Source organism: Pseudophryne corroboree, chromosome 1 (assembly GCF_028390025.1).
Source record: "Pseudophryne corroboree isolate aPseCor3 chromosome 1, aPseCor3.hap2, whole genome shotgun sequence".
NCBI lineage: Eukaryota > Metazoa > Chordata > Amphibia > Anura > Myobatrachidae > Pseudophryne > Pseudophryne corroboree.
Genome location: NC_086444.1, coordinates 641,576,726 through 641,865,083, shown reverse-complemented (window position 1 = coordinate 641,865,083; position 288,358 = coordinate 641,576,726). Strand labels below are relative to the sequence as shown.

The 288,358-nt window shown below is 45.8% G+C and overlaps 2 protein-coding genes across 2 annotated transcripts; one reads left to right on the top strand and one right to left on the bottom strand.

Moving 5' to 3' along the window:
* Nucleotides 1-74,315: 74,315 nt before the first annotated feature.
* Nucleotides 74,316-100,317, top strand: LOC134931355 (uncharacterized). Its single transcript, XM_063925412.1, has 6 exons — nt 74,316-74,422; nt 76,001-76,148; nt 82,939-83,156; nt 94,444-94,658; nt 98,805-98,994; nt 100,100-100,317. Exons 1-6 carry the CDS (start codon nt 74,383-74,385, stop codon nt 100,195-100,197), a joined length of 909 nt encoding a protein of 302 aa, XP_063781482.1. The 5' UTR covers nt 74,316-74,382; the 3' UTR covers nt 100,198-100,317.
* A 14,594-nt stretch (nt 100,318-114,911) lies between these two features.
* Nucleotides 114,912-237,841, bottom strand: LOC134905218 (coiled-coil domain-containing protein 17-like). Its single transcript, XM_063914614.1, has 13 exons — nt 237,453-237,841; nt 226,392-226,526; nt 218,806-218,938; nt 208,784-208,937; nt 199,781-199,906; nt 197,514-197,650; nt 137,342-137,482; nt 130,214-130,395; nt 130,030-130,115; nt 128,332-128,541; nt 122,621-122,843; nt 116,672-116,782; nt 114,912-115,149 (listed from the first exon to the last, which is right to left on the bottom strand). The coding sequence occupies exons 1-13, from the start codon at nt 237,585-237,587 to the stop codon at nt 115,009-115,011; spliced, it is 1,914 nt and encodes a 637-aa protein (XP_063770684.1). The 5' UTR covers nt 237,588-237,841; the 3' UTR covers nt 114,912-115,008.
* Between the last annotated feature and the right edge of the window lie 50,517 nt (nt 237,842-288,358).

The following is a 288,358-nucleotide window of genomic DNA, read 5'->3' as shown; positions in this document are numbered from 1 at the left end:
GAAACTCCAGGACCAGCCTGGTCAGTCTCCTTTGGCTCCAGCTAATTCAAGTATCCTCGGATCCAATCCAGTCCTACTCGTACAGCCAAAGTTTTCTCCAGTTTCAGTCTGTTCAAGCTCATCTGGACTCAAACCAATTCCAAGCATTGGTCCGAGTAAAGGACTTTCACCATCTAATTCTAAAATTAGACTTCAGTCTGTCTCTGATTCTCTTTCCTCGTCTTCCAGCATCCACAGCGTCTGCAGGGAAATCTAATACCTCCAAGCACCTCCGTGCCTCCGAGCACTTCTGCACCTCCAAGCACCTCAGTGCCTCCAAGAATCTCCGTGCCTCCAAGAACCTCCGTGCCTCCAAGCACCTCCGTGCATCCATTCGTGCCTCCTGTCTGCCGACCAAATCCTGCATGAGGAAAACCTAGATTCGGTCATCTCAGCTGCGGTTCCTCTTCCCGGTCACCGGAAAAAACCCCGAGTCCACAACACTCCCAAACCAGGTCAGTAATAGTATTCACATTGTCCTCCAGTCGCCCGCACAGACTTCACTAACACCGGGTCCACAAAACCACAGTCATGACACAATAGCGGTAAACCCAGAAAACCAGCAACTGCAGGTTCACAGGAATAGAGCCCCGATTCTGCTTCATCTAACCCTTCAGCGTGACGGTGGACCGCACTGCCTGGAAGACAGGCAGGTGGGAGCCCGTTTAAGATTCTTCAGTCACATATGGGAAATGTCATGCCAGGATCCCTGGGTAAAAAATCTTATAGCCCAGGGCTACAGACTAGAGTTTCAGGAACTCCCACCTCACAGATTCTTCAAATCAGGCTTACCAGCTTCTCAAGAAGCAAGTATGACTTTACAGGAAGCAATTCAAAAACTGGTACAGACTCAGGTCATTGGTCCAGTTCCGCTTCAGCTGCAAAACCAGGGTTATTATTCCAACCTGTTTGTAGTACCGAAACCAGATAGTTCGGTAAGGCACATTTTAAATCTCAAGTCATTGAACCCCTAATTACGGGTGTTCAAGTTCAAGATGGAGTCTCTGAGAGCGGTGATCTCAGGTCTGGAGGAGGGGGAATTCTTGGTGTCTCTGGATATCAAGGATGTGTACCTTCATATTCCGATTTGGCCGCCTAATCAGGCTTATCTAAGGTTTGCCTTTCAGGACTGTCACTACCAGTTCCAGGCCCTACCATTTGGCCTCTTTATGGCACCGAGGGTGTTCACCAAGGTAATGGCAGAGATGATGTTTCTCCTCCGCAAACAGGGAGTGAACATAATTCCGTACCTGGACGATTTGCTGATAAAAGCACCATCCAGGGAGGGGTTGTTAGACCACATTGCCCTCTCAACCCGACTACTCCAGGATCACTGGTGGATTCTGAACCTACCAAAATCTCATCTGGAACCAATACGGAGACTTCCGTTCCTGGGGATGATACTGGATACAGAGGCACAGAAGGTATTCCTTCCATTGGAAAAGGCATTGGTGATCCAGTCGATGGTGCGGGATGTTCTGAAACCAACACGGATATCGGTGCATCTATGCATTCGCCTTCTGGGGAAGATGGTATCCGCCTACGAGGCGCTACAGTACGTAAGGTTCCATGCAAGTCCCTTGCAACTGGATCTGTTGGACAAGTGGTCTAGATCGCATCTACACATGTACCAGAGGGTCCGTCTGTCCTCAAAAGCCAGGATTTCTCTTCTGTGGTGGCTTCAGACTTCTCACCTGACCGAGGGCCGAAGGTTCGGGATTCAAAATTGGATTCTCCTAACCACATATGCAAGCCTCAGAGGTTGGGGAGCAGTCATCCAAGGGGAACAGTTCCAAGGAAAATGGTCAAGTCAGGAAGCCATTCTTCCTATCAACATTCTGGAACTAAGGCCATATACAGTGCGCTTCTACAGGCATCACATCTTCTTCAAGATCAAGTCATTCAAGTTCAGTTACACAATGTGACGGCAGTAATGTACATAAACCAACAAAGCGGAATGAAGAGCAGAGCAGCAATGTCAAAGGTAACAAGGATTCTACTCTGGGCAGAAAGACACGCTGTGGCGTTGTCCACGATCTTCATTCCGGGAGTAGACAACTGGGAAGCAGACTTCCTCAGCAGACTCGACCTCCACCCAGAAGAGTGGGGCCTTCACCCGGAGGTGTTCGGGTGCGTGACACCTCAGTGGGGAATTCCACAAATTGACATGATTGCCTCTCATCCTCAACAAGAAGCTCAAGCAGTATTGTTCCAGGTCGAGGGACCCAGAAGCAGTGGAGGTGGACACTCTGGTGAATCCATTGGTCTACCAGCTGGTGTACGTGTTTCCACCACTCCCATTGATCCCAAAGATTCTCAAAAGAATAAAAAGGGAAAAGGTTCAAGCAATTCTCATTGCTCCGGACTTGCCAAGAAGGGCCTGGTATGTGGATCTACTGGAGATGCTCCTAGAGGACCCGTGGCCTCTACCTCTTCGCAAGGACCTTTTCCAACAGAGGCCGTTCGTCTATCAAGACTTACCACAGCTACGTTTGACAGCATGGCGGTTGAGAATCAAATTCTAGCCAGAAAGGGATCCCAGATAGGGTTATACCAACCCTGAGCCAAGCCAGAAAGGGGGTAACATCTAAACATTTCCACCGTATTTGGTAAAAATACGTCTCTTGGTGTGAGAACAGGAAATTTCCTGCAGTGGAATTTCAACTGACACGTTTTCTCCTTTTTCTGCAGCCAGTGTGGATGTGGGCCTACGTTTGGGATCCATAAAGGTACAGATTTCGTCCTTATCCAAATGGCTTCTCTCCCTCAGGTTCAGACATTTTTGAAGGGGGTTCTGCACATCCATCTGCCCTTTGTGTGTCACATCTAGCGAGGTTTGAGGATCCGGCAGCTGAGACTTGCCCAAGGAGCCAGTTGGCTGTGGACGAACGAGACAAGGGGGTTGGATATAGTTCCTTCTCATGGGACAAGGGGCAATGAAGAATGTAGATGGAGCTAAGAGTCAGTGGATTGTAGTTCTTATGGACAGGGCTGAGGTAGAGAACTGTGGCTGGTGAACGATGACTTAAAGACGTAGTTGTAGACAGAGAACTGCAGGTTGTGGCTTGAAAGACGAGGTTGGGAATAATGAACTGCGGAACCGTGAATAGGGGTTATAGACGTGGCTGAAGGCAAAGAACTGTGGACTGTGATTTGAAAGACGAGACTGGAGATTATGAATTGCGGTACTGTGGATGGTGGTTAAAGATGTGGCTGGAGACAAAGGACTGTGGACTGTGGCTTGAAAGACGAGGCTGTAGATTATGAACTGCAGAACTGTGGATGGTGGTTAAAGACGTGCCTGGAGATGAAGATATGTAGAGTGTGGCTTGAAAGACGAGGCAGAAGACCCGGGACCGACCGTGTCCAAAGAGTCTTACTGGACCGGGTTTTCCAAGAGCGCTTCCACAGGCAGCAGCAGGCTAGGAACGACAGGGCTGCAGCAGCAACAGAGAACCAGCCAAGCAGGGTCAGGATTAACCAGAATACGGCAAGAATCCTGGGAGCACAGGCTAAAGCACCTACAACAGGGTTGTAACTTGAAGCACTGGCGTCCCTGTCCTAAACCAGCCCCCTTTTATAGGGAGAACTTCCCCTGGATTGGCTGGCAGAAACAGGAAATAGGAACTATGCCTCAAACTTGGTCTCCAACATGGCGGCGCCCAGTAATGCAGACCTTTCTGCATAGCCACACAGCTCACTGCCCTGGTCTCCTAGCAATGGCTCAGCAAGAGCGACCCGCTGCAGCGGCGTCCCGCCGCCACGAGCGGACTTCCTCACCGCCGCTACTGCTGCCCTCGAACCCGGCGCAGCAGCCCACCTCCGCCGCTGCCCGCACGCTGCCTGAGAAGCCAGCCCCGCAGCCCCAGCGTACCGGTAAGACTCCGGACGCTGACATTGTGCCTCCTACAGCACCTTGGGATCTCTACATGGTGTTGCAGTTCCTGCAATTGGAATGGTTTGAGCCTTTATAGGTCGTAGATGTCTAGTTTCTTACGTGGAAGGCCGTCACACTGTTGGCTTCAGCTTCTGCGAAGCGTGTGTCGGAGCTGGGGGCGTTGTCTTACAAGAGCCCCTATTTGATTTTTCATGAAGATAGGGCTGAACTCAGAACTCATAAGCAATTTCTTCCAAAGGTGGTGTCTGCGTTTCATATCAACCAACCTATTGTGGTTCCAGTGGTTACCGACACCTCTGCTACTTCAAAGTCCTTGGATGTTGTGAGGGCTTTGAAGATCTATGTGAAGCGGACAGCTCATCACAGAAAATCAGACTCGCTGTTTGTTCTCTATGATCCCAATAAAATTGGGTGTCCTGCTTCAAAGCAGACGATTGCACGCTGGATCAGGTTTACTATCCAGCATGCTTATTCCACGGCAGGTTTGCCGTGTCCAATATCTGTACAGGCACACTCTACTAGGTCGGTGGGTTCTTCCTGGACAGCTGCCTAGGGTGTGTCGGCTTTACAGCTCTGCCGAGCAGCTACTTGGTCAGGTTTGAACACGTTTGCTAAGTTCTACAAGTTCGATACTTTGGACTCTGAGGACCTTCAGTTTGGTCAATCAGTTCTGCAGGAACTTCAGCACTGTCCCACCCGGTTTGGGAGCTTTGGTACATCCCCATGGTACTAATATGGACCCCAGTATCCTCTAGGACGTAAGAGAAAATAGGATTTTAATTACCTACTGGTAAATCCTTTTCTCGTAGTCCGTAGAGGATACTGGGTGACCGCCCAGTGCTTCGTTTCTTCCTGAACTGTTACTTGGTTAAGTATTGTTGGTTCAGCGGTTGCTGTTCCTGGTTTGAGGTTTGGTTAGCTTGGCTTTCCTCTAGTTTGTGTGTGCTGGTTCGGAATCTCACCACTATCCTTTTATATCCTTCTCTCAAAGTATGTTCGTCTCCTCGGGCACAGTTTCCTAGACTGAGTCTGGTAGGAGGCGCATAGAGGGAGGAGCCAGCCCACACTATCAAATTTTTAAAGTGCCCATGGCTCCTAGTGGACCTTTTTATACCCCATGGTACTAATATGGACCCCAGTATCCTCTACGGACTACGAGAAAAGGATTTACCGGTAGGTAATTAAAATCCTATTTCTCTAACGTCCTAGTGGATGCTGGGGACTCCGTAAGGACCATGGGGAATAGACGGGCTCCGCAGGAGACTGGGCACTCTAAGAAAGATTTAGTACTACTGGTGTGCACTGGCTCCTCCCTCTATGCCCCTCCTCCAGACCTCAGTTAGAATCTGTGCCCGGAAGGAGCTGGGTGCATTTTAGTGAGCTCTCCTGAGCTTGCTATTAAGAAAGTATTTTAGTTAGGTTTTTTATTTTCAGAGAGCTTCTGCTGGCAACAGACTCTCTGCTACGTGGGACTGAGGGGAGAGAAGCAAACCTACTAACTGCGGCTAGGTTGCGCTTCTTAAGCTACTGGACACCATTAGCTCCAGAGGGATCGAACACAGGAACTTAACCTTGGTCGTCCGTTCCCGGAGCCGCGCCGCCGTCCCCCTCGCAGAGCCAGAAGACAGAAGCCGGCGGGTTGAAGCAAGAAGACGTCAAAATCGGCGGCAGAAGACTCCTGTCTTCATATGAGGTAGCGCACAGCACTGCAGCTGTGCGCCATTGCTCCCACACTAACCCACACACTCCGGTCACTGTAGGGTGCAGGGCGCAGGGGGGGGGGGCGCCCTGGGCAGCAATTGAGTACCTCCTGGCAAAAAGCAGCATATATACAGCTGGGCACTGTAATATGCATGAGCCCCCACCATTATTTTTACACAAAATCGCGGGACAGAAGCCCGCCGCTGAGGGGGTGGGGCTTCTTCCTCAGCACTCACCAGCGACATTTTCTCTCCACAGCTCCGCTGAGAGGAAGCTCCCCAGGCTCTCCCCTGCATGACTCACGGTAGAAAGAGGGTAAAAAGAGAGGGGGGCACATAAATTTGGCGTAAAAACAATATATACAGCAGCTACTGGGTTAACACTAAGTTACTGTGTGATTCCTGGGTCATATAGCGCTGGGGTGTGTGCTGGCATACTCTCTCTCTGTCTCTCCAAAGGGCCTGGTGGGGGAACTGTCTTCAAATAGAGCATCCCCTGTGTGTGTGGTGTGTCGGTACGTGTGTGTCGACATGTCTGAGGTAAAAGGCTCCCCTAAGGAGGAGATGGAGCTAATGTGTGTGAGAGGGTGTCTCCGTCGACAACGCCGACACCTGTTTGGATATGTGTATGTGCTATGGTGAATTTATTGCACAAAAGATTAGAGAACAGACAGGAAATCTACCCATGTCTGACCCTATGGCGCAGAGACCTTCAGAGTCTCACAATGCTCACTATCCAAAATAATAAACACTGATATCGACACGGAGTTTGACTCCAGTGTCGACTACGATAATGCAAAGTTACAGCCAAAATGGCAGAAAAGTATTCAATATATGATTATTGTAATAAAAGATGATTTGCATATCACTGATGACTCATTTGTCCCTGACGCAAGGGTACACATGTTTAAGGGGAAGAAAGCTGAGGTAAATTTCCCTCCTCTCATGAGGAAAAAGAGCGGGAATCTCCAGACAAGAGACTGCAGCTTCCCACAAAGAATTCTCAGGCAGTATCCTTTCCCCACTAGGGCCAGGATGTGATGGGAATCTTCCCCTAGGGTGTCACGTTTGCCCAGAAGGAAGCCCTAGCTATTCTCAGGGATCCTGCAGATAGCGTGCACGTTCTGGTACACTACTCAGACCGGCGATTGTGTCGGCATGGGTTTATAGTGCTGGGGCGGCGTGGACAGATACCTTATCAGCAGAAATTGAGACCCTAGTATGTATGTATATATATGTATATAGAGAGATATGTATATATATTAAAGATGCTGTCTTAAGAGATATATATAATCAAACATGCCCAAAGAGACATGAGTATACTGGGTCCTAGAGTCAAAGCTATGTTGATTTCTGCTTGACGTGTCCTGTAGAATATGCAATGGACAGATGATGCCAACTTAAGTGGCATATGGAAGGCTGAGGATTGTGTGGAGAAGGGTTCTCGGACCTGGTCTCCACTGCTATAGCTAGTAATTCTGATATTTTGCCTTATATTCCTGCACAGCCTAGGAAAGCACGTCATTATCAAATGCAGCTTTTCGAACAAAGAAACAAGAAAGTCCAAGGTGCGTCCTTTCTTGCCAGAGGCGGGGCCAGAGGAAAGAAGCTGCACAACACAGCTAGTTCCCAGGAACAGAAGTCCTCCCCGGCCTCTATGAAAATCCACCGCATGTCGCTGGGGCTCCACAGACGGAGCTAGGCCCGGTGGGGGCACGCTTTCGTAAGTTCAGCAACAAGTGGGTTCACTCCCTGTTAGATCCCTGGGCAATAGATATTGTGTCTCAGGGATACAAGCTGGACTTTGAGAAGATGCCTCCTCACTGACGGCCCTGCCGGCTTCCCCCCGCGAGAGGGAAACAGGGTTAACTGCAATTCACAAATTGTATCTTCAACAGGTGGTGGTCAAGGTTCCCCTCCTTCGACAAGGAGGGGGTTATTATTCGACCATGTGGTAGTCCCGAAACCAGACGGTTCGGTCAGACCCATATCGAATTTAAAATCCCTGAACATATACCTGAAAAGGTTCAAGTTCAAGATGGAATCGCTAAGAGCGGTCGTTACAAACCTGAAAGGGGGAGATTTTATCGTGACTTGGGACATAAAGGAGGCATACCTTCATGTCCCCATTTATCCACCTCATCAGGTGTACCTCAGAATTGCGGTACGGGATTGTCATTACCAATTTCAGACGTTGCCGTTTGGTCTCTCCACGGCCCCGAGAATATTCACCAAGGTAATGGCGGAAATGATGGTGCTCCTGCGGAAGCAAGGTGTCACTATTATCACGTACTTGGACGATCTCCTCATAAAAGCGAGATCAAGAGAGCAGTGGCTGAACAGCGTATCACTTTCTCTGGAAGTGTAACGGCAACACGGCTTGATTCTATATATTCCAAAGTCGCAGTTGGTTCCTACAGCTCATCTGCCTCTCCTAGGCATGATCCTAGACACAGACCAGAAAAGGGTTTATCTCCCGATAGAGAGAGCTCAGGAGCTCGTGACACTGGTCAGGAATCTATTAAAACCAAAACAGGTGTCGGTGCATCACTGCACTCGAGTCCTGGGAAGGATGGTGGCATCATACGAGACCATTCCCTTCGGCAGGTTCCATGAGAGGACCTTCCAATGCGACTTACTGGACAAGTGGTCCGGATCACATTTTCGGATGCATCGGTTAATCACCCTATCCCCCCTGGGCCAGGGTGTCTCTCCTGTGGTGGCTGCAGAGTGCTCACCTTCTCGAAGGTCGCAGATTCGGCATTCAGGACAGGGTCCTGGTGACCACGAATGCAAGCCTCCGAGGGTGGGGGGCAGTCACATAGGGAAGAAATTTTCAAGGGCTGTGGTCAAGTCAGGAGACTTGCCTTCACATCAATATCCTGAAATTAAGGGTCATATACAACGCCCTAAGTCAAGCGGAGACCCTGCTTCGCAACCAATCGGTGCTGATTCAATCAGACAACATCACCGCAGTGGCTCATGTAAACCGCCAAGGCGGCACAAGGAGCAGGGTGGCGATGGAGGAAGCCACCAGAATTCTTCGATGGGCGGAGAATCACGTACGAGCACTGTCAGCAGTGTTCATTCCGGGAGTGGACAACTGGGAAGCAGACTTCCTCAGCAGGCGACCTCCTCCCGGGACAGTGGGGACTTCATCAAGAAGTCTTCGCGCAGATTGTAAGGATATCCTTACAAAGAAATAAGGATCAAATAAGGCTAGTGTTAAAAAATAATATTAAAAAAAAAAAAAAAAAAAATAAGGGGCAGACTAGATGGGCCAAGTGGTTCTTATCTGCCGACAAATTCTATGTTTCTATTGTAGGTCGGTGGGAACTGCCACAGGTGGACATGATGGCATCCCGCCTCAACAAAAAGCTACAGAGGTATTGCGCCAGGTCAAGAGACCCTCAGGCGATAGCTGTAGACGCACTGGTGACACCGTGGATGTTCCAGTCGGCTTATGTGTTTTCTCCTCTTCCTCTCATACCCAAGGTGATGAGAATAATAGGAAAAGGAGGAGTGAGAACAATACTCATTGTTCCGGATTGGCCAAGAAGGACTTGGTATCCAGATCTGCAAGAAATGCTCACAGAGGACCCATAGCCTCTGCCTCTCAGACAGGACTTGTTGCAGCAGGGGCCCTGTCTGTTCCAAGACTTACCGCGGCTGCGTTTGTTGGCATGGCGGTGGAACAACGGATCCTGGCAGAAAGAGGCATTCCGGATGAGGTTATTTCTACACTGATAAAGGCTAGGAAGGAGGTGACGGCTAAACATTATCGCCGTATATGGCGGAAAAAAAAAATGTTGCTTGGGGTGAGGCCAGGAATGCCCCTATGGTGGAATTCCAGCTGGGCCGTTTCCTTCACTTCCTACAGTCGGGAGTGACATTGGGCCTGAAATTGGGTTCCATTAGGGTCCAGGTTTCGGCCCTATCCATTTTCTTTCAAAAAGAACTGACTTCTCTTCCTGAAGTCCAGACGTTATATAGGGAGTGCTGCATATTCAGCCCCTTTTTGTGCCACCAGTGGCACCTTGGGATCTTAACGTGGTGTTGAGTTTCCTGAAATCTCACTGGTTTGAGCCACTTAAGACCGTGAAGTTAAAATATCTCACGTGGAAAGTGGTCATGCTATTGGCCTTAGCTTCGGCTAGGCGTGTGTCAGAATTGGCGGCTTTGTCATGTAAAAGCCCCTATCTGGTTTTCCATATGGACAGGGCAGGATTACGGACTCGTCCGCAATTTCTGCCAAAGGTGGTGTCATCTTTTCCTTTGAACCAACCTATTGTGGTGCCTGCGGCTACTCGTGACTTGGAGGATTCCAGGTTACTAGATGTAGCCAGGGCTTTGAAGATTTACGTTGCCAGAACGGCTAGAGTCAGGAAAACTGACTTGCTGTTTATCCTGTATGCATCCAACAAGCTGGGTGCTCCTGCTTCAAAGCAAACTATTGCTCGCTGGATCTGTGACACGATTCAGCAGGCTCATTCTGCAGCTGGATTGCCGCATCCAAAATCGGTAAAAGCCCATTCCACAAGGACGGTGGGCTCTTCTTGGGCGGCTGCCCGAGGGGTCTTGGCATTACAGCTTTGCCGAGCAGCTACTTGGTCGGGTTCAAACACTTTTGCAAAATTCTACAAGTTTGATACCCTGGCTGAGGAGGAACTTGTGTTTGCACATTCGGTGCTGTAAGAGTCATCTGCACTCTCCCGCCCGTTTGGGAGCTTTGGTATAATCCCCATGGTCCTTACGGAGTCCCCAGCATCCACTAGGACGTTAGAGAAAATAAGATTTTACTCACCGGTAAATCTATTTCTCGTAGTCCGTAGTGGATGCTGGGCGCCCGTCCCAAGTGTGGACTTTCTGCAATACGTGTATATAGTTATTGCTTGATAAAGGGTTATGTTATGTTGGCATCTGTGGTTGATGCTTTGTTGTTGTTCATACTGTTAACTGGGTATGTTATCACAAGTTATACGGTGTGATTGGTGTGGCTGGTATGAGTCTTACCCTGGATTCCAAAATCCTTTCCTTGTAATGTCAGCTCTTCCAGGCACAGTTTCCTTAACTGAGGTCTGGAGGAGGGGCATAGAGGGAGGAGCCAGTGCACACCAGTAGTACTAAATCTTTCTTAGAGTGCCCAGTCTCCTGCGGAGCCAATCTATTCCCCGTGGTCCTTACGGAGTCCCCAGCATCCACTACGGACTACGAGAAAAAGATTTACCGGTGAGTAAAATCTTATTTTTATAATAAAACTGGGAGAGCACTCAAGTGGTAAAATTAATGTCATATTTCTGCCGTGGATACAATAAAAATACAATGAAGCAGGTTAAATGTAACAATCTGCCGAAGCTTTAAATTCCAAACTTGAAAGTTCTGACCCAAGAGTTCAATTCCTTTGTGTGAAATCCAATGAATTGAGATGTTGTAATAATGTTCCATATAATGTCTGAGCTTTTCTGTGAGTTCTTTAGGGACTCTGCAAGTACACCCTCACAACAATAAGAATCACCCAAACAAGCAAGGCCAATGGCCAAAGTTATTAGAATCATTTTATTAAAACTAATATTAACACATTATAGACAATAAAAGGTTTCTTCCACAGTATTCTAAAACGCTGTTAGAGTCTACACTAGAGTGAAGTCGGCACAAATTCCCAAACCGCCTCTGTCAGAAAGTAAGGGATCACAATGGTGTGTCTCTCAGCTCTTAAAACCTTTGTGAACCCTAATCTGCAAAGGACCATGGGAGGCGCTGCTGTTGCTGGGCATCCCCCTCAGTCTTTTTACTTTTGCTTCATAAAGAGCTTTACTTATGTACAGATGCTGCAATCTTAATTGATCACAATAAATCATTAACCCCTTATTTTTAACATTACCTTCCATAAGATATACCTATTACTCCCTATACCCTAACTAACCTGCTGGCGATCTTATCTGATAATATAAACATTATAAACATCAAATGAACATGTATTCATGATAGAGCCAGCTCTCATTATTGAGCACATTGGAATGTTAAGCTTACCATGCTCACTTTGATAAGCAGCTTGGCTAGTAGTGTATAGATACAGTGGGGGTCATTCCGAGTTGTTCGCTCACTAGCTGCTTTTAGCAGCATTGCACACGCTAGGCCGCCGCTCTCTGGGAGTGTATCTTATCTTAGCAGAAGTGCGAACGAAAGGTTAGGAGAATTGCAAATAAATAATTCTTAGCAGTTTCTGAGTAGCTCGAGACTTACTCCTACACTGCGATCAGCTCAGGCCGTTTCGTTCCTGGTTTGACGTCACAAACACGCCCTGCGTTCGGCCAGCCACTCCCCCGTTTCTCCAGACACTCCTGCGTTTTACCCTGGCACGCCTGCGTTTTTCCGCACACTCCCAGAAAACGGTCAGTTTCCACCCAGAAACACCCACTTCCTGTCAATCACACTCCGATCACTTCAACGATGGAAATTCTTCGTTTGGACGTGAGTAAATCTACTAAGTTTTGTGCTAAAATACTTAGCGCATGCGCGCTGCGTACCATGCGCATGCGCATTTTTGCCTTAATCCCTCCGTTGCGAAAATCGGCAACGAGCGAACAACTCGGAATGACCCCCTGTAACTTCAAATTCCCTATTCCTATCAACAATTATTAACACTCCTGTGGAAAAAAACAATCAAATTAATGGGCTAATTAATTTAATTACTTGTACGTGCATAACAGGTTTTGTTTTGTTACATCTCAGTAGTATTGATGTAATTTTGAGTGACTGAAACCATTGGCAACATGTATGGTTTACAATATTTATTTACTGGACTGAATTTTCATACTTATACCTGTTCTGTATGTGATTGAGAAATCAATAATATCAGTGATATGTCAATAATAATAATAATAATTATTATTATATGACAAAGGGCCAGATGCATCATCGCTAGGAAAGTGATAAAATGGAGAATGAAAAAGCACCAGCCAATCAGCTCCTAACTGACATTTTTCAAACACAGCCTATGACATGGTAGTTAGGAGTTGATTGGCTGCTACTTTTTCTTTCCCCATTTTATCATTTTCTAAGCGATGATGCATTTAGCCATAATCTCCAAGCGCCAATAATCCAGCTCTATTCATACATGTAGCGTGACCCCGACCCGGGTTGCTCTTTCAAATTGAAGACTACCCCAGTCGGTCCCTGGGCACCATACATCAAGGCAGGACCAAGCTCGGTGTGAATGGGGTATTATTATAATATCTTTATTCAAAGCTAGTATTTCCGGACACAGTTCCAACCTGGGTCAGACCAGGGTCATACCCTGTTTACACTGCACATTGGACCCGGGTTATTCCCGGGTCAGCCCCATTTACTCTGAACCTGGGTCTATCCTGCATGTCACTTACAGACACTCCCATTGAGGCTGATCTCTGCATACTCAGCCAATCAGAAGCTTTTAAGCATAACCCGGGTCGGATAACCTGGGTCGAGCTGTTTACACTGCACTGTTATACCCCTTTCACATAGCACAATTAACCCGGTATCGACCCGGCATACTGCCGGGTCGACACGGGTCAGTGTGTGGTGTGAAAGGGGCATAGCTGAAAACCCGGGTCGCCTGACCCGGCAATTGAACCCGGGAATAAAGCAGTGTTATACCCGGGTTGAATACCGGGTCAGTGGCTGTGTAAACGGGCTCCCGGGTCGATGCGTCCCGGGACCCGTTTACTACAGCATGCAGAGGCATCGCGGAGATGATCTCATCTCCCAGCGCTGCCCCCCCCCCCGCTGCTATGGCAACCCGCACGGCATATTGCTGGGTCGGGGAAGCCCGCAGCAGCGGCCAATGCCGGATCCCACCCGGGAAGGACCCGTTTCCAATACCCGGGTGGGATCCGGCACTGGCAGTGTGAAAGGGGTATAACTTGGGTCCAACCCTGGCAGCTACTAGGAACGGATTCCCTGGTCAGTAAACTATAATTTTATAAAAGTGGATGCATTTAAAAATGTTCTTAAAACTCTTTGTAAAAGAATGACTGCAATTTTATAAATAAATAAATCTACTGTATACCTTCTCATTTATGAAATATCCCCACTTAACTGGCATGGTCAGATCTCATGCGACTGCGCCGTCACACCCTGTCCCCCCGTTTTTGATGAGGAGATCCATTCTGCAGATGTGCATAATATAATGTTTAAATATTTAGAAAAATACTTTTTAAACTTTATTAAATAAAATAAAAAATAAAAAAATTTTATTAGCAGTTTTGAAGGGAAAAATCGTCAGTTAAGTGGTTAATATATGAGAGATTATGCTATTTGGTAATTTCAAATAGATCACGTTTCATTATAATAACTTAATGAGTGGGACTATTTTATTGGTGACTATGGTAGATATTTAGTATAAATGAAGCATGAATTATGGCTCTGGCAGCATATACTGATAAATGGGGCAAAACAATGTTTTATCGCTCACGTTTTATTTACATTTTCTTGAAGAAAAGTACAATTCCTACTTAAAATAGAGTGATTTTTTTTTTTAAAAGGCAAAATCCTGCAGCACCAATCCCTGATATCTCCAGAGTGTCGTATTTGCTTGGTTTGGTGAAGGAATAGCACATTGGTGTACTACGATATACGGGCGCTGGGATCCAGACCCCAAAAATGTCAGCAGCGGGGCTGGTGCAAAAGAGTACCTTGCGGGCACGGTGGCACACTGGGCGCGCCACGCTATTTATTATCCCTCCAGGGGTGTCGTGGATACCGCAAGAGGGAAAATAGTTGTCGGTATGTCGGCGGTCGGTATCCCGACAGCTGGGATATCGAGTGTCTCCCCTTGCACATACCTATGACTTTTTTGTACTCCTACAATTTTGAATGTGGTGGTGGTGATGTTCCTTATGTCTAGGCCAGAGGTTCTCAAACTTGGTCCTCGTGGGCCCACACAGTGCATGTTTTGCAGGTCTCCTCACAGAATCACAAGTGAAATAATTAGCTCCACCTGTGGACCTTTTAAAATGTGTCAGTGAGTAATTAATGCACCTGTACACCTGCTGGGTTACCTGCAAAACATGCACTGTGTGGGCCAACGAGGACCAAGTTTGAGAACCTCTGGTCTAGGCTTACGTACTATCCCTTGAAACCAGGTAACTTATGAATTACACAGGTTCTGTGGCTGATTGAAACCAGGTGAAATGCAGGCTTTTAGTCAGCCAGCCACAGAACCTGTGTAATTCATGAGTGTCCCAGGTTAAAGGGATAGTATGGTAAGCCTACTTATTTCTGTCTGTGGTGAGATTTTATATTTGAGATGTCTGCCTAAGTCAAATTATTAGTATTTCTACACAACGCTTTATTTTTATTTTTATTGAAAGTTGTATTAAAAACAAAAGCAGAATACAGAGTTTTAAGCTGACAGAAGCAGACCCTTCTACATTGAAATACAGGATAAATCTTTAAAGGGAATTAACACTTTGAAGTTGCTTTTTTATTTTCTGTAAGTGGGGGTAATTTTACAAATGTGCACAAACAATTTTTTTGCAGTTTGGGGATGGAATGCATCTATTATTTGTGCAGTTATGCTTATTTTTATGGGCAGCACATGGATTTTGATGTGTTCAAGATTTTGCATCCCAGTATAAAGTTGGCTATGACTAAAGTCTGCAAATGGTAACTGCAGCAATTTCATTTTGCAAGATGAGCTATATGAACTGGTCTGCAAATGTCTCCAAGGCTTCCCTTTAAAACATACTTGCCTACCTGACCCTCTCCATGAGGGAGAAAATGCTCTGTTCCTGGACATTCCTGGTAATGTATGATTGCCATCACCTGTGCTGAAACACCTCTCTTATCCATTAACCTGTTCAGCACAGGTGCCGGTAATCATACATTTAGAGAAAAGTCCAGAAGCAGAGCAGTGTGTCCCTCCTGGAGAGAGTCATGTTGGGAGGTATGTTTATATGACGATCCACCGTCCACCTGAAAAATAATATTCAAGTACAGAATTATGATACATATTGTAAAGTCAATCATTCTCATGACTAAACAAACATAAATTAGACATAAAGCAGGAGGATTTTATGAACCAAATAAAAACATTTAAAGTAGTGAAGAAGGATCTGGTAAAATACAGCAGCGGCTGCTGCCCCTGGGCTGCAGTGCTGTCCAAGGTGTGAGGGTGGAGCTGTACAGCACGTTTGAACAAACATGTGAAGATGTATGTAACATATGTTCTGGCTTCCTTCCTTGGGAATCAGCAGCAGCTGCAGCACGGAAAACACTGCTCAACCTGTCAATTGTAATTTACACCGCCCCCAGATTCCCATTGGCTGGTTTTATAGGAATCTGGGGGCTAGCTAAATGATGATTGACAGGCTGAGCAGTGTGCCCCATGCTGCAGCGGCTGCTGATTCCCAGGGAAGGAAGCCAGGACATATGTTATATACATCTTCACATGTATGTTCATATATCCTGTCCCGCTCCCCCTGCATACCTTGTATGGCGCTGCATCCCAGGAGCAGCAGTCGCCGCTGGTCAAATATCAGTCTTTACTTTGTACTGATGATTTTTCTGTGTCCACCCAGGATTGCACTCCTGTAAAAGTGTGTGCAGAGGTATGTTATAGGGGGGGGCACTTCTGATACAGGAATATGGACATATACCTATGTTTTTAAAGGTGAATACACTAAGTAGGTACATTTAAGAAGTAGAATTCATAACAGAGGCCTATTTAGAAAGTCTGTAAATTACTCTTACGCAGAAATGTTATATTTGCAAATCGCCATATGTAACATTGGCTACATTTATTGAAAATTCCCAGAAAACTGAGCATTCAAACAGAACCTGACAGAAGTTTTCATCCCAATTTGGTTAGTGATCTGGATACAAGTCAATAGGGTAAATTTACTATAGCTTCTCAAACAGAGAATTTGTGATGTTGCCCATAGCAACCAATCAGTTGCTGTCTAACAGATGCTGTCTATTGCCTTTTAGAAAATGATAGACAGCATCTGATTGGTTGCTATGGGCAACATCACCAATTCTCTGTTTTAGAACCTTTAGTAAATTTACCCCAATGAAAGCAGTTTGTATTATTATTATTATTATTACATTTTATTTATAAGGCGCCACATGTGTTTCGCAGCGCCGTACAAAGGACAGTACAGGGGACAAAACATTTCATTACAGTAAATAAATAACAGAAATAGAGTACAGGTAACAGAGCACCACACATTCTCAAGACATAGTACAGCTAAGATGTAAGTATTGAGGGAGTGATCATCGTACTACTAGAGGCTGGTGGTCATAGATGGAGATGAGCCTTTACTAGCAGGATAAAAATGGTCGTTGAGTGGGGGAGAGCTGTGAGTGAAATGTGTTGAGACGAGGGCTTAGATAACAAGAGGAAAGAGGGCCCTGCTCTGAAGAGCTAACAATCTATTGGGGAGGGGTGACAGACAGATGACAAGAGGTGCAGGCAAGCGGGAGGTAGTCTGATGGCAGTATGCAAGCAAAGCTGAGATGTTCACGGCATGAGGCAGGGGGTGGAGGCGCGGCTTCAGCTCTGGGTTATGCATTAGAAGGGTACGCTTTGATGAATAGGTGGGTTTTTAGAGCCCGTTTGAAGCTTTGCAAGGTTGGGGAGAGTCTAATGGAGCGGGGGAGTGCGTTCCACTGAAGGGGTGCAGCACGTGCAAAATCCTGAACTCGTGCATGGGAAGCAGTGACCAGGGCGGTGGAGAGGCGACGGTCATTAGTCGACCGTAGGGGGCGGGAGGGAGTATGAAGGGAAAGGAGGTTGGAGATGTAGGGAGCAGTGGAATTAGAGATGGCCTTGTATGTGAGGGTGAGGAATTTGAAGAGGATTCTGTAGGGGAATGGGAGCCAGTGTAGATTTTGTTGAAGGGGAGTGGCAGATGTGGTGCGGCGGGAGAGGAAGATAAGCCTAGCTGCGGAGTTCAGGACAGATTGGAGGGGAGCAAGATGGGAGCAAGCGAGGCCAGTGAGGAGGACATTGCAGTAATCAAGTCGTGAGATGACCAGTGAGTGGATGATGAGTTTAGTTGCACTCTGGGAGAGATATGGCCTGATACGAGCAATGTTGCGTAGCTGGAAACGACAGGATTGTGCCAGAGCTTGGATGTGGGGTGCAAAGGAGAGGGAGGAGTCAAGAGTGACGCCCAGGCAGCGGAGTAGGGGAACGGGGGAGATGGTGGTGTTGTCAACAATGATGGAGATATTGGTCGGGGGTGTTGCTCTGGATGGGGGGAAGATGATGAGTTCCGTTTTGTCCATGTTGAGCTTTAGAGAGCGTTCAGACATCCAGGAGGAGATTGCAGAGAGGCAGCTGGAAACCTGAGAGAGGACAGAGGGGGACAGATCAGGAGATGAGAGGTAGAGTTGTGTGTCATCAGCATAGAGGTGGTATTGAAGGCCAAATGAGTTAATGAGCGCACCCAGGGAAGAGGTATACAGGGAGAACAGAAGGGGTCCAAGGACAGAACCCTGAGGGACACCAACAGGAAGGATGGAAGGGTGTGAGGTGGTGCTTGAGGCAGACACAGAGAAGGAGCGGTTAGTGAGGTAAGAAGAAAACCAGTCAAGGACAGTGCTAGAGAGGCCAGCGTTTTGGAGTGTGCCGAGGAGAAGAGGATGATCTACGGTGTCAAAGGCAGCAGAGAGGTCCAGAAGGATGAGCAGAGAGAAGTGGCCCCTGGATTTGGCTGAAAGCAGGTCATTGGTGACTTTCACCAGGGCAGTCTCAGTTGAGTGGAGTGGGCGATAGCCAGATTTAAGTGGATCAAGGATGGAGTTGTCAGAGAGGTAGCTTGTGAGACGGCTGTAGACTAGTCGTTCAAGTAATTTGGAGGCGAAAGGGAGAAGAGAGATGGGGCGGTAGTTAGTGGGTGATGAGGGGTCGAGGTTGGGTTTTTTGAGAATAGGTGAGACCAGAGCATGTTTGAATGGTGAGGGGAAGATGCCGGTGGAGAGGGACAGGTTAAAGAGGTGAGCAAGGTGGGAGCAGGCAGTGGGGGAGAGGGAGCGGAGAAGATGGGAGGGGAGGGGGTCCAGGGGGCAGTTGGTGGGGGGGGGGAGGATAAGATGAGGGAGTGGACTTCCTTTTCTGAAGTCAGATGGAAGGAGGACAGGGTGGGATAGATGGAGGGGAGGGATAGAGGGAGCGTGTGTTAAAGTCATAAATAATGTAGTTCAATTCCATTGTGTGGTTTCCAAGCACAAAAGAGTGATTTATTCCATAACCATAAAGTAAAAGTGCCGCTATTTACATTCGCATGCTGCGGACAGCACTGTCCCAAGCTTCTATGTAGAACTCTCTGACCTACAGATCCATAGGTGTATAGTTTTATACATTTCACAATGACATCACAACTGTAAACAAGCTACACATTAAAGGGCCTCATTCATGGGGTGAAGGGTCCAGACAGCCAAAGTACTCAAAGTCCCATAGGTCACTTCTTCTGGACATGGGGGGTTATTCAGGTTTGTTAGCAAACAAAAAAGTAAGCAATTGGGTGAAACCATGTTGCACTGCAGGTAACATAGTAACACAGTAACATCATTTCTGAGGTTGATAAAAGACAATTTGTCCATCGAGTTCAACCTGTTAGTGATCTCCTACAATATTTTTAAGACTAATTTTAAACTGTAGTGAATATTTAGCCGTTATGTCAATTCCTCCTTTTTTAATTATTATTTTATTTTATTACTATAGTGCATGATTTACCCACCATAACACTGTATATCCTTATCCATTAGGAATTTATCTAGCCCATTCTTAAAAGTAATGACCAAGTCCACCATTACTACTCTCTCAGGCAGGGAATTCCAAATACGTATTGTCCTTACTGTGTAGAAACCTTTCCGTCTCAGTGTGCGAAATCTCCTCTCCTCTAACCTAAGCGGGTGTCTACGTGTGCTTTGTGATGATCTTACCAAAAACAAATCCTCTGTGTATTTACTCCTTATATATTTGTAAATGTTACTCATGCTCCACTTAATCTCCCTTTTTCCAGTGTAAACATGCCTAGCCTAGCAAGCCTTTCCTTGTATTCTAGCATCTCCATCCCCTTAATCAATTTGGTCGCCTGTCTCTGAAACTTTTCTAGTTCCAGGATATCCTTTTTGTAGTATGGTGCCCATAGCTGTGCACAGTTTCGAGATGTGGCCTCACTAGTGATTTATCTAATGGGAGTATAACACTCTCATCCCTTGCATTAATTCCCAGCTTTATGCATGCTGATACCTTATTTGCCTTTTTTGCTGCTCTCCTACTTTGGGTACTACTGCTAAGATTGTTATCTATGTGAACACCTAAATCTTTTTCCAGTACAGAATCCCCTAGTTTTCCCCATTTAGTATGTAGGTGGTATTTTTGTTCTTGCTACCAAAGTGCATTACCTTACACTTTTTTGTATTGAACCTCATTCTCCATTTTGCTGCTCATGTTTCCAGTTTACATAAGTCATTCTGAAGAGACTCAGCATCCCCCACCGAATTTATAACCTTACACAGTTTGGTATCGTCTGCAAAAATTGACACTGTGCTCTCTAGACCTACTTCTAGATAATTTATGAAAATGTTGAACAATAATACAGACCCTTGTGGTACACCACTTAGTACTTCAGTCCAATTCGAAAATGTTCCATTTACCACCACTCATTCCTCCCTTATATCCAACCAATTTCTAACCCAAGTGCATATTGTGCTCCCCAGACCAAGTTCTCTTATAAGTCTCATGTGAGGTACTGTATTGAAAGTTTTAGCAAAGTCTAAAAATATTACATCGACCTCTTTACCCTGATCTAGGTTCGCACTAACTGTTTCATAAAAACCTATTAAGTTAGTTTGAAATTATCTATCCTTCACAAATCCATGTTGGTTCCTATTACTAACCTTATTAGTTTCAAGGAACTCCTATATTCTATCCCTTAAAATACCTTCCAGTACTTTCCCCACTATAGATGTAAGACTTACTGGTCTATAATTACCCGCTTCAGATTTACTTCCCTATTTAAATATCGGCACTACTTCCGCTATACGCCAGTCTTTGGGGACCATGCCTGATGTAAGTGAGTAATTGAAAATCAAATATAGGGGTCTTGCTAATTCAGAGTGTAGCTCCATGAGAACCCTTGGATGAACTCCTTCGGGACCAGGTGATTTATTAATCTTACATTTTTTTAATCCGTCACAGACTACTTCCTCACTTAAATAAGCATTTAGCAGTGGGACATTATCATGCTTCAATCCCACCATCTGGTCTTCTCTTGTGTATACAGCTGAGAAAAACTTGTTTAATTTTTAAGCTATGTCATTGTCATCTTTGATTAGGACGCCCAAATTGTCTTTTAAAAGGCCTATACTCTCTCTCTTTAATCTTTTGCTGTTGATGTATTTAAAAAAACTTTTTGGGGTTTAATTTACTTTCCTCTGCTATTAGCTTTTCCGTTTCTATTTTAAATGCTCTGATTTCTTTTTTGCATATTTAGTTACAATCCTTATAGTACTGGAACGACTCCAACTTCCCATCCGATTTATACTTTTTGAATGCTCTGCTCTTTTTGGCCATTAGTGCCTTAATCTTTTTGTTAAGCCACATTGGTTTGGAATTATTACTCCTTCATTTGCTACCCATGGGAATGAATTTACGAGTATAACTAGCAAGCAACGTTTTTAATACATCCAATTTCACTGTGTTATTCTTGCATTGAAACAAAATTTCCCAGTCAATGTCCCTTAAAGCTTCCCTCATCATGTCAAAGTTGGCTTTGCTAAAGTTTAGAGTCTTAGTTGAACCTATATAGGGCTGCTTGTGAAAACTGATATTGAATGTGAGCATATAAATAAATAAATAAATAAATAATAAAATAAAATAAAATAATAATAAATATTGTGGTTGCTGTTTCCTATGGGCTCCCCTACTATAATATTTTATATCTATTCCCCATTGTTTTTTAAAACCAGGTCTAAGATTGCATTGTACCTAGTTGGTTTCTCGATTAGTTGAAGTAAGTAGTGATCATTTAGCGTGTTTAAAAACCTATTACCCCTAGCAGTACACATATATCATTTGTCTAATTTATCTCTGGGTAGTTAAAATCTCCCAACACTACCACGTTTCCTAATCCTGCTGCTTTTTCAATTTGCTTCAGTACAGAGGTGTGGCTAGGCGACATGGTGCCTGGAGCAAGGGTATGTTTTGACCCCCCCCCTTCATGTGGTTACATTTGGAAAGAAACAATATTTAAACATCCAGAATTGGTGACAGAGCCGGTTCTAGACCTTGTGGAGCTCAGAACGAAAGTTTTCTTTGAGTGGCCTCCCCATGTTTAAAATAGGGTCAGTGCATGCCGAAAGCTTGCAACAACACTATAGGGGCATGGCTTCATTGGAAAGGTGCATGGCCACAGAATAGTACCAATTCACATTACACCACACGTTAGTACCATTTATACATGTTATGCCACACAGTAGAGCCCCTTATACACGTTACACCACACAGTAGAGTCCTTTATACACATTACACTATGGTTGAGCCCCTTATACACATAATACCATGGTAGAGCCACTATGGAAGTAGCTATATTTAACTATTTACTTGTTTAATTTAAAAAAAATGAAAAACACTATATATGCCCCAACTGACCTGACCTCACAACCCCTCAATTCCTCATTGAAAATAAAGCCCCAAATGTGAACACCCAACAGACCTGATAACCTTCCCAATCTCTGAATGGAAATAATGTCCCAAAATGTACCCCCTCGGATATGATAATCTCTCAATGCCTCTATGAAAATAATGCCCCAAATGTAACCCCCCCACCCACAGACCAGACCCCCCACAAATGCTCAATGAAAATAATGCACCAAAATTGCCCCCCTGACTTCAAAATCCCCCAATGCCTCAATGAAAATAAAACCCTAGAACTGTCATCCAAGACCTGATAATCCCACTATGCTTCAATGAAAATAATATCCCAGAATTGCCTGAGGTGCAGAGAGAGCTGTGACCCAGCAGTCTGAGGGGAAGAGAGAGCTGTGCCGCAGCAGCCTGATTGGCAGAGAGAGCTGCACTGCAGCAGCCCGAGGGGAAGAGACAGGTGCTGCTGCAGCCTGAGGGGCAGAGAGAGGTGCTGCAGCTTCTAATGCAGAGAGGGGTGTTGCAGCAGTAGCTGGGGCAGAGAGAGGTGCTGCAGCATCAATGTAGAGAGAAGTGCTGCTGCAGCCGGGGCAGAGAAAGGTGCTGCAGCAGTCGGGGCAGAAAGAGGTGGTGCAGCAGCAGCTGGGACAGAGAGAGAGAGAGAGCTGCCGTAGCATCAATGTAGATAAAAATGCTTCAGCAGCCAGGGCAAAGAGAGGTGCTACAGCAGCCGGGGCAGAGAGAGGTTCTGCAGAAGCGACATGTGCTGCAGGTTCCAGGAAAGAGAGAGATGCTGCAGAACAGAAGTAACCCTGCTGCACAGCTACAAGCAGACAGTGAGACATATATACGGGACGGGCAGAGTTCCAGCATGTGCCGGCTGTCAGTGTCTTCTGCTGTCACCTATGGCCTGCCCTATACCTAGTCTCTGAGTACTATTCAATAAGCGCTGCCTATGTGTCTCCTCCGTCTGCTCCTTGGCTGCCAGTAGGGGGGCAGCAGCGCGCCCTCTAACTTTTTCGGCGCCCGGAGCTCGTGCTCCACTGGAGCCACCCTCACTACACCCCTGACTTCAGTAACAATTCTTCATCAGACACATTAATATCAGGTGGCTTGTAGCATATTCCTATAAGTATCTTTTATGTTCCCTTTCCCCTGCATGCAATTTCTACCCATAAAGTCTCCACAGTATTAACAGTCCCATTGTGAATGTCTTCCTTTATATTAGGTCTTAAAAAAGGCTTTACATAAAGACATACCCCTCCACCCCTTTTATTTAATCTGTCTCTCCTGAACAGCGTATAACCCTCCAGACTAACTGTCTAATCATGAGTTTCGTCCCACCAAGTTTCAGTAATACCTACAATATCAAACTGTTTGTTTGCTGCAAAAACTTCTAGTTCCCATTTTTTTCCTGTAAGGCTTCTGGTGTTTACATGTATACAATTAAGATAAGTATTTCCTCTTATGCTAGGAACATCATTTTCTATATGCATTATTGGTGATCCATTTTCAGCATTAATTTGTGTTTTGGTAATACCCTTGATAATACCCTTGCCGGCTTTTCTTTCCCTCCCCCCTTCTCCACTCCCATTCAGCTCACTTCCTCCATCCTTACTATTCTCACTGTTTCACCCATAGTTACTAGCTAAACCCTCCCCCCCAGGCACCTAGTTTAAAATCTCCAACCTTCTAACCATCCTTCCAACCAGCACTGCTGCCCTCTCCTCATTCAGGTGCAATCCACCATGACAAAAAATATGCCACCTTACTGAGAAGTCCGCCCAGTGTTCCTGGAACACAAACCCCTTTTTCCTACACCAGTCTCTAAGCCACACATTAACCTCCCTAATCTACTTCTGCCTCCCTGGGCTAGCGTGTGGCACAGGTAATATTTTGGAGAATATTACCCTAGATGTCCTTGCCTTTCTGGCCTAAGTCCCTATAATCTTTCTTAAGGACATCCCACCTACCACTAACTTTGTTGTTGGTGCCAACATTGCACCAAGACGCCGGGTTAATCCCAGCACCTCCCAACAATCTTTCTACCCGGTCCGCAATGTGTCGTACCCGAGCACCCGGGAGACAACAGACTGTACGGTGATCACGGTCCCAGTAGCAGATTGCCCTGTCTGTCTTCCTGATAATAGAATCCCCAACCACCACAATCTGACTAGGCCCCTCACTTTATTTTATCTCATCTGTGCCAGAGGGACCGCTCCTCTGGTTGCTAGAGGGAACAGTCTCCTCCAGCTCCGTCATTTCTTCACTGCCATCCACAGAATCTTTGTCCAGTCAGGCTATTTATTTGGGTTTGGTAGTTCAGAAATGTCCTGACTCCCTCTCATTTTTGTGTGTGTGTGTGTGTGTGTGTGTTTGTGTGTGTGTGTGTGTGTGTGGGGGGGGGGGGGGATGTAACATGTGCAAAGAGAGTTAGATTTGGTTGGGTTAAGTTATTTCTGTGCAGGGTAAATACTGGCTGCTTAATTTCTACACTGCAATTTAGATTTCAGTTTGAACACACCCCACCCAAATCTAACTCTGTACATGTTACATCTGTCCCACCTGCAGTGCACATGGTTTTGTCCCAGTTGCTTGCTTTTTTGGTTTACTAACAAACCTGAATAAGGCCCTTTGTTCACTATAAAAGATCTTGTTCAGCACTGTGTATGCCTCCAGGAGCCTGCTGATAAACCTGTGTAATCTAGCAGGGAAATGCATACTATTCTGACTATCCCAGCTTTTATGTTTGTATTATTGGTACAGCCATTGTGACACATGTATGAATGCCATTGTCTTCACTACAACGTATATGTTAAATGTATATGGCCTGAGAACTGTCTCAATAATGGACACTACAATTAAATCTGTGTACACTTTTGCTGATCTTGACACACGAATCACAGCAATAGGTGAGCGCAAGTATCACCACACCCAGAATTATACTATTCTAACAATTTAAACCGCAGAACTTAATATCAGTCATATTTCATAACCTATTGAAATACGGAACAGAATAAATCCAAACAGTACATAGTTTGCGAACTGAGGGGGAGATTCACTAAGAATCACATAAGCAGTCCTCTGTGCAGTTTCCCAATGCAGAATGGGTCCTGCGATCGCAGGTATGCAAACACCTCTGCCTGATTGACAGACCAAGGTGTTTGGGGGCGGGGACAACCGGCATTGCCGGAAACAGGGGTATGTCGTCCCCATATTCTGGGAGTGGCGAGGCCAATGACTGCGTTGTGGATGTCATTTCCTTGGTCGCGCATGGCCATCTGCGACAGCAAGCCTTAGAAAGTTCAGGCTTACTCAGCCTGCCATCGCAGATGAACATCTGTGCGATTCGCGACCTGTATTAAGAAATGCCTTCATCCAACACATGTACTGTCATGCACACTGCCCAATCATGGCTATACTCCATCTTTTTTGTTTTTCCTTTTACTGTACTGATTTATTAGATCAGCACTGCTTACACAAGAACTGGACACTCTCTGGCGGTAGGGGGCTTGTGTGACTTATAGTGTTATGTAACTATGGCATCCAAGGTATGTTGGTATGGGGAATACCTATTTACAATATATAAAATAATAAACAATGGTCCTTTTTATACATTATATACATTTATTTATATAACAACGTTAAGTTATTATGTTTTCCATTTGCTCTACTGATGTGAAGTCTCCATGTATACATGTCCATTGTGTTTTTACAAGAGTCATGTCAGTATCAGCATACAGCTAGTAATGCCTCTTCCCTCTATGCACTCAATCAGCCTAGGTTGTAACCCTCCCCTGGAAAACTAATACAGCTACATACTGTACAGTACAATGTACAGCGAATAGACATTGATACTTAGAGAAAATACAAATAACAGGTGGTCATGTTCCTATTGAGGAATGATATATCATATAAAAGGTAAAAGAGTATACTTTACTGTTTCAATATCTTTTTTAACTGTAGCAAAAGTTTTGTTCATGTAACAGAGGAAAATTAAAATATATACCACAATAGAGTATTAATAATATTTAAGACATGAATGAGCATATGTTATTTTCATGACTACCAATTACTTAATTGGAATAAAGCAGACAAATAGCTGAATTAATATCTGTATACACAATGGTAAAATTTATTAACCCATAGTACCACAAGTTTAAAAAGAATATAGCAGGTAACACATGAAGAATATAATAAAAATGAGCTCTAACAGAGGAACAATGGGGGTCATTCCGAGTTGTTCGCTCGCAAGCTGCTTTTAGCAGCTTTGCACACGCTAAGCCGCCGCCTACTGGTAGTGAATCTTAGCTTATCAAAATTGCGAACGAAAGATTCGCAATATTGCGAAAAGACTTCTCTGTGCAGTTTCTGAGTAGCTCGAGACTTACTCTGCCAGTGCGATCAGTTCAGTGCTTGTCGTTCCTGGTTTGACGTCACAAACACACCCAGCGTTCGCCCAGACACTCCTCCGTTTCTCCAGCCACTCCCGCGTTTTTCCCAGAAACGGTAGCGTTTTTTCGCACACACCCATAAAACGGACAGTTTCCGCCCAGAAACACCCACTTCCTGTCAATCACACTCCGATCACCAGAACGAAGAAAAAACCTTGTAATGCCGTGAGTAATATACCTAACTGCATAGCAAATTTACTTGGCGCAGTCGCACTGCGGACATTGCGCATGCGCATTAGCGACTAATCGCTCCGTTGCGAAAAAATATAACGAGCGAACAACTCGGAATGACCCCCAATATTTCAGTTAAAACTTAGGCTAAAATAACCCAGATAATGATAAGATATTAACTCATAAAGAGCAACAAAAGTCATAAGTAGGTTGGACCCGTACCAAATGGTGGGCAAAAGTCAGTGTTGTTTTGAATACAGGGTGTATCCGGAATCACCCTGTATGTATAACTTACAGAGGTCTGCTGGCGTGCGGTGCAATGTTTAGTGTAGCATGCAATGAACACCAATGCATTTCAAACTATGGCCTAACTCGAAACGTGACTTCCGGTATGCGCCGGACCGAAGGTTTTAGGTAGTCTCTAATACGTTGGAAGGTGTAGTGATGAATAATAAGAACAGTCTTCACAATGGTAGCCAGAAGTGATTGCCAATGGCAACTTCCAGTGATTTAAAATTCAAGGAAGTCAGCTTGGATACATGTGGATCTGTGAAGCAGTTGGCTTCCCGACGGATGGGATCCCAGCGGTCAATATACCGATGCCAGGATCCTGAAGGAGGACGCAATGTTGGCATCCACATACCAACGCCGCTTGGTGCTACTTCTTAGTGTCATATCCCATGCACGTATGTACTTTTATACTCATTAGAGACATGATTTTATCCTTTTTAATCTTTATTTGCATCAATAATGTTATCCCTATGGTATGCATTTATATGTTATGTGGACAGAGATTTATATTTTAGTGGGGTGTGTTATTACCAGTATTTGTGAGCTACATGCAAAAGCAGCCAGTATTTACCCTGCATGCTAAAATAATAAATGTATTTGCACTACTTGCATTGCTATATGATTTGTACCATGTACAAAGTTATTTGCTCTTGTTGCTGTACTCTCAACTCAGAATCAGGCCCTAAATTCCTTTCCAATTTTCTGAGTTATTGAATATGAACAAAGACCAAGATAGACATCGGTGTGAGACTGTCCAATGCCTTATCCATACTTACAAAGGGTGAACTAGATGTAGAACCTTTACCAGCCTTTGTGCTATCCTGAAACAGTGTACACTGTATATTTTTAGATTTTTTCCCACATATCATGTGACACCACATTGGAGGAGCTCCACTGAAGCCCCTTTCACACATGCAACAAAAAAGCAGGTTTTTGCACGTGAACGCACATCGACCCGGGTTTTTTGCTATGTGTGAAGGCAAATCACCTGGAACTAAGGGGGTAATTCCAAGTTGATCGCAGCAGGATTTTTTTTAGCAATTGGGCAAAACCATGTGCACTGCAGGGGAGGCAGATATAACATGTGCAGAAACAGTTAGATTTGGGTGGGTTATTTTATTTCTGTGCTGGGTAAATCCTGGCTGCTTTATTTTTACACTGCAAATTAGATTGCAGATTGAACACACCACACCCAAATGTAACTCTCTCTGCACATGTTATATCTGCCCACCCTGCAGTGTACATGGTTTTGCCCAATTGCTAAAAAAATTCCTGCTGCGATCAACTTGGAATTACCCCCAAAGTCCCGGGACAAAACGACAGCTCATCCCCACTGCAGGTATAGCAAGAAGTATGAATAGGGCTTTGTTAAAGGACATGAAAATATAACGATATCACTGTTTAACAATTTCTGTGTTTCAAAATTTAAATATAACAATTACTACATAGCTTAAATTGATCTTTAGAATTTATGTAAGCATACATGTATAATATGCACGCATAAGTATGTGACCTAAATGTCCTAATGATGTACAATGAATCGCTTATTAGCTGCCCCTCTCACTGCAGCAGACACAGCAGCTGCCTATCTTCCTGTTCCCACTAGCCTCTGGTACTGCTGAGTACAATGTGACAGCGGATAACAGTACTTTACTTCAGTCCATGTTATCTGCTTATAAAACCTTCTTTGAGCTGTAGGGTTAGTTTATGTTATAGACTTTTCTAAACCATAAAAACTTGTAAATAGTTTTCCTATAGCATATTTGCTTTGATGATTTTGCGCTTGAGCACCTTTGTTCTTATAGTTTGGGATTATTGACTGCTATGTTAAGGCCGTAGGGTCTTTAAAAGAACATGGAGCAAACTGTAGTCTGCTACAAAATTCTGATAGAAATGTACATTTATAAAATGGAAAAGAAAACTATGATTTTGACGAAAAATGACATTAACAGATCCCAGTGTTAAACACAGGGGCTGATCAGAGGTGGACGCTAGTTACACTACATCTTTGTACACTGCAGTGGAGAGAAAATATGCAAAAGCCACAGTAGGAGTCTGTAGTTAAAAGATGACTTCTGTGATCCGCTTTCGTTTAAACAGCATGACTATCAGACATCTCAGTATCCCTCAGGTTACTCAGGATGTCCAGTGTACGCTGCCACATCCGAGGATGAAGTCACTGGCTTCAGCACGCCTGGAAAATGGGACCCCCCGTTTTTTGGAATGCTGCCGGTTGCCGCCCCAAAACACCAGTAGCATGTCAGTCATGATGCGACATTTGGGATACTGTAGAAACATCACAGTTCCAGATCTGCACTGGGGCTTCTACACATGCACAGATCTACGAACATCGGAGATGTGAACTAGGCCCACAAATTGCATGAGTTTACTAAAGCTGTCAGAAGCCTTCCCTCTGCGCTTTTGACAGGAGACTCAAGGGAGAATGGGGTCCTTAGATGTGAGGCTGATCTGACATTGCCAGGACCTCTTGCCTCCAGGCTCTAAAGCCCTGCCCCCCTAATATTTCACCCCTGTTCGCAAGCATCATAATTCACTTATTTCTGTCTACTAGGGTAGGTAGGATAATGGACAGGGGCAGATTAAGCTCCTCTGTCAGCGGCCGCAGCACTGTAGATTCTGGCTTTGTGCCACAGTCTAGTATGTATGCGTAGTCCTCTGGGAAAATGGTTACCGTGCCTCATTCTTGGGGACATTTTCACTGCACTTGCATGAATCACTGGGAAAATGGCCACCACGCCATTTTACCAGTGATTTATGTCACAAGTGCTGGCTGCTGCGGTACTCTGTAGGGGTAAGTATCATTATTTGAGTGTAGGGTGTGCACCCATTATAGATACACCAATGACAATGGAAGCATGTATGGGTTAGTGCATGTACACATGAACATTTCAGCAATCTTAATAAATACCTTTAGAATGTGTCACACTAACTTACTCATAAGATTCATTTATTAACTTAGGTATGAGGAATACAATAAATGATTTCTGAACATTGCTTTTACTGTAATGAATGAATAGCAACATTATGTGTCAGTGCTGAAGCACACACCAGTTACAGAACAACAATTAAAGGTCCTTTCATGTTACAGTTTCTGGGCCTTCTATTCTGGGCCTTCCACTGAATTATTTCCAATGTGCTGCTGGCTTTGACATTTAATTGTATGGGAACTTAATTGGTGCCACTGATTTACCGCAAACTGCGGGATAACTATAATGAGGCACGATGAAGCTCCTAGCCTTGGCAGCAGCATTTGGAAGGCAGGAAATCTTACAGGTGAAATTATTATTACAGAGACAACATTTAGGTTCATATTAATGATGATTTTTTATTTCTGTCCAAGGTTTTTACCCTGAGCTTCTAAACTGATCTGTATAACAAATGGTGTTTCTTTACTTACTGGATTTCAGTTTGCTTTTGTTAAAGCCATATGGCACCCATGCATTGTGTCTTCTGTTTTATCTCTCATTTTTTTCAATATAAACTAAATTGCATTTCCCACCTATTATTATGGGTTGCCCTGTTATTATGGCTCATATTTTCTAGAGGGAGCAGGCCCCTTTCATTCACCTTTTGATATCCCAGTGGTGATGACTATACATGACATGTTATTGTTTGCTCATGATTGTGGACTATGGTGATCATTCAGACCTGATCACTCGCTAGCTATTTTTTGCAGCGCTGCAATCAGATAGTCGCCACCTATAGGGGAGTGTATTTTTGCTTTGCAAGTTTGCAATCACATGTGCAGCCGAGCACTACAAAAAAGTTTTGTGCAGTTTCTGAGTTGCCCAGAACTTACTTAGCCGCTGCGATCACTTCAGCCTGTCAGGTCCCAGAATTGACGTCAGACACCCGCCCTGCAAACGCTTGGACACACCTGCATTTTTCCAAACACTCCCAGAAAACGGTCAGTTGACACCCATAAACACCTTCTTCCTGTCACTCTCCTTGTGATCAGCTGTGCGAATGGATTCTTCATTAAATCCATTGCACAGCAACGACCCGCTTTGCACCTGTACGACATGCCTGCGATGCATGCGCAGTTTTGACCTGACCGCAGCTAAAAAATCTAGCGTGCGATCAGGTCTGAATGACGCCCTATGTTTGCACCCTGAATGCACTAAATGTTGTTTTTATATGTGTCCTTGTTCATTTTTTTCCCTTTACTCATTGTAATGCAAATATGTTTTTATGTATTTTCATTTCTCTATAAAGTATAGTGGTTGTCAGTACAGAAATAAAATCTATTTTGTAAGATCGAAATAAGTAAATATAATAATATTAATAACAATAGCAGTGTAATGTGCCAATAATGCAATTAGTATCTTGCCCAATTGGATACCTAAAGCAGGCCATACGGCATACAATTATCTGTCTGATAATCTGCCAGATCTGGCTGGTTGGAATGAAAATGTGGTTATGGATGAGAGTAAATGAAAAGTGACCATTTGCTCCAAAACACTGAAAATCAGACAAAATCTATCGCTTAGACAAATTGGTTAAATCCATGATTGAACCTATTTGTCTGAATGACAGGTTTTGTTCATTTTATAGTGTTTGGGAGAAAATGGTCGATTGTCATTCTCATCCATTACTAGATTTATATTCCAACCATCCAGATCGGGCAGATGATCTGCCAGATAATTGTATAGTGTATGCCTCACAGTGACATCATGCCGCAACCGGCCTGAACATTGAGCTGCATGTACAGCCAACAGCGGGGGTTGTTAACGACCACTGGGAACATCGGGCATCACTCGTCACATACACACTGGGCGATATTGTAAACAATATCGTTCAGGAGGGTAAAAATGAGCGAGATTGTTTACAGTATCGCCTAGTGTATATGCACCTATAGACCCCTTTTAGACTGCCCCTGTGTGCAGTCTATTTGATCTGCCAGCGCATGGAGATTACATCATCTATAAGCACCGGTGGTCTGAGCACCTGTACCCGGGTCACACCTTTCATACAACGGGCTACCCAGGTCGGTGCCTGTGTAACACAACCTTGGTATACCCTTTCACATCAAACCTGGACCCAGGTTGCCCCGGCAATAACCCAGGTTATATGTTTGGTGTGAAAGGGGTATGTACAGGTCACAGAGATTCTATTGGCGTGTACACACGGTGAGATTTTTTTCTTACAATTTTGACTATATAGTCAAAATCGTAAGAAAAGTTAGTGCAGATTGCAAGGTGAAAGTAACCTTGCGATCCCGATTCGTTGCTGATGTGCGGTCCCGCGCGGTCGGCATCACAAGAATAGATAGTAAAAATTGACTTGCCTGCAGAGTCTATCTCTATAGAAGAGATAGTCAAAATTGAAACTTAGCCAAAATCGCACATTGGGGGTCATTCCAACCCGATTGCTCGCTGCAGTTTGTCACAGCGCAGCGATCGGGCCGGAACTGCGCATGCGCCGGCACCACAGTGCGCCAGCGCATGGCATCTTTCGTTGCCTAGTGATCGCCTCTGAGACAGAGGTGGTCGCTGGGCGGGAGGGGGCTGAACGGCGGCATTAAGCCGATGTTTAGGGGGAGCGGTCCGGCCAATGCAGGCATGGCCGGACCATTGGGGGGGGGGGGCGGTGACGTCTCACGCAGCCACTGTGGCCAGCGGCAGTGACAATTAACTCCCGGCCAGCCGCAGGAGCTACGCTGACCGGGAGTTACTCCTCAAATACAAAGGCATCGCCACTGTGCGATGCATTTGTATTTGTGCGGGGGAAGGGGGGGGGCGGACTGACATCCGGGGCGGACTAGTCCTGTGCTGGGTGTCCCCCCGCCTTTCAGGGAACATGATCGTAGCTGTGCTGAATTTAGCACAGCTACGATCAACTCGGAATGACCCCCATAGTCAGTATGGCAAGCACATACTGAGTGTACTTGCGATACTGACTATGTGCCGACCTAGCCACTGTTGCATAGTGAGAATCGAGCATAGCCTGAATCTCACCTTGTGTATGGGCCATATGTTTGGTGTGAAAGGGGTATGTAGCAGGGCCCAGAGATTCCCAGTTATGTCACTGACAGTCACACTCATTAGACAAAGTGCAGTTTGTAACATATGTGCATTTTTTAAGTATTTCAGGACTAATCATACACATGATATATTAATAATGCAATATACAGTATCTAACAGTTTAACAAAATAAAAAATATATACTGTACAGTATTTATTTTTATACTTCTAAAGCATAACAGGTTATTGTGTTTTCTTTTTGCTTTTTCCAGACTGTTTGCAACAATGTATATATTGTTTCTACTTTCCTGTGGCATTACAGCAACCAATTATAAAAGAGTGCTACAGGGGCTGCACTATTTTTGTACATCATGTAGTTGCGATACAGTTTATGACATATTTTTCCTATTTCCTAACCAGCCCTGCATCCCTTGGGGCATAGATTATTCTTTAGAGCCAGCACATTGTGTAGATGTTAATAAGATATGACAAATAAAAATAATATTAGAAAATGCTTTTAAGCAATGTTTATCTAATTCTTCTTTCAAAGTTCCTGGTATACTGTATATCTTTTTAAATATAAAACATACTAGGGTATGTTTCGTAGACTCCCTAAGAAGAAAAGCTGAATCGGAGAAAATACCAGAACAAAATAATTTAGCATTAATTATGGTTTTTATCTCTTCCTTATGTTTCTTGTTCTGTAACTCCCGACACCCTGTGCAAATTGGGATAGTGGTGAGGAGTCAGATATATCTCTGTTCATGGGTGCAAATTACGTGTTTTTACATACAGTGGTGACATTGGGCGGTGGCACAGATCCGCCCTGATTTCGGAGTGTCATGGGTATGTATCTAAAGTTCAGTGTGCGTCATGCATATGGGAAAGGAAAGCCTATTTATACCAGATCTCATGCAACTAGCCGGAGCAAGTGCTATTGCCAGTGATGATGGTTGCGGCGGTTGGGGTAATATAAGTGAGCGGCATGGGTTTTCACTTAAGCCCCGTACACACTGGGCAACAACACATTACGATATGAACGATAACGATCTGTTTTGAAAGATCTATCGTTCATATAATCCAGTGTGTATGGATGAACAATGAACAATGTGCGCACCCACGGGTTATTCTCATCATCCATGGTCTACCGAACATGCAGTTCAATGCTGACTATATCGTTGAGCTGCAAGTTTGGGGAGTGCGGGGGATGACGTCACTGAATGATGTCGTACATCGATATCGTTCAGTGTGTATGCACTGGTGATCTCCCCTAATTAGCAATCAGCGATATAGTGCTGATTGCTAACTAGGGGAGGTCGCCCCGTGTTTACCTGGCTTTACAGAGACATGAACTCTTTCAATAATCTCTATAGTCTCTGCTAAACTAATCCCAAAAGAAAATACTGTAAATTGTAATAGAAAAAAATAGAATATTGACAGACTTTATACCCCAAATAATAAATACATTGTACAATGTAAACATTATCTCATGCAATACATAAAACAACATAAACCTGTATAGCTATACTTAAAAAATTAAAATAAAACCAACAACTGTATATGGTATGAAATTAATATAATCCAGGAGTTTGCAAAAAAAAAAAAAAATGTATTTAGTTGCAGAAGCGACTCAGAAACATTGCAATATGTCTACTGACATTTTATGGAGTGCCATATGTTCTTTGGGTTAGATTACCCTTTTATTCAGGCACCTGGAGTTGATATATTATTTGTGGTGAGTGCCCATTTTTTTCATGTATGAAATAATTATTTATCAGTGTTGACATTTTTATATAAAGCAGTCAATATATAAAGAGTCAATATTACACTAGATAAATAGATCAAACTTAAAGAAGTCCAGAAATTGTGACTCATTAGAGAGCCATAACCAGACACTTAATGCCCTGGAAGAGAAAGAATTCCAGCACTACCCCCTTTATTTTGGTGTTGGTGATAGTAATCACCATTGGTGATGACACATGTCCCACCTGCTTAGCTATGGATCTGTATATAGTAAAATAGTAAAGGTTTTCTGAAAACCAAACTTGCAGATTCAGAGTGGTTCCAAGCTCTGGCTCTGGTTTTTCCAGCCAGTCTTGGATTTCAAAACAAGGCAATATGTCATCTTCTCAGCGTTGGATCGTGCATGTTTTGCATTTGATAACAGTCCCTCCCTCATGGCTATGGTGCCATTTCACACAGGATGCTGAAGGGTTAGGATGTGGTCTGTGTTGTGACTGTGATTAAGGGCTGTGGGCTACTGTGTTAGACTCAGTGAGCTTAATTCAGATGTTGTAGTTCTTGTGATTGCAGTTGCTATTTTTTGCTGTTCGTAATTGCGATTATATGCTAATATGGGCAAAAGCTAGCCTGAGCAGCACACTGATGTTGCATAATTTCCATCCGATGGCGTACAACTGCTGATACATCAGAACTGTCATCTCAGATCAGGTCATAATGCAGATTCTGAGTACCTCTGAAGACGCATAGGCTGAGCAGCTCTCCTTGTACGCAGAGGGCTCTCCAGTAGCAAGTCAGATCACAACTGCTAATTTATGCATGCCCAGAAAATGCCATCTGAAAGGCTATGACTCTGACCACTCCCCATTCCCACCCCCAAACACTGTCTCACTTTGAGACAGATTCTTCGCTGCATGCGCATAGTGCGGCTCAGATGCATACGTACTTAGAAAACCATAGCCAGATTAAGAGGGGGATGCAGGGCATAATGTACCCTGGGCCCCCCTCTGTCAGGGGGCCCCACAGGCCAGAGCATATTGACATCACTAGCTTTCCCTCTTATACAGCAGCAGAACCAGACAGCCAGAATGTGAGCAGGACAGAATGCAGTGCAGGCAGAGACACAGGAATATCAGATTTCATGAACTATCATCAATGGAACTCTCCAACAAAAGGAGAAATAGGAGGGTGGAGAGAGCTGTAAGTGACACAGGGTGGGATCCCTGTGTCATTTACAGCTTTCTCCACACCTGGGTGGGAGCCCTGTGTAACTTACCTAATGAGGGTCTAAAGAGAGATACACACACACACACACACACACACACACACACACACACACACACACACAGAGTCCTCCTAAGTCCTGTCCCAGTGTGTAAGTAGTACAGAGGCTGCTGCTATTTTTGCATGTGACAAGGTAAATTATACATTTTATTATTCTATGTGTATTTTAAGGTTGGTTAAGTTGTCTTTGTTACACTACAAGAACATTTTATAAAATAGTTGTCTTTCAATTAGGTGGAGCTATAAACAGTACCCAGGCCTTATTAAACTATTAATTTAAATCTAGTATACACCATTGGGCTAAATGTCATATACACAATCCATACATCCCACCATGACCCATTCCAGGAGGGACACAATGCTCTCTACCTGGACTTCCTTCTTAAGTTATGATTGCAATCACCTGTGTTGACACACCTTTCTTATCAATTAAATAGTTTAACACAGGTGACGCCAATCTAATATTAAGTGGGAAGTCCATGTAAAGAGCATGTTGTCCCTCCTGGGAGGGGTCATGTTGGGAGGTATGCACAATCTTATACACAGCCCTCCCCACCTTCCACTGGGGCCCCCCTGTCTAAAGTGCCCCGGGCACCCCCAAGGCTTAATCCGGCCCTGTAGAAAACATCAAACTATTTGCATACAATAGCCGCTTTGCGATCGCATCTGAATTAGGCTGTTTCATCATCAGTGAACTTGGGCTGTGGGCTACAACACTGTCTGTGACTGTGTCAGACTGTCAGTGTCATCAGTTAAGGGCTGTGGGTTGCAGTGTAACTGTCAGTGAAGATTAATGGCTGTGGGCTAGTGTGCCAGTGTCATATGTGAGTGGGCTGTGGTCTGAAGCACTGTGACTGTGTCAGGCAGGTCATCATTCTAAAAAAAACCAAAGCCTAAAATGTGTGTGTTAAGGACAGTTTCAAACACTGTTAAAAAAAATGACATTCAGTAGGTGCCAGTACTAATAGTGCTGTGAATCGCTGTGTTAAAATCAAAATCAAATGTGTGTTAATCAAGCACTGTTAAATAATAACATTCAGTAAGTGCCACCGTTGCTTACTAATAGCGCTGTGAGTCGATATGGATCAGTTGATAGAAGAGCAGGAGCAGCAACCCAGCACTAGTGCTGTTACTGCTGCCAGTCATGATTGTATTTCAATATCTACTAAAGGTGGTCCAGGGGGCACAATGTTTAAGAAAGTGCACCTGAAATCTAAACAATATTTCACAATGTTAAAGAAAACATCACCTCTAACAATAATGGGAAAATTTACTGACAAAAATTTTAAAATTGCCAAGATGTCATACTCCACACGCAGTGGCAAGGAAAAGAGCAGGCCTTCTGTTCTCAATGTTACTATTCCAAGGCTTTTGGATACACAATATCACAATATTTTTTGTCTTCCCACCTTCATATCTGTCAGTTATTTTAGTTAACTGATTTATGGTAATTTCAGCCAGTTATTTCAGGTCATTGAATTATGGTGATTTCAGTCACTTATTACAGTTAAAGTTTTCATCCAAATTCATCACTGGAAGGCCCATAACAGGCTTCCTGTGTTAGAGTTCTGTCTGACGTTCATCAATGGTAGGTCCGACCAGGGCCTCAACCCTTTAGTATATCTTCATGAGCCCAATGTTATCACTCTGTGAAGTTTTCATCCAAATCTATCCAGTGGAGGGCCCAGAATAAGCTCACCATGTTAAAGTTCTGACCAGCGTAGACCAATGGAGGTCCAACCAGGACCACAACCCCCTAGTATGTCTTCTGGGATCCACTGTTACCACTCTGTGAAGTTGTTGTCCAAATCCATCCAGTGGAAGGCTCAGCACAGGTCAAAGTTCTGCTCAGCGTACACCAACAGGAGGTCTGATTGGAACCCTAACTCCCCTAATATCTGGGCAGGATCTAACTGGCCCACTTGTGCTGGTTTCATCCAAAGCAGTGCAGGGGTGTTCGAAAGCATAAGTGCACAAACAAACAAACAAACAAACAAACACACCAATGAATTTTATATATAAAATAAGCTTAGATTTGAGGCTGGTTAACAAGACCAGTAAAAGACTGATTTTACGACAACTCAGCACCAATTTGCTGTCCTTAACTCTCTGGAAAGCTTCCTGGTCTAGACAGTTTTACTGAAGCCTACTACAATGTATTTTCCCTCTACATTCAACCACAGTTTTGTAAATCTGCATCCAGTGATAAAAGGTAAAATAAAAATTCTGCAAACACAGGGAGAACACACAAACATTAGGTCTTGATTGGAAACTAAACTGATGTCCCCAGTGCTGTGAGGCAGTATTACTAACCATGTATTACTAACCACGCAGCCTATCTACCCTAAGACCTTATCTATACATAAGACAGTGATCCCCAAAAGATGTGCTTAACTGCATCTCTATCACTCTGAAATAAAGGGGCCCATTTATGAATGTGGTTTAGCTATTTAAAATGTGTTGCTTATGATAAATAGTGATCCAGCCAATCAGCTCCCAACTGCCATGTTCTTGAAAAATGACCACTGGGAGCTGATTGGCTGGAGCACCATTTATCATACAGAACATCTGCTAAACCTCCTTAATAAATGGGCCCCATACACTGCAATGCAACATCTCTCATAGCCAGTATTTTGAGCAGATCCTATGTTCTCCTCAGCGTTTATTCACTGAGGCTACCATTGTAAATACTTGTTCCTGCCTTGTATCCAAATCCATTGGGTCCAGTCAGGTATCCAGTGCCACAGGTACCAGGCAGGTGTCCAGCTCCTGCCCCACTGGTCCAAGCCCGGTGTCCAATTCTACTGGTTCCAGTCCGGTGTTCAACCCAAGAACCACTGGTCCCAGTCCAGTGTCCAGTTCAACCAGTCAGCCTAGTGTCAGCCCAAGAACATCTGGTCCCAATCCAATGTCCAGTTCCAGCCCAGTGTTTAGCCCAAGAACTACTGATACCAACTCAGTGTCCAGTTCCACTGGTTCCAGGCCAGTGTCCAGCTTAAGAACCACTGGCCTCAGCCCATTGTCTAGTCCCACCGGTTCCCCAGGCCGGTGTTCAGCTCAAGAACCACTGGCACCAGTCCAGTGTCCAGTATAATCAGTACCAATCCAGTAGTCAGCAAAAGAACAATACTTCCAAGTTCAGCCTCTAGTACAGTGATGGCTAACCTTGACACTCCAGCTGTTGTTGAACTACATATCCCAGCATGCCCTGCTACAGTTTTGTTATTTGGCCATGCTAAAACAGATGCAGGGCATGCTGGGATGTGTAGTTCAACAACAGCTGGAGTGTCAAGGTTAGCCATCACTGCTCTAGTACCTACAGGTCCAGTCCATAGCTCAGTATTTTGGTATATCAAGCCACCAGGCCTAGCCTAATGTTCCGTACTCTCAGACCTCATCCAGATTTAAGTTCTACATTCCATAGTCAAACTCTCAGTACCATAGATTCTGTTTGCACCAAGTCTCAGTCATATCCTATGATGAATATAGAGAAAGGGTTCTATTGCACAAAGACTTATTTGTTATATCTAATAGTTAAACCGCTATTATCCAATTCATCTACCATTGATGTGGTTCAAAGGTGGGACTGTGAAAGGGGGTGCTACCCTGGAACATTAGGTAAAGATTTATACATTGCACAAAATGGCAAGCTGCTCAATCAGATTGTGATGTCACTCAGGTGCTAAAAGGGTGGGGTAATTCTGTGTAAGAAAAAAACAATTTGTGTTCCCTAATGCACACTGAGTGAGAAATAATACTGTACTACATAATATTATGTAGTATTATTTCTCACTCAGTGTGCATTAGGGAACAAATTGTTTTTTCTTACAAAGATTTATAAATAGAAGAAAAAAGATGGTCTGTATGTGGCGCACTAAGAAACGAAAATTATCTGAGTTTTAAAATTCTACTTTTTATTAAATCATTTTAAATTGTAATGAACAGTGAAATATATATGTTTTAAAAGTGAAATGGGAAGAAAAATGAATTTAAAATGTGCTGTGTACCAGTTTGTGTTTGATTTTTACTTGTTATTTGTAGCAATCCAATTATATATCTTCTCTCCTATGGTCCACTGAGAGTGGTAGTCCTAAGGGAAGTGGTTAGTTGGTGACCTGGGGTCTCAGTATTTTAATTAATAATACAAGGTATTTATTCCCCAAATTAGGATATATTTCTCTGTCTAGAGTGACTTATTCAGTGGCGAGACAGAACTTCATTTGTAGTGAAATGCTGTATATTCATCTCACAGCAGGGATACTGATTGGCAAAATTTAGAATCATTGCATCCTATCCTGCTCCATATTGTAGGTTGTCACATAGTTCCCAGTGTCATATGAAGAGATTGATACCAATATATACAATTAAATAGAAATAGGAGAAAACCCTCACTCTTGTATGCCTGTTGAGGTTATTTGTTATTTTACTATCCATTTGTTAGTTGACATTGTAGGTTATATTATTGATTAATAAAAACTGAAGGAAATGCTCTTTATTGTGTGTTTCATATAATTCATCAGCTATAACAATGTTCAAACAGTGTCTGTCTATTAAAACCAGTCACTATAAAACAGAATTGTTTCATTCCAATATAAATGCTTTTCTAATGATTATGTTTGTTGCAATTGGACATGATTAAATGTAGCCATTCAATTATAGACACTGGAGACAAAGGTCACTAGAACCTGTTAAGTACAGGTGATGACACAAATGGCTACAAATGCTGTGCTTCTATAAAGCACAAGTGATTACTTTATACATGTAAGGACACTGGAGTTCCTAATTTTATTTCATATTTGCTAATAATGATTGGAATATATTTGTCCAAACAATGTTTTATTCAACCAGGTGCTGATGTGTTGATAAAGTGGTTATGTCTGTTGTCACTCACAATTAAGCATAATACTTGGCAGCTGTTTTCTATTACAGACATTGGGGATAGTACCCTCTAGAACAGTGGTTCTCAAACTCGGTCCCCAAGTACCCCCAACAGTCCATGTTTTCCAGGTCTCCTCACAGGATTGCAAGTGAAATAATTTGCTCCACCTGTGGGTCTTTTATAATGTGTCAGTGAGTAATTAATACACCTATTCAACTGCTAGGTGACCTGGAAAACGTGAACTGTTGGGGGTACTTGAGGACTGAGGTTGAGAACCACTGCTCTAGAACAGTGGTTCTCAAACTCGGTCCGAGTCAGGACCCCACACAGGTCATGTTTTCCAGGTCACCCAGCAGCTGCACTGTTTATCACCAACTGTCATATTTTAAAAATCCATAGGTGACCTGCAAAACATGAACCGTATCGAGTCCTGAGGACCGAGTTTGTGAACCTGTGTTCTAGAATATGTACATGTAAGATAATAATGCAGACAACCAGAGATTAATTTTATTTCTACCAATAAATGGAATAATGGGGCATATGCATTAAGCCTGGAGAAGTGATAAAGCAGTAATAAAGAAGTGATAAGTGGGAGGTGATAACGCACCAGTCAGTCATTATGAGATTGAAAAATGACAGTTAGGAGCTGATTGGCTGGTGCATTATCACCTTCCACTTATCACTGCTTTATCACTTCTCCAGGCTTAATACTTCTGCCCCATGGTCTGTAGTTTTAATATCTCTTCCAATCACTGGAGGCGGAGCGCTCTATCACATGTCTGTTTCCACTGTCACAGTGCTCTGAGTTGATCATATGTTATTTAGTTATACACTGCAGGTAAAGGCTGCCTGTACTGAGTGTTTTTAATGTTAGATCATTTAACCAACAGACATTAAGGATTGGTTATTTCTGTCATCACTCACCATTAGGTGTGATATTTGGTAGCTATCTTTTTGTTACAGACACTGAGGATAATACCCACTACAGTATGTCTGTATTAGATAGCAATGCAAGCAACCGTAAATAAGTTTATTTCTACCAACTGGAGGCAAAGCTCTCTATATTGTGTCTGTTACCATTACCACACAGTGCCCTCATTCCAATATATGTTATTTAGATACGCACTGCTGGTAGCTGCCTTTCTATTGTAGACATAGACACTAGGTATAATACCCACTAGAGTGTGTCTAGGTTAAATAACAGTCCAAGCATCCGTAAATGGGTTTTATTTCTCCCAGTCAGTGAAACAGTATCTGTCCTGCTAATAATTCTGGAGACAGTGGAGGTAAGGCTCTCTATAATGTGTCTGTTTCCGTTATCACAGTGCTCTCATCTCAATACATGTTATTTAAATATATGCTGCAGGTAGACTCTGCCTTGAAAATGCCTATGTTAGATAATTAACACTGAACCACTTTATAAACAAACAGAAATTTGTGTTCTGATGTTTAAACACTATAGATTATATAGGTATTCCAATGTTGTTAATATAATTGAATAAAACATTTTTTTAATGCTCAGAGTAAAGCACCCTACACACTGGGCGACGGCAGCAATTTGGACGATAAACGATCTGAATGATGACCGTTATCGTCCAAATTGTTTTGCATTGAAAAACGATGGGAAACCAATGATGAACAATTGCAGGGACGCGCATCGTTCATCGTTGGTGCCTTCACACTAAACGATATGAACAATATATTGTTAATTTCTGAGCGATGTCATTCATATCGCCTGTCACCATCTCCCAGTGTGTAGGGCGCTTTATCATTGTGGAATATTCGGTATCAGGTGATCCCCTTTAACCTATTTTCTCAGGTAGCATGTTATTGTGCTGCTCTGTGTCAGGGGCCCTACACACTCGGCGATGCGCCGCCGAGGTGCCCGACGGCCGATACGGCCGACGAGCAACCCGGCGGCGGGGGGGCAGTGACGGGGGGAGTGAAGTTTCTTCACTCCCCCCGTCACCCGGCTGCATTGAAGTGCAGGCAAATATGGACGAGATCGTCCATATTGGCCTGCATGCACAGCCGACGGGAGATCAGCGATGAACGAGCGCGGGGCCGCGCATCGTTCATCGCTGGAGTCTCCACACTGAAAGATATGAACGAGTTCTCGTTCATTTATGAACGAGATCGTTCATATCTTTCAGAATATCGGCATGTGTGTAGGGCCTATCACTCTACAGATTGTAATAGCATTTATATATTAGCCAATTACCCAATATGTACATATGTTTATTGTGCCTACAGTGATTATTCCATATGGTTTTCACAGATAACTAGTCACCTATCCTTATTAATTCAAAATTGAATTCACATATACAGTCACGTATAAGTCTGTCTGCAACTCAGTATCTTTTCTCCATTTACAATTCTAACTATTTGCAGTTGGAATTACTGCAGCTAGTAATGGATTGCATTATTTCAATATTATATTTTATACCAAGGTATACAGCAAAAATGCCAGTGTGCACTTCACTGAAGCTTTAAAAGGCTATTCTCCGATGTCTATTTAATTGTATATATTCTGTGATTGAGAGTAACCAGCAATTTTGGTATCAATCTCTTCATATGACACTGGGGACTTTGTGACAACCTACAATATGGAGCAGGATAGGATGCAATGATTAAAAATTTTGCCAATCAGTATCCCTCCTGTGAGATGAATATACAGCATTTCACTACAAATGAAGTTCTGTCTTGCCAATGAATAAGTCACTCTAGACAGAGAAATATATCCTAATTTGGGGAATAAATATCGTGAATTAATAATTAAAATACTGAGACCCCAGGTCACAAACTAACCACCTCTCTTAGGACTACCACTCTCAGTGGGCCATAGGAGAGAAGATATATAATTGGATTGCTACAAATAACAAGTAAAAAACAAACACAAACTGGTACACAGCCCATTTTTTAATTCATTTTTCTTCCCATTTCACTTTTAAAACATATATTTTGCTGTTCATTACATTTTAAAATGATTTGATAAAAAAAATTTAATTTTAAAACTCAGTCTTTGTTTCTTAGTGTGCCACATACAGACCCTCTTTTTTCATTCATATCCTAGCCCGGTATTCCATCGGTCCGAGACCTCACCCCAAGCCTAGTCTTGACAGTCCTAACCGGCTACTACATCAAGCTCCGTCAGACTAATCCATTTCAGTTGTTCCAAGATCTACAGACCTACAGCCAATGGCGTAGCTACCATAGGTGCAGGGAGTGCAGCTGCTATGGGGCCCAGAGTTGAGAGGGGCCCACATTCCTTGTCACAGTTACATGAGTTTTATATATTTTTCACCATTGGGGCCCTTACAAACTTTCGCCTTGGATCCTACAAAATACCTCATTATGGGGCAGATGTAGGGAGGCCAATCCCGGGATCGGCGGGATCCCGGGATTTGGGCCCAAAAATGCCGGGATTTGAATCCCGGGATCGGATGCTCCAATCCCGGGATTCACGGGATTATACTGCGCATGCGCGGCGGCGGGAGGGTGGGTGTGTAAGTAATAGTACTTACTCATTTAGGCGGGCAGCAGCCATGAACAAGTTGAACGCGCGCGGCACTTCAAATGTAGCGCCGGCCGCCAGCCAATCAGAGCTGGCGGACCGGCAGCCAATCAGGGAAGCTGCAGCGGCAGCCAATCAGGAGCGACTGCTGCGGCCGCTTCCCTGATTGGCTGCCGGTCCGCCAGCTCTGGTTGGCTGGCGGCCGGCGATTCATTTGAAGTGCCGCGCGCGTTCAACTTGTTCATGGCTGCTGCCCGCCTAAATGAGTAAGTACTATTACTTACACACATGATCCTCTCTCCCTCCGTGCAGCCTTCTTCCCTCCCTGCCGCGACCTACACCCTCTGTCCTGAGTCCCGCACCGCTACCTACAACCTCCCTACCTCCCGCACTGCTACCTACACACTTCCTACCTCCCGCACCACTACCTACACACTCCCTACCTCCCGAACCGCTACCTACACACTCCCTACCTCCCGCACCACTACCTACACACTCCCTACCTCCCGCACCGCTACCTACACACTCCCTACCTCCTGCACCACTACCTACACACTCCCTACCTCCCGAACTGCTACCTACACACTCCCTACCTCCCGCACCGCTACCTACACACTCCCTACCTCCCGCACCGCTACCAACACACTCCCTACCTCCCGCACCGCTACCTATACCCTCCCTCCAGCGCTGCTCCCTACAACTTTCTCTAATACCTACTGCAATCCCGGGATCCCGGGAATCCCGGGATTGACTGTTTTTCAATCCCGAATCCCGGGATTGAAAAAACGGCCCGGGATTGGCCTCCCTAGGCAGATGTATTAACCCGGAGAAGGCATAAGGAAGTGATAAACCAGTGATAAGTGCAAGGTGATAAACACACCAGCCAATCAGCTTCAATATGTAAATTAACAGTTAGGAGCTGATTGGCTGGTGCATTATCACCTTGCACTTATCACTGGTTTATCACTTCCTTATGCCTTTTCCAGGTTAATACATCTGCCCCTATATTCCTGGACCTGCATATTGTAATGTGGTATAAAATGAACTGGGGGGCATTATAATGTTACATAATATGAACTAGGGCACTGTAATGTGCCCCACTATAGTGTGGCATAATATGAACTTGGGGCACTGTAATGTAACATACAGTAATATGAACTGGGGATACTGTATGTTATAATGGGCGGGATGTACTAATGTACATCGCCGCCCATCGCCGCCCTGCGCCACGATGCTGATTGCACATGTACTAACATATGCGATCAGCATTGCGGAGGACAGCTCTACCGATAAGAGCTGTCCTCCGCGATGCACAGCGGCAGCCTGACTTCCGTGATTTGGCCCCAGAAGTCAGTCTGCGCATGCGCGGGGTGACGGGGGCGGCCGCAGGGCATGCTGGGAGGGATCCGATCAGATCCCTCACACAGCGCCGCGGAGAGAAGCCCATAGGCTTCTATGGACTATCGCCAGCTAAAGCTGGCGATCCCCGCCGCGGCGCTGACCTGGCGGCTGGGGGATAGTACATCAGGAAAATGTGGTAAACAGGGGGTTTACCACATTTTCCGCTTAGTACATCCCGCTGAATGTGAATTGGGGGTACTGTGTTGCATAATATATACTGTCATCCCTACAATGTGTAATCTTGACATTAACTAAGGCACTACTATGGTTCTGATAATGAAATAGGGTACAATTATGGGGCTTAAAATTAACAAATGCTGCAGAGAGGTGCCGCTCTAGAGGCTTTTGGACAAAGGCCCCTTCAAAATGTTGCAATGGGGCCCACAGAGTTCTGGCTATGCCCCTGCCTACAGCATCGGCTACAATTATTCCTTCTGCACTTCTCGTGCACCTCCGTAGTATCTCCAGTGTTCTAGTCCATGTGCGGGAATTTCATAAAGCCTCCAAGCTTCCTGCATACTGCATACTGCCTCTCCTCCAACTCCAACCCTAGACTCCAGACCAGGAAAATAAACACACCCAGACCAGACGGTATCCGGTCTCTAGGTCGACAATACTTAGTTCGACACTGTCTAGGTTGACCACTATTGGTCGACAGCAAGTAGGTTGACATGGTTTCTAGGTCGACAGGAACTCTAGGTCGACATGTTCTAGATCGACATGACATAAGGTCGACATGATCTTTTCACATTATTTTACATTTTTTTTCCGCTTTTTCATACTTTACGATCCACGTGGACTACAATTGGGAATGGTAACCTGTGCCGAGCGCAGCAGTAGCGGAGCGAGGCACCTTGCCCTTTGCTCGCCATGTGAGGGGACACGGTGCACTAATTGAAGATCCGGTCACTGTATGGAGAAAACGATACCAAAAAAGTGCAAAAACTCATGTCGACCTAATGTCTTGTCGACCTAGTACATGTCTACGTAGAGTCCCTGTCAACCTAGAAACCATGTCGACCTACTTGCTGTTGACCAATAGTGGTCGACCTAGACACTGTCGACCTAAGTGTGGTCGACCTTGCATACCACACAAGACCTAACAGCCACCTGAAGATGATCTTAGCTACCAGGGCCAAGATGACAAAAGCTAAGCACATCTAGGTTACTAAACATGCTATAAGTGGTAATACAGATATAGATGGCTGAATGTCTGGGCCACTTTGCAGCCTTTGTGAAAATGCCCCAAAGTGTGACATATTGTTTAATTGTCCACTTACATACTGTGTCCTGTATATTCAGTTCATTACAATTTACAGCTAATTTCATATCATCAACCCTGCTAGTTTTTATCATCCAAATAATGTACAAAGTCACAGAAATATGTCGAATGTCCACACAAGGCAATGTCCACACAACACATTGAGCATTTGGAACCAGCAAAGCCTGTCCTGTGGACTGCAAGTTTTGTCCTATGAAATGATAGTAATATTCAATCCATTTGAAATAAAGCAAGTTAATTTCTGACACGCAGAATGCAGATTTGTTGCCCATCAGCAATACAGTCCTGTGATGACAGCAGAACACTTCTCACAGTACCCACAACTGACGATGCTAGAAGTATATAACATGTTGTCCAGTCACAGTGCTAGAGAAGGATGAGTAAAGCATATTACAGTACAGTTGTAGTTCAATCAAATCACGGCCAAAGCTTGCCCTCTAGTGTATATCCAGCATAATTCCTCATATGCATTCTGCTTTTACTGTTATGCCTGCAGAGAAGTGAAGATGTAGCAAAATGACATTAGAATGACGTTCCGAGGCAGAAAAAGGTCCTTTTCACAGAGGTGAAAGTCCCAGTAATGCAGTGTTTGAGCTGCGTTACTGGTATGAGTGACCGCCGCACGGTAAGCCGAATGTGAGTATACCAACATCGGCATCCCGAGTGGTGGAATGTCAGCAGGAGGGCAAGCGCACCTTGTGAGCTTGCTGTGCTTGCCATGCTGCGCTCACCAGGCTGTGGGCTCGATGGCGAGCTTAGCTCGCCACAGGTTCTATTCTCCCTCTATGGGTGTCATGGACACCCATAGAGGGGGGATCACCTACCTCGCTGGTACTCCGGCGGTGGTATGGTGCCCCTGTTGGTATTGTGACCGCCAGGATCGATATGCTAACCGCATACCATATCAGCAGCTTGTTCATCACAAATTCATCACCAACTTGTTGAGGTGTGCAGTAATAATGTCATGTCATGGAAACAGGTTGGGATTTGGTGCACTATCTTTAATAGGCAGGACAGACGTTCTAGATGAGCAGTTATCCAGCCAGCCAAGCATGTCCACCACAGGCAGTGCATCAAACCCAAACCTTTTTCCATGACATGATGTTAACACTGTACACATCGACAAGTGACGATGAATTGTAGCTGCTGATGTGCCCTTTAGATGCAGAAATCTGACTACACCTCAATCAGAAATCTGATCAAAGTACGAACCTCAATGTTTTACCAAGTTTTCGCCAGCCCCACCATCTTACAACTCCTATTGAGCAGTGGCGAATTTCCCACTAGACACATGAGGCACGTGCCTAGGTGCGACACTTGCTGGGTGGCATCACACCTGGCTTATAAGGGCCATGTGATTCATTTTTTCATCATTACAACTCTTTTAAAAATCTTTTATTTAGCAAATGATGGGGGTGGGACAATAGGCAGCAAATTGCGGTCCAGGAGTTGGTAGTAGGGTGAAGCTGGGGCTGCTTTGGTAGTCACAAGGCATCAGGACAGGCACCTGAAATGAATGGGTAAATTACGTGATTGGGAGGGAAGGGTGGAAGCTAATAATGTGCCTAGGGGCGGTCTGACCCCTAAATCCGCCCCTGCTGTTGAGGCAGTATGACTGATATGAGGCGTAGTACTCCCTGTGAGCATTTGTAGTGCAAACTGCACAACTTTCACTACACAACTGTAAGCTCAACTTTGGCCATAAGTCATATTTTAAGGCCAGTTTTTTTGAGAGTTCATGGGGTGGTAGGTTAGACATTTCAACAAGGAAGCTAAAGAACATGGGGCCTAATTCAGATCTGATCGTAGATGTGCTAAATTTAGCACATCTACGTTCAGTCACACATACATGCGGGGGGACGCCCAGCACAGGACTAGTCCGCCCCGCATGTCAGGCCCGACCCCCACGCACAAGTACAAAAGCATCGCACAGCGGTGATGGTTTTGTACTTTAGGAGTAGCTCCCTACCAGCGCAACTCCTGCGCGCTGGCAGGGAGCTACTCATCGCTGTGAGGGTCGCAGCAGATGCGTGTGACATCACGCAGCCACCGCGACCCGCCTCCACATGGTCCGGGCATGCCTGCGTTGCCCGGACTGCGACCCCTAAGCGGCGTCCAAATGCCGCCGGCCCGCCCCCTTCCGCCCAGCGACTGCCTCTGCCTTTCAATTAGGCAGAGGCGATCGCAGGGCTAAGACGGCCGTCGGCTGTCTGGCATGCGCTGACGCACTGCGGCGCATGTGCATGCGCAGTTCAGACATGATCGGCTGCTGTGCAAAAACGCACAGCACCAATTAGGTCTGAATTAGGCCCATGGTTATACATTATGTTTGGAGTTGGAAAGTAGACAATATTACAGATACAGAATGATACTGAACGTTGTGATTACAGTAAACTTTATAAACTTTATATTTTTAACATCACAGCATATTGGGCAGATTTAACAACGAATGACATTCACTCGTTACTACTCTTAAATGGTGCTCCAACCAATCAGCTCCTGTCACTTTTCATTGGAGCGATCCGGCCGGCCAAGCACGTCCACCACAGATGACAACTGACCTGACATTGAAGAAGCACCTGGGTAGAAGGCAAATTGCAACCAATGGTGAAGTTCAGCAAGTCGTAATGTCCTGGCTTGGTACCAGACACTGAATCAACGGGAGGCAGTTATGTGACCGGGAGTGAGGAGACTGCTGGTCACAATACCAACGCTGGAATCCCGCCTCCTTACAGACCTGAGAGTCGTCATGCAAGGGACTAACCTGTGCCTAGCAAGGGGCTTCGTTCCGCCCTCCCCGCTGGGCATCTGCAAGCCAGGATTTTGGCGTTGGTATGGTCACGCATACTATACACGAATCAACAGTGTCTAGTTAGACATGTGGGGTGGGAGAGCCCTGTGCTGGGCGTCCCCCCATACATAGGTGTGCGCAGGGGGGGTGCCTGGTGCGCACAGGCACCCCTAATGTCTGGCACCCCGATCTCACATGCCTGATGCAGCGATCGCCAAGCAGGCTGATTATTGTCCCCTCTGCGCTGCACCCTGTCAGGACTGTATTACTGACCGGACGCCTGGGTTAATCAAGGGTGCCACTGCCAGCGGCTTTCAAATTCCCGGCTCCACCTCCATGTACAAAAACAGCGTGATGTGATGTGATGTGATTACATCATGCTGCTCGCACGCCCACCCACCACACGCCCACCTCTCTCCTTCTATGCTATGCTAACGCCAGCCACTGATGAGGATCAGCATGCAGACAGCGTTCCTCTTTGGAAGACAAATTCAGTACTTGCAGGCAATCTGCAGCAACATTGACACGTCACTCGTTTTTCCAGCAGTACTAGTCTGCGACTATCAGTGAGTGACTGACTTGTAAGTAAGCTGCTGCAGCTTGCAGGGGAAAGAGAGGGGGAGCCAGACCAGGCTGAGGAGGAGCACTGTAATTGCAGTGAGTGCCACCAGGGGTGTTTGTTTGGTGCACACCACAACATCTGACAATGTATCTGCTTTATTAGGATTGGTACAAGGGTGGATATTTTATATTGCATTGACCGTCAATAGATGGTGCTAGACACGCCCAAAAGGCAGTGCTAGACACACCCCTCCGACGGTGCACCCCCTAATAAAATGTACTGCGCACGCCTATGCCCCCATATGTCTATTGTCATGATCGTAGCCCTGCAAAATTTTGCAGGGCTACGATCAACTCGGAATGACCCCTTAAGTACATAGACCCTTTTATTATGTGAACAAACCCATATTGTACACCATCTGCATGAGGGCACACATCACCACCCTAGTTCCACCACTTTGCTTGTAACTATATGTTCGGATTGCGTATGAATTTTCATTCCTATAGTTACATGTGCAGTGTGAAAACACACAAGATGCACTCTGCATCAGCACTACAGTGTTTGCTCTACATATTCAGAAAGAATCTGTACCTCTTCCATCTCCACATAGTTTGTTCAGCTGCAGCTTCTGTACCTAGGAAAAATTAGCACCTAACTCTAAGTCAGTCCCTATGTTACAGTCAGGGCAGCCATGAGAATTCTCTGGACCATTTTCTAAGGTGTGTGGGTGGATGTGACCAACTGTGTGAGCACTGAAACTTGTATAGAAACACTTTTCTAAAATGGTTATAGAAACATGTAGAAATGGTATATAGAAATGGTATATAGAAACGCATTTCTAAAATGATTGCAGTGTGGGCCCCCCTGGGTTTAGGGGGGCTCACACTGCACCCATGTTTTATTACTTACCTTTCCAGAGTCCCACGTCTGAGCTGCAGCCACGGCAATAGATTACCAGCAAAATGGCCACTGTGCATGTGCAGCAGGCGCCATGTTTCTGGAGATGTGCACATGCGCAGTAGACTCTGGCACAATGCCAGAGCCTTCTGCACTGTGGAGAGGTGTTGACCCACCTGGCGTCTGCACATGGGCCCCCGCCTCTGTTATAACACTGCTGGTGTGAAGGTGTGTGGTTATTTGTAAATCAGTTATCATTAATGCAGCAGGGAATCTTATCTTCTTAATCAACCCTCTCCCCACATATAGTAACAGCAACTGCCCACTCTTAGAGGTAAATTTACTAAGGTGGGAGTTGTTTAGAACTGGTGATGTTGCCGATAGCAACCAATCAGATTCTATAATCTTCAAGAAGCAGCTAGATAAATGTTAAGTAGAATTTGATTGGTTACTAGTAGCAACATCACCAGTTCTAAAAAAAACTTCCACCTTAATAAATTTACCCCTTATTGAGTCCTCTTAGTACTGAGAAGCAGGCTCTGATTCATTTAACAGAGAGGGAGGAGGCTACTTGCTAAATTTGGGAGGCAGGACTGGTTAAAAAGGTATATAACCATATAAGGAAATAGAAAATGAAAGGTAATACTGGCAAATCACATTATTAATCATATTATTAACATTTGAAGGAAATGAATTAAAAACACAATGGCTGTTATCCCCATAGCTAACAATAGACAAAGTCCTGAATATATATCTATTAAAATCAAAATCGTTTTGAAACAACCCAGAAACCTAAAAGTAAAGCAATCCCCTTACACAACACAGTATCTTATTTGCATATCATAGGCAAACGCATGGGGGGGGGGGGGGGGGGGGGGGGGTTCTGGTTGCCTGGAAAGCCCCCTCCTCTTGGCAAGTGGCTCAAATTATAACAATAGCAATGGTGTATAATATGAAGGTAGCTGCCAGGAAGAAGAGACAGGAGCCTTTCCATGAGGTGGGAGAATGTGTGCTTAGAAAGTGCAGTACTGGTTCTATTATGTTTGTGTATTTATTTAGTATGGCATGTTTAACCTTTTCCTGACCACTTATCTTATTTATATTGTTTAAATATGTTTGATACTGCCTATACTATAGACAATCTATAGCGTTAAATAGTAATACTGTATTCCATACAGTATCAAATGTATAAAAACTAGTACCAATGCTCAGGGTCATTACTAGGTTCTTCTACCGCTCCCCCAGACTACTGCACTTGCTTCGCAGAGTGGAAGATTCTGGATTGCATTTGGAAACCCCCCTCTAGAAATCCTGCGTTTGCCACTGCATATGGTAGACTTGTATGCATCTAATAGATTTCCAAACCTGGACTAACAAGAACATTCAATTCTTCTCTTCATATAGTGCTGCTTCGCTCATTCCCAGATCTCTTTCAGATCTCTCTGGTCCAACACTTTCTATTTCCTTACATGGGGACAGCCCCTGCAGCTCAGACTTATAGCTGGATGCATTGTATCTCTTCTCCTACGCTGCTAAAAAGCTTCTCTCCACCATGTACAATTACCTGAAAGCTACTTCAATGCAAACAAAAGTAAATCATAAAGTCGAATGTCAATCGGTTCTAATCCTGAACACTGGAACAAGATTGGAAAAAAAGACCACCTACAAATTTAACTATCGTTGGTATCTAGGGGGTGATTCAGATCTGATCGTTTCTCAGACATGCGGGGGGACGCCCAGCACAGGGCTAGTCCGCACTGCGTGTCTGGCACTACTCCTCTCCCTACCCCCGCACGGATGCAAAAGCATTGCAAGGCGGCAATGCTTTTGCACCCACCGAGTAGCTCCCTGCCTGCGCAGCCTAGCTGCAGTGGCAGGCGGCTAACCACCATGTCCCGGGTCGCAGCGCAACGGTCCTGACACACCTGTGTTGTCCAGACTGCGCCCCACCTATGGTGTTCTAACGCCTTTGGCACGCCCCCTCCTGCCCCGTGACAGCCTCTGCCCGTCAATCAGGCAGAGGCGATTGCAGGCCTAAGATGCCCTGGGCTTTAAGCTGCAATCGCTGCCGCTCCAGCAATCCAGTCTGAATTAGGTCCCTGGTCATCAGCAGATTACACTCTATACTGTATATTCCACCACCTCCAGTCTTTGCTGCAGACACTGTGGCATGGTAGGTGCACTTAGTCACAGCCGGTGAGAGTGCCCCTGGAAAGATGTTGGTCCTTACAATCACGGCAATCTGCGCACCCAATACCCTTGAATTATTGCTTTTACCTTTTTTACAGATTAATTTGTAAACAACTCAACTAGTTATGCATCTACCATATGCCAGATCAATGATCAGCTAATCCTTTTACACTTAAAGTAATCCACAATGTCTACACTCAAAATAGTAATCCACACAATGTCAAACATACTCAATGGAATATATGACAATTTGGGGTAAATTTACTAAAGCTTCTAAGGGTGGGATGTACTAACCTCCGCCGCCATTTTCTCTGTGATCTGACTCACCGTTCCGTTGCCCGCCGCTACCCCTTAGTTCCCCCGCCTGCTATCTCATATCCCTCCTCATCACCGCCGCGGCCACTAGGTCTCCTTTTGCTGCGCTCCCCCTGGCCATTGGCGCATTCGCACATCTCTCTGTTTTTCCGGACATACGCACACTAGTTCATCCATCAGGTGGTAGGTGTTGGTAGAGATGTGCGCATGCGCCAACGGCCAGGGGGAGCGCAGCAAAAGGGAACTCAGTGGCCGCGGTGGTGATGAGGAGGGAGATGAGAAAGCAGATGGGGGAGCTAAGGGGTAGCGGCGGGCAACGGAGCGGTGAGACAGATCGCAGAGAAAACGTCAATTAACGCGGCCGCGGAGGTTAGTACATCCCGCCTTAAAACAGAGAATTGGTGATGTTGCCCATAGCAACCAATCAGATGCTGTCTATCATTTTCTGAAAGGTAATAGAGATTTAATAGACAGCATCTGATTGGTTGCTATGGGCAACATCACCAATTCTCTGTTTTAGAAGCTTTAGTAAATTTACCCTGTGGTGCTAAAAAACCTTTTACAGCAACATGGGATTTCCCACAGTCACTGTGGGGGTCATTCCGAGTTGATCGTAGCTGTGCTAAATTTAGCACAGCTACGATCATCTTCCCTGACATGCGGGGGGACGCCCAGCACAGGGCTATTCCGCCCCGCATGTCAGTGATGCCCTCCTGCATAAATAGAAAAGCATCGCACAGTGGCGATGCTTTTGTATTTCTGGAGTAACTCCCGGCCAGTGCAGCTCCTGCGGCTAGCCGGGAGTTGTTCGTTGCTGCCGCTGACCGCAGCAGCTGCGTGAGACGTCACGCAGCCGCCGCGGCCCGCCCCCCCAACGGTCCCGCCACGCCTGCGTTGGCCGGACCGCGCCCCCTAAACGGCAGCTAAACGCCCCCTAAATGCTGCCATTCAGCCCCCTCCCACCCAGCAACCGCCTCTGTCTCAGAGGCGATCGCTTAGCAGCGTCGATTGCCATGCGCCGGCGCACTGCGGCGCTGGCGTATGCGCAGTTCCGACCCGATCGCTGGGCTGCGACAAACTGCGGGGAGCGATCGGGTCTGAATGACCCCCAGCAACTCAACACGTCTGCTCTCAATAGCCCATTTTACAGTGATGATCTGTGTATGATGGGCTTGGTATTGTTTGACAATCAAAATGTCAAAAAGGGAACAGTGTGACGTTGAACCCGTAATAATTACCTGTTGATAATGCAATTTAAAGCATTTTAACATTGTAGGTTTTAAAAATTCAAACATGATGGTAAAGCACAATGGGTAAAGCAAGCTGACATTACTAAAGGGCCCCATGCACTAGAACGATATGTCTGAGGCTGAAGTCGGAGGCGATTTCCCTTGAACTTTCCCGGGAGCTTCCCGGGAGTGGTTCCATACGATTCCAAATGATTTGGTACATTTTGCATGCGATATATTGTATGTGATCCCAGCCATGCCTGTGGGAACCGACATATCACGAGTGCAGCACTAACGACCTAGAGGAGTCGAACCGACGTTCCTGGGGCCGCGCATCGGACCGGATTGGATACACAGCCAAAATGCCCGATTTCACCCACTATATCGGCCCGAATTGGGCTGAAATCGGGTGTAATCGTTCTAGTGTATGGGGCCCTTAACACCACCCACATCATGGATCAGTGGTATGAGTTGCTACTGTTCAGTAAATCCGTCTCCCCCTGACATCACAGTAAGTTAAGAGCTACTGGCAGGGGCTGATTTTCAGAGAGTTTCCCATAATCTTGCCAGGACCAGGACAGTTGGCAGACTATGGGGGTAATGTAATAGGGTGCAAGAATGCCTGTATTTTTTAAGTGGCAATTATTTACAAGGCAAAACCAACCTGGTTTTGCCTTGTAAATGATTGCCACTTTACAAATATGGACATTTGCACACAAACTCCCGCACCTCCGGCTTCTCCGGCATGTTTACACTTACCCGTATGTTGGTCTCTCTTTTAAGTCCTTGCAACTTTTATGTGCCAATGCTGCTGATGTTATAAGCTCTATTACTACTTGGCCAGATCCAGCAATGTTTAGACCTGCCCAGAAACGAGGTACTTAATATTCATCTCCTTCAATACAATATATTTCCATTGCCCAAACAGCACTTACACTAAATCAATGACAGCTAAACTTAATATGTTTATATCCAGTCTGGCAGTGAATCAGAGTGAAGGAGCACACTGCAGAATGCCCACAGGCAGAGCCAGACCATCACAATATGGGACAGATGCAGAGGGACCAGGACACAGGCAGAGCCAGACCATCACAATATGGGACAGATGCAGAGGGACCAGGACACAGGCAGAGCCAGACCATCACAATATGGGACAGATGCAGAGGGACCAGGACACAGGCACATAAATCCTACAGTAGCATTTCTGTGTCAGTATCCCTAGTCTCTGTATCTACTGTATTCTTATTTATATGGACTTTGTAATGTACCCAGCTGCGGGTATGGGTCATAGGGTCGACATGCATTAGGTCAACAGTCATTAGGTCGACCACTACTGGTCGACCGTAAGTAGGTCAACACCTGAAATAGGTCGACACAGTCATTAGGCCGACATGAATAAGGTCGACATGGAAAAAGGTTTTTTTCAACTTTTTTGGTGTCGATTTCACCGTAAAGTGACCGCGAACCCCAATTAGTGCACCGTGTCCCCTCACATGGCGCGATTTGCTCGCCATGCTTCAGGCAAGGTGCCTCGCTCCGCTACCGCTGCGCTCGGTACAGGTTACTATTCCCAATCGTGATCCACGTGGATCGTAACGTATGAAAAAGTTTAAAAAAGAAAAAAAATTATAAAAAGCATGTCAACCTTTTTCCACGTCGACCTAGTGACTATGTCGACCTAATGCATGTCGACCAATAGTGGTCGACCTAATGACTGTCTACCTAAGTGTGGTTGACCTAATGACCGTATCCCCCCGCCGCTCTAAACTCTATTGATGTAACGATGATTAAGGTCTCGCTGCTGTACATCTCACTGTTCCAGTTTTGCTGCCTTTGATCCAGTTCATGCATATGTGTTCTACAGATTTCCTCAGTTGTGTTTTTCTAGTCACTGTTAATGAAACCTTGCGTTTAATTCTACAAAGACTGTATATAACTTCACAATATGGACTGTACTTGCAGCACACAAGTCAGTATAGACTGTAGGCACTGCTATTATTTTAGTACCTAGTTCTGCTGTCCCAGAGTCCAAGGAGGCTAAGGGGGTCATTCTGACCCGTTCGCTCGCTGCTTTTTATCGCAGCCGAGCGAACGAGTACCCACTGCGCATGCACCGGCGCCATAGTGTGCCGGTGCATGCCAGATGGACGAAGGCCGTAGCTGGGCTGCGATCGCCTCTACCTGAATGACAGGTAGAGGCGGTCGCTGGGCGGGAGAGGGCAGAACGGCGGCGTTTGGCTGGACCGTGCTGGGAGTGGCCCGCAGTGGCTGCGTGACGTCATACGCAGCCGCTGCAGGCCGGGTAGCGGCGAGTAGCTCCTGGCCAGCACGCTAAAGCTGTTCTGGTCGGGAGCTACTCTTGAAGAGCAAAGGCATCGCCGATGTGCGATGCCTTTGCACTTCTGCGGGGGGCGGCACTGACATGCGGGGCTGCTAGGTGTCCCCCGCATGTCAGTGTGAATGATCGTAGCTGTGCTAAATTTTGCACAGCTACGATCATCTCGGAATGAGGGCCTAAGTACTACTACTACCTTCTAATGGTGCTACACAAAATCACAACCTAACATATGCACTATAAAGGGGTCTGAGCTGGTGTTGTCTTGGGCCCCTATTCATGTAGATTTTTGTACTACTGCGCATGCGCTGCATTCGCACAGCACATGCGCTGCATTCGCACAGCACATGCGTAATCAGCAAAGTGTGCTCACACTTTGACCGATGGCGGGGCGGGGGGGGGTAGCAATTGTGGGGGAGTGGTCCAGCCGATGGAAAAAATGGCTTGCTCAAATCCTTCTTATTCCCCTTTTAGACCGCCTGAGGCAGGTCGCACATGGGAGCCTGACATGGGAGCTCCCAGTGTGCGACCGGCCTCAGGCGCCCCGTTACCGCTGACTGCAACCCGGTTGGTGACGTCAGCATAGGTGATGCAGCGGGGACATGATCTCCAAGTGCCGCCCGTACACAGAGAGTGAACCGGAAACGGGTCGCATCGACCTGGTTCCCGTTCACACTGCACAGTGAGCCAGGTTGAAGACGTCTTCAACCCTGCTCACGACCAGGGTTGAAATACCAGGTCACTCAACCCGGTATTTCAACCCTTGCACCTTTCAGACCGCACATGAACACGGGTTATGTGCGTTCATGTGCCAATAACCCGTGTTCAGTGGTGGCGGTCTGAAAGTGGTATAGGTCTCTTATGTAATCCCAGACAGACTTGATGATGTTGAGATCAGGCTCTGTGAGGGCCATATCATTACTTCCAGGACTCCTTGTTGCTCTCTACGCTGAAGTTCTTAATGACATTGGCTGTAATTTTGGGGTCATTGTCCTGCTGCAGAATACATTTAGAAACAATCAGACGCCTCCATAATAGTACTGCATGATGGAAAAGTACCTAAATGAATTTCTCAGCATTGAAGCACAAAGAAATGGGTAATGTTGAGGGCCATAAATGCAGTGGTCTGTCAATACTGTTATTTTTCTTATTTTATTTTTTTAATAACAATTTTTATTGATGAGTTTACAACAGAGAACAAAATAAAACTGTTATCATTACAATAAAAGACAGGTGACAATGGAAAACCAGATATTGATATTTTTTTGATTTATTATACATTCAACATTGGAAAGAGAACATCAGTAACAATAGAAGAACTGGAACAATGAGATTCTCAGAGAGGTATGGTCACAAATTAATATAAGGTTCAGTGGAAGATCTCTATCTGTAGTTACAAATGCATTTGTGTAAAAATATATCTAGGCATAAAAGAAGCAGAAATATTGACCTAGAAAGTGTCATACACTCTAATACTATTTTCACAGCGGCATACCATTGGTGAGGATTTAAATTCTGGGTATAGTGTGTGTACATAATTTCTCTTTGTGCTGAGAAACCTCCGCCCAATCCAAGGATATTCTTGGAGCCAATAAGGACAGTGTGAGCAGTGGCGCCGAGAGAAGGGGGGAGAGGTTACAAATTACCTGGGCCCAGATCTGTTGGAGGGGCCCAGGTCCACGCCTCCTCTGATGAGGCCACGGCCCCTGAAAAGTACCTAGGCCCAGCCAAGCTGTCTACTGCACTGGCTAGGGAGGCATGCCATGCTCCTGTGAGTGGGTGCTTCTCATGTGCTAGACACGCCCCAAAAGAGGTGTGGTCATGCCTCCAGCATGCTGTGTTCACAACCCCTCCAGGAGGGTCTCGGGGGCCAAGGATTTCTCTTGGCAGCCATGAGTGTGAGTGGGTTTTTTTTGGTTGAAGCCGCTATTTAGTAAGCAATAATCAAGTACCTTTCAGGATGCATATATCGGTAGTGCTGGGGTAAATGTTCCAAAATGCCCACTCTTTGGACTATTTCAATATTTTTATTTGCTCACCACAAACTAAGTTTATTGTTGTTTGTTGTGAAAACTTTAATACATATATAAATGTTTTCACTCACAGGACCATCACAACAACATATCCAGAGCCAGCTCCAGGCATGTTCGAATAGAGCGGCCGCGTAGGGCGCCACCCTTAATGGGCGCCGCGCGCTGGCGCCGCCATATTCGAACCTGGAGCCGCTGGGTAATGCTGCACTGCCTTGAACTCTTGTGTGCGTTAAGCGCGCTGAGCGGCGCCGGTGTCTAACGTCAGACGCCGGCGCTGCGCAGCGCGCACACAAGCGCTTTGGAGGCCGCCCGCCCGGCCCAGCACCCGGATCCCCGCCCGGCCCGGCCCAGCACCCTGATCCCCGCCCGGACGCCCGGCCCAGCACCCGGATCCCCGCCCGCTCCCGGACCCGGCCCCGCAGACAGCAGCACTCCTCCCCCTCCCAGCGCCGCAGGTATTTTTTGGGGGGGGCATTTATGTATTGCACTGTGGGGGCATGGCACTGTGTGGGGTCATATCTGCACTGTGGGGTCATATCTGGCACTGTTGGGGCATGTCACTGTGTGGGGGCATTTATCTGGCACTGTGGGGGCATATATGGCACTGTGGGGGCATTTCTGTATCTGGCACTGTAGGGGCATTTATGTATCTGGAACTGTGGGGACATATCTGGCACTGTGGGGGCATTTATGTATCTGGCACTGTGGGGGCATTTATGTATCTGGCACTGTGGGGGCATTTATCTGGCACTGTGGGGGCATATCTGGCACTGTGGGGGCATATCTGGCACTATAGGGGCATTTATGTATCTGGAACTGTGGGGACATATCTGGCACTGTGGGGGGCATTTATGTATCTGGCACTGTGGGGGCATTTATCTGGCACTGTGGGGGCATTTCTGTATCTGGCACTGTGGGGGCATTTCTGTATCTGGAACTGTGGAGACATATCTGGCACTGTGTGGCCATTTATGTATTTGGCACTGCTGGGGGGCATGTCGTGTAGCTGGCATGGCTGGGGAGCATATCATGTAGTGTTCCCGCTAGGCGTCTGTGGCTAGGCAATGTGTCTAACGTGCTCTGCCTGGCGCAAAGTGTCTAACGTGCTCTGCCTGGCGCAAAGTGTCTAACGTGCTCTGCCTGGCGCAAAGTGTCTAACGTGCTCTGCCTGGCGCAAAGTGTGTAGGAGGTTCTACCTGGTTTGTCTAAAACTCTGAACCAACAAGAGGATCGATGCAAATAAGGAATGTATAATCCAGTATTCTTTTACATGTTCTCGCTCAGGGTACTAGTAGGCCTGAAGCCGGCCCTGAACATATCACAAGTTATGTATGGCATTCACAAGAGCATGCTGATGTACCTGTAGACACCGTAGTAACCCTCCAAGTTGTGTAGAAGGAATATGGGCCACCTATACTAAAGGCCCATACACACTAGAAAATATTTTCCAAAGATATGAGCAAGAAACAACGGTTGTGAACGATCAAATCGTTCAGATTGTTCATATCATTCTAGTGTGTACACGGCAAACGATGAACGATGCATGCATCCGTGGTCTTTGGAAGTAGGTTGTCAGTCGTCCATGCATGCAGCTCAATCCCAGCAGAGCAGATCGTTCGTCGTTCAGATCATTTGTAACAAAGCTCAGTGTGTACACTCAATCTCGTTTGTTCTGGAGTTCAAGGGAAATTGCTCATCTTCCACATTGTTCATCATTCACATTGTTCAAGTCTAGTGTGTATGGGCCTTAAGAGAAATTCCATCACATGAAAAGGAACACAGTTCTTCCGTAACATCCATGGAGGAATTTCAGGCTATCCAAGAAAATATTATGTTGTAAGAAACTATATTATAAATGTAGTCCTACAGCCATCAACTAAAAAGAAGTTTGAGGTAAATGTTCCTAAACAATTGCGCCCAACAAAGGACACCAATGTGACAGGAGCATAACATATATTGACTTGGATTTTAGCAAACAGTGATTTTGCAGGCAGGAATTAAAATGGCAATCATTAAATTTATGTGTAATAACCAGTGGCAGACTTTACTGCAGGACTTCAGACTACCTGTCAGTCACAGATTCTACAGGCAGGGCTGTCTTTTCATATGGGCTCAATGGGCAGTTGCCCAATGGCCACAGGGGTATAAGGGGCTTAGGTTGATAGCTGAGGGTCCCCTTTTTCCAGTGGTACCAGATTTTTGAAAATCTGCCATGGGGATCCTGTCATATCTGACATCAAAGCAGTGGTCCCATCCAAGCCTGTTATATCTCAGGTTCTGTCTGACTCTCCCCTTTTTGTGGACACTAGCAACTCGTCTCTATTATGCCCAGAACCAGAGATATCAGCTTTCCAGCAGCTGATCCCTGCTCCAGCTCCACAACCCTGGTATGCAGTTTTATATTTTCGTTAGTGGATTGCTATGGCTCCTGAACACTGAGTCCCCAGTACCTCCTGAAAGGTGGGCTCTCTATTTTTTTTTTCCATTGAAAGCTAAGCACTCTTTATTGCAGTCCAGCAAGCTGCACTCCCACTCAAAAATGATGAATATTAAGCCCACTACACTATCCACCCCTCCCTTGCATATTAAACACCCCCTACCACCCAGGAAGTCAAGTACCGGGGCCCAATGCCCCCTTCTACAGTTTAGTTTTCTCCCTCCCATCCCATTTCCCACCATCTGTGTAGTAAAGGAGTATTTCGCAGAAATTACTGCTCCAGGTCCTACATGCTGAGGGGAAGATAGAACACCCCTTACCGCCCGTGGGACAGTAAAGCTTTCGCTGATAGCACCCCCTACCCCTACCGCTGGAGGATGGGTCCCCACTGGTACTGCCAGACTGGACTACGAAAATCCAAGATCTGGCTTTCTGCAGGAAGCCACTCCCTGTCTTTCACACAGCCCAATATGGCTTCTATGGGCTGCAGCCAATGCAGCCCTCCTACTACAATTAGGTGGGAGCCGCCGCTGGTAATTACATTTGGCTGTGACAAAAAGAATCATAATAATATTTTTTATTTTAATTTACCAATAAATTAATTTTTTATAAAAACACGAAAAAAAACAAATGATAAGATACAGTATGACACAGTGTATCATAAAATACAAGACACTTGAACTTTTAAAGGTATTGATCTTCAAGATCATATTGTATTCTCTGTATAATTAATATATCCTTCCAGCATACAATTTGGTGCTCCTTATTTTGAAACAGTACACTTTAGTATAGGAGAAATGAGTTTGACTAATCAGCAATTAATTGCTCAAGTCACTTCCCTCACCTCCTGCTTGCTCCATCTATCTGTAGCTATCTATAGATGATAAACTTATAGGGCCAAATTAATCTTATTGCGTCTCCAGGCGCCCGCAAGTACCCACCAGTAGCTATTCGAATGTTGCTGCCGACAGGTGCGAGAAATTCATTTCAGCTCGCTACCCCCGAAGGTGATGATCAGAAATGCCCATAAAGATACCCATTTGAGCACTCAAACGGATCTTTTCATGCTTGAGCCCATTAGTTTATTTGTGTTAGGTGTTTTGCTATTGCACAGATGCTGCGGCTTTGAGTGCAGCGGTTGTGCAATAATATGCTAATGCCGCAGGGGGCATCTTGTGTAAACAGACGCCACCTGCCGACTCCTCTATTCCTAATAACTCTCAGGTTCCACAGAAATGTCCGGAGCAATCATGCAGCAGAGCCCAGGAAATCTGTGTTTGTAGTTACAGACGCTGGCCTCTGCACACCCCAAGACGGAGAATATGTGTCAGCATGCCCGTGGTCGGGATCCCGATGCCGGTATGCTGGTCGCCGGGATCCCAGCCGGCGGCATACTGAAGACCACCCCTTATGAAGAATGCGCTGCAGGTGACGTATAATGGAGGATGTTCCTAGGTGGTTAACATCCTTACCCCTACTTATTATGGATTGACAAAGGAAACAGATGTCTTGACACCTGTTGTCCGGATTTGTGGAGAAATAATTCCACACTTTAGAAGTGGCTTTTTTGGGATATTGCCCAGACATGACAATGAGCTTTTTCATCCCATGGGCAACAACTGTCTCCACTGATGCCTTATTCAAACTAACCACATCACCATCAGAAACCTCAACTTCCACTGCAGCGCCAGCTACACCCATATCCTCCTCATCCTGGTGTACTTCTACAGTGACATACTCAATCTCAATATCAGCAACTGGACTGGCGGTGCTCCTCCCAGCACTTGCAGGGGCATGTAAATGGTAGTAGGAGCCTCTTCTTCCCATACAGTGTTGTGAAAGTCAGGCCTAGACACCGCAACCATGGACAGTGCCAGCACCCCTGTATTTTCACAACACCCCTGTAATTTTACAGAATACAAAACAAGGCCAGTGTACATTTATTATCACTGCACCCCTGTATTTTTACAGCATACAAGACAGGGCCAGTGTACATTGATTTTCACTGCACCCTAGAATTATTACAGCATACAAACAGGGCCAGTGCACATTTATTTTTATTGCACCCCTGAATTTTTACAGCATAAAGGACAGTGTACGTTTATTTTCACTGCACCCCAGAATTTTTACAGCATACAAGACAGGGCCAGTGTACACTGATTTTATTGCACCCCTGAATTTTTAGAGCATACAGGGCCAGTGTAATATTATTTTAACAGCAGCACCACCATATGTTTACAGCATACAGGACCAGTGTGTTTTTAATTTTTACCAACTGCACCCCTGAATTTTTACAGCATACAGGGCCAGTGTAATATTATTTTAGCAGCAGCACCCCTATATGTTTACAGCATACAGGACCAGTGTGCTTTTCATTTTTAACAACTGCACCCCTGAATTTTTACAGCATACAGGGCCAATGTAATGTTATTTTTACAGCAGCACACCTATATTTTACAGCATACAGGAGCAGTGTGCTTTTAATTTTTTACAACTGCACCCCTGAATTTTTACAGCATACAAGACAGGGCCAGTGTACATTGATTTTCACTGCACCCTAGAATTATTACAGCATACAAGACAGGGACAGTGTATATTGATTTTTACTGCACCCTAGAATTATTACAGCATACAAGACAGGGCCAGTGTACATTTATTTTTACTGCACCCCTGAATTTTTACAGCATACAGATCCGGGGAAGGGTAAAGAAAACTATCTGCTGCTTTGAAGGTCCCAATGAGCACAGTGGCCTCCGTCATCCGTAAATGGAAGAAGTTCGGAACCACCAGAACTCTTCCTAGAGCTGGTCGGCCATCTAAACTGAGCGATCGGGAGAGAAGGGCCCTAGTTAGGGAGGTGACCAAGAACCTGATGGTCACTTTGTCAGAGCTACAGTATTCCTCTGTGGAGAGAGGATAACCTTCCAGAAGGACAACCATCTCTGCAGCAATCCACCAATCAGGCCTGTATGGTAGAGTGGCCAGACAGAAGACACTCCTTAGTAAAAAGTAAAATGGCAGCCCATCTGGAGTTTCCCAAAATGCACCCAAAGGACTCTCAGACCATGACAAACTAAATTCTCCGGTCTGATGAGACAAAGATTGAACTCTTTGGCGTGAATGCCAGGCGTCATGTTTGGAGGAAACCAAGCACCGCTCATCCCCAGGCCAATACCATCCCTACAGTGAAGCATGATAGTGGCAGCATCATGCTGTGGGGATGTTTTTCAGTTTTTTATTTTTAATACATTTGCAAAAATCTCAAAAAAACTTTTTCACATTGTCATTATGGGGTATTGTGTGTAGAATTTTGAGGGAACCAATTCATTTGTTCCATTTTGGAATAAGGCTGTAAAATAACAAAATGTGGAAAAAGTGACGCGTTGTGAATGCTCTCTGGATGCACTGTATACAGGTGTATGTGTATATATATATATATATATATATATATATGAAGCAAATAGAGGTTTGGCACTCCTCATATAAGATAGGTACTGCTCCGGTGCCCTGTCATTCTAGAAATATTGTATAGACAGTGTGCGACTGGCACTCCAGAGACTTGAAAAGAATGGGCTGACACAGTTGCTTATGCCAACATTTCAGAGCTCACGCTCTTTTATCAAGACAAACTGCACAAAAGACAATGAAGCTAACATTTATACATTACCAATTCACCTCGTGCACGTCCCCGTCCAGCGCTCTCCGGGAGTCCCATGACGTCATAGGCGCCCGCCGGCGAAATGGCATCCCCCGGGAAAGAAGTGTACCATCACCATAGTAACAATAAAAGACAGCTGGAATAGAGAACAAGTATGACCAAGCAAAGTATGAACTCTAACTCACCACACTAGATGCTACTGAAACATAATGGATACTAAATGAAACTGTCAAGTACAGATTAATCAAGAGTGTATAACGGTGGTTAGAGTATGTATCTCACAGTCAGAGCCGGCACCGAACAAAACGATCATCTTAATTAAGCGTTCTATTAAATACTCAGACAACTATAGTCTAAAAGTCTGACATAAGCTGAAATGAGACATGTTCATAATAACCAGAGGAAGCAGGTGTATGACAAAATGTCATTCAGTCCAGATGGTTTTACCGTCTGCAACGTGTGAATCCATCTAGCTTCTTTCTGAAGCAACAGACGTCCACGATTGCCACCTCGGGTGTTTTCAAGAACACCATCTATAATTTTATATCGAATCGACGCTAAGCTATGTTGGAAATCCCTGAAGTGCCGGGCTACAGGTTGATCCGATCCTCGGCCCTCAATGGCAGCCCGTATGCTGGAGCGATGTAGGGCAATCCTTTCTTTAAACTGTCGGATCGTTTTCCGTATGTATAGAAGTCCGCAGGGGCACTTGATGTAATAAATTACATATCTGTTGGTGCATGTGAACGGATGAGATATACGGAATTTCTTGCCCGATCTGGGGTGGTGGAAGAGTTCACTCGTTTCAAGGCTACTGCAGGTGGTACAGCCTAGACATCTGTAGCTACCAGGTTTTCGTATGAGAAAATGTACCGGGGTTGCTTTTTTGAAATTAGTGACATCATTGTGAACCACTATATCCTTAATGTTGCGTCCACGTCTGTATGATGGTAAAATGGTAGTGGTTTTAAATTTCTTTAGCTGCTTGTCCTGTGTGACAATGGGCCAAATTTGTTTGGCAATTCTTACAGTATTTTCGCTAGATGTAGAGAAATCCTGCGGCCCTACAATACGGTCCTGGTTTGGTTGCCTGTTGTTTTTTTGTAATAAAGACACACGGTCTTGTAGTAGGACCCTTTCCTTTGCTTTTTTCAGGAATTTCAAATGATATCCTCTCACCAGAAATTTGCGTAGCATAATGTCAATCTGTCGGATAGCATCATTCCGATCACTACAGATACGGTAAACTCTCATGAATAGTGAGTATGGTAACCCCCATTTCAGTGCTGCCGGGTGAAATCTGGTGGCATGCAAGATCGTGTTTCTGTCTGTATCTTTAACGAAAAGAGTAGTGTGTAATGCATGATGTGCATCTTGTTTAACGGCAACATCTAAGAAGTGTATCTCATCAAAGTCTGTGTTTAATGTAAATTTGATAGATTTGTCCTGCAAATTAATGTCATGCATGGCATTCCTGAAGCTCTCCTCGGTATCTGACCAAAGGATAAAGATATCATCGATATATCTATGGAATGCTTTGATCTTATCAGACATTGCTGGATTGCTTAAAAATAAATCTCTCTCAACTTCACACATGAATAGGTTGGCGAAGATAGGGGCCACACAAGACCCCATCGCACAACCTGAATTCTGCCGGTAAATTTTGCCGTCAAAAAGAAAATAGTTTTTGGTTGATGTCAATTCTAAAAGACGTGTGAAAAAATCTGCATCTGGCCCACTATATTTATTATTGCCAGTGATAAAGTGTCTGACAGCTTCTATACCCCTCTGCTGGGGGATGCTGGTGTATAGACTTGTGACATCAACAGTGCACATGAGGTACCTGTCAGGCAAAGGTGACAGGGCCATCATGTGTAACAAGAAAGCCGTGGTATATTTGAGGCATGTACTTTGATCGTATACAATATGTTGTAGGAATGCATCGAGGTATTTGGAGATGGAGTAAAATAGGGAATCTCGGGCCGCAATAATTGGTCGGCCTGGTGGTTGCTGCGCATTCTTATGCAGCTTGGGGATAGTATATAATACTGGTGTTACAGGCCAGTCCTGGGTGAGTGCATCCTTGGTCTTAGTATCTATAACCTGCTCTAAGACCGCCTGTGCCAAAATACCATCTACCTCTGCTTTATATCTAATTGTAGGATCAGCAGGTAAACGCTGATAGGTGGCTTCGTCCGCTAGCTGGCGGTAAATCTCACCCTTGTATGCCTCCAAATCCTGAATGACAATGCCACCGCCCTTGTCAGTGGGGTGGATGACAATGTCATTATATGTTCCTAAATTTTTGAGTGCCGTGTACTCTGTTACAGATAAATTGCAAGTGGGTGGTGAAGTGAGATGTGCAGGGTCATCATACACGTTTGACATATGGTTGATTTAACATGTGATGCTAGTGTTGACTGAGATAGGGTCAAATGTGGATGGTTTGTAAATGGGCGCAGGTCGTGACAGTGGTACATTATCCTCTCCGAAATGTTCTTTCAGACGAACCCTGCGGCCAAATTTATACAGGTCGACCTTGTTTTGAAAAGTATTAGGTGTCTTGGTGGGAACATATGAGAGTCCCTTACTAAGTACAGTAAGTTCATCTGCTGTAAGGGTTCGTGCGGAAAGGTTGAAAACTAGGTTTTCTTGTTGGCTGTCCTTTTTGATCTGCCGCACCCATTGCCCCCCACGGCGGGTGTAGGTCCTTTTTTGGGTGCTCTGCCTGCCCGCGTCATTACCCCCACTGGGGGTTTCATGGAGTTTTTTGGCTTTGAGTCCCCTGCACATTCTGCATCGCTGAAAGAGACGGCACTTGAAACGTCTGTATCAAAGTTGACTTTCTTAAAACATCGGAATTTTCCTCTCTTCTATGTGTAGATGTTAGGGTTATGGACCCAACTGTAGACTTTATTTTCTAAATAGTCTTTATCAACTGTTGCTCTCTTGGATTTTTTAAACTGGATAAGGTCCAGACGATATTTTTCAAGGTCTTTGGACAATTTCGATAGCAGTTCTTTAGCCGGATCGGAATTAATTAACTTTGAATGGGTTGTCTAAAATGTTGCAGTCTTTTCTTTTGATAGATTCAACTCCCTGCGGGATTCCTCGATTACAAGTAGAATCAGGTCATATGAACATTTATTGAGTACTGCTGCCCAGCGGTGGCAAAACTCCGGGTTGTATCTTCCAATGGTCGGTGTGTTTCGGATACGGAATCCTTGCGGTATTTTTTTGTCCCTATAGTAGTCAGACGAGGTGACTCCGTGGAAGTAGAAGTCAATCTCCCGTTTTCTGAGTTTCGTTAATTGGACAAAAAATTGTTCGGCTGTGTCGGTCCCGGTCGTGTCATCAAATTTGTCAGTGAACAGTATAGCTTCTGCCTCCGAATCTGTGAGAGATAATGCTTCACCAAGCGGTAACGTAACATTACAGAATCCAGGTACTGAGTCATGGTACACTTCTTTCCTGCACCATGCCCCCCGGGGGATGCCATTTCACCTGCGTCGGCGGGCGCCTATGACGTCATGGGACTCCCGGAGAGTGGGGACGTGCATGAGGTGAATTGGTAATGTATAAATGTTAGCTTCATCGTCTTTTGTGAAGTTTGTCTTGATAAAAGAGCGTGAGCTCTGAAACGTTAGCATAAGCAACTGTGTCAGCCCATTCTTTTCAAGTCTCTGGAGTGCCAGTCGCACACTGTCTATACAATATATATATATATATATATATATATATGTGGAACAATAGAGGATAGCGCCTAAGTACACCCGGTAGGACACTTAAATAAGTAAAATTATCTAAATTATTAAATATCCTTTTTAGTAGAATATAACACACCTCATATGTGAATGAGTGGCAGCTCTCACACAGTATAAGAATAAAGATTAAAAAATGAAGTAAATAAGAGCGCCTAATAGTTTTAATGTGGAAATTTATATATAAAAGATAACTTAGCTCATTAAAACTTTCCGCCTGATGATTCTCAGAAGTAAAACATATAAAAGAGAGATAAAAACAACATAGTGTGTACTGTTTTCAAACGTTTTTAAAAGATACAAGCATTAGGAAGGAACTTTGGCCCTCATTCCGAGTTGTTCGCTCGGTAAAAATCTTCGCATCGCAGCGATTTTCCGCTTAATGCGCATGCGCAATGTTCGCACTGCGACTGCGCCAAGTAAATTTGCTATGCAGTTAGGAATTTTACTCACGGCTTTTTCATCGTTCTGGCGATCGTAATGTGATTGACAGGAAATGGGTGTTACTGGGCGGAAACAGGCCGTTTTATGGGCGTGTGGGAAAAAACGCTACCGTTTCCGGAAAAAACGCAGGAGTGGCCGGAGAAACGGAGGAGTGTCTGGGCGAACGCTGGGTGTGTTTGTGACGTCAAACCAGGAACGACAAGCACTGAACTGATCGCAGATGCCGAGTAAGTCTGAAGCTACTCAGAAACTGCTACGAGGTGTGTAATCGCAATATTGCGAATACATCGTTCGCAATTTTAAGATGCTAAGATTCACTCCCAGTAGGCGGCGGCTTAGCGTGAGCAAATCTGCTAAAATCCGCTTGCGAGCGAACAACTCGGAATGAGGGCCTTTGCTGGTTCCAATAATTTGATGTAGTAAAAACAGTGAAACAGTAACAATTTATTAAACAACAATCCTGTCACAACCGCAGGTGGCAGGTAAAAACAATTAAAAAACAGCTCGTCTGATCATAAATGTAGGTAGCGCACGTACAGAATTAAATATTATAAACAGCTTATCTGTCCGCATATGGAAAAACCATAGATAAAAGGAGTATTCAGGCAGATTCTCTATCTGTAATAGCAGGTATCAAACGTACAGGATTGAAATTAAAAAACAGCTTATCTGTCCGCAAATGGGAAGTCCAAGGGGTAAGCATCAAGTCCCTGTACCAACGCGTTTCGTCCTAGCAGAATACAAAGAAATTGCAGCCTAAAGGAAGACCAGGACCGCCAACTTCAATTATATGCCGATCGATTTAAGGAAAGGGAATATCCTCAAGAAACCATATCAAAAGCTCTTGAAAAAACAAAAGAAAACTTTCAACAGAAAAATTCAAAAGAAAAAAATTGGGATCAATCACGATACTCTATTCCTTTCATTACAACTTATAGTTGCCACGAAGCCATTATCAGGCAGTCTTTAAATAGGCATTGGAGCATCCTTATGATGGACCCAGTCCTCAAAGACATTCTACCTCCTCGACCACAAATTGTATACAAGAAAACTAATAATCTCAAAGATCTTCTAGCTCCGAGCCTACTAAAATCTAACACAGCAAATCCAACAATAAAATGCCAGGGGAGTTATAAGTGTGGAAGTTGCATCATTTGTAAACTGGTTCACAGAAATCGGAAGACGTTCTTTAATAACGACAATTCTCGTGAATATACGATCAAACAGTTCATTAATTGCAACTCCACCATGGTTATTTACCTCCTAGAATGTACCTGTGGCCAAAAATACGTTGGGAAGACTAAGAGGTGCCTGAAAATACGTATCCAAGAACATGTACGAAATATTAGAAATAAAGTCACGACACATGCCATTTACAGACATTTCCAGGAGAAACATAACTCTAACCCAAATGATCTCACCTTTAAAGGAATTGAAATTGTAAGCCTTGGAGAGCGGGGCGGTGACATTCTAAATAAACTGTCCAAAAGAGAAATGTTCTGGATATTTGAATTGAGAACACTGGCACCTTCAGGATTTAATGAAGGCTTCGAAATCGCACCTTTTTTATGAGTCTAAATTCTCTCAATATTCAAATCACCCTTTTCTGTCCTCCTGTATATTATGGGTACACCACGCTATTAAAATGTAAAATATTGTTCACAACTTTTATTGTTCACAAACTTTCATTGCACTAATATCGCTATGCACTTTATTATCATATCTCTTTTATTGAATTGTAGCTATAATGCTTTTTACACTTCTTATATAAAAACCGTCTTTATATACATATAGATTTTATATATAAATATACACTTTTTCATAAAACATGGCTGTGCGTTCCAGGACCTTATGAAATATCTACTATCAGATAGAATTACTAAGATGGCTGTGCGTTCCAGGCATTTGGAAGTATGGACTTAAATAAACAAGGAAATGACACCAGAAGAGTTTGCGTTCCATTGTGCTTTCCACCGCCGCTAGCCGGAAGTGACGTCTCGCCAGATCTTTCTCTACCTTTCAATATATTTCTGCTATGCATTGTCTAACTAGTCAATTTACTTATTGATTCTATATTATACTCCAGTATATTGGCAGATATAGGATGGTTATCTGCCTATTTAAACATACCTGTTTCCATAGACAGGAAGTGATGTCATATTAGCATGCCCACATGTGATTACCCACTATGGTATAAATATCCTGTAATATCCATATCAGTTATCCCCTTGATGAAGTCCTCATGCTAGGACGAAACGCGTTGGAACAGGGACTTGATGCTTACCCCTTGGACTTCCCATTTGCGGACAGATAAGCTGTTTTTTAATTTCAATCCTGTACGTTTGATACCTGCTATTACAGATAGAGAATCTGCCTGAATACTCCTTTTATCTATGGTTTTTCCATATGCGGACAGATAAGCTGTTTATAATATTTAATTCTGTACGTGCGCTACCTACATTTATGATCAGACGAGCTGTTTTTTAATTGTTTTTACCTGCCACCTGCGGTTGTGACAGGATTGTTGTTTAATAAATTGTTACTGTTTCACTGTTTTTACTACATCAAATTATTGGAACCAGCAAAGTTCCTAATGCTTGTATCTTTGAAAAACGTTTGAAAACAGTACACACTATGTTGTTTTTATCTCTCTTTTATATGTTTTACTTCTGAGAATCATCAGGCGGAAAGTTTTAATGAGCTAAGTTATCTTTTATATATAAATTTCCACATTAACACTATTAGGCGCTCTTATTTACTTCATTTTTTAATATATATATATATATATATATCTATCTGTAAAGTAGAGGCCGCTATGTGGTGACAGTTTGAGGGAGAACTACCACACGGTGTTAGAAAGAACTACAGTATGGTGCATGGTGACAGGGTGAGGGAGTACTACAGGACAGTGTGGTGGGAGGTGGAACTACAGGACGATGCATAGTGACAGTGTGTAGGAGAGCTACAGTATGGTGTGGTACTAGCCATCCGTGGTACATCCCGCCACATATCACATTGATACTAATCGCATATGTTCTAACATATGTAATTAGTATTGAAAAGGACAGCTCTTCCAATAAGAGCTGTCCTTTGTGATCAATGCCAGTCAGTGGACTTTTGCAACACTGATTATGTCAATTGGTCTTCACAAATAAATGGATTTTTGCTCAATATACAACACCAAGTTCCCAATATGCCACACATCAATGGGTAACAGGGAGTGACAGCATAAGACAGGGGGAGAAAGAGGGTGACAACAGAAGGAAAAGGGAAGCAGAGGGTGACAGCGGAATGCATTGGGAGGGGGGAGGCAGTGGATGACAGGGAGAGACAGTGGGTGACAGGGGTACAAGCACAATGTCCTGTGTAGTGTGGAGAATGGTTGACCTTCCACGTACCTTGGTGGTGGCAGGGACACAGCGGCCTCTGCTCTTTCCATGACATGAACCCCATCCCCTTGTGCTTTCCTCAGTTTGGTACTCAGTCAGGCAGACTCTGATAGTGACAGTTAAGGGCCGTACAGATGGGAGATGTGGAGGGAGATGTGTGCTGAGCAAACCGCACAGCACACATCTCCCCCCCCCCCCCCGCTCAGCACAGCACAATGTGCTGAGCGAGGGGACGGTCATGGGGACCGCTCATTTCACCCAGCTGTGAAATGTGCGGCCTGCTAGATTGTGCACCGGCGATAGTGACGGGCGGGAACGTGCATCGCTGTTGCCGGCACCCCTACACACGGAGTGATGTGATCTTAATTTCTAAGCAATGTAGTCAGATTGCTTAGAAATGAAGTAAACGTCGCTCCGTGTCTACCCCCCTTCAAACCGGTTGTGAGCTGCCTTTAATTCAGACAGCAGTGAATAAGAAATAATGTACAGCTGTCTGTTAATTAGAGGCGGTAAGTGGCTCAGATAACCAATGCAGGACTCCTCTATCAGTATGGCACACTCCTAAGGTAAGGGTCAGGTCCCTCAGGCAGTGGGGTCCACCCTGCTCTCTGCACTGGACCATTCATCCGACATTGCTCAAAATAGTCTGGGGGGTGCGGGAAGGGGATAGTTCATTGCTGGTCTGGGTAGCAGTGGGCCCCTTAGTCCTCAGGGGCCCTGGTGCAATGCACCTGCTGCACCAATGGTAGTTCTGCCTCTGGTTATAATTATGACATAGGTTGCATTCATTTTCTTAATTATTTTCTGTATTATAGCTTTATATATACTGTATTTATATTATTATTATTTTTTTTACTAGAGTTTGCCCGCAGCTTCACTTGCATGGATGTCTGTTATTGCTCAGCGGAACTCATTTTTACAAAGACAGTAGTGCCGTCTAATACAGTATTGTGATGTATATTTTATATTATACACATTGATCATTATATTTGCAGTTTTTCTTTCAGAGATTAACACAAAAAGATGCTTGGGGCTACTAACTCGTGAGCAAACCACATAAAGCTGCCCATGGGAGAAGCAGCTGGTCCTGAGATCTACGCCTGCAGCCGTGAGCATTTTTTGTGTTGTTCAATATATGTATATATTGTATATATTTATATACATATAGTTATTTTGGACTTGAGGAGCCTGCACACTGCATATGCCAAAGTGTCAAGCATCCGTGTTTTTCCTTTATTGCTCCTCACCTTGATGTCACATTGAGATAAAACATACCTCAGTTTCTTTCTAGGTCACTATACAACAGGGAACATGTGATCCAAATTTATCCAGTAGTTTTTGTGTGTTGCCGGAACGAACAGACAAACAAACAGACAAAAATTCTGTTTTTTTGCTATCTCCATAGTTCATAAACAGTCCCTAGAAGCAGTGACATCGCAAGAGGGATGCGTCCCACACCCGGGTGTCACCTGCCGATGGGTGATACCAAGGTGCCGGCTCCTGCTCAGTGACAGGAACCAGGTGCTGCACTGTAACATTACGTGCTGCAACCCGTCTCCTGTCACACTATAGAAGCCAGCACTGCAGACACGCTAGTCTCTGGGGGCAGCCCGCATCTCCCAGACCACTGGAGTGACAAAAATGGGAGTCCGGATGTGAAGCCACGCCCACGCAAATCCACGTCCCAACAAAGCCAAGCCCTTTTGTGGCCGCCGGACTGGGTGCAGTATAAGTGAGTGACGCCTCTGCCTAGAAGTATCTTCTCAGTTTTATTATATCATATATAACAGATATATAAAACAAGCATAATCTTTTTATACACAGGTGTAGGCCTATAAACATAGTGGGGTATCACAAATATACCACCAAGGCATATGGTGCAAACCAGGGGGGCACAGTAAGAGAACACAGTATGGATCCTGGGGTTGAGCCACCTTTTAATAGACAAAGGTAACACCTTTTTAATATACTAGCAACAACCATATCTTGGTGCATATCTTGTAAAAAAAAATACAACATTGTTCAGCATAGTCACAGGACTCAGAATAATAATAATAATAATAATAATAATAATAATAATAATAATAATAATAAAAATAATACTATAGATTTTCTAGACTCTAGGAACTTTATTACCAACAATAAACACAAACTGACAATGAACAGCATATAAATACATATCAGTATTGAGATAAATCATAGAATTAACCTGTGACTACTATAAAATACCCTTTCAAACACTGTAGCAACAGTCATACTGTATGCATTGCACAGAAGCACTTAGAACAGTTAGACACTAGAGGGCAACACATTTGCATTTTTGTTAGCATTTAAATGTTAGAAGCTGTTACTATAGCAACTGCAAATACTCAGCAAAGAGTATATGTTTCATATGATTCTTGTTTAAACAAACACAATAAAATGATGGCACTTCACAACAAATACATATGAGTTGTTATTGTAATTGCCAATTTTTCTTAGATAAAACCATTTAATGTTATTTTGTTTCAAGTGGAATTCTGGAATTCGCATAGACAGAATGCTGTGCAATACAAAACATAATAAATTAATTAAACCTGTTAATTGAAATGAAAAATGATGCAGCTCAAAAGGACATTTCCGATTTTGTATTTAAACTTGTTATTAATATGCCTGGTAGTGATAACAAATTCCTCTGTGTCTCCAGTTACTGTTACCAGGCAAAACACAAGAGTTCTGTCCACACTGTGCATTGCGCTTCTGTGCTACAGCCACACTGACTGTAAAATGCCTATTATTCTACCACAGCTTCCCGAGTCTATGTTTTCTAGCTATGATCCAAGCTATGTACCAGGGTAAGTGAAGATGTTCATCTTTTCCCCAGACTTTTTTTTAATTATATTTTCTATGTGTAATTTATTTTACATTATACACACTTGAGCTAAATCAAGGGAAAATCAATGGTGTTGTGTTGTGTTGTGTTATGAGCACACAGTGCTACTGTAACAGTAACAGTATATAATTAGTGGCTCAGTGCCTTATGTAAAATAACACAAATGCTACATAGTGTAAACAAGCAGATCTTCACCTGCTGATTCTTTCCCCTTACAGTATGTGATATTTGATCTATATTTCAAATACGCTTAGTATACAGAACTATGTAACTATGTAACATTTTGCTCTTGGTTTGATTGCTAACAGTCTTTTTTCATTATTCTGCATTATTAATGGAATACTGTCTGCAGGGGATGCAGTCATTAGATCAGCAGTTATTATGTTGACATTGTTGAAATATTGACAGGCATCATAGTGGTTCAAGGTGTCCAGTTTTATTTTGGATCCCATGTTTTGAATTGCAGTGTTCTCTTGGAGTGAGTTGTTGGTTCTGGCAATTTATGGTCAGAACAAACACTATTGCACTTTGCAATATATCACTTGTAAAACAATATTACACTATTTTATTTTAAATAGTGAGGAGGCATAATGCGAGTTTAAATAAGACACAATCACTTTACGAGATGAAAAAAGACAACTGCTGTGGTTTGATGGCGGTGGGCGCAAACTTAACTGGGCTCCGGGGGGAGGGCTAAAACACACATTTACTAACAGTTGATTTTTTTATTATTCATTTTTAAATGTTAGTAAATGTGTGTTTTAGCCCTGGAGACCAACATCGATTAAGATTGATTTAAATCGAGCTGAAATCGATCAAAATCGACCTTTAGTAAATGTTCCCCAATATCTCTGGTTAGCTAGATAACCAGAGATATCCACACTTACATGCCCAACAGAGAATGGAAAGGCCTGGGAACATTCTGCTTAATATGCTGGGACACTTATAATATCTAATGTATTATGTCTCAGCGACAGACACAGTTTGAGATGAAACGCCGCTGGATGAGATGATCACTAATAAATCATCCACAAAAAGTAACAGTTTGTGTTCTGTGGTACCCAATGTAACCCTCTGAATGTCAGGGCTGCAGCGTATGGCCCTTGACAAGACCTCCATACATAGTATAGAGATGAGAGCAGGCAGTAGGCATCCCTGTTGAGTCTCATTTGAGATCTGAAATGGTGAAGATAATACGCAGCTAACCTTGATTCTAGCATAAGGGTTTTTATAATGTCAGGGTCACCGGACCCAGACTTTTATGTCCAAGCACACCAGCCATGAATTGCCAATCTACTTTCTCAAAGGCATTTTCAGCATCTGTTGATAGCAGGATGGTGGGAGTGTCACATGACATAGACCATAGAGTAAATCAATTATTTTTGTTGGTACAAACCCCACCTGGTCACCATGGGGTACATTTACTAACATTCGTAATTCCCGAAAATAGGTCAAAGTTCAATCACGAATGACATCGACAGTGTAAAACTGCAACTTTTTGAATTTATTACGATGGATTTACTAAGCTGTCGTATTCGGGTTTTTCTTTTCTTCCGATGTCGATGTCATTCGTTTTTTTTTACCTAATTTTACGGCAGTGATTAGCAAAACACTGCCGTTTTTTTTTACAATCAATCTCGGCCGGATCTGTGTGATCCGTGCTGGGGTTCTTTTTTTTTTTTATTTTTAATTAAACAATGTAAAATCCCCAAAAAAAATGCGTGGGGTCCCCCCTCCTAAGCATAACCAGCCTCGGGCTCTTTGAGCCGATCCTGGTTGCAGAAATATGGTGAAAAAAATGACAGGGGTTCCCCCATATTTAAGCAACCAGCATCGGGCTCTGCGCCTGGTCCTGGTCCCAAAAATACGGGGGACAAAAAGAGTAGGGGTCCCCCATATTTTTAAAACCAGCACCGGGCTCCACTAGCTGGACAGATAATGCCACAGCCGGGGGTCACTTTTATACAGCGCCCTGCGGCCGTGGCATCAAAAATCCAACTAGTCACCCCTGGCCGGGGTACCCTGGGGGAGTGGGAACCCCTTCAATCAAGGGGTCCCCCCCCCCCCAGCCACCCAAGGGCCAGGGGTGAAGCCCGAGGCTGTCCCCCCCCCCATCCAATGGGCTGCGGATGGGAGGGCTGATAGCCTTTGTTGTAAAATAAAAGATATTGTTTTTAGTAGCAGTACTACAAGTCCCAGCAAGCCTCCCCCGCATGCTGGTACTTGGAGAACCACAAGTACCAGCATGCGGCGGAAAAACGGGCCCGCTGGTACCTGTAGTACTACCACTAAAAAAATACCCAAAAAAACACAAGACACACACACCGTGAAAGTATAATTTTATTACATACATACACACATACATACATACATACTTACCTTATGTTCTCACGCAGGTCGGTCCTCTTCTCCAGTAGAATCCAAGGGGTACCTGTTGAATAAATTCTACTCACCAGATCCAGTGGTCCAGGCTCCTCGGCAAATCCAGGGATAATCCACGTACTTGAATAAAACAAAAAAACGGTTGCCCGACCACGAACTGAAAGGTGACCCATGTTTGCACATGGGTCACCTTCCCACGAATGCCAGAAACCCACTTTGCCTTCTGGCTAAGTGGGTTTCTTCAGCCAATCAGGGAGTGCCACGTTGTAGCACCCTCCTGATCAGCTGTGTGCTGCTGTCCTCACTGACAGGCAGCACACGGCAGTGTTACAATGTAGCGCCTATGCGCTACATTGTAACCAATGGTGGGAACTTTCTGCTCAGCGGTGACGTCACTTTAGGTCAACCGCAGGGCAGAAAGTTCCCATCATTGGTTACAATGTAGCGCATAGGCGCTACATTGTAACACTGCCGTGTGCTGCCTGTCAGTGAAGACAGGAGCACACAGCTGATCAGGAGAGTGCTACAACGTGGCACTCCCTGATTGGCTGAAGAAACCCACTTAGCCAGAAGGCAAAGTGGGTTTCTGGCATTCGTGGGAAGGTGACCCATGTGCAAACATGGGTCACCTTTCAGTTCGTGGTCGGGCAACCGTTTTTTTTGTTTTATTCAAGTACGTGGATTATCCCTGGATTTGCCGAGGAGCCTGGACCACTGGATCTGGTGAGTAGAATTTATTCAACAGGTACCCCTTGGATTCTACTGGAGAAGAGGACCGACCTGCGTGGGAACATAAGGTAAGTATGTATGTATGTGTGTATGTATGTAATAAAATTATACTTTCACGGTGTGTGTGTCTTGTTTTTTTTTGGGTATTTTTTTAGTGGTAGTACTACAGGTACCAGCGGGCCCGTTTTTCCGCCGCATGCTGGTACTTGTGGTTCTCCAAGTACCAGCATGCGGGGGAGGCTTGCTGGGACTTGTAGTACTGCTACTAAAAACAATATCTTTTATTTTACAACAAAGGCTATCAGCCCTCCCATCCGCAGCCCATTGGATGGGGGGGGGACAGCCTCGGGCTTCACCCCTGGCCCTTGGGTGGCTGGGGGGGGGGACCCCTTGATTGAAGGGGTTCCCACTCCCCCAGGGTACCCCGGCCAGGGGTGACTAGTTGGATTTTTGATGCCACGGCCGCAGGGCACTATATAAAAGTGACCCCCGGCTGTGGCATTATCTGTCCAGCTAGTGGAGCCCGGTGCTGGTTTTAAAAATACGGGGGACCCCTACTCTTTTTGTCCCCCGTATTTTTGGGACCAGGACCAGGCGCAGAGCCCGATGCTGGTTGCTTAAATATGGGGGAACCCCTGTCATTTTTTTCACCATATTTCTGCAACCAGGATCGGCTCAAAGAGCCCGAGGCTGGTTATGCTTAGGAGGGGGGACCCCACGCAATTTTTTTTTAAAAAATAAGCACTTTCCCACCCCTTCCCACTGATATACATGCACGGATCTCATGGATCCGTGCATGCCTATCCAAACACGAATAAAAAAAAAAGTTCTGTTTTTTTTTAGCACTTTTTTACGAGTTGTAATTTTTCACGGCAGTGTTTGTTCTTTTTTTGCTTTGCACTTCTTAGTAAATGACCGAGATTCATACTTAAACAGCCGCGTTTTGACCGATGGTGTATTCATTCGTAATTTTTTACCTGAACTAGCAAAAAATTACGAATGCCCTCATCACTGCCGTGATTAGTGTTTAGTAAATGACCGAGATTAACCGAGATGACACTTTGAAGAAAAAACGGCATCTCGGTCAAAATCGGGAGCTTAGTAAATATACCCCCATGAGTCAGAATTGTCAGCCAGGACTTGAGATGGTTTGCTAACACTTTAGCATATAATTTGAGATCTACATTGAGCAAAGATATCAGCCGGTAGCTTGAGCACTGTGCCATCCCTAGGGTAGTGCAGCCAGTGACATAGGTTTCAAACATTTGGGCAGAGACATTTTTCACATCATCAACTTCATTGAAAGCCTTTTTATATAATATTAAAACTGCGCTATGGAAATATACAGCAGCTCCATAAAAATTGTGACCATTTAAAATTAATAAGAAGGAGCGCTTATGTAAAAATGAACGCACATACCTGTAAAAAAGAAAAAAATAGTATTTAAATGTTACAGCTCTTTTGTGAATAAGTGCAGGAGATGGGAATTATTGATTTTAATGGTTAAGTGTCCGTCAGGATATATAAGGTCACTTTCCCTATTTTACCCTACCTTGAGAACCAGGTATAGATGGTAGTGGAACTGTGCAGCCTGTACGGCTATGATGAGCACAATTAGTGGCTGTGGCTGGCGGCTCCCGTTGTCTGACAGCTCCAGTTGGTATTGAGAGCTGTATAGCCTATGCGGCTGTGGTGAGCGCTGTTTAGAGGCTGCGGCTGGCGGCTCCCGTTCCTGGACAGCTCCGGCTGGTGTTGGGAGCTGTGCAGCCTATACGGCTGTAGTGAGCGCTATTAGCGGATGCGGCTGCCGGCTCCCGTTTTGACAGCTACGGCTTGACTCCTCTGTGAAGCTCACGGCTTCCTTGAATGCTGATGTTACAAGCCTTTTTAAAAGTTCCTCCCAAACTCCTGTAGATTGTATAACGTATCCAACGCGTTTCGGGCTATCCACCCTTTTACTAGGATATGGGTTAATTATGGGAATAGGAAATTAACCCATATCCTAGTAAAAGGGTGGCTGCGAAAATACATAGATACGTGACTTTTTGCGGATCCTATGTGTTTTCAGGGGAAAAATGAAAAATGTTTGTATGTACACTCGTCCAAAAAATTTTTGCAGATAATTGTATATTCCCCTAAGGCTCTCTGTTCTCTCAGACAATGAGCAAAGAGCCTACCAGGTTTATTACCCCATTGAAATAATTTTTTGTGGCACTTCCTAAAAGCTGATTTGTTTTTATCAGACATTAGTTTGTTTAAAGCTGCTCTTGCTTCGGCTAAAGCAGTGCCCATGGAAGGGTCCAGGGAAGTTTTATGGCATAATTCTAAAGAGCAAATTTTACATAAGAGCCCCTTTTTGTGCCTCCCTTTGTTTTTTCACTAAGGAACCCAGATGTATGAGCTTTCCCTGAACCACACACTTATGAGCAGAGCCAGATTGAAGCGGGGGGGAGGGGGGGGGGGGGGGGGGGGTGAGGGGGGGGCACAGGGTGTGAGAACCCTTGGGCCCCCACTGTTAGGGAGACTGGAGCTGTTTCAACCCACCCTAGTGTCCAGATGGAGATCATTCACTAATTGGCTGGCCCCATCTTCACTGTCCCCTGTGCCTCCTCACCGCAGTTCTGTTGGTATCTGCTGCTGCTGGGCTGATAGTTGGAAGCCCATCTGTCCCATTATAGTTTCTAAGTGCAGCACCTAGGCTTAGTCTCAGGGATCAAAATATGGAGAGATGTAGAAGCATGGTCCAACCATGTAATCAAACCAGTAACCATTTTTGTGTTTAAATTAAGATGTATAACTGGGAATAGACATTTAGTATGAGGATTAGACAAAAACGTATAATCTTTGTCTTAAGGGTGTTGTAAAAGCCAAGATAGTGAAAAACTCTCTGTACCCTCCGCAAGTCCCTGTGTGGGACAGACAAGACAGATTTAGAAGTGTCTAAAATTGGTTTAAGCATCCAATTAAATTTTTTGCCCATAATGACTAAACTCTGCTGTATTGATTCAATCTGTTGTAAAACCTTGACGAAAAAAGTGGGTTGGCTCTTGTTAGGTGCATACTCATTAACAAAATTATATCGTTGATGAAATTTTTTGCCAATAACTATTTAGGCTCAACCTTCTACTACAGAAAAAGTAACGTCAGTTAAGGGGAGGCGTTTAGACATCAGGATAGCAACCCCTTAAGATTTCCCCACTGAGTTGTCACTAGCAAAAGACCCATGGATAGTAGTGATTTTTAAACAAAGGGGAATGTCCTTACTTAACGTGAGTCTCTTGTACAAACACAGTATCAAGCTTCTCACTATGAAACTCACGAATGACAGAGGACTGTTTCTCTGGGATATTTAGACCCTTAGCATTACTAAAGGAAATGTTTAGGTCAACCAGAGCAGACATTCCAGCAACTCAGAGGGGAAAAGCAATACCTTAAATTACTTAAATTACTAAGCATCAAAGGTCGCAGATGCAGGGGTACACAAACATCCAGGAAAGGGGGAAAATAATGTATTGTCCATGGAGCCTATGAGGGGAGAAAATGAGAGTAAGGGAGGAAAACTCAGGAGGGAAAAAATGGTATAGTATGTTAAAAAAAAACTTACTGTATTGCATATGTGACTAAACAGTGTGTTACTTTAGATATACAGGTTATACACAGAAGATTCGAAGTGATAAGGGTGAAATATATGGCAATGCGACTTTTAAATCAGCAGATTATGAACCTGGCCTCCAAAGACCTTCACAATTACATGTCAGCGGTTGGGGTGGTAATCACAGCCCTTTAATTAATGTACAGTTGGGTGGAAAAACTTCTAATACATCTAGAGGACATACAGGAAACTGGAACAATAAAAATGGTATGGATGCATATATGTTATACTGATCAATTTAACTGTATACTTGATCAAATTGTTTACTGAAGCATTACATCAAGACGTATAGGAATGAATACAGCAATTCACAAAGATGCATGCTTATGAATAATTTCACAAATCCAAGTATACCTAGAGAGGTTGTACTTGGATTTTCAATGATATTTCCCTCAAAACAGCTAGGCAAAAGAGTTAGATGTGTATGGTGCTCTTGACTATATGGGATTAGCATTTATGAATGTTCAAATGGCACGTACGACTGGTTTAATGGTTAGCATTACTACCTAACAGCACTGAGGTCATGGGTTTGATCCCCAGCATGGCCCTAACTGTGTGGAGTTTGTATATTCTCCCAGTACTTGCGTGGGTTTCCTCCCACAATGCAAAATATACTGGTAGGCTAATTGGCTCCCAACAATAAATTAACCCTAGTGTGTACATGTGCTTAGGGAAGACTAGACTGGCCAAGTGGTTCTTATCTGCCGTCAAATTTTATGTGATGTCTTTCTAATTCTTTATTATAGGCTTTAATGTTTTATTTTTCAGGCTTGGTGTAATAATGCTAGCCTTGCACTAACTGCAAGTACTTTAATGTTTTAACCTAAATGTAATGACCCCTGTAACATTAACTAAAAGCCCAGGTACCTGGAGGAAAGAAGTCTGGGGAGCAGTGGCAGCTCCTACCTTATGAAGAGAGGAAGCTGCCTGGGTGCAATTAATTTTGGGGCAGCAGTCAGGATGGGTACGCCCTATTTTATATGCACAAATCTTCTAGGGAAGGTAGGGGAAAATAAGCATGCACCCAAAACCCAGCTTCTAGGGACTGCTTCGGCTGCAACTCTTAGAAGCCAGATAACGCTGGCGTACTAAACCCAACAGTAGCTTACCATTGATTTCACTTCTGCTAACAGCAGTCCAAACTGGCAGTCCCAGAAAACTCCTCCTCCTGGGAATGAAAGCCCAGTGAGCAATTAACAAAAAGCGCTTCCAATGTGAAGCCTTTTATTGCCAGTGAGCGGACTGGCAGCTGCACTAGAAGATTGGGGGCTTACTGGAGAGTAGTGGTGGATTTTACTGGGGTGGCTGCAACCTTTAGGTAAAATTGCTACTGCTGAGAAGTGGGGGTGTGGCCAGAAGACCCCATCACACCCATACCAAGCAAGGAGCGATCCATGCCTCTGTCCATTGTTGCTGCATTGGAGAGGAACAAATGAGAGAAGTCATTCCATATTATTAATGATTTGAGAGTGGGTCCCCATACAGAGGTGGTTTAAGAGTAGAAGATGGCGGTGTTCAGACTCCATGTGGGCCCCCTCCTCTCTGGCTGTGCAGTAGACTTCAGCTTTGTACCAGAGTCTACTGTGCATGTGTAGGTCTCCCAGAACATGGCGTCCACACTATGTTACCTGTGACTTCTCTACTGCACATGCTCAAATCTCCTGGGAAATGGCCACAGCGCCATTTTCCCAGTGATTTCTGCTACTTTGCCGCTCCAGCTGACCCAAGACTCTGAGGTAAGTATAATTATATGGGTGCAGGGTGTGTAGTGTAGGCCACCCTGGAATCAAGGGCCCATATGCGCCACTCCCTGTACCATTAGAGATACCCCAATGTCCTGATATACAAGCCCCAAGCAGCCACTTGGGGGAGGTGGGGTGTATCACTGAAGGAAATCAGAGTGGCAAAAATTAATCCTTAATGCCAGAGGGAGAGGGCTGGGGAAACAAGAGTCCCAAAGTGTAAAAGGTGAGAACTGTGAAGATATGTATTGAGTGAATACTGATCCCAGAAAAGGGCACCATTTACCCAGAGAACACAGCTGATGGAGATTTGTGTGAATTTTACCAGTGAACACTGCTGGGTGGTTTAAGAGAGTCGAGAGCCCATGTGCAATCTCTGTGAGGGTTCATCCCCCCCCCCCCAACTCCCCCCTCCCCCCCCCCCCCCTCACTGGTGCATGCACTGAGTAGACTCTGGCATTGTAGAAGAAATATGTAGTAAAAATATAATTTATTGTCTCATAGCAATGGTTATCCATATATAGATTGTCTGTTTCGTTATAAATGCCCAGGAATAAAATTAGTATAGGCAAATAATATGGCTAAGCCAGTATAAATCACTTGGTTGCGGTACTGCTCTGCTGCTGCTCCTCACTGTGTGAAAATAATTATGTAGTGAACAGTGGATGAGTGAGCGCCTTCTCCTGTTTGTTACAGTAGCTCAAAACAGTAGTAGAAAAAGCATCTGCTGTTACGTCAACATCCTCAAAGTGTTACCCTGTCAGAGCAGAGGTTCACTGTTGTCTGGTGCCTAATAAGTGCCTTTAGAAAACAAAGATAGAAGTACCCATAGAATCATAAACCATGATAAGAAGATACCCGGAAGTGGTGCAGGGGAAGTCCCATTTGTGCAGAATCAGATAGCTTTGCAGAAGAAAGAACAAGACACGTGTCAGTGGAGGACTTGGTTACAAGTCAAGGAGTTAATTTTCAAAACACTAGATATAATATTATATGATTTATTTTGCAACACATTTTCCTGAACTTCAGTTTACAAAATGTTGTTATTATGTACAGGGGCATAGCAAGGGTGGAACAAGTGGAGCTTGAGCTCCAGGCGCCGCTGGGGACAGAAGGTGCCAGCTCTCTGTAACAGAGCTGAGAGCTGGGATCTCGGGGTAGGAGGAGATGACTGGAAGAAAGGAAAGGGGTGGCCCCCACACTGCCTGCATGTTCCATGTTACTGATTGCAGTGCAGAGAGTCCAGAGCAGTGTAGTGTGATGTGTTGTAAGGGAAGAGGGGAGGTTTGGAGGCTTGTCAGAAGAACCTTCCTGGCTGTCAGATATCTGCATTCAGTGATATGGAACATACAGACAGTGTGGTGGCCACCCATTCCCTTTCCTCAGTCCTTTCCTTCTACCCATGGAGGCCCAGCCTGTCAATCACATAGAAGCTCCGCCCCTCCAGGCTAGAACGAGAAGCTGCTCTGCTGCTGCCCTCTTGGTGAGAATTAATGTGTGTATACTGTGTGTATATATGTGTGTATGTGTTTATGTCTGTGTATACTGTGTGTTTATGTGTATATGTCTGTGTGTATGTAAATGTGAGTGTTTGCGTGTAAATGTTTGTATATGTCTGTGTGCATGTGTGTTATGTGTATACATGTATATGTCTGTGTATATGTGTGTGCTTATGTATGTCTGTGTGTATATGTGTGTGTGTGTGTGTATATATATATATATATACATATATATATATATATATTAGTGATGTGCACCGGAAATTTTTCGGGTTTTGTGTTTTGGTTTTGGATTCGGTTCCGCGGCCGTGTTTTGGATTCGGACGTGTTTTGGCAAAACCTCCCTGAAAATGTATTGTCGGATTCGGGTGTGTTTTGGATTTGGGTGTTTTTTTTTCACAAAAAACCCTCAAAAATAGCTTAAATCATAGAATTTGGGGGTCATTTTGATCCCATAGTATTATTAACCTCAATAACCATAATTTACACTCATTTTCAGCCTATTCTGAACACCTCACACCTCACAATATTATTTTTAGTCCTAAAATTTGCACCGAGGTCGCTGGATGGCTAAGCTAAGCGACACAAGTAGCCGACACAAACACCTGGCCCATCTAGGAGTGGCACTGCAGTGTCAGGCAGGATGGCACTTCAAAAAAATAGTCCCCAAACAGCACATGATGCAAAGAAAAAAAGAGGCGCAATGAGGTAGCTGTGTGACTAAGCTAAGCGACACAAGTGGCCGACACAAACACCTGGCCCATCTAGGAGTGGCACTGCAGTGTCAGACAGGATGGCACTTCAAAAAAATAGTCCCCAAACAGCACATGATGCAAAGAAAAAAAGAGGCGCACCAAGGTCGCTGTGTGACTAAGCTAAGCGACACAAGTGGCCGACACAAACACCTGGCCCATCTAGGAGTGGCACTGCAGTGTCAGACAGGATGGCACTTCAAAAAAATTGTCCCCAAACAGCACATGATGCAAAGAAAAATGAAAGAAAAAAGAGGTGCAAGATGGAATTGTCCTTGGGCCCTCCCACCCACCCTTATGTTGTATAAACAGGACATGCACACTTTAACGAACCCATCATTTCAGCGACAGGGTCTGCCACACGACTGTGACTGAAATGACTGGTTGGTTTGGGCCCCCACCAAAAAAGAAGCAATCAATCTCTCCTTGCACAAACTGGCTCTACAGAGGCAAGATGTCCACCTCATCATCATCCTCCGATTCATCACCCCTTTCACTGTGTACATCCCCCTCCTCACAGATTATTAATTCGTCCCCACTGGAATCCACCATCTCAGATCCCTGTGTACTTTCTGGAGGCAATTGCTGGTGAATGTCTCCACGGAGGAATTGATTATAATTCATTTTGATGAACATCATCTTCTCCACATTTTCTGGAAGTAACCTCGTACGCCGATTGCTGACAAGGTGAGCGGCTGCACTAAACACTCTTTCGGAGTACACACTGGAGGGAGGGCAACTTAGGTAGAATAAAGCCAGTTTGTGCAAGGGCCTCCAAATTGCCTCTTTTTCCTGCCAGTATACGTACGGACTGTCTGACGTACCTACTTGGATGCGGTCACTCATATAATCCTCCACCATTCTTTCAATGGTGACAGAATCATATGCAGTGACAGTAGACGACATGTCAGTAATCGTTGCCAGGTCCTTCAGTCCGGACCAGATGTCAGCACTCGCTCCAGACTGCCCTGCATCACCGCCAGCGGGTGGGCTCAGAATTCTTAGCCTTTTCCTCGCACCCCCAGTTGCGGGAGAATGTGAAGGAGGAGCTGTTGACGGGTCACGTTCCGCTTGACTTGACAATTTTCTCACCAGCAGGTCTTTGAACCTCTGCAGACTTGTGTCTGCCGGAAAGAGAGATACAACGTAGGTTTTAAATCTAGGATTGAGCACGGTGGCCAAAATGTAGTGCTCTGATTTCAACAGATTGACCACCCGTGAATCCTGGTAAGCGAATTAAGGGCTCCATCCACAAGTCCCACATGCCTAGCGGAATCGCTCTGTTTTAGCTCCTCCTTCAATGTCTCCAGCTTCTTCTGCAAAAGCCTGATGAGGGGAATGACCTGACTCAGGCTGGCAGTGTCTGAACTGACTTCACGTGTGGCAAGTTCAAAGGGTTGCAGAACCTTGCACAACGTTGAAATCATTCTCCACTGCGCTTGAGTCAGGTGCATTCCCCCTCCTTTGCCTATATCGTGGGCAGATGTATAGGCTTGAATGGCCTTTTGCTGCTCCTCCATCCTCTGAAGCATATAGAGGGTTGAATTCCACCTCGTTACCACCTCTTGCTTCAGATGATGGCAGGGCAGGTTCAGGAATGTTTGGTGGTGCTCCAGTCTTCGGCACGCGGTGGCTGAATGCCGAAAGTGGCCCGCAATTCTTTGGGCCACCGACAGCATCTCTTGCACGCCCCTGTCGTTTTTTAAATAATTCTGCACCACCAAATTCAATGTATGTGCAAAACATGGGACATGCTGGAATTTGCCCAGATGTAATGCACGCACAATATTGCTGGCGTTGTCCGATGTCACAAATCCCCAGGATAGTCCAATTGGGGTAAGCCATTCTGCGATGATCTTCCTCAGTTTCCGTAAGAGGTTGTCAGCTGTGTGTCTCTTCTGGAAAGCGGTGATACAAAGCGTAGCCTGCCTAGGAACGAGTTGGCATTTGCGAGATGCTGCTACTGGTGCCGCCGCTGCTGTTCTTGCTGCGGGAGGCAATACATCTACCCAGTGGGCTGTCACAGTCATATAGTCCTGAGTCTGCCCTGCTCCACTTGTCCACATGTCCGTGGTTAAGTGGACATTGGGTACAACTGCATTTTTAGGACACTGGTGAGTCTTTTTCTGAGGTCTGTGTACATTTTCGGTATCGCCTGCCTAGAGAAATGGAACCTAGATGGTATTTGGTACCGGGGACACAGTACCTCAATCAAGTCTCTAGTTGCCTCTGAATTAACGATGGATACCGGAACCACGTTTCTCACCACCCAGGCTGACAAGACCTGAGTTATCCGCTTTGCAGCAGGATGACTGCTGTGATATTTCATCTTCCTCGCAAAGGACTGTTGGACAGTCAATTGCTTACTGGAAGTAGTACAAGTGGTCTTCCGACTTCCCCTCTGGGATGACGATCGACTCCCAGCAGCAACAACAGCAGCGCCAGCAGCAGTAGGCGTTACACTCAAGGATGCATCGGAGGAATCCCAGGCAGGAGAGGACTTGTCAGACTTGCCAGTGACATGGCCTGCAGGACTATTGGCTTTCCTGTGTAAGGTGGAAATTGACACTGAGGGAGTTGGTGGTGTGGTTTGCAGGAGCTTGGTTACAAGAGGAAGGGATTTAGTGGTCAGTGGACTGCTTCCGCTGTCATCCAAAGTTTTGAACTTGTCACTGACTTATAATGAATGCGCTGCAGGTGACGTATAAGGGAGGATGTTCCGAGGTGGTTAACGTCCTTACCCCTACTTATTACAGCTTGACAAAGGCAACACACGGCTTGACACCTGTTGTCCGCATTTGTGTTGAAATAATTCCACACCGAAGAGCTGATTTTTTTTGTATTTTGACCAGGCATGTCAATGGCCATATTCGTCCCACGGACAACAGGTGTCTCCCCGGGTGCCTGACTTAAACAAACCACCTCACCATCAGAATCCTCCTTGTCAATTTCCTCCCCAGCGCCAGCAACACCCATATCCTCATCCTGGTGTACTTCAACAGTGACATCTTCAATTTGACTATCAGGAACTGGACTGCGGGTGCTCCTTCCAGCACTTGCAGGGGGCGTGCAAATGGTGGAAGGCGCAAGCTCTTCCCGTCCAGTGTTGGGAAGGTCAGGCATCGCAACCGACACAATTGGACTCTCCTTGGGGATTTGTGATTTAGAAGAATGCACAGTTCTTTGCTGTGCTTTTGCCAGCTTAAGTCTTTTCATTTTTCTAGCGAGAGGATGAGTGCTTCCATCCTCATGTGAATCTGAACCACTAGCCATGAACATAGGCCAGGGCCTCAGCCGTTCCTTGCCACTCCGTGTCGTAAATGGCATATTGGCAAGTTTACGCTTCTCATCAGACGCTTTCAATTTTGATTTTTGGGTCATTTTACTGAACTTTTGTTTTTTGGATTTTACATGCTCTCTACTATGACATTGGGCATCGGCCTTGGCAGACGACGTTGATGGCATTTCATCGTCTCGGCCATGACTAGTGGCAGCAGCTTCAGCACGAGGTGGAAGTGGATCTTGATCTTTCCCTATTTTAACCTCCACATTTTTGTTCTCCATTTTTTTATGTGTGGAATTATATGCCAGTATCAATAGCAATGGCCTACTACTATATATACTGCGCACAACTGAAATGCACCACAGGTATGGATGGATAGTATACTTGACGACACAGAGGTAGGTATAGCAGTACGGTACAGTAGGCCACTGCTCTATATTATATACTGGTGGTCAGCAAACTGTGCAAAACTGAAATGCACCACATGTATGGATGGATAGTATACTTGGCGACACAGAGGTAGGTACAGCAGTGGCCTACTGTACCGTAATGCTATATATTATATACTGGTGGTCAGAAAACTGTGCAAAACTGAAATGCACCACAGGTATGGATGGATAGTATACTTGACGACACAGAGGTAGGTACAGCAGTGGCCTTCTGTACCGTACTCCTATATATTATATACTGGTGGTCAGCAAAATTATGCACTGTACTCCTACTATATACTACAATGCAGCACAGATATGGAGTGTTTTTCAGGCAGACAACGTATACTGGTGGTCACTGGTCAGCAAAACTCTGCACTGTACACCTCCTATATAATACAGCTGCTCCCCAGTCCCCACCATTAAGCAGTGTGAGCACAGATATATGCAGCACACTGAGCACAGATATGGAGTGTTTTTCAGGCAGACAACGTATACTGGTGGTCACTGTCAGCAAAACTGTGCACTGTACTCCTCCTATATAATACAGCTGCTCCCCAGTCCCCACAATTAAGCAGTGTGAGCACAGATATATGCAGCACACTGAGCACAGATAAGGAGCGTTTTTTTTCAGGCAGAGAAAGGATAAAACTGGTGGTCACTGATCAGCAAAACTCTGCACTGTACTCCTCCTATATTAATATACAGCTGCTCCCCAGTCCCCACAATTAAGATATAAGCAAGCACAAATATTTGCATCAACAATGAATAAACGGAGAGGACGCCAGCCACGTCCTCTCCCTAACATTTCCAATGCACGAGTGAAAATGGCGGCGACGCGCGGCTGCTTATATAGAATCCGAATCTCGTGAGAATCCGACAGCGGGATGATGACGTTCGGGCGCGCTCGGGTTAACCGAGCCATACGGGAGAATCTGAGTATGCCTCGGACCCGTGTAAAATGGGTGAAGTTCGGGAGGGTTCGGTTTCCGAGGAACCGAACCCGCTCCTCACTAATATATATATATATATATATATATATATATATATATATATAAAATCTTTGTATACAGTATGTGAGTATATATGTGTGTGTTTATGTATGTCTGTGTGCATATGTCTGTGTATATGTGTGTTTATGTATGTCTGTGTGTATATGTGTATGTCTGTGTATATCTGTGTGTGTATATTTGTGTGTATATCTGTGTATATGTGTGTGTTTATGTGTGTGTGTTATATGTGTGTGTCTATGTATGTCTGTGGGGTAAATTTACTAAGATTCGTATTTTCCCGTTTCAGGTCAAAGTTCAATCACGAATGACATCGAAAGTGTAAAACTGCAACTTTTTGAATTGATTACGACTAATTTACTAAGCTGTCGTATTCGGGTTTTTCTTTTGTTCCGATGTCGATGTCATTCGTGGTTTTTTTTCTATTTTTACGGCAGTGATTAGCAAAACACTGCCGACTTTTTTTACAATCAATCTCAGCCGGATCTGTGTGATCCGTGCTGGGGTTTTTTTTTTTTTTTTTTAATTAAACACTGTAAAATAATAAAAAAAAATGCGTGGGGTCCCCCCTCCTAAGCATAACCAGCCTCGGGCTCTTTGAGCCGATCCTGGTTGCAAAAATATGGGGGAAAAAATGACAGGGGTTCCCCCATATTTAAGCAACCAGCATCGGGCTCTGCGCCTGGTCCTGGTCCCAAAAATACGGGGGACAAAAAGAGTAGGGGTCCCCCGTATTTTTAAAACCAGCACCGGGCTCCACTAGCTGGACAGATAATGCCACACCCGGGGGTCACTTTTATATAGTGCCCTGCGGCCGTGGCATCAAAAATCCAACTAGTCACCCCTGGCCGGGGTACCCTGGGGGAGTGGGGACCCCTTCAATCAAGGGGTCCCCCCCCCCCAGCCACCCAAGGGCCAGGGGTGAAGCCCGAGGCTGTCCCCCCCCATCCAATGGGCTGCGGATGGGGGGGCTGATAGCCTTTGTTGTAAAAGAAAAGATATTGTTTTTAGTAGCAGTACTACAAGTCCCAGCAAGCCTCCCCCGCATGCTGGTACTTGGAGAACCACAAGTACCAGCATGCGGCGGAAAAACTGGCCCGCTGGTACCTGTAGTACTACTACTAAAAAAATACCCAAAAAAAGACAAGACACACACACCGTGAAAGTATAATTTTATTACATACATACACACATACATACATACTTACCTTAAGTTCCCACGCAGGTCGGTCCTCTTCTCCAGTAGAATCCAAGGGGTACCTGTTGAAGAAATTATACTCACGAGATCCAGGGGTCCAGGCTCCTCGGGAAATCCAGGGGTAATCCACGTACTTGAAAAAAAAAAAAAAAAACGGTGTCCCGACCACGAACTGAAAGGGGACCCATGTTTGCCAGAAACCCACTCTGACTTCTGTCTAAGTGGGTTTCTTCAGCCAATCAGGGAGCGCCACGTTGTAGCACTCTCCTGATCAGCTGTGTGGTCCTGTCCTCACTGACAGGCAGCACACGGCAGTGTTACAATGTAGCGCCTATGCGCTACATTGTAACCAATGATGGGAACTTTCTGCTCAGCGGTGACGTCACTTTAGGTCAATAAAAAAAAAAGGTCTGGTTTTTTTTAGCACTTTTTTACGAGTTGTAATTTTTCACGGCAGTGTTTGTTTGTTTTTTGCTTTGCACTTCTTAGTAAATGACCGAGATTCATACTTAAACAGCCGCGTTTTGACCGATGGTGTATTCATTCGTAATTTTTTACTTGGACTTGCAAAAAATTACGAATGCCCTCATCTCTGCCGTGATTAGTGTTTAGTAAATTACCGAGATGACACTTTGATGAAAAAACGGCATCTCGGTCAAAATCGGGAGCTTAGTAAATTTCCCCCTGTGTGTATATGTGTATATCTGTGTGTATATTTGTGTGTTTATGTGTGTATGTATATGTGCATATATATCTGTGTATATGTGTGTGTTTATGTATGTATGTACCTAAATGTGTGTGAATCATTATATGTATGTGTGGTGGTGGGTGGGGGCGCCGTGACATGACCCTACTCCAGGTGTCACGTCTCCACGCTACACCTCTGATTATGTATAAAACACAGTGCACAATACACACATCCAACTTTCTGTATTCTTCTGCATAGTACAGTGGGGTTTATTCAGAGATGGACGCAGACCGCTGCATACGCAGTAAGATCTGCGTCCATCTCCTCACATGCTGTAGGCCGCACAGCACAGGGCAAGGACGACAAGCATGTGTGTGGTGCCGCCTCACAATACGTTCACAATTAAATTGTGGACGCAACAATTATTGGTTGACCCGTGACAGCGCAGACTGGCTGCACTGGCAGGCGGTCCGATGCCATTTTATCTATCCGAGTGGCATCCCGAAAACACTCGCGACACCCCCCTTTCAGCCACCATGCCCCCGCAACGCCAAAACTCCGCCCCCCCAAGCCCCGCCACTGTCAATCATCTTGCGTTCGCATCATGGCAAGGAGAAGGGTCGCGCATGCGCTCTGTGGCCAGTGCACGTGTGCAGACCAAATGGATGTGGACGCTGCGTACAGGTGCACGGCTGCATCCATCTCTGAATCGTCCCCAGAGTACTGTGAGAATATATATTTTTCCTATTTCTTTATTCTATTTCCTATTCAAATTTAAGATAGCATGATATAGAAACAATGTGATACTATAAAAAATAAAACATCTTTAATATTTTATCATTATTGCAAACTGTTAATGTTGCTCGAATTACATTTTGCTTCTCTCCATCCTAGGATATTTTCATCCATTAAATGGAAAGTATTCTTTTGCCCGAATGAACTACCCTTACAATGGAAATCCTGAGAATTCATCTGCAATAAAAGCAATAGAAGAAGTAAAATATGAATTGAGCAGGCCTGCAAACTGGACTTCACCTGAAAATGCCACATTTGACTCATTAAGAGATGGTATTATAAGACAGTCATCATTTCATGGGAGAAATGAACAGGTTTGTTACTAATTTTGATTGCATCACATTTTTAAACAAGTATATAAATATTTGTGTGGGTGTGTGTATGTATATTTGGCTGTGTGTGCGTGTACATTTATTTACTACATACCAGACTAGGAGGCCTATTTATCACCATCCGCATCCAGGACATTGCAGGGATGTATCAATTATCGCATGCAGGAACAGAGCTTGCGTTCAAGCTCTGTCCCTGCGATGACACTCTGCAGCATCATCGACTCCCCCCCCCCCCCCCCGTCGCGACTACCCCCGTGCGCCTCAGCAGGTCAGTATACTCACCTGTCCAGGGAGCCGGTCCGCGCTGCTCCTGCTTGGCTTTGGCTGCCAGGCACCGTATCCTGTGTGCTGCGGTGACCCCGATGCTGTAAAGTGCACTGCCGCTTTGCAGCGTACCTTTACTGCACCGGGGTCACATAGCAGAATATGGGGCACCCGGCGCCCGTCAGCACTCACCGGAGCAGTGACACTGGCTCCCTGGACAGGTGAGTATGTTTTTTTTTATTTTTTTTCCTTTGTACACTGTGATCAGCTTGTGTGTCCATTGGACACACAGAGCTGATCACTGGAGCCGGGTGCCGCACAGCTTTCTCTGCCAGTGGCAAATCGCAGTGCTGCACTGTGATCTCACCAGCCTGAGCTGGCGAGATTATCAGAAGGCACACTGCGGTATTTTTTTCTCATTTTTTTTTTAGTAAATTTGGCCACATAATCATATTCCCTTCCCACCTCCTCAACTCCGTCTCAAAATTGTACTCTAGGTAAATCTATCACTTAATAAATCACTACATTTCACTGAATTAGCCTGCACACGTGGATGCATGTACTTTTAAACACTTTAAATAAGTTTGCAACTTATAATATACAAGTAATATGTCTCCCCTGACAAGTGGATAAATTACACATACTGTATTAGCAGTTTCTGAAATAGTTATCTGTATCCTTCAATGGCTTTCCATTTAACCTCTTCACACTCACTTTGAAAGCATTCACTTGCTCAACCCCTCCTACATCTCTGACCTTATCTCAGTCCATATTTTCACTTGCCTTCTTCACTCTTCTTCTGACTGTTCCATCCAAGACTTCCTGTGCTGCTCCCCTTCTCTGGAATGTTTTTATTTAGCCTCTCCAAACCATGGGCCCGATTCAGTAAGGATTGTAAATTCTGCTAATTAGCAGAATTTGCAATCCTTGTGAATGCATGCTGGGGGCCGCCCATCATGCTGACTGCCGCCTCCCTCCTTTCATCAAGCAGAAATTGCGATAGCATCGCAATGTCTGCTTGATAGCAGAAATTAAGGTTGCCTCCTGATGTCATGCAGCTGCATCGATCACGCCCCTATCACGCCCTTATTTGCATCCCCATGCCCCTCGTTTTCAGGCCATGCTCTGTCATCGCCTAGGAAACGAAGCGTTGCTGCCCCCGCCCTGTTGCTGCCCCCGCAGAAAATGCGAGCACTTACGCAGGATGGGTGCTTCACATGCGCCCGCATCTTTTTTGTAATTTTTGTGGTTGGATCGCGTTCTGCGTTCCAACCTGATCAGCCCCCATGTATGGAACCTGGTCTCTAACCCTAATAATTGTATTGCAAAATAAAGGCAGCTACACTAGGAAGTTCACTGTAAGGTCTCAGGGGTGTGGAGAAAAGGTTTGGCAGTGCCTAAGCTATCCCCCTGCCCTCCCAATCATATAATATCATGACATCAGGCTTATGGGGCAGGGCCACTGGCACCATTAGATGAATAATTCTACAGGCTAAAGGTTGCCATTCCATTCTTCCTGCAAAGCAAATGCAATGGTGCCGCCTCCAATGTCCTGTGCTGTGAGCGGTGGCACCCCTCACACACCTATTTACAGCACTGTGCGCATATCCTTGAAGCCAGGGGTTGTTCCCCTAGGAGGGTACTCAGGACCCCACTTGGGGCAGTGTTGACAGGTGATCTGCATTGCTTCATTTCTTAGACCTGGTTTTCAAAGAATATATTATGTTTGGCTAGTATAGAATATAGAAATAATACAATAGAAACTTCTGTTTATGTATTATTTATGGGGTCAATGGGCTTGATAAAAAAACAAAACACAGTGTAACCAGCGCAGACTGTCAAAGTGTTTTGTTGATTGTGACTTTTGCAGGTGGACACCCTGATGTAACTATAGTGGGACGGGGAAGGGACTCATAGGTTTTCTTTACATTATTTGTTTTTATGTACAATAAGGAATCCTGTTTCATATGATGTAAATGTGTCTTCATGCAGTAGATGTTTCCAACATAGTATGCTGAGTCGCACGGACAGTATTTTAAGATACATGAGGCTAGCATACACATGTTATTGTGTAATTTCCATTCTCTGTAATATATACATTTTCAAACATAATATTAAAATATTTCTAGATATAAGAAAAATAAGCAATATTTTATATATAAAAACACAATCTTTGGACAGAATGGGTGTCACTTTGTTGTACAGTACGTACAGAAAGCAGCTGTAGCATATTTTACTACTACACTATGTAGACGAAAATGAATGGACACCTCAACCCGCACAAGCAAATGGTGTGCTCCTGCAGCAGACACGTGTTCGTGAAGGTATAAAATGGGTAGAGGGGCACTGATTATATTATTTGCTAACAAAATGGCTTGCCGAAAGGAGCTAACCAGATTTGAAGAGGGGATCATCATAGGCTGCGCCATGTCATGTTTCCAGGGCAATGCTGGACTGGTATACAGACAAATAAGTAACCTGGATGTAATGGCAAGCTCTGATTCCAGATCTTAACCCCACTGAGAACCTCTGGGACAAAATGGAGTGAAGGATGCATTGTAGACCGGCTCGGCATTGTAGACTGGCTCGACCTTCAGTGTCGTAGTGGGTCAAGGTGGAACGCAAAAACATTCCGCCTGTGTCCAGGAACTTTTGCCGAGAAGGGTGTCTGCAGTATCCCTGCACGTGGTGGACCTACATCAGTGTTCAATCACTTTTGTCCAGTGTTGAACTGGTGTGCATGAAGGGCTTACTAGGGAATGCAGTATTAGGGGCTTAAGGGGTGTGCCCAGGCAGAGGGGGTGTGGCCTGCCACTACACAGGGAGTAGGCAAACAATCAGAAATGACATGCAAAGAACAAAGGAGGGGACAGGAGTGTGTCAGTACCACCCACTTGGCTTAGTTTCCATGGAAAAAAAGCACGCACCCAAAATCATCCATTATCCTGCTCCACCGAATAACTGACTCTTAGAGGAGAGGCGTTAGGCAGTGAGTATGACCATTTATTTTCCCTGTACACCGGTGGGCCAGTCCGACCCTCTTTTGTCTAGTAGTGTACAAATTTCAACACAATGACCTGATGCCTAACATGAGTATACTAATACAGGATATCTGCCATTATGCAACTGAGTTCCAAAAAAAATGACTCATCTATCTATGGCCCTCATTCCGAGTTGTTCGCTCACTAGCTACTTTTAGCAGCAGTGCAAACGCATTGTCGCCGCCCACGGGGGAGTGTATTTTAGCTTTGCAAGTGTGCGATCGCATGTGCAGCCGAGCGGTACAAAAACATTTTGTGCAAAACAAGACCAGCCCTGTAGTTACTTATCCTGTGCGATGATTCTAGCGTTGGAGGTCCTGGAATTGACGTCAGATACCCGCCCTGAAAACGCTTGGTCACGCCTGCGTTTTCCCTACCACTCCCAGAAAATGGTCAGTTGACACCCATAAACGCCTTCTTCCTGTCAATCTCATTGCGATCAGCTGTGCGAATGGATTAATCGCTAGAAGCATTGCACAGCAACTATGCTGTTTGTGCCCGTACGATGCGCGTGCGCATTGCTGTGTACACGCATGCACAGTTTTGCCATTTTTTTACCTGATTGCTGCGCTGCAAAAATCAACAGCGTGAGATCAACTCGGAATGACCCCCTCTATACAGTATTACAAAGAAAGAGTATTCCTTTACTAAATCAGAAATCTATTTACATGGCATTGTTTATAAAGGAGATAAAATAAATATATATAGGAATAACATTGGATTTATGCATTACTAACAAATTCAGCTTTATATGTGCAAATATGATGTTATTGTATATTAGCAAGGTGAAAATAAAACATAAATATGTATTTGCTTTTTATAGTTTACTGGAACTTCAAGTTTCCCTTCTTATAGAAAAGCAAAGATGATAAAAAAGTTCCAGAATGATATTACTGAAAGACCGCTGTCTACACGGTTATACAATACAAATGATTATCTCCAAAGAAGACAAGGCAAATTAATTTACAGAACGGATTGTGGGCTCCTTCCTAATTACTCTGGATATATACCTGGTATACTGTAGCATTTTTCTGCTTCTTATAAGATACCCAGTTGAATAGTGATTTGTGATCGGTTGTGAACGGGTTACTCACCTTCAGGATGTCGGCTGTTGGTGTCCAGCGCTGGTCTCCTGAGGGGCGTCAGGATTCCGGCATTGGTCACATGACCGCCAGCATCCCAACCGCCGGGATGACAAAGGCATCCCTAAGAACAGTTTACAAAAACATGAAAAAACATAAACCATGTCTTTCAATTGTGCCAGTGTTCTGTTATCACATATTATCAACAGCTTTTAATTAGCGCAACTGTGACTACCCCGGCAGGCAGAACATGCAGAGATCTCCATTGAGAAGATTTGTATCATTCTGATTAAGGCAACTTTCTCATTCCTTAAACCAATGTTTCCCAACTCCAGTCCTCAGGAACCTCTAACAGTGCATATATTATACTGTAGGTCTCCTCAATATCAGAGGTAAAATAATTATTTATCTTTACAACATGTCAGTCAGTAATAAATTCACTGTAAAGCGCTGCGGAATATGTGTGCGCTATATAAATAACTGGTAATAAATAAATAATAATAAATTCACCTGTGCATGAACTAGGAGATCTGAAAAACATGCACTGTTAGGGGTTCATGAGGACTTCAGTTGAGAAACACTGCTTTTTTAAAAACTCCTTAAAAATTGTGTATTAGCCGTGTGCACTGCGAAAGGCAACTGTTTTTAATCTAATCATTTCTGAGTAAAGCATTTTTCATGTTTATATTCTGAATACATTTTTGTCTTTCCATCTTTATTGTGCCAATGTGTATATTTGTACATAATCTCCTTCATCTTTTATGAAACACATTGCTGTAGTTTTCTATCTTCCTCTGTTATCACCAAAGCCTTACATAGATACAGTTGTTTAGTGGAGACATCACCATTTGGTTCTGCTATATGCTTTGAATAAAATTGTATCCACAAAGCAAATCTGTGTCATATCCAAGGGAAGATAAAGTTAAAAAAGAACAACACTGTTTAGCTCATATAAAGGCTTTGGTTAAATATGTTTTAATGTTCTCATTGTGTTATTATTAAGTATAATTAATTTATTTCCCTTTTATTGTAATAGGACAAATGTTTGCTATAGGAAACACATGGGGGAGGAGCAGTGTGAATGCCCTAGAAAAGCTGCATGAACAATCTTTTCAGTGGACTTCTCTTATTTAAAGCTGTGGCAAGTGGAGGCAGCCAGATATACACCAGTTACTGTACCTGTGTAACCTGAAACTAACTAGACAAAGATCTATTGTTACTTAAGTGTAAATTAAAACTTGTTGCACAATTTCATCATTTTTTGTCCTCCCTTGTTTTACTAAAATATTCTTCTTTCACAAAGTTCTCTCTTGTTTTGTCACCACCAAATGTGATGAGATGCTTGTGGTGGAGAAAGTCCTGTATCACTTATTTTCCTATTCATTTAACATTGTTTTCAATTCCACTCTCTAGCTGTGTCCACTTTTCTTTTAGCGGGGTGGTTTAAGAATTAATACGGACTCCTCCCCCTCTACTCATTACTCATTTGCCATATATACAATTTTTCCATACACATTTCTCATTTCCAAGTGACAGTCCTATTTATCAAAGCTGTAACGATCGAGATAACACTCATATCTCCTTGATACCAAACTTTCACAATGATTTCCACAGTCCCAATACTTAAGAATGGGGCTGTAGAAATTGTGTAATTCAACAAGTTCCAAAAATGCTTAATTTCGGAACTTGACAGTGAAACTGCGTGCCATCCTGAGATGACATGCAGTCACCCGAATTTCTGCACATGTGAAAGTGTAAGGTGAGAGAGGTGCTTCCCGTGTGCTATAATCTGAGGGTATGGGGCAAGTTGCTACCAATATTTTTATAATTGGTTTCAAGTGATCCAGGTATAAAAGGATCTAGATAGATCTAGATAGATAAAGACATAGGGTGAGAACACATGAATACATTATACTTTACCTACAGAGATGTTTACCATATTTTGTTACAGCGCAAGAAGAGGGAAAAAATTACATACACAGGGAGATAAATTTAGGGAGGGTAGAGGGAGATAGGGCTAGATGATTTGTATGAGTGGGGTACAGGCAGGAGTTATACAGTGAGGGGTAAAGGTGGGCAAGCTAGAGGGAGACATGGATGAAGGATGGTTAGATGGTTCAACTGCTGATAAGGAAATATAAGAAAGTCGAGGAGAAAGAGAAGAGGAGAGACAGGGAGAGAGGGAGGGAGGGCAGATGTGACAATACAAGAGAGAGGGATAGACGTTGTTGCATGAAAAGTACAGGGATAGAAAAGGAGGAAGAGGGAATAGACAGAGCGAGACAGACAGAGGGTATTGGGAAGTGATGAGTGACAATAAAGAGGTAGTATGTTGGGGAGAGGAACAGGATATGGGTGAAAGAGATTGAGAGACTGGAAGAGAGATATTGGGAAAAGCGTAAAAGGAAGGAGAGAGATACGACAGTAGGAGAGAGAGAGAGATAGTGAGGAGGGAAGAGAATAAGACACATTGGAGAAAATGGGATAGATGCATGTGGCATTTTACTTGATTTTTTTCTTTCTAAATGTTTGTAGTTATTTTAATAATCTTGGTCAGTTAAATTAAATACAGTATGTCCAACATCCCCAACATAACACTATTCCCAGAACCTATGGTGCAAATCGTACCTTGTGCCCTGGCCTCAACAGTCTTATAAAGGATGATTGCACAAAGGAGGGAAATGCTGAAAATGCCCATTATAAAAGTCATATTCTCCAGGGGAGCATCCTAGTGACCCCCTGCCCCGTAGCTCAGGCTCACTCCTACTTCCCCTCATTCACCATCCTGCTCCCGATCACTTGCACTCACCTTCCTGCTCCATCACACTTACCTTCCCGCTCCCCCGCACCAGCACTCACCTTCCCACTCCACTGCACCCGCACTCACCTTCCTGCTCCACCACATTTACCTTCCCGCTCCCCCACACCCGCACACACCTTCCCGCTCCCCCACTCCCGCACTCACCTTCTCGCTCTTCACTGCACTCAGGACTCCAGAGCATTTAGCAACATTTCTCTGACATTCACTAGTTGCGTCTGGCCGCCAGGCTCAATCCGTCTGACCGTCGATCTCTAGGAATACCACTACCACCATGGCGACCAAAGGCACTGCATGGCATGTAGGGAGTTGTGGTTTTTCATTGGTGATGACAACAATGCCGCATGAAAGGCAGAGCTGTGTATTACGGGGGGTGATCGCCATTATTCCTCCCTGCTGGATCCGCCAGTGGCTGTGTCATATCGTTTTTGTGCTCTGAACTTTATTTATACTCTATTTCCATTCTAATGGTGCCCTCCTATTCCCTATGTAAATCGTCATTCACAATTGATTTAACTTATATCACAGTTTGAATTTAATTCTGATATTCCAATGCAATGTGACAAGAGGCACATGTGGAAGGTCTGTGAAATGAAGGGTTTGTGCAGTGCAGCAAGTTATGTAGAGTATGGCACATGTGGAAGATCTGTGAAGTGAAGGTCTGTGCAATACAGAAAGTCATGTAGAGTATGGCACATGTGGGTGGTCTGTGAAGTGAAGGGTCTGTGCAATGCAGCAAGCCATGTAGAGTATGGCACATGTGGAAGATCTGTGAAGTGAAGGTCTGTGCAATACAGAAAGTCATGTAGAGTATGGCACATGTGGGTGGTCTGTGAAGTGAAGGGTCTGTGCAATGCAGCAAGCCATGTAGAGTATGGCACATGTGGGAGGTCTGTGAAATGAAGGGTCTGTGCAATGCAGCAAGTCATGTAGAGCATGGCACATGTGGTAGGTCTGTGAAGTGAAGGGTCTGTGCAATGCAGCAAGTCATGTAGAGTATGGCACATGTGGAAGGTCTGCGAAGTGAAGGGTCTGTGCAATGCAGCAAGTCATGTAGAGTATGGCACATGTGGAAGCTCTGTGAAGTGAATGGTCTGTGCAATGCAGCAAGTCATGTAGAGTATGGCACATTTGGGTGGTCTGTGATGTGAAAGGTCTGTGCAATGCAGCAAGTCATGTACAGTATGGCACATGTGGAAGGTGTGTGAAGTGAAGGGTCTGTGCAATGCAGCAAGTCATGTAGAGTATGGCACATGTGTAACGTCTGTGAAGTGAAGGGTCTGTGCAATACAGCAAGTCATGTAGAGTATGGCACATGTGTAAGGTCTGTGAAGTGAAGGCTCTGTGCAATGCAGCAAGTCATGTAGAGTATGGCACATTTGGGTGGTCTGTGATGTGAAGGGTCTGTGCAATGCAGCAAGTCATGTAGAGTATGGCACATGTGGAAGGTGTGTGAAGTGAAGGGTCTGTGCAATGCAGCAAGTCATGTAGAGTATGGCACATATGGAAGATCTGTGAATTGAAGGGTCTGTGCAATGCAGCAAGTCATGTAGAGTATGGCACATGTAGAAGGTCTGTGAAGTGAAGGGTCTGTGCAATACAACAAGTCATGTAGAGTATGGCGCATGTGGGTTGATCTGTGAAGTGAAGGGTCTGTGCAATGCAACAAGTCATGTAGAGTATGGCACATTTGAGAGGTCTGTGATGTGAAGGGTCTGTGCAATGCAGCAAGTCATGTAGAGTATGGCACATGTGGAAGGTCTGTGAAGTGAAGGGTCTGTGCAATGCAACAAGTCATGTAGAGTATGGCACATGTGTGAGGTCTGTGAAGTCAATGGTCTGTGCAATGCAGCAAGTCATGTAGAGTATGGCACATGTGGAAGATCTGTGATGTGAAGGGTCTGTGCAATGTAGCAAGTCATGTAGAGTATGGCACATGTGGAAGATCTGTGATGTGAAGGGTCTGTGCATTGTAGCAAGTCATGTAGAGTATGGCACATGTGGAATGTCTGTGAAGTGAAGGGTCTGTGCAATGCAGCAAGTCATGTAGAGCATGGCACATGTGGAAGATCTGTGAAGTGAAGGGTCTGTGCAATGCAGCAAGTCATGTAGAGTATGGCACATATGAGAGGTCTGTGATGTGAAGGGTCTGTGCAATGCAGCAAGTCATATAGAGTATGGCACATGTGGAAGGTCTGTGAAGTGAAGGGTCTGTGCAATGCAACAAGTCATGTAGAGTATGGCACATGTCTAAGGTCTGTGAAGTGAATGGTCTGTGCAATGCAGCAAGTCATGTAGAGTATGGCACATGTGGAAGATCTGTGAAATGAAGGGTCTGTGCAATGCAGCAAGTCATGTAGAGTATGGCACGTCTAAGGTCTGTGAAGTGAAGGGTCTGTGCAATGCAGCAAGTCATGTAGCGCATGGCACATGTGGAAGATCTGTGAAGTGAAGGGTCTGTGCAATGCAGCAAGTCATGTAGAGTATGGCACATTTGAGAGGTCTGTGATGTGAAGGGTCTGTGCAATGCAGCAGTCATGTAGAGTATGGCACATGTGGTAGGTTCTGTGATGTGAAGGGTCTGTGCAATGCAGCAAGTCATGTAGAGTATGGCGCATGCGGGAGGTCTGTGAAATGAAGGGTCTGCAATGAAGCAAGTCATGTAGAGTATGGCGCATGCGGGAGATCTGTGAAATGAAGGGTCTGTGCAATGCAGCAAGTCATGTAGAGTATGGCGCATGCGGGAGGTCTGTGAAATGAAGGGTCTGCAATGAAGCAAGTCATGTAGAGTATGGCGCATGCGGGAGATCTGTGAAATGAAGGGTCTGTGCAATGCAGCAAGTCATCTAGAGTATGGCAAATGTGGAAGGTCTGTGAAGTGAAGGGTCTGTGCAATACAGCAAGTCATGTAGAGTATTGCACATGTGGGAGGTCTGTGAAATGAAGGGCCTGTGCAATGCAACAAGTCATGTGTAGAACATTGTAAAAGATGCCCGTAGGCATGTGCTCTAAAACAGATGGTTCCAGGGAGGCTGGCAATATAAGGTGCTTTATCTGATGATATTCAACAGTACACAGTACCTGCACCTATTCCTGGTATCATATTAAATTCTAATAACTACTTTCCGGATGTAGAAATAAATAAGTTAAATAAATAAGCCTTTGAAGATTTGTCCAGAGTATGGAAGCTTCCAGAAATCTTGTGCCAATGTGTCAATGTAGTCATCATTCGTGATTTCCTCAAAGGGTAGCAATGAGTAAACCGCCATATCAAAAATGGCTTAGAGATGTGTCAGGGTCCCTCGAGCGGTGGCTCCAGGGACCTATATTGAAAGAATTTCAGTCTGCCTCTACACCATGGATTAGGATTGCCTTGTTCCAAACTTAACCATTTTACTCCCTCTCAAATATACAGAGATACTCAGCAAATACAGCTGCAGTTCCAGAATGGGTTTGTTGTATCGACCCTATTTAGGTCAACACTCATTAGGTCGACCACTATTGGTCGACAGGCACTAGGTTGATACCTTGAAAAGGTTGACATGGTCGGCAAATCGTCAAGGAAAAGATCGACATGGAAAAAGGTCAACATGAGGGGTTTTTTTGTGTCATTTTCTTCATAAAGTGACCGGGAACCCCAATTAGTGCACCGCGTCCCCTCGCATGACTCGCTTCACTCGCCATGCTTCTGGCAAGGTGCCTCGCTCTGCTACCGCCGCGCTTGGCATAGGTTACTATTCCCAATCGATGTTTATGTTGAGCGTAAAGTATGAAAAAGTTCAAAAAAAGAAAAATTGTGAAAAATGAATGTCGAGCTTTTCATGTATCGACATTTGCCATGTCGACCTAATGCCCATGTCAACATTTTCCAGGTGTCGACCTAATGCATGTCAACTAATAGTGGTCGACCTAAGTTAGGTCGACCTAAGGACCATATCCCATCCTACCTGCTAGGGAGTTTGAGTAAGCACTGCTCCATTTACTCATTTGAAGGCTATTGGGACAGACATTTATTCCCTGTTAATAGAATGGAAAAACTGGCATCTTGTATATTAAAGGAGAATTACATGCTGACTACTATCACCACCACAGATCTACTGTTTGGCTGCTGACACTGTGTCATCTATATTTATCAAATATATTGGTGTTTTATACACTGGTTCTGTTCCCATTAAAGCATTAAATTATTAATAAACCACTGGTATTATTATCAGGATTCCTGTAGGAATAATTTGATGCATCCAGAGGCTGGGAGCACCAAATATTAATCGTCCTAGGACACTACCAACATTGTAGATAGCTGAATACCTATGCTTCGCTATGGGATGAGGATGGTAAATTAGAATGATAGTTGTTCGTTAATTTACGTTGGTTGGAGATGTAGTATATAGGCATATCTTGCTTCCCTGACGCACTTTGTGCAGTGGCCGGGTCCCCTTTTTGTTCCCCCAAGGGACCCTGCTCTTCCCACTATATAACTCTTAGTCTGTGGCTTCCTGCTGCCTTTATTCCCCTCCTCACATCATGTCAGTGCCCCTGTGAAATTATTGATTTATTTACAGTTTCTTATATAGCGTAGTACATTATGTATCTCCTGATATACTCTGTGCTGCTGGGAGAGCGTGCTACTTCCACTATATAACTGTCAGTGTGTGGGTTCGTGCTACCTCTATTCCCCTCCTCACATCATGTCACTGGCCCTGTCACATGCAGCCCTGTCATCACTGACATATCATCCATGTCCTCATATAGTCTGTGCTGCTGGCCCACCCCTAGGGGTGCTAGTGGTGTGTTACCCCCACAGTGTTTGTTCCCAGAGTATAAGTCATATGTGTAGCAAGTTTGATGTAAATTGATTCAGGCATTCCAGAGTTATGCTCTTTGCTGAAAAACTCTGTGCTGCTGCCTCACCCCTAGGGGTGTCTTACCCGCACAGTGTTTGTTCCCAGCTTGTAAGTCATATGTGTAGCAAGTTTGTTATAAATTGGTCCAGGCATGCAGGAGTTATGCTGCCTCCTGAAATGCTCTGTGCTGCTGTCCCACCCCTAGGGGTGCTACGTGTGTCTAACCCCACAGACTTTGTTCCCAGATTGTAAGTCAGATGTGTACCAAGTTTGGTGTCAATAGCTCCAAGCCTTCCACAGTTATGCTGTCTGCTGACATACTCTGTGCTGCTGTCCCACCCCTAGGGGTGCTAGGGGTGTCTGATGTGTGCTGAGCGTGTGTGTGTGTGTGTGTGTGTGTGTGTGTGTGTGTGTGTGTGTGTGGGGGGGGGGGGGGGGGGGGGGTGATTTGGTGGGACGGGGCGCTCATTTCACCAAGCGGGTGAAGTGAGCGACCTGCTAGATTGGCATGCAGGCCAATCTAGCAGCAGCGATAGCGATGCGCGGGGCTGCGCATCGCTGTCGCTGTGAGGGGTACACACGGAATGATCGCTGCTTAAAATGTAAGCAATCTAGTCAGATTGCTTAGATTTTAAGCAGCGATCGCTCCGTGAGTACCCCTCTTTAGAGTCTTAACTAATTCAGTAGGAGGTCTCTAGGGAGAGGCCCAACGCGTTTCGTCACTCAGCCATGAAGAAGTCTGAGAGACGAAACGCGTTTGGCCTTTCCTAGAGACCTCCTACTGAATCAGTTAAGACTCTTAAGCTTTGTTTTATCTATTTGGAGTTATCTGTGTACAGCATCTCGATTTTACAGGATTTTTATTCATATGTATATATTTTTTTAAAACCCTTTCTTGTCATTTTTATAGTAAAATAATAAGATTTTACTTACCGATAAATCTATTTCTCGTAGTCCGTAGTGGATGCTGGGACTCCGTCAGGACCATGGGGATTAGCGGCTCCGCAGGAGACAGGGCACAAAAATAAAAGCTTTAGGACTAGGTGGTGTGCACTGGCTCCTCCCCCTATGACCCTCCTCCAAGCCTCAGTTAGGATACTGTGCCCTGACGAGCGTACACAATAAGGAAGGATCTTGAATCCCGGGTAAGACTCATACCAGCCACACCAATCACACCGTACAACTTGTGATCTGAACCCAGTTAACAGTATGACAAACGTAGGAGCCTCTGAACAGACGGCTCACAACAATAACAACCCGATTTTTTTGTAACAATAACTATGTACAAGTATTGCAGACAATCCGCACTTGGGATGGGCGCCCAGCATCCACTACGGACTACGAGAAATAGATTTATCGGTAAGTAAAATCTTATTTTCTCTGACGTCCTAGTGGATGCTGGGACTCCGTCAGGACCATGGGGATTATACCAAAGCTCCCTAACGGGCGGGAGAGTGCGGATGACTCTGCAGCACCGAATGAGAGAACTCCAGGTCCTCTTTAGCCAGGGTATCAAATTTGTAGAATTTTACAAACGTGTTCTCCCCCGACCACGTAGCTGCTCGGCAGAGTTGTAATGCCGAGACCCCTCGGGCAGCCGCCCAAGATGAGCCCACCTTCCTTGTGGAATGGGCCTTGATAGATTTAGGCTGTGGCAGGCCTGCCACAGAATGTGCAAGTTGAATTGTGCTACAAATCCAACGAGCAATCGTCTGCTTAGAAGCAGGAGCACCCAGCTTGTTGGGTGCATACAGTATAAACAGCGAGTCAGATTTTCTGACTCCAGCCGTCCTTGAAATATATATTTTCAATGCCCTGACAACGTCCAGCAACTTGGAATCCTCCAAATCGCTAGTAGCCGCAGGCACCACAATAGGCTGGTTCAGGTGAAACGCTGAAACCACCTTAGGCAGAAACTGAGGACGCGTCCGCAGTTCTGCCCTGTCCGAATGGAAAATCAGATATGGGCTTTTATACGATAAAGCCGCCAATTCTGACACTCTCCTGGCTGAAGCCAGGGCCAGTAGCATGGTTACTTTCCATGTAAGATATTTCAAATCCACCGATTTGAGTGGCTCAAACCAATGGGATTTGAGAAAATCCAAAACTACATTAAGATCCCACGGAGCCACTGGGGGCACAACCGGGGGCTGTATATGTAGTACTCCTTTTACAAAAGTCTGGACTTCAGGAACTGAAGCCAATTCTTTCTGGAAGAAAATCGACAGGGCCGAAATTTGAACCTTAATGGACCCTAATTTGAGGCTCATAGACAAATCCTGTTTGCAGGAAATGTAGGAATCGACCCAGTTGAAATTCCTCCGTCGGGGCCTTCCTGGCCTCACACCACGCAACATATTTTCTCCAAATGCGGTGATAATGTTGTGCAGTCACCTCCTTCCTGGCTTTTACCAGGGTAGGGATGACCTCTTCCGGAATGCCTTTTTCCCTTAGAATTCGGCGTTCAACCGCCATGCCGTCAAACGCAGCCGCGGTAAGTCTTGGAATAGACACGGTCCCTGCTGAATCAGGTCCCGTCTTAGAGGTAGAGGCCACGGATCTTCCGTGAGCATCTCCTGAAGTTCCGGGTACCAAGTTCTTCTTGGCCAATCCGGAGCCACGAGTATCGTTCTTACTCCCCTTTGCCGTATAATTCTCAGTACTTTTGGTATGAGAGGCAGAGGAGGAAACACATACACTGACTGGAACACCCACGGTGTTACCAGAGCGTCCACAGCTATTGCCTGAGGGTCTCTTGACCTGGCGCAATACCTGTCCAGTTTTTTGTTGAGGCGGGACGCCATCATATCCACCTTTGGTTTTTCCCAACAGTTCACAATCATGTGGAAGACTTCTGGATGAAGTCCCCACTCTCCCGGGTGTAGATCGTGTCTGCTGAGGAAGTCCGCTTCCCAGTTGTCCACTCCCGGAATGAACACTGCTGACAGTGCTATCACATGATCTTCCGCCCAGCGAAGAATCCTTGCAGCTTCTGCCATTGCCCTCCTGCTTCTTGTGCCGCCCTGTCTGTTTACGTGGGCGACTGCCGTGATGTTGGCCGACTGGATCAACACCGGCTGACCCTGAAGCAGGGGTTTTGCCAGGCTTAGAGCATTGTAAATCGCTCTTAGCTCCAGTATATTTATGTGAAGAGACATCTCCAGGCTTGACCACACTCCCTGGAAGTTTCTTCCCTGTGTGACCGCTCCCCAGCCTCTCAGACTGGCATCCGTGGTCACCAGGACCCAGTCCTGTATGCCGAATCTGCGGCCCTCTAACAGATGAGCACTCTGCAACCACCACAGAAGAGACACCCTTGTCCGTGGAGACAAAGTTATCCGCTGATGCATCTGCAGATGCGATCCGGACCATTTGTCCAGCAGATCCCACTGAAAAGTTAGTGCGTGGAATCTGCCGAATGGAATCGCTTCGTAAGAAGCCACCATTTTTCCCAGGACTCTTGTGCATTGATGCACAGACACTTTTCCTGGTTTTAGGAGGTTCCTGACCAGTTCGGATAACTCCCTGGCTTTCTCCTCCGGAAGAAACACCTTTTTCTGAACCGTGTCCAGAATCATTCCCAGGAACAGCAGACGTGTCGTCGGGGTCAATTGAGATTTGGGAAAATTCAGAATCCACCCGTGCTGTTGCAGCACTACTTGGGTTAGTGCTACTACGTCCCCCAGCTGTTCTCTGGACCTTGCCCTTATCAGGAGATCGTCCAAGTAAGGGATAATTAATACGCCTTTTCTTCGCAGAAGAAACATCATTTCGGCCATTACCTTGGTAAAGACCCGAGGTGCCGTGGACAATCCAAACGGCAGCGTCTGAAACTGATAATGACAGTTTTGCACCACGAACCTGAGGTACCCTTGATGTGAAGGGCAAATTGGGACATGCAGGTAAGCATCCTTGATGTCCAGGGACACCATAAAGTCCCCTTCTTCCAGATTCGCTATCACTGCTCTGAGTGACTCCATCTTGAACTTGAATTTTTGTATGTACAGGTTCAAAGATTTCAGATTTAGAATAGGTCTTACCGAGCCGTCCGGCTTCGGTACCACAAATAGTGTGGAATAATACCCCTTTCCCTGTTGTAGGAGGGGTACCTTGACTATCACCTGCTGAGAATACAGCTTGTGAATGGCTTCCAATACCGTCGCCCTGTCTGAGGGAGACGTTGGCAGAGCAGACTTTAGGAACCGGCGAGGGGGAGACTTCTCGAATTCCAACCTGTAACCCTGAGATACTACCTGCAGGATCCAGGGGTCCACCTGTGAGTGAGCCCACTGTGCGCTGAAATTCTTGAGTCGACCCCCCACCGCCCCTGAGTCCGCTTGTAAAGCCCCAACGTCATGCTGAGGGCTTTGCAGAAGCCGGGGAGGGCTTCTGCTCCTGGGAGGGAGCTGCTTGGTGCACTCTCTTACCCTTTCCTTTGCCTCGGGGCAGATATGACTGTCCTTTTGCCCGCTTGTTCTTATAGGAACGAAAGTACTGCGGCTGAAAAGACGGTGTCTTTTTCTGTTGGGAGGGGACCTGAGGTAAAAAGGTGGATTTCCCGGCTGTTGCCGTGGCCACCAAATCCGATAGACCGACCCCAAATAATTCCTCCCCTTTATACGGCAATACTTCCATATGCCGTTTGGAATCCGCATCACCTGACCACTGTCGCGTCCATAAACTTCTTCTGGCAGATATGGACATCGCACTTACTCTCGATGCCAGAGTGCAAATATCCCTCTGAGCATCTCGCATATAAAGAAAAGCATCCTTTAATTGCTCTATAGTCAATAAAATACTGTCCCTATCCAGGGTATCAATATTTTCAGTCAGGGAATCCGACCAAACCACCCCAGCACTGCACATCCATGCAGAGGCGATAGCTGGTCGCAGTATAACACCAGTATGAGTGTATATACTTTTCAGGGTAGTTTCCAGCCTCCTATCAGCTGGATCCTTGAGGGCGGCCGTTTCAGGAGACGGTAACGCCACTTGTTTTGATAAGCGTGTGAGTGCCTTATCCACCCTAGGGGGTGTTTCCCAGCGCGCCCTAACCTCTGGCGGGAAAGGATATAATGCCAATAACTTCTTTGAAATTAGCAGTTTTCTATCGGGGTTAACCCACGCTTCATCACACACTTCATTCAATTCCTCTGATTCAGGAAAAACTACAGGTAGTTTTTTCAGACCCCACATAATACCCCTTTTTGTGGTACTTGCAGTATCAGAGATATGCAAAGCCTCCTTCATTGCCGTGATCATATAACGTGTGGCCCTACTGGAAAATACGTTTGTTTCTTCACCGTCGACACTAGATTCGGTGTCTGGGTCTGTGTCGACCGACTGAGGTAAAGGGCGTTTTACAGCCCCTGACGGTGTCTGAGACGCCTGTACAGGTACTAACTGGTTTGCCGGCCGTCTCATGTCGTCAACTGATTTTTGTAACGTGCTGACATTATCACGTAATTCCATAAACAAAGCCATCCATTCCGGTGTCGACTCCCTAGGGGGTGACATCACCATTACCGGCAATTGCTCCGCCTCCACACCAACATCGTCCTCATACATGTCGACACACACGTACCGACACACAGCAGACACACAGGGAATGCTCTTATCGAAGACAGGACCCCACTAGCCCTTTGGGGAGACAGAGGGAGAGTTTGCCAGCACACACCCAAGCGCTATAAATATATAGGAACAACCCTACAGAAGTGTTGTTTCCTTTATAGCAGCTTAATATATCAATATCGCCAAAAAAGTGCCCCCCCTCTCTGTTTTTTTACCCTGTTTCTGTAGTGCAGTGCAGGGGAGAGTCCTGGGAGCCTTCCTCGCAGCGGAGCTGTGCAGGAAAATGGCGCTGTGTGCTGAGGAGATAGGCCCCGCCCCCTATTTCGGCGGGCTCTTCTCCCGGTGTTTGTGAGACCTGGCAGGGGTTAAATACATCCATATAGCCCCAGGGGCTATATGTGATGTATTTTTAGCCAGAACAAGGTATTATCATTGCTGCCCAGGGCGCCCCCCCCAGCGCCCTGCACCCTCAGTGACCGCTGGTGTGAAGTGTGCTGACAACAATGGCGCACAGCTGCAGTGCTGTGCGCTACCTCATGAAGACTGAAAAGTCTTCTGCCGCCGGTTTCTGGACCTCTTCACTTTTCGGCATCTGCAAGGGGGTCGGCGGCGCGGCTCCGGGACCGGACTCCATGGCTGGGCCTGTGTTCGATCCCTCTGGAGCTAATGGTGTCCAGTAGCCTAAGAAGCCAATCCATCCTGCACGCAGGTGAGTTCACTTCTTCTCCCCTAAGTCCCTCGTTGCAGTGAGCCTGTTGCCAGCAGGACTCACTGAAAATAAAAACCTAATAACTTTTTCTAAGCAGCTCTTTAGGAGAGCCACCTAGATTGCACCCTGCTCGGACGGGCACAAAAACCTAACTGAGGCTTGGAGGAGGGTCATAGGGGGAGGAGCCAGTGCACACCACCTAGTCCTAAAGCTTTTATTTTTGTGCCCTGTCTCCTGCGGAGCCGCTAATCCCCATGGTCCTGACGGAGTCCCAGCATCCACTAGGACGTCAGAGAAAAAATATTTTCATTTAAGTATATACACTCTAATGTGTTGATAAATTTGGTAGAATCTGTGAGTACCACACCGTTGGTCGCTAGAACCCCTATTCGGTGTTCCTATTATTATTCTCTGCAGCAACATACTATTGCTGCCTTTTTAGGGGACAGCTGATGCCCAGATATTTGGGATTGTGATTATATACTTTTGGAGTAATAGTCTCATAAGTGGCGCGGCATTTCTTTGCTATTATATATATATATATATATATATATATATATATATATACTGCATAGTGTCTGCACGTCCGTTAATCCATAGAAGCAGCCCTGGTACCCTCTGTAGGATACCCCATACATGGGGTCCGCAATATAGAAGTTGTTCAGGGGCACTCAGGACATAAGAGTCTCTACATGCAGGTATGCGGACAACGTTTTGAAAGTTTAATCTTTCGTCTTCAGGACACAAATTATACAAACAAAGCACTCACCATATATCCCCTGCAGCAACCCCATATGATCCGGCGTGCATTCGAACTTAGACCTGCGTCGGAAAATGACGTTACTGATCACAGGTGTAGACTGCACAACCCGGTTAATTAAAATATACAGGCTACATATATGGCTATCATAAATAGCAAACAGAATATCAAAAGTCACATAAGTTACATTAACACATACAATCGATGTAACAAATGCTGCACATAACGAAACATTGTGATCAATATAAAAAGAGTACATTATATTAAAGCCTACAACAACGGACTAATAAAAGACCACAGCATCAGAAATACGCTTATTAAGTACAAACTCCATTATAGAAGGTACTGCAGCCCCCTTTGTTCATTTAACCCCTTAGGGGCCAGGGTTTGCAATGTGTGTATCCATTTTGCATCCCGTTTTAGCAAATTCAAAGAGAGATCTCCACCCCTACGATTCACAGGGATGTGATCAATGATGCGGAATCTTAAAGTTGCCAAGCTGTGTCCCTCTTGTAAAAAATGATGGGACACAGGTTGGTCACTAGAACCAGATTGTAGAGCTGCTCGAATAGACAACCTGTGAGGCGCCATATGTCGATGTTTACCATTTTTGCTATCATTCGGAGTCAGCGGTCAACTCAAACAATTTTCAAAATGTTTTCCACATTTTGATTTATTTTTGATGATCAAGGCCTTCCGGGACGTTCATCATCTTTGACATCCTCAAGACTGCCACTAAATCTTTTCTACCACTCAAACATACGTGCACGTGACATACAATCTGCCCATAAGCCTCAGTTAGTATTTAATTAGCTTTATCACACCTATGAAAATGTGGTTATTCACAAAATTATAAACAAAGACATTCTTTTTGGATGATATACATACTGTATACATTGGATGTCTGAATATGTTACTATACAGACAGAACTAGAAGTATATGTTTCCCTGGCCTCATATATATTTGCCCACCATAGTTATCACATGGCTTACCATAACTATATTATTAGTGTCACAGTCAGTGCTTGATGCCTAGAACCAGTTTCGGTACACACCTTAGAAAAGCGCTGCACCCCAAAGGGTTAAGGGAATAGAATACATTTTTGCCTGTGTGGTGTTACTCTTTACGAGATATTAATACAAATATCACAAATACATTTCCTTTATTTCAAATACAAAAATATAACATTTTCACAAATAACCAGTCAAATCATTATCATTTTAGCTGCAGTTTTTAACAAAGTCACTGCGTCATTATCCTGTCCCTTGAAGGCGGGGAATCTACACTGTCCCCATACATGGGTTGCATGTTCGGGAAAAGGTATGAGGACGAGTAGTAGGGTGATGGAAGAGTAATTTCCTCTGTGTGGAAATATGCTGCTGTCTGTAGAACGAAACAAAACAATGATAAATAATGTGTCATTTAAATCTTCATATGTTACTAACATCTACATATACAATCCATTTTACATGTGTTTGTAATGTGCACTTTGCAGTCCTTCCAACTTGACTTATTTCATCTGATACACAATGCTCTGTTTCCATTCTTCAGGATTTTGTTCCTCTCGCAGTAACCTGGGATACTTTTATTAACTGAAGTGAATGGGTTTTACATATTTATTCAGCAGTTATGTCATTGATCCCAGATTACTGTTATAGTTATGCAACAGGAATAAAAGGATCAGAGCACTGTGTATGTGTATGAATTCAGATGTGTCATGTTGGAAGGGATTGGGTATGGGTGACCACCAGTCAGCATACCGACACTGGGAATCCGGCATCGAGGCGGCCGGTGGGGAGGGGGAGGTGCAAGCGAAACAAACCCCTTACATGCTCGCTGCGCTGGCCACAGGTTTTATTCCCACTCTATGGGTGTTGTGGGCACCTACGAGTGGGAACAGTCCCTGCTAGTAAGCATGCCGACTGTCAGGATTCTAAGGGGGTGGTATGTAGGGGGAGGTAGTGATCGCGACCCGTTATATAAATGTGTGTATAGACGCTGGTATTTTGGATGCCATGTGACTAGCTGTGGTCACATGACCATACCAACCAATGAACTAAGACTCAGATAAACCTGACTCCCTGGTTAGTATTGCTATGGATACCTGACTACCAACCAATGGGATTCCGCAGCTCCGGTCACGTGACCGAACCAGATCACATGACCGGAGATTGTTGAATGAATGAACAGGTTTATAATACTTTTTATTGCTCTGTGAAGCTCGTTTTTATTGATCAATATATGTAATATGATGTGGGACCAGTAAGAATATCAGTTTATTATTTATATATAATTATCCTTGACAGTTTGTATAATTATTGAGTCACCTATTAGATAACCCAGAGGAGTATATAAGGAGTCCCCAACATACTCTGGACTACATGCTCCTGAGGAAGCTGAAGGACTTTACCAGCGAAACGCGTTGAGCACCACTGACCGATTGGGCCAGCTCTAAGCCACTTGAACTTGATATTATTTTGGACACTGCAGCACTATCTGCCAGGACAAGCCCTTTTGCCTCCCATATCAATGCCTACATGGACGATTAATCTATGGGGACAGCAACCTATCCATGGTAATTGCTGCTTATTCAAGTGATTCATGTTTCCTTACAAGTGCCCTAGTCAAGCAATATATCTATACAGAAAACTCAGTGGCTCTATGTATTGACTGTGCCCTTTTTATATATGCATCATAATCCATCTTTTATTTTGTCTTAATAAATTGTTAATTATATATACAAAACATCATTTTATTATTATTTTTTTGACAGCCAGCACTGGTACCCCTATTGTGTTTACTTGTTTGGTATAGGGGACTTCTCCCATCCCCATACCTGCTGCCGTTGACAGCGCACCTGAAAAAATATATACTTTTCTTTCTTAATATATTGTATAGGACTTACCAGAGGAGGGTATTTATAGAATACTAAATTGTTCATGTCAATAGGGTAAGAGCTCTGTATGTCGGCATCCCTCGCATTTACAAGGCGAAAATATAACTCTGCACTGTCCAGCTAAAAAAAAAAAATTAGACAAGTATAAAAATAAACTAGCATAATAAAATAATACATGCAAGGACAGGTTATCATTATAATATTAAGGACTGTCACTATCTGTTTGCTGCTTTTGCCTATAGATGTTATGTGGATGTGATGTCACAAACCTGAGACTGGAACTTTTCAGTTCAGATTAAATATACAGTTTAGCTCATTTAAAACTGCAGTTATGTGTGTTTAAAAAAATAAGAATTTACTTACCGATAATTCTATTTCTCGTAGTCCGTAGTGGATGCTGGGAACTCCGTAAGGACCATGGGGAATAGCGGCTCCGCAGGAGACTGGGCACATCTAAAGAAAGCTTTAGGACTACCTGGTGTGCACTGGCTCCTCCCCCTATGACCCTCCTCCAAGCCTCAGTTAAGATACTGTGCCCGGACGAGCGTACACAATAAGGAAGGATTTTGAATCCCGGGTAAGACTCATACCAGCCACACCAATCACACCGTACAACTTGTGATATGAAACCCAGTTAACAGCATGATAACAGAGGAGCCTCTGAATAGATGGCTCACAACAAGAACCCGATTAGTTAACAATAACTATGTACAAGTATTGCAGACAATCCGCACTTGGGATGGGCGCCCAGCATCCACTACGGACTACGAGAAATAGAATTATCGGTAAGTAAATTCTTATTTTCTCTGACGTCCTAGTGGATGCTGGGAACTCCGTAAGGACCATGGGGATTATACCAAAGCTCCCAAACGGGCGGGAGAGTGCGGATGACTCTGCAGCACCGAATGAGAGAACTCCAGGTCCTCCTCAGCCAGGGTATCAAATTCATAGAATTTTGCAAACGTGTTTGCCCCTGACCAAGTAGCTGCTCGGCAAAGTTGTAAAGCCGAGACCCCTCGGGCAGCCGCCCAAGATGAGCCCACCGTCCTTGTGGAATGGGCTTTTATTGATTTAGGCTGCGGTAATCCTACCGCAGAATGCGCCAGCTGAATAGTGCTACAAATCCAGCGCGCAATAGACTGCTTAGAAGCAGGAGCACCCAGCTTGTTGGGTGCCATCAGGATAAACAGCGAGTCAGTTTTCCTGACTCCAGCCGTCCTGGAAAAATAAAATTTTCAGGGCCCTGACTACGTCCAGAAACTTGGAATCCTCCAAGTCCCCAGTAGCCGCAGGCACCACAATAGGTTGGTTCAAGTGAAAACCTGAGACCACCTTCGGGAGAAACTGAGGACGAGTCCTCAACTCTGCCCTATCCATATAGAGAATCAGATAAGGCCTTTTACATGACAAAGCCGCCAATTCTGACACACGCCTGGCCAAGGCCAAGGCCAACAGCATGACCACTTTCCACGCGAGATACTTTAGCTCCATGGTTTTAAGTGGCTCAACCAATGCAACTTTAGGAAATCAAACACCACGTTGAGATCCAAAAAGTGCCACAGGAGGCACAAAAGGAGGCTGAATATGTAGTACTCCTTTAATCAAAGTCTGAACTTCAGGCAGTGAAGCCAGTTCTTTCTGGAAGAAAATCGACAGAGCCGAAATCTGGACCTTGATGGACCCCAATTTGAGGCCCAAACGTCACCCCTGCTTGCAGGAAGTGCAGGAATCGACATAGTTGAAATTCCTCCGTCGGGGCCTTCACCAAGCAACAAATTTTTGCCAAACGCGGCGATAATGTCTTGCGGTGACATCCTTCCTGGCTATGATCAGGGTAGGGATGACTTCCTTCGGAATACCCTTTTCCTTTAGGATCCGGTGTTCTACCGCCATGCCGTCAAACGCAGCCGCGGTAAGTCTTGGAACAGACAGGGTCCCTGCTGCAGCAGGTCTTGTCTGAGCGGCAGAGGCCAAGGGTCCTCTGCCAGCATCTCTTGAAGTTCCGGGTACCAAGCTCTTCATGGCCAATCCGGAACCCCGAGTATGGTTTTTACTCCTCGCCTTCTTATTATTCTCAGTACCTTGGGTATGAGAGGTAGAGGAAGAGACACATAAACCGACTGGTACACCCACGGTGTCACTAGAGCGTCCCCAGCGATCGCCTGAGGGTCCCTTGACCTGGCGCAATATCTTTTCAACTTCTTGTTGAGGCGGGACGCCATCATGTCCACCCGTGGTCATTCCCAACGGTTTACCCGCATTTGGAAAACTTCTGGATGAAGTCCCCATTCTCCTGGGTGTAGGTCGCCCATCGGAGAATCCTTGTGGCTTCTGCCATCGCCATCCTGCTTCTTGTGCCGCCCTGTCTGTTTACATGGGCGACCGCCGTGATGTCGTCTGATTGGATCAGTACCGGCTGGTTCTGAAGCAGGGGCCTTGCTTGGCTTAGGGCATTGTAAATGGCCCTTAGCTGCAGAATATTTATGTGAAGCGAAATCTCCTTGGAAATTTCTTCCCTGTGTGACTGCACCCCAGCCCCGAAGGCTGGCATCCGTGGTCACCAGGACCCAGTCCTGTATTCCGAATCTGCGGCCCTCTAGTAGATGAGCCCTCAGCAGCCACCACAGCAGCGACACCCTGTTTCTTGCTGACAGGGTTATCCGCTGTTGTATCTGTAGATGGGACCCGGACCATTAGTCCCACAGGTCCCACTGGAACGTCCTTGCGTGGAGTCTTCCGAATGGAATTATGCTTCGTACGAAGCTACCATTTTTCCCAGGACTCGTGTGCATTGATGTACCGACACCTGTCCTGGTTTTAGGATGTCTCTGACTAGAGATGACAACTCCTCGGCTTTTTCCACTGGAAGAAACACTCTTTTCTGGTCTGCGTTCAGAAACATTCCCAGGAACAGAAGACGTGTCGTCGGGACCAGCTGTGACTTTGGAATATTGAGAATCCAGTCGTGCTGTTGTAGCACTTCCCGAGAGAGTGCTACCACCACTACCAACTGTTCTTTGGACCTCGCCTTTATCAGGAGATCGTCCAAGTACGGGATAATAAAAACTTCCTTCTTGCGAAGGAGTATCATCACTTCGGCCATTACCTAGGTAAAGACCTTCGGTGCCGTGGACAACTCCAACGGCCGCGTCTGGAACTGATAGTGACAGTCCTGTACCACATATCTGAGGTACTCCTGGTGAGGGGGGTAAATGGGGACATGCAGGTACGCATCCTTGATGTCCAGGGAGACCCTGTAATCCCCCTCGTCCAGGCTCGTAATAACCGCCCTGAGCGATTCCATCTTGAACTTGAATCTTCTGATATAAAAGTTCAAGTATTTTAATTTCAAGATGGGTCTCACCGAACCGTTGCGGTACCACAACCACTGTGGAATAGTAACCCCTTCCTTGCTGAAGGAGGGGCACCTTGACAATCACTTGTTGTGATTATAGTGTTGAATATCCACCAACACCGTCTCCCTGGCAGAGGGAGGTGCCGGTAAGGCAGATTTTAGGAAACGGCGGGGGGAAGAACGTCTCGAACTCCAGCCTGTACCCCTGAGATACTACTTGAAGGACCCAGGGATCCATGTGAGAGAGCCCACTGTCCGCTGAAATATCTGAGACGGGCCCCCACCGTACCCGGGTCCGCCTGAGCAGCCCCAGCACCATGCTGTGGACCTACCGGACGCAGGGAGGACTTCTGCTCTTGGGAACTAGCTGTGTGTTGCAGCTTTTTCCTCTACCTTTGCCTCTCGGCAGAAAGGATGAGCCTCTAGCCCTCTTGCTTTTCTGGGGCCGAAAGGACTGTACTTGATGATACGGTGCTTTCTTTTGTTGTGAGGTAGCCTGTGGCAAAAAAATCAATTTCCCAGCAGTAGCTGTGGAAACGAGTTCTGAAAAAACTATCCCCAAACAGTTTTACCCCCTTATAGGGCAACTTCCATGTGCCGATTCGAGTCGGCATCGCCTGACCATTGCCAAGTCCATAACCCCCGTCTGGCGGCAATGGACCTAGCGCTTATTTTTGATGCCAGCCGGCAAATATCCCTCTGTGCATCACGCATGTATAAGACCACGTCTTTTATATGCTCTATTTTCAGCAAAATATTGTCCCTATCCATAGTTATTTTCCGACAGGGAATCTGACCACGCAGCGGGAGCACTGCACATCCATGCCGAAGCAACGGCTGGTCGCAATATAATGCCCTAGTGTGTGACCATATCTTATAGGGTAACCTCCTGCTTTCTATCAGCAGGTTCCTTCAGGGCGGCCGTACCCGGAGACGGTAGTGCCACCTTTTCTGATAAGCGTGTAAGCGCTGTATCTACCCTATGGGGTGTTTCCCCGCGTGACCTATCTTCTGGCGGGAAAGGGTACGCTGCCAATAACCGTTGTAGAAAGTATCAATTTCTTACCGGGGGAAGACCACTCTTCCTCACACACCTCATTTAATTTCTCAGATGCAGGAAAAAACTACTAATAGTTTTCTCTCACCAAACACAATACCCTTTTATGTGGTACCTGGGGTATAATCATAAATGTGTAATACATTTTTCATTGCCTCAAACCTGTAACGGGTGGACCTATTTGGAGGGTACACCAGTCTCATCGATGTCGACACTGGAGTCAGTATCCGTGTCGACATCTGTGTCTGTTATCTGAGGTAGCGGGCGATTTTATAGCCCCCCATGACATTTGAGACGCTGGAACAGGCACAAGCTGAGTAGCCGGCTGTTCCGTGTCGTCGACCTTTTGTGTAAGGAGTTGACACTTTCACGTAATCCTTCCATAAGTTCAACCACACCGGTGTCGACCCCGCAGGGGGTGACAACATATTTACAGGCATTCGCTCCGCCTCCACCTCATTATCCTCCACATACCTGTCGACACAGCCGTACCGACACACAGCACACACACAGGGAATGCTCTAGAGGACAGGACCCCACAAAGCCCTTTGGGGAGACAGAGGGAGAGTATGCCAGCACACACCAGGGCGCTATATATCACAGGGATAGCACCTATAAAAAAGTGTTTTCCCTTATAGCTGCATATATATTGTATACTGCGCCTAAATTGTGCCCCCCCCTCTCTTTTTAACCCTTTCTGTAGTGTATTAACTGCAGGGGAGAGCCAGGGAGCTTCCCTCCAACGGAGCTGTGAGGGAAAAATGGCGCCAGTGTGCTGAAGGAGATAGCTCCGCCCCTTTTTCGCGGACTTTTCTCCCGCATTTTTATGGATTCTGGCAGGGGTTAATGTACATCCATATAGCCCTGGCGGTTATATGTGATGTATTTTTGCCAGCTAAGGTGTTAATATTGCTGCTCAGGGCGCCCCCCCCCCAGCGCCCTGCACCCATCAGTGACCGCAGTGTGAGGTGTGCATGAGGAGCAATGGCGCACAGCTGCAGTGCTGTGCGCTACCTTGATGAAGACTGATGTCTTCTGCCGCCGATTTTCCGGACCTCTTCTTGCTTCTGGCTCTGTAAGGGGGCCGGCGGCGCGGCTCTGGGACTGGACTCCGAGGCTGGGCCTGTGTTCGATCCCTCTGGAGCTAATGGTGTCCAGTAGCCTAAGAAGCCCAAGCTGGCTGCAAGCAGGCAGGTTCGCTTCTTCTCCCCTTAGTCCCTCGATGCAGTGAGCCTGTTGCCAGCAGGTCTCACTGAACATAAAAAACCTAAAACTAACTTTTATCCAAGAAGCTCAGGAGAGCCCCCTAGATTGCACCCTGCTCGGTCGGGCACAAAAATCTAACTGAGGCTTGGAGGAGGGTCATAGGGGGAGGAGCCAGTGCACACCAGATAGTCCTAAAGCTTTCTTTAGATGTGCCCAGTCTCCTGCGGAGCCGCTATTCCCCATGGTCCTTACGGAGTTCCCAGCATCCACTAGGACGTCAGAGAAAATAGGTTTACATTTTCAGTGTTTGTTGAATACAGGATAAGACACAAACCCGTACCTGCGGTACTCCGTTCAGCGCTCCAGTAGTTAGCGATGGTTTGACAGGAAGGATGCGAATGGGAACTTTCCATTGTCCACTTATAACTCGATTCTGATAGTCAAAAAGGTCTATCTTTACCCATCCTCGAGGAATTAAACGACTGACTTCTTGTCCATAAGGATCATAACCACCAGATGCTTGTAATTCAATAATTAGAGATATATTTGGAGAAGGACGTGCCCTGTAAAAAATACAAACCATTCATTTAGTCTATGCCAGAGGTTCCCAAACCCGGTCCTCAAAGCACCCTAAAAGTCCAGGTTTTAAAGATATCCATGGCTCAGCACAGATAGTTAATTCAAATTGGCTGAGGTACTAATTAATTCACATGTGGCCAAGCATGGATGTACTTAAAATCTGGACCGTTAGGGTGCATTGAGAACTTCGTTTGGGAACCTCTTGTCTATGCTACTACATTATATAGTAAGCATTTATATTATTAACATTTTCAATTTCCAAAATCTGTTTTCCATCAACAGGTTGAGTTAATTACAATTCATATACACTGCACATTGAAATCAGAAGAGTCAATTAAGTAAGACATTAGGTGCGTCTGCGCACATAGCAGGTAATAATTTGAAGAAAGCCTTGCTCATTATTAGCATGTACATACATGCAGAGCCAGATTTAGGGAGGGGAGCAGGTGAGACTCTTTTCGGGCACCCCTTTACCAAGGAGCCCTCTGGCCGAAGCACACTGACATCATTAGCACTCCCTCTTGTGCAGCAGCAGAAAGAAGAACCTGGCAGTCAGAATGCGAGCAGGAGTGTGCAGAGCAGGAGAGTATACAGTGCAGGGGACACAGATTATCAGGTTTCATGAGCTGCCGACAGAACTTCCAAACCCGATGAGAGACAGAAGAGTGGTGGTGGGGAATATGGGTGAGGGCTGTAAGTCACTCAGGGATACCAGCTTCTCCCTCCTTCCCCCATACAGAGCAGGCTATATTGATGTATCTGGGTCTAGTATTACCTGTTATCTGATTACAGAATTCGGGACTGAAGACACACACACACACACACACACACACACACACACACACACACACACACACACACACACACACACACACACACACACACACACACACACACACACACACACACACACACACACACACACACACACACACACACACACACACACACACACACACACACACACCTCCCGAGTGCTGTCCCAGAGTGTAAGTAGTACAGAGGCTGCTGCTATTCTTGCATGTGACAAGACAGATTATAGATTTTATTTTTAGGATGTTTAACTTGCCTTGTTTTTGCTGCAAGAAAACTTTCTAAAATAGTTGTCTCTCAAAATAGTTGTCCCCCTTCCCTGGACCATACTGCTGCACTTGCACTGTGCAGTTCCATAGTGGAAGTGGGAAGGATAACAAGTGGGGGTGGTGCTGACAAGATGTGGATGATCATAGGAGTGGGAGTGCCCCCCCCCCATGTAAAATTCCCCGAGCCCCCCACGGCTTAATCTGGCCCTGCCTACATGTGGTTTAACCAAAATCAGGTAAGGTTATGCTGTCTAGATAATCTGCATAATATTAGCTGACACCTAGGAATAATTAATTGCCCACTAATCATGTGTTTATAAGATAACATGACACCCCACTATATGAGTATCTTCCTGTGGCAGTAAATTGTTAGAGAACACAGATACGGAACCTGTATGGCAGTGCCGTAACTAGACATTTTAGCGCTGTGTGCAAGAAACAGCATTGGCGCCCCCCATATTTAAAATAGGGCCAGTGCGCACCGGAGGCACGCAACCAAAATGTAGGGGCGTGGCCACAAAATAATAGCAATTCATATTATGCTGCACAGTAGTCTCCATTATTCAAATTACGCCGCACAGTAGCGCCACTTACACACATTACACCAGGTAAAGCCCATCACACATTACGCCAGGTAGAGCCCTCGTCACACATTACGCCAGGTAGAGCCCCTATCACACATTATGCCAGGTAGAGCCCCCTTTTACACATTATGCCAGGTAAAGTCCCCTTTTACACATTACGGCAGGTAGAGCCACCTTTTACACATTACGGCAGGTAGAGCCCCTTTTACACATTACGGCAGGTAGAGCCCCCTTTTACACATTATGCCAGGTAAAGTCCCCTTTTACACATTACGGCAGGTAGAGCCACCTTTTACACATTACGGCAGGTAGAGCCCCTTTTACATATTATGGCAGGCGGAGCCCCCATTTACACATTACAGCTGGTGGAATCCCCTTTTACTCATTACGGCAGGTAGAACACCTTACATCCCCCCCTACACTTGGGCTGTAATGTAGTGTAGTGTACTGTACTGTAGTGTAATGTAGTGTAGTGTAATGTACTGTAGTATAATGTAGTTTAATGTAGTGTAGTGTACTGTAGTGTGTAGGCAACCACTTACATGACTTCTCCTTCTTCCTGTGGCTATGCTGCTGCAGGCTCCTGACCCAGCGCTCCCTCTGTACACTGCTCTGCAGGCCAAGAGAGGGGACGGGCCGCGGGAGAGCAGTACACGGGGGCGTGGGTGGGGGGAAGCCGCGGGAGCTTAGTGAGTACACAGGGGCCAAGAGAGGGGGCGGGCCGCGGGAGCGCAGCACACAGGGACGGGCCATGGGAGCGCAGCACTCGGGGGATTTACTGATAGCCAGCGCTGCCGCTGACTGTATGTGGCTAAGGCTTTGGCTGGTTAGAGCTTGTTTGCGGGCGCCAGATGATGGAAGAGTACACAGGGGAGGGGGATTGAGAGGTGCGGCTGTCAGCAGGGGAAATATGCACCGTAACTAGGTGTGTGCTGTGGGAAATGCCCCTTCTGCACACACCTAGTCACGGCCCTGCTGTATGGTCCCAAAATATGTTTTCAGATCCGCTGATTACCAGATATGCAATATGTTTTGTTGTGAGACACCTATATTGAGGTTCTAGGATAATGATACACTGATACAAAACAAGGTATAAGTGTATAATAAACACACAGTAAATGATATAGTTACCTGAGCTTCTAGACTTTACTTGCACTCATGCCTCATATGCCCCATATTACTGCTATGTTTTTATTATTTTACTGAAATATTAATAAAACTATTTTGATGTATATATCTTCTAACAGTAATTATAATGCTGATAATGCTAAAAGTATGAATTTTTTTTATATTTTTTAAATTATTTATTTATTGACTAATTATCAGATCTGGCCCTAGGCACAGGCAGTATAGGGGCATCCGGGTAGGCTAGACATCTAAATCTCAATTTTAGGGTGTAGCTCAATTGCAGCCAGTGTAACTGTTGTAGTTTTATTGCACTGGTTCAATAAAGTTTTTCTGGTTCATTGCGGGACAGCATGAGTGACATCATGATGTCACGCTGCACCACTGTGACAGGAAGAGCAGAGAAGCCGTGGCAGTGGATGGCCAGATGACATCTCAGAAGGTAAGTATGGTGGCTGGAGAGACACTTGCTCTGGGGCCGGTGTCTGCAGGGATTCATTCAAGTTGTTTGAGAAATTATATATACAGGTTGAGTATTCCTTATCCAAAATCACAAATTTTTGGTTCCCCTACTGAGATAATGACACATATATATGTATATCATATTATACACTGCTCAAAAAAATATAGGGAACACTAAAATAATACATCCTAGATCTGAATGAATGAAATATTCTTATTAAATACTTTGTTCTTTACATAGTTGAATGTGCTGACAACAAAATCACACAAAAATTATCAATGGAAATCAAATTTATTAACCCATGGAGGTCTGGATTTGGAGTCACACTCAAAATTAAAGTGGAAAAACACACTACAGGCTGATCCAACTTTGATGTGATGTCCTTAAAACAAGTCAAAATGAGGCTCAGTAGTGTGTGTGGCCTCCACGTGCCTGTATGACCTCCCTACAACGCCTGGGCATGCTCCTGATGAGGTGGCGGATGGTCTCCTGAGGGATCTCCTCCCAGACCTGGACTAAAGCATCCGCCAACTCCTGGACAGTCTGTGGTGCAACGTGGCGTTGGTGGATGGAGTGAGACATGATGTCCCAGATGTGCTCAATTGGATTCAGGTCTGGGGAACGGGATGGGCCAGTCCATAGCATCAATGCCTTCGTCTTGCAGGAACTGCTGACACACTCCAGCCACATGAGGTCTAGCATTGTCTTGCATTAGGAGGAACCCAGGGCCAACCGCACCAACATATGGTCTCACAAGGGGTCTGAGGATCTCATCTCGGTACCTAATGGCAGTCAGGCTACCTCTGGTGAGCTCATGGAGCGCTGTGCGGCCCCCCCAAAGAAATGCCACCCCACACCATTACTGACCCACTGCCAAACCGGTCATGCTGGAGGATGTTGCTGGCAGCAGAACGTTCTCCTTGGCGTCTCCAGACTCTGTCACGTCTGTCACATGTGCTCAGTGAGAACCTGCTTTCATCTGTGAAGAGCACAGGGCGCCAGTGGAGAATTTGCCAATCTTGGTGTTCTCTGGCAAATGCCAAACGTCCTGCACGGTGTTGGGCTGTAAGCACAACCCCCACCTGTGGACGTCAGGCCCTCATACCACCCTCATGGAGTCTGTTTATGATCGTTTGAGTAGACACATGCACATTTGTGGCTTGCTGGAGGTCATTTTGCAGGGCTCTGGCAGTGCTCCTCCTGTTCCTCCTTGCACAAAGGCGGAGGTAGCGGCCCTGCTGCTGGGTTGTTGCCTTCCTACGGCCTCCTCCACGTCTCCTGATGTACTGGCCTGTCTCCTGGTAGCACCTCAATGCTCTGGACACTACGCTGACAGACACAGCAAACCTTTTTGCCACAGTTCGCATTGATGTGCCATCCTGGATGAGCTGCACTACCTGAGCCACTTGTGTGGGTTGTAGACTCCGTCTCATGCTACCACTAGAGTGAAAGCACCGCCAGCTTTCAAAAGTGATGAAAACATCAGCCAGAAAGCATAGGAGCTGAGAAGTGGTCTGTGGTCACCACCTGCAGAACAACTCCTTTATTGGGGGTGTCTTGCTAATTGCCTATCATTTCCACCTGTTGTCTATTCCATTTGCAGAACAGCAGATGAAATTGATTGTCAATCAGTGTTGCTTCCTAAGTGGACAGTTTGATTTCACAGAAGTGTGACTGACTTGGAGTCACATTGTGTTGTTTAAGTGTTCACTTTATTTTTTTGAGCAGTGTATATCTATACAATATATCTATATATACACATAATATAACATATATATGTCATTATCTCAGTAGGGGACCCAAAAATATGGGATTTTGAATTTTGGATAAGGGATACTCAACCTGTATTAGAGTGCACTGTGTTAATAACGTTCTGGAGCTGGGGCTGGAGAGACACAAAGAGAGATGAGGTTGTGTGAGATCTTCAACACAACACAATGGATAAAGGGAAGCACAGCACCACAAGACCATGCCCTGCCATGAGACCACGCCACTTTTTCATGCATGGCACTCACAAAAACCCCAATATAGGTTGGGGTAGGGGAATAGGTTATGGGTGCTCCAGACAGATTCTTGCCCAGGGCAGCTAATTGGTCAGGGCAAGCTTTGATAATTATTTTACTATTATTCATTACATCATCAAGAGTATGTGCATGAATTTACTTGACATATTTTTCAATAATTTGAAATATTGCAAACAAAAAACCAAAATAGATACCTGGGAACAACCTGCTTTGCAGCCAAAATGGCTGTATTTTGTTTGTAGTTGTCCTGGAATCGGGATATAGCAGCCTCACAATATGCAGGAGGAAGGGTTGATGGATTTCCCATCTCTTGTCCCCCACTGCAAAGACTCACAGCTAATCTGCTAACTCGGTAAGATGGGTCCAGTCCAAGAAGATAGTCATAAAACACCACAAAGCCCGAACTGTAAATTGAGAGTTTGAAAAAAAAAATCATTAATCATTAATAGTTAAAAATATTTTGTAATATTGTTGGCTTACTCAGAGTTGGTCACAGATTATGCTATCACAGCAAAATCTGCAACCATACTACTCACATACTGGGGGCCGCCCAGCACAGGGCATGGCCGCCCATCATGTGGCTCCACCCCCAATGTGATCTCAGTTTAAGTGCGATCGCATCGAAAAGAGGTAGACCCTATGCAGGTGCTCAGGTGCTATGTTTCCACTAACAGGATATGCTGGCGCCGTCATTGGGCATCCCCGAAAATGGCCATGACCCGCCTGCGTTTTCTGCTCTCCCCCCGGACGCCTGTCACCTGTCAGTCACCATGCGATCACATCCTTCCAGGATGCGATTGCATGGTGAAGGGTCGCGCACACACACTAAAGTCATTGCACATGCGCAGACCCTCTGAATGTGGCCGCTGCATTCAGCTCTGAATAAAGGCCCATACACATTAGACGATGTCGCTCTGTGAGCGACATCGTCTAACGTCTCCCCCTCCCGGGCTGGCCGGTCGGCGGCCGCCTGTACGCACTGAGCGATATGACCGCTCATATCGCTCAGTGACGTCATGCCCCCGCCAGCCCTGCATGAAGGTCGTGGACGACAGTCCACATCCTTCATGCATGCCCTACCGACAGCGACGATCGTTGCCGACCCGCGGGGCCGCGCATCGGTCGTCGCTGGCGGCATACACACTTAACGATATAATGAGCGACGTCGCTCAAGGAGGGGGAAAATGAGCGACGTCGCTCATTATATCGTTAAGTGTGTATGGACCTTTAGATCCATTGTCTGCTTTGTATGGAAACCACTACTACTGTATACTGAATATCTTCAGCTGACGAAAGAGCCGTCATGAGATAGCTTTGCTCGGGTGATTCGTGCGGCTAACACACACTGCAAGCTGCATGCCCAAAGCGTTCTTTGGCCGCTTCCGGCAGCACTGCCAGCAGCATTACTTGCTGTAGGGTGTCATTCTAGGCAGCCTACAAGCCTAATGCAGGGGCCATGCAAACCTTACTGCATTTCCCCGATGTCTGTTCTGCAGGGATGCAAAAATGCCTCTGCATGAATGACAGGCAGAGGCGTTTGTAGGGAGGGGCGGGGGCGGCTGGCATTGTCGTAAATGGGGGTGACACTCCCCCATTTTCCTGGAGTGGCATGGCCAAGGACTGCTTCGTGAGACGCAGTTTCCTTGGCCTCGCAAGCCGCTCTGCAAAGGCAACAAGCCTGAGTAAGCTTAGGCTTACTCAGCCTGCCGTCGCAGATGAACATCATTGCATCACAAATGCAGGAAGGAGGTGATATGCACATTGTCTGCATTTGCATTGCAAAGGACTGCAATTTTGCTAGAGGAAATGCTCTCACAGTTCCAAACTAACTCACTGTTTACTAACAATGTTCACTGATATTAATAATGGCCATTTTATATATTAATACTTACATTGGATCATATGGAGCTGGCTCAAGACCATGACTGAAATTCAAAAATAGTTTGGCAAGTTCAGGGGGATTAGTTTTGTTCATTTCCTGTAAAATTAGGCTGTGTTCAGTGTCTGTTTACAGTAGTGTAATAACACAACATTATGCCAATACATCGGACAAGGTATTAGAATAAAATGTGTTACCATTGGAATGAGATTGTCCAGGTGAGGTTTGGCTCTCTGAGTACCAGAGGTTTTTATACGATGCTTTAGCCTCTGAATTTCCAATTCTTGCTTTAAGACTTCTAATTCCGTATTTAGGGTATTTATGTTTTTATAGGTGTGCTCTTTCATGAATTTGGGGAACTGGAGGGTCTTCTTAACCTCTAGTCATGCAAATAAATTATAAAATAAAAGAAATGATTTAGCCTGGTAAAATTACACACCTCCCCACGCAGATATTACACTTACTTTGTAATGAGCAGAAAATAACGTGATATATATATATCACTGGCTAAATAAATAGTCAACAAGTAATGCAATGTATAATGTTCCAATATCACCCATTTTGGAGGCATGTAATAACTTTACTCCCTTAGTATAGGGTATTAGTTTTTGGATATGAAGTTGAGGGAAAGGATGATAGAGATTAGAAACACTGAAATAGCAGGTGTTTAAAATATCAACATTGTAACCAATATTTTTAAGGCAAGTGTTGATTATGGATGAACATTGAAAAGCAGATAAATAAACTTGCAAGGACCATGTGGTCAGGAGATTCACTATGTAACCCTCACAATGCCAGCACCAGGATCCTGACACAGCTGAAATGTTACAGTATTTCCCCTGTGTGATTGTTCTAACTTTAAACATGCAGTTCACCAGTATTTCTAAAATTATAACAATCACACAAGTGAAATGCTATAAGTAGCAGTATCGGGATATCGGTGCCCACATAGTGAGGTCAACATCGTGACTAGTGACATCATCACTGTCGACCTCCTGATCAAAAACCACTTGCGAGAGTCTTGTCCTGTGTCTGCACTTATAAATATAATATTACAGTGTAAGGATTTTATGTACACCTATAGGGTAGTATCTAGTTAGTAGTATTTTGGAAAGAGATATAATTTTGAGAGATAAATTACCAACAAATCGGCTCCTAACTGTAATTTTTCAAACAGAGCCTCTAAAATGTAAGGCCAAAGCTGATTGGCTGGTACTTTATCTCTCACAATTTTCTCTCTCTGAGCTTTGATGAATACGCCACCTAGTGTTCAGTTTATTTTGCCACTATTTCTTTAGACAGGAAAATCATTGTATTAAATGTACTTCTTATCAGCTGTAACCAAGAGAAGAGCCTCACCCATATTTATGTACACTAACAATCTTTTCCCTAATTGCATCACAGTATTTTATGCAAAACATTAATGTGTATTAGTCACTAGATGTAAATATACCCTGGCAGAAACCTTACACCTTTCAATAATCTCTTTATGAATACATTACCAACCTGTTCGCCAATGGCAAACAGACAGCTTCAAGGGAAACGATCAGGCATATTGAAACCTTTCTACAGTACATACCACTTAAGGATCACTAACAATATTCTTTTGCTGATCATCTCAAAAGTCCAGACAAGCCAAAATTTGATTCTTTAAAATTGAATATAAAAAAATTTCCAAGAAAAAAATGCTATATTCCCATTTATTGATAATAAATAAAAGCAATCACTTTGATTCTTAATAAGGAATTTGCTGTAAAATAACACACTAAACATAATAATGTATTCGCTACAATAGGCAATGTCTACACTTCACTTTTTAGGAGGCTTGATACATCTAAGATACAATGGTAGGGGTCAGTGCAAGTTGCAGAGGTCATGCTGCAGCACAGTCCAACATTCAAATAGGGAAGCCACACCTACTGCCAGTGAGTCCCGGCCATCGATTTATAGCAGCATTTGGGGTGGCAGTTGACGTGACCCCACCTCTTGAATCACCACTGGCGTCTAGGTTTGGTAAGTTTGATTGAGGGGCTTGGTCCTTTGAAAACCTAGGAACCTCCCTGTTGCATTCATTCTGGATTTATCTTGTGTGGCAGGGACAACATAGTTCAATATGGAGTTAATGTGGAACATCAGTATTTTCCAGGTTTAGCAGAGGAGCAGCAGGAGCAGCAGCAGCAGCAGGACTGAAGGGTCCAGTACAGGTTTTGCCTCAATCAGTTGTCAGCCAGAACTAGGCTAATTAATTAACAGCACCTGTACTTTGCCTTTAAGCAGGGCCGGACTGGGACTAAAAATAGGCCCTGGCATTTTTGAAGCACACAGGCCCACCTCTGACTCCTCCCCTTACTATTCCTGACTCCTCCCACTTATTAGTCTATGTTCTTACAAATATAATTAATATTCTAACAACATATAGGGGTATATGCAATAGCGGGCGAATTCGCGGCAATTATCGCCGTTTTTTCAATTCGACCAAATTCGCCAGGTGAATTCCGGAAGGTGGCTTCCGGAATTCACCATATGCAATGAAAAACGGATTCGCCAGAGTCGCGGGCGAAAATCGGCCGATTTGGCGGATTTTGCCGCGATTTTAAAAAACGGGAAAAAACGGGGAAAAACCCGAAAAAAAAATGGCGTGGGGTCCCCCCTCCAAAGCATAACCAGCCTCGGGCTCATCGAGCTGGTCCTGGTTCTAAAAATGCAGGGGAAAAATCGGCCAGGGATCCCCCGTATTTTTAAAACCAGCACCGGGCTCTGCGCCTGATGCTGGTGCCAAAAATACGGGGGACAAAAAGAGTAGGGGTCCCCCGTATTTTTAACACCAGCATCGGGCTCCACTAGCTGGACAGATAATGCCACAGCCGGGGGTCACTTTTATGCCGTTCCCTGCGGCCGTGGCATCAAATATCCAACTAGTCACCCCTGGCCGGGGTACCCTGGGGGAGTGGGGACCCCTTCAATCAAGGGGTCCCCCCCCCCCAGCCACCCAAGGGCCAGGGGTGAAGCCCGAGGCTGTCCCCCCCCATCCAATGGGCTGCGGATGGGGGGGCTGATAGCCTTTGTGATAAAAAAAAAAGATATTGTTTTTTCCATTAGTACTACAAGTCCCAGCAAGCCTCCCCCGCAAGCTGGTACTTGGAGAACCACAAGTACCAGCATGCGGGAGAAAAACGGGCCCGCTGGTACCTGTAGTACTACTGGGAAAAAAATACCCAAATAAAAACAGGACACACACACCTTGATAGTAAAACTTTATTTCATACGCCGACACACACATACTTACCTGTGTTGACACGCCGACTGCAACGATCTCCGACGATCCGAGGGTACCTGTCAAAAAATTATACTCACCTTCCAGCGTCCAGAGGTCCAGGTCCAGAGGTAAATCCACGTACTTTGTAAAAAAAACAAACCGAACACGATCCACCGGACTAATGAAAGGGGTCCAATGTTTTCACATTAGACTCCTTTCCCCGAATGCCGGGACATCACGTGACTCCTGTCACTGATGTCCCTTCAGCCAATCAGGAAGCGCTACTGCCGTGGCGCTCACCTGATTGGCTGGACGCCGTCTGTACTCTGACAGCGCCTCGCAAAGCCGCTCCATTACTTTCAATGGTGGGAACTTTGCGGCTAGCGGTGGGGTCACCCGCCGGTCAGCCGCTGACCGGCGGGTGACCTCACCGCTAGCCGCTAAGTTCCCACCATTGAATATAATGGAGGGAGCTGTGCGATGCGCTGTCACAGCGATCAGCCAATCGTTGCGCTTCCTGATTGGCTTAGAGACTTGTCAGTGACAGCTGTCACTGACAGGTCTCATTCGTGGAAAGGTGTCCCATGTGTCAGCATGGGACCCCTTTCAGTCCGTTCTGGAGCGGGTATTTGCGTTTTCTTTTTTTGCCAAGTACGTGGATTTATCTCTGGACCCTGAGGTGAGTATATTGAACTTTGCTTTTCAGGTATCCGTGGATTCTACATGGAGAAGAGGACCGATGTCGGCGTGTGAACATAGGTAAGTATGTGTGTGTCGGTAGTGTGAAATAAAGTTTTACTGTCGACGGTGTGTGTGTCCTGTTTTTATTTGGGTATTTTTTTCCCAGTAGTACTACAGGTACCAGCGGGCCCGCTTTTCTCCCGCATGCTGGTACTTGTGGTTCTCCAAGTACCAGCTTGCGGGGGAGGCTTGCTGGGACTTGTAGTACTAATGGAAAAAACAATATCTTTTTTTTATCACAAAGGCTATCAGCCCCCCCATCCGCAGCCCATTGGATGGGGGGGGACAGCCTCGGGCTTCACCCCTGGCCCTTGGGTGGCTGGGGGGGGGGACCCCTTGATTGAAGGGGTCCCCACTCCCCCAGGGTACCCCGGCCAGGGGTGACTAGTTGGATATTTGATGCCACGGCCGCAGGGCACGGCATAAAAGTGACCCCCGGCTGTGGCATTATCTGTCCAGCTAGTGGAGCCCGATGCTGGTGTTAAAAATACGGGGGACCCCTACTCTTTTTGTCCCCCGTATTTTTGGCACCAGCACCAGGCGCAGAGCCCGGTGCTGGTTTTAAAAATACGGGGGATCCCCTGTCAATTTTTTTCCCCGCATTTTTAGAACCAGGACCAGCTCAATGAGCCCGAGGCTGGTTATGCTTTGGAGGGGGGACCCCACGCCATTTTTTTTTCTGATTTTACCGTTCCAGCAATAAAAAAAAAAAAAAAAAAATAATAATAATATTTTTAAAAATATATAAATAATATTTGTGCCTCCCCCCCCCAAAAAAAAAGTACCTAATCCCTTCTAATATAAATAGATCTGCTATTCCCAAAAAAAAAAACACCAAAAAAAACATGTTTAAAATTTTTTTATTTGTTTTCACCCTCCAAAGTGTGGCGGATTGAAAATGACGAATTTGCTGTCTAAAAGCACTGCTGTCGAATTTCCAAACTTGAATTGAATATGCTTTGGTCGAATTGCAGCACTTGTATCATTGCAGAAAAGTCGAATTTGCAAAAAGTCGAATTTCAAAAAGTCGAATTTTGAAAGTCCGTTTTTTGGTCGGAAAACACTGCATTGCATAGGCGAATTTTTTTTTTTGGTCGAAAATGACCCGAAATTCGCCAATTTCGGGAATTCGACCACAATTGCATATACCCCATAGGCGTACATCATTCTCTATTAAAATATACTCAACCAGTGGTTGAAGTGGAAATTTTTAAGTGGGGGTATGGAAATGTGAGGTTTGTAATTAAGCGCGCGCGCTTCGAAAAAGGGGGCGTGGTCACTAAAAAGGGGGCGCGGTCACTAAAAAGGGGGCGTGGTCTTCAGTGTAGTTTACCACACTATACACCCCTTATACGCATTATGCACCACAATAGTAGGACCCCTTATACTATCTAGTACTGCTGCCCCTTTCACATTATACCACACAGTATGAGCCAAAATTCACATTACAGCACCCGGTATGAGCCGAAATTTACATTATATGCCCCTGATAGTGCAGTGCCAGGTATACAAATGCCCCCACAGTGCCAGGTAAACAATTGCCCCCACAGTGCCAGGTAAACAATTGCCCCCACAGTGCCAGGTAAACATTGCCCCCACAGTGCTAAGTATACAAATGCCCCCACAGTGTCAGGTATACAAACGCCCCCACAGTGCCAGGTATACAAATGCCCCCACAGTGCCAGGTATACAAATGCCCCCACAGTGCCAGGTATACAAATGCCCCCACAGTGCCAGATCCACAAATGCCCCCACAGTGCCAGGTATACAAATGCCCCCACAGTGCAAGGTATACAAATGCCCCCACAGTGCCAGATATACAGATGCCCCACAGTGCCAGGTATACAGATGCCCCCACAGTGCCATGTATACAGATGCCCCCACAGTGCCAGGTAAACAATTGCCCCCACAGTGCCAGGTATACAAATGCCCCACAGTGCCAGCCAATTGCCCCCACAGTGCCAGGTATACAAATGCCCCCACAGTGCCAGGTAAACAATTGCCCCCACAGTGCCAGGTAAACAATTGCCCCCACAGTGCCAGGTATACAAATGCCCCCACAGTGCCAGGTATACAAATGCCCCCACAGTGCCAGGTATACAAATGCCCCCACAGTGCCAGGTATACAAATGCCCCCACAGTGCAAGGTATACAAATGCCCCCACAGTGCCAGATATACAGATGCCCCCACAGTGCAAGGTATACAGATGCCCCCACAGTGCCATGTATACAGATGCCCCCACAGTGCCAGGTAAACAATTGCCCCCACAGTGCCAGGTATACAAATGCCCCACAGTGCCAGCCAATTGCCCCCACAGTGCCAGGTATACAATTGCCCCCACAGCAGCCAGTGCTGCAGCTACTTACTGCTGCTGCTCCTCCTCCTCCGGGCTGTGAGGGACGGGGGTGAGAGCGCCGGGCGCCCGCCAGCTGCCCGCTGTGTCTGGCGTGGCAGTGTATAGCGTTCAAACCAGCCGCCGGTTCGTGAGCCAATCAGAGCTCGCGGACCGGCGGCTTCTGATTGGCTGCCGGTCCGCGAGCTCTGATTGGCTCACGAACCGGCGGCTGCTTTGAAGTCCGCTATACGCGCCGCGCCAGACACAGCCGTGCTGGCGGGCGCCCGGCGCTCTCACCCCAGTCCTCACAGCTCTCCAATCCTGACAGCTGAGACGCGCTGCCGCCGGACTGAGCGGCAGCGCGTCTCAGTGACCGCTGGACCGGCCCACGTGGCCATCGGCCCTTCTGGCATTTGCCAGAAGTGCCAGATGGCCAGTCCGGCCCTGCCTTTAAGTATGTGTTCAGTGAACAGAGAAATTGCTCCTGATGGCAGTTAGTGCCCATATGATAGGTGGGAGTGTGGGGTTACTTTTAGGAGCCATTTGGAACATGCACTGTTTGTGATTACCATTATTTGGACAGTTGTGAGAACTGCATGTAATCCTAACCTGCAAATCCTAGATCTTTTTCAAGATCAATTAAATGTGCAAACATCAGCAATTTAAGGGGTCTATTCATGGGGCAGTGAATAGAGTGGAGAAGTTAGCCAGTGGATAAGTTGCCCATGGCAACCAATCAGCTGCTATGTATAATTGTATAGAATGTACTTGATAGATGTTACCTGAAAGCTGATTGGTTGCCATGGGCAACTTCTCCACTCTTTTTTACTGCTCCATGAATAGACTACTAAATAACAAAAAGCAAAGCTTTCAATGAATGATAAAATTTTTACTACCTGTAGTTCAAGTTATCATATACAGGCTGCACTCCTCATGACACAACAATACCTGGAATCAATTATATTAGTCTTTTGTAAGAATCAGAATGGTACCTCCATTTGTCGTCTTAGGAAGTCTGTTATTCTTTTGCCTTTGAAGCTGAAGTTTGAAGAGTTCATCCTCCAATTGTTGATTTTCAATTTCAAGTGTAATTAGTTTTTCATTTAGATTGAATTTTGGAGCTGCATATCCTTCTAAAAAAGTTAAGAACAAAGTCAAATGAAAATTGACAGTTAAGGGGTAGTAATAACTATACATGAAATCATCAATGTAAGACATTTTTAGTATTTGCAGTTACTACATATTATGGACAGCACAGTGCTGTAGTGATTAGCATTGCTGCTATATAGCACTAGAGGTAATGAGGACCGAGTTTGAGAACCTATGCACTAGAGCACAGGTTCTCAAACTCAGTCCTCAGGACCCCACACAGTGCATGTTTTGCAGGTCTCCTCACAGAATAACAAGTGAAATAATTAACTCCACCTGTGGACCTTTAAAAATGTGTCAGTGAGAAATTACTACACCTGTGCACCTGCTGGGTTACCTGCAAAACATGCACTGTGTGGGGTCCTGAGGACCGAGTTTGAGAACCTATGCTCTAGAGCAGGCATGTCCAAACTGCGGCCCTCCAGCTGTTGAGAAACTACACATCCCAGCATGCCCTGACACAGCTTTAGCATTCTCTGACAGCAAAACTGTGTCAGGGCATGCTGGGATATGTAGTTTCACAACAGCTGGAGGGCCGCAGTTTGGACATGCCTGCACTAGAGCAATGCATTGATTGACCTTATCTGTGTGTCAGAGTTTGTTAGTTCTTTTTGTGCTTGCACAGTTTTCCTGCGGGTCCTTCGGTTTTCTCCCTATGTAATTAGTGGTGCTATATAAATAAATTATAATAATTTCCATAGGCTTCTAATGTAATGTATATTTAAACCTGTGTATTAGCACCACTGTTCCCTTTAAGAGGAGAGATCTGAAAATGGTAGCATAAAAACTTTGTGCAAGGTTTCAATGAACAGGAGATTATCATTGCAGCTTTTCCGCATTTTACTCTGTGCCCATGATCTCTACACATAGTTATCTTACAAACACCACCAGACCACTTACATTACAGTGTGCCCCATCCCAGCTATATGTATAATGTTATTTACACCACTAATGGAGGAACTAAATTAGCCACTGTAAAATTTCCGCAAAAAACCCCCAAACCAAACAAACAGGCTTTTTCACAATTTTTTTGCTCTGTATTTCTTTTGAGCAGTTTAATTAATGGGCATTTTTTTTCGCTGACAAATCTTCCATGCAAAATACTCAGGATCCGGACTAAGTTTCCAGATCCATGTGTTCTCACGATTGCAGACGTAAAAAAAAAGGGCACTTATCACGGATTTTGTTCCCATCTGGAAAAGTATTTTCTGTTATGTGCTAGGGGATACTGGGTTCTAATAAGTACCATGGGGTATAGAAGGGTCCACTAGAAGCCATGGGCACTTTAAGAATTTGATAGTGTGGGCTGGCTCCTCCCTCTATGCCCCTCCTACCAGACTCAGTTTAGAAAATGTACCCGGAGGAGTCGGTCACGCTGACGGAAGCTCCTGAAGAGTTTTCTGTATTTATTTTATATGTTTGTTATTTTCAGGCAGGGCTGGATGGCACCAGCCTGCCTGCTTCGTGGGACTTGAAGGGGGAAGGGGGAAGGGGGGAAGGGGGGGGGAATGGCCCAACCTCTTGAAGGGTTAACACATATTCTTTGTCATAAGTATCTTCTTTATTGAATCTTAATCATTTTACTGCTTTAAAGTACTTTGGAAGGCACTGATAGCAGTGCCTCCCGTGGATAATGGGAACGGGGACAGTGCGGGGGCGGAGCCTAGCACTGGGCTGTAAAAGCCCATGAAAAAACATAGGGAAAGCGGCACTGTTCCAAGTGCCTCGCTGACAGGGACAACACCCCCATGTCAGCGAGGCACCTGTGATTGGACAGCAGATCCAGGGCTGGATATGCTTGTCCAATCACCCACATGCGGCGCTGGAGGCGTCAATGATAGCCGGGAGTAGCGGTGGGCCTTCAGCGAGTACGGCTCTCCCCGCCCACAATCCTCCCCCCCCCCCCCCCCGTCCTCCTGCTCCGGCTCCCGCTCACCTCACTACCAGCAGCGGCGGTCCTGCGGAGCGTGCAGCTCTCCCCCCGTCCTCCCCCTCTGGCTCCGTCCTCCCGGCTCCCGATCACCTGACAGACAGCAGCGGTGGCCGTGCAGTACGTGCGGCTGTCCTCCTCCGCCGGCTCCAGCAGCAGCAGGTTAGTTCGCGTCTCTCTCTCTCCCCTTTCCCCCTCCTGTGGATCATATGTCAGTATAATGTTCATTTTTACAGGTGCCTCTACCCCTTTGGATTCTACTGGACAAGTGGACGTGACCGGCGTGGGATGTAGGTAAGTAATCTCTCTAATTTTTACAGGTACCCCTATTGGATTCTACTGGACAAGTGGACGTGACCGGCGTGGGATGTAGGTAAGTATGTGTGAGTGTGTAAGCGTGTTTTAATAAAATTTACTGTCACGGTGTGTGTGTTTGTGTTTTTATTTGGGTATTTTTTGTTGTTGTAGAACTACAGGTACCAGCGAGCCCGTTATTTCCCCGCCTGCTGGTACTCGAGGTTCTCCAAGTACCAGCAAGCGGGGGAGGCTTGCTGGGCCTTGTAGTTCCACAACAAAAAACAATATTCTTTTTTTACACACATGGCTATCAGCCCGGCACCCGCCGCCCAGGGGTGCTGGGGACAGCCTCGGGCTTCACCCCTGGCCCTTGGGTGCCTGGAGGAGGGGACCCCTTGATTTAAGGGGTCCCCACTCCTCCAGGGTACCCCGGTCAGAGGTGACTAGTTGGGGGGGGTAATGCCACGGCCACAGGGACCTACATAAAAGTGTCCCCCGGCTGTGGCATTATGTCCCTGGCTAGTGGAGCCCGGTGCTGGTTTTAAAAATACGGGGGACCCCTACATCTTTTGTCCCCCGTATTTTTGGAACCAGGACCGGTCTAAGAGCCCGGTGCTGGTTGTCTAAATACGGGGAACCCCTGTCCAATTTTTTTCCCAGTATTTAAACAACCAGGACTGGCTCAAAGAGCCCGAGGCTGGTTATACTTAGGAGGGGGGACCTCCCTTTTTTTTTATTTATTTTTTAACCCATTCAGACCCTTCTCCATTAAGTTAATGAAAACCCTGGACAACAGAATTGCATTCATGTCCTCCTCCCACTCCCTTCCCAGTCCCAAACACTAATTTTATTTATTTTTTCTATAAAAATGTACAATATATCACAAGTATGATGAGCAGGCAGGCAGCGGGCATTGGCGGCATCGGACTGAGATAGAAATTAGTGGCGGAGGGCTGGGTCAGTTGATTGTGGGTGAGTTTGTAAGCCATTGTCAGTGGCAGCGGGTACCGGCTCAGAGGCAGTAGCGGGCATTGGCTAGGGGTCATCGGCAGGATTCGGCGGACATTATGGCTGTAGTGCCAGTGATGGAGTTCCGCAGGATCAGACAGTGGCCAACACAACAGTGGGAAATTCCCACTGACATTACTGAGGTGAAAAAAAGTCGTGTCCCCCCCTCCATCAGTCTTAAATTCATTCTGGTGTTTTGGGGAGAAAGTGTTATTTAACCCATTCATTGCCAAAAAATAATATTTTATATATATATATATATATATATATACATACATACATATACACACACAGTGGGGTATATTTACTAAGGTCCCGATTTTGACCGAGATGCCGTTTTTTCATCAAAGTGTCATCTCGGTAATTTACTAAGCAATGATCACGGCAGTGATGAGGGCATTCGTAATTTTTTGGAAGTCCAACAAAAAAAATACGAATGAATACACCATCGGTCAAAACGCGGCTGTTTAAGTATGAATCTCGGTAATTTACTAAGAAGTGCAAAGCAAAAAAAAAAAAAACCACTGCCGTGAAAAATTACAACTCGTAAAAAAGTGCTAAAAAAAAACAGACCTGCTTTTTTAATCCGTGATTGTATAGGCATGCAGGGATCCATGAGATCCGTGCATGTATATCAGTGGGAAGGGGTGGGAAAGTGGTTATTTTCTTTAAAAAAATTGCGTGGGGTCCCCCCTCCTAAGCATAACCAGCCTCGGGCTCTTTGAGCCGATCCTGGTTGCAGAAATATGGGGAAAAAATTGACAGGGGTTCCCCCATATTTAAGCAACCAGCATCGGGCTCTGCGCCTGGTCCTGGTTCCAAAAATACGGGGGACAAAAAGAGTAGGGGTCCCCCGTATTTTTAAAACCAGCACCGGGCTCCACTAGCTGGACAGATAATGCCACAGCCGGGGGTCACTTTTATATAGTGCCCTGCGGCCGTGGCATCAAAAATCCAACTAGTCACCCCTGGCCGGGGTACCCTGGGGGAATGGGGACCCCTTCAATCAAGGGGTCCCCCCCCCAGCCACCCAAGGGCCAGGGGTGAAGCCCGAGGCTGTCCCCCCCCATCCAATTGGCTGCGGATGGGGGGCTGATAGCCTTTTGTGAAAATGAAAAGATATTGTTTTTAGTAGCAGTACTACAAGGCCCAGCAAGCCTCCCCCGCATGCTGGTACTTGGAGAACCACAAGTACCAGCATGCGACGGAAAAACGGGCCCGCTGGTACCTGTAGTACTACTACTAAAAAAATACCCAAAAAAAGACAAGACACACACACCTTGAAAGTAAAGTTTTATTACATACATCCTGTCACGATCCGGGTATCTGGACGCCATTACTTACCCTTCAGATGCCTCCTAAGGCTGGCTCAGCGTTCCAGGACCGGATCCCGCTGTTCCTGAGTTTCCACATGCAGAATGTCAGAGTGGTGATTTCATCAGCCGCGGCCTCCGCTGTGCCCGCGTGGTTAAATGTGCGCTTGTCAGTCTGGCGTCTCCTGTCTCCTGTGGCCGGCGTCGCCATTACTGTTTCAATTCTCACATGGATTACAAACCAAACTTCCCTCCAAGTGTCTGCATGGGCGCAGCCATCTTGGATTTTGTCATCTGATTATTTCCACCAATCTGCTGTCTGTATTGTTGATTTGCATAATTGCCTAGCCAACCCCTTCCTTGCTGCAGGTATAAGTATGCTGTGCCTGAGCAAGGAAGGCGTCAGTGCTTTGGTTGTCTAACCTAGTTCCAGTTTGTCTCTCTCCTGTGGTTGTCTTCCAGGTTCCAGCTCCTGTCTCCAGACTTCTGCTATAGAGACCCGCACCAGCATTCCATCTGCGGTGTAGCCTGACTCTCCGATCCATTCTGGACTCACCTGTTTCCAGTTATCAATCACCTGCTTCCAGCCCAGCTTCCAGCTCTTAAAGGGCCGGTGTCCTTTCTGCAGTTTACCACTCTCCACCGGTATTATTATTTCACCGCTCTCAAACAATCACCTGCTTCCAGCCCAGCTTCCAGCAGTGTATAGCTTCTCTTAAAGGGCCGGTGTCCTTTTCTGCAGTTTACCACTCTCCACCGGTATTATTATTTCACCGCTCTCAAACTCCAAACTTCATTATTATTTCATCGCTCTCAAGTTCGTTTATTATTTAACTGGTTCCAGCCAGTATCCACTCCGTACCAACAACAGTCTGGTTCCAGCCAGTATCCACAGCAGCCGTTTTACCTTCAGCAGCCCAGCCTTTCCTGGAACATCAGCTGGTACGATCCTGGGTTCTCTCCATTGCTACAGTCAGGCCTGGTAAGGACTTTCCAACTAGAAGATTATAAGAACTGTCTCACACTACCAGTGCCTGTGGCCCTTGCCACCCTGTAGTACCCAGGAATTGTATTTATCCTCTGTTGACTTTTATGTTTCCTATTACTGCTGCTGTGTTACGGAGTTTGTCATAATAAACATCATTGACTTTTATCCTGGTTGTCGTGGTCACGCCTTCGGGCAGTTATTCTACATGTTACTTACATGTCTAGGGGTCTGATACAACCTCCCAGGTTCCGTTACATCTCAGCCCCTACAACTGAGGCTGCCTCCCGTCAGCTCAGGCCCTCAGTTGTGACAGTAAGCACTGACCTAATGAATCCAGCCGGAGACCAGGATCAAGCGGCCAGGCCGATGCAAGAACTGGCAGCCCGACTTGAACATCAGGAGGCTGCACAGGGCCACATCATCCGCTGTCTCCAGGATCTCTCTACACGGCTGGATGGGATTCAAACGACCCTCCGTGGACCTGGCACGTCCGGTGCATCCACTACAGTAACACCAGCTGTAACCCCACCCACCTTACCCATTTCCAGTCCACATCTTCATCTTCCAACGCCAGCAAAATTTGATGGATCTCCAAGGTTCTGCAGGGGATTTCTCAATCAATGTGAAATCCACTTTGAGCTTCTACCTGGCAATTTCTTCAGTGACCGTACCAAAATTGCCTATATCATCTCCCTTCTCAGTGGCTCAGCCCTTGACTGGGCATCACCTTTATGGGAGAAGTCTGATCCCCTGCTATCCTCCTATACTGACTTTGTAGCTACATTCAGGCGCATCTTCGACGAGCCAGGCCGGATAACATCTGCTTCATCTGAGATTCTCCGTTTACGCCAGGGAACACGTACTGTGGGACAGTATCTTATACAGTTTAAAATCCTGGCATCCGAACTGGCATGGAACGACGAGGCCCTGTATGCTGCATTCTGGCATGGCTTATCAGAACGCATCAAGGATGAGTTAGCTACCAGAGACTTGCCCTCTAAGTTGGATGAGCTAATTTCTCTTTGCACGAAGGTTGATCTACGTTTCAGAGAGAGAGCAACCGAGCGAGGAAGATCATCTACTCCTAAATCTTCTGCTCCTCCTCCTCCTCGTCAACCATCTCCATCCAAGGATGAGCCTATGCAAATTAGTCGTTCCCGTCTATCTCCCGCTGAGCGCCGAAGACGTCTCTCTGTCTCTACTGTGCAGCTCCGTCGCACACTATCAATGCCTGTCCCAAACGTCCGGGAAACTCCAGATCCTAGCTCGCCAAGGAGAGGGCCGGCTAGGAGTAATGATCTCCTCTCCATCTCCTCATGACTGTAACCTCCCAGTGTCGCTCCAAATTGCTCAACGTTACAGGAACGTCATTGCCCTCCTTGATTCCGGAGCAGCTGGGAATTTCATAACCGAAGCTTATGTTAAACGGTGGTCCCTACCCACCGAGAGACTGTCCTCGTCCATCTCTTTGACTGCCGTGGATGGCAGCAAGATTTTTGACGCAGTCATTTCCTTAAGGACTCTTCCAGTTCGTCTGAGAGTGGGAGTTCTTCATTCTGAGTATATTTCTTTTTTAGTGATTCCAAGAGCCACACATCCAGTGGTTTTAGGCCTTCCATGGCTCCGTCTCCACAACCCATCAATTGACTGGACGACTACGCAAATACTGGCATGGGGTCCCTCCTGTGCCGAGACTTGTTTAGCCAAAGTTCTTCCTGTTTGTTCTTCCTTCCCCAGGTCATCTGATGTTCCGCCTCCTCCATATCAAGACTTCACGGACGTGTTCAGTAAAGCCTCTGCTGATATCCTTCCTCCTCATAGAGAATGGGACTGCCCAATCGACCTCATTCCAGGGAAGGTTCCACCGCGAGGCCGAACTTATCCGTTGTCTCTGCCTGAGACACACTCCATGGAAGAGTACATCAAAGAGAACCTGGCGAAGGGTTTCATCCGACCATCTTCTTCTCCAGCCGGCGCAGGCTTCTTCTTCGTTAAGAAGAAAGACGGTGGTCTGCGTCCGTGCATCGACTACAGAGGTCTGAACGACATTACCGTCAAGAACCGATACCCTTTACCCCTGATTACCGAGCTCTTTGATAGAGTTAGTGGTGCAACTATTTTCACAAAGCTGGACTTGAGGGGTGCCTACAATCTCATCCGAATCCGTGAGGGTGACGAGTGGAAGACCGCCTTTAACACCCGTGACGGACATTATGAGTACCTCGTCATGCCCTTCGGATTGAGCAACGCTCCAGCAGTCTTCCAGCACTTCGTGAATGAGATTTTCAGGGACATCTTGTACCGCCATGTCGTGGTTTATCTAGACGACATCCTCATCTTTGCTAATAATCTCGAAGATCATCGTTTCTGGGTAAAAGAGGTTCTTTCCCGTCTCCGTGTCAATCACCTCTATTGTAAATTGGAGAAGTGTGTGTTTGAAGTTAAAACCATTCCGTTTCTAGGTTACATTGTGTCCGGTTCCGGACTAGAGATGGATCCTGAGAAACTCCAAGCAATCCAGAATTGGCCTATACCCTTAAGCCTCAAAGGGGTCCAGAGGTTCTTAGGGTTCGCCAATTATTATAGAAAATTTATACGAGACTTTTCCACCATCGTGGCGCCTATCACTGCATTAACCAAGAAAGGTGCTAATCCGTCCAAGTGGTCCGAGGAAGCTACACAGGCCTTTCACCTTCTGAAGCAACGGTTCATCTCTGCACCAGTTCTGAAACAGCCCGACACCGACTCTCCTTTTATCTTAGAGGTAGATGCCTCCTCCGTTGGAGTAGGAGCAGTGTTATCCCAGAGGGCCAAAGATGGACATCTACATCCTTGCAGTTTCTTCTCCCTGAAGTTCTCCCCAGCTGAGCGCAACTATGCCATTGGCGATCAGGAGTTGCTAGCCATCAAGCTCGCTCTGGAGGAGTGGAGATACCTGTTGGAGGGAGCTTCCCACTCAATCACCATACTTACCGACCACAAAAATCTTTTATATCTCAAAGGCGCACAATGTCTGAATCCTAGTCAGGCCAGATGGGCACTTTTCTTCTCTAGGTTTGACTTTAAACTCCAGTTCTGTCCGGGTTCTCAGAATCGTAAGGCCGATGCCCTTTCCCGCTCATGGGAGCAAGAAAATGAGTCCGAGTCTGCAGACAAGCATCCTATTATTAATCCGTTGGCATTCTCCACGGTAGGGATGGACTCTACGCCTCCACCAGGGAAAAGTTTTGTTAAGCCAGTTCTAAGGAAGAAGCTCATGCATTGGGCCCATGCTTCCCGTTTTGCTGGACATACAGGCATTCAGAAAACCCTTGAATTTATTTCTAGGTCCTACTGGTGGCCAACTCTGAAGAAGGACGTTATGGAATTTATTGCCTCCTGCCCAAAGTGTGCCCAACACAAAGTCTCCCGCCAGTCGCCTGCGGGGCAACTGGTTCCATTATCTGTTCCCCGTCGACCTTGGACCCATTTGTCGATGGACTTTGTTTCCGATCTACCTATCTGCAACAAGTTTAATACCATCTGGGTGGTAGTTGACCGGTTCACCAAGATGGCACATTTCATCCCTCTCACCGGTCTTCCGTCAGCTTCCAAGTTGGCTCAAGTGTTTATACAAGAGATCTTCCGACTTCACGGTCTTCCTGAAGAGATCATCTCGGATCGTGGAGTACAATTTGTAGCCAAATTTTGGCGAAGTTTGTGTCAAGCCCTCCAAGTCAAGTTAAAGTTTTCCACGGCTTACCATCCTCAGACCAATGGTCAAACCGAGAGGGTGAATCAGGACTTGGAGGCCTTCCTCCGTATATATGTGTCTTCCTCTCAAGATGACTGGGTTCAACTCCTTCCTTGGGCCGAGTTCAGCCACAACAATCAATACCATTCCTCATCTTCTTCTACACCATTCTTCATTAATTATGGATTCCACCCTAAAGTCCCAGAATTCCAACCGCTTCCCGCAACTTCTGTTCCAGCAGTGGATGTCACCTTGCGTCAGTTTTCAAATAACTGGAGGAACGTTCGCGCAGCCCTGCTTAAAGCCTCATTCAGGTATAAGAAGTTTGCCGATAGGAAGCGTAGAGCGGTTCCTGCTCTCAAGGTGGGTGATCGTGTGTGGCTGTCCACGAAGAATTTGAGGTTGAGAGTTCCCAGCATGAAATTTGCACCTCGCTACATCGGACCCTTCAAGATTGAACAAGTCATCAATCCTGTTGTCTACAGGTTACAGTTACCATCCTTCTTGAAAATACCCAGGACATTTCATGTTTCTTTGTTGAAACCGCTGATCCTGAATCGGTTTCATTCCGCACTTCCTCCAGCTCCCAAAGTTCAGACTCAACGGGGAGTCGAGTACGAGGTGGCCAAGATTTTGGACTCACGTTTCCGTTACGGTCAGTTACAATACCTCATTGACTGGAAGGGCTATGGTCCTGAAGAACGCTCTTGGACCAATGCCTCAGACGTCCATGCTCCTGCCTTGGTCCGAAATTTCCACGCAAAGTTTCCTTTAAAGCCTAAGAAGTGTCCTGGGGCCACTCCTAAAGGGGGGGGTGCTGTCACGATCCGGGTATCTGGACGCCATTACTTACCCTTCAGATGCCTCCTAAGGCTGGCTCAGCGTTCCAGGACCGGATCCCGCTGTTCCTGAGTTTCCACATGCAGAATGTCAGAGTGGTGATTTCATCAGCCGCGGCCTCCGCTGTGCCCGCGTGGTTAAATGTGCGCTTGTCAGTCTGGCGTCTCCTGTCTCCTGTGGCCGGCGTCGCCATTACTGTTTCAATTCTCACATGGATTACAAACCAAACTTCCCTCCAAGTGTCTGCATGGGCGCAGCCATCTTGGATTTTGTCATCTGATTATTTCCACCAATCTGCTGTCTGTATTGTTGATTTGCATAATTGCCTAGCCAACCCCTTCCTTGCTGCAGGTATAAGTATGCTGTGCCTGAGCAAGGAAGGCGTCAGTGCTTTGGTTGTCTAACCTAGTTCCAGTTTGTCTCTCTCCTGTGGTTGTCTTCCAGGTTCCAGCTCCTGTCTCCAGACTTCTGCTATAGAGACCCGCACCAGCATTCCATCTGCGGTGTAGCCTGACTCTCCGATCCATTCTGGACTCACCTGTTTCCAGTTATCAATCACCTGCTTCCAGCCCAGCTTCCAGCAGTGTATAGCTTCTCTTAAAGGGCCGGTGTCCTTTTCTGCAGTTTACCACTCTCCACCGGTATTATTATTTCACCGCTCTCAAACTCCAAACTTCATTATTATTTCATCGCTCTCAAGTTCGTTTATTATTTAACTGGTTCCAGTGTTGCCATATAGGCCATTACATAACAATATAATTTAGTAGGTACCAAAGTTAGAACAAATTATGTAAATTAAATAATATGATTTATTACCCAATGTGATTTTAACCAGTTAAGAGTGTGTGTATATATATATTATTGTAAGGTATAACTTAAATAGGTTTGAATGTATTAGTCTTATGTTTTGAGAATTTAGTAGCATGTATTTCTGTGTGTTTTACTGCAAGATTATGGGTCATTATGTAAGAGACAGGTTTTCTCTGTGTAAGCCATATAGCCAGAATACACAATATATTGAGCATTACACAAATTCATCCCTTCCATTCCATTATTCATATCTGTATTAATCAAAGGATTAACGTCTGATCTGCGCTATACCAAGTACAATTAAATCAAAGTTTACATGATATGTAGATATATGTATACTGTATACTTTATTCACACACAGCAAATAAATAATCATAACTTGGTGGATAAAGTCAATAGGTCACCTAGCTCAGGTCTCATAATATGCAAACAGTTACTGGTATGAACAGGGTACATTGGAATTCACAATCAAAGATCTTCATACCTTTAGAGAGTACATCAACCAGCTGGCCTATTGTCCAGTTATACTGCTGGCCAGAGGCAATGATAATATAGGATCAAACGCACTATAAACAGGTCACAATCATTTATGCTAACACCCTAGGGCCTAGGCGAAATAGATCGTTTACACATCCATACAAAGGTAGATCTCTGATGGATAAAGGAATACCAAACTTTATGATCCCAAAATTCTCTACATGCTCACCACCGTGGGACGGAGTTAGCAGAGAACGTTTTATTACACTTTGGAATCTGTCAAAACCTATAATTATGTACTCCATTGGAAACTGTGGGCATATACTAGTTTTGAATTGGTAGAATATAGGATATAAGGGGCAGTCTGATAGATAGAGAGTCAGAAGGAGAGGAGGAAGGAACAAAGTCCAGAGGGAGTCAGGATCCTAAGACGGTAGCTATGAATTATGCCCTCACATATTCTTGCAAGTGTATAGTATGTGTATTAATTGTTTAAGTTTGTAAAACTGTTTGTGTTTTATGTATGTACCATGGTTAAGGAAGTACAGATAAATTATAAGATTTATTATCATTGTGTTATCTTATCTTGTAATTTGTATCACCTATAATAAATGTACTAGACAAAATAGAGCTGGTATTCCAAGTCTTGAACTCATTTTCGGAATCACTAAAGTTATACATGAAATCTGCATATATTATATAAGGCTCTGCAAGTTGGGACAATTGACTTGTAGTCAAAGTATAGTACTTATATGTTCAATGAGCCAGGATTATATATCTCTGTAAAGTATATTTAGGCTTTGCCTGGAAATATTTCCTGGACAGTAGAGATATAGCTCCTTTAATCTGAGCCAATCACAGGTATTAAATAGGAACGTCCACGCATAACATATTGTGTGATTGGACCAGTACTAAACATCACCCCTTTTGTTATGAGCCCACCTATTTGTAAGCCTATTATAATATATTTGCAGATATAAAATACATAAACCATTATATCAATATATGATATAATAAATATATGTTATATAAGATTCCATAAATCAACATTGGCGACCACGGAAGGGACTTGGAATTATTCAGTATCAATTTTGACTAAATACAATATTTAGGGGCAGCGCAAGGGCTATAAGCCCGCTGGGCAAAATACAAGATCACAGTGGAATAAGTTGCAAATGACTAGAGAATTTTATTTTCTAAAAAAGGCCTAAAGTAAGAAATTAAAAAACACGGGTGTTAGAGTTTAACTTATCAGGCTAGCGAACAGATAAGGGAGGATACCACGTGCAAAATATAGGAAATATTGTTCCCAAATACTAAAAGTTTGTAATTCTCAGTGATAGAATACATATAACGAAAGGGAATAAATCTGTAAAATGGCTACAATGTCAAATATAGACAGCATTGTAGTGAAATACATCACAAAGCAAAAGTGTACAGACTTTGCTTGTGATGCCAAATTAAAAGAAAACCCATGGAGCTATGTCCAGGGTTTGTTTGATGATGAAATTAAATCATCAAAGAAAAGGAAACAGAAAGGAATAGCCATTGCAGGCTTGTATGCAGCCTGTTTGGCTATGGATGCTAAATTAAGCAGTTTAGCTAAAACCCTACAAAAATGTAGAGAAGAATCTAATTTAAAAGAAACAGAAAGCAAGGAAAAAATAGATCAGCTAAATATCCAAATTAAAACTTTAACAACACTTAATGACATGGGTAAAATCTCCCAGGATGAAGTGTTACAGAAACATAAAAATGCTCAGAGGGAATCCACAGAATGTAGGAGAGCTCTAACAGAGGTTACAACAGAGAGAGATGAGATAATAAGTGCATATAAAGTTATGCAGGGACAGCTCACAGAATGTATGAAAGGGAAAGCAATTGACCATACCCCTTGTGTGGACAGGGAGATGCAGCTTAAGCAAGAGATATCTGTTCTGAAAGGACATATTGCTGCAAACATTAGGATAGGAACTGCAGCCACTGCCCCATATCCTATCTATGCATATGAAAGAGAACAATGGGACACAAATCATGAGGACAGAGAGGACTGCTGGGGAGAGGGGAATTCTACTGAATCTACCCTCAGGGTACCCATAGCAATGGGAGAGTTTGCAGAATCAGCAGCGAATAGGGAGTGCTCTATATTAATAGGCACAGATAGTAGTGATGAAGAAGTACAGACAGAAATTGAGGCACACAGGGCTCATAAACAGCCAGCATTCCTCACTGAGAGTAGGAACACCCTATTGGGATTCAATAGTGAAGGAGAGGCCATTCACTCAAGGGCCCCTAGTGCCAATCATCCCCCACAACCCATAAAAACACTTATGGGAGTGGCAGATATGATTGGAAAAATGAGTTCAGGAGAACACATCACCTCCCATGCAGCTAATGTCCAGCAGAGGTGTGAACTTCTAGGAATTAGAAATCTCACTGATCAGGTTAAGGTACTGCAATTAACAATTCCATTAGCTGCTTGGAGTGCTTTGACAGATTTGATTAAAGAAGGTAAAGGTACATATGAAGAAACTGTAGAGGAGCTACAAAAGATAATTAACCCTTCAGTAGCAGGCACAATGGTTGCATATGAAATCAAACAGCAAAGTGAGGAGAACCCATTAATATATGCAAATAGATTGTGGGCAGCATATAGTGCAGGAAACAGCAAAAATGACAACAGTCAGAAAAACAGCAAAGATTTCAAAAACTTGTTGGTGCATAACTCGCACCCCACAATTAAAGCTAAGTGTGAACACTTGATAGATACCGTAAAGCATAGCTATGATAAAATAATGGGATTAATGCAGCGGTCCTTTCAAGCAGTACAGGCCAGTAAGCAACGTAAGATGGCAGAAAGGAATGAGAAATGTGTTATAAAGAGGGTTGCAGCATTAGAGTCAGAAGGTAAACCAATGGTGGTTGAAGGGCCCCACATTCCAGGGGAGGTAAACACACCATTTAACCCACGATGGAACACAGGGTCACAAAGGAGAGGGGGAATGTTTAAAGAGAGATCCATTTTTAGAGGTGGAGGTAGAGGATACCAAGGACATTCAAATGATGGAGCTTGGAATAGACACATGGGTTACTCACAACATTTTGGGAACAGAGGAAAGGACACAGAGTTTAAACACCAGGGTCCCACTTACACAGAGCTAAGACACCAGCTACAGGCCATAAAAGAGAAGTATGAGAATTTAGAAAAAGCAAACAAAGTGCAGCAAGCTGACACACAAAAGGAGAAAAATTGACAGTCAGTGGCCCCAAGGATAGTTGCACCAATCACTTTAGATAGGTGCGGGCGCCCTCAAGTCTCGGTTCTGGTCAGGGGCCACCAGCACACAATGTTACTAGACACCGGTGCCGCCATATCAATCCTACATGATGATCAGCCACATCACTCTCCTCTGTCAGCAGGAAAAACAATACATCTCCAAAGCTTTGCAGGGAATAAGGTAGATACAGTGCTGTCAAACCCTCTCCAAATACAAATAGGAGATGTATCTGCAATTCACACATTTGCATTAGCCTCACTGCCAAGTGAAACTAATTTATTAGGGTCTGACTTTATGATCCCTAATGGGTGTATATTGGATCTGACTAACCTTTTACTTCTGCAGAGTTCTCCTAATGTAACACCTGAGGTTGTAATTATACCAGATTCCCATGTAATTGCTGCTGTAAAACCCAATAATGCGAAATATGATGTGCTTAAGGCTAATGTTGATCATCCTTACAAAGATTTGGTATTACCATTACTTGAACAGTTTCAGGATGCTTTTGCTAAACACAAACATGACTGTGGGAAGGTAAACAAGGTGATTGAAGTCAGTGGTCTTGACCCTCCCCCACAGAAGCAGTACAATTTCCCACAGGAGGCCATAAGCTTCATTCAAGAAACAATTGACTCTCTGTTAGAGCAGCGTGTAATCAGACCATGTGTATCCACTAACAATGCGCCAATATGGCCAGTACGGAAACCGGATGGTTCCTGGCGGCTCACAATTGACTACCGCAAACTTAATGGCCTTACGCTTAGCTGCGCACCCACTGTTGCGTCAATGCCAGACATTCTAAAAATGTTAAGCCCAGAGCATAAATGGTTCACAGTTTTAGACATTTCAAATGGGTTTTGGTCTCTGCCTCTATCTGAAGAGTGTCAATACAAATTTGCCTTCACATTTCTGGGAAAGCAATACACGTTTACATGTCTTCCACAGGGCTTCCATAATTCTCCATCATTTTTCCATACTACGATGAGAGAAATTTTAACTGATTTTTCTTCCCACAAGAATTTATTGCAGTATGTAGATGATCTCTTATTAGCAACAGAGACAAAGGAAGAGCATCTTCAGCTACTGGGAGAACTCCTTGGCATCCTCAAAGACGCAGGTTTGAAGTGTAACCCATCTAAAGCTCAGATTTTACGGGGATCTGTTTCCTTCCTGGGGATCAGTGTTACGGCTGATGGGAGAACAATATCGGCAGATAAGGTAAAAACCATCCTTCGTTTACCCCTTCCTGTCAGCATACCTACACTGAGATCCTTCCTGGGGTTGGTAAATTACTCTAGGTCCTTCATTTCTGATTTTTCACAAATATCTGCACCTCTCTATTCTCTCCTCAAAAAGGATATAAAATGGGAATGGACCCCCAGTCACACAAAGGCAGTAGAAACATTAAAAGAAGCACTAGCTAGTGCCCCTGCCCTTGCAAATCCAGACCCACAGTTACCCTTTCACTTAGAAACAGCAGCAACAGAAACTGCCATGTCTGCAGTCCTGTCACAGGAAATACATGCACAGCAAAGGCCCATAGCTTATGCATCAAAGTTACTGACACCAGTGGAATTAAAATACTCTGTGTGTGAAAAACACCTTCTTGCCACATTTTGGGCAGTAAAACAGTTCACATACATGATAGGCCTGAACCCTATCATCTTACATTCCACGCACACACCAACAAGGTTCCTCCTCACAGACAGAATCAAAGATGGGAATGTCTCTAATGCCAGGTTAGCACATTGGGCCCTTTTGTTGCAGGATCGAGATATAACAGTGAAGGCAACTAACAGTCCATCCACCTGTGCATATGGACTAATATACCAGGGACTGACACACACATGTGACTTACTCCCAGCTGACCATTCAAAACATTTGTTTAGAGCAATGCCACAGGAGGCTACAGCCCCTGAACAAACCACCAGAATGAAATGTCTGACCTTTTAGCCAAACAAGGGGCACAAGAGGGGGAGCTGTGGCAGATACCGAAAGCAAGCCCAGAGCCAAAAGTGTGCCCTCTTGTATGTGCAGTGGCAAAAAGGCCAGAGATGATAAATGCACCAGACATTTCAGAGATCCAAATGCAGGACCCTGAAATTAAAGAAATCATACAAAAGTTGAGGAATGAGGAGTTGGACTTAACAGAGGGAAATACATTGGCAAAACACACACCAAATCTAACACTAACAGAGGACAAGGAAATGCTTATCCACAATGGGGAAGATACAACATGGGTAGTCCCAAAAGAGTACAGGAATGAAATGATATATCTTGTACACGACCTCCCCACAGGTGGACACCAGGGTGTAGAAAAGACACAGCAGAGACTAAAAACAATAGGTTGGTGGCCAGATATGGTAAAAGATGTACAGCAATACTGTGACAACTGTGTGGTATGTGCCCAAGTTAACCCAGCACCTAGAAAGATAAATGCTCCACTGAGAATCCAGAGAAGGGAAGGTCCCTGGAATGCCTTACAAATTGATTACATGGGCCCTCTGCCTGCCACAGCTAAAAATAACAAATACGTGTTGGTTGTGACTGACCTATTTTCAAAATGGGTAGAAATTTTTCCCTCTAAAAGTAACACAGCCCTGAGCACAGCAAAAATTCTGGTTGATCAGATATTCACACGGTGGGGCCTTCCAACATCGGTTGAATCAGACCAAGGTTCACATTTCACAGGTAATGTGATGCAAACATGCCTGGAAATGCTGGGAATAAAACAAAGCTTCCATGTCCCTTTTCATCCTGAATCTTCTGGACAGGTGGAACGTGCCAACAGACAGATCAAAACTATGTTGAGAAAGTTTGTTGGCATAAATGGTAAGAACTGGGATAATTTGCTACCCCTAGTGGCAATGGCAATAAGGGCCACACCTTCATCAGCGACCCGATTGACCCCCTTTGAATTAATGACAGGCAGGCAAATGAGATTGCCAGAGCACCTTTGGATAGATCTACACACCCCTACTATTGATAGACTGTCAATGGATCAGTACCTTACAAAACTGCAAAAAGCACTCACAGAGGTTCATCTGTTTGCAGCACAGCATTTAGGGAAAGCACAGAGAAAAGCAAAGGCTTATTTTGACAAAGGTGTAAGAGAAAATTGTTGGGAAGTTGGAGAAAGGGTCATGTTTCTAGAACTCCGACCCACAGACCATGGTCTGGGCAAGAAATGGAGAGGACCATTTTCAATAGTGGACAGACTGAGTCCCTCAGTATACAAATTAAGAATCAACGATGCAAAGAAAGTGCAGGACAAATGGGTACATGCCAATCAGATTAAACTGTACAAAGGAGAAGGGTCAACTGAGTAGCGCATCTCTCTTTCTTTCTTATAATTTTATTTTGTTTTGTTTTGGTTTTACAGAAAAATGAGAATCCCGACTTTGGTCCTGTCCTTCGTGGTGAGCCTCCAGATCCAGTGTACCAGTGAGGTCAACATTTCAATTAGAGTGGAAGCCAATCCGATTCACTGTAAAGAGGGAGAATCCATCCTCCTTCCAGTGTCAGTACAAGGCACAACAGGGAAACAGGTATCCTGGTGGGGCCCAGCAGACAAAGAAATTAAAGCCTGGGATAATGGAAACGCAGGAAACTCACCACATTACATGGGTAGAATACATGTTTTTCCAAATGGATCACTATTGCTTAGCCATGCAAACCCTACAGACACAGGAACCTGGATATATGGTTTTATCATCCCCATTCCCATGTATGGGAATCCACCCACAGTAAAGAGGACTTATGTTCCTGGGAGCATCACACTGAATGTGTCCCAGAAAAGAGACCCTACTCCCCCAAGTACCACAACAAAGGCTAAATCACTGCCATCTACTAAAACAGCTGAGTGCCCACCAACAAGTGAAGGACCCACAAGTGGCCTTACTGCCACCTCCATTCCTGGTTCCTTGATAAACAATGTACAATATATACATGTACCAGTAGTCCTAAATCTATCAAAATGGAATATGGCAGAATTTGGTTATTGTGTAAATAGTAATGTTTCTTTATTCTATGCTTCATTACTAGTAGATATTGTTGCTTCTCACCAGAGCAGAACTCAAGACCCATACACAGGACAGGCAACCCCTAACCAAAAAGGTATTTTTAGATCCAGGAAATTACAAAGCTTAGATGGGATCATTGGATCCATCCCTGGACTGTTTGGTTCCGGGATGTCAATTTGGAATAGGGCGGATTTGGAAGTCATCCGCAGACACATAGGCAATTTTGAGCAGAAAGAGGGGCAATATGTTTTGAAGCCTGTCCTGCAGGGCATTGAGGGTCTGGCCAGTGAAGAAAAATTTACTGTTTATAACATGCATGATATAGCAAGATTGTTTTCAGAGACCCAAGCCAAGATAAACGAAATCATTGAACTGAACAATAGAGAAGCCAGACAAAATCAGGTGGGGAAAGAAATAATATGCACTGCATATGGTAATTATGTCCTCAACGCAATCACACATGTAATTAGAGACCTACAATCTGGTAGAATACCTGACATTTTAAGAGATAATGACCTGACCAATTGGTATTGCTCGCAATCTGACATTGGGCATGGGGAAAATACCCCAAGAGATGGTTGCAGACCTCTGCCCATCTCCACAATTAGGAATTTAGGCACTGTGACCCCCCACCCAAATAGAGGTTCACCCCGTTGTTACAACAAGCAGCAACCTTGTGCAGTCAGCGATATCCTATATGTCTCCTTTACCATTTCTCTACCTGTGTTCGACCCAAGCAAGTCTTTATTTGACAAACTGTCTACAGTTCACTCCATTGGATATTTGGAAAAGGACATTTACAAAGAGCGGCTGGACCTACCAGAACTACTGGTCCGAGTCGACGACATCTGGAAAGTTCCACATACTGCTTGCTGTGCAGTCAAGGGAAACCAATACTTGTGTCGCTGCAATGTTTTCGAAATTGAGACGCCAATCTGCGGCCTAGAATCAAGTAAACCAAGTACCCTAATCACAGATATAAATGAACTTGCCACCATTCCCAGCAAAGATATGGATATGGGAGGACCTGAACACAGTGCAAAGCCAAATACATCAACCAGCTATACAGCCAGAGACATTGCTTGTCCAGTGCAGCTAACAAAATGGAGAACTCCAGCGGTGAAGGTTACATACAACATGAATGGACAGTACTGCATAGTCACAAATCACGGAGAGTTCTTGTATGGGGAAAAGTCATGTCCAGTGCCAAACCCAAATTTCTGCTTTAGCCCACATGAGTATACCACCATTGGTCAGACGGTTATCACCCCAATCCCCGTTTATGAAGAGGACATAAATATAGATAGTGAACCAGAAATCTCAAACCTTGGAGAATATATACCTGTGTTCAACATACACATAGATAGTTTAACCTTAGATTTACAGAAACTCCTGGATAGGAAAGACACACACATAGTTCAAATTAATAACATGGTTGAGAAGGCAGATGCCACACTAAATAAATTACTGCATGATGGAGATTTTGAAATAACCATGACAAACACCTGGCTGGAGATTGGTTTAAAGGGCTTGCTGATCGGTCAAACAATCTTGCTAATCATTTTAATTTCACTGATATTGTGGCTTAAGCGCCTTATAAGGCAGGAACGCAGTAAGCTAGAAAAACTGGTAGATGCAAGATATAAGCAATTATTATGTTAATGTATGTGTGGCCATCATCATCAATTCCCACGGCCACAAGGGGGCGACTGTTGCCATATAGGCCATTACATAACAATATAATTTAGTAGGTACCAAAGTTAGAACAAATTATGTAAATTAAATAATATGATTTATTACCCAATGTGATTTTAACCAGTTAAGAGTGTGTGTATATATATATTATTGTAAGGTATAACTTAAATAGGTTTGAATGTATTAGTCTTATGTTTTGAGAATTTAGTAGCATGTATTTCTGTGTGTTTTACTGCAAGATTATGGGTCATTATGTAAGAGACAGGTTTTCTCTGTGTAAGCCATATAGCCAGAATACACAATATATTGAGCATTACACAAATTCATCCCTTCCATTCCATTATTCATATCTGTATTAATCAAAGGATTAACGTCTGATCTGCGCTATACCAAGTACAATTAAATCAAAGTTTACATGATATGTAGATATATGTATACTGTATACTTTATTCACACACAGCAAATAAATAATCATAACTTGGTGGATAAAGTCAATAGGTCACCTAGCTCAGGTCTCATAATATGCAAACAGTTACTGGTATGAACAGGGTACATTGGAATTCACAATCAAAGATCTTCATACCTTTAGAGAGTACATCAACCAGCTGGCCTATTGTCCAGTTATACTGCTGGCCAGAGGCAATGATAATATAGGATCAAACGCACTATAAACAGGTCACAATCATTTATGCTAACACCCTAGGGCCTAGGCGAAATAGATCGTTTACACATCCATACAAAGGTAGATCTCTGATGGATAAAGGAATACCAAACTTTATGATCCCAAAATTCTCTACATGCTCACCACCGTGGGACGGAGTTAGCAGAGAACGTTTTATTACACTTTGGAATCTGTCAAAACCTATAATTATGTACTCCATTGGAAACTGTGGGCATATACTAGTTTTGAATTGGTAGAATATAGGATATAAGGGGCAGTCTGATAGATAGAGAGTCAGAAGGAGAGGAGGAAGGAACAAAGTCCAGAGGGAGTCAGGATCCTAAGACGGTAGCTATGAATTATGCCCTCACATATTCTTGCAAGTGTATAGTATGTGTATTAATTGTTTAAGTTTGTAAAACTGTTTGTGTTTTATGTATGTACCATGGTTAAGGAAGTACAGATAAATTATAAGATTTATTATCATTGTGTTATCTTATCTTGTAATTTGTATCACCTATAATAAATGTACTAGACAAAATAGAGCTGGTATTCCAAGTCTTGAACTCATTTTCGGAATCACTAAAGTTATACATGAAATCTGCATATATTATATAAGGCTCTGCAAGTTGGGACAATTGACTTGTAGTCAAAGTATAGTACTTATATGTTCAATGAGCCAGGATTATATATCTCTGTAAAGTATATTTAGGCTTTGCCTGGAAATATTTCCTGGACAGTAGAGATATAGCTCCTTTAATCTGAGCCAATCACAGGTATTAAATAGGAACGTCCACGCATAACATATTGTGTGATTGGACCAGTACTAAACATCACCCCTTTTGTTATGAGCCCACCTATTTGTAAGCCTATTATAATATATTTGCAGATATAAAATACATAAACCATTATATCAATATATGATATAATAAATATATGTTATATAAGATTCCATAAATCTACACCAGCCAGTATCCACTCCGTACCAACAACAGTCTGGTTCCAGCCAGTATCCACAGCAGCCGTTTTACCTTCAGCAGCCCAGCCTTTCCTGGAACATCAGCTGGTACGATCCTGGGTTCTCTCCATTGCTACAGTCAGGCCTGGTAAGGACTTTCCAACTAGAAGATTATAAGAACTGTCTCACACTACCAGTGCCTGTGGCCCTTGCCACCCTGTAGTACCCAGGAATTGTATTTATCCTCTGACTTTTATGTTTCCTTTTACTGCTGCTGTGTTACGGAGTTTGTCATAATAAACATCATTGACTTTTATCCTGGTTGTCGTGGTCACGCCTTCGGGCAGTTATTCTACATGTTACTTACATGTCTAGGGGTCTGATACAACCTCCCAGGTTCCGTTACATCTCAGCCCCTACAACTGAGGCTGCCTCCCGTCAGCTCAGGCCCTCAGTTGTGACACATCCACACAAACATACAAACATACTTACCTTATGTTCACACGAGGGTCGGTCCTCTTCTCCAGTAGAATCCAAGGGGTACCTGATGAATAAATTATACTCACCAGCTCCAGGGTCCCAGGCTCCTCGTAGCATCCATTTGTAATCCACGTACTTGAATAAAATAAAAAAACGGACACCCGAGCCACGCACTGAAAGGGGACCCATGTTTGCACATGGGCCCCCTTTCCCCGAATGCCAGAAACCCACTCTGACTGATGTCTAAGTGGGTTTCTTCAGCTAATCAGGGAGCGCCACGTTGTAGCACCCTCCTGATCGGCTGTGTGCTCCTGTACTGACTGACAGGCAGCACGCGGCAGTGTTACAATGTAGCGCCTATGCGCTCCATTGTAACCAATGGTGGGAACTTTCTGCCCTGCGGTTGACCGAAAGTGACCTCACCGCTGAGCAGAAAGTTCCCACCATTGGTTACAATGGAGCGCATAGGCGCTACATTGTAACACTGCCGTGTGCCGCCTGTCAGTCAGTACAGGAGCACACAGCCGATCAGGAGGGTGCCACAACGTGGCGCTCCCTGATTGGCTGAAGAAACCCACTTAGACATCAGTCAGAGTGGGTTTCTGGCATTCGGGGAAAGGGGACCCATGTGAAAACATGGGTCCCCTTTCAGTGCGTGGCTCTGGTCTCCGTTTTTTTTTTTTTTTATCAAGTACGTGTATTACAAAAGGATTCTCCGAGGAGCCTGGTACCCTGGATCTGATGAGTAGAATTTATTCAACAGGTACCCCATGGATTCTACTGGAGAAGAGGACCGACCCTCGTGTGAACATAAGGTAAGTATGTTTGTATGTTTGTGTGGATGTATGTAATAAAACTTTACTTTCAAGGTGTGTGTTTCTCCATTTTAAGCACCAGGTTCCTCAGCCAGTATTAAAAAAATGGGAAGACCGTGCACCATTGAGGGGGCGGGGCTTCACTATGAGAGGATCCAGCAGCTCACCAGCACCATTTTCCCTCTGCAGTGGATACAGATGCTGACAGGACAGGGACGCGCAGCTCCTTCAGTGTGACTCCACATTACCTCAGCGGTACCAGGGGGTCATAGCAGGGGGGGGGGAGCGATTACTAGTGTACTAAGTCCCCTACCAGGGTACTTAGTCTGCGACCCGGCTAAGTTTGGCATTCGCGGTAAGGGTGCGGTGGGGGCTGGCTCCAAACAACTCTGTGTCTCCCTGAAGGGCTGTTTGTGGGTTAATTGTGCTTAACCTTTCCTCTGTTTGTGTGTGTGCTGTCACATTTACATTATGTCAGGCAAAGAGTGTGTATCTTGTACCGCAGAGTGTTCCTCGTCACCAGGGGGCTCACTACTGGGTACTCAGGGTTCACAGACTAGCAGGGCTGAACCGGAATGTGTTAATTCTCTTAAGGGAATTATCTCAACTCTTTCTACAAAATTGTCCCGCAATGAGAAAGAGACGCAATACTTAAAACAGACTGTGGATGAGTTTATGAACAGAGAATCAATCCCCAGGACACCTCCCATTTGTCTGCAAAAGCGATCTCTAGCCCATATCCTGCAGTCTGACTCTGACAGGTCAGACATTGAGGAGGGGGATGTGGACTCAGAGGGGGTGGATGCCGCTCTGTCACAGGGAGTAGAGGCTCTTATAGAGGCTATCAGAGATGTTCTGCATATTCCTTATAAGGTGTCAGAGGAGTGTGAGGAATCTTCTTTTAATGTAAAAAATAAGTCCTCACTCACTTTTCCTGTGTCAAGGGAATTAAATACCCTGTCTGAAGAACCTTGGGTTAATCCTGATAAGAAGTTTAAGATCCCTAAAAGGTTACTCTCATCTTTTCCCTTTTCCTCTGTAGGATAGGAACAAATAGAAAAATCCACCGATAGTGGACGCATCAGTCTCTAGGCTGTCACGTAAAATTGTATTGCCTGTCCCTGGTGCAGCCTCTCTAAAAGATACGGCTGATCGTAAAATTGAGACTACACTCAAATCACTGATTGTACATAGCTGCTGGGGTGGCCCAAAGACCCACTATTGCATGTGCGTGGATCTCAAAAGCCATTGCTAAATGGTCAGGTAACCTAATTGAGGGGTTAGATTCCTTATCTAGGGGGGATGTTGTCTTACTCCTGCACAGGGCCGGATTAACAATGGGGCGGATGGAGCTGCAGCTCCAAGCCCCCCATTGAAAATAGGCCCATGGGATCCCCTGCACCGTAGCCAGTGTTGACAGAAAAAAAAACTTTTTTCCTGTCACCACTGTGACTGACCAACAGCACAGGCCAGCACATGATTCTCCTGGCAGCCTGGCTGCTCGAAGCACTGCCACTGCTCACTGAACACCCACCTCCGGCTGCCGATCACAGCAGGGTAAACCTCAACACATCTGCCCGAAGCTCCGCCCCCTGGCCGCACTAAGCTCCGCCCCCGGCCATCAGAAGCAGAGTCACCAGTGTGGAACTCCATGGTTGCTCTACGCTCTGCTCTCTGGTGGTGCTAAACTCCACCCGCTGGCAACATTAAGCTCCGCCCCCGGCCATCAGAAGCAGTGTCACCAGTGTGGAACTCGCTGGCTGGTCTAAGTGCCGCCCCCTGACCACGCTAAGCTCCGCCCCTGACCACGCTAAGCTCCGCCCCCAGTCGTCTGAAGCTGTGTCATGTGGGTGGGAGCCCCCTGGTCGTGTTTAGCTCTGCCCCCAATCACCCTAAACTCCGCACCTGCTCACCTGTGTCAGTCACCAGTGTTGGAGCCCCCTGATTGATCTATATAGCTCTGCCCTGCCCCTGCCCCCCCAGCCATCCAAAGAATCTATGGTTTGGTGTGACCCATTAGGACTACACCAGGACATCCCAGTTCCTGATACCCTGGAGCCTGGACCAATTACAGCCTTGTATTTCTGCAACCCAGGATTAGTGAGTGCTACTGTACAGCAGATTTTTCCCTACTTGGTTGTATCCCTGAAGTTGTCTGCAGAGCAGCATATGGTGATTTAAGAACATCATGGCCTGATTCAGGGATGTATGTGACCTTGATGATTTATGTACATCTATAGAGTTTGTGGGTCTGCGCAGTGTTTTCTGCCACTGTACAGATTTACCCTGTGTGTGCTGTCATTGTATGCTGTAACCCTGTGTGTGCTGTCATTGTATGCTGTAACCCTGTGTGTGCTGTCATTGTATGCTGTAACCCTGTGTGTGCTGGAGCAGTGTGGTGAACCCTGTGTGCTTCCACTCTATGGTGTGTGCAGTGTAACTCTGGGGGTCATTCTGAGTTGATTGTAGCTGTGCTAAATTTAGCACAGCTACGATCAGGCACACTGACATGCGGGGGGACGCCCAGCACAGGGCTAGTCCGCCCCGCATGTCAGTGCCGCCCCCCTCCCCCCCCCCCGCAGAAGTGCAAAGTGCAAAAGCATCACACAGCGGCGATGCCTTTGCCCTTCAAGAGTAGCTCCCGACCAGCGCAGCGTTAGCGTGCTGGCCGGGAGCTACTCTTCGCTCCCCGGCCCGCAGCGGCTGCGTGTGACGTCACGCAGCCGATGCGGCCCGCCCCCGTTCGGTCCGGCCACACCTGCGTTGGCCGGACCGCTCCGAAGAAATGGCGGCCAAACGCCGCCGTTCCGCGCCCTCCAACCGAGCAACCGCCTCTGCTTGTCAATCAGGCAGAGGCGATCGCATCCCTGCTACGGCCTTCGGCCGTCTGGCATGCGTCGGCGCACTACGGCGCCGGTGCATACGCAGTAGGGACCCGTTCGCTTGGCTGCGACAAAAAGCAGCGAGCGAACGGGTCAGAATGACCCCCTCTGTGTGTACGCCCACTATATGGTGTAACCCAGTTTATATTATTACAGTCTATTGGGTTTATGTGTATATACAGGAGGGTGTATGGATGGGATGTATAATAATAATAATAATAATAATAATTTTATTTATATAGCGCTCTTTCTCCCATAGGACTCAAGGCGCTTAACAGATACATAGCATAATATAGTACAGGAAATAATGAAGTACATTTTCATAAAATACAGAAGCATGAAGATACTAAAAGGGACAATTATGGGAATGCTTGAGTAAACAGAAAAGTCTTGAGTCTACTTTTGAAGGATTCTATAGTTGGGGCCTCTCGCACTGTGCGGGGAAGTGAGTTCCATAGAGTCGGAGCCGCATGACTAAAAGCTCGACCCCCTGATGAATTACGGGAGATTCTAGGTACTGCTAAAAGTCCTTCATCTACAGATCGCAGTAATCGAGTGGGGCAGTATGGGGTCAGAAGCTGTTTGAGGTACCTTGGGCCTTGGTCATGTAATGCTTTGAAACTCAGTAAGCCAATCTTGAAGATGATTCGCCATCGTACAGGCAGCCAGTGAAGGGAGTAGAGGATGGGTGTTATGTGGCTAGAACGGGGCTGGTTGGTTAATAGCCTGGCAGCTGTGTTTTGCACCAGCTGTAAGCGCTGCAATTCTTTTGCTGGGAGACCAAGGTAGAGGGCATTACAGTAGTCTAAACGAGATGATACAAATGCATGTATGACTTTTGGCATATCATCTGAGGGAATTAAGTGCTTGATTCTGGCTATGTTCCTCAGGTGAAAGAATGAGGATTTGATTGTGGCTGATATCTGATGTTTAAGTGTCAAGCCACCATCCAGGACAACGCCAAGATTCCGCACACGATCACTGGTCTGTAATTCTGAATCCCCGAGTGTAAGTCCAGTTGGTTGGCTATGCTGCAGTCTTGTCCTTTGATGTTGCGGTCGTATAATAAGGACCTCTGTTTTATCCGGGTTCAGTCGCAGCCAGCTGGCGCTCATCCACTCCTGTAGTTCAGCTAGACAGCCATTAAGGGTTGCTATTGGGTTATCAGTGCCCGGAGCAAAGGACAAGTACAGTTGTGTATCATCTGCATAGCAGTGGTAGACCAGGCCATGGCGCCTGATTATTTCGCCCAATGGGAGCATGTATACTGCAAAAAGCATGGGGGATAGTATAGAACCTTGTGGGACACCACATGACAATGACACTGGTGGTGATGAGTATAATCCAGATGATACTCTCTGTGACCTGCCTGTGAGAAATGATTTGAACCATCTTAGGACTGTGCCATCCAGACCACAGAAATGTATCAGTCGCTCAATCAGAAGCCCATGGTCCACGGTATCAAATGCTGCCGAGAGATCCAGAAGGATTAATATTGAACAGTCACCTCTGTCTTTTGCCATCAGAAGATCATTTAACACACACACCAGGGCTGTTTCAGTGCTATGTCTTCTCCTGAATCCTGATTGAAATGGATCATAAATATCATGGGTTGTCAGGCGGGTTTCCAGTTGATTTGCAACGACTTTCTCAATAACCTTTCCTAGGAAAGGAAGGTTTGATACCGGTCTGTAGTTGGTCATGCAGTCGGGATCTAAATTAGGTTTTTTAAGACGCGGTCTAACAATTGCTTCCTTTAGGGGTCCAGGAAAAATGCCTGTCTGCAAAGAGCATTGAACAATTTTTGTAAAGACAGGACCAATTATATCCATACAACCTATTAGAAGCTTGGTTGAGGCTGGGTCCAGATCACAGGTGGTGGGACGCAAAATCCGAGCAATTTCAGCAGTGTCCTTTACATCCACTGGATCAAAGCTGGTCCATGAAGGCAGGTAGCTTATATTGGCGGGCTTTGTAATTTGGCACTCCTTTGATGGCACTGTGGAGATTCCAGCCCGGATGGTGGATATTTTATCTGCAAAGAAGTTTGCAAACTCGTTGCATCTTGCCTGGGAGAGGGTCTCATCAGTCTGCAGGCATGCTGGCTTGCAAAGCATCTCCACTGTGCGGAAAAGTTGAGCTGGCCTATTGTTTGCTGCTGTGATCTCATTTGACAGGAACTGTGCTTTCTTACGAGTGATTGTCGATTGATATTCTTCGTTATGCTTTATTAGTTTTATTTTGTCATCCACTAGGTTAGTCTTCCTCCATCGTCTTTCCAGTCTACGCCCCCTTTTCTTGAGCTCACTAACACTGTTGTCGAACCATGGAGCTTGACGTTGTGGTTTACGAGGTCTTAAACGCACAGGGGCGATAATATCAATTGCAGCCATAACATCCCTATTATAATAACGGACTAGGGAACAGGGATCTTCACAGGCACCCTGTATAGCAGAGAGATCCAGATTTGCTGCAAGAGCCTGGGGAGTCATACCCCTCCTTGGACGATACCTGGTCAACTCCACGGGCAGAGATCTTATTTGAGGGGTTGCAACTGAGAACCAGAGGGAGTAGTGGTCTGACCAGATGACTGGGTTTATTTTTAGGTCAGTGACCTCTAATCCAATCTGAAAGACGAGGTCGAGAGTGTGACCACTTTTATGTGTGGCAGAGGGAATGACCTGTGTGAAGCCCAGACCGTTCATTGTGCACAAGAGGTCTTGGCCAAGGCGTGAGAGCTCATCATCCACCCATGCATTGAAATCCCCGAGGATGAGCCATCTTTGATGTTCCAGAACCAGGCCAGCAACAGTGTCTGCAATTTCTTGTAGAAATATCTTTCCATCTCCAGGTGGCCGGTAAATAAGAAGTAGTCTGAAACCTAATCCTGTCGAACTCCGGGCAGCAATGCACTCAAATGAGCGAGTAGTTTCAATAGGGTGGACCCTAAGTTTAAGTTCTTTTTTGAAGCAGATAGCCACCCCGCCACCCCTGCGGTCCAGTCTTGGGTTGTGGATGACAGAGTAGTTTGTTGGTACTGCAGCCTCCAATATAGGTGCTGCATTTTCATCTAGCCAGGTCTCTGTAATACAGGCTAGATCTGCAGATTCAATAAGGTCAGCAATTGTTGCAGTCTTGTTTCTTATAGATCTGGCATTACAAAGGACTGACCTGATTGGGCATACCAGAGGGCCTTCAGTTTTCTTTATGTTAAGTGCAGGAGCTCTGGGTATGGGGGTCACAAAGTGAGAGTAGACAGTTCTGTCCTTCCAAACACAGGGCCGTCTTTTGGGTATCACTTCTATTTGATTGTTCTTTGAGTATGGGGGTGAGCAGGTGGTCAAAGGACTTAGATGGTTACCGGGGGAAATACATTTCCGGCCTGCTCGCTTCCCACGAATGCGCCTGTGTTTTCTTTTTAAAATGCCAAGGGATTGGAGAATAGAAGCCTGTGATGGTGTGATAGGAACTGCAGAGCGTGGTGGGCGGAGTGAAAGAATGAAGCTGGAGCAATACGTATACATTTGGTCATCAATGACAGATTACTATAAATTTGAACTGCATATGATGATGAGAGAGGGAGAGAAAGCAGTGGGTTTTTTTTGTTTGTTTTTTGTTTTTTTGTTTTTCCTTTTTGTGTTTTGTTTTCCCCCAATTCGGTATGTGATCCAAAATTATAATGGGATTATGAACAAAGTTATTGCTATAACCTATTGTGTATATTTGAAGCAAGTAATAAATAAAATAACTGCTGATTCAGTCAATTATCCTAGGATAGGCAGCCTTTTGAAAAGGTGTTAGAAGCCAATTCCTACTGTGTAGGTGTGAAAAGTCTCAGTGTGAGAGGCCTTTGAAGTAGATTTTTTTTTTTTTTTTTGTGGGGGTAGAAGTGATAACATGTCCTGGAAATGGATCCTGATTTTAAACAGTGAGCCTTCAGCAATTCAGAGCCTGAATATACTGATATTAGTAGATTAATGCAATAAGTCACTAAGATGTTACGCTGCGCTAAGCTGCATTGTGTGGTGCTAATAGCTATCTTACCGCTCTGAAGCCCCCACCCTCCGCCTCCTCCTCATCCGTAGCAGCGCATCGGCCTACCCCCTCTCTCCTCCCCGGGAAGAGAGGACACCTGGGAGCAAACATCTCCTCCCTCCACAGCCTCCACCTTTCCCACTAGAGTCGCACACTCTCTCCGTCCGGCGCTGGCTGCAGGCGGCAGTGAGGTGAGCGGATAACACCGCCGCCGCCCTGTGTGCTGTACCCTCTTACTGCTCCGAAGCATGTTAGAAATCCTCCTCAGCCTCCCGGCACTGTCATTCTTTCCAAGCAGTTTCCACATCACGTGATCCCTTTGTCTCCTGACTCCATTGGCTAGTGCATACAGTTCACGTGATGAGGAAACCGCTTTGAAAGAATGACAGCGCCTGGAGGCTGAGGAGGAATGTAACATGCTTCGGAGCGGTAAGATAGCTATTAGCACAGCCCAATGCAGCTCAGCGTAGCATCATAGTACATGCTGCCCTATATATGTTTATTGGCGGGTAGTGAAGGTAATGGTTCCTGCTTGGTTAGGGTGCAGAGATCCACGGACAGCAGCCGGGGATCACCTGTATGCTGCAGATAAGTTTTTTTTTTGTGTGCTACTGAAGTGCAGATTGCTGTGTTTAGTTAGTTACAGCACACAATGGGGGGAATTCAGTTAATATTGTGGGGATGTAACTTCTCGGTTAAGTGCCCCGAGTTACCCAATCGCTCGCGTGGTAAACCTGCTACTAGCTGATTTCTACTCACTGCATCCCGAGGGAGCAAGCAAAAATCTGCATTAAGGTGGTCATTCCGAGTTGTTCGCTCGTTGCCGATTTTCGCTATACTGCGATTAGTCGCTTACTGCACATGCGCAAGGTTCGCAGAGCGCATGCGCTTAGTTATCTTACACAAAAGTTAGGTATTTTACTCACGGCATAACAAAGCTTTTTCATCGCTGTGCTGATCGTAGTGTGATTGACAGGAAGTGGGTGTTTCTGGGCGGAAACTGGCCGTTTTATGGAAGTATGCGGAAAAACGCAGGCGTTCGGGTTGCAAAACGCAGGAGTGGCTGGAGAAACGGGGAAGTGGTTGGGCAAACGCTGGGTGTGTTTGTGACGTCAAACCAGGAACGAAAAGGACTGAGCTGGTCGCAATGGCTGAGTAAGTCTGGAGCTACTCAGAAACTGCAAAGAAATTTCTATTCGCAATTCTGCTAATCTTTCGTTCGCAATTCTGCTAAGCTAAGATACACTCCCAGAGGGTGGCGGCTTAGCGTGTGCAATGCTGCTAAAAGCAGCTAGCGAGCGAACAACTCGGAATGAGGGCCAAAGTACTACCTTAAGACTAGTTGCGGTGTTACTGTGTGATACTAACATTGCGCAGGAGGTGCAGTTTACCGCAACTAAGCCCTGGGCATTAGTCGCAGTAAGGTGCATCTGCTGGGTTAAATGCCGGATGTGATGCGTTCAACCGAATAGCTCCGGCACTTACCCTAGGAGCTACATCCCCACAATGCTAATTGAATTTCCTTCATTGTGTGTTTAGTAGTGATATTTTATATACTAAAACAAAGCAGGTGCCCTCCAACCTAGTAAATATAGCAATGGACCAGTAATACATGCAATACTCCAGCGGCAGCACTCTATGGAGACTAATTACCACAACAATTGTAGACAGTGACCAGCGTTTCAGTGTTATTGTAGCATTTTGGTCAGGGTACACTGTGTATACGCGTAGGGTATGTTTGACTGGTGGCTGGGATTCCGGCGGTCAGCATACCGACACCAGGATCCCGGTCGTCAGAATGCAGGCAGGGGGGTGAGCGCAACGAAGCCCCTTGCGGGCTCGGCTCGCTGCGCTCGCCACAGGCTTTTTTCCCTCTGTGTGGGTGTCGTGGACACCCACGAGTAGGAATAGCCCTTGGCCCCCTGCTGGCATTCTGACGGCCAGGATCCCGGCGTCGGTATGCTGATCACCGGGATAATAACTACATTCCGTGTATACACAGAGGTGCAGCTGTGACTGAGATGCACTGTATCAGAAATATGCTAGGCGTTCCTGGGCAGTGACTGGGAGGTGGCTATTAATGTCTGTCTCATGGGTGTGTTGCATACATGATGCTAAAGTGTTTGCGCACACAGACGCTTCATAGCTCACACTGGAGCACACACTCAGGGCCTAAATCAGACCTGATCGCTGTTGTATGAATTCGCAAGGAGGACGATTATCGATCGACTGCACATGCATTCAGATTGTAGTACTCATCATGCGAGGCCAAACTGCGAAAGAATCCTTCGTCTTTTTTGATTGCTAGGCGTACGCAAGTTAATAGTCAGGAAGAGGGCGTTTGCGGGTGGTAACTGGCCATTTTCTGGGAGTGTCAGGAAAAACGCAGGCGTTCCCAAGTGTTTTCAGGGCGGGTGTATGATGTCAGCTCCAGCCCCGATCAGCCTGTGTGTGTCGCACTGCAGGATTAAGTCCTGAGCTGCACAGTATGGAAAAATCATTTGATGGTGAGTGAGTTGTGAACGGATTTGCAGATGACCGGCGTTTGCAAAGCTTTTAGCACGGTGTACGCAGACTTGCTCAGGGCTGGTATTCATTCTGGGCGGCAACTATCTGATAGCAAACCTCTGCAAATTCACATTGGAGTGATCAGGTCTGAATTAAGCCCTCAGATGGAAAATCTGCCCTCACCCAAGGACTGGTGCAAGTTTCCATGGTGCGACCAATAATGGTGTCTAAGCACCAGACAGGAAAGAGGAACTGCACCAAGCTGTATTACAGCATTTATAGACACTTATATTTATATTTATTTATTATACTTATATTTATTATTTATAGACACTTAGCATTTATAGACACATTTATAGCATTTATAGTGGGCGTCTCAGTCCTTGCACACTCGCACACATACTTATACACAAGGGAAGGGCTTTGTAGCGGCATATGCATAAAGTGCAGGTCACATATTCGCTTTATTTAATATTATTTCATGTTTTCATGTTCTGTTCTTTGTACTTTGTCTAAAGCTAGACATTGGGAAATTAGCAATTTTCAGGTATATTTCTCTGACGTCCTAGTGGATGCTGGGAACTCCGTAAGGACCATGGGGAATAGACGGGCTCCGCAGGAGACTGGGCACTCTAAAAGAAAGATTAGGTACTATCTGGTGTGCACTGGTTCCTCCCTCTATGCCCCTCCTCCAGACCTCAGTTAGATTTCTGTGCCCGGCCGAGCTGGATGCACACTAGGGGCTCTCCTGAGCTCCTAGAAAGAAAGTATATGTTAGTTTTTTTATTTTACAGTGAGACCTGCTGGCAACAGGCTCACTGCAACGAGGGACTAAGGGGAGAAGAAGCGAACCTACCTGCTTGCAGCTAGCTTGGGCTTCTTAGGCTACTGGACACCATTAGCTCCAGAGGGATCGACCGCAGGACCCGTCCTTGGTGTTCGTTCCCGGAGCCGCGCCGCCGTCCCCCTTACAGAGCCAGAAGCATGAAGATGGTCCGGAAAATCGGCGGCAGAAGACTTCAGTCTTCACCAAGGTAGCGCACAGCACTGCAGCTGTGCGCCATTGCTCCTCATACACACTTCACACTCCGGTCACTGAAGGTGCAGGGCGCTGGGGGGGGGCGCCCTGAGCAGCAATAAAAACACCTTGGCTGGCAAAATAATCACAATATATAGCCCCAGAGGCTATATATGTGATAATTACCCCTGCCAGAATCCATAAAAAAGCGGGAGAAAAGTCCGCGAAAAAGGGGCGGAGCTATTTCCCTCGGCACACTGGCGCCATTTTCTCTTCACAGTGTAGCTGGAAGACAGCTCCCCAGGCTCTCCCCTGTAGTTTTCAGGCTCAAAGGGTTAAAAAGAGAGGGGGGGGCACTAAATTTAGGCGCAATATTGTTTATACAAGCAGCTATTGGGGAAAATTCACTCAGTGATAGTGTTTATCCCTACATTATATAGCGCTCTGGTGTGTGCTGGCATACTCTCTCTCTGTCTCCCCAAAGGGCTGTGTGGGGTCCTGTCCTCAGTCAGAGCATTCCCTGTGTGTGTGCGGTGTGTCGGTACGGCTGTGTCGACATGTTTGATGAGGAGGCTTATGTGGAGGCGGAGCAGATGCCGATAAATGGGATGTCGCCCCCTGTGGGCCGACACCAGAGTGGATGGATAGGTGGAAGGTATTAACCGACAGTGTCAACTCCTTACATAAAAGGCTGGATGACGTAACAGCTATGGGACAGCCGGCTTCTCAGCCCGCGCCTGCCCAGGCGTCTCAAAGGCCATCAGGGGCTCAAAAACGCCCGCTCCCTCAGATGGCAGACACAGATGTCGACGCGGAGTCTGACTCCAGTGTCGACGAGGTTGAGACATATACACAATCCACTAGGAACATCCGTTACATGATCCCGGCAATAAAAAATGTGTTACACATTTCTGACATTAACCCAAGTACCACTAAAAAAGGGTTTTATGTTTGGGGAGAAAAAGCAGGCAGTGTTTTGTTCCCCCATCAAATGAGTGAATGAAGTGTGAAAAAGCGTGGGTTCCCCAGATAAGAAACTGGTAATTTCTAAAAAGTTACTGATGGCGTACCTTTTCCCGCCAGAGGATAAGTTACGCTGGGAGATATCCCCTAGGGTGGATAAGGCGCTCACACGTTTGTCAAAAAAGGTGGCACTGCCGTCTTAGGATACGGCCACTTTGAAGGTACCTGCTGATAAAAAGCAGGAGGCTATCCTGAAGTCTGTATTTACACACTCAGGTACTAGACTGAGACCTGCAGATAGTGCTGCTGCAGCGTGGTCTGTAACCCTGTCAAACAGGGATACTATTTTGCGAACATAAGAAGTCGTCTTATATATGAGGGATGCACAGAGGGATATTTTGCTGGCTGGCATCCTGAATTAATGCAATGTCCATTCTGTCAGGAGGGTATTAGAGACCCGACACTGGACAGGTGATGCTGACTTTAAAAGGCACATAGAGCCTTATAAGGGTGAGGAATTGTTTGGGGATGGTCTCTGGGACCTCGTATCCACAGCAACAGCTGGGAAGAAAATTTTTTACCTCAGGTTTCCTCACAGCCTAAGAAAGCACTGTATTATCAGGTACAGTCCTTTTGGCTTCAGAAAAGCAAGCGGGTCAAAGGCGCTTCCTTTCTGCACAGAGACGAGGGAAGAGGGAAAAAGCTGCACCAGTCAGCCAGTTCCCAGAATCAAAATTCTTCCCCCGCTTCCTCTGAGTCCACCGCATGACGCGGGGGCTACACAGGCATAGCCAGGTACGGTGGGGGGCCGCCTCAAAAATTTCAGCGATCAGTGGGCTCGCTCACAGGTGGATCCCTGGATCCTTCAAGTAGTATCTCAGGGGTACAGGCTGGAATTCGAGGCGTCTCCCCCCCGCCGTTTCCTCAAATCTGCCTTGCCGACAACTCCCTCAGGCAGAGAGGCTGTGCTAGAGGCAATTCACAAGCTGTATTCCCAGCAGGTGATAGTCAAGGTGCCCCTACTTTAACAAGGACGGGGTTACTATTCCACACTATTTGTGGTACCGAAACCGGACGGTTCGGTGAGACCCATTTTAAATTTGAAGTCCTTGAACACATACATAAAAAAATTCAAGTTCAAGATGGAATCGCTCAGGGCGGTTATTGCAAGCCTGGAGGAGGGGGATTACACGGTATCCCTGGACATCAAGGATGCTTACCTACATGTCCCCATTTACCATCCTCACCAGGAGTACCTCAGATTTGTGGTACAGGATTGCCATTACCAATTCCAAACACTGCCGTTTGGACTGTCCACGGCACCGAGGGTCTTTACCAAGGTAATGGCAGAAATGATGATACTCCTTCGAAAAAAGGGAGTTTTTAATTATCCCGTACTTGGACGATCTCCTTATAAAGGCGAGGTCCATGGAGCAGTTGTTGGTCGGAGTAGCACTATCTCGGGAAGTGCTACAACAGCACGGATGGATTCTATACATTCCAAAGTCACAGCTGGTTCCTACCACACGCCTGCTGTTCCTGGGGATGGTTCTGGACACAGAACAGAAAAAAGTGTTTCTCCCGCAGGAGAAAGCCAAGGAGCTGTCATCTCTAGTCAGAGACCTCCTGAAACCAAAACAGGTATCGGTGCATCACTGCACACGAGTCCTGGGAAAAATGGTAGCTTCTTACGAAGCAATATTCCATTCGGCAGGTTCCATGCAAGAACCTTTCAGTGGGACCTCTTGGACAAGTGGTCGGAATCGCATCTTCAGATGCATCGGCTGATAACCCTGTCTCCAAGGACCAGGGTATCTCTACTGTGGTGGCTGCAGAGTGCTCATCTTCAAGAGGGCCGCAGATTCGGCATACAGGACTGGGTCCTGGTAACCACGGATGCCAGCCTTCGAGGCTGGGGGGCAGTCGCACAGGGAAGAAATTTCCAAGGACTTTGGTCAAGTCAGGAGTCGTCCCTACACATAAATATTCTGGAACTGAGGGCCATTTACAATGCCCTAAGTCTGGCAAGGCCTCTGCTTCAAAACCAGCCGGTACTGATCCAATCAGACAACATTACGGCAGTCGCCCATGTAAACCGACAGGGCGGCACAAGAAGCAGGATGGCGATGGCAGAAGCCACAAGGATTCTCCGATGGGCGGAAAATCACGTCTTAGCACTGTCAGCAGTGTTCATTCCGGGAGTGGGCAACTGGGAAGCAGACTTCCTCAGCAGACACGACCGACACCCGGGAGAGTGGGGACTTCATCCAGAAGTCTTCCAACTGTTGGTAAACCGTTGGGAAAGGCCACAGGTGGACATGATGGCGTCCCGCCTAAACAAAAAAACTAGATATTGCGCCAGGTCAAGGGACCCTCAGGCAATAGCTGTGGACGCTCTAGTGACACCGTGGGTGTACCAGTCGGTTTATGTATTCCCTCCTCTGCCTCTCATACCAAAGGTACTGAGAATAATAAGAAAACGAGGAGTAAGAACGATACTCGTGGTTCCGGATGGGCCAAGAAGAGCTTGGTACCCAGAACTTCAAGAAATAATATCAGAGGACCCATGGCCTCTACCGCTCAGACAGGATCTGCTACAGCAGGGGCCCTGTCTGTTCCAAGACTTACCGCGGCTGCGTTGGACGGCATGGCGGTTGAATTCCGGATCCTAAAGCAAAAGGGCATTCCGGAGGAAGTCATTCCTACGCTGATAAAAGCCAGGAAAGAAGTAACCGCAAACCATTATCACCGTATTTGGCGAAAATATGTTGCGTGGTGTGAGGCCAGGAAGGCCCCAACAGAGGAATTTCAGCTGGGTCGTTTTCTGCACTTCCTACAGTCAGGAGTGACTATGGGCCTAAATTTGGGTTCCATTAAGGTCCAGATTTCGGCTCTGTCGATTTTCTTCCAGAAAGAACTGGCTTCACTGCCTGGAGTTCAGACATTTGTAAAGGGAGTGCTACATATTCAGCCCCTTTTTTGTGCCTTCTGTGGCACCTTGGGATCTCAACGTGGTGTTGAGTTTCTTAAAATCACATTGGTTTGAGCCACTTAAAACTGTGGATTTGAAATATCTCTCGTGGAAAGTGGTCATGTTATTGGACTTGGCTTCGGCCAGGCGTGTGTCAGAATTGGCGGCTTTGTCATGTAAAAGCCCTTATCTGATTTTCCATATGGATAGGGCAGAATTGAGGACTCGTCCCCAGTTTCTCCCTAAGGTGGTATCAGCTTTTCACTTGAACCAACCTATTGTAGTGCCTGCGGCTACTAGGGGCTTGGAAGATTCCAAGTTACTGGACGTAGTCAGGGCCTTAAAAATTTATATTTCCAGGACGGCTGGAGTCAGGAAAACTGACTCGTTTTTTATCCTGTAGGCACCCAACAAAATAGGTGCTCCTGCTTCTAAGCAGACTATTGCTCGCTGAATTTGTAGCACAATTCAGCTGGAGCATTCTGCGGCTGGATTGCCGCATCCTAAATCAGTAACAGCCCATTCCACGAGGAAAGTGGGCTCATCTTGGACGGCTGCCCGAGGGGTCTCGGCTTTACAACTTTGCCGAGCTGCAACTTGGTCAGGGGCAAACACGTTTGCTAAATTTTACAAATTTGATACCCTGGCTGAGGAGGACCTTGAGTTCTCTCATTCGGTGCTGCAGAGTCATCCGCACTCTCCCGCCCGTTTGGGAGCTTTGGTATAATCCCCATGGTCCTTACGGAGTTCCCAGCATCCACTAGGACGTCAGAGAAAATAAGATTTTACTCACCGGTAAATCTATTTCTCGTAGTCCGTAGTGGATGCTGGGCGCCCATCCCAAGTGCGGATTGTCTGCAATACTTGTATATAGTTATTGCCTAACTAAAGGGTTATTGTTGAGCCATCTGTTGAGAGGCTCAGTTATATTTCATACTGTTAACTGGGTATAGTATCACGAGTTATACGGTGTGATTGGTGTGGCTGGTATGAGTCTTACCCGGGATTCAAAATCCTTCCTTATTGTGTCAGCTCTTCCGGGCACAGTATCCTAACTGAGGTCTGGAGGAGGGGCATAGAGGGAGAAGCCAGTGCACACCAGATAGTACCTAATCTTTCTTTTAGGGTGCCCAGTCTCCTGCGGAGCCCGTCTATTCCCCATGGTCCTTACGGAGTTCCCAGCATCCACTACGGACTACGAGAAATAGATTTACCGGTGAGTAAAATCTTATTATTTCTATCAAAGCACTCTAAATAAAAATATTATTAATAACCCATGGGGGGGGGGGGGAGGGGGGGTGTTATTCAGTGATTAATAATAATATAACAGGTGGTGTGGGAAGGGAGATTCAGATGGTTGAAGGCAGACAGTAGCTATGTATGGCACTAGCCACACCCCATGTCACAGACCACACCCCCTGTGAAGACTACACCCCCACAACACTGGTCACACCCCATCCCCCCATCAGTACTAACACCCCTGCCATGCTGATCACACCTCCTGCGGCACACACACAATAGGCCCTTCATAAATTTCAGCTCCAGGCCCATGTGGACCTTAATCTGGCACTGCTCCTGCAGCATATACAGGACTCTGCAAACTTTATGGTGGAAGCCATAAAGGAAATAGGCGTGCTTAACGCCCGCACCATCGCTATGGCAGTGTCGGCACGCAGAGGCTTGTGGCTACGCCACTGGACTGCTGACGCGGATTCCAAGAAAGGCGTGGAAGGCCTACCATTCACAGGAGAGGCCTTGTTCGGAGATGAATTAGACAAATGGAACTCCACGGCTACTGCGAGTAAGTCTACATATCTTCCTTGTCACAACTGAGAGCTGGTGCCGACCAGGGGGAAGCCTCAGTTGTAAGGCAGGGCCGGTTTCTGGGCTTCTTGCGCTCCGGGCGGCATTAGGGGGCGTGGCTTCATACAGGGGGCGTGGTCAGTTACGCCCCCTGTACTGTAGTAGGATGTGCGGGGCGCGATGACGTCATCGCGCACCGCACAGCAAAGGTCCTCTCCACGAAGGAAAACTAGACGCTAAGCGTCTAGTTCCCTTCGTAAAGAGGACCTTTGCTGTGCGGTGCGCGATGACGTCAACGCGCACCGCACATCATTACAGTAAAGGTCCTCTCCACGAAGGGAAACTAGACGCGTAGCATCTAGTTTCCCTTCACAGTGGGCAGCGGGGGGGGGGCATAGCAGCAGCGGATCTTGCCATGGTGCGGCGCCCTCCGGATGGCGCCGGCGCCCTCCAGAAGGCGGCGCCCCGGGCAAAAGTCCTGCTTGCCCGTGGCAAGATCCGCTACTGTTGTAGGGGCTGAGGTATATTTCCCTTCACAGCGGGCAGCGGGGAGGCACAGCAGCAGCGGATCTTGCCATGGTGCGGCGCCCTCCGGATGGCGCCGGCGCCCTCCAGAAGGCGGCGCCCCGGGCAAAAGTCCTGCTTGCCCGTGGCAAGATCCGCTACTGTTGTAGGGGCTGAGGTATATTTCCCTTCACAGCGGGCAGCGGGGAGGCACAGCAGCAGCAGATCTTGCCATGGTGCGGCGCCCTCCGGATGGCGCCGGCGCCCTCCAGAAGGCGGCGCCCCGGGCAAAAGTCCTGCTTGCCCGTGGCAAGATCCGCTACTGTTGTAGGGGCTGAGGTATATGTGTACCTGGGAGGCAGTACAGGGTTCTTGGACATGCAGGGAACCTTTAGAACAAATGCCCGAAGGCGTGACCAAGACAACTTTGTAAAAAGTATAAAGAGTTTATTAAACACAGTTCAGAGGAATACTGATGACTTGGTATTGGTAATGGGAAACACAGTTCAGAGGAAAACTGATGATAGGACACCGATGATGACTTGGGATCGATGACGGAGCACCGATGGTGACTTGGGGATCGATGGCGGAACACCGATGGTGACTAGGGACCGATGACGGAACACCGATGGTGACTAGGGATCGATGACGGAACACCGATGGTGACTAAGGATCGATGACGGAACACCGATGGTGACTAAGGATCGATGACGGAACACCGATGGTTACTGGAGATTGATGGCGGAACACTGATGGTTACTGGAGATCGATGACGGAACACCGATGGTTACTGGAGATCGATGGCGGAACAACGATGGTTACTTGGGATCGATGGCGGAACAACGATGGTTACTGGCAGGGCAGAGCACCGCTGGAAGCTGGAAGCCAGTGTTGGGTAACTGCCAGTCACAGGGTGCAATGATGAGACACTGCAGAGTCAGGCTGTACTGCAGAGAAAGTCCATGGGAGAACTGCACACTGGAATCACTGAAGACAATTGAAGCACTGACCTCTTTCCACCCCAGGAACAGGATATTTATACCTGCTGGGAAGCAGGGATTGGCTGGCTGATTAAGCAGAGTCTATAGTGCAGCTGCTGGATAATTAGACTGAGACAAGAGTGCAGCTGATAGGCTGAAAGGTAACATGTGACTAGGAAAACATGGCTGCGCCCATGTTAGCTTTTGGAGGGAAAGATTGTTTGTAACTTGAATGTGAGCTTTAACCATGAAGCTGCCAGAATCACAGTAAAGAGATTTGAGACAATGAGATGCAGCGTGCTGAACACAGACAGTGCAGATGGAGTCCAGGCTTGGAACGCTGGGACAGTCTCAGGAGGCATTTGGAAGGTAAATACTGATAAGGAATTACCTGGATCGTGACAGCACCCCCTCCTTTAGGAGTGGCCCCAGGACACTTCTTATAAGTTCTTTACCTGAACAAACGGAAGGATCTAGATTGAATCCTGATGAACTTGAACTGGCTGGAACCAGAGGAGACTGTACCGGACCTATGGACGAGACCAGATTGAGCCCAGACAAACTTGAACCGGCTGAGACCGGCGGAGTCTTTAGACCGACGGATAGGACAGGATTAGATCCGAAGTTGCTGGAATCGGCTGGAACCGAAGGAGGCTGATCCGGACAGATGGATGGGACCGGATTGGGTCCGGAAAAGCTTGAACCGGCTGGGACCGGAGGAGTCTTCGGATTGACAGTTGAATCAGCTGGAACTGAAGGAGTCTTTGGATCTACGGATGGAACCGGATTGGGTCCAGAGATATTGGAATCGGCTGGAACCGAAGGAGTCTTTGGACCTACGGATGGAACCGGATTGGGTCCAGAGATATCGGAATCGGCTGGAACCGAAGGAATCTTCAGACAGACGGATGGAACCAGATTAAGTCTGGAGACCACTGAATCAGCTGGAACTGAAAGAGTCAGAATCCGGTTAGAACCGGAATGAGTGGTATCTGAGTGTTCAGTTAGACCATCCTGGACCTGGTCCATGCTGGATGCCAACAGGGTGGTGCTCTCTGAAGACGGCAAACAGGAGTTCATAACTGCATCTGTAGCACAAAAATTTCCATCTGGGAACTTGGCTCTGGATACTTCCCTTGGGGCTGAAACTTTGGTGACCCCTCCTGGGGTTGACGAATCAGACACCTCTCTCAGGGTTGTTTTCTCCAGCACCCCTCCTGGGGTTGACAGATCAGAAACTCCTTTTTGAGAAGACTCATATGCCCCTACTAGAGCTTGAACATTGGATACCCCTCCTGGGGTTGCAGAAACGAACGCCCCTTCTTGGGCTGTAGACACAGACGCCCCTTCTTGGGCTGTAGACACAGACGCCCCTTCTTGGGCTGTAGACACAGACGCCCCTTCTTGGGCTGTAGACACAGATGCCCCTTCTTGGGCTGTAGACACAGACGCCCCTTCTTGGGCTGTAGATACAGATGCCCCTTCTTGGGCTGAGTAAAGAGCGTCATTATTCCAGGAAAGTTCAGACGCTAGGATCTGGAACTGTACCAGATATTGACCGACTGTTCGTGTGCCCTGACGTAGCCGGAGGATAATCAGAGGAGGCTGAGGTCACACGACCTGGTTCGTCAAAGATGCGCCTGAAGGTTGCCACGAAATCTGTGTATGAAGAGAGCAGGGCATCAGACTTCTCCCATAGAGGTGATGCCCAATCGAGGGCGGAGCCACTGAGGAGGGGGATGATGTAAGCAACCTTGGTGCAGTCAGTTGGGAAACTGCCAGGCTGTAACTCGAAATATATCTCACACTGATTTAGGAAACCCCGACAGGCTTTTGGGGAACCATCAAACTTGGCAGGTGTCGGTAAATGGAGACAAGGAGCAGAAACGGGAATGGTGGGTGGGGATACCACCAAAGGTACTGCAGTCGGCACACTGGACGCCCCTGAACCACGGAGGGTTACTTGGATTCCATCCAGCCAGGTGGAAAGGTCCTGGAGACAGCGAATCACATGTCCCTGTGCAGCCTTCTGACGTTCAAGGCAGGCTGCAAGTTCTTGCATCGGCCTGGTCGCTTGGACCTGGTCTCCGGCCGGATCCATTAGGTCAGTGCTTACTGTCACAACTGAGAGCTGGTGCTGACCAGGGGGAAGCCTCAGTTGTAGGGGCTGAGGTATGTGTGTACCTGGGAGGCAGTACAGGGTTCTTGGACATGCAGGGAACCTTTAGAACAAATGCCCGAAGGCGTGACCAAGACAACTTTGTAAAAAGTATAAAGAGTTTATTAAACACAGTTCAGAGGAATACTGATGACTTGGTATTGGTAATAGGAAACACAGTTCAGAGGAAAACTGATGATAAAAAACCGATGGTGACTTGAGATCGATGATAGGATACCGATGGTGACTTGGGATCGATGACGGAGCACCGATGATGACTTGGGATCGATGACGGAGCACCGATGGTGACTTGGGGTCGATGGCGGAACACCGATGGTGACTAGGGATTGATGGCGGAACACCGATGGTTACTAAATATCGATGACGGAACACCGATGGTTACTTGGGATCGATGGCGGAACACCGATGGTTACTAGGGATCGATGATGGAACAACGATGGTTACTTGGGATCGATGGTGGAACACCGATGGTTTCTGGCATGGCAGAGCACCGCTGGAAGCCGGTGTCGGGTAACTGCCAGTCACAGGGTGCAATGATGAGACACTGCAGAGTCAGGCTGTACTGCAGAGAAAGTCCATGGGAGAACTGCACAGACAATTGAAGCACTGACCTCTTTCCATCCCAGGAACAGGATATTTATACCTGCTGGGAAGCAGGGATTGGCTGGCTGATTAAGCAGAGTCTAGAGTGCAGCTGCTGGATAATTAGGCTGAGACAAGAGTGCAAACTTATATATACGTACAGCTAGAGATAAATCTCAAACTGTATATATATCTGGCGCTAAAATAATGTATGGTAGTAATTTACCAGATGGTAATCAGTGAAAATTGTGATCTCTAGGGCTGCTGAGCAAAAACAGCTGGTTAGGCTGAACAACTAATTGAAATACAAAGGAGAAAGAAATGCTCTGCGCACCAAAAATCACTTTGAATTGATTGATTGATTAATTAAGTGCAGTCTAGCAAGGAGAATGATTGACTCAATGAAACTTGACCTTTTTTATAGTGAAAAATATTTGCTTATATTAGAGTGACCAAACGAATTCAATCATGATCATATGGATTTATTGTCATTGCTTCATTTCAAATTTAAATTAATATTGAACACATTTTTGTACCTATATGCATGTAATTTCTATATATGCGTATATGTATAATTGTTAGAAATATATATATGGTTGAATACACACTTATAAATTAATCCAGAGGAATCATATAATTTTACACCAATAACTTGTGTTGTTGACACCACCATAAATTCTTTGTAATGTTTGCCTAGGTAAGGCTGCAATATAGTATAATTGAGACCTTATCTATTAAATTAATCAGCAAATAAATAGACAGTTTTTATTTGGATAATAGCTGTTAGAAATTGTACCATCATTCATATTAGTCGTTAGAGAAACTGGAGATTGTGTGTAACTCAACAGATTCATATCAATTCTTAATCGTCTGTTTCAGTACAGAGAGGGTTAAAGCATGACTATCTTTCCCTCTCTGGTTTGAGATAGGTTGCGTTAATTTGGATTTGATTAAGTTTAAAATACATAAAGATAGATCTTTTATGATTCTCTATTGTCTTATTTTTACCCAAATGAAGATATATTACTATTGACTCAATGCTCCGCTGACCTTTTATGTTTATTTTATTTTTATTGTAAGGTATTTCTGCTTTTTATTCTGTTTTAGATATGTATGTAATCAGGATTCTGCCTACTGTGTGTTTGATTACTAATTGACACACCAGATTCAATTCACACAATTAGCTAGGTATAAATGCTGTATATCCCAGTAGCAAGGTATTCGTCTTGAGGAAGTCTCCGTTGCTAGGAGACGAAACGCGTTGACGCCCCTTTCTACGAGTGCAGTGCAGTGGATATCAGTTACTCCGCAGACGGGCTCCTACCATCTCGGTCCTGCTATTCCGGTTCCGTCTACATCTAAGCCAAGTGACCTACAGTAATTATACCTCCGCAGTGAGGTTAAAGGGAGTCCAGCTGCTAACGGCACTTCTACATCAGAATCCCGCTGCGACAAGCTGGATATAGACGGATCTCCGCTGTGAGACCAGTGCGGTGCCAGCCATCAGCGGTTTTGCCGTTCCATGCTGTTACCGATAGCCATACGGATCAGGTCCCTTGCTGGGAAACTCCCTACATGTCATCATCTGACGGTCAACTGACGGCTATTATTACGGAGAATAAATATTCCAACAAGTCTGTCCTTTAATTACCATTGTGGCAGCAACTACAAATCTTTACATTCTCCCCGTGCAAATGCATACAGGACTCTGCATTACATCTCAGGAATCAGCACGAGGGTAACTATTATTACTTGCTTTGCTTCTAATAATTTTATTGTGGAGCCATCTGTGGACATTTTATTTGATTCCACACTGGGACGCCAGTGTTAGAATCGATTGTTGCTCTTTGTATAGAGCCTCTTTCACTTAAGATATCCGATCTGCATTTTAGATACAGTGTATGCTGTTTAAACAGCACGTTTATAAAAGTTAGATACAGTGTTTCTATTTACACTTGCAAGAGGTGAAATACCTCCGGTTTTTATACTGCTATATATATATATATATATATGTATTGTTTGTCTTATTTACTTTGTTTTGTGTCATTAACTGTTTTATAAAATATTTTTCACTATAAAAAAGGTCAAGTTTCATTGAGTCAATCATTCTCCTTGCTAGACTGCACTTAATTAATCAATCAATCAATTCAAAGTGATTTTTGGTGCGCAGAGCATTTCTTTCTCCTTTGAGACAAGAGTGCAGCTGATAGGCTGAAAGGTAACATGTGACTAGGAAAACATGGCTGCGCCCATGTTAGCTTTTGGAGGGACAGATTGTTTGTAACTTGAATGTGAGCTTTAACCATGAAGCTGCCAGAATCACAGTAAAGAGATTTGAGACAATGAGATGCAGCGTGCACACAGACAATGCAGATGGAATCCAGGCTTGGAACGCTGGGACAGTCTAAGGAGGCATTTGGAAGGTAAATACTGATAAGGAATTACCTGGATCGTGACATTCCTTCTGTAGCACCCCCAACCAAGAAGACTTATTCAGCTTCTAAGTTACAGTCCTTTCGGACGGCCAAGTTCAAGAGCAAATCCAGAGCTGCTTCTACGTCCTCTAGCGGCGCAAGAGGTAAACCACGCAAATCAGCAATAGCAGGTGCTCAGGAACTGAGGGTGTTCACCAAGGTGATAGCAGAGATGATGTTTCTACTCCGCAAACAGGGAGTGAACATAGGGGGTGATTCCGAGTTGTTAGCTCGCTAGCAGATTTTAGCAGCATTGCACACGCTAGGCCACCGCCCTCTGGGAGTGTATCTTAGTTTAGCAGAATAGCGAACGAAAGATTCGCAGAATTGCGAATAGAAAATTCTTAGCAGTTTGAGTAGCTCCAGACCTACTCACAGATTGCGATCACCTCAGGCCGTTTCGTTCCTGGTTTGATGTCACAAACACGCCCTGCGTTCGGCCAGCCACTCCCCCGTTTCTTCAGACACTCCCGCGTTTTTCCCTGACACGCCTGCATTTTTCCACACACTCCCAGAAAACGGCCAGTTTCCGCCCAGAAACACCCACTTCCTGTCAATCACACTCCGATCACTTCAACGATGAAAATTCTTCGTTCGGACGTGAGTAAATCTACTAAGTTTTGTGCTAAAATACGTAGCGCATGCGCACTGCGAACCATGCGCATGCGCATTTTAGCCTTAATCGCTCCGTTGCGAAAATCGGCAACGAGCGATCAACTCGGAATGACCCCCATAATTCCGTACCTGGACGATCTCCTGATAAAAGCACCATCCAGGGAAAGGTTGCTGGACAGCATTGCTCTCTCAACCAAACTTCTCCAGGATTATGGGTGGAGTTCTGAACCTTCTGAAATCTCACCTAGAGCCAACACGGTGGCTCCCATTCCTGGGAATGATACTGGATACGGAGTCGCAGAAGGTGTTCCTACCTTTGGGAAAGGCATTAGTGATCCAGTCGATGGTTTGGGATGTCTTGAAGCCAACCCGGATATCGGTGCATCTATGCATTCACCTTCTGGGGAAAATGGTGGCCTCTTACGAGGCTCTTCAGTACGGAAGATTTCACGCAAGACCCTTCCAGCTCGATCTGTTGGACAAATGGTCCGGATCACATCTTCACCTGCACCAGAGGATCTGTCTGTCGCCAAAAGCCAAGATCTCCCTTCTGTGGTGGCTACAGACTTCTCACCTTGTCGAGGGTCAAAGTTTCGGAATTCAGAACTGGATTCTTCTAACCACAGATGCAAGCCTCAGAGGTTTGGGAGCAGTCACTCAGGGGGTGCAGTTTCAAGGAAGATAGTCAAGTCAGGAAGTCATCCTACCAATCAACATTCTGGAACTCAGGGCCATATACAGCGCCCTTCTGCAGGCCTCACATCTTCTTCAAGATCGGACCATTCAGATCCAGTCGGACAATGTGATGGCAGTGACGTACATAAACCGACAGGGCGGAATGAAAAGCAGAGCAGCAATGTCAGAGGTGTCAAGAATTCTCCTCTGGGCAGAGAGAAATGCTGTGGCGTTGTCAGCAGTCTTCATTCTGGGAGTAGACGACTCGGAAGCAGACTTCCTCAGCAGACACAACCTGCACCTGGGGGAGTGGGGACTTCACCCGGAAGTGTTCAGGTGCTTGACAAGTCAATGGGGATATCCACAGATCGACATGATGGCCTCTCGTCTCAACAAGAAGCTCAAGCGGTATTGTTCCAGGTCGAGAGACCCACAGGTGGTGGCGGTAGACGCCTTGATGACTCCATGGGTCTATCAGATGGTGTACATGTTTCCTCCACTTCCTCTGATCCCAAGAATTCTAAAGAGAATAAAAAGGGGAAATGTTCAAGCAATTCTAATTGCTCCGGACTGGCCAAGAAGTGCCTGGTACGCGGACCTTCTGGAGCTGCTCCTCGAAGATCCGTGGCCTCTACCTCTTCACGAGGATCTTTGGCAACAGGGCCCGTTCGTCTATCAGGACTTACCGCGCCTACGTTTGATGGCATGGAAGTTGAACAGCTGATTTTAGCCAGGAGAGGGATCCCTAACAAGGTTATCCCGACTATGATCCAAGCCAGGAAGGGGGTAACGTCTAAGCATTACCATCGTATTTGGAAGAAATACGTCTCTTGGTGTGAGAACAGAAAATTTTCTGCGGTGGAATTCCATCTAGGACGTTTACTTTTTTTTCTACAAGCAGGAGTGGCTGTGGGCCTACGTCTGGGCTCCATAAAAGTCCAGATTTCGGCCTTGTCCATTTTCTTTCAGAAACAATTGGCTTCGCTCCCTGAGGTCCAGACATTCTTGAAATGTGTTCTGCACATCCAACCTACCTTTGTGCCTCCCACAGCACCTTGGGATCTCAATGTGGTGCTGCATTTTCTCCAATTGGACTGGTTTGAGCCGTTACAGGAGGTGGACGTAAAATTTCTTACGTGGAAGACCGTCACACTGTTGGCCTTGGTTTCAGCAAGATGTGTGTAGGAGCTGGGGGCTTTGTCTCACAAAAGCCCCTATTTAATTTTCCATGAGTACAGAGCTGAACTCAGAACTCGTCAGCAATTTCTTCCTAAGGTGGTGTCTGCGTTTCACATCAACCAACCTATTGTGGTACCGGTTGTCACCGACACCTCTGCTACTTCAAAGTCTTTGGTTGTTGTGAGGGCTTTGAAGGTGTATGTGAAAAGAACAGCTCATCACAGAAAGACAGACTCACTGTTTGTTCTTTATGATCCCAATAAGATTGGGTGTCCAGCTTCGAAGCAGACTATTGCATGCTGGAACAGACTTATACCCCTTTTACACTGACAATTTTATCCCGGGATTTTGCACGTGAACGCGCATCATCCCGGGATTTTTGTCAGTGTGAATGGGTACAGGGACAATTTCCCGGGACGAGCATCCCGGGATTTCAACCCAGGTCTCGACCTGGGTTGAATCCGGGACTGTCCCGGGAAGCTGTGCAAGTTCTCTGCATAGGAGGAGGCGGTGCTTGGAGAAGATTATCTCCAAGCACCGCCTCCGGTAGAGTTAGCGGTGACGTCACTGACCCGGCAATATGCCGGGTCGGGCCGCTAATGTAAAAGGGTCATTCCCGGGAATGTGTCCCGGCAAATATACCGGGACACATTCCCGGGAATGACCTGAGGCTGCTAGTGCAAAAGGGGTATTACTATCCAGCATGCTTATTCCACGGCAAGTTTGCCATGACCAAAATCTATACAGGCCCACTATACTAGGTTAGTGGGTTCTTCCTGGAGCGGCTGCCCGGGGTGTCTCAGCTTTAGAGCTCTGCCGAGCAGCTACTTGGTCAGGTTCAAACACGTTTGCAAAGTTCTACAAGTTCAATACTTTGGCCTCTGTGGACCTTCAGTTTGGTCAGTCAGTTCTGCAGGAACCTCAGCACTCTCCCATCCGGTTTGGGAGCTTTGGTACATCCCCATGGTACTAAATGGACCCCAGTATCCTCTAGGACGTAAGAGAAAATAGGATTTGAATTACCTACCGGTAAATCCTTTTCTTGTAGTCCATAGAGGATACTGGGCGCCCGCCCAGTGCTTCGTTCTTCCTGCACTGTTACTTGGTTAAGTAATGTTGGTTCAGTGGTTGCTGTTCCTGGTTTAAAGTTTGGTTAGCTTGGCTTTCCTCTTGTTGTGTGTGCTGGTTCTGAATCTCACCACTATTCTTATCTAACCTTCTCTCGAAGTATGTCCATCTCCTCGGGCACAGTTTCCTAGACTGAGACTGGAAGGAGGGGCATAGAGGGAGGAGCCAGCCCACACTATCAAATTCTTAAAGTGCCCATGGCTCCTAGAGGACTCGTCTGTACCCCAAGGTACTAAATGGACTCCAGTATCCTCTACAGACTACGAGAAAAGGATTTACCGGCAGGTAATTAAAATCCTATTTTCTAAACTTATTTTTGAGAAAGGTGGTTTGATCACAGCTCCGTGATTAGGCCACGCTTCCTTCATTACTGGGGCCCAGGAAAGCTCTCGCCAGCCCTGCCTCTCCGTAGGTGAAACAAAATCCCTGATAATTGCAGCTATTAACATTAATTGAATTACTTCCTCAGAATCCATTAGCCATGGTGAATTACCACGGCTAATTGAATTCCCCTCTAAATGTCATATGTATGATACTCTGATACTGACAACAAAAATAATCTTAAGGTGCATAAATACGGTGAGATATTGATTATCTCCGATTTTGACTTTGCGATTTCCCCTGAACTCCCCAGAGCCCTGAACCACCGATATTGACTATCTTTACTTGAGACTTTGGGGGATATTCAATTGTTTGAAAAATCAGTTGGGTGTCTGTTTTTTCTTATCTAATAGACAGGAAAAAAACAGACACCCAACCGACTTTTCAAACATTTGAATTCCCCTCTTTGACTATGTGAGCTTTCCAAATTTATGTAACTAAGATCTCTGCATTTCTACTACCATAGGATGTAAATCTCATTTTCTGGTCCATTACAGTGTGCTGAGAGAATTCTGTTTTATTCCCCATATCTATGCTTGTGAAAGCTATGAGTAGCTTTTATGTGTATAATGTGATTTAATGAATGCCTATTTAAGCAAACTTGAATTACAATGACACAAGATAAAATATTGCATTTTTTTCACTCAATTGTACAATATAGGGCCTAATTCAGAGATTTACATTCATCTCAGATGTTGGTGTTCTGCTCATGTACAGGATCTGCATTGCACATGTGCAGATCTGTTTACATGACGTTGGTCAGAGTGCCCCTTAAGCTGCAGCATGACTGACATTGACTTTTTGGGACAAGACAGGGCTGTGAAGGCCAGTGTTTCAGAAAACGGGGGTATGTCGGGCATGTTTTTGGGCATACCGGGGGCAGTGGCTGATTCACTGGACTCGGTTTCACTGGCCCCGACAGCGTGAATACACCCAGTGGCGAATTTCCCATTAGGCACATGAGACACGTGCCTAGGGCCAGCACTTGTTTGGGGGAGGCATTTGGATGTTTGGGTTGGTACTGTCAGTCCAAAAAGTACCAGTAACTGCAAAATATTTCCACTGTACTGTACCATATGCCTGTCACGATCCGGGTATCTGGACGCCATTACTTACCCTTCAGATGCCTCTTAAGGCGGGCTCAGCGTTCCAGGACCGGATTCCGCTGTTCCTGAGTTTCCACATGCAGAGTGGTCTTTTCATCAGCCGCGGCCTCCGCTGTGCCCGCGTGGTTAAATGTGCATCTATCAGCCTGGCGTCTCCGGTGGCCGGCGCCGCCATTACTGTTTCCCAGACCACATGGATTACAAACCAAACTTCCCTCCAAGTGTCTGCATGGGCGCAGCCATCTTGGATTCTGTCATCTGATCATTTCCACCAATCTGCTGTCTGTGTTGTTGATTTGCATAATTGCCTAGCCAACCCCTTCCTTGCTGCAGGTATAAGTAAGCTGTACCCGAGCAAGGAAGACGTCAGTGCTTTGGTTGTCAAACCTAGTTCCTGTTTGTCTCTCTTCTATGATTGTCTTCCAGGTTCCAGCTCCTGTCTCAAGACTTCCACCATAGAGACCCGCACCAGCATTCCACCTGCGGTGTAGCCTGACTCTCCAATCCATTGTGGATTCATCTGTTTCCAGCTACAACACTACCTGCTTCCAGCCTCAGCTTCCAGCAGAATACAGCTTCCCTTAAAGGGCCGGTGTCCTTTCTACACTTTACCACTCTCCACCGGAATTATTATTTCTCCGCTCTCAAGTTCTACATTTCAGTTCACATTTCATCGCTCCCAAAGTTCATTTATTATTTAACTGGTTCCAGCCAGTATCCACTCCGTGCTAACAACAGTCTGGTTCCAGCCAGTATCCACAGCAGCTGTTTTACCTTCAGCAACCCAGCTCTTCCTGGAACACCAGCTGGTACAATCCTGGGTTATCTCCATTGCTACAGCCGGGCCTGGTAAGGACTTTCCATCTAGAAGATCATAAGAACTATCTCACACTACCAGTGCCCTGTGGCTCCTGCCATGCTGTAGTACTCAGGAACTGTATTTATTCTTTGCTGACTTTTACGTTTTCCTTTATTGCTGCTGTGATGCGGAGTTGTCATAATAAACATCATTGACTTTTATCTAAGTTGTCGTGGTCACGCCTTCGGGCAGTTATTATTCATGTTACTTACATGTCCAGGGGTCTGATACAACCTCCCAGGTTCCGGTACATCTCAGCCCCTACAACTGAGGCTGCCTCCCGTCAGCTCAGGCCCTCAGTTGTGACAGTAAGCACTGACCTAATGAATCCAGCCGGAGACCAGGATCAAGCGGCCAGGCCGATGCAAGAACTGGCAGCCCGACTAGAACATCAGGAGGCTGCACAGGGCCACATCATCCGCTGTCTCCAGGATCTCTCTACTCGGCTGGATGGGATTCAGACCACTCTCCGTGGATCAGGCGCGTCTGGTGCGTCAACCACAGTGACTCCAGCTATAACCCCACCCACCTTACCCATTCCTGCTCCACGTCTTCATCTTCCAACGCCAGCAAAATTTGACGGATCTCCAAGATTCTGCAGGGGATTTCTCAACCAGTGTGAGATTCAGTTTGAGCTACAACCTGGCAATTTCCCCAGTGACCGTACAAAAATTGCCTACATTATTTCTCTTCTCAGTGGCTCAGCCCTCGATTGGGCATCACCGTTATGGGAGAGGTCCGACACCCTGCTATCTTCTTACACTGCATTCGTGTCAACATTCAGGCGCATCTTCGACGAGCCAGGCCGGGTAACTTCAGCTTCGTCTGAGATTCTCCGTTTACGCCAGGGATCACGTACTGTAGGACAATATCTTATACAGTTCCAGATCCTGGCATCCGAACTGGCATGGAACGACGAGGCCCTGTATGCTGCATTCTGGCATGGTTTATCCGAGCGTATTAAAGATGAGTTAGCTACCAGAGACTTACCCTCGAAGTTAGATGAGTTAATCTCACTTTGTACGAAAGTTGACTTACGTTTCAGAGAGAGAGCAACTGAGCGTGGAAGATCATCTGCTCCAAAATCTTCTGCTCCTCCTCCTCGCCAACTGTCACCAACTAAAGATGAACCCATGCAAATTGGCCGTTCCCGTTTAACTCCTGCTGAGCGCCGAAGACGTCTCTCCGAGTTTCTCTGTTTGTACTGTGCAGCTCCGTCTCACACCATTAATGCCTGTCCCAAACGTCCGGGAAACTCCAAATCCTAGCTCGCCAAGGAGAGGGCCGGCTAGGAGTAATGATCTCCTCTCCATCTCCTCAAGATTGTAACCTCCCAGTCTCGCTTCAAGTTGCTCAACGTTATCAGAACGTCATTGCCCTCCTGGATTCCGGAGCAGCTGGGAACTTTATTACCGAAGCCTATGTTAAACGGTGGTCCCTACCCACCGAGAGACTTCCTTCGTCCTTTTCCTTAACTGCTGTGGATGGCAGTAAAATTTTTGATACAGTTATTTCTCTAAGGACTCTACCAGTTCGTCTGAGAGTGGGAGTTCTTCATTCCGAACTTATTTCACTTTTAGTGATTCCAAGAGCCACACATCCTGTGGTCCTGGGCCTTCCATGGCTCCGTCTTCACAATCCTACAATTGATTGGACGACTACGCAAATCCTGGCATGGGGTTCCTCCTGTACTAAGACATGTTTGTTTAAAGTGTTGCCTGTCTGTTCCTCCTCCCCCAGGTCGTCTGATGTTCCACCTCCTCCATATCAAGATTTCACGGATGTGTTCAGTAAAGCTTCTGCTGATATCCTTCCCCCTCATAGAGAATGGGACTGCCCGATTGATCTCGTTCCAGGGAAGGTTCCACCTCGAGGCCGAACTTATCCGTTGTCTCTCCCCGAGACGCATTCTATGGAGGAATACATAAAAGAGAACCTAGCAAAGGGGTTCATTCGACCTTCTTCTTCTCCAGCCGGCGCAGGCTTCTTTTTTGTAAAGAAGAAAGATGGTGGTCTGCGGCCGTGCATCGACTACAGAGGTTTGAACGACATTACCATCAAGAACCGCTATCCTTTACCCCTGATTACTGAGCTCTTTGACAGAGTTAGCGGAGCTACCATCTTTACAAAGCTGGACCTGAGAGGTGCATACAATCTCATCCGGATCCGTGAGGGTGACGAGTGGAAGACCGCATTTAACACCCGTGACGGACATTATGAGTACCTCGTCATGCCCTTCGGATTGAGCAATGCTCCAGCTGTCTTCCAGCATTTCGTCAATGAGATCTTCAGAGACATTCTATACCGTCATGTCGTGGTCTATCTAGATGATATCCTCATTTTTGCCAACAATTTAGAGGAACATCGTTTCTGGGTAAAGGAGGTTCTGTCCCGTCTCCGTGTCAATCATCTCTACTGCAAATTAGAGAAATGCGTCTTTGAAGTCAAGTCCATTCCGTTTCTAGGGTACATTGTGTCCGGTTCCGGACTAGAGATGGATCCTGAGAAACTACAAGCAATCCAGAATTGGCCAGTACCCTTAACCCTCAAAGGGGTCCAGAGGTTCTTAGGGTTCGCCAATTATTACCGAAAGTTTATACGAGACTTTTCCACCATTGTGGCGCCTATTACTGCTTTCACCAAGAAGGGTGCTAACCCGTCCAAGTGGTCTGAAGAAGCCATGCAAGCTTTTCATCTTTTAAAACAGAGGTTCATCTCTGCACCTGTCCTGAAACAGCCTGACGTCGACTCTCCTTTCATCTTAGAGGTGGATGCCTCCTCCGTTGGAGTAGGAGCGGTGTTATCTCAGAGGGCTAAAGATGGTCATTTACATCCTTGCAGTTTCTTCTCACGGAAGTTCTCCCCAGCGGAGCGCAACTATGCCATTGGCGACCAGGAGTTGCTAGCCATCAAGCTCGCTCTAGAGGAGTGGAGATATCTGTTGGAGGGAGCTTCTCATTCAATCACCATCCTTACAGACCACAAGAACCTTCTATATCTAAAAGGCGCACAATGTCTCAACCCTCGTCAGGCCAGATGGGCACTTTTCTTTTCCAGGTTCGACTTTAAACTCCAGTTCTGTCCGGGCTCTCAGAATCGCAAGGCCGATGCCCTTTCCCGCTCATGGGAGCAAGAAAATGAGTCAGAGTCTTCAGACAAGCATCCTATTATAAATCCGTTGGCATTCTCCACGGTAGGGATGGACTCTACGCCCCCATCAGGGAAAAGTTTTGTGAAGCCGACACTAAGGAAGAAGCTCATGCATTGGGCCCATGCTTCCCGTTTTGCCGGACATACAGGTATCCAAAAAACCCTGGAGTTTATCTCTAGGTCCTATTGGTGGCCAACTCTGAAAAAGGACGTTTTGGAGTTTATTGCATCTTGCCCAAAGTGTGCTCAACATAAAGTATCCCGCCAGTCGCCTGCGGGGCAACTGGTTCCACTATCTGTTCCCCGTCGACCATGGACCCATTTGTCGATGGATTTTATTACAGATTTGCCCATGTGCAACAAGTTCAATACCATCTGGGTGGTAGTTGACCGGTTCACCAAGATGGCACACTTCATTCCTCTCACCGGTCTTCCGTCAGCTTCCAAGTTGGCTCAAGTATTCATACAAGAGATCTTCCGACTCCACGGTCTTCCAGAAGAAATTATCTCAGATCGAGGAGTTCAATTCACAGCCAAATTCTGGCGAAGTTTATGTCAAGTCCTCCAAGTCAAGTTAAAGTTTTCCACGGCTTACCATCCTCAGACCAATGGTCAAACTGAGAGGGTGAATCAGGACTTGGAGGCCTTCCTCCGCATCTATGTGTCCTCCTCTCAAGATGACTGGGTTCAATTACTTCCCTGGGCCGAGTTCTGTCATAACAACCAGTATCATTCTTCATCTTCTTCAACACCATTCTTCACCAACTTTGGATTCCACCCTAAAGTCCCTGAGTTCCAACCGCTTCCAGCAACTTCTGTTCCCGCAGTGGATATCACCTTGCATCAGTTTGCCAATATCTGGAAGAGCGTACGATCAGCTCTGCTCAAGGCATCGTTCAGGTACAAGAAGTTTGCGGATAAGAAGCGTCGAGCAGTTCCTGCTCTCAAGGTGGGTGATCGGGTATGGTTATCCACGAAGAATTTGAGGTTAAGAGTTCCCAGTATGAAGTTTGCACCTCGCTACATCGGTCCTTTTAAAATTGATCAAGTCATCAATCCTGTTGCTTACAGACTCCAGTTACCTCCCTTCTTAAAAATACCCAGGACATTCCATGTTTCCCTGTTGAAACCGCTAATCTTGAATCGGTTTCATTCCTCACTTCCACCAACTCCGAAAGTCCAAACTCAACGAGGCGTTGAGTATGAAGTGGCCAAGATCCTGGACTCACGTCACCGTTACGGTCAACTTCAGTATCTCATTGACTGGAAGGGCTATGGTCCTGAAGAACGCTCTTGGACCAATGCCTCTGACGTCCATGCTCCTGCCTTGGTCCGAAATTTCCACGCAAAGTTTCCTTTAAAGCCTAAGAAGTGTCCTGGGGCCACTCCTAAAGGGGGGGGTGCTGTCACGATCCGGGTATCTGGACGCCATTACTTACCCTTCAGATGCCTCTTAAGGCTGGCTCAGCTTTCCAGGACCGGATTCCGCTGTTCCTGAGTTTCCACATGCAGAGTGGTCTTTTCATCAGCCGCGGCCTCCGCTGTGCCCGCGTGGTTAAATGTGCATCTATCAGCCTGGCGTCTCCGGTGGCCGGCGCCGCCATTACTGTTTCCCAGACCACATGGATTACAAACCAAACTTCCCTCCAAGTGTCTGCATGGGCGCAGCCATCTTGGATTCTGTCATCTGATCATTTCCACCAATCTGCTGTCTGTGTTGTTGATTTGCATAATTGCCTAGCCAACCCCTTCCTTGCTGCAGGTATAAGTAAGCTGTACCTGAGCAAGGAAGACGTCAGTGCTTTGGTTGTCAAACCTAGTTCCTGTTTGTCTCTCTTCTATGATTGTCTTCCAGGTTCCAGCTCCTGTCTCAAGACTTCCACCATAGAGACCCGCACCAGCATTCCACCTGCGGTGTAGCCTGACTCTCCAATCCATTGTGGATTCATCTGTTTCCAGCTACAACACTACCTGCTTCCAGCCTCAGCTTCCAGCAGAATACAGCTTCCCTTAAAGGGCCGGTGTCCTTTCTACACTTTACCACTCTCCACCGGAATTATTATTTCTCCGCTCTCAAGTTCTACATTTCAGTTCACATTTCATCGCTCCCAAAGTTCATTTATTATTTAACTGGTTCCAGCCAGTATCCACTCCGTGCTAACAACAGTCTGGTTCCAGCCAGTATCCACAGCAGCTGTTTTACCTTCAGCAACCCAGCTCTTCCTGGAACACCAGCTGGTACAATCCTGGGTTATCTCCATTGCTACAGCCGGGCCTGGTAAGGACTTTCCATCTAGAAGATCATAAGAACTATCTCACACTACCAGTGCCCTGTGGCTCCTGCCATGCTGTAGTACTCAGGAACTGTATTTATTCTTTGCTGACTTTTACGTTTTCCTTTATTGCTGCTGTGATGCGGAGTTGTCATAATAAACATCATTGACTTTTATCTAAGTTGTCGTGGTCACGCCTTCGGGCAGTTATTATTCATGTTACTTACATGTCCAGGGGTCTGATACAACCTCCCAGGTTCCGGTACATCTCAGCCCCTACAACTGAGGCTGCCTCCCGTCAGCTCAGGCCCTCAGTTGTGACAATGCCATCCTGAATCGAGTGTAAGCTGTCCCACTTAGTAGTATACATAATTAGAAAGTCATAGCTAGTGGCTCTTTTATTATTCTATTAAATTGGCTATCATCAAATGAGGGCTTATAACCAATCAATAAAATAATAAAATGAGGCAGGCAGGGGGCGGCCGTTAGTGGTCACCCCTAAATCCGCCTCTGAATACACCGTCCATCCTGAGTAACCAAAGGATTACACAGATGGGAGATGTTAACTTAGTTGATCTGATGCAGCATCTTTGGATGCAGCAGCAGATCACAGAAATGTCTATTTACACAAGACGCCTACTGTTGGCCTCTGTGAACCGCTGCATTAGCAAATTATTGCACAGCCGCTGCGTACAGAGGGCCTATTTTGGACCTGATTGCAGCAGCAAATGTGTTAGCTAATGGGCCAAACCATGTGCACTGCAGGGGGGAGGGGTGGGGGGGCAGATATAACATGAGCAGAGACAGTTAGATTTGGGTGGGTTATTTTGTTTCTGTGCAGGGTAAATACTGGCAGCTTTCTTTTTCCACCGCAATTTAGATCTTAGTTTGAACACATCCAGGGGCGCCACAAGGTTACCTGGTTTGCGGTAAGGGGGGCGTGATAAAAATAAACTTTGGCGCTCCCCAAACGATTACATCTGACCCCCCCACCACATGCGGGGAGCGCTTACCACCGGATTACCGTGGGGAGACTCCAGTCCCACTTTGGAAAGTCTGCCGCCGCTGCGTGCTGCCCCATGTCCTGTGTCCTGGCCGGCTCTTCACACAGATGCATTACTGGGAGGACGCGGGGATGTACCAGCAAGCTCAGCACGGGCACGCCTCCTCCCAGTAATGCATCAGCATGAAGAGCCGGCCAGGACACAGGACATGGGGCAGAACAAAGCGGCGGCAGACTTTCCAAAGTGGGACTAGAGTCTCCGCGGTGATCCGCCGCTAAGCGCTCCCCCTCCCCAGCGCCTGTGCCTCTGTCAAGTTTGGAGAGGTGCATGCTGCCCCCTTGCCTCCCCCCAAATCTAACTCTCTCTGCACATGTTATATCTGCCCCCCCCCCCCCCCCCCTGCAGTGCACATGGTTTTGCCTAACTGCTAACAAATTTGCTGCTCCGATCAGGTTTGAATTAGGCCCAGAGTCGCAGTAGATATGCAATGGCATCCATCTCTGAATTAGGCTCATAAATCACTCTGTGATTTTTCAATGTTTGATTTTAAACAACAGCACTGACCCTCTAAAATCAGGAAAAGTACTTGGGATTGGTGGTCATTAAATTTAAAAAAAAAGAATGAGAAAATCTGAGTGAAACACCAATACCAGCAATTTTGAGCCAAATTTAGCAAAATTTACACCTCAAGTCAGAAATAGAAAAATTTTCAACATTCAATTTTCCAAAGCTTCTGAACGGGTTGGGATTGAAATGTCGGCGTTCGGGATGCTGGCGGCCAGAATACTGAACGCGGCATTCCGATGTTCAAAATCCCAATGACTCCCTAACCTTAACTCTCCCTTCTAGCAGCCTAAACCTCCCCCCCCCCCCCCCCCCACCGGAGCCTAACTCTAACCCTCCCCAGTGGTGCCTAAACCTAACCCCCCTCCCCGCAGCATCAGCATAATGTTCTCCCCACAGCCTAATCCTAACCCTCCCAGGGGGTGCCTAAACCTAACCCCCCCCCCCCCCTCCCCGCAGCTTAAACCTAACCACCCTGCCTCACAGGCTATCCCTAACCCTTCCGCTGCAGCCTAAAACTACCTCCCCCTACCCAATGTAACTTACCTCTCCTGCAGGCAGGCACACGATTGTTTGGAATCCCGCCGGTTGGGATTCTGGTGACGGGTTTGTGACCCTATTCAGGATGCCGGTGTCGGCATTCCAAGTAGTGTCAGGGTTCCGCCATCTGTATTTTGACTGCCGGGATCCTGAGCAGATTCTTTCTTAACGTATTGTGGAGTTTATACAGTAATGGGCAGTGGCCTGACAGAAAATATAAATAATTCATCCTAAAAAGCCTGTCACCCATGCAATTAATCTTAAGGTCAGACATAATACCTCGTTTAACAGATATTATAAAAGCTCTCATGAATAAAAGAACAGGAATGTAACTTACTTTTGTTTTTCTTCCGAATGAATCGCCCACGTTTCTCTCTTTGCTCTATTAGTTGTGCCTCAGTCAGAAGATCCTGTAAATGTGCCAAGATCATTTGATCATTTCCGCCATTTTGCAGGTAAGTCATGCGCAATGCACTGTGTACATAGGAAACAAGTAATCATGGCATAAAGCAAGATTAGAAACAGATTTTGTAACTGCTAAAGTATATTAGTCAACAAATAAATTTGTGCACAAACACCATACTAAACACAGTTCAATAACCAAAAAGGCTGAGCATGCTGACAGTTAGTTCACAGGGGTAGTTACATAAAAATGAATGTATTATAAAGATAAACAAAAAAGCCTTTGAACTAGATTGATTGTATACTCTATACCAGATTTGTTAAAAAAGGTTAGTTATTCATCTCACATGTAGGGGCTGAGGCCGAATGAGTACTGCTAACCCTTGACACAGATTTATCAAGCCTTGGAGAGTGATAAATTGCACAGTGATAATGTAGCAACTACTTTATCATCGTGCAATTTATTACTCTCCAAGGCTTGATAAATCTGGGCCTAAAAGTCAGTTTGCATAGCGTAAAGTCCATTATTGCACAATGCGGATTCGGTTTTACTCGGTTTTACTCGGTTCTCAAAACCGAATCTTATTGGCTCACTGATGTCACGTGTTTTGGATAGCCAATAAGATTCGGTTTTGAGAACCGAGTAAAACCGAATCCGCTCATCACTATGCACATGCCACACAGCTATTTGTACACAAAGATTTGCTTGATTCTGCCTATGACCGCTCATACAGTAAGGATGTACTCGCACAACTGGAAACATGCACAACGGGACAATGATGCATACACCCTGAGAAAGCTGTATTATGTCAGTGACAGTTGCAAGTAGCAGATAATGATGATAACAGATGCACTCAAGCAGTGGCGCATTTTATCTATGGGCTGCAGCTCCCTAGTAAAATATGCTACCTCAGCTCAGTGTCAGTGAGCCCGATGTAGTCCGAAACTGCACTGGCTTCACAGTGACCGGCAGTGAATTCCTATTACCTGTCAGTCACAGATACACAAGCCAGTCCCATTGGGAGGTATTTTCTCCCTCTGGGACTGCCAGACCATGCTGCGATAAGCAGAGAACGTGCTTCTAGCAGGAAACCTCTCCCTGCCTATCATGCAGCCCTAGCCAGCTTCTATGGGCTGTGGCTGATGTAGTTCATAGAAGCTGGTGTTTTGCACATGCGCAGTTGTACTGTAGCTTGTGCAAATGCGCTGATCCTAATGCCTACCTAGCTGCCTCCTCCTGTCTCCTCTCTGAGCATGGGGGTAGTGGTAGCAGGCAAGTAGGAGCGGCCGCTGGACCCAAACACTAACAAATCACTTGTGATTGGCTGTGAATGCTCTGTTGATGCTGATTGGTGATGTCTTCACTGTTTGGGTATATATTATATTGTGTGTGTTTGTATCATACATGAGAAGCAGAGTCATTCTGCTGCATTAGAGTGGTGTTAGCCGTTTTATTGAAGATAAAATGGAATCTGTTGCAAGTAACACTAAACTATGGGGGTGATTTAGATCTAATCGCTGCTGTGCATTTTCGCACAGCGGGCGATCAGGTCATAACTGCGCATGCGTATGCACTGCAATGCACATGAGCGTCGGACAACAACAAAGGGCATTGCCAGTCAGTGACATGATGGTGCGAAAAATCCGATCACACTGGTTCTTGCAAGCTGATTGACAGGAGAAAGCCATTTGTGGGTGGTAACTGAGCGTTTATTGAGAGTGTCCAGAAAAACGCAGGCGTGCCAAAGCGTTTTCAGGGTGGTGTCTGACGTCAGCTCCGGCCCCGATAGGCCTGTTTTCATCGCACTGGAGGAGTAAGTCCTGGGCTGCGCACAGACTGCACACACTGGATTTTTGCTGCTCGGCGTACACATGGGATCGCACACTTGCACGGCGAATGTACACTCCCCCTGGAGGCGGCGACTATCTGAATGCAGGACAGCAAAGTTTGCAGCCAAGCGATCACATCTGGATCACCCCCTCGGTTTTGCTAGTGTAATTTTTCTGTGTTGCTCCACTGGAGGGTGGGGGGTAAGAATTAAAAAAAAAGGAGAAAACATAGAGGTACAGCAGCCAGGCAAAGTTTGGTTGTACAGTGTGGAGTTCTTTTACCTATTTCATTGTAGCAGTCATACAAGAACCATTCTGGGGCATTGTTAAATTTCATGGTTTCTATAAATCCAAAATAGCAAAATTGTTTACCTGATTTCAGATGATAGGCTTCCTCCTCCATAAAATGGAATGAATGGCTGCTGAAATAGAGGTGGCCCTTTTATTGCTTTTTGAGAGGCTGGTGATACACTGTGCCTGCTTATAATTCCTCTTTTTCTGTAATATGAAGGTAAGTGAAAAACATGAGCAGAAGCCTTTTAATAAAGCAGGGCAAAGAACATTTGTCATTTTTGCAACCTCTGGATATTATTGGCTGGACTGGATGATTGCAAGGTATATATGTAAAAGTCAGTGATGTGCGGTGAGGTAAATGGCTCAGGAGGCACTGGCTAGTACCAGAGACAGATTTACACACAATATATGAGCCCAAGGGTTCATGTGGGCATTATACACAGGTGCAGCAGTATATATCAGAGATGTGTGGAAACGATAGGCAGGGGGGCACTGCTTCACCTGTCATAGACTTTTTACTCCAGAGTTTTGACTATAACAATGATTAGAATAGTACAAATAAGATATTTATAATATATTCTTTGTATTTTTCATATAAGTTTTATAGTAAAATCTCTGGAGTATACTGGAGTAAGGCAGGAAAGGCTCTGCCTCACCTGCTTCACCTCACTGCACATTACTACTCACATGATCATATCACAATTAAGCATATTGGGCAGACATGCATAACCATTTCAACAGCAGCTTAGCATGCACATGGGGTAATTACTATACCATACCTCCCAACATGACCCTCTCCAGGAGGGACACAATGCTCTGCTTCTGGACTTCCCTCTTAATGTATGATTGCAGGCACCTGTGTTGAACAGGTTAATGAGTAAGAAAGGTGTTTCAGCACAGGTGATGTACATTTTAAATTAAGAGGGAAGTCCAGAAGCAGAGTATTCTGTCCCTCCTGGAGAGGGTCATGTTGGAAGGTATGCTATACCAGACTTCACATGAACATTTGTGGCACTGAATCTTCTTTGAAGGGAAGTGTAATTGTACGTATTTCTACAGAAGAAATTCTACAGTAAAATGTATAGTATGTTTGGTGTTTACATAATTATACTATACTGAGTAGGTTGGACCAGAATGATCTTCAGGCGCTGAGTGAGTTGGGACATACACACCACCTGGTTACTAGGGTGTAGTAGGGTGTATGGTAGGTCTGGTCCAGGTTCTGCAGCATGCTGAGATCAGCAGCCAGATAAAAGTTAGCACCAGAGAGCATGTCTTAAAGATCCCCTAGGAACAAGGATCAGGATTATTGATGCTAAACGAGTCGCCAGGCTATAGGCTGGGTGGTAGTGGGTTTAGCGTAAGGGTGCCAGGACCAGGAGGGTTCACTGTTCTTGTGTACATCAGCTGTGGCTGAAGGTGAAACCCCACTGCTATCAGTGGCACCAAGGGGAGGGGAGTACTAATGGGATACGGTCATTAGGTCGACATGATCACTAGGTCGACATGTACTAGGTCGACATGGAAAAAGGTTAACATGCGTTTTTCACATTTTCTTTTCATTTTTTGAACTTTTTCATACTTTACGATCCACGTGGACTACGATTTGGAATAATAACCTGTGCCGTGCGCAGCGGTAGCGGAGTGAGGCTCCTTGCCCGAAGCATGGCGAGCAAAACAGTTTACGAAGAAAACGACACAAAAAAAGTAAAAAAACTCATGTCGACCTTTTTCCACGTCGACCTAGTGACCATGTCGACCTAATGACTGTTGACCTAAGTGTGGTCGACCTAATGACTCATACCCGTAACTAATTTCCCAGGCTCAGGCTACTGCAGGGGCCCAAGAGGGGCAGGGTGGAGGCCTGGGTCCACTGCCCCTCTCCCAAGTATACCTATATTTAAGGCTGATGCCATCTTTCCAGGGATATCCTCAGGAAGATGGCACCTGCACATTGAAAACAAATACTCTGGCACTGTGCCAGAGTCTTTGCTCTCTAGTGCACATGCGCCATCTTCCCAAATATCACCGGGAAGATTTCACCGGCTGAGGAGGAGGGACCCACTGCATACAAGCAAGGTAGGAAGCAGGTGCCCTCCACTGTGCCCGCCCCGATTTAGAATGGCGCCCCCTGTGGAGCCCCTGAGCCCGCAAACTATTTTTTGCATATTATTATTTTTAGGGGGTTTGGACCCTTTTTAGACCACGCCCCCATTCATTACCAGGGCCCGGCATGGCTCTCTACACCACTGACTGCCATGACTGCTTGATTCTAAGAAAAATATTTGTAACTTGCCTGTTGTGGAAGATCTGAAATCTGCTGTGCAGTGGCTACTGAGCTGCAGTGAGTAAAAAAACTACTGCTTTTACCACACCTGCCGGACATGGTTCTTACAAGTGTCACAATATAGAAAATTTGAATCTCAAGCTCAGGCAATGGGCCTGATTCAGGTCCAGTTGGACCTGTGCCCATCGTCGCAAAGTACCGATTTTTAGTACCTTGTGCAGACGGGTCCTGCGACATAGGACGCAGAGCGGCAGTAGGCTGTCAGTGATTGACAGTGTACTGCCGTCTGGGTGGCCGTGAGGAGGCAGCAACGGTCTCCGTTTGTGAAAACAGAGGTGTTTTGGCGTCGTTTAGGGGGTGGGAAGAAGTCAGGTATCTGTGTCAAAGGACAGAGATTTCCTGGCCAATGCTATGGATGGCTTACGTGACACCATGGTTGCCCAAGCCCCCCGATGGTGAGTGAGTGATCTGATGCTGTGTCCTAGGACACAGGCTTGATCACTTGTAATAGACGCCTACTGCTGCATCACCATACAGCGCTATCACTGCTGCTTCCAGGGAAGTGATAGCAACTCCAACCACATCTGAATTAGGCCCAATATGCGTAGTTTAAATAGAATGTTGTTCAGTGATGTGTACTGAGCGATCTCTCAGTGACCGCTCAGCACACATCTCTTCCCAGCTCAGCACACAGCACGATGTGTGCTGAGCAAGGGGGGCGCTCATTTCACCCATTTGTGAAATGAGCGACCTGCTAGATCAGGCTTTACCAACCACGGTCCTCAAGGCACACCAACAGTGCAGGTTTTAGTGATATCCAGGCTGCAGCACAGATGGTTAAATCAAAATAACTGAGCTACTAATTAAGTCACCTGTGCTGCAGCCTGGATACCACTAAAACCTGCACTGTTAGTGTGCCTTGAGGACCGAGGTTGGGAATGCCTGTGCTAGATTGTGCCTGCATGCAGGCCAATCTAGCACCGGCATCGCTATCTCTGTGGGGCATACACACGGAGAGATCCGTGCTTAACTTCCAAGCAATCTAGTCAGATTGCTTAGATTTTAAAAACGGATCTCTCTGTCCGTGTGTGCCCCCCTTTAGAGTGAATCAGATTACCAATCCAAATTATCTATAACAAGAGCCCAGCACCAAATACACCATACAGGATAATAGGGCCTGATTCATAGCAGTACATTAATGCTGCTGCAGATGTGATGTTGGTCTCAGAGGATACGTGAAATATGCTAATTTAACAGCTGCCAAGTTTTATACAGATGCCCACCTGTTTTGTTCATACGTTTGTAAATCCAGTCATCAGGACACAGAGACATGTGAGTTCACTGCTGTGCTGTTTATTCCCTCCAACTCCAGGCACACTGCACACTGGACCACCCACTTCCCAGCATCCCCCTGGTCCCAGGGACCATCACTGAAGATTCAGGCTTACACAGATTAGTAAGGGAGTGTCTACAAATATTAAGCATTGTAATACACTAACATCACATCCTCTTTTCTTTAAAGATAAGCCCTGTACGCTTCAATGCAACAATTAACAATGTCATATTAAGAACATCATCTAACACGTTTTAATGAGTCTCTCAGGTCTGCATATTTCCCTTTTGGGTCTTTCATACACAGTCTGTGTTTCATCGACCATGTTGGACCTTTCTAGAATCGTGGTTTGTTCACCATTATCAGGATCATCATACATGTCAGATGAAGGGTATTCTTCAGTCATCTTGTCTTCATTATAGTTAGGTTGAGATCTTAAATCCACCCGATTTCTTCTTACTTCCGTTCCACGCTCTGTACGTATAGTATAAGATCTTGGCGCTACTTGTGCTTGCACAATAACTTTCTGCGTCCAAATACCTTTCTCGTGATCTCTGAGATGGACTTGGTCACCCGATTTTAGATCAAATAAGCTTTTTGCTCGCCTGTCATGGAACAGTTTCTGTTTCGCCCGTTGACGTTCCTTACTCAGTCTGACCAACGCTGAGTTATGTGTATTAAGCAGTTCATCATGTATCGGGAGATTTGCTCTAATCCTCCTTCCCATCAGCATTTGTGCAGGAGAAAGTCCATTCTGTAAAGGTGTACTGCGGTAGATTAAAAGACTTTTGTAGAAATCTTCTTTACCTTCTTGAGCTTTTTTCATGAGACTCTTTACAGTTTTTACTGAACTTTCCACCAACCCATTTGAGCGTCGATAGTGGGGACTTGACGTAGTATGGACAAATTCCCACTCATCAGCAAATTGTCTAAATTCAGCACTGGAAAACTGAGGACCATTGTCAGTGAACACTTCCATAGGAACACCATGCCTTGCAAAGATTGACTTCATGCAATTGATTACGGCTTTACTAGTAGTTGTATGTAGTGTCTTCACCTCAGGGTAGTTAGAGTAATAATCAGTCACGACAATGTACGTTTTCCCATTACAATCAAACAAATCTGCGCCAACTTTCTGGTACAGTCTCTCTGGCACTGCGTGAGGATTCAGTGGCTCGACTTGTTGTTTCGGTCTATACGTAAAACATAATTCACATGTAGCTGTAGTCTGTGCTATGTCTTGGTTCATTCTTGGGCCCATCCTGGAGAGGTATTACATGCATCATCATTTATCCGGTGAATAATAGAGTGTATTATCTGGAACCGTGCTTATCCGTCCTACATCTTTTTGCACCACCAAACAGGACTTGATTTATCACCTGAGACAGATATAGGTGTGCATTTAATTTTATTAATTGATTGCTTTTTATGATATTAAATATTTAAATCTTCTATACACGTTGTGCTCTCTATTATTACAATAACCTCTGACACACAGCGCGGACACTTTTGTTGTTTCTCTATGTAATGATTTAGTCATGATAGCTATCAATGGCTTGTGGTCAGTTTCCACTGTAAATGTTTGACCATACACAAACTGATGAAATCTCTCACATGCATATGTGATCGCTAGAAGTTCTTTTTTCTATCTGAGCATACCTTGTTTCAGCACTTGTCAGTGCTCTTGATGCATAGATTACTGGTTGCCATGTATCCTCATGTTCTTGTAACAGCACTGAGCCTAGGACAAATTGCGAAGCATCTGCTGAAATTCTTATTCTTTTTGCAGGATCAAAGAATTTTAGCACTGGTTGCTCTGTAATGATCTGTTTCAAGTTTTGCCAACTTTCTTCTTGTTCATGTGACCACATCCACTCGTTATCTTTGTCCAACAACCATCTAAGAGAGGCTGTTCGTTCAGAGAGTTGAGAAATAAACTTTCCTAAGTAAGTAATCATTCCTAGGAATCTTCTGACGTCGTCTTTGTTGTTAGGATGTTCCATGTTCACTATGGCTGATATTTTCTTTGGGTCTGGTTTCACACATTGATCCGAGACCACGTCGCCCATAAAGGTAAGTTTATTCACGCCAAATTCACATTTGTCCTTGTTTAGCTTTAGATTCACTTTCTTGACAAGTTCCATTACTTGTCTCAATCTAGAATCATGTTCTTCCTTTGTAGATCCCCAGACAATAATGTCATCCATCATTGTTTCAACACCTGGAATATGTTCAAAAATCATGTGTATCTTTTTGTGATATACTTCTGGAGCAGACAATATTCCATATGGTAGTCGAAGAAATCTGTACACTGCACACTGGACCACCCACTTCCCAGCATTCCCCTGGTCCCAGGGACCATCACTGAAGATACAGGCTTACAAACATTAGTAAGGGAGTGTGTACAAATATTAAGCATTCTAATACACTAACATCACACCACCTGAGCCCTTACAGCTGCCCGCACCTGCGTACACATACACAGAATCGCTGCAGATCCTAAAAACATCGACTCCTTCAGTAAGTTTATTTTCACTCAGAATTGGTGCCGCAGCTGAGACACAGTGGTGATTCCTAGATACAGCATCGCAGTCGGCGGCTGATAAACGCCCCATAAACAGTCCCAGCACACCATGTTTTGGCCGACAGTCCCCATTACCTCCCAGAATACATCCGTCCACATTTAATCTCTTGTGAATGAATACTCACTGCGATCATAATCACAGATCAATCGCTGTGCATACAAATTATGGCAGTGACGCTTGCGCAATTTAATAATAGCTCAATTGCAAAAACATCGGCTGGCGTACAACTGTAAATCAGGCTTTCAGTGTAGTATGTTCCAATACTCCTGGAGGATGGAATTAATATGCATAACAACACATCAGAGAAATGGAGCTACTGACTGGAACAGATCTCCAATATGGTGAAGAGTGGATAAGCTGTAAGACCATGCCTTGTATTTCATTAACACTGACTTCCTCAGGGATATGTTCCCACTGTCCAAAATGTGCTTATATAGTGCGGGAAAATAATTCCAAGCCACTAACATAAATATATCCATGTGAAACGTTTCCACAAATAGTACTACAAACAGCTGTATTGAACTACCAAAAAATGGATACTTAATATCCTACTAAAAAGTGTTGTGAGGAAAGAATCCTTCCATCCTTATCTTAATGTATCTACAATATAGTGATATATAAAAAAAATGTGTTATATAAAATAAAAATTGTAAAAAGTAATAAAAAGTGATTTTCAATGAACACAGCTAGTGTGATTAAAAGCTTATGACATAATATTTAAGTGTGGCCTATTGGTGACCAAAAAGTGACCAATTAGAAGTGAATAAGACTAGTAACATATGATGATATCACTGCCAGATGGAAAATAAACATTAACATTAGTAAATTTGCTAGATATAGAGAAAGACTTCAAAAAAATGTCATATGTAGACTATATGGGCGCTGCTACCTTGATAAAAATGGTTGATGTAATTGTTTAAACAATATATAAAGGACTATATATTGCTCTAGCAGTCAGTGGGCAAAGGGTTTTGTTAAGAAACAGCATAGAAGGTTTATTCGCTTAACTTTTTTCTATTCTAACCAGAAATAGACATTGACCATTCATAGTAAGAAACCATTGATGGTCTGATACTGATGGCAAATGGAGAACATCGGTGGCAGAGGTCTGGTGGTGGATTGTAACCACAGTCTGGGTCTCATTCAGGTTTAGTTACACCTGCACCCATCATTGTAAAGTACCAATTTCTGGTACTTTGCATATGCACAGGATCCGTTTTGCTTGTGCGCAAACGTGCCCTACAACATAGGGCACAGAGCGGCAGCAAATTGTCAGTGATTGGGTGGAAGTGGGGAGTAGCGACGACCTCCATTTGTGAAAATGAAGGCGTGCCGTTTAGGGGTGGGAAGAGGTCAGGGATCTCTGGTGTAGGATGGAGATTTTCTGACCTCTGCGATGGGTAGCTTGCATGGCACCATGGGTGCCGCAAGCCACCTGATGGTGGGAGAGAGATCAGATGCTGTGTCCTGGGATGCAGGTTGGATCACTACTGCAGCACGAGTTCACATTCACATGGGGGGGGGGAGCATTCACATTCACGGTTGCATGTGAATGCCCCCCCCCCCCCCCCCCCACACACATATGAATGTGCAACTGGGAACCATCAATGTTTTTCCCCAATTTCCATCCTTGCTATACCCCAGCCAGGTGGTCTTGAGTAGTTTAAAACGGAACCTTCACTAAAGATTGTAGGGCCTAATTTTCAGTCGGAGGCAATGTTGATATACAGGTACACACAAGTGGTCGATGTTTTCCGACTATGCATGTAACTAAGTAGCTAAAAAGTCACACAGTGCTTGCGTCCCTCGCCGTGCATGCATAGTGTGCTGATTGAGATATGTGGGCTGAGAAATATATTTGAAATGCATTGGGCATTACTGGAGGAATATTCGGACGCATGGATATGTGCTGTCTGATGGGCATGTTATGGGCAAGTCATGGGCATGTTGCACAACTAGTTGCAAACTCGGGGGCTTATTCGCTTACATTGAAGGCCATACTCTACATTTCTGCATCTAGCATGGGGCTGGTACAAGTTTCGATGGTACGTCTGATGGTTGCGATTAAAGATGTACAAAGGGTATCTCAGTCCTTGCACATTGAGATGCACACTTGTGCACCAGAGGAAAGTTTTTTACTAGCATAAAGTCACAAGTGCAACAACAGTATAAGATGCTAAAGCGGTCGCAGCAGCAATGTGGGCATCACATATACAAAACGTAAATGCTAGCAACAAGAATTCAGTCTATACTCTACAGTGCTTTAAACATTCTTTGGACAAAATTAGCATTGATATTGTTCCTTAATTTATACAGGGCAGATGTACTAAGCCTTGAAGAGTGATAAAGTGGAGAGAGATATAGTACCAACCAAACAGCTCCTAACTGCCATTTTTCAAATACAGCCTGTAATATGGTTATTAGGAGCTGATTGGCTGGTACTTTATCTCTCTTCACTTTATCACTCTTCGAGGCTTAGTACATCTACCCCCTATAATCTAAAAAACAAAGTAACATACAACATACCTCCAAACTGTCCCGATTTTAGCGGGAACCGTCATGTTTTTGGCCACTGTCTCACTGCTCTGCTCAGCAGAGCAGCGGTGAATAGATGCTATGTGCACGTACACGACATCTATTCACTGGGGGAGATGGACTGGGAGAATGACTACTAGCTCACAGAGCGCTGGGCATGACCCCACAGTGATGAAAATGGGGGCGTGCCTCACGTTTAATGCACTTTTCATGAGGCCACACCCCCTAACCTTGAAATGACACCCTCTAAAAAAAGGCCACACACCCTTTCTGGAGCACAAGCTAGGGTCCCAATCTCCTGGACCCAAAAGTTGTGAGGTATGATAAAATGGTAATCTTACATTGAGTCAGCTTGTAAAAGGTCTATTTGTTGTTTCATGGTAGTTAGGAGTTGTTCATTCTTTTGTTCCTGAGCATTCAGATGTCTTATCATTTTCTCTAGGTAGCCTGTATTCTTGCTTTGCGCAGATATCTCATTCAGTCTCTGCACGATATCTGTAATTGTGTTAGATCAGATTAGAGTCACTCATGAATCAGCAGCGCAGTATGTTACTGTTAGACAAATGTAACTAGTGGAATACTTGTGCTGAAGACATGCCCATGTAGAAAGAAAATAACTTGTTGAAAACCTGCAAAATGTAAATTTAATATAAAAAATATAACAAGATAACCTAGCATGGGATCAATATGATATCCCGGCTTTCCGGCTGTTGGGATTTCAGCGGACTGACGCCGGGATCCCGACAACCAGGATCCCAACAACCGGGATATCGGCGGTGAGCGCAGCATGTCCCCTCGCGAGCTTGATGTGCTCGCCACGCTTTGGGCCCAGTGGCGACCTTGAACACACTTCATCACTTTTAGAAAATAAAGGGTGATTAGCATACCAGTTCGCCTAGAAGGCCTAGTGAGTCTCTTACAGGTCTCGACCTATTAAGTCCTTGTTATAATCTGTTACTGATTGTATGTATGATCACAGATAGAACATGTCAGCCTATAGCACGCATCACAGGTGTCTTCAAGACACACACTCCAATATCTGGCTGAATTTTGCAGCAGATGTGGCTAGCAAAATACATTTGTATTCTAACTTCTACACCAAAAACCTATAAGAAATATATATATCTATATAATAATTGCAGAAGGTATTCCTGTCTCCTCAATGCACATGCAGTGGAAGTCTGGGGGCATGCCCTAACGCCCCACTGCAATAGAGATGGGACAGACCTTGAAGAGATCGGCCACTGATAATGAGGTACGGAGAAAGGAGTGGAGTGGGGGTTAGGAAACTGATCTGACCCGGCATATGCCAAATTCAGAAGACAACTATACTGTATAGCTATTTTGCTATCTATCTATCTATCTATCTATCTATCTATCTATCTATCTATCTATCTATCTATCTATCTATCTATCGGCGAAACTTGTGAGTAATGGGCCCAGGTGCAAACATATGCCTTGAGCCCCCCACCCCACCTCCTCTGCCTCACAGGAAGAGGCAGTGGGTGGCAGAAAAAGACAATAGGTGGCAGAGAGAGGCATAGGGCAGTGCATACCTCCCAACATTGGTGGTCAGTGGAGTGGGACTCTGTGCGCACTGAAGGAGCATTTGTGCCCGCAAAGGAGGCAGAGCCTAAGGGAAAGGAGGCATCTCTGTGGGGACATGTCCAGCACTCTCCAAGATACTGGGCAGCCCCCAGGCTCCCCCTACACTTTGAGTAGATGATGTACGCACGTGCACAGCATCTGTTCACCTGCTACTTAGCAGAGCAGCAGCATGTGCTCACCCCAACTATCCCCCCCTCTTCCCCTCTGCAGGACACTGTGGCCCACATATTAGACAGCAGGACATTCCTAGAAAAATGCTACAGTAGGGAAGTACAGTATGGGTGACGGGCAGAGGCAGATGGTGACAGCAGGAGGCAGTGGGTGACAGAAGGAGGTAATGGATGATAAGGGAGGCTGAGGGTGACTGGAGATGTTAAGGGTGTTAATTGGTGACAGCAGGAGGTAGAGGATGTCACCGAAAGGCAGTGAGTGACTGGTGAGACAGAGTTTGACAAGGAGAGGCATTCCGTGACAGCAGGAGAGGCAGTAGGTGATAACATGAGAGGCAGAGGGTGACAGCAGGAGATAGTGGGTGGCAGCAGAAGGTAGTGGGTGACCGGGAGAGGCTGAGGGTGACTGGGGAGAAAAAGGGTTTCAGTAACTGACAGGAGGCGGCAGGGGCTGGCAGGGGGAGCAGAGGGTGACAGGGGAGGCAGAGTGTGACAAGCAGTTGGTGACAGCAGGAGATGCAGTGGGTGACAGCAGGATACACAGTGGGTGACAGGGACGGATCTAGACTTTTCTTCAGGGGGGGCGGTGTACTGTTTAATCTTGACTCCTCCCTCTACAGTCCCAACTCCTCCCATCTGCAATCCTAACTCCTCCTCTCAATTCTGACTGAAATTTTTTGAGTGAGACTGAGATAGAGCTTTGTAATTGTTCTATGTACATGTGACTGTGCTATGGGGTAATTGTATTTATTAGCCCTAGTACCCACACACCTGCAAGGGAGGGGCATATGCTCTGTAACCCTTGCTCTCCTGGCTCCTCTGTGCTGCTGTGGTATAAGCTGCAGCACATCGTTCTGCCTCAGGCTCTCCCAGGAGAGCTCTTTTCTGCTCAAAAGTGGGCATGGCTATGACTGTGTTAGGGGGGGCGGTCGCCCCCTTCACCCCCCTCTAGATCCGGCCCTGGTGGGTGACAGGAGGAGACGCAGTGGGTGAAAGCAGGAGACGAGGAGGGTGACAGCAGGAGACAAAGTGGGTAAGAGCAGGAGGCTGAAGGTGTCAGTGGGTGACAGAGTGAGTGGAGAATAAGGTCAGTAACTCACAAACTCCCCCCCCCCCCTCTCCCCCACCGCACTGTAGGAAATCACTATGAACACATTTATTGTGCACCATACCGACTCCTTTCCGTCCCTACACTGTAGTCACACAAGCCCTGGTTACAGTATGTCACTGGTACTTACCGGGAGCTGCTTCTCTCTCAGCGCCAGTGACAGCCGCCGTCAGTGTGAATCCCCTCCTAGAAGCCAAGCTACCTTCCCCCCTTTCCAGTGCTGAGAGGAGCGATCCGGCAGCAGAGCTCTCTTCTGCTACAGGTGGGAGTTAAACATAACGGGAGGGGAACAGAGGAGACAGAGGCCCAGCTGCAGCGCACACCAACTCTCGTACAGCCGGGCTTTGACAGGCTGCTGCCTATGTCATCTGGATAGGAGTGAGAGATTGTAGCCGTGGGCCCCTTGGTCACCAGGGGCCCGATGTATCGCACCGGCTGCCCCACCGGAAGTTCCGCCACTGTATACATCGATATTAGAATTGCAAAATCACTAAATATGCTTAATTTACTTTTATTTGAAGAATACATGATAGATTTAAATAAATCTGGTATTCAGACTCACATAAAGCATATATAAATGGATAGAGTACAAATGTAGCACACTGATGTCTAGTACACCACATGCTTTTGAAATAAATTATGTGATGCATTGAATGTCAATTTACAGTTTGCTACATATATATGTATATATTAGGCCTTTAAATAAAGGACTTTGGGACCTGATTCTGATTTTGTAAAATAAAGTTAAAAAAAATAAAAAAAGAAGCATGTAAATGGGCACCTGGGCAAAATCATGTTGTGCTGCAGGTGGGGCAGATGTAACGTGCAGAGATTTACATTTGAATGGGGTGCGGCCAAACAAATCTAAAATTGCAGTGTAAAACAAAAGCTGTCTAACATTTGTGGGCTTCATGCAAAAATAGCCAGTATTTACCCTGCACAGAAAAAATATGTATTTGTTCCCCTTGCATTGCAACATGGTTTGTCCCAGACACAACGTTACTTGCTTTTTTTTCTTTTCTTACAAATCAGAATTATGGTGGTCATTCCGAATTGTTCGCTCGTTATTTTTCTCTCGCAACGGAGCGATTAGTCGCTAATGCGCATGCGCAATGTCCGCAGTGCGACTGCGCCAAGTAAATTTGCTATGCAGTTGGTATTTTACTCACGGCATTACAAGGTTTTTTCTTCGTTCTGGTGATCGTAATGTGATTGACAGGAAGTGGGTGTTTCTGGGCGGAAACAGGCCGTTTTATGGGAGTGTGTGAAAAAACGCTTCCGTTTCTGGGAAAAACGCGGGAGTGGCTGGAGAAACGGAGGAGTGTCTGGGCGAACGCTAGGTGTGTTTGTGACGTCAAACCAGGAACGACAAGCACTGAACTGATCGCACTGGCAGAGTAAGTCTCGAGCTACTCAGAAACTGCACAGAGAAGTCTTTTCGCAATATTGCGAATCTTTCGTTCGCTATTTTGATAAGCTAAGATTCACTCCCAGTAGGCGGCGGCTTAGCGTGTGCAAAGCTGCTAAAAGCAGCTTGCGAGCGAACAACTCGGAATGAGGGCCTATGCTCTGAGTTTAAATGGGCAAATATCTGACGTCACATCTGAATTACATTTCTCTAACGTCCTAGAGGATGCTGGGGACTCCGTAAGGACCATGGGGATAGACGGGCTCCGCAGGAGACATGGGCACTTTAAGAAAGAATTTAGTTCCTAGTGTGCACTGGCTCCTCCCTCTATGCCCCTCATCCAGACCTCAGTTTGATACTGTGCCCAGACGAGCTGGGTGCTTTTCAGTGAGCTCTCCTGAGTTTACTGATAGAAAGTATTTTGTTAGGTTTTTTATTTTCAGGGAGATCTGCTGGCAACAGACTCCCTGCATCGTGGGACTGAGGGGAGAGAAGCAGCCCTACTCTCTGAAGCTAGGTCCTGCTTCTTAGGCTACTGGACACCATTAGCTCCAGAGGGATTGGTACGCAGGATCTCACCCTCGCCGTCCGTCCCGGAGCCGCGCCGCCGTCCCCCTCGCAGAGCCGGAAGATAGAAGCCGGGTGAGTATGAGAAGAAAAGAAGACTTAAGAGGCGGCAGAAGACTTCATGATCTTCACTGAGGTAACGCACAGCACTGCAGCTGTGCGCCATTGCTCCCACACACCTCACATACTCCGGTCCTTGTAAGGGTGCAGGGCGCAGGGGGGGGGCGCCCTGGGCAGCAATATAAACCTCTTATTTGGCAAAAGGAGCATATATACAGCTGGACACTGTATATATGCATGAGCCCCCGCAAATTTTACACTTTTAGCGGGACAGAAGCCCGCCGTCGAGGGGGCGGGGCTTCTCCCTCAGCACTCACCAGCGCCATGTTTTTCTCCGCAGCACCGCTGAGAGGAAGCTCCCCGGACTCTCCCCTGCTTATACCACGGTAGAAGAGAGGGTTTTAAAGAAGAGGGGGGGCACATAATTCGGCGCAGATAATAACAGCGCTACTGGGTAAACATTAACTTGCTGTGTTTTTTCCTGGGTCATATAGCGCTGGGGTGTGTGCTGGCATACTCTCTCTCTGTCTCTCCAAAGGGCCTTGTGGGGGAATTATCTTCAGATGAGCATTCCCTGAGTGTGTGGTGTGTCGGTACGTGTGTGTCGACATGTTTGAGGTAAAAGGAGGAGATGGAGCAAATGTGTGTGTGAGTGGTGTCTCCGTCGACAACGCCGACACCTGATTGGATATGTGAAATAAAGTGCTATGGTAAATTTATTGCACAAAAGATTAGAGAACAGACAGTGAATCTACACAGGTCTGTCCCTATGTCGCAGAGACCTTCAGAGTCTCACAATGCTCACTATCCAAAATAATAGACACTGATATCGACACGGAGTCTGACTCCAGTGTCGACTACGATAATGCAAAGTTACAGCCAAAACTGGCAGAAAAGTATTAAATATATGATTATTGTAATAAAAGATGTTTTGCATATCACTGATGACTCATCTGTCCCTGACACGAGGGTACACATGTTTAAGGGGAAGAAAGCTGAGGTAAATTTCCCTCCTCTCATGAAGAAAAAGAGCGGGAATCTCCAGACAAGAAACTGCAGCTTTCCAAAAAGAATTCTCAGGGAGTATCCTTTCCCTACTAGGGCCAGGATACGATGGGAATCTTCCCCTAGGGTGGACAAAGCTTTGTCACGTTTACCCAAAAGGTAGCGCTGACTTAACAGCTGTCCTCAGGGATCCTGCAGATAGCTTGCAGTAAAAGTACTTTGAAGTCCATTTACACACATTCTGGTACACTACTCAGACCGGCGATTGTGTCGGCATGGTCTTATAGCGCTGTAGCAGCGTGGACAGATACCTTATCATTATCAGTGGAGATTGAAACCCTAGATAAGGATACCATGGTATTGACCCTAGTATATGTATGTATATATATATATATATATATATATAGTGTAAGCAGTCCTGACGAAAATGTTATGTGTTTAACATTGAAACGTTGACCAGCTCCGTGACTCTGTGTTTCATTCCCCGCTGAGGGAGCCGCGAGTGCCGCCGACTGGAATCTTTATATATATATATATATATAAAAAAGATGCTGTCTAAAATATATATATAAAACATGCCCAAAGAGACATTAGTCTACTGGGTTCTAGAGTCAACGCTATGTCGATTTCTGCTAGAAGTGTCCTGTGGAACATGCAATGGACAGGTGATGCCGACTAAAAGAGGCATATGGAAGGTTTACCTTACAAGGCTGAGGAATTGTGTGGAGAAGGGCTCTCGGACCTGGTCTCCACAGCTATAGCTGGTAATTCTGATCTTTTGCCTTATATTCCCTCACAGCCTAAGAAAGCACGACATTATCAAATGCAGTCCTTTCGGTCGCAGAATAACAAGAAAGTACGAGGAGCGTCCTTTCTTACCAGAGGTAAGGGTACAGGGCACAGCTAGTTCCCAGGAACAGAAGTCCTCCCCGGCCTCTACTACATCCAACGCATGACGCTGGAGCTCCGCTAAGGGAGTCCGCCCCAGTGGGAGCACGTCTCCGACTCTTCAGCCACATCTGAGTTCACTCACAGGTGGTTCCCGGGGCAATAAAAAATTGTTTCTCAGGGTTACAAGCTGGAATTCGAAAGGTGCCTCCTCGCCGGTTTTTCCTTATCGGACCTACCGGCTTCTCCCCCAGGAAGGGAGATAATATTAAACACAATTCACATATTGTATCTCCAACAGGTGGTGCTCAAGGTTCCCCACCTGCAACAAGGAAGGCGATATGACTCAACCTTGGCTGTAGTCCCGAAACCGTACGGTTCGGTCAGACCTATTTTTAAAATTAAAATCTCTGAACCTATACGGGAAAAGGTTCAAATTTAAAGTGGAATCGCCCAGAGCGATCATCGCCAGCCTGGAAGGGGGGGATTTGATGGTGTATCTAAACATAAAGGCTGCATACCTTCATGTTCCCATTTATCCACCCCATCAGGCGTACCTGACAATTGCGGTACAGGATTGTCATGACCAATTTCAGGGTAATTGGCGGAAATAATGGTGCTCCTACGCAAGCAAGGAGTCACAGTTGTCCCATACTTGGACGATCTCCTAATAAGGATGAGATCAAAAGAGCAGTTGTTGAACAGCGTGTCACTTTCACTGAAGGTGTCACAGCAACACGGCTGGATTCCCAATTTCCCGAGGTCACAGTTGGTTCCTATAACTCGTCTGCCCTTCTTGGGTATGATTGTGGATACAGACCAGAAATGGGTTTACCTTCAGATAGAGAAGGCCCAGGAACTCATGACTCTACTCAGGGACCTATTGAAACCAAGACAGGTGTCAGTGCATCACTGCACTCGAGTCCTGGGAAAAACATTCCCTTCAGCAGGTTCCATGCGAGGACTTTCCAATGGGACCTACTGGACAAGTGGTCCGGGTCACATCTACAGATTCATCAGTTGATCACCCTATCCCCCAGGGCCAGGGTATCTCTCCTGTGGTGGCTGCAGAGTGCTCACCTTCTAGAGGGCCACAGATTCAGCATTCAGGACTAGATCCTGGTGACCACGGACGTGAGCCTCCGAGGCTGGGGAGCAGTCACACAGGGAAGAAATTTCCAAGGTCTCTGGTCAAGTCAAGAGACTTGTCTTCACATCAACATATTGGAACTAAGGGCCATATACAACGCCCTACGTCAAGCGGAGACCTTTCTTTGCGACCAACCGGTTCTGATCCAGTCAGACAACGTCACCGCAGTAGTTCATGTAAACCGCCAAGGCGGCACAAGGAGCAGAGTGGCAATGGCGAAAGCCACCAGAATTCTTCGCTGGACGGAGAATCATGTAAGAGCACTGTCAACAGTGTTCATTCCGGAAGTGAACAACTGGGAAGCAGACTTCCTCACCAGACATACGTCCTGGAGAGTGGAGACTTCATCAGGAAGTCTTCGCACAGATTGCAGTTCGGTGGGGACTGCCACAGATAGACAGGATGGCGTCCCGCCTCAACAAAAAGCTGCAGAGTTATTGCGCCTGGTCAAGAGACCCTCAGGCAGTAGCGGTAGACACCCTAGTGACACCGTGGGTGTTCCAGTCAGTCTATGTATTTCCTCCTCTTCCTCTCATACACAAGGGTTGAGAATAATAAGAAAAAGGAGGAGTGAGAACAATCCTCATTGTTCCAGATTGGCCACGAAGGATCTGGTATCCGGATCTGCAGGAAATGCTTACAGAAAATCTGTGGCCTCTTCCTCTAAGGCAGGACCTGTTGCAACAGGACCCATGTCTGTTCCAAGACTTACTGCGGCTGCGTTTGACGGCATGGCGGTTGAACGCCGGATCCTAGTGGAAAAAGGCATTCCGGATGAGGTCATTCCTACGCTGATAAAGGCTAGGAAGGACGTGACATCTTAACATTATCACCGTATATGGCGAAAATATGTTTCTTGGTGTGAGGCCAGGAATGCTCCTACGGAAGAATTCCATCTGGGCCGTTTCCTTCACTTCCTACAAACTGGAGTGAATTTGGGCCTAAAACTTAGGCTCCATTAAGGTTCAGATTTCGGCCCTATCCATTTTCTTTCAAAAAGAGTTGGCTTCTCTACCAGAAGTGCAGACGTTTGTTAAAGGAGTGCTGAGTATTCAGCCTCCTTTTGTGCCTCCGGTGGCACCTTGGGATCTTAACGTGGTGTTAAGTTTCCTAAAGTCGCACTGGTTTGAACCACTTAAAACGGCGGAGTTAAAATATCTCACGTGGAAGGTGGTCATGTTATTAGCCTTGGCTTCGGCTAGACGTGTGTTAGAATTAGCGGCTTTGTCACATAAAAGCCCCTATCTGGTTTTCCATATGGATAGAGCAGAATTGCGGACCCGTTCACAATTTCTGCCGAAAGTGGTATCATCTTTTCATATGAACCAACCTATTGTGGTGCCTGTGGCTACCTACACGTGACTTGGAGGATTCCGAGTTACTTGATGTGGTCAGGGCTTTGAAAATTTACGTGGCCAGAACGGCTAGAGTCAGGAAAACTGAAGCGCTGTTTGTCCTGTATGCATCCAACAAGATTGGTGCCCCTGCTTCAAAGCAAACTATTGCTCGCTGGATTTGTAACACGATTCAGCCAGCGCATTCTACGGCTGGATTGCCATTACCAAAATCGGTCAAGGCCCATTCCACTAGGAAGGTGGGCTCTTCTTGGGCGGCTGCCCGGGGGGTCTTGGCACTACAGCTGTGTCGAGCTGCTACTTGGTCGGGTTCAAACACTTTTGCAAAATTCTATAGGTTTGATACCCTGGCTGAGGAGGACCTCATGTTTGCTCAATCGGTGCTGCAGAGTCATCCGCACTCTCCCGCCCGTTTGGGAGCTTTGGTATAATCCCCATGGTCCTTACGGAGTCCCCAGCATCCTCTAGGACGTTAGAGAAAATAAGATTTCACTTACCGGTAAATCTATTTCTCGTAGTCCGTAGAGGATGCTGGGCGCCCGTGCCAAGTGCGGACTTCTTCTGCAATACTTGTATATAGTTATTGCTTCAATAAGGGTTACGTTATAGTTGCATCGGTCTTGCACTGATGATATGTTGTTTTCATACTGTTAACTGGGTAGTTATCACAAGTTATACGGTGTGATTGGTGTGGCTGGTATGAATCTTGCCCTTGGATTAACAAAATCCTTTCCTTGTACTGTCCATCTCCTCTGGGCACAGTTTCTCTAACTGAGGTCTGGAGGAGGGGCATAGAGGGAGGAGCCAGTGCACACCAGGAACTAAATTCTTTCTTAAAGTGCCCATGTCTCCTGCGGAGCTCGTCTATCCCCATGGTCCTTACGGAGTCCCCAGCATCCTCTACGGACTACGAGAAATAGATTTACCGGTAAGTAAAATCTTATTTTTATTTGATATTTAACTATTTAGTTGATGCATACTACTAAATATTGTAACCTAGAATAAAATATATTGCAAATAACAATAAGAAATCAGTTGACATACCGTCTCTCTGTTTCTCCAAAACTTTATTCTGAGACATAATGTCATTGACTTGCTTGCTATGAGAGTCAGCAAGATAACGCAGTTGTGTTTCATTATCAGTAACTTTTGGTTCTAGTCGAGCATTTTCATTCATCTAAAATGAGAACAATTGTTACACAACTGAATGGAATTTCTTTTTTTACATTACTCAACCATGACACAGCTTTATTTTTACAAATACTACCTGCTATTAGGCCTCCACTTTCTTCTATGTGAGCCCTATCAAACCTCTCCAAACACCACCTGTGTGTGTGTTATGTATTTTATATTTACATGTATGTTATTACTATGGCAGGATTTGGAAATATGTGGCTCTTCAGCTACTGAGGAATTACAGGGAGCAGAAAATCTATTCAATATTTTCGCAACAAATGGTGTGTCTGAGCCTTGCCATCTACCAGTGGCATAGGTAGCAGCATCTATGTGAGACCCTGCAGTTGTGAGGTATCACTTAAATACCTGCTCCCCACAGACAGATGATATGCTGAGGCCACAAACTATTACTTTACAGGTGAGTCTGATTATAGCAATTATATGGCCAGTGAGATCCTACTCAAATTAGGCCATTCATAGATTAGAGACTGTACAAAAAAAGGGCAACTTAAATGGCGCATGGCCTACATCACACAACTTACTAGGAAAGACTAAAAGATCTTAATATGTACTGTATAGTTTGGAGCAGAGAAGGGAAAGGGGTGATATGAAAGAAACTTTCAGATATACCAAGGGTTTCAACAAGATAGTAGAGGGAGACATTCTTAAAAGAAAGAGAAGTATCAGAACATGAGAACATGCACTGACACTGGAGGGAGGGAGGGTCAGGGGAAATTTGAGGAAATGAAGAAAAATTACTTCACAGAAAGGGTAGTTGGAAGTGGAATAGCCTCCAATCTGAGGTGGTACAGGCTAATGCAGTAGAGCAATTTAAACATGCTTGGGATAGACATAGGGATATCCTTACAAATAACTAATGTTCAAATAGATTTAGAGATTATTATAAGGTTAAACAAGTTAACAAGGGGCAGACTAAATGGCCCAAGTGGTTCTGATCTGCTGTCAAATTCTGCGTTTATATACACGGCCGAGTCACATTATTATGACCACCTCCTACATTTGACATCGGTAGTGCGTAGCCCATGAAATATGTCCCGTGTAATGGGTTGGCTTGGTGGGTATATAAGGTGTGCGATAGGCCATCTGCGCACATATCACTCGTTGCTGTGATGGGTAAAAGGGGTGATTTACCTGAGTTTCAAAAAGGGATGATTGACAGCTTTAAGGCCAAGGGTGGCAGTATTTTTGAAACAGCGCAATTCGTGAACTGTTTGCGTGCTGCCGTGGTAAAGGACTACTGTGACTGGACAAATGGTACCATTGCGAATAACCGATGTGGAAACTGCGGAGCACCACGTGACATTGATCTGGAAGGTGAACGTCGACTAAGAAGGTATGTGAGGGGGTGCTGATGCACTACAGTGGAGTAGCTCTCTGTCAAAATTAACCTATATATATATATATATATATATATATATAATTGTAACACTGTAACAAGGTGCCGTTTCCTGGGGTAAATGGCAGCAAGCAGCAGCTGAGGAATCATACAAGTCCAGTTTGTGGTGCAACTGGCCACAACCAGTTTTATTAAACAGAAAATAAAACAAACATCAAAAGAAAATACCTTGCCTGTCCGGCACTAACTAAACACAAGACGTTCCTAACTGTCTCTAAACATAAACACAAAGTTTTCCAGTCAATACTGTATGGCTCACTTGTATAAGGAAGCGTGTTTCTCTCACAGAGATTCTCCAGTCTCCTCAGGCAGTCTGCCCACGCTAATCAGGCTAGGAGCCCTATAAGGCTCTTGCACAGCTGAAAGCCCTGATTATTTATATATATATATAAAATCAACAATTATTCCCCACCTGAGCCCAGGTGATATCTGGAAGAAAGTAAAGGCGGCACTCCACGGTCTTGTGATCAAACAAACTTGTATTCCAACAACATGGTACAACGTGAGAACAGTACTCAATCCAACAAGGTTACATCTTAATATGACGTTTCAAGGCTGTGCAGCCTTTTCTTCACATAAGATAACCTTTAACAAGTGTATATATATCAGTGCTGCAAAATATGCTATGTGGTTCAGATGTGAACCTGTTTATTGAGAGAGTCTACATCAGATTTTGGGTTAAAGGACCTTCCATTACTTAAAGGAACATTTGAACATTCTAGCAGAATGCATATTATTTTTAGAGATGTGCGGCGGGCACTTTTCGTGTTTTGTGTTTTGGTTCTGGCTTCATGCTCGTGTTTTGGATCTGGATTGGTTTTGCCAAAACCACCCTTTCATGTTTTGGTTTTGGACCTGGATGATTTTTGAAAAAAACATAAAAACAGCTAAAATTACATACCCGTATATACTCGAATATAAGTCGACCCGAATATAAGCCGAGGCACCTAATTCTACCACAAAAACCTGGGAAAACGTATTGACTCGAGTATAAGCCTAGGGTGGGAAATGCAGCTCTAGCCGTACACAGCCCTCAGTGCCAGATATGCCCTCATACTTCCAGATATGCCCCACAGTGCCTGATGTGCCAGATATGCCCTCATGCTGCCAAATATGCCCCACAGTGCCAGATGTGCCAGATATGCCCTCATGCTGCCAAATATGCCCCACAGTGCCAGATATGCCCTCATGCTGCCAGATATGCCCCTCATGCTGCCACATATGCCCCACAGTACCAGATGTGCCAGATATGCCCTCATGCTGCCAGATATGCCCCTCATGCTGCCACATATGCCCCACAGTGCCAGATATGCCCCTCATGCTGCCACATATGCCCCACAGTGCCAGATATGCCCTCATGCTGCCAGATATGCCCCTCATGCTGCCAGATATGCCCCTCATGCTGCCACATATGCCCCTCATGTTTCCACATATGCCCCTCATGCTGCCACATATGCCCCTCATGCTGCCACATATGACCCCTCCCCAAGTGCCAAATATGCTCCCCCAGTGCCTGTTACTTACCCCTCCGTCGATCCCGCGCTGTCTTCTGAAGGAGGGACACGGAGCGCACAGCTCGCGCCTCTCCTGTGTCCCTCCTGCCTCTCCGGCGGCCGCGGCGGGTCTATTAAAGGAAGTGCCGGTTTGTGATCAGAGGTCACGAACGGGTACTTCCTTTAATAGACCCGCCGCTGCCGCCGGAGATGCAGGAGGGACACAGGAGAGGCGCGCGCTGTGCACTCCGTGTCCCTCCTTCACACTGCTCTGCCTGTCACACTGCCACTGACTCGAGTATAAGCCGAGGTGGCTTTTTCAGCACAAAAAAAAGTGCTGAAAAAGTCGGCTTATACTCGAGTATATACGGTAATTTGGGGGTAATTTTGATCCTACGGTATTATTAACCTCAATAACATTCATTTTCAGTCTATTCTGAACACCTCACACCTCACAATATTGGCCCTCATTCCAAGTTGTTCGCTCGCAAGGCGATTTTAGCAGAGTTACACACGCTAAGCCTCCGCCTACTGGGAGTGAATCTTAGCTTCTTAAAATTGCGAACGATGTATTCGCAATATTGCGATTACAAACTACTTAGCAGTTTCAGAGTAGCTTCAGACTTACTCGGCATCTGCGATCAGTTCAGTGCTTGTCGTTCCTGGTTTGACGTCACAAACACACCCAGCGTTCGCCCAGACACTCCCCCGTTTCTCCAGCCACTCCCGCGTTTTTTCCGGAAACGGTAGCGTTTTTATCCACACGCCCATAAAACGCTGTGTTTCCGCCCAGTATGTCAATCACATTACGATCGCCGGAGCGAAGAAAAAGCCGTGAGTAAAAAAACTATCTTCATAGCAAAAATACTTGGCGCAGTCGCAGTGCGAACATTGCGCATGCGTACTAAGCAGAAAAACGCTGCGATGCGAAGAAAATTACAGAGCGAACGACTCGGAATGACCCCCATTGTTTTTAGGCCAAAAGGTTGCACCGAGGTGGCTGGATGACTAAGCTAAGCGACACAAGTGTGCGGCACAAACACCTGGCTCATCTAGGAGTGGCACTGCAATGGCAGACAGGATGGCACTTAAAAAAACTAGGCTCCAAACAGCACATCATGTAAAGAAGAAAAAGAGGTGCATTGAGGTAGCTGTATGACTAAGCTAAGCGACACAAGTGTGCGGCACAAATAACATGGGACGTGCTGGAATTTGCCCAAATGTAATACATGCACAATATTGGTGGCACAGGAGAGCGTACATCTAAACCACACACACACACACACACACACACACACACACACACACACACACACACACACACACACGGCAAAGCCTGTAAAATTAATTTGGATAATAACCCTTTTATTTGGAGCTATTATAATAATATGCAGCACAGGCGAGCGTACCCCTACACCACACAGGGCAAACCTTGTAAAAATTATTTGAATAATAATATAAGTAATGTATATAGGGGGTCATTCTGAGTTGATCGCTAGCTGCCGTTGTTCGCTGCGTAGCGATCAGTGAAAAAAAAGGGTAATCTGCGCATGCGTATGCTCCGCAATGCGCACGCATGTCATACGGGTACAAAGTCCATTGTGGTTTTGCACTGGTTGTAGCGATGATTCCAATCGCACAGCCGGCCGCAAGGAGATTGACAGAAAATGGGCGTTTCTGGGTGTCAACTGACCGTTTTCAGGAAGTGCTTAGAAAAATGCAGGCGTGGCAGAAAAAACGTAGGCATGTCTGGGCGTCTGCTGGGCGGGTGTTTGACGACAAAAGCCGTCCCTCCGTCGTTAGAATCAACGCACACGAAGAGTAACTACAGGGCTACTCTTGTTTTGCACAAAACAATTTTGTAGGCGCTCTGCTGTACAAGCGTTCGCACTTCTGCAAAGCAAAAATACACTCCCCAGTGGGCGGCAGCAATGCGTTTGCATGGCTGCTAAAAACTGCTAGCGAGCGATCAACTTGGAATGACCCCGATAGCCCTTTTATTTGGAGTAAATAATATACAGCACAGGACACCACCACTGGACTTATGGCAGCACAAGACAGCACCACTGGACTGGACTTTTATGGCAGTATCACTGGACTTATACGCGAGTACCACTGGAATTATACGGCAGTATCACTGGAATTATACGGCAGTATCACTGGAATTATACGGCAGTACCACTGGAAGTATATGGCAGCACCACTAGACATATACAGCAGTATCACTGGACTGGATTTACATGCCAGTACCGCTGGAATTATACGCCAGTACCACTGGAATTATACGACAGTATCACTGGAATTATATGGCAGTACCACTGGAATTATATGGCAGTACCACTGGACATATATGGCAGTATCACTAGATATATACCGCAGCACAGGGACACCACCACTGGACTGATGCAGGACAACACAGCACCACTGCAATGGACTGGACTTATACAGCAGCACTGGACATATGGCATCAGAGGACACCACCACTGTGACTGGACTGAAAAGCACTGGACATATGGCAGCAGAGGCACCACCACTGTGACTGGACTGAAAAGCACAAGACACTACCACTGAACTGATGCAGGACACTGGGGACGGAGACACTCTACACTCTTCAATGCCGGAGTGAAAATGGCGGCGACGCGTGGCTCCTTATATGCAATCCAAACCCCGCGAGAATCCGACAGCGGGATGATGACGTTTTGCCTCGTTCTGGTTTCCGAGTCAGGCGGGAGAACCCGAGTCTGACTCAGGTCCGGGCTCGGGGTAGTGAAGTTCGAGGGGGGGGGGGGGGGGGGGGTGTTTGGTTCTCAGGGAACCGAACACGCTCATCTCTAATTATTTTAGATTAATGTGAATACGCAGTTTTTGTGTATTTTGTGTATTTTCAGGTTGGATAGCAAATCTCAAGCCAACTGTAATTATCGCGATCGCCCAGTGTCCGTCCTGCACATGCGCCTGCACTTTCTGTGGGGGCCGCAGAAAATGCTATCACCTCTGCCTATCAATCAGGCATAGGCAGTCGCGGGATGGGGGGTGGCAACTCTCCATTTCCAGGGCAGAGACGGAGCGTTGCAGGGGCGGAGGCGGCAAAATGGGGGGCGGTGTGTTGCTAACGGTGGCATGGCGGGGGCGTGATCGCTGCGGCTGCGTGATGTCACATGAAGCCGCCGCGATGGGAAACATGTGCCGAGCTATTGTTTCTCTAAGTTTCTACCTGTCCTGTTCCTGAGTTCTCAAGCACTGGTTCTAGCTTCATGGTCCTAATGTCCAGGGCTGGGGCAGAGTTCTCAATAACTGGTTCCAGGAGCTGGCTGGGAGTTTCCAGTAGTCACAGACCTCTTTGATGATCTTGTTGGTGGCTACCCCTAACCATGAGTAAACCTCTGATTCTCTCACTATGTTTCCAGCCCATGGGTCCTGATCTGAACCTTAAGCCTTTGACACTTTTTTTTAGTTATACTTCATTAGTGAGAAAGTTACCAGTTACTGTGAGACTGTATTTTGATTTATTGTGAATTCACTTACTGTAAATCTTAATTAATTTATTACAACCACCTTGCTGTCTCATTCAAGTTCTCACCTGGGAACAGTTACATTAAATATCCCATCCTTGTGCATGCTAGCCTGGTTGGTCATTTACATGTCTGGGGGAAGAACCCTTGCCTCTCTGATGGGATGTGGTCTGAGTTGGAAGTTGCTACCAAAGCCAAAAGGTTGATCTATCAGGGATATAAAAAAAACTTGCACCCACTCCACACCATCCATAAGCGGGGTATCACATCTACAGTATGTGGCATTTAATGCCACCTTAAATGTTTATAGTTCTTTCCTTCACTTGGTACAAGAAAGGGGTAAATAAATCCACCTGACATAATGGTGGTGCAAGTTTTAATGGTGTGACCAATGGTGGCATTTAAGGATGCACCAATCGGTATAATAGTGTGTACAGGAGCTGAAAGTGGGCGTTTGTATTCTTGCACATTTGGCCGCACAAGTGTACACAAGCAAAGGGGTTTGCAGACTTGCAACTGCCAATAGACACTGATGTGCGCTTCTGCATGCAACTCAGGCCTATAGCATGCACTTTCTTTAATGTAAATATTTAAATTGAAATATTGCACAATTAGTAAAAGGTAGAAGTCTAATTTATACAAAAGCACAAAAAAGAAAAATGCTTTATTCATGACAAGTTTCATGGAAAACTTTTGAACAGTCTTTAATTTAAAATTCAATTTTGAATATGTTACAAAAAAAAGACTTACTTTAAATTGTCTATTGGGATTTCTCTGTAAATTGACAGTAAATAAAATGATATTGTCTTCCCAAAGCAAAAGTTTCCCCATTTATTTTTGCACTCCCCCTCACTGAGTATCGGACCATGGGCAGCAAAGTTGTTGTAGTGGCTAGCATTACTCACAGTCCTGATGTCTTGGGGTCAAGTCTAAACAAGGCTGTACCTGTGTGGAGTTTGTATGTTGTAGGGCTTATTTTGCTCAGCTTCTGCCTGGCTAAATGATGGGAGGTATGTCATTCTGGGTACTTACTTTGTCTACATCAGTCTTCTCTCTTGAAGCCAACCTGTATTCTGACAATGTAACTTCATGATCATTTATTCGCTTGATATCATGGTGCTGCATTTGCTCTCTGTTATTTCTCCTGGATTTTTTCAATTTGTTAACCTAGTTACAGAAACATGAAGACATTAGTGTGGCAGGAAAATTATGTTGTTTTTTTTAAAACGTATTTCTTTATGGTGGCACCATCTACCCCTTTACTCTCTTTATACGAGTACTGTATGTGATCTAGTGAATAACATAATTCATATATATTGGTGTAAATATGCATAAGTAGTGTTCAGAGGTAACCAGACAGTGGTGCACACAGGGAAAGGGGGGTTCAGCATATTTTTCTTTCACCTACGAATTGCGCCATTATGCTACATGGGAGCAGGGCATAATGACATGATTTACTTGGCCCCACCCCAGAGAAGAGCTACTGTCTCTGATGGTAAGTTTGAGACACAACAAATATGCTGGCAATTCGATCACTGTGCAATCACTTGAACAAAATCATTTCTCTAACGTCCTAAGTGGATGCTGGGGACTCCGTAAGGACCATGGGGATTAGCGGCTCCGCAGGAGACTGGGCACAACTACAAAGAAAGCTTTTAGACTACTGGTGTGCACTGGCTCCTCACACTAAGACCCTCCTCCAGACCTCAGTTAGATTCTTGTGCCCGGCCGAGCTGGATGCACACTAGGGGCTCTCCTGAGCACCTAGAAAGAAAGTATATTTAGGTTTTTTATTTTCAGTGAGATCTGCTGGCAACAGACTCACTGCAGCGAGGGACTAAGGGGAGAAGAAGCGAACCTACCTAACAGGTGGTAGTTTGGGCTTCTTAGGCTACTGGACACCATTAGCTCCAGAGGGATCGACCGCAGGACCCGACCTTGGTGTTCGTTCCCGGAGCCGCGCCGCCGTCCCCCTTACAGAGCCAGAAGCACGAAGAAGGTCCGGAAAATCGGCGGCAGAAGACTTCAGTCTTCACCAAGGTAGCGCACAGCACTGCAGCTGTGCGCCATTGCTCCTCATGTACACCTCACACTTCGGTCACTGATGGGTGCAGGGCGCTGGGGGGGGGGGGGGCGCCCTGAGGGCAATAGATAACACCTTGGCTGGAAAATATACATCATATATAGTCCCAGAGGCTATATAGATGTAAAATTACCCCTGCCAGTTTCACAGAAAAAGCGGGAGAAAGTCCGCCGAAAAGGGGGCGGGGCTTCTCCCTCAGCACACTGGCACCATTTTTCCCTCACAGTTCCGCTGGAAGGAAGCTCCCTGGCTCTCCCCTGCAGTCTGAGAAACTACAGAAGGGTAAAAAAGAGAGGGGGGGCACTAAATTTAGGCGCAGTATAGATATATATATATGTAATATATATAAAAAAGCAGCTATAGGGAAAACACTCATTGATAGTGGGATCCCAGTGTTATATAGCGCTCTGGTGTGTGCTGGCATACTCTCTCTCTGTCTCCCCAAAGGGCTTTGTGGGGTCCTGTCCTCTGTCAGAGCATTCCCTGTGTGTTTGCGGTGTGTCGGTACGGCTGTGTCGACATGTTTGATGAGGAGGCTTATGTGGAGGCGGAGCAGATGCCTGTAAATGTGATGTCACCCCCTGCGGGGTCGACACCTGAGTGGATGGTGCTGTGGAAGGAATTACGTGATAGTGTCGACTCCTTACATAAAAGGTTTGACGACATACCTAATGTGGGACAGCCGGCTTCTCAGCCTGTGCCTGCCCAGGCGTCTCAAAAACCATCAGGGGCTCTAAAACACCCGCTACCTCAGATGGTTGACACAGATGTCGACACGGATACTGACTCCAGTGTCGACGACGAAGAGACTAATGTAACTTCCAGTAGGGCCACACGTTACATGATTGAGGCAATGAAAAATGTGTTGCACATTTCTGATGTTACCCCCGGTACCACAAAAAAGGGTATAATGTTTGGAGAGAAAAAACTACCAGTAGCTTTTCCTCCATCTGAAGAGTTAAATAACGTGTGTGAAGAAGCGTGGGCTTCCCCTGATAAAAAGATGGTAATTTCTAAGAGGTTACTAATGGCGTACCCTTTCCCGCCAGAGGATAGGTCACGCTGGGAAACATCCCCTAGGGTGGATAAAGCGCTCACACGCTTGTCGAAGAAGGTGGCACTATCGTCTCCGGATACGGCCGCCCTGAAGGAATCTGCTGATAGAAAGCAGGAGGCTATCCTGAAATCTATATATACACACACAGGTGTGATACTGAGGCCGGCTATAGCTTCAGCCTGGATGTGCAGCGCTGCTGCTGCGTGGTCAGATTCCCTGTCAGAAAATATAGATACCCTAGATAGGGACACTATTTTGCTGAACGTAGAGCATATAAAAGATGCACTTTTATACATGAGGGATGCACAGAGGGATATTTGCCGGCTGGCATCCAAAATTAGTGCAATGTCCATTTCTGCCAGGAGAGGGTTATGGACTCGGCAGTGGACAGGTGATGCAGATTCCAAACGACACATGGAAGTTCTGCCTTATAAGGGTGAGGAATTGTTCGGGGACGGTCTCTCTGACCTCGTTTCCACAGCAACAGCTGGGAAGTCTACATTTTTGCCCCATGTTTCCTCACAACCAAAGAAAGCACCGTATTATCAGGTACAGTCCTTTCGGCCCAATAGGGGCAAGCGGGTTAAAGGCGCGTCCTTTCTGCCCAGAGGCAGAGGTAGAGGGAAAAAGCTGCAGCATACAGCCAGTTCCCAGGAGCAAAAGTCCTCCCCCGCTTCCTCTAAGTCCACAGCATGACGCTGGGGCTCCACAGGCGGAGCCAGGTACGGTGGGGGCCCGTCTCAAGCATTTCAGCAACCAGTGGGCTCGCTCACGGGTGGATCCCTGGATCCTTCAAATAGTGTCTCAGGGGTACAAGCTGGAATTCGAGACGTCTCCCCCCCGCCGTTTCCTCAAATCTGCCTTGCCAACCACTCCCTCAGGCAGGGAGGCAGTGTTACAGGCAATTCAAAAGCTGTATTCACAACAAGTGATAGTAAAGGTGCCCCTACTTCAACAAGGAAGGGGTTACTATTCCACAATGTTTGTGGTACCGAAACCGGACGGTTCGGTGAGACCCATTTTAAATTTGAAATCCTTGAACACATATATCAAAAAAATTCAAGTTCAAGATGGAATCGCTCAGGGCGGTTATTGCGAGCCTGGACGAGGGAGATTACATGGTATCGCTGGACATCAAGGATGCCTACCTACATGTCCCCATTTACCATCCTCACCAGGAGTACCTCAGGTTTGTGGTACAAGATTGTCATTACCAATTCCAGACGTTGCCGTTCGGTCTCTCCACGGCTCCGAGGGTCTTTACCAAGGTAATGGCGGAAATGATGATACTCCTTCGAAGGAAGGGAGTTTTAATTATCCCGTACTTGGACGATCTCCTGATAAAGGCGAGGTCCAGAGAGCAGTTGTTGGTAGGGGTAGCACTATCTCGGGAAGTGCTACAACAGCACGGCTGGATTCTAAACATTCCAAAGTCACAGCTGGTCCCTACGACACGCCTGCTGTTCCTAGGGATGGTTCTGGACACAGAACAGAGAAAAGTGTTGCTCCCGGAGGAGAAGGCCAAGGAGCTGTCATCTCTAGTCAGAGGCCTCCTAAAACCAAAACAGGTGTCGGTGCATCACTGCACACGGATCCTGGGAAAAATGGTAGCTTCCTACGAAGCGATTCCATTCATCAGGTTTCATGCAAGAACCTTTCAGTGGGACCTGTTGGACAAGTGGTCCGGATCGCATCTTCAGATGCATCGTCTGATAACCCTGTCTCCAAGGACAAGGGTGTCTCTGCTGTGGTGGCTGCAGAGTGCTCATCTTCAAGAGGGCCGCAGATTCGGCATACAGGACTGGGTCCTGGTGACCACGGATGCCAGCCTTCGAGGCTGGGGAGCAGTCACGCAGGGAAGAAACTTCCAAGGACTATGGTCAAGTCAGGAGACTTTCCTGCACATAAATATTCTGGAACTAAGGGCCATTTACAATGCCCTAAGTCAGGCAAAACCCCTGCTTCAAAACCAGCCGGTACTGATCCAGTCAGACAACATCACGGCGGTCGCCCATGTAAATCGACAGGGCGGCACGAGAAGCAGGACGGCAATGGCAGAAGCCACAAGGATTCTCCGATGGGCGGAAAATCACGTGTTAGCACTGTCAGCAGTGTTCATTCCGGGAGTGGACAACTGGGAAGCAGACTTCCTCAGCAGGCACGACCTCCACCCGGGAGAGTGGGGACTTCATCCAGAAGTCTTTCAAATGATTGTAAACCGGTGGGAAAAACCACAGGTGGGCATGATGGCGTCCCGCCTAAACAAAAAGCTAGAAAAATATTGCGCCCGGTCAAGAGTCCCGCAGGCGATAGCTGTGGACGCTCTGGTAACACCGTGGGTGTACCGATCGGTTTATGTGTTCCCTCCTCTTCCTCTCATACCAAAGGTACTGAGGATAATAAGGAGAAGAGGAGTAAGAACTATACTCATTGTTCCGGATTGGCCAAGAAGGGCGTGGTATCCGGAACTTCAAGAAATGATGTCAACGGGACCCATGGCCTCTACCGCTCAGACAGGACCTGCTGCAGCAGGGGCCCTGTCTGTTCCAAGACTTACCGCGGCTGCGTTTGACGGCATGGCGGTTTAACACCGGATCCTGAAGGAAAAGGGCATTCCGGAGGAAATCATTCCTACGCTGATAAAAGCTAGGAAAGAAGTAACCGCGAACCATTATCACCGCATATGGCGAAAATATGTTGCGTGGTGTGAGGCCAGGAAGGCCCCGACGGAAGAATTTCAGCTGGGCCGGTTCCTGCACTTCTTACAGTCAGGGGTGACTATGGGCCTTAAATTGGGTTCCATTAAGGTCCAGATTTCGGCTCTATCGATTTTCTTCCAGAGAGAATTGGCTTCACTACCTGAAGTTCAGACTTTTGTTAAGGGAGTGCTACATATTCAGCCCCCTTTTGTGCCTCTAGTGGCACCTTGGGATCTCAACGTGGTGTTGGATTTCCTAAAGTCACATTGGTTTGAGCCACTGAAAACCGTGGATTTAAAATATCTCACGTGGAAAGTGGTCATGTTGTTGGCCTTGGCTTCGGCCACGCGGGTTTCAGAATTGGCGGCTTTGTCATGTAAAAGCCCTTATCTGATTTTCCATATGGATAGGGCAGAATTGAGGACTCGTCCCCAGTTTCTCCCCCAAGTGGTATCAGCTTTTCATCTGAACCAACCTATTCTGGTGCCTGCGGCTACGAATGACTTGGAGGCTTCCAAGTTGTTGGATGTAGTCAGGGCCCTAAAAATTTATGTTTCCAGGACAGCTGGAGTCAGGAAAACTGACTCGCTTTTTATCCTGTATGCGCCCAACAAGTTGGGTGCACCTGCTTCTAAGCAGACTATTGCTCGCTGGATCTGTAGTACGATTCAGCTTGCACATTCTGCGGCTGGATTGCCGCATCCTAAATCAGTAAAAGCCCATTCCACAAGGAAAGTGGGCTCTTCTTGGGCGGCTGCCCGAGGGGTCTCGGCTCTTCAACTTTGCCGAGCTGCTACTTGGTCAGGGGCAAACACGTTTGCTAAATTCTACAAATTTGATACCCTGGCTGAGGAGGACCTTGAGTTCTCTCATTCGGTGCTGCAGAGTCATCCGCACTCTCCCACCCGTTTGGGAGCTTTGGTATAATCCCCATAATCCTTACGGAGTCCCCAGCATCCACTTAGGACGTTAGAGAAAATAAGAATTTACTCACCGGTAATTCTATTTCTCATAGTCCGTAGTGGATGCTGGGCGCCCATCCCAAGTGCGGATTGTCTGCAATACTTGTATATAGTTATTGCTTAACTAAAGGGTTATTGTTGAGCTATCTGTTGAGAGGCTCAGTTGTTATCATGCTGTTAACTGGGTATTGTATCACGAGTTATACGGTGTGATTGGTGTGGCTGGTATGAGTCTTACCCGGGATTCAAAATCCTTCCTAATTGTGTCAGCTCTTCCGGGCACAGTATCCTAACTGAGGTCTGGAGGAGGGTCTTAGTGGGAGGAGCCAGTGCACACCAGTAGTCTAAAAGCTTTCTTTGTAGTTGTGCCCAGTCTCCTGCGGAGCCGCTAATCCCCATGGTCCTTACGGAGTCCCCAGCATCCACTACGGACTATGAGAAATAGAATTACCGGTGAGTAAATTCTTATTTTTTGCAGTACAAGGAGTGATTTGTAGACTTTAGTAGATACTGCGCCTGATTCAGAGTTCGACAACACGCATATTCCTGATTATCGGGAATCTGTGGCTGCACAAGGTTTGGGTGTCACTCCCATTTTATGGGAAGAGAGAACCAAGGGTCTACGTTTCACCACACAGACTTCCTGGCCACACTGCCCACGCTTGCCTTGGCCGGCTTTCTCAGCTGGCCGTCTGTGTGAAACATTGTGGATCCCAGCTTGCAACATTGGTCACAGTGCTGGGATCACTGCTACATGCAGGAGGCATCTCTTCTACTGTGATGTCTACTGCATGTTCCGCCTTCAAATCAGATAGAAAGTCAAAGCTACTTACAAGCCATCAATGAATCAGGCCCACGATAAGTAGAATATATGATATAAGATTTTGGACATTCTATGGTCTCTTTTATCATTACCAGCCATATAGTCATCTCTTACATGCCATATTTGGCTTAGACGGGCTCATTTAGTGGTCTTAAAAAGACTTGCATTCTAATAATTAACATTAACAGAAAAAGGAAAGGCATCAGGAATATAAGGTAAGGAAAACAGAATCTATACACACATTACAGTAAATGGCTGTATAGTGTAGATAAAAAGTACCTTAGTTGCATGGAGAGTGTTAAAATCAAAGTGAACACGATGCAAATACAAAATTTTAACCCCATACTAATAAATATATCAGCAGCCGTCCCCTTCCCAAACACAGCAGGAATCATGTTTTATGTATTACAAACGAGTGGTCAGTCACTGTTATCCAGCTGTTAGAGCGCGTATAATATATTAGCAGAACTGGATGTGTAGATGCATTTGGCAATTCAGTAGTGGACAGCAGCTGTCATCATCATCAGTTTGCTACTTGAACAAAGGGTCAAGCACCTGCAAGTCATACCCCTCCAAACAGGCACATTTGCACCTGTTAGGTTACCATCTTGGGATGCATGTCATGTCATTCTTACTGCACTTTCCCTATGTCAACATGCTACCTCCAACCCCCATTCCCTCCTCTGTGGTATGAGTATCCCATAAGTTTCAAATGTGTCCAAATCGCCATGGCAACAACAATGCATTGCCAATTGGTGTACCTGAGCACTTAAAAAAAGAGTCATTTATGGGGGAATATAATCTGCAATTTTTACGTCGAATTTTGAATGAGGTCCCACAATCTTATTTCAGTGGTGTTATAAATATATTTAATGTAAATATACCGATATGCCAACTTATAATATAGGAAATCCTACCAATAAATATTATATTAACCACTTAACTGGCATGGCCAGACCACATGTGACTGTGCCACCGCACTGTATCTCCCAGTTTTTGACGAAGAGATCCGTTCTGCACAATATAATATTTTAATATTTAAAAAAAATACTTTTTAAACTATATTACATAAAAACTAAAAAGTAAATAAAAACTATATGGGGGGTATTCAATTGTTTGAAAAGTCAGTTGGGTGTCTGATTTTTCTTATCTAATAGACAGGAAATAACAGACACCCAACCGACTTTTCAAACAATTGAATATCCCCCAATGGTTTTGAACGGAAAAATTGTCAGTTAGGTGCTTAAAGAGAACCACAAATGCATCTCTTATAATATGACAATATATTTTAAAACATTAATTTTACTTAGTATGTTATTAATTTAATATATATCTATAGCTATCTATCTATCTAGATAGATAGATAGATAGATAGATAGATACATACATACATACATACATACATACATAGATAGTAACTTTTATAATACCATTCTTGTTTGTAGTTTATATTCTCCCTGGAGATTAATCTCCCTTCTTGTGGTGCATTCAAAGCTATGTTGATGATCTGGCATGTTCTCCAATTAAACATTAACAAATGTACGCAGCGCTCAATAAAATATGGTTATTGGATCATTCATTTCCTCTTACATCCTGATGTTCTTGATTAATGAAATGGCAAGATGAAGTACAAATGTATTTAATTTATTAACATTTATTTATATTATGCCAGCACATCCTGTAGTGCTGCCTGCAGACTAAAATGAGATCCTTGCAAATGTACAGTGTATAGTTCATGGGAAATTCATTACCATATATATGAGTAGTCATTTGAAAATCTCTGACTAAAAATGACATACAGTAGGCAGAATTGTAGAGTAGCAATGTCATCAGTCACAATCAGACAGCTGTGACATGAATGTGTCATTGTTACTATTATGGACATTTATTTATATAGCACCAGAGTACTCCATAGCACTATGCAACTGGGAAGGAACTCAGTCATAAAATGACAATGGATATTAACAGACAGTGAAAGCAGTAAAAAAGCCTACATTCTATTTGAAATGACAGTAAAGCATTTTTTGTAATTATTATTCACTTATTGAATTATTATTCAATATTATTAGTGAATAAAACCGCGCATATGTGGCATTTATTTTATTCCTAGATTTCCTCATTTTTCTTGCGTACAAAGGACCTTTGATAAAGCTGCCTTGAGCAGCAAAACGCATCAGTACCTGTGCCCATCTGCAGGAGATTGGTGCCCAACTGGGGGTTACTTTGGAAGGCGCTCCTCCAACTTTTTGGACTGTGAGCCAATCGGCTTTTTACTCAAAAAATACAACTCAAGGGAACCGACTGTGGACAAAGGACACCATAAAATAGTGTGCTGGATCCTATTGCCATCTGAAACTACTGCCAATTAGGGCCTAATTTCTGGACCACAGAGCCAGTAATATATATTTAAACTGGATGAATGAACTAGCAAGTCTAAACAAGCTTGCTTTTTGAAACAGTCATTTACCCTGCTTGGAACACTTTCAAACACCACTCCTCTATAGGCACTTTATCATTTGCTGCAGCTTTACTATGTTCTTATGTGTTTTTAATGCAATCTCAAATTTTGTATCTTAATATTACATTAAAAATGACTTTTATCGTAAAAATATAGTATTATTTAGCGCCCTTCTTTCTCATGGTTTGCTTTCACGCATACAGAAATCCCGGGTTGATGCGCGTTCACGTTCACGTTCAAAAACCCAGGATTTAGATGCATGAAAAGGTGTATAAGAAAGCTCATTAATACCCCTCTCAGACCGCACTGCCCGGACGCACCCGGATTTTGTACACCGGTCCTTCTCGGGTGCGACCGGGCTGAGACCCCTTTCAATACAGAAAGAGGACTACTCCTGATTGGCGCTTGTCAGATAACACCCACATAAAACATTATGATTGAGCCATGATTGGTAGGAAATAAGGCATGTGTCTAGTGTTATGTAAAAACAATCTCTGTTTTAATTTAAACAAACACTTAAAATCAAAACACATATAAAATGGAAGTAGATAACACAGAGAATCCTACCAAGATGGTGGCCGGAGCCGCAGGTGTTATATGCAAGGTATACCCGGGAAAGATACCCTGCATAAGGCTCCGGAAGGCGAGATTTTCCCTGTGGTATAAACTGAGTCCAAAAACGTCCTTGGAAGTCCAGAGCACTGGTAGGCAGACACCAACGCGTTTCGGGACATCAAAGTCCCTTTTTCAAGGTAGTACTTGAAAAAGGGACTTTGATGTCCCGAAACGCGTTGGTGTCTGCCTACCAGTGCTCTGGACTTCCAAGGACGTTTTTGGACTCAGTTTATACCACAGGGAAAATCTCGCCTTCCGGAGCCTTATGCAGGGTATCTTTCCCGGGTATACCTTGCATATAACACCTGCGGCTCCGGCCACCATCTTGGTAGGATTCTCTGTGTTATCTACTTCCATTTTATATGTGTTTTGATTTTAAGTGTTTGTTTAAATTAAAACAGAGATTGTTTTTACATAACACTAGACACATGCCTTATTTCCTACCAATCATGGCTCAATCATAATGTTTTATGTGGGTGTTATCTGACAAGCGCCAATCAGGAGTAGTCCTCTTTCTGTATTGCATATATCCATTTCTATTTTTGGGCTCAACAGGGGAGCCCTGTGACCACCCCTAGGCCAGCTAAAGTCTATACAGCGCATTTTTCTACCTCAACCCCATTTTGACAATGAGACCCCTTTCAGACTGGCGGCCCAACCTGGCTTAGTTGAAATACTAGGTCGCTCGACCTGGGTTATTTCAACTGGCCCCGTTCAAACTGCACCGCAATCCAGGTTGCTGCATGTTCACGTGCAATAACACGGGTTGTTGCTGGCAGTCTAAAAGGGGTATTAGATTCCTGCTGATTACAGGTACTGTATTTTACTCCTCTAAAAACAGAGCTAAAAAAGAGACACAGTAGCAGAGTGGTAGCCATGTCTGGAACTAGCGCCTGGGTAGAGTTGTGAGATATTTTATAACATTGCACAGTAAAAAGTGTCAACAAGGTTGATCTGATTTCTATATTCAATAAACAAAAGTTTTCATCTCCACCAAAAAGGATGTATTAGATTGATTATCAACAATAATACATTTTATATAATAAATAAGACTTGGTTATAGAATAAATAACTTTTTACATAAAATTGTAAATAATGCATATAGAAAGAAAACAAAAGTTATATATTTAATTTGTTCTAAGTGACAGTAGGATTATTGCTAATTTTTCAGAATGATGAAGTACTGTATATGTGCATTTTCAAATGTGATTGGTACAAATCCCACAAAAATTCTACACTAATCACTTAAACTAATTTACAGATATAAAATACAAAACGTACAGTTAATAACACTGGGACAAGACAGATCATTTGCCATGTATAGGAATCCTAGTAAGGCAAAGCCAAATCAATAAAAGAACAACTAACAAAAAAACATCAAAACCGAGACAGTTACCATTTCCTGAGGGGTCTGTGTTTCTCTCACTCTTCCAATGTCCCCACCAATACAGAATTTCTCTCTGTGCTTTTCCAGTAACAAAGAAGATCTAAATGTCATATTGCAACTCGGGCAGCGTAAAAAGTCTGTCATGATGAAAATTTGATAGAAGTTTGCAGTTCTGCTTCTAAGATTCAGTTTTCAAAGATTTAATTTCCCCTATTCTCTTGAGTTCGCTTATATATTCAGATGTGGAATTATCGCATGTTGGATTGTTAAAGTTAAATGAATTGCAGTTCCAAAACATTTAAATGCTTGAGTACTGTAGAAGAAAATGATTTTTACTTGCATTCAATTAGATCATACAGTTTGCTGTCCTAAGTGCTCAGCTTCTGATTTTCTTTTGCCCCTCCCTGTGGTCTAACAATGAGAGCTGGATGGCAACCGGTGTTTGTATATAAATAATGTTTCACAACTCAGTGCAAAGCCACAGCTACAGATTTGGAAAGCTCGTGACTGACATCTACAGTGAGAACTGAACATTGCACTTGCATGCTATGTGTCTGGAATTTAAAATTTCTTGTGTGTCTTAATGCCATGATAAAAGGTGTTATTCACAGCACAAAGGTACAGGGCAAGTGTCCTGCAAATTACCATTGTGATGTCATATGCATGAATAAAGATTGCGACATGCAGAGATTTTACATTGTACACGGGATGATGGACAGGCAAATCATGGACTCTCCTAAATTCTGCAGGATATGTTCAGTGGTGCCACTATCAACATCATCATTGTGTGGCATACAGGACATACATTAAACAGTAAGCATAATAACAAGTATGTGGGTACAACTTTGTAGCATAATAAATGTGTGGATGTTCAGTGGTGCACCCAGGGGGGTTTCCGAGCACCCAGAAACCCCCCTCCACTATTAAAAAGAAAAAAAAAATTTTTTTTAAGCTGCATGAGTATTATTAATGGCTGTCTAGCATCCTCTGCAGCCTGCTGTCTTCCTGGTGGCACTTGTAAGTGCAATGAAAGTTTACTTTATTTTAATTATAGTACATATATATCCATGTGCATACATATATACACATGTATATACATACATACATACATACATATAAACACACACACACACACACACACACACACACACACACACACACACACACACACACACACACATGATATATATATACATGTGTATATATATGTGTACTGTATGTGTGTGTACATATATATATATATATATATATATGTATGTATGTATGTTTAATATGCTATGTATATGTGTATATGTATGTGTGTATGTATATATATATATATATATATATATATGTGTGTGTATATATATATATATATATATATATATATACATATATATATACACACACACACACACACACACACACACACACACACACACACACACACACACACACACAGACACTCTAGTTTTACGGACCCAGCATATACTGGGTCACCTCAGTCCCCACCCCCGTGATTGGCTCCGTCCAGTTCTGGAAACCCCCCCATGCAAATCCTGCGTTTGCCACTGGATGTTATAGAATAAATGGCAAATGTTCAGACATGACAAGGGACTTGTGTGGTAGATGGACAGTGTACAGAGATGAGACAGAAGGTAGAGAAAGATCAGCTTGTGAGGGTGGTGTAAATATAAAGAGTAACCAGTAACACATTGGAGGTGGTGGAAACAGTACATTTCATAATTCTTAGCAAAGTAATATGTACACAGCAAAGAGAATGCTGAGAAGGACGAGTTCCTGGCTGCATAGCACAAAATATGCACATTTTTACTAAACATTTGTACCAAAAAATGTATATTATTATTATTATTAATATTATTATTATTATTATCCTTTATTTATATGGCGTCACAAGGGTTCCGCAGCGCCCAATTACAGAGTACCTAAACAAATAATCAAAACAGGAAAACAGCAACTTACAGTTGATGACAGTATAGGACAAGTACAGGGTAACTAAACATAGCTACATCAGCAGATAACACTGGAATAAGTATCAGGTGGCAGAAGACTGCTGGAGTTGGTGCAGTTGAAGATTATTAAAGTAAGAAAAAGAATAAGCACATGGGGAAGAGGGCCCTACTCGTGAGAGCTTACATTCTAAAGGGGAGGGGTAGACAGACAGGGGTGACACAGACGGGGTACATAGAGAGCGTGGAACAGAGGGTTAGGATGAGATTTGGCTGGGTTTGGTGAAGAAGTGGGTCTTGAAAGCCCGTTTGAAGTTTTGTAGAGAGGTGGAGAGTCTGAGGGGGAGAGGTAGGGAATTCCAGAGAAATGGAGCAGCACATGAAAAATCTTGGAGGTAGGAGTGGGAGGAAGTAATCATTAGGCAGGAGAGTCGGCGTGCATTAGCAGAGCGAAGAGGGCGGGTCAGAGATGTAGATGGGAGAGGAGCGGGTGAGGGCTTTGTAAGTGAGTGTGAGAAGCTAGAAATGGATTCTGAAAGGGAAGGGGAGGTGGACATAGTGCATTTGGTGAGGAAAATGAGCCAGGCAGCAGCATTGAGGATAGATTGGAGTGGAGAGAGGTATTTGTCAGGAATGCCAGTCAGGAAGAGATTACAGTAATCCAGTCTGGAGATGACCAGTGAGTGGATAAGAGTCTTTGTAGCATCCTGGGTCAGAAAGGGTCTGATCCTGGAAATATTTTTTAGATGAAAACGGCAGGTTTGCAAGAGGTGCTGAATGTGTGGTTTGAAGGAGAGGGAGGAGTCAAGGATTACTCCAAGACAGCACACTTGGAGGCTAGAGGAGATAGTAGTGCCATCAATAGATAATGAGATTGTAGGCTGTGACAGGAAGACAGTGGGTGATGGGGAGAGGCATTTGATGACTTGAAAGGCAAAAGCTGACAAAGATAGTGAATGATGGAAAGAGGCAGTGGGTGACTGGGGGAGACAGAGGGTAATGGAGATAGTGGGTGATGGGGGAAGGCACGGGTTGACAGGGAGAGGCAGTGTGTGACAAGGGAAGGCAGAGTGTGACATGGAGATAGGTGTGGAGAGGCAGTGTGTAACTAGGAAGACTAAGAGTAATGGAGACAGTGGGTGATGGGATAAGGCAGGGGTGACAGGGAGAGGCAGTGTGTGATAGGGAAAGGCAGAATGTGACAGGGATATAGTGAGTGATGGGGAGAGGCAGTGGGTGATTGGCAAGACAGAGGGTAATGTTGATAGTGTTAGATGGGGAAGGCAGAGGATGACAGGGAGGAGCATTGGGTAACAGGGGAAAACAGAGGGTGACAGGGGGATAGTGGGTGATAGAGAGATGCAGTGGTTGACTGAGGAGGCAGAGGGTGATGAGATAGTGGGTGTTGGGAAGAAGCAGTGAGTGACTGCGGAGACAGAGGGAGACAGGTTAAGGCAGTGGGTGACAGGAGAGAGCAGAGGGTGACAGGGAGAGGAAGAGGGTGACAGGGAGAGGCAATGGATGACAGGGAGAAGCAGTGGGTGAATGGGTGAGGCAGTGGGTAATAAGGGAAGGCAGAGGGTGACAGGGAGATAGTGGGTGATGGGGAGGCAGAGGATGACAAGGGAGATGGTGGGTGATGGGGAGAGGCAGTGAGTGACTGAGGAGACAGAGGGTGACAGGGTGAGGCAGTGGGTGACAGGGAAGGCAGAGGGTGACAGGTAGAGGCAGTCGGTTACAGGTGAAGGCAGCGAGTGACAGGGAGAGGTAGTGAGTGACAGGGTGATGTACTGGATGACAAGGGAAGGTAGAGGGTGACAGGGAGAGGCAGAGGGTGACAAGGAGAGGCAGTGGGTGACTGGGGAAGGCAGTGGGTGACAGTGAGAAGCAGTGGGTGACAATGGAAGGCAGAGGGTGACAGGCAGTCACAGACAGGAACAGGCAGTGGATGACAGCTTTGAGGTGGCTGCACACAGAGGTGTACTTACTGCTGAGGCCTGGTCCGGAACCTGGGCCCACGCCAGAGTGGCTCCACCTATATACCCTGCAAAGATCAAGACATCATCCTGTACACTCAGGAGACAGAAAAGAGAAGCCAAGCACAGATGACGGGTGGTGAGGTCCCTCCCTGCAACTTTTCCATCTACCTTCCTGTTAATCACAGCCCATGGAGCGCATGGGCTGAGTCAGTTTGACCCATTATAAATCCACCGGCTGCAGGCACCACCACTAGCTAGCTCTGCTACTGGGAAGGTCATCCTCTCTGTCCGTGCCTGGGATTTCAGTACTGTCAGTCCTCCTTCCTACGGTCAGTCCCCCTTCAGTACTGGCAGTCCCCCTGCTCACCTCTGTGTCATGTTTTGTGCCCCCCAGCTGTATTGCACTCCCTTCAGCTGTATATCCTTTATTGTGCTCTCCCCACCTCACCAGTTTGATCTGTTTTATGTTCTGTACCCCGAATAAATGTCCTCAGTTGTGCCCTCAACACCCACCCCCTCCGCCTCACTCACACACATTAACCTACTGTACCTCTGCAGTGCTGATGTTCTCGGCTCTTCCAGTCTTTGACTGGTAGCATTCCAACATCATTACATCACCTGCTGGAACTCGGAATCAGGGCACTGCTGGGACCAGCATAGGCTTATTCTTCGGGAGCGGTCGTTCCCTCTGTACCCCCCTTCCCCTGGCTACTATACTGAATGATCATTAGCATAGACCTTGCAAGCATTAAACAAAGCTGAAAAAGATGACTGAAATAGAAAATGGCATCTGGCCTCCCAAAGATGCTCTACGCCTGAGAGTGTGGGATCCCCGTGAAACAGCCACTACCAGCGGGATCAGTACGAAATCCCGCTGGACGGGATCCCGGCGGTCAAAATACGGACACCGGTTTCCCGACCAGCACAATCCCAGCAGGGGTGGCAAGCGGAACACAGCCCCTTGAGGACTCGCTGCGCTCGCCACGCTGCGGGCACGGTGTCTAGCTACGCTCGGCACACTCATTTATTCTCCCTCTATGGGTGTCGTGGACACCCACGGAGGGAGAATATGTCTGGACTGTGCCAGTCGGAATTCCGGTGTCGGTATTTCGACCGCCGGGATTCCGTCTGGCGGGATCTTGACCGCATCCCCTACCAGCAGTAGGGTTTCCCTGTCATAATGTCACTTAGTAGTCTTTAAAGCTTTGGGTTGAATTATATAAAGGAAGTAAGCTTGTGAAAAAAATACACCTTCCCCCAAGAAGAAAACAATTACATGCTATAAGAAATGTAACACAATAACAACAAACGGCATGCTACTGTGTATTAATTTACAATCTAAAACTAAAAAAGTGTGAAAGATATATGTTGCTGTCTACACTGAGTCGCTGAACTCTCTCAATAGTCACAAGTAAACTGATTTAAATAAGAAGATACGCTGTCTAAAAATCCACAAACAATTATGACAATTTAACATTAAAACACAACAATATATATTTACATCTAGTCCACAGCCTGTGATATGACTCTGTGGGGGGGAATGTAATAGGGTTGAATTTTGTGAATTTTATGCTGGCTGAGCCATCCAGAAAATAATTGACATTGAAAGTTGTTATAGTCATTAGTAAAGCATCCTGTGTTGAATACAATTAGTAGGATTAATGGTGAATACATTTGTATCATTCACATTCCAAACATTTTAGGAGCAATAGCTCATAGGGTTATATCCATCTTAAAATAGTCTGTAGTATTTCCCAATATTCCAGACGTATTATTTAGTAGCAATCCTGCAATAATAAAATTCAGCTTTACTACAATCTGTAGGATTTGCCAGCTTATACTGTGCTTATTAGCAGTATGAGACATCCTTCAGCACAACGTGCTGGCAACTTCAATGTGTGAAAGTCGATTAGCACTTATTAGTGTAACAAAAGCTGCTACAAATTTGTGGAGCCGTTCAGTTCACTATGGGTCTGATTCAGAGATGTGCGCAAACTCAATTGTATGGTGGCACATGGAACTACAAGCTCCAGTATGCCCTATAATCTATTGAGCGCACCTGTAAAAAAACTGAAATAAACACAAAGATACCATGAAACCAGTGACGTATCTGTAGTGGGCATAGGGTTTGCAGTGCCTACAGTTGCCCACACTGGACACCCTGCTGCCATGCATTATACTTAACTTTCCAGAGTCCAGTGTCGGCGATGCATAAATCACCAGAAAAACAGTCAAGCCGCCATTTTCCAGGAGATTTGCACACGCGCAATAGAGGAATCCTCAGAACCATGGGCCATGTTCCCGGAGACCTGCACAGCCAGTGGCGGAAATAGCGTCAGTGCAGCTGGTGCATTGCACTGGGGCCCACAGCCAGTGGCATTTATAATGAGTCAGACTGACTAATTATATACTGCCTGCCACTGTGCTGTGGGCCAGAACTAGCTGGAGCTGGAAGAGAGGACACAGCTACGGGGGAAGGAGGATGGGGGGACTCAGGAGCCGCGTCAGCATAATTGGTCTTACTGTATGCCGGCGCTGCTGCAGCTGTCTCCATCTCTGTTGGCTCGGCTGCAGTGAATGCTGGGAGGAGGGAAGGATGGGAGCTCTCTGTGAGGAGCCTGTTAACACCACCACCACAGCCACAAAAGAGAAAGCCAGTATGTAATTTAAAGTAAACAAAATGTAAACCTCATGGCACACTTATCTATCTACTGTACATCTATATCTGTCTGTCTATCTACAGGCCCATACACACTAGAAGATACAGTATTTTCCAAAGATATGAGCGATAACGACGGTTGTGAATGATCAAATTGTTCAGATCATTCAAATCGTTCTAGTGTGTACACAGCAAACAATGGGGGTCATTCTGAGTTGTTCGCTCGCTAGCAGGTTTTCTGCTGCGGGGTACACTGGGCTCCACAAGGAATGGACAATGGGGTGTAGGGTAGGATCTTGATCCGAGGCACCAACAGGCTAAAAGCTATGGCCTTCTTCCAAGAATGCATAGCGCCGCCTCCTATATCACCCCGCCTCCCTGCACAGGATCTCAGTTTTGTAGTTGGTGCTGCAGTAAGCAGGCACTTAACAGAGGGGCTGCTCCAGGCAGCCCTAAGTAGAGCTTTTTTTCTGAGGAAAAAAGTGAAGACTTCAAGGGCAGCAGCAGTGTTACATGTCAGTGGACATTCACAGCTGCAGCTCCGGCTCTCCCCAGCGGCGCTGTACACTCCCGAGCCCTGGTTGCCGGGTAACTACAGCAGGAGGCTCCGGTTTTCTTCTTGTCATGCAAACATGACAGGGGCTCTCCGGGATCACGTGGCCATGCTTTGGGAGGTGGTAAGTGGGTCCCGCTTGCGGGACCCGGTCTTTATCGTGATCCGGCGCGGTCAGTGGGAGGCGGGCCGCGCGCGCTGGTGGTGGACACTGTGGCAGTACAGGCGATCCCACTAGATCACCAGGGCATGGGACAGGTCAGGTTTTCTCTATAAACCGTTTTATTAGAGCCCGCAGTACCCGGTGGTTTTGCCAGCAGGGGGATAGAGCTTGGACCTGAAGCCCCTCCCCCAGCCCCAGGGCGCCATTTTCTGCAAATGTTCCCGCCCTGGAGCTGCATATCTGTCTCTCCCTCACTCCCTGGCAGTGTCTGCGTCGCCATTATCCCTCAGCTCACTGTTCCTGGAAATGCTTGGGCAAATCCTCCTATGTAAAGCCGCCTGGTTGTCAGTGCTGTGACTTTACAAGACACTTAATTATTCTACCTGCCTTTTTTAGTCAGTGTTAGTTAAGAAAGAGTGCACTTAGTCAGGGTTTACTAGTACAATTACCCTGTGATATACATCCAGTTCTTACTGTGTACTGTTATATCTATTGTTATAGAGCTGTGTAAGCTATTCCAGTGCAGTATTATTGTTAGTAATAACCTCTGCATTGTACAGACTGTGACTATTTGTGTGTGCATTTGATAGCTGAGTGGTGTCCATTTCGTGTCTTTCACTCAACCTGCTATCCCTATATTCTATAACCTGAGGGGGCTTGGTGCGTCAGGTTTTATCTAATATAGGATTTTCACAAAGATATACTGTATTACATATTTTTCTCTGTGATTTAGTCACTATATCTCTCCTTTATCTCTGCTGGTGCTGACTACACTGCGCAGGGGTTTGGGCTAGAGGTATTGTGCTGCTGACAAATTGTACTTTGTTACCTGATACTGCAAGTTATATCATGTCTGCTTCTGAGGGTAACGGTTCTGGGGCTGAACACACTGCCGGTGTTGCTGAAGCCGCAGATACCTAGGAGGAGAATATAGCAGCTTTGGGCTCTGGTTCTGGGGGCTCCTTGCCCCCCAGTGGGACGGTGGCAACGGGGGCAAATAATGACCCGCCGTGGGCCGCTTTTTCCACGCTTCTGCATATGCTAGTTAATAAACTAACACCCCCTATGGAACCCCCAATGCCGGTGCAACCGTTTGTGGAACCCGCAGCTAACCCGCCGTGGGCGGACGATTTAACTGCTGAAATAAAGAAGTTGAACCAGTCCCTGACTACTAAAAAGTCTGACCGTCGCTCGCCTACGTCCAAGGGGTCCTCTAAGCGAGTGCTTGTCTCCTCACAATCCACTGCTGTCACTGACATCTCGTCGGATGAAGACGGCACTTACACTGACCCCACAGGTTCTGACTCGGATACGGCTGATGGGGAGGGTGGTTCACATGTGGATGTTCCTGATCTTTTGGAGGCTGTTAAGTTAATTTTACAGATTACGGATAATCCCGAGCCATCCGTTCCTTCAAAGAAACCAGATAGGTTCAAGCGTCAGAAGGTGATTAAACAAGTTTTACCTCACTCTGACCACCTAATTGATATAGGTCAGGAACCCTGGGAAAACTCGGGTACGAAGTTTGTGCCTCAAAAGAAGATGCTGGCTCGCTATCCCCTCGCGCCGGAGCTGTCTAAGAATTGGGAAACGCCTCCTCCAGTGGACTCACATGTGGCTAGGATGGTAGTTTCCTCAGCTCTACCGGTCACCACCGTCACGTCTCTAAAACAGCCTACGGATAAACGTGTGGAGGGTTGTTTGAAAGTGGTTTACACCCTCACGGGTGCTGCACAAAGGCCCACTATTGCAGCTACTTGGGCTGCAGAGGCCATTGAAGCATGGGCCCTGGAGTTAGATGCTGAAATCTCCTCTGACCATGCTAGACAATGCTTGTCTTATATTGTCACAGCTTCTCGTTATATTAAAGAGGCGGCTTCTGATGCCGGTATCCTGGCAGCCAAGGCCTCTACTAGGTCAGTCCTGGCTCACCGGATATTGTGGCTGAGATCCTGGTCTGTGGATCTGGACTCTAGAAAAACCCTGGAGGTACTCCCTTTTAAGGGAGATATTCTGTTTGGGGAGGATTTAAATAAGATGGTGGCTGACTTGGCTACTGGCAAAACTGCCTGTCGGCCAAGTACTGCTCCTTCTGTGTCGAAGGCTAAAGGTACTTCCTTTCGCCCCTTTCGTCCTTCAGGTAAAGCAAAAGGTCAGGCGTACAACAAGCAGGCCAGCACTTCCAAGCCTGGTAAGCCTAAGCCCAAAAGAGCCTGGGCGGCCCGTCAGCTAGCTTCCAAGACAGATAAGCCTGCTGCATGACGGGGCGGGCCTCCCTCTGGGGGATCCCAGGGTGGGGGGCCGGCTTCTAGGGTATACCCAGGAATGGTTGAAGACCACTTCAGATGCCTGGGTACGGGAAGTCGTCACTCGAGGTTACGCCATAGCCTTCAAAAACCGACCCCCTCATCGATTTTGCCAGACAGATGTCCCGTTGGACAAGACAAAGGCAAACACTCTACATTCGGTGGTACAGACCCTCCTAGATACAGGAGTCGTAGTACAGGTGCCTCTTGCGCAGAGGAGCCGGGGGTACTATTCTCCGCTGTTTCTAGTCCCGAAACCGAATGGGTCCTCCCGGCCCATTCTCAACCTCAAGGCATTGAACAGGTTTGTGAAGGTTTCCAAGTTCTGGATGGAAACCCTTCGCTCTATAGTTCTGGCCTTGGAACCTGGGGACTTCATGGTCTCCCTGGATATACAGGATGCTTACCTGCATATTCCTATAGCAGTGTCTCATCAGCAATACCTGAGATCTGCGATTGGCAACTGCCATTACCAGTTTCGGGCGTTACCTTTTGGTTTAACAACGGCTCCGCGAGTCTTTACAAAAATCATGGCGGTGATGACGGTGGTACTCCGCCGTCAAGGAGTCAGGATACTGCCGATTTTGGATGACTTGTTAATCCTGGCAAATTCCCCAGAACTTCTCCTGCGTCATCTAGATGTGACGGTCCGGTTTCTGCAAGCCCATGGGTGGCTCATCAACTGGAAGAAGTCATCCCTGATCCCTGCTCAGAGCATGGTGCATCTGGGAGCACTATTGGACACTCACAACCAGCAGTTGTTCCTGTCTCAGGAGAAAGTCCTGAAACTTCAGGACAGGATTCGTTGCTTCCTATCTCGTCCGCAAGTGTCGATACATTCGGCGATGCAGGTCTCATGGTGTCAGCATTCGACATGGTGGAGTATGCTCAATTTCACTCTCGCCCTCTCCAGAGGCTGATTCTAGCCAAATGGGACGGCCTGCCTCACCGAATCAGGTCTCAAATGATCTAATTGACTCCGGAGATCCGTCTGTTGCTGCTCTGGTGGCTCCGGGACCAACAACTGTGCAGGGGCCGTCCGTTCTGGATATCCGACTGGGTCCTATTGACGACAGATGCCAGTCTAAGAGGTTGGGGCGCGGTGCTGGAGCAACACTCCCTTCAGGGGCGGTGGACCAAGGAGAAGTCCCTCCTCTCGATCAATATTCTGGAGTTGCGGGCGGTCTTCAATGCCTTGAACCTAGCCCAGCATTTAATTCAGAACCGTCCTGTTCAAGTACAGTCAGACAACGCCACCACAGTGGCTTACATAAATCATCAAGGCGGCACTCGAAGCCGCCTAGCAATGAAGGAAGTCTCAAGGATACTACAGGGCAGAACGCCATCTACCGGCCATATCGGCAATATTCATTACGGGAGTCCTGAATTGGGAAGCGGACTTTCTCAGTTGTCAGGACGTGCATGCCGGCGAGTGGTGCCTCCATCCAGAAGTGTTTCAACTCCTAGTGGAAAGGTGGGGCCTTCCAGACGTAGATCTGATGGTGTCTCGACACAATCACAAGGTTCCGGTCTTCGGAGCAAGGACAAGGGATCCTCAAGCAGCATTTGTGGATGCACTGGCGGCACCGTGGAGGTTTCGGCTGCCGTACGTGTTCCCTCCGGTGTCACTCCTGCCCAGGGTAATTCGGAAGTTCAAGCAAGAAAAAGGAATTCTGCTTCTCATAGCTCCAGCATGGCCCAGACAGCACTGGTTCTAAGACCTGCAAGGCCTATCGTCAGAGCGTCCAATTCTACTTCCACAACGCCCAGACCTCCTCGTTCAGCGCCCCTGTGTCTACCAGGACCTAGCCCGGCTGTCTCTGACGGCGTGGCTCTTGAAGCTTCCGTCTTAAGGGCTAAAGGGTTTTCTGAGGCGGTCATTCAAACTATGTTGCGGGCCCGGAAACCGGCTTAGGCTCGGATTTACTATAGGGTCTGGCATTCTTACTTTGTTTGGTGCGCTTCTAATGATTATGAAGCTTCCAAGTTTAGTATAGCCAAGTTGTTGGCTTTTCTTCAGCAGGGCCTGGACTTAGGCCTGCGTCTGGCCTCCCTCAAGGTTCAAATATCTGCCTTGTCTGTGTGGTTTCAGAGAAAAATTGCGACCTTACCTGATGTGCATACCTTTACTCAGGGTGTGTTGCATATCCAACCTCTCTATGTCCCGCCTGTGGCTCCTTGGGACTTGTCGGTGGTTTTGGAGGCGTTACAAGAGTCTCCGTTTGAACCTCTTGGTTCAGCTTACCTTAAGTGGCTTTCCCTTAAGGTGGTGTTTCTGCTGGCTATTGCTTCAGCTAGAAGAGTGTCGGATTTGGGTGCCTTGTCCTGTAGTTCCCCATATCTGATATTTCACCGTGACCGGGCGGTTTTAGGACTCGTCCCGGCTATCTACCTAAGGTGGTTTCTTCGTTCCACCTTAATCAGGAGATTGTAGTTCCGGCACTTGTTTCTCCTGATCTGTCTCCCAAAGAGCGGTCTTTGGATGTGGTACGGGCTCTCCGTATCTATGGGAAGAGAACTGCTCCTCTTAGGAAATCTGATTCTCTTTTTGTTGTGTTTGGGTTTCACAAACGGGGCTGGCCTGCTCACACGCAAACTTTGGCCAGATGGATTAGAATGGTGATTGCACATGCTTATGTGAAGGCTGGTCTCTCTGCTCCTGATCACATTAAGGCCCATTCTACTCGGTCTGTTGGACCTGCTTGGGCGGACCAACGTGGTGCGACCCTTGAACAATTGTGTAAGGCGGCTACGTGGTCCTCTGTGAACACGTTCATAAGGTTCTATGCCTTCGATACTGCCGCTTCCCAGGATGCTTCCTTTGGACGCCGGGTTCTTGTGCCCGCTTTAGTGCGTCCCCTCCCATAAGGAACTGCTTTAGGACGTCCCCATTGTCCATTCCTTGTGGAGCCCAGTGTACCCCGCAGCAGAAAACGAGTTTTATGGTAAGAACTTACCTTTGTTAAAACTCTTTCTGCGAGGTACACTGGGCTCCACAAGGCGCCCACCCTGACGCACTTAGCTTCTTTGGGTTGGTATGGCATTAGCCGCTGACACGTCTCCTGTCGTGAGAATGCGGTGTTGTGGCTACTAACCGTTGTCGTCTCTTTTCCTGCTACTGCATTGGACTGGTTAACTAAAAACTGAGATCCTGTGCAGGGAGGCGGGGTGATATAGGAGGCGGCGCTATGCATTCTGGGAAGAAGGTCAAAGCTTTTAGCCTGTTGGTACCTCGGATCAAGATCCTACTCTACACCCCATTGTCCATTCCTTGTGGAGCACAGTGTACCTCGCAGAAAGAGTTTTAACAAAGGTAAGTTCTTACCATAAAACTCGTTTTCTCTTACGTCCTAGAGTATGCTGGGGTCCATTTTAGTACCATGGGGTATAGACGGTTCCGCAGGAGCCTTCGGCACTTTAAGACTTTTCAACAGTGTGAACTGGCTCCTCTCTCTATGCCCCTCCTCCAGACCTCAGTTTAGAAAATGTACCCAGGAGACTGGATGCACACTAGTGGAGCTCTACAGAAAAAGACTTTCTTAGGTTTTTTATTTTACAGGGAAGCTGCTGGCAACAGCTTCCCTGCTTCGTGGGACTTAAGGGTGGAAGTAGGAACCAACCTCTCAATTAGTTAATGGTTCTGCTTCCGCTGACAGGACACCATTAGCTCCTGGAGGGTACTGAACACAGCCCAAGCCTACCGGAGTCCTGCAGAGAGGGGATCCTCCGGTCATCATTGGTGGCATACAGGTACACGCGCAGCGCGCGCCATGTCTCTCAGCACAAGGGTGCAGAGTGCGGGGGGGGGGGGGTGCGCTCTGGGGGCATGTTTTAAAACCTTACTCTCACTGGCAAAAAGGGCACATACATGTACAGCCGCTGATGTGCCATCCCCAGCCAGTATAAATATTACATTGCTGAGGCTGAAGGGCGGGGCTTCTCCTCAGACTTGCCAGAACACTCACTGGGTGCCATTTTCTCCTGACAGAAACTCCAGTGTGAAGCTTCTGAACGCTGTTTCTCCTCATGACAACGCTGATACAAGTACAGGGTGTTATAGAAGGGGCAGAGAGTGTTCATTATAATTAGGTCTGTGGGCCTATTATTGGTATATGCGCTGTAAGTGGGTAATATTTCCACAATTCACAATAAGGCGCAGTGTGTGGACTGGCAGATACCTCTGTGTCTCTCTGACAGACTTTAGTGTGGGTCTGTCCCCAATAGCTCCTCTGTGTGATAGGGGTGTGTGTGTGTGTTTGTGTGTGTGTGTGTGTGTGTGTGTGTGTACAAGTGTGTAACATGTCAGACATTGGGGAGGGTTCTTCCCAGGAAGAACCCATTTTAGATACACAAGAGGATAATGTGGTGGCCCTTCCCTCTCAGAAGGAGCCGGAGTGGGTGAGAATGTTGCAAAAGAATATGTCAATGCTTGCAAAGAAATTCTCTGATTCTGAACAACAGACTAAATATTGGAGGCAGTCTGTGGAGGATGCACTGTTTACTGACCCCTCCATATCATCCACTCGGGTCCCATCCAGTTCTCAGAAAAGGTAACATAGTAACATAGTAACTAAGGTTGAAAAAAGACAATTGTCCATCGAGTTCAACCTATTTGTTGTTTCCTATGCAGTCTTATTATAGGACTAGTTATTTTTATGTTAGGACTAGTTAAATTAACTATAATGCGTGCCTACGCACCATAACCCTGAATATCTTTATCCAATAGGAATTTATCTAACCCATTCTTAAAGGTGTTGACTGAGTACGCAGTTACTAATCTCTCAGGCAGGGAATAATGTTACCCCATTTAGTATGTAGGTGTAATTTTTGGTCTTGCCCGCACAGTGCATTACCTTACATTTGTCTGTGTTGAATCTCATTCTCCATTTTGCTGCCCATGCTTCCAGTTTAGTTAAGTCGCTCTGAAGAGACTCAGCATCCCCCTCCGTATTTATAACCTTACACAATTTGGTATCGTCTGCGAAAATTGACACCATGCTCCCTAGACCTACTGTTAGGTCGTTGATGAAAATGTTGAACAAAAGTGGTCCAAGTACAGACCCTTGTGGCACACCACTTAGTACTTTGGTCCAATTTGAAAATGATCCATTGACCACAATGCGCTGCTCCCTATTATCTAACCAATTACTGACCCAAGTGCATATTGTGCTCCCTAGCCCTATTTCTTGTAGCTTATAGATAAGACGCATGTGTGGTACAGTGTCGAAAGCTTTGGCAAAGTCTAAAAAGATTATATCCACCTCCTTACCCTGATCCAGGTTCGCACTTACTGTTTCATAAAAGCCAAGTAAGTTGGTCTGACATGATCTGTCCTTCACAAATCCAAGTTGGTTCCTTTTAATTACCTTATTTGCTTCAAGGAACTTTTGAATACTGTCCCTTAGAATACCTTCCAATACTTTCCCCACTATAGATATAAGACTAACTGGTCTATAATTACCTGGTTCATCTTTGCTCCCCTTTTTAAATATCGGCACTACCTCCGCTATACGCCAGTCCTTGGGAACCATACCCGATTTAACCGAATCCATGAAGATCAAAAATAGAGGTCTTGCTAGTTCAGCGTGCAGCTCCATAAGAACCCTTGGGTGAATTCCATTGGGACCAGGTGACTTATTAATCTTTAACTTTTTTAATCGGTCACAGACTACCTCCTCACACAAATAAGCATTTAGCAGTGGGGCATTATCTGTGTTGAGATTTTGTGTTAGACCCAGCATTTGGTCCTCTCTGGTAAATACCGTTGAAAAAAAACTTTAGTTTAGTTTAGTTTGTTTGCTATGTCATTATCATTTTTGATTAGGGCTCCCCTCTTGTCCTTTAAAGGGTCTATACTCTCCTTCTTTAGTCTCTTACTGTTGATGTACTTAAAAAAAAATTTGGGATTCGCTTTGCTTTCCTTTGCTACTAGTCTTGCAGTTTCTACTTTAGCAGCTCTTATTCTTTTTTTGCCTATTTTGTTATAGTCCTTATAGTGTTGAAATGACTCCGCATCCCCCTCAGATTTGTATTTTTTAAATACTCGTCTTTTTTGTCCATTAATTCCTTTATAATTTTGTTAAACCACATTGGTTTGGGATTTTTATTCCTTTTTTTGCTGCTGGTGGGAATAAATTTAGTTTGTTAGTTAATACCAGGTCTAAGATTGCATTGTACCTAGTTGGTTCCTCGATTAATTGAACTAAGTACTGTAATTATCATTTAGCATGTTTAAAAACATATTGCACCTAGTAGTATCACATGAATTGATTTTCCAGTTTATCTCGGGATAGTTAAAGTCTCCCATCACTACTATGTCTCCTACTCCTGCTGCATTTTCAATTTGGTTCAGTAACAATTTCTCGTCAGACACATTAATACCAGGTGGCCTATAGCATAACCCGAATAATAACTTCTTTATTCCTTTACCCCCGCATGCAATTTCTACCCATAACGTCTCAATAGTATTTACAGTCCCTTCTTGAATATCTTCCCGTATAACAGGTTTTAGAAATGGCTTTACATAAAGACATACCCCTCCACCCCGTTTATTTAGTCTGTCTCTCCTGTACAGCGTGTAACCCTCTAGATTGACTGTCCAATCGTGAGATTCGTCCCACCATGTTTCAGTAATGCCTATAATATCATATTCCCTGCTTGCTGCGAGGATTTCTAGTTCCCCCTTTTTACCTGTAAGGCTTCTAGCATTTACATACATACAATTGAGATATGTATTTCTACTTATGGTAGGGACATCGTAATACTTATGCAGTAAAGAAGACCCATTATCGTCGTTGGATACTGTTATTCTAAAACCCTTTTTAGTTCCCATATTACTACCCTTGCCGTCTGCTCTATTCCTCCCCCCTACTCCTCCCCCGTTTTGTTCACTAACACCACCCCTGCTATTCTTACTGAATGACCCGTAATTTCTTGCTAAACCCTCCCCCCCAGGCACCTAGTTTAAAATCTCCTCCAACCTTCTAACCATCCTTCCCCCCCAGCACCGCTGCCCCCTCCTCATTCAGGTGCAATCCATCACGACAAAAAAGATGGCGCCTGACTAAGAAGTCCGCCCAGTATTCTAGGAACACAAACCCTTCTTTCCTGCACCAATCCCTAAGCCACACATTTACCTCCCTAATCTCCCTCTGTCTCCCTGGGCTAGCGCGTGGCACGGGTAATAATTCAGAGAATATTACCTTAGATGTCCTTGCCTTAAGTTTCTTGCCTAATTCCCTATAGTCTTTCTTAAGGACATCCCACCTTCCACTAACTTTGTCGTTGGTGCCAACATGCACCAAGACCGCCGGATCATGCCCAGCCCCTCCCAACAATCTGTCGACCCGGTCCGCGATGTGCCACACCCGGGAGACAACAGACCGTACGGCAATCACGGTCCCGGTAGCATATTGCCCTATCTGTCTTCCTAATAATGGAATCCCCATTATCTGGGTCTCTGGCCCAGATAATGCAAGGAGACACAGATTCCGACTCTGACGTCGACACTGGGATTTGAGAGGGGTAGACCCCAAATTAGCCAAAAGCATACAATGTATGATAGTTGCTATAAAGGAAGTGTTAGAGTTTCCTGAAACAACACTGGTCCCTGAGGAAAAGGATTATTTTAAATTAAATAAAAAGCAGGTGTGACTTTTCCTCCTTCAAAGGATTTGAATGCGCTCTTTGAAGAATCCTGGGCTAACCCAGAGAAGAAATTTACCCTTCCCAGAAGGATACGTGTAGCGTACCCTTTCCCTAAGGAAAGACAGGCACAAATGGGAGACACCCCCATTGATAGACACCTCAGTTTCTCGGCTGTCTAAGAAAATAGTTTTGCCTGCCCCTGGTTCAGCCTCCTAAAAAGATCCAGCTGACCGTACATTAGAAACAACCCTAAAATCCATATATACTTCTAACGGAACGGTGCTCAGGCCCACCATTGCTTGTGCGTGGGTAGGTAACGTTGTGGAAAAATGGTCTGACAACTTGCTTGTTAACGTAGACACAGTTGACAGGGATGAAATAGTCCTAACTCTCGGCCATATCAAAGATGCTGCAGGTTACTTAGTTGAAGCTATGAAGGATATTGGGTTGCTGAGTTCAAGATCCTCCACTATGGCGATTTCAGCCCGCAGGGCACTGTGGATCCGCCAATGGAATGCTGATGCGGAATTCCTTACAATGGAGAAGCCCTCTTTGGAGACAAGCTGGATGCCATGATTTCAACAACTACATCAGGCAAATCAGCAATTCTGCCTTCCGCAGCTGCTCCACCTAGGAAAGGATTTCATTCTCATATGATGCAATCCTTTCGGCCCAACAAGTCCAAAAAGGCAAAGGGTACCCCCTTCTTCGCAGGAAGAGGTCAAGGAAGAGGTAAAAAATCGACAACACCATCAGGCTCGCAGGAGCAGAAGTCAACAGCTACTTCTGCTAAAACCTCAGCATGATGCTGGGGCTCCCCTGCGGGAGTACGATCGGGTGAGGGCAAGTCTACTGTCTTTCAGCCAGGTCTGGGTTCACTCTGCTCTGGATCCTTGGGTATTTCAGATAGTATCCCAAGGGTACAAATTGGAATTTCAGGACCTTCCCCCATGCCGATTTTTCAAATCAGCCTTACCAGCTTCTGTTCAGGACAGAGCAAAAGTGCTGAACGCAATACAGAAATTATGTCAAGACAACGTAATTTCCTTAGTTCTTGTGTCACAACAGGAAAAAATAAGAATTTACTTACCGATAATTCTATTTCTCATAGTCCGTAGTGGATGCTGGGGACTCCGAAAGGACCATGGGGAATAGCGGCTCCGCAGGAGACTGGGCACAAAAGTAAAAGCTTTAGGACTACCTGGTGTGCACTGGCTCCTCCCCCTATGACCCTCCTCCAAGCCTCAGTTAGGATACTGTGCCCGGACGAGCGTACACAATAAGGAAGGATTTTGAATCCCGGGTAAGACTCATACCAGCCACACCAATCACACCGTACAACTTGTGATCTCAACCCAGTTAACAGTATGATAACAGAGGAGCCTCTGAAAGATGGCTCACAACAATAATAACCCGATTTTTGTAACAATAACTATGTACAAGTATTGCAGACAATCCGCACTTGGGATGGGCGCCCAGCATCCACTACGGACTATGAGAAATATAATTATCGGTAAGTAAATTCTTATTTTCTCTAACGTCCTAAGTGGATGCTGGGGACTCCGAAAGGACCATGGGGATTATACCAAAGCTCCCAAACGGGCGGGAGAGTGCGGATGACTCTGCAGCACCGAATGAGAGAACTCCAGGTCCTCCTCAGCCAGGGTATCAAATTTGTAGAATTTAGCAAACGTGTTTGCCCCTGACCAAGTAGCTGCTCGGCAAAGTTGTAAAGCCGAGACCCCTCGGGCAGCCGCCCAAGATGAGCCCACCTTCCTTGTGGAATGGGCTTTTACAGATTTTGGCTGTGGCAAGCCTGCCACAGAATGTGCAAGCTGAATTGTACTACAAATCCAACGAGCAATAGTCTGCTTAGAAGCAGGAGCACCCAGCTTGTTGGGTGCATACAGGATAAACAGCGAGTCAGATTTTCTGACTCCAGCCGTCCTGGAAACATATATTTTCAGGGCCCTGACTACGTCCAGTAACTTGGAATCCTCCAAGTCCATAGTAGCCGCAGGTACCACAATAGGCTGGTTTAAGTGAAACGCTGAAACCACCTTAGGGAGAAATTGAGGACGAGTCCTCAATTCTGCCCTGTCCGTATGCAAAAATTAGGTAAGGGCTTTTATAGGATAAAGCCGCCAATTCTGAGACACGCCTGGCTGAAGCCAGGGCTAACAGCATTACCACTTTCCATGTGAGATATTTTAAGTCCACAGTGGTGAGTGGTTCAAACCAATGTGATTTTAGGAACCCCAAAACTACATTGAGATCCCAAGGTGCCACTGGAGGCACAAAAGGAGGCTGTATATGCAGTACCCCCTTGACAAACGTCTGTACTTCAGGAACTGAAGCTAGTTCTTTCTGGAAGAATATCGACAGGGCCGAAATTTGAACCTTAATGGACCCTAATTTTAGGCCCATAGAAAGTCCTGTTTGCAGGAAATGCAGGAAACGACCCAGTTGAAATTCCTCTGTAGGGGCCTTCCTGGCCTCACACCACGCAACATATTTACGCCAAATAAGGTGATAATGTTGCACAGTTACATCCTTCCTGGCTTTGATCAGGGTAGGGATGACTTCATCCGGAATGCCTTTTTCCTTCAGGATCCGGCGTTCAACCGACATGCCGTCAAACGCAGCCGCGGTAAGTCTTGGAACAGACAGGGTCCCTGCTGGAGCAGGTCCTTTCTTAGAGGTAGAGGCCACGGGTCTTCCGTGAGCATCTCTTGAAGTTCCGGGTACCAAGTCCTTCTTGGCCAATCCGGAGCTACGAGTATAGTCCTTACTCCTCTCCTTCTTATGATTCTCAGTACCTTGGGTATGAGAGGCAGAGGGGGGAACACATACACTGACTGGTACACCCACGGTGTTACCAGAGCGTCCACAGCTATTGCCTGAGGGTCCCTTGACCTGGCGCAATATCTGTCCAGTTTTTTGTTGAGGCGGGACGCCATCATGTCCACCTTTGGTTTTTCCCAACGGTTCACAATCATGTGGAAGACTTCTGGGTGAAGTCCCCACTCCCCCGGGTGGAGGTCGTGTCTGCTGAGGAAGTCTGCTTCCCAGTTGTCCACTCCCGGAATGAACACTGCTGACAGTGCTATCACATGATTTTCCGCCCAGCGAAGAATCCTTGCAACTTCCGTCATTGCCCTCCTGCTTCTTGTGTCGCCCTGTCTGTTTACGTGGGCGACTGCCGTGATGTTGTCCGACTGGATCAACACCGGCTGACCCTGAAGCAGAGGCCTTGCTTGACTTAGGGCATTGTAAATGGCCCTTAGTTCCAGGATATTTATGTGAAGTGACGTTTCCATGCTTGACCACAAGCCCTGGAAATTTCTTCCCTGTGTGACTGCTCCCCAGCCTCTCAGGCTGGCATCCGTGGTCACCAGGACCCAGTCCTGAATACCGAATCTGCGGCCCTCTAGAAGATGAGCACTCTGCAACCACCACAGGAGAGACACCCTTGTCCTTGGAGACAGGGTTATCCGCTGATGCATTTGAAGATGCGATCCGGACCATTTGTCCAGCAGATCCCACTGAAAAGTTCTTGCGTGGAATCTGCCGAATGGAATCGCTTCGTAAGAAGCCACCATTTTTCCCAGGACCCTTGTGCATTGATGCACTGACACTTGGCCTGGTTTTAGGAGGTTCCTGACTAGGTCGGATAACTCCCTGGCTTTCTCCTCCGGGAGAAACACCTTTTTCTGGACTGTGTCCAGAATCATCCCTAGGAACAGCAGACGTGTCGTCGGAATCAGCTGCGATTTTGGAATATTTAGAATCCACCCGTGCTGTTGTAGTACTACTTGAGATAGTGCTACCCCGACCTCTAACTGTTCTCTGGACCTTGCCCTTATCAGGAGATCGTCCAAGTAAGGGATAATTAAGACGCCTTTTCTACGAAGAAGAATCATCATTTCGGCCATTACCTTGGTAAAGACCCGGGGTGCCGTGGACAATCCAAACGGCAGCGTCTGAAACTGATAGTGACAGTTCTGTACCACAAACCTGAGGTACCCTTGGTGAGAAGGGCAAATTGGGACATGGAGGTAAGCATCCTTGATGTCCAGAGACACCATATAGTCCCCTTCTTCCAGGTTCGCTATCACTGCTCTGAGTGACTCCATCTTGAATTTGAACCTTTGTATGTAAGTGTTCAAGGATTTAGATTTAAAATAGGTCTCACCGAGCCGTCCGGCTTCGGTACCACAAACAGCGTGGAATAATACCCCTTTCCCTGTTGTAGGAGGGGTACCTTGAGTATCACCTGCTGGGAATACAGCTTGTGAATGGCTTCCAATACCGCCTCCCTGTCGGAGGGAGACGTTGGTAAAGCAGACTTCAGGAACCGGCGAGGGGGAGACGTCTCGAATTCCAATTTGTACCCCTGAGATACTACCTGCAGGATCCAGGGGTCCACTTGCGAGTGAGCCCACTGCGCGCTGAAATTCTTGAGACGGGCCCCCACCGTGCCTGAGTCCGCTTGTAAGGCCCCAGCGTCATGCTGAGGACTTGGCAGAAGCGGGGGAGGGCTTCTGTTCCTGGGAAGAGGCTGCCTGCTGCAGTCTTTTTCCCCTTCCTCTGCCCCGGGGCAGATATGAGTGGCCTTTTGCCCGCTTGCCCTTATGGGGACGAAAGGACTGAGCCTGAAAAGACGGTGTCTTTTTCTGCTGAGAGGCGACCTGGGGTAAAAAGGTGGATTTCCCAGCCGTTGCCGTGGCCACCAGGTCCGATAGACCGACCCCAAATAACTCCTCCCCTTTATACGGCAATACTTCCATATGCCGTTTGGAATCCGCATCACCTGACCACTGTCGCGTCCATAACCCTCTTCTGGCAGAAATGGACAGCGCACTTACTCTTGATGCCAGAGTGCAAATATCCCTCTGTGCATCTCGCATATATAGAAATGCATCCTTTAAATGCTCTATAGTCAATAATATATTGTCCCTGTCCAGGGTATCAATATTTTCAGTCAGGGAATCCGACCAAGCCACCCCAGCACTGCACATCCAGGCTGAGGCGATTGCTGGTCGCAGTATAATACCAGTATGTGTGTATATACTTTTTAGGATATTTTCCAGCTTCCTATCAGCTGGTTCCTTGAGGGCGGCCGTATCAGGAGATGGTAACGCCACTTGTTTTGATAAGCGTGTGAGCGCCTTATCTACCCTAGGGGGTGTTTCCCAACGCGCCCTAACCTCTGGCGGGAAAGGGTATAATGCCAATAATTTTTTAGAAATTAGCAGTTTTTTATCGGGGGAAACCCACGCTTCATCACACACCTCATTTAATTCATCTGATTCAGGAAAAACTACAGGTAGTTTTTTCACACCCCACATAATACCCTTTTTTGTGGTACTTGTAGTATCAGAAATGTTCAAAACCTCCTTCATTGCCGTGATCATGTAACGTGTGGCCCTACTGGAAAATACGTTTGTTTCCTCACCGTCGACACTGGAGTCAGTGTCCGTGTCTGGGTCTGTGTCGACCATCTGAGGTAACGGGCGCTTTAGAGCCCCTGACGGTGTTTGAGACGCCTGTACAGGTAATAACTGATTTGCCGGCTGTCTCATGTCGTCAACAGTCTTTTGTAAAGTGCTGACACTATCACGTAATTCCTTCCATAAGACCACCCAGTCAGGTGTCGACTCCCTAGGGGGTGACATCACTATTACAGGCAATTGCTCCGCCTCCATACCATTTTCCTCCTCATACATGTCGACACAACGTACCGACACACAGCACACACAGGGAATGCTCTGATAGAGGACAGGACCCCACTAGCCCTTTGGGGAGACAGAGGGAGAGTTTGCCAGCACACACCAGAGCGCTATATATATAAAGGGATAACCTTATATAAGTGTTTTTCCCTTATATAGCTGCTGTATAGATTTATCTGCCAATTTAGTGCCCCCCCTCTCTTGTTTTACCCTGTTTCTGTAGTGCAGGACTGCAGGGGAGAGTCAGGGAGCTTCCCTCCAATGGAGCTGTGAGGGAAAATGGCGCCAGTGTGCTGAGGAGATAGGCTCCGCCCCCTTCTCGGCGGCCTTTCTCCCGCTTTTTTAAGGAAAAATTGGCAGGGGTTAAATGCATCCATATAGCCCAGGAGCTATATGTGATGTATTTTTTGCCATCCAAGGTGTTTTTATTGCGTCTCAGGGCGTCCCCCCCAGCGCCCTGCACCCTCAGTGACCGGAGTGTGAAGTGTGCTGAGAGCAATGGCGCACAGCTGCGGTGCTGTGCGCTACCTTATTGAAGACAGGACGTCTTCTGCCGCCGATTTTCCGGACCTCTTCAGTCTTCTGGCTCTGTAAGGGGGCCGGCGGCGCGGCTCTGGGACCCATCCATGGCTGGGCCTGTGATCGTCCCTCTGGAGCTAATGTCCAGTAGCCTAAGAAGCCCAATCCACTCTGCACGCAGGTGAGTTCGCTTCTTCTCCCCTTAGTCCCTCGGTGCAGTGAACCTGTTGCCAGCAGGATTCACTGAAAATAAAAAACCTAAATTAAACTTTTTCTTAGAAACTCAGGAGAGTCCTAGAATGCACCCTTCTCGGCCGGGCACAAAAATCTAACTGAGGCTTGGAGGAGGGTCATAGGGGGAGGAGCCAGTGCACACCAGGTAGTCCTAAAGCTTTTACTTTTGTGCCCAGTCTCCTGCGGAGCCGCTATTCCCCATGGTCCTTTCGGAGTCCCCAGCATCCACTTAGGACGTTAGAGAAAGGGTTTTATTCAAGCTTGTTTGTAGTGCTGAAACCAGATGGTTCAGTCAGACCGATTTTAAACCTAAGGACTCTGAACCTTTATTTGAAAAAGTTCAAATTCAAGATGGAATCCCTGAGAGTGGTGATCTCCAGTTTGGAGGAAAAGGAATTTCTGGTATCGATGGACATCAAAGATGCTTATTTACATGTTCCCATCTATCCGCCGCATCAGGCATACCTGAGGTTTGCGGTGCAGAACTGCCACTACCAGTTCCAAACATTGCCTTTCGGGCTCTCCATAGCTCCGAGAATATTCACCAAGGTAATGGCGGAGATGATGGTTCTTCTTCGCAAGAAAGGAATCAAAGTCATCCCATACTTGGATGATCTCCTCATAAAAGCGAGATCCAGGGAGAAACTAGTGCAGAACATTGCACTTTCCCTGGCGGTGCTTCAACAGCACGGTTGGATCATAAACCTTCCAAAATCACAATTGGAACCCACAAGGAGGTTATCATTTCTGGGAATGATATTGGACACGGAAGCACAGAAAGTATTCCTACCGGTGGAAAAGGCTCTGGAGATCCAGAGGATGGTCAAACAAGTTTTAAAACCAGCACACGTATTGATTCATCAGTGCATCCGCCTGCTGGGGAAGATGGTATCGGCTTACGAGGCTCTACAATTTGGCCAATTCCATGCCAGGGTGTTCCAATGGGACCTACTGGACAAGTGGTCCGGATCGCACCTACACATGCACCGGAGGATAATGCTGTCAACAAAAGCCAGAATTTCACTCTTGTGGTGGCTTCAAAGTTCTCACCTCCTGGAGGTACGCAGGTTCGGGATTCAGACTTGGATCCTGGTGACCACAGATGCAAGCCTCTGAGGTTGGGGAGCAGTCACGTAAGGGGAAAGCTTCCAAGTACGATGGTCAAGTCAATAAATATTCCTTCACATAAACATTCTGTAATTGAGAGCTGTGTACAACAGCCTTCATCAAGCGGCACACCTTTTTCAAGGTCGTCCCATACAGATCCAGTCAGACAATGTAACGGCAGTAGCTTACATAAACCGCCAGGGTGGAACAAAAAGCAGAGCGGCAATGGCAGAGGTGACAAATATACTACTCTGGGCAGAAAGAAATGCAAAAGCTCTGTCGGTAATTTTCATTCTGGGAGTGGACAACTGGGAAGCAGATTTCCTCAGCAGATACGATCTCCATCCAGGAGAATGGGCCTCCACTGAGAAGTCTTTGCAGAGGTAGCAGATTGTTGGGGCATTCCTCAAGTAGATATGATGGCATCACGTCTCAACAAGAAGCTTCAGAAATATTGTTCCAGGTCAAGAGACCCACAAACAATAGCAGTGGATGCACTGGTGACCCAGTGGGTGTTTCAGTCGGTGTATCTGTTCCCTCCACTTCCACTAATACCAAAAGTTCTCAAGATCATCAGAAGAACAAGGGTTCGAGCAATTGTCATTGCTCCAGACTGGCCAAGGAGGGCTTGGTATCCAGATCTTCAGGAGTTATTACTGGAAGATCCTCAGCCTCTTCCTCTTCGCGAGGACCTGCTTCAGCAGTGGCCGTTTGTTTATCAAGACTTACCGTGGCTGTGTTTGACGGCATGGCTGTTGAGCGCCAGATCGTAGCCCGTAAGGGTATTCCCAATGAAGTCATTCCCACACTTATTCTGGCCAGGAAAGGGGTAACGTCCAAACATTACCATCGTATGTGGAGAAAATATGTATCTTGGTGTGAATCCAAGAAGTCTCCTGCGGTGGAGTTTAAATTAGGACGTCTTCTCCTATTTCTACAGGCGGGTGTGGATGCTGGCTAGAGATTAGGCTCTATCAAGGTCCAAATTTCGAACTTGTCCATTTTCTTTCAGAAACAGTTGGCTTCCCTTCCTGAGGTCCAGACGTTCGTGAAGGGAATTCTGCACATCCAACCTCCCTTTGTGCCTCTTGCGGCGCCATGGGATCTTAATGTGGTGTTGCAGTTCCTTAAATCAGACAGCTTTGAGCCTCTGCAAGAGGTGGAGTTAAAGTTTCTCACTTGGAAAGTGGTCATGCTCTTGGCCATGGCCTCAGGCAGACGTGTGTCTGAGTTAGGGGCTCTGTCACACAAGAGTACTTCTTTGATTTTTCATGAAGACAGAGCTGAACTGCGGACGCGTCAGCATTTTCTTCCAAAGATTGTGTCTTATTTCCATATCAACAAACCTGTGGTGGTGCCAGTGGCTTCTGACACCTCAGCCGTTTCAAAGTCCTTGGATGTCGTCAGAGCGTTGAGGACTTATGTTGCAAGAATAGCTCGGATGAGGAAAACAGAACCTTTGTTTGTCCTCTATGACCCCAACAAGATTGAGGGTCCTGCTTCTAAGCAGACTATTGCGAGCTGGATCAGAGGTACCATTCAGCACGCTTATTCAATGGCAGGATTGCTGTTACCGAGTTCGGTAAAGGCCCACTCTACAGGGAAAGTGGGTTCCTCATGGGCGGCTACCCGGGGTGTCTCGGTGATGCAAATTTGCCGAGCAGCTACTTGGTCAGGGGCAAACACGTTTGCTAAGTTTTACAGGTTTGACACCTTGGCTGCTGACGACCTTCATTTTGGTCAGTTAGTTCTGCAGGAACATTAGCACTTTCCCGCCCATACTGGGAGCTTTGGTACATCCCCATGGTACTAAAATGGACCTCAGCATCCTCTAGGACTCAAGAGAAAATAGGATTTTAATTACCTACCGGTAAATCCTTTTCTCGTAGTCCGTAGAGGATGCTGGGCGCCCGCCCAGTGCTCATTTTTCCTGCAGAATTACGTTTTATCTTATTACACAGGTTCTCATGTGTTAAGATGTTCACAGCTGTTGCTGTTGTGTTATGCATGCACATTAGCATGGGTTATGTTGAAGGCCATGTTAGGCGGCATGTTTTGTATGGTGTGAGCTGGTATGAATCTCGCCATTAGTTTAATGTAAATTCTTCTCTCGAAGTTGTCCGTCTCCTCAGGCACAGTTCCTATACTGGGGTCTGGAGGAGGGGCATAGAGGGAGGAGCCAGTTCACACTGTTGAAAAGTCTGAAAGTACTGAAGGCTCCTGTGGAACCGTCTATACCCCATGGTACTAAAATGGACCCCAGCATCCGCTACGGACTACGTGAAAAGAATGTACTGGCAGGTAATTAAAATCCTATTTTAGCAGCCGATGCAAACGCTATGCCGCCTCCCACTGGGAGTGTATTTTAGCTTAGCAGAAGTGCGAACGAAAGGATCGCAGAACGGCTCCAAAAAATTTTTGTGCAGTTTCAGAGTAGCTCCAGACCTACTCAGCTTTTGCGATCACTTCAGACTATTCAGTTCCTGTTTTGATGTCACAAACATGCCCTGCATTCGCCCAGCCACGCCTGCGTTTTTCCTGGCACGCCTGCGTTTTTTCGAACACTCCCTGAAAACGGTCAGTTGACACCCAGAAACGCCCTCTTCCTGTCAATCACTCTGCGGCCAGCAGTGCAACTGAAAAGTTTTGCTAGTCCTTGTGTGAAACTACACCGTTCGTTGTAATAGTACGATGCACGTGCGCATTGCGCCGCATACGCATGCGCAGAAGTGCCGATTTTTTGCCTGATCGCTAGCGATCAACTCGGAATGACCCCCCATGAACGATGCGTGCACCTGTGGATGTTGGAAGCAGATTGTCAGTCGTCCATGCATGCAGCTCAATCCCCTCAATCCCAGCAGAGCAGATCATGCGTCGTTGAGATCGTTTGTATCAAAGCTCAGTGTGTACACTCAATCTTCTTTGTCAGAGAGTTCAAGGGAAATTGCTCATCTTCCACATTGTTCAAGTATTCTAGTGTGTATGGGCCTTATCTACTGTAGATCTCTCTGTCCATCTGTCGATCTATCTATCTACTGTGTATATAGCTCCATCTATAGCTATCTATCTACTGTAGATCTATACATACAGTATGTGTGTGTGCGCATATATACAGCATAATATATATATATATATATATATATATTGATATATCAATAGTGAGTAAGCGCCTCAATTGTGATTACTCACTATTGTATGTTGTTTTTGACTAGTTCTTGCTAACAGAGAACTTATAGGCCCTACACATTAGGCAATAACACTGAAAGATATGAACAATCTCGTTAATTAATGAACGAGATATCGTTCATATCTTTCAGTGTGTATGCACCAACGATGAATGATGCGCGGCCCTGTGCTCGTTTATCGTTGGTGCCGGGTCGCTTATGCATGCATGCCAATATGGACAATCTCGTCCATATTAGCATGCATTGCTATGGGGCCGGGTGACGGGGGGAGTGAAGAAACTTCAATACCCCCATCACTCCCCCCACTGCCAGGTCGCCCACCGGCTGTATTGCCCGTCGGGCAGCTCGGCAGCACATCGCCTAATGTGTAGGGCCCATTAGTGAGAAAAGCAGCCTATAATGACTTACTCAAATTTCTATTAGTGCAGAAGAAAGGTATTTTCTATTATATATATATATATATATATATATATATATATATATATATATATATAATTTATTATTAAACTTTATAGGTCATCACAAGTGGTCCGCAACATGCAGATGTGTTCACATACACCTTTCCTCAAGTTAGCCATATAGACAAATTAGCCATGCAATCTAATCTTGTGATTTTCTTAATACAAATTCTTTTGCAGGAAAAGTTGGACATGGGTCCCGGGGGTGGGGATGTGAGAGAGAAGGAAGGGCTTAATTTCGGGTCTTTAGGCCTACAACCTGTGAGCAGGATAATTTAGTGCATGCACTTGTAAGGCTGATAAAAGCTATGTCAGGGCTTGCCTCAGGGTTTGACTACCTGGGGAAACAGGCAGCAGGCCTGTAATGAGACACTGTGATTTACTGACTAAGCCCGGATATATCAAGCCTTGGAGAGTTATAATTTGCACGGTGATGAAGTGCCAACCAATCAGCTCCTAACTGACATTTTTTAAACACAGTCTGTAGCATGAAAGTTAGGAGCTGGTTGGTTGGTAGTTTATCACCGTGCTATTTATCACTCTCCAAGGCTTGATAAATGGGGGCCTAAGTAGTGTGACTATGCCCGTGTTTGTAGTAGGGGAATTAGGACCTACCACCCTGGGGGAATCTATTTGTTTAATGAATGCCCAGATGGGCTAGGAATTATTTTTGTTTTGTTTTATGTACTGCACAATAAAACTAGCCACGACTAAATTGCAGAAAAAAATGGACTGGTGTGCTTTTTTCCTAGCTACTGTGTGGTTGGAGGTGAGTTACTGGAGATACAGGACTTCAGGGTGTGAGTTGCTGGAAGTACAGGACTTCAGACAAGACTGCCCGTGTTTTTCAAGCAGCAATCATTTACAAGGCAAAACCAACATGGTTTTGTTGCATTTTGTTGCACTTGAGCCTACTACTCACTAGTTCTGCCACTGTGCATAGCTTATGTAGAGAGGTGGATTCAAGAATTTACCGCCTGTGTGACTGTCATGATTCTGTTGGTGCATGTTCACAATGCACCTGGTGTCAGCTGACATTAACAATCCATCAGTGTCTTTTCTGTGTTTTCTGTTCCTTAGGCTCTCTGTGTACATGCAGCTCTGCAGGTGCACATGGTTTGTAATTACAGTTAACACACCCAGTCTGTTTTTTTCATTGGTCAGTGTGGGTGTTATAAACCAGCTAGTTTACCTCTCCCATGCTGGTTATATTACTATTATTATTTTCCTGCCAGAGCTATCTGTATTGCCTTGTGTCTTTAGTCCAAGCTCCTGTTCGTGCCAAAAGCCTGGTCTACCGATGCATGTTATGCAGCAACTCCTGTTTTTGCAAGTTTATGTTTCCGGGACTACCTTAGCTATGTATTACAAACTTTCATTGTGCTTTGTGGACTCTCTAAGCATTCATTACTTGTGTTTACATATTACTGTGGACTTCATCTATGTCTGCATGCATTTCTGATTTATTGTGCAAGTCCTGCAATCTGATTTCTTTGGATTTTGGGCCTAATTCTGAATTGATCGTAGCAGCAAATTTGTTAGCAGTTGGGCAAAACCATGGGGGTAATTCCAAGTTGATCGCAGCAGGAACTTTGTTAGCAGTTGGGCAAAACCATGTGCACTGCAGGGGAGGCAGATATAACATGTGCAGAGAGAGTTAAATTTGGGTGTGGTGAGTTCAATCTGCAATCTAAATTGCAGTGTAAAAATAAAGCAGCCAGTATTTACACTGCACAGAAACAAAATAACCCACCCAAATCTAACTCTCTCTGCACATGTTACATCTGCCCCCCCTCCCTCCCCCCTGCAGTGCACATGGTTTTGCCCAACTGCTAAGAAATTTCCTGCTGCGATCAATTTGGAATTACCCCCCATGTGCACTGCAGGGGGGACAGATATAACATGTGCAGAGAGAGTTAGATTTGGGTGGGGTGTATTCAAACTGAAATCTAAATTGCATTGTAAAAATAAAGAAGCCAGTATTTACCTTGCACAGAAACAAAATAAACCACCCAAATCTAATTCTCTCTGCACATGTTATATCTGCCCCCCCCTGCAGTGCACATGATTTTGCCCAATTGCTAACAAACTTAGTGCTGCGATCAACTCAGAATTACCCCCTATAACTCTAGATTCTTGTTCAACTATTTAATTACTCAGCTGCAAATCTCATTCTGGACAACCATTTACACTCTGCTCATGTTGTACTTTGGTCTGTTCCTATGACTCCTCTGCTATACATTATCTTACCACTGCTTCAATAAAGTACTTTGTATTCCCTCACTGCTGTGGACATTTATTACCTGCAACCGTGATTGTGATAATTTCATTCTGATCCTGTATTTAAGCCCTGGCTCATACCTGTGTAACTACTCGTCATCTGCTGTTTATCACCAGTGTAAAGTATGGTGCTGCACATTCCAGTCTTAAAGGTAGAGTCCATAGTCTGCTAAACATTACATCCTGTTATACCTCACTCAAGACTATTCAGTATTCCACAGTCAAGTCTGGTAACCATTTCTGTGCCACTCTGCATCTGCCTGCACCTCCAGCATTTATCCTCTTCTCGTAATTCACCTGCCAAACAGTATAGGCAGGTGAATTGTAACAGTGACATATAGTTTTCAGGACTCCTGAAATGCAAGCAGGTCATAAACATAACTATATCATAGTTGCCTACCCTCCCTCATTCTGCAGGAGACTCCCTGAAATATTAGCAATCTCCCTGACTCCCTGAATAGATCAGCAATCTCCCTGATTGCACCTTACCCCCATTATTGAGCTGGGGAAAAAATAAATTGGAGATACATACATTCAAATGGGATCATCAGTGTCATTTCCCTGCATTGGTTATAAGGCACAATGATCCCTATGGCTACATACAGTGGCGTATCTGTAATGGGTGTGGTGCACACGGGCCCCTGGGTCCAGAGAGAGCCCACACCGCACACACTGCACCAATTTCTTGTATACTTACCTTTCTGGTGTTCTTGTGGTCCCCCTCCTCTCCCGTAGCCAGCAGCGCCGCTGTTAGCGCTCTGAGCACTAAAGACACTGGCACAGTGCCAGAGTCTACAGCGCATTTGCAGGTCTCCGAAAAATGGGCGCCGCTCCATTTTTCCAGAGACCTGCGCATGCGCCGTAGACTCTGGCATTGTGCCAGAGTCTCTAGTGCTCAGAGCACAAACAGTGGTGCTATGGGAGAGGAGGGTGCCCACACACGGAGGCTGCACACGAGTACCCTCTTCTCTAGATATGCCCCTGGCATAACTCTGGGGCTCAATTACATCTGGATGTAAATCACTGGTATGACACGCTTCTCATATGTAGCAGTACACGTCCGCACTGATAGGTGTTACTTTCACAATCTCCTTGAAATGCTTTTTCAAAAGTAGGCAAGTATGAGCAGAGGCGTCACTAGGGTTGGTGTCACCCGGTATGGTAACTCATGGTGTCACCCCCATGGACCTCCTTCCGTATCACACCACACGGAGCCCTTAGTAATGTTTTTGTACTTGCTTTACTTGTAAATCCTAATTCCTGTATATTACTGATGCAATAGCAGTAACACAAACAGCTTATAATATACACAGCCTAAATGTAATAACATTTACATAAGAGTTATGCAAATAAGACTGAATGCCCAAATTATTAAACTCAACAGTTTCATGACTTACTGGCCACAAACTCTAAAACTGGTTTGCAATGCAATGAGGTTTTTTCGTATATTACCCAAGATTCTGAATATGGCACATTACTACATAGCCTACGATAATATACAAGGTTATGTGTGCTCACTAATGATGTTTACAGTGTAAATTGTAATCTTAATAAATTAACCCCATAGATTTATAGATATAATATGCCAAATCTTATACTATACATTTTTTTTTATTTTTTTATTACGTTATTTATATGTCGCACACATATTCCTCAGCGCTTTACAGAGAATATTTGGCCATTCACATCAGTCCCTGCCCCAGTGGAGCTTACAATCTATATTCCCTACCACATGTACATGCATTTACACTAGGGTTAATGTTTGTTGGGAGCCAGTTAACCTACCAGTATATTTTTGGATTGTGGGAGGAAACCGGAGGACCCGGAGGAAACCCTCGCCTCTATGGGGGTAATGTACAAACTCCACATAGTTAGGGCCATGGTGAGAATCGAACCCATGACCTCAGTTCTATGAGGCAGTAATGCTGACCATTACACCATCTGTGCTGTCCCCAGGGCCGGACTGGGACTAAAAATAGGCCCTGGCATTTTTGAAGCACACAGGCCCACCTGGGCGACTCCTCCCGTTACTATTCCTGACTCCTCCTACTTCTTAGTCTATGCTCTTGCAAATATAATTAATATTATAACAACATACAAGGGTACATCATTCTCTATTAAAATACACATAACCAGTGGTTGAAGTGGAAATATTTAAGTGGGGGTATGGAAAAGTGAAGGTTGTAATTAAGCGCGCGGCGAAGGCGCGCACGCTCAGGAAAATGGGGCGTGGTCACTCAAAAGGGGGCGTGTCCTTCAGTGTAGTTTACCACACCATATACCCCCTATTCAAATTATGCACCACAATAGTATGACCCCTTATACTATCTAGTACTAGTGCCTCTTTCACATTATACCACACAGTATGAGCCAAAATTCACATTATACCACAAGGTATGAGCCGAAATTCACATTATAGCACCCGGTATGAACCAAAATTCACATTACAGCACCCGGTATGAGCCGAAATTCACATTATAGCACACAGAATGAGCTGAAATTCACATTATAGCACACAGTATGAGCCGAAATTCACATTGTAGCACACAGTATGAGCCGAAATTCACATTATAGCACCCGGTATGAAACGAAATTCACATTACAGCACCCGGTATGAGCCGAAATTCACATTATAGCACACAGAGTGAGCCGAAATTCACATTATAGCACACGGTATGAGCCGAAATTCACATTATACCACACGGTATGAGCCTAAATTCACATTATGCCACATGGAATGAGACAAAATTCAGGGAGAGTGACAGCAGGGACAGGGAGGTACACAGGGACAGGGAGAGTGACAGGGAAAGTGACAGCAGGGACATAGGGACAGGGAGAGTAACAGAGGGACAAGGAAAGTGACAGCAGGGACATAGGGACAGGGAGAGTGACAGAGGGACAGGGAAAGTGACAGCAGGGACATAGGGACAGGGAGAGTGACAGAGGGACAGGGAAAGTGACAGAAAGGACATAGGGACAGGGAGAGTGACGGAGGGACAGGGAGAGTGACGGAGGGACAGGGAAAGTGAGAGCAGGGACATAGGGACAGGGAGAGTGACAAAGGGACAGGGAGAGTGACAGCAAGGACATAGGGACAGGGTGAGTGACGGAGGGACAGGGAAAGTGACAGCAGGGACATAGGGACAGGGAAAGTGACAGAGGGACAGGGAAAGTGACAGCAAGGACATAGGGACAGGGAGAGTGATAGAGAGAGGGACAGCAAGGGCATACAGTAGGGACTAGAGAGAGAGAAAGGCAGCAGGGTAAGATTACCTATTTAGCAGAGGATGCTGTGGTGGATGAGGAGGCTGTGGTCGGCGCGGGGCGGAGGAGGCTGTGGGCCTCGAAGATGGTGCTGAGGAGAAGGCTGTGGGAGCTGGCGGAGGTGCAGAGAAGGACTGAGCGCACAGGTCTGTCCAGTTTATCTCCTCACTTTACGCCCATCTAGAACAAGGCAATCTATATTTTAAAGACAAACAGAGAACGAGAGAGAGAGAGAGAGGTGAGGACAAGAGAGAGAGAGAGATGAGGACAAGAGAGAGAGGTGAGGACAAGAGGACGAGAGAGAGAGGGGTGAGGACAAGAGAGAGAGAGCGCGAGAGGTGAGGACGAGAGAGAGAGAGAGGTGAGGACAAGTAGGAGAGAGGTCAAGGCCTGAGTGAGAGGTGAGGGCATGAGAGAGAGGGAGAGGGGAGTGCAAAAGAGAGGTGAGGATGAGAGAGAGTGAGAGAGGTGAGGACAGAAGAGAGTAAAAGAGGTGAGGACAGGAGAGACAGAGGTGAGAATGAGAGAGAGCGCGTGAGAGAGGTGTGGAAAAGAAAGAGAGAGAGGCAAGGACAAGAAAGAGAGGGAGGGAGGTGAGGACATGAGAGTTGAGGACGAGATAGAGAGAGAAAGGTGATGATAAAAGACAGTGTGAGAAAGGTGCAGACAGAGAGAGGGGTCGGGACTTGAGAGAGAGTGAGGGGTGAGGGCAAGAGAAAGACAGGTGAGGATGAAAGTGAGAGGTGAGGGCAGGAGACAAAGGACGGGAGAGTGAGAGAGAGGTGAGGACAAGAGAGAGGGATGGGGTGAGAGGTGGGGACAAGAGAGTAAGAGAGGTGAGGACAAGAGAGTGAGAGAGAGGTGAAAACAATAGAGAGAGAATGAGAGACAGACAGTCATGGCATGGGTATACCCATACTCACTCTGGTGGGGGCAGCGCTCTCCCTGCAGTGCTGATGCTGCAGCTGACCATGTGCTGTGGTGCTGCTGTGGCCGGGTTCCAGGACTGCATGGGTGGCGTGTCTCCTCCTCAGGGCCAGGGGCTCAGGCAGGCTGTAAACTGGGTAATTGTGGGTGGACGCCGTGCTGCTGCTCCTAGGACTTCACTCCCCCATAGCCTCTCCCAGAATGCTCTGTGCTATGACGATAGAAAGAGAGAGGGGTGAGGCAAAAGGGGGGTGAAAACAAGAGATAGAGAAGTGAGGGCAAAAGAGGTGGTAAAGCTGAGAGAGAGGTGAGGATAAAAGAGATAGACGTGAGGACTAGAGAGAGGGGGAGTGAGGACAAAAGAGGTGAGGACAAGAGAAAGAGAGGGGGGTGAGGACAAAATAAAGAGAGAGATGTGGATGGGAGGGAGGGGGGAGGAAAAGAGAGAGGGTGAGGACAAAAGAGAGATAGAGAGGTGAGGACAAGAGGGGGGGAGGTGAGGACAAGAGGGGGGGGATGTGAGGACAAGAGGGGGGGGGTGAGAACAAAAGAGAGGCGAGGACAAGAAAGAGAGAGAGATAAGGACTAGAGGGAGGGACAAAAGAGAGGTGAGGACAAAAGAAAGAGAGGGGGTGAGGACAAAAAAGAGTGGGTGAGAACAAAAGAAAGAGAGGGGGTATGGACAAAAAAGAGGGGGTGAGGACAAAACAAAGAGAGTGGGGGTGTGGACAAAAAATAGAGGGGGTGGGGACAAAAAAAGAGGGGGTGAGGACAAAAGAAAGAGTTGGGGTGTGGACAAAAAATAGAGGGGTGGGGATAAAAGAAAGAGAGGGGGTGAGGACAAAAAAGAGAGAGGGATGTGGATGGGAGAGAGGGGTGAGGAAAAGAGAGGTGAAGAGACAGAGAGAGGGTTAGGACAAAAGAGATAGAAGTGAGAACAAGAGAGGGGGGTGAGATCAAAAGAGAGAGGTGAGGACAAGAGAGGGGGGGTGAGAACAAAAGAGAGAGAGGTGAGACAAAAGAAAGAAAGAGAGAGAGAGAGGGGTGGGGGGGGGGAGTGAGGACAGAGAGATAGAGAGAGAGAAGGAGAAATCAGCCAGAGCATGTATACACTCACACTCACCTTGGCCAGGGGGCAGCACTCTCCCTGCAGTGCTGATGCTGCAGCTGGCCATGTGTGTGCTGCTGCTGGGGCCGGGATCTGCATGGTGGCGGGACTCCTCCTCAGGGGCTCAGGCAGGCAGCAGACATGGTCCTTGCGTGTAGTACACGCCATGCTGGGGGGTTGTGTCTATGTTGCCTTCGTGCAAAGGACCTGGACGTGACAAAACGAGTGGGCAGGAGACAACTTCCGCCCTTACAGCTCCTAAATGTTTCCTTCGTTCTCCGTTCGTTTAGGGTATTTTTTTTTTCTATGCAGCATTGGACCCCTCGCGGGCTCGCTTCGCTCGCCACGCATCGGGCTCGGTGTCTCGCTCCGCTCTGCTTCGCTCGCCACACTTTTCTATTCCAAATAGATTGTGACATGGACCCAGGGGGTTATGGGAAAGGTCCTTAGCGCAAAGAGAATCTAGACGCAACCCATGCTGGGGCGGCTGCTGCTGCTGCTCCCCGGCCTTCTCCCATCACCGCGGCTGCTCCCAGAATGCTGTGCGCGATGACGTCGCGCCCCCATCGGCATTCTGGGAAGGTGGGACGAGAGAGGAGAGGACTTTCCGCAGAGCACAGTGGCCGCAGCGAGGAGGTGGGAGTGTCAAGAGGGAGGGTTGCAGCTGCCAGACCGGCCCACCTGGCCATCGGCCCTTCTGCATACCTCCCAACTGTCCCGCTTTCAGCGGGACAGTCCCGCTATTCGGACCCTGTCCCGCTGTCCCACCCGCGGGCAGCAGTGTCCCGCGAGTGGGAGGGCAGTTAGGGGAGGCTTTGATCACCCGCTGCTCTGCTCTGCAAAGCAGCCGGTGATCACTGAATACATGCTGTGTGCACGCGCACGGCATGTATTCAGAGCTAGGAGGGGAGCGGGGGCTGCCCAGCTGCTGGGAGAGCGCTGGGCACACCCCATACGGAAAAAAACCCAGACCGTTTGGCGAGGCCACGCCCACTCGAGCAAGACCACGCCCATCACGGGTGAGGCCACGCCCCTTTTTCGGATCAACGCGCGGCTTCGCCGCACAAGAGTCCCGCTATCGACAAGCCAAAAGTTGGGAGGTATGCAGTCCGGCCCCGGCTGTCCCTATATAAAAAAATGCAAAGGTACTTTACAAGATTGAATCTATTATATCTATAATAATAAAATGTGAAATAGCCATATACATTTTAAGTAAAATTCACTCGGCCTGATTCATATGTAGACACAATGTAGATTTTGGACACAGTGGAGTGATTTTCTGCCAAAGCACATGCACCAAATCCGCACACGCAGCAATTAAATAGCGACTGCTGACGCACAGAGGATTCCTTCCTAAAGTGACTGCTCTACCTGGCGCAATGTGTATTACGTGCTCTACCTGGCGCAATGTGTATAATGTGGTCTACCTGGTGCAATGTGTATAATGTGCTCTACTTGGCGCAATGTGTATAATGTGCTTTACCTGGTGCAATGTGTATAATGTGCTCTGCCTGGCGCAATGTGTATAATGTGCTCTACTTGGCACAATGTGTATAATGTGCTTTACCTGGTGCAATGTGTATAATGTGCTCTGCCTGGCGCAATGTGTATAATGTGCTCTACTTGGCGCAATGTGTATAATGTGCTCTACCTGGTGCAATGTGTATAATGTGCTCTACTTGGCGCAATGTGTATAATGTGCTTTACCTGGTGCAATGTGTATAATGTGCTCTGCCTGGCGCAATGTGTATAATGGGCTCTACTTGGCGCAATGTGTATAATGTGCTCTACCTGGCACAATGTTTATAACGTGCTTTACCTGGTGCAATGTGTATAACGTGATCTACCTGGCGCATGTGTAAAAAAAAAATGTGTAAGCGGCCGATCGGTGGCGTGATGACCAACGTGCATGATGAAGACGTGATCTAGGGGTCTATTCATGAAGTGGAGAAAATCCCCGTTTTGCAGGAAACAGGGCTTTACTCTGCTTCCCGCAATGCACAGAGCAGGTTACCGCGGAGAACGTTATTACTTCTGCAGCGGTATCCCTGCTCTGTTCTGGAATCGCAGTGCCATACACTTGTATGGTATCTGCAATTCATTTAGAAAGCTGTGCTTTCCGCTTCTCTCCTCTGTGCTGTTTTGCCACCAGACGATGGCGTAGTGTCTACCTGCCACACGATGAGCCCTGTTCTATGCGGATACCTCTGCTCCTTTCCTGGCGGCCTGGACACTCCGTCCAACAAGGTCTGCCCCTTTTGCCCCGTTTGCACTGCTTCCAGCTTTAGGAATCTCCTTAGCAACCACTTGACGGGCTGCTCACCAAGCGTGAGGTCGCATGCGCAAGAGACAGATCAGCGAAGCAGGCGGGGCAGCAGCAGAAAAGAGGGCATTGTGGACAGGCAGTTTAGCACTACACGACAGAGGGGGTAATTCCAAGTTGATCGCAGCAGGAAATTTTTTAGCAGTTGGGCAAAACCATGTGCACTGCAGGGGAGGCAGATATAACATGTGCAGAGAGAGATAGATTTGGGTGTGGTGAGTTCAATCTGCAATCTAAATTGCAGTGTAAAAATAAAGCAGCCAGTATTTACCCTGCACAGAAACAAAATAACCCACCCAAATCTAGCTCTCTCTGCAAATGTTATATCTGCCCCCCCCCCCCCCCCCCCCCCCTCTGCAGTGCACATGGTTTTGCCTATGCTCAAAAATGTCCTGCTGCGATCAACTTGGAATTACCCCCAGAGTTCAGGTAAGGATTAATGAATTGCAGTAAAGATAAGATAAAAACCCAGACAAATGTGCTGTTTGGTGATAAGTTAGCCCAAAACATCGCATTTATACACGAATAGACCAGCGTATGGAACCGGCGGCGGAGTCTTAATTCACCTTTATAAGTCAATGGGACCGAGTGGACCTGTTTTGAACCCGAATATTTCCTGTTCCGAGGATGGTATCAGAAAACAGAGATATAGGTTTTGAAGAGGAGGAGCTCACCTTTCAGGGAAGCCAATGCCCATATTTTTAGACCCCCATTATCCGGAGCTACACCGTTTGGAATTCAAAGTCAATTTTGAAATGCAGTTCCCCGACTTTGGGCTTCGATATCTCCAGTTCTGGATAGGCTAGAAACTAGCTGTCAGCGTTCCCTGAATCTCCAGGGTCTCCTCTTTCCAATCAATCCACCCACATAATTAGGGTCTATGGGGGCGAAACGCGGTCAAACCGGCACTCGCTACTCCGGTTTACAAAGTGAGGACTTTGTAATTTTTTCGACCTGATGTATCTCCGGTTCCCGGGTAGGTAGAGACATGGTTTCAGTGTCCTCTGATAGCTTAGAGTCTTTATTAATTACTGAGACCAGTAACTAGTTTGTGACCCTAAAGGCGGCTGAGATATCCGGGTTCAACCGCAAATTAATGGGTCCCATTAAAGTCTATGGCGATTTGTGTCAACTTTGTCCGGTTCTATGTCCAGTTAGTAAGGGTGCACAGACAGTCAGAGATATACATTTGAAGGTCTGGATTTCCTCTCTCAGGAGAGCCAATCAGCTTACGTATAGACCCCCTGAAACCGGAGCTACACCGGTTGGAAGCCGTTGACCTCAACCGAGAACTGCTCCATTAAAGTCTATGGCGATTTTGGTTCTATCTCCGGTTAGGAGGGGTTTACAGACAATCAATAATAGGATTTTAATGCCTACCGGTAAATCCTTTTCTCTTAGTCCGTAGAGGATGCTGGGGATGCTTCAAGAACCATGGGGTATAGACGGGATCCGCAGGAGACATGGGCACTTTAAGACTTTAAATGGGTGTGAACTGGCTCCTCCCTCTATGCCCCTCCTCCAGACTCCAGTTATAGAAACTGTGCCCAGGGAGACGGACACTTCGAGGAAAAGGATTTATTGTTAACTAAGGGTGAGATACATACCAGCTCACACCACAAACACGCCGTACAACATGGCATTAAACAGAATTCCAGTCAACGGCATGAACAAAATCAGCAACAGGCTGATCATAACTGAAACACAACCTTTGTGTAACACAAGCAATAACTATGAAACATGTATCTGCAGATAGTGTCCGCACAGGGACGGGCGCCCAGCATCCTCTATGGACTAAGAGAAAAGGATATACCGGTAGGTAATAAAATCCTATTTTCTCATATGTCCTAGAGGATGCTGGGGATGCTTCAAGAACCATGGGGTTTATACCAAAGCTCTAGAACGGGCGGGAGAGTGCGGATGACTCTGCAGCACCGATTGACCAAACAAGAGGTCCTCCTCAGCCAGGGTATCAAACGTGTAAAACTTCGCATAAGTGTTTGATCCCGACCAAGTAGCAGCTCGGCAAAGCTGTAACGCCGAGACCCCTTGGGCAGCCGCCCAGGATGAGCCCACCTTTCTGGTAGAATGGGCCTTCACTGATTTCGGTAAAAGCAATCCTGCCGTAGAATGAGCCTGCTGAATTGTATTACAGATCCAGCGTGCAATAGTCTGCTTGGAAGCAGGAGCCCCAATCTTGTTGGGAGCCCATAGGACAAACAGAGCCTCTGTTTTCCTAATTTGAGCCGTTCTGGCGACATAGATTTTCAAAGCACTGACCACATCGAGAGACTTCGATTCCGCCAAGGCGTCAGTAGCCACTAGCACCACAATAGGCTGGTTTACGTGAAACAATTAAACCACTTTTGGCAGAAATTGCTGACGAGTCCTCAACTCCGCTCTATCAGCATGGAAGATTAAATAGGGGCTTTGTGAGACAAAGCCGCCAATTCACATACCCGCCTTGCGGATGCCAAGGCCAACAACATGACTACTTTCCAAGTAAGGAATTTGAACTCAACCTTACGTAAAGGTTCAAACCAATGAGATTGCAGGAACTGCAACACCACATTAAGATCCCATGGTGCCACTGGGGGCACAAAGGGAGGTTGGATGTGCAGTACGCCTTTCACGAAGACCTAGCATCAAATCTACTGTGCCCCCCCCCCCCTGTTTTGCACCCTGTTACTTGTACAGCAGTGTGGAGGTCAGGGCCAGCGTCTCTGCAGCTTCTGTGAAGAAAAAATGGCGCTGGTCAGAGCTGTGGGGACTAAGCCACGCCCCCTCACCGGCGCACTTCAGTCCCGCTCAATTTAACATTTTTATACTGGCAGGGGTCTATATTGAGTGCCTAGGCACTTTACATATACTTTTGCCAGTCCTTTCAGGTCCCCATGTTGCCCAGGGCGCACCCCCTGCGCCCTGCACCCTGTCAGTGCCGCTGTGTGATCGGGAGCATGGCGCTCAGCGCAACTGCTGCATGGTACCACAGGACCTGAAGTCTTCTGCCGTCACTGAAGTCTTCTTTTCTTCTTTTACTCACCCGGCTTCTTTCTGCTGGCTCTGCAAGGGGGGGTGACGGCTGGGCTTCGGGAACGAGCAGCTAGGCGCTCAAACCCTCTGGAGCTAATGGTGTCCAGTAGTCTAAGAAGCAGAGCCTTTGAACTCACAGAAGTAGGTCTGCTTCTCTCCCCTCAGTCCCTCATAGCAGGGAGCCTGTTGCCAGCAGTGCTCCCTGAACATAAAAAACCTAACATAAGTCTTTTTTCAGAGAAACTCAGTAGAGCTCCCCTGTTTGTGACCAGTCTCCCTGGGCACAGAATCTAACTGGAGTCTGGAGGAGGGGCATAGAGGGAGAAGCCAGTTCACACCCATTTAAAGTCTTAAAGTGCCCATGTCTCCTGCGGATCCCGTCTATACCCCATGGTTCTTAAAGCATCCCCAGCATCCTCTAGGACGTATGAGAAATATAATTTTTGCAGGCCTGATTCTTATCTCTCAGGGTGAATCCACCCCCACTATTCTAGCCCCTCCAGGAACCGGAGCAAAACTTCCCCGACTTTTGGCTCCGTTATCTCCGGTTTTGGATAGGATTTTGAGTCGGCGGGGGTGCGATCATAACTGTAGTGCTTGGTGCAGTTATGATCGCACTCCAGCCGACTCAAAATCATACACCCCCGCCTGCAACAATGATCACACCCCCAATGCCTCCCCCGCCCCGCTGACTGAAAATCACTCTCCCACCCCCCCGCCTGGAGGACTCCGCCGCGGTCGGGTCCGTGCTGTGTGTCATCACTGTCATGAAGCAGGGAATGGGGATGCAGCAGGTGTGAGTGCACCATGGCCTGGTCTGTGCTGTCTGTCTGACAGTGTGAAGGGAATGGGGATACAGCAGGTGCGAATGTGCGGCTCAATTTGGTGTCACCCCATTGCAGGGTGACACCCGGGTGCGAGCCGCACCCCCCGCATGACGCCACTGAGTATGAGCTAGATGTAAACAGAGCTAGTAATACAATGGGATCAATCCTATTACCTGTGATGAAGTCAAGACGCAAGTAAGTGCGACTGTATGCTGTACTTAGGGCACCGCTGGACTCACAGATTCACAAAAATCTTAAACTTATGAATTTATAATCTTAAACTTATTAAACATCAGCACACATCTTCCTAAAGTGATGTCACATATTATAAATCAAGAATGACGCGGAATTATGGCGGTTTACTATGGAATGACAGCTGTTTTATGCACCGCCCCTAAGCAAAACTAGCATGAAACCAATGCATATATCCCATATAAACCCCCGATTGTTCGATGATCCCCTAAGCGCACACACTAACCCTTTTCCATATTCGTCCGCCTACATCTATACTCTACTATACATGTCACATCATGCGGAATGACACCGGTTTACTATGGAATGACAGCTGTTTTATGCACTGCCCCTAAGCAAAACTAGCATGAAACCAATGCATATGTCCCATATAAAACCCCCGATTTTTCTATGATCTCGTAAGCGCACACACTAATCCTGTTCCATATGTGTCCGCCTACATCTATACCCTACTATGCATGTCACATCATGCAGAATGACGGCGGTTTACTATGGAATGACAGCTGTTTTATCCAGCACCCCTAAGCAAAATTAGCATGAAACCAATGCATATGTGCCATATAAAAACCCCGAAAATTCTATGATCCCCTAAGCGCACACACTAATCCTTTTCCATATGTGTCTGCCTACATCATTAGCCTACTATACATGTCACATAATGCAGAATTATGGCGGTTTACTGTGGAATGACAGCTGTTTTGTCCAGCACCCCTAAGCAAAATTAGCATGAAACCAATGCATATGTCCTGTATAAAACCCCCGATTGTTCTATGATCCCCTTAGCGCACACACTAATCCTTTTCCATATGCGTCCACCTGCATCTATATCCTAGTATACATGTCACATCATGCAGAATTACGGCGGTTTACTATGGAATGACAGCTGTTTATCCACCGACCCTAAGCAAAATTTGCATGAAACCAATGCATACAGGTATGTCCCATATAAAACCCCCGATTGTTCTATGATACCCTAAGCGCACACACTAATCCTTTTCCATATGTGTCCGCCTACATCTATACCCTACTATACATGTCACATCATGCGGAATTACGGCGGTTTGCTATGGAATGACAGCTGTTTTATTCACCGCCCCTAAGCAAAACTAGCATGAAACCAATGCATATGTCCCATTTAAAATCCCCGATTGTTCTATGATCCCCTAAGCGCACACACTAATCCTTTTCCATAGGCCTCCGCCTACATCTATACCCTACTATACATGTGACATCAGGCAGAATGACGGCGGTTTGCTATGGAATGACAGCTGTTTTATCCACCGCCCCTAAGCAAAATTTGCATGAAACCAATGCATATGTCCCATATAAAACCCCTAATTGTTCTATGATCCCCAAAGCGCACACACTAATCCTTTTCCAATGCGTCCACCTGCATCTATATCCTACTATATATGCCACATCATGCAGAATTACGGCGGTTTACTATGGAATGACAGCTGTTTATCCACCGACCCTAAGCAAAATTTGTATGAAACCAATGCATATGTCCCATATAAAACCCCCGATTGTTCTATGATACCCTAAGCACACACACTAATCCTTTTCCATATGTGTCCGCCTACATCTATACCCTACTATACATGTCACATCATGCGGAATTACGGCGGTTTGCTATGGAATGACAGCTGTTTTATCTACCGCCCCTAAGCAAAATTTGCATGAAACCAATGCATATGTCCCATATAAAACCCCCAATTGTTCTATGATCCCCTAAGCGCACACACTAATCCTTTCCCATATGCGTCCACCTACATCTATACCCTACTATACATGTCCCATCATGTGGAATTACGGCAGTTTGCTATGGAATGACAGCTGTTTTATTCACTGCCCCTAAGCAAAACTAGCATGATAGCAGTGCATATTTCCCATATAAAACCCCCGATTGTTCTATGACCCCCTAAGCGCGCACACTAATCCTTTCCATATGTGTCCGCCTACATCATTAGCCCTCTATACATTCAGATAATGCAAAATTATGGTGGTTTGCTATGGAATGACAGCTGTTTTATCCACCACCCCTAAGCAAAATTAACATGAAAGCAGTGCATATGTCCCATATAAAACCCCCGATTTTTCTATGATCCCCTAAGCGCACACTAAACATTTTCCATATGCGTCCGCCTACATCTGTACCCTACTATATGTGTCACATAATAAGGAATGACGGCGGTTTGCTATGGATTGACAGCTGTTTTATCCACCGCCCCTAAATAAAATTAGCATTAAACCAATGCTTATGTCCCATATAAAACCCCCGATTGTTCTATGATTCCCTAAGCGCACACACTAATCCTTTTCCATATGCATCCACATACATCTGTACCCTACTATACGTGTCACATAATAAGGAATGACGGCGGTTTGCTATGGAATGACAGCTGTTTTATCCACCGACCCTAAGCAAAACTAGCATGATAGCAGTGCATATGTCCCATATAAAACCCCCAATATTTTTATGATCTCCTAAGCGCACAATACTTTTTCATATGTGTCCGCCTACATCATTAGCCTTCTATACATGTCACATCATGCAGAATTATGGCGGTTTGCTATGGAATGACAGCTGTTGTATCCACCACCCCTAAATAAAATTAGAATGAAAGCAGGGGTCCCATATAAAACCCCATATATGTCCCATATAAAACCCCTGATTTTTCTTTGATCCCCTAAGCGCACACACTAACCCTTTTCCATATGCGTCCGCCTACATCTGTACCTTACTATACGTGTCACATAATAACGAATGATGCCGGTTTGCTATGGAATGACAGCTGTTTTATTTGCCACCCCTAGGCAAAATTAGCATGAAACCAATGCATATGTCCCATATAAAACCCCCGATTGTTCTATGATCTCGTAAGCACACACACTTGTCCTTTTCCATATGTGTCTGCCTACATCTGTACCCTACTATACATGTCACATCATGCGGAATGACGGCGGCTTGCTATGGAATGACAGCTGTTTTATTCACCACTCCTAAGCAAAATTAGAATGAAAGCAGTGCATATGTCCCATATAAAACCCTCAATATTTTTATGATTCCCTAAGCGCACACACTAATCCTTTTCCATTATGTGTCCGCCTACATCATTAGCCTACTAGACATGTCACATCATGTGGAATTATGGCGGTTTGCTATGGAATGACAGCTGTTTTATTCAGTGCCCCTAAACAAAACTAGCATGAAACCAATGCATATGTCCGGTATAAAACCCACGATTGTTCTATGATCCCCTAAGCGTACACACTAACCCTTTTCCATATGCATCCGCCTACATCTGTACCCTACTATATGTGTCACATAATAAGAAATGACGGCGGTTTGCTATGGAATGACAGCTGTTTTATTTGCCACCCCTAAGCAAAATTAGCAGTAAACCAATGCATATGTCCCGTACAAAACCCTCGACTGTTCTATGATCCCCTAAGCGTAAACACTAATCCTTTTCCATATGCGTCCACCTACATCTATACCCTACTATACATGTCACATCATGCGGAATGATGGCGGTTTACTATGGAATGACAGCTGTTATATCCACCGCCCCTAGGCAAAATTAGAATGAAACCAATGCATATGTCCCATATAAAACCCCCAATTGTTCTATGATACCCTAAGCGCACACACTAATCCTTTTCCATATGTGTCCACCTACATCTATACGCTACTATACATGTGACATCATGCGGAATGACGGCAGTTTGCTATGGAATGACAGCTGTTTTATCCAGCGCCCCTAAGCAAAACTAGCATGAAACCAATGCATATGTCCCATATAAACCCCCCAATTGTTCTATGATCCCCTAAGCGCACACAATAATCCTTTTCCATATGCATCCACCTACATCTATAACCTACTATACATGTCACATCATGCGGAATTACGGCGGTTTGCTATGGAATGACAGCTGTTTTATCCACCGCCCCTAAGCAAAATTAGCATGATAAAAGTGTATATGTCCCATATAAAACCCCCAATATTTTTATGATCCCCTAAGCGCACAACTAATACTTTTCCATATGTGTCCGCCTACATCATTAGCCTTCTATACATGTCACATCATGCAGAATTATGGCGGTTTGCTATGGAATGACAGCTGTTTTATCCACCACCCCTAAATAAAATTAGAATGAAAGCAGTGTATATATGTCACATATAAAACCCCTGATTTTTCTATGATCCCCTAAGCGCACACACTAACCCTTTTCCATATGCGTCCGCCTACATCTGTACCTTATTATACGTGTCACATAATAAGGAATGACGGCGGTTTGCTATGGAATGACAGCTGTTTTATTTGCCACCCATAAGTAAAATTAGCATTAAACCAATGCATATGTCCCATATAAAACCCCCGATTGTTCTATGATTCCCTAAGCACACTCAATAATCCTTTTCCATATGCGTCCGCCTATATCTGTAGCCTACTATACATGTCACATCATGCGGAATGATGGTGGTTTGCTATGGAATGACAGATGTTTTATTTTTCGCCCCTAAGCAAAATTAGCAGTAAACCAATGCATATGTCCCATATAAAACCCCCGATTGTTCTATGATCCCCTAAGCGTACACACTAATCCTTTTCCATATGCGTCCACCAACATCTATACCCTACTATACAAGTCACATCGTGCGGAATGACGGCGGTTTGCTATGGAATGACAGCTGTTTTATTCGCCACCCCTAAGAAAAATGATCATTAAAGCAGCGCATATGTCCCATATAAAACCACCGATTATTCTATGATCCCCTAAATGCACACAGTAATCCTTTTCCATATGCATCCGCCTAAATCTATACCCTACTATACATGTCACATCATGCGGAATGGTGGCGGTTTGCTATGGAATGACAGGTGGTTTATTCACCGCCCTTAAGCAAAATTAGAATGAAACCAATGCATATGTCCCATATTATAAAACCCCCGATATTTTTATGATCCCCTAAGCGCACACACTAATCCTTTTCCATATGCGTCTGCCTACATGTGTACCCTACTATACATGTCACATAATAAGGAATGACGGTGGTTTGCTATAGAATGACAGCTGTTTTATTTGTCACCTATAAGCAAAATTAGCATTAAAGCAGTGCATATGTCCCATATAGAGCTCCGATTTTTCCTAAATGCACACATCATACTCAGGGGACATGTACTAAGCAGTGATAAACGTGAAAAAGTGAGCCAGTGGAGAAGTTGCCCATGTGAGGATACCAGGTGACCTGGGTATCCTGGGGTTCAGGGATCACACTGTGGAGCGGGTTATAATGAAAACAAGGTGATCTTTATTCAGGGAGACCCAGAAATCTATTGAACAGAAAGCAGGGTTATAATAATAAAGTCCACTCAGAGTTCCGCAAAGTCCTTACCAGCTGCTCTATATCTCTTCCAGACCTGGGCAGCAATGACAGCTGTAGCAGGGCACTTTCCAGAGGGGAAGGAGGAGGGCTTTTCTAAAAGGAATACTCCCTTGCTGTCTGCTTCTGGGATACTTCCTGTATGTGAATTCTGCAGACTGAGGGCTTCAATTTAAGAACTCAGAACTTGGGCTATAGGATTAACTCTTTCCTTTTTTTTTTTTTTTTAAATATGTTTATTGAAAAAATATAAACAATGTAAATGGTAAAGTTACATTTACAGACAAACATCAACATATATATACACATCAGGTTGGCAAGTATACATCAATAATAAATAAATGACATAGCTCCACAAAAGGATATTTGTCACAGTGGATTACTTGAGATTCAAGGAAACAAAGATGGTGCATATCTTCTTAAAAAGGTGGGGAACCGTTATCTAATAGATAGAGATTATACCAAGAAGTAAGACATACAATATCCCTTAGAAAATCTTTCTCCCCATCTGGCAGTGTAAGAACGTAGGGTAACCAGATATTAAAAAAGCTGTGGGCCCTAGCCTCCAAATCCAAAGCACATTCTATCCATTCCATCTTATATACATAAAATAATCTTGGTAGCATAAGAGATATGGAGATAGGTGTGGAGTGGATCCACTGGGATAAGATCGTTTTTTTTTGTTACCGCTGCTATTTTAGCTAGTAAAAGAGTCATGCCCTTGGAGTGTCGTGGTGATGGGGGTGAAGTGTGGAGATTCCATAATGCCCAAGGCATTGTCACAGTGAAGGAAATATGAAGCGTATTATTTATGTAATTTTGTACAACGTTCCAAAAGGTCTGAACCATAGAACAGGACCAGAGGCAGTGAAGGATATCAGCATCTGGCAGGTGACATTTAAAACAGTTTGAGTCTACAGCAACCCCAGTCAGGAATCTTAGCTTTGGAGTGTAGTAGGCACGATGTAAAATCTTAAATTGCATCTCAGTAAATGAGGAGGAGAGTAATTGTTTATTTAATTTGGTCGAGGCCGTAACAATAGATTGTAAGGAATTATTAGGGAGGGATTCCCTCCACCTCGCCATGCCAGTTGATAAGGTGTTAAGGTCAATGTTTTCCCTAACCTGTTCATACTATAGAGAGGTAGGAAATGGGGTACCTAAACGTGATTTTATGAGAACCTCAAATCTCAAGGAGGAGTTCGTATGGGTCAGTTCAGATAACAGTCGTGCAACAAAGCTACGGGCCTGAAAGTATGCAAACATTGGGATCTGGGCATCAGGAAATAGCTCTTTTAATTTCTCTAGGGTATGGGTGGTGGAGAGACTTTCATCCAACAAATGATATGTCAATCGGAGTCCATGGAGATGCCAACTCTCGAAAATCACTGGAGGATCACCCTGTTGAAAATCATTGTTATGCAAAAAGGGCGAAAATATTGTACGCTGAAAAGAGAGTCCCAAGCGTTTACGGGACCTACGCCATGCCACACATGGACTATACAGCAGTGGGTTGCTTTTAACCTCTATAGGTAAAGAGAGCGGGGAGGTATGTAGAATAGAAATCAAGGAGCCCCGAGCAAGAAAGTCTTGTTCTATATTCAAATTGACAAAGGCTGAGGTCTCACCTATCCAATCAAGCGCATATCTTAGATTGGAAGCTAGTGCATAGTCTTGCATGTTAGGTAAATTTATCCCTCCCAAAGAAATCGGTTGTTGTAATCTAAAAAGGGAAATGCGAGGGCGTTTTCCCGCCCAAATAAATTTTGATAAGGCTCTATTAATAATAGTAACATCATTTTTGGTCAGTAAAAATGGTAACATCTGGATTGGATACAAAAACCTAGGAAAAGAGACCATCTTGAACAAGTGACATCTCCCAATATATGACAGCGGTAGATGTCTCCATCGTTCAAAATCCGCCAGCATTTGAGCAACCGAATGGGTGTAATTAATCGTATATAGGGTGGTGGGATCCCTTGGAAAACGGAGACTTAAATACAGTAGATGGTCCTGAGCCCAACGAAAGGGAAAGGAGTCCCCCCAACCGGATGAAGCCATATCATGTAACGCTAGAGCCTCTGTTTTTGCAAAATTAATCGTAAAACCAGATATCAACTGAAAGTCAATCAGGATATGCTTTAAGAAAGGGAGGGCTTGTTTTGGATTACTGAAATATAAAAGCATGTCATCTGCAAAGGCAGACACCTTAATCTCTGAAGCACCTAATCCAATGCCCCTCCACGCTTTCTCTCTGCAAAATACTCTAAGTAATGGGTCAAGTGCCAAATTGAACAACAGTGGCGAAAGCGGGCATCCCTGACGAGTGCCCCTAGATAATTTAAAAGGGGATGAGTTAAGGCCATTAATAGTCAAATAGGCTACCGGATTGGAGTATAACATATTAAAGACATTAATGAATTTCGCGCCAAATTGTTGGTTATGGAGTATGCGTGAAATATGTGACCAGGAAACCCTATCAAAAGCCTTGTCAGCATCACAGCTAACAATTATGGCTTCTCTATCGTTTAGTTGGTGACAACGATGTAACGCCGCCACCAGCATACGCACATTGTGAACCGAAGTTCTGCCTTTAACAAATCCGTTTTGGGCAGGGTGCAATATCCTGGGAAGAAAGCTCTGCAGACGCTGCGCCAACAATTTAGTAAAAAGTTTTAGGTCCTGGTTTAATAAAGAGATAGGTCGATACGATTGTACCTGTGCAGGATCCTTGCCCGGTTTCGGGATTACTATAATTCTAGCCTCAGTGAAGTTCGAGCGGGGGTTTCCACCAGCAAGCAAAGAATTAAATAACTTAACTAGATGGGGCAACAACTTGTCTGAGAGGAGTTGGTAGTACTCAGCCCCAAAACCATCGGGGCCGGGGGACTTGCCTTTAACCAATGATTTAATTAAAAAAGATAGTTCTACGTCTGTAACAGGTGCCGTCAATAAATCTCGCTCACACTCCGTAAGAAGGGGGGACTCCGCCTTGGCAAGGAATTGGTCCCCCTCACACG

Excerpts from the sequence above, each read along its gene's own strand:
- LOC134931355 (XM_063925412.1), top strand. The coding sequence starts at position 74,383 with ATGGGAGAAGCAGCTGGTCCTGAGATCTACGCCTGCAGCC. Across the intron at positions 76,149-82,938 it reads GATCCAAGCTATGTACCAGG|ATATACAGGTTATACACAGA; the intron begins GTAAGTGAAGAT and ends GTGTTACTTTAG. Across the intron at positions 94,659-98,804 it reads TTCATGGGAGAAATGAACAG|TTTACTGGAACTTCAAGTTT; the intron begins GTTTGTTACTAA and ends TGCTTTTTATAG.
- LOC134905218 (XM_063914614.1), bottom strand. The coding sequence starts at position 237,587 with ATGACAGACTTTTTACGCTGCCCGAGTTGCAATATGACATTTAGATCT. Across the intron at positions 130,116-130,213 it reads TGGACAATCTCATTCCAATG|GAAATGAACAAAACTAATCC; the intron begins GTAACACATTTT and ends CTAATTTTACAG. Across the intron at positions 116,783-122,620 it reads CGCTGAACGGAGTACCGCAG|CTGGACAGTGCAGAGTTATA; the intron begins GTACGGGTTTGT and ends TTTTTTTTTTAG.